The following is a 252379-nucleotide window of genomic DNA, read 5'->3' on the forward strand; positions in this document are numbered from 1 at the left end:
AAGTTATGATTAATAAATAAGAATCATTCAATATTATATTTTTTAAAGTATCTAATACATCATCAAATAAATGACGTATATAGGTATTACTGTATAAATTAATATTAAAATTATTTTTTTATCATCATATACATCTAAACAATTTCATATTGTATAATTAAAACAAAAAATTATAAATTAATTTCAAAAAATATTTTCTCATAACTTTTTTAATATGTGACAAAAAAATACATTTTTTTTTTAATAATTAATTTATTTAAGATTAAAATTATTCAATATATTACGTAATATAACATAATTTAATTTTCTAATAACATATATAATATTCAAAAATCAGTATAATCTGTTTCGAGGATACCAGCATAGTGTCAGAATAGTTAAGTCAAGTACCTGAAGTACTCTCAATTATAAATTGACCAGAAACAATTATAATGAAGATCATTTACCTAATCTTTTTGATATTAAAAAAATGTTTATAAACAACAGTGTGAACCACTTCAACACCTCATGATAGGATAACGTTACTAATACCTACTGATATTAGATAATTAAGAATCACTTTAAAATGATATAACTTTATATAAGGTATGCTAACAATAATAAAAATGTACTTAATTATACATTCTGTAACTAAATATCAACAAAATTTAAATAATAAGGTAATATATATGTGTGAAAAGAAAATTAGTTATGGCAATTGTAATATAAGAAAATAGATTATAAAAAAAAGTAAAATAAGGACAACATAATTATATGAATGTCTTTAAATTACATAATGCAACAGATTAATTAGAAACAAATTTATCTATAAATAAATTTAAAAAAAAACAGCAAAAATAAAGTTAAATATTTTTACTAATTTTTTTTTAAATATAGAAATAATAATTATAATAAAACAAAAGACTATATTTAAAAGAGTTAAAAAAAAAGAAATTAGTCATAAATGCCGTTGTCATTTACAATAAAAGAAGTAATATAATTTAATTATATCTTTATCTTGAAATATTTATTGAATTTTATCCTATCAATACATGCATATTAAAATAGTTTCTTTAGATTGTCTTTTTAAATGATTTGATGTTTACCGATAGAATGACTTATAAAGGTTTCTTATATTAATATATAGTCATTTTTATTTACCACTGAATGAATTAATAATAAAGAAATAATTTCTTATTTAAATAATTAAAAATATAATGTATATATTTGTCTTTTAGAATTAGTTAATTTTTTAAAAATTTGTATAAATAGATGTATATATAGAAAAGAAATTAATTTATTTGTAATAAATATAACTTATTAATAATATACAAAAATGGTTATACTATACATTTAAATGTTTTAAGAATGAATTTATTTTAATATATCTGATTGTCATGAATGCTTATGTTTTTTCAGCTGACAGGAGCAGATTATATAATATAAACAGTAGTAATTAAGTATAATCACACAGGTAAATCTCTATTATAATAATAAGAATGTGTAAAAAGAATGTATTTTTATATTGTATTAATAACAAAATATATCACACTTATTGGTATCATAACAGAGATAATTAAACATAAATCCTACTTTTGGAAGTTTAATAAAATATTAATTGTTTATAAACCAAACAAATTACCTTCTATTTGAAAAAAGATATCTATAGATGAAATTATTTAAATTATATTAAATTAATATAATTTTTAAAGTTCAAATTTTATGCAACATTTTATTGGTCTATAACAAATTACCTTGATATGAAATGATTATAAATCACATAAAATGTAACATTTAAAATTATTTAGTTTACAAATTTATGAAAACTTTTTAAACGCTTTAGGTTAAATAAATAAATTTAAACATTTTATAAGATAAATTTTAATAGTTTTTATGTATTATAATTTATCTTCAAATAACTATCAATTTAAAAAATAAATAATTTGTAAATGTTAATTGTTGATAATTATTAATTGTATATAAAAGTATTTTTAAATATTGTTGATCAAAACACATTAGTTAATATGATTGTTGAAAAGGCATACACAATATTTTTAATTTGAATAAATTAAACATTGATAATTCTTAACAAATAAAAAAAATGGATCTTAGTCATCACTTTATAATACCATAAATAATACTTTGACATTAAAAAAAGAATTCAAATTTCATTTTTATCATTGTATGTTAGAAAGGTTTTTTTTAATAAACATTCAAATTAAGTTAAGCAATTAAAAATATTATCATTTATATGTTGTAAACAGTAAGAATAGTACATTTAAAGAATCAATTCCAAAGTATTGTCAATTAAAATAATCTGAAAGATAAAAAACAAAAAATAATTTATATTTATTATTAAAATAAATTATAAGATATTATTTTATATAAAATAACATCAATTTGTTGATTATCTTTTAAAAATTTATTAAAACTTTTTAACTACACAATTTAATTAACATTATCTTTATAAGAAAATTTGATTAACTTGTTTAAAAGTATAATTAAATTTTAAATATTGATATTAAAAAAAAATATTACATTTATATTAACATTGTAAATAATTTCTTATCAAGCAACACCAGAAAACGTTATCAAAAATGATAATTTGTGATAAAAAGTAATGTATTATGTTATTTTCATGTAATACCATAAAATACCTTTATATGGTCATTTTAAAATAATGCGTAAAAATTATCTTCAAAAATATAAAAAAAAACTTAATTTTTTTGAAGATAATTAATAATTTGATTTTTAAAAAAATTGTTTATAATATTTTTTTAATCAAGTATATATTTATCTAATTTTATTCTTTTAATCAGGCTAATATTTTTCTTATACTATTAGTTATGTAACATCTTTGAAAAGCGCCATTTTATATGAAATATATACCCCCCTACAACTAGTGCAATTTTTTCACACTTTTTTAATAAAAAGTATTTTTTTGTAAGGTAAATGAATTGGATTTTAAATAAAATTTATCAAATCTTGTAGAGCATTAAAAATACTTTATTTTGAGCTATTTTGTTTTAAAAATATATTTTTTATAATTAAATTATAATGAAAAAAAGATAAAAAAAGTGAAAAATTATGTAATAAACCGATAATTGAAAGCCGCCATTCTATATGTATTGTAGACAATTTTTTTTAACAAAGCACACTTAAGATTATTATTTATGATACTTATAAAAAAAAAGCTGTTTATCTAATAACAAAAAGTTTTTTTTTATAAAGCTAATTTATTAAATATTTAATACATATTAAGTAACATTTTGTTATTCTAATAAAACATTTTTACCTATCTATGTTTAGATTCTTTATTATTCAAGATAACAAAATTTTTTGTATATGGTTAAAAAAATTATAAATGTTTGAACTAAATTCTTTTGTTATAAATTTATTTCATTCATTGTTCTTAATATAAATGATATTATAGTTATCTTAATGATACTATTTATAGTATAATTTGAACAATTTATACTATATTCTTTTGAAAAATATTATATGCTGGTAAATCTTCATTGTATTAATTAATTATAATCAAATATTTAACTATTATTATTACATTTGATATAATATTTAATTTAAATTTTCATTATTTAAATAGTAGATAAAAGAATTACTATTTTTAAACATTACATTTTGAATTTATATAATAAATATTAAAGTTTACAATTTTTTGCCACTATAAACAATTTTCTTTAATAATTTTTAAAAATTTTACTGTATTTAGAGTAAAGTTTATTAATGTTATAAAGATTGATATCTGACTGATATTATTATGTTTATAATACCGGATACAAAACCATTTTAATATTTTCTGAATATAATTTATATAGAATATATAAAAACACATAAAATTTTACCAGCAAGTTAAACAACAGCTTTTCAAATAACATGTCATCATTAACAATTACAAAAAAAAAAAATTTTAAATACAAAGATAAAAACTATTATAGTGAATTTAATGTTTCATATAATGTGATAACTAAAATTAATATATATTTTTATGATGTTAATAAAAATTATAAAAAAAATAATAATAAAATATTTCTAGTAATTGTGTATTTTCAATTTTTATTTCAAAAGAACGATATACTTTAATATTTATTTGATATCATTTTGATATTGAAATTGGTAAAAAGATTTTTTAATGTAATAAACATATATTAAATAAAAAAGTAAATTGATTATGAAAATTGTACTATTTCAATTACAATAATTATTTTGTGATTCCAACAATAATGAATTATTTTTTTGTTTCAAATTACTTTATCTGGTATTAAAGTAACATTCATTTTCAATTATAAAAACTGCATAATTTCAACTTTCTTAAAATGTTAAGATAATTTTAAATAACAAAAAATATCTTAATAAGTGTTTTATTGTAACAAAATTTTATTTTCTAAAATTTAGACAACTTCCATGTAAGTATAAATGACAAAAAAAATCCATAATAAAAATATATATATTTTTTATTTAAAATTCTAGTAAGAAACAATGAAAGATATATTTTATTATTAATCATGAATTCAATGGTTTTATGCTTCAATATAGTAAAAAAATGTTTGATGGTATTTTGAAATATTTTTAGTTATATATAATTTATTTTCTTTATACTTTTTATAGCAACATTCATATAATATGCTTTTATAAAAGTGACATTTGACATTTAAAAATTTTTAATTATTTAAATTGTAACTAAATTACTTATGAATGGAGAAATAAATCTTTTTTTTTTTTCAATAAGTTAATTTGTAAAGAAATAATTCTTTTATAATGATACATTATTAAATTTAAACGCTTACTGTATATATACAGTATACATAATAATTAATATTAAATCTTTAATACTAATTGTACTTGTATTTATGAGTTTTAAGAATGGAGACTTTCATTCAATCGTCTCTTTTGAAGTACTCATTACTTAAACATTTTATTGTAAATGGATATATTAATGACATAATACATTAAAAGTTATTATAATAAAAAACGATAATTTATTTTATAATAAAACAATAAATATGATTAATTTTTTGACAATTACATTTCATTAAATATGTACAACATTATTTATGGATTAAAAAGTATAAGGATAATATTTATATCAATATATCAACTTGAAAATAAAATGTTTTATTTAAAAAAGTTTATAATTTTCTTTATAATTGCTTAAAAATTATTTTTTATTCAAACTTTTTATAATAAGTTAATGATTTGTCTATGAATTAATAATTAACAGACAAAGATTATCAGATAAATAAAAGAATTTTTACACTTAGACATACTTTATCTATAATTGAGATTAAACTACAGTAAATAATATTAAAAATATAATGTTTCACATTCATCAATCAAACAAGCATTCAATGTTAACTTTTTAGCATATAACCATTTAAAAACTTTAAGCAGTTATATTATATTAAGAAATATATATTGGTTTTAATAAATATATAATTACTTAGTAATTATCAAGTAATAAATGTTTATGAAATTTAATTAAAACAAAATAGAAATAACAAAGTAATATTACAATTTACATTTCTTATAATATTTTTTTAATTTAACTTATTAAAGATAACTAAAATTTATATTTTTAATTATTGAAAATTTTTTAATTCTTTAAAATACTATAATATTTTTAATTAACATTATTAAATAACTAAAAATAATGTAAACTTTATAATTTGTGTTATTAACTTAAATTATGTGAAATACAGAGAATACATTCTAATTTAATTACATTATTATAAAGTGTTAAGTTTTTAATATATTTCAACAATATTGACATAGATAAAAGATAAAAATTATTAAGATAGTTAAGTAAATTAATTAACTGATCATGAGAACAATCATATTAAATTATAAGTAAAAACATTTCTTGATAAATAAGATATATTAATATTAAATAAATTTTTTTTTATTTCAATCAAAACTTTAATAATCTTTTTAATTATAAGTTTTAAGATTATTCTTTTATAATTTATTGTCTTATTTTAATAAGAGATTAAAGGTATGGAATAAAATATATTTATATATACTTTAAAAACATGAATAAATATTTATAGTTTTGTAAAGTATTATAAAAAGTAATCTATTCATTGAAATACTTAATAATAAAAACATTCAATTTCTAATTATTGTATATAGTAAAAATTGTTGATTTAAAATGTGTATTATTAAAAATATTTTTTTTATTCTTATCAATACAAATTTTTAATGTCATAGGTTAAATTACCATAATTTTAAGTTAAAAACTAAATAAAATATAAATTATTTTATTTCTATACTAAGTATTTTTAATTATTTAAATAAGGCTTTATTTTAAGAATGTTTTCATATTTATATATATTTACCAAATGTTATTTCTTTTATATTATATTTATATACTCAAAATTTTATCTTTAAATATGTATTAACCACCAAGAAATGTAAATAAATTACAGTTTTAAAATGCCAAAAAAACCTTTAAGTATCTTCTATTGTCTTCTTGAAAAAAAAACTATATTTTTCATGCAATATCATGTATCAATAGACATATAAAATACAATTAAATAAAAAAACTTTAAGAATACATATTTAACTTAATAAACAAAATTTAAAACTTTTATTATCAATTATTTTATTAATCAAATATATTTTTATTACAAGAAAAGTTAAAAAATTAAAATAAGAAATTTTGTATGATAAAATGTAACGAAAGATTATAATATAACTATATTTTTTTTATAAAATTATTATTGTATAATACTATTATCAGTTAGATATTTTAATTATTGTCCATCATTGAAATTTAATGCTGTGAAATGTTTCATGAAATAAATTAAAAATAATGTTCCATTAACTTATGTTATTCTTTCTTATCATTTAAATATATATTTGTAGTTTTAGAAGATGCTCTTTTTCAATATATTATATATTATAATTAAATTTACTAGTTATAAAAGACAATAAAATTTTAGTTAATAGTTATTAGAATAAAAAGAAATAATAGTATAATATAATATTGATAATTTTAATAATTCTTTACAATGCAATAAAGCATGAATTGTAAAAAATTTTAAATGATTTCCAAAAAAAAAACAATACATCAAAATGGTTATATAGACAATTATTTAAAAATAGTAATAATATTTTGAAACATAACAATATTTTTTTTTTTGAAATAATTATCATTTTATTAATTTATTAAAATAAAATAATAAATAATAATTACTAATATTAATAGTGATAAAATATCATCATAAAACCTGAGTTCATCAAATATTTTTAGAAACAAATTTTTATTTTTGTTTTCTTCTCCAGATTCAACTTTTTTATTATCCATAACAAATATAGCTACAAAAATTATATATCATAAGATATAAAGTTATAGTTTTAGATAAATATGTTATATCTTACTTTAATATATATAGAAAATAAAATTTAAGTAAACAAATTGCTTGAATTAAAATAATATATATGTTAATATATTATAATAACTTAATATTAACTATAAGAACATAAAATATAAATTACAAATGTTTCTAATAAAAAACCATCTTTTACTTCGATTAATTTTCAAAATTTACCAACTTTAATGCTTTAGTTGTTTTATTATATTAAAAATTAAAAAAAAATATATTAAATTTATATTAAATTAGTTGAATTATTTAAAAATATAATGTCAAACTAAAATATATTATAAAAAAAAATTTAACAACGATAATTTTTTTTTTCAGTTTTTAAAAAGTAATTAATAATTAATGTATTAAATATGAACAATTACTTATTGTGCCAATAACTTAAAAAGAAATTTCTTTATCAATTTACATTAAAAAATTATTATACTTAAAATAAATTAATTTTTATATGATCCTTTATCAAACAATGTATTTTATCTTTTTTTCATCGTTTCCTTATTTATATTCATCTATCAATTATTTTATAAAGATAAAATTGTCTATATTTTTTATAATATTGTTATAAAATAATAAGATATTTAACATATTTTTAAAAAATATCACAGAAAGTATAAATATAAAAAAAATTTCAATTTCAATTAAAAAAAAACAAACTACATTTATCTTAGGTTAAAATTATAAATAAAGAAAAATATATTGTTAAAATATAATATTTTATTAAGTTATAAATTTTAGTTAAAAAATATATAAGTAGTTCTTGAATTTTTCTTATTCCATCAACAATGTTACTTTATATTCATTTCAAATATTTTGAGAAAAATTAACTTTGTAAATGGTAATATATTTTTTATATTTTATATAAAGAAAAATTTTTATCTAATACAACATTTTATATAAAGAAATAGATATTAACAACCTGCAATTTTAAAATTTTTATTTTATATATATGAAATATATAAAATATGTATGTACATAAATTTTATAATATATCTTAGAAAGATCTATATAAACATGAAATATTTGATACTTTATAGGAAGACAGGTGTATTTGGCTCAAATAATAAAAAATATTAAAAAATAAAGTTATTAATTTTTATGATATTATTGTATATTATAAGTTTAAAATAATGTTTATAATTATTATGTTTTTTAAAAGTTTTTAACAATTATATAAGAAAATAAGTAGTAATTTAAATAAACTTAGTAATATAATGTTGTTAAATAAAAATTATGACAAATTATGTTATTTTAACAAAAATAAGTACTTTACAGTCAACTTTAATCTTTTATTTATCAAAAAAAAAGAATAATATTAATAAATATTATGTTTTAAAGTTATAAAAGACTTTAAATTTATATTGAAAATTTTTATTAAAATACAAATTTAAAAAAAAAAATAGAAGGATTATTTATAAAAACTAAGAAGGAAGATATATTCATAAAACTATAAATATTAAAAAAAAAACAATATGATGGTAAATTTATAAAGAACTTGAAAGAAACCCTTATCATAATAAAAAATAATTTTTATGATTTAACCAAATTATAATATATTATTAACATAATATATATCATTTAACTAATTAAAATTATCAAAAAAACCAATTTTTTTTTGTAATAAACTTTTTATATTTTAAAATGTTAACTTAATTAAATTTTTACCAATACCAATTTTACACTCATTTTAAAAACAATAAAAATGACATAGTTAATACAAAAAAAAAGCAATTGAATTTTTAATCTTTTTGTTATCTTAAGACAATCTATATATTAACATTGATTTATTCAATATTTTATATTGATGTTTTTAAAACAAAAAAGATTACTTAGTAATTCAAATTGTTTTAAAAATTTTCTTTAATATATTATAATCTTATAATAGATAAAATAATATATTTAAATCTTGGTGTAATGTAAACAAATATCTAATTTTTTTTTATTTTTTACGTTTATTATAATATTATATAATGTTTAATTAGTTAACTTAATTTATTTGATAATCTAATCAAATTTAATTATTCTTCTTTTATTAAAATTTAAAAATTTTTTAACGTTAATGTAAACTGTAATTTCAATTATTTTTATTAAATTCTATTAATTTTTTTTTAGTTCACCTTATATAATTTGTTTTTTTTAAAATGAATACTTATCTGTGATGATATACCTTAATTAGATACAAAATTCTAATGAATATAATCTTTAATTTATTTTTAAATAATATCAACGTCATCATATTTAGTTCATGTTTTGATAGATTTTTTTTTACATTTTATAAGTAATAAAAATTTTTTTATTTTGTTATCATCAACTGCTTTTTTTTTATACTAAAAGATTAACTTTTTATTGTTAAAAATTTTAACATTTTTATAAAGATAGAAAAAATATTGTTACCATATCAAAAAATAAAATAATAAGGAAATAACAGATAGTTTTATATCAATTTTTTTTATTTAATTGTTGGTGCAAATTTTTTTTTAATGTCAAAAAAATTTTTTTTATAATTTTATTACATTAAATATACTTTTATTTTTGTGAATTTCAACAACAATATCAATTAAAAATTGTTAGACTTTAAAAGTCAAAGAATATTTGAAACAATCCAGTACAATTATTTTTTTTAATTATTCGAAAACATGTTTTATTCAAGTCAATCAATATACCATTATGTTTGATATATATACATGCTATTTGTTAAATTATAATAATAGTAAAGCTAACTTGTAAACATTAAACAAGATAATATATTTTTTTAAATTTTTTTTTTTTATATTTATATATTGATATACTGAATATCAAAGTGAACTATTATTTATTAAATGATTGTTTTTTAATATACTTTTCTATTATCTTTATCTTATATATTTTGATTTTTAGTATAATAATACATTAATTTAATGATACAAATATTATTTAAAAAAATAATAAATTAAATGTATTTAAGGTGAAATTTTTTTATTATTTTATACTTTTAAAATTACCTAGTCAAGTTAATTCTTTCCTGTACAATTCTTTAATGATAAATTATTTTTTGTGTTAATATATGTAAAATATAAAATATATTCCTTCTTTTAAAATAAAAAATAAATCTATTTTTGAATGTTTCATGACCTGTGAAATTTTCTTAAATTAATTGTAGACTTAAATTTTTGGTCTATTTTTAGTATCTTTATATATGTAAAAAATTTTTTTTAATTAATACGGTTGAGTATAATTTGATTAAAATAAAGTTGCATTAAAATTTTATATACTAAAAAAGAAATTACTTCTTATTTTTTTATTTATTAATAAGTAATATATCTATAAATTTTAATGAATGAATTTTTCATATGTTTTTGGTGGTTAAATATTTTATAAAACAAAAATATAAAAATATAAAATATTCATTAATGAATTTGTTAGTATTATTTTAACTGATAAAATTGTCATTTTAATCTTTCTTGTAATTATTTTTTCAATTATTTTAAACCACCAGTTTCGTCATTGTTACCATTGTCTATGAAAAACCATTAATTTTATAAAGTATATTTTTGTCAACGCCCTACCCATATATAATATTCTCCCCTTTTTTTTTGTCAATTATCATTATTTAAAAATATATTTTAGAAAAATTTTTATGTTAATTAATAATTTTATATAATAAAAATTAAATTGTCTTTTAATATAATTTTAGGAAAAATTTAAATGTAAAAATTATGATTATATTTTTAAGAGTCATTAAAGCATATATTTAAAAGTCTTTAGTTGTATTATTTTAAGTTAAATATTCTAAAAATACTTTATATTAATTTGTTTTATTAATTTATTCATCTATTTCATAGGAAAAAAAAAACTATAAAAATTTTTATAAGCTTATTTTTATTAACATGTCATTAGTATGTTAAAAATTATATATGCTTCATCAAGTATTTAAGTGCCTTATCCTTTCATGTAATTAAATATTAAATTTAAAAAGAAAATGAAATGTATGATGATAATAGCTGACCTATTCTTGACAATTGCGGTTAACACTTTTATAGTGTATTGTCTAAGTCAATTTAAATTATTGTCCTTCAACAAAACAGATAATAGCCCCATTTGTTAACACTTAATAAGAGTACAGGTTTTGTCAAAAATATTATATACAAGTTTAGTTAATAAATTGAACGGCCAAGACTACTGATTTGTTTATTTATACATTTTCTATAAATGATAAATATCTTGGAGAAAAAAAAAAGAAGATAGTCCTAGTTTTATAATTTAGTGATAATCATTTTTAATAAGTTATTAAATATTATTTATTCTAATATATCATTCATTTGTTCTATCAATACAAGCTTTTATCTTTATAAATATATAAAAAAACTAATAAATTATATATAAGATAGTTAATAATACAAATATACCATTTATTATAATTAATCATTTTAAAAATTATCAAAAGTTTTGCCATAGTAAAATCTTCTCTAAATAATCCAATGACTATTATATTTCTTCCAATTTATATGCTTTTAATTTAAATTTTCTTCTTATTACCAACATACTATATATATAAATATTCCATCCAAATTGGTCTTTTTCTAAAAGAAGAACTTGAAATGAATCACTGAATTTTATACAAACAATGACTCTTTTATGAGAAAATAATAGATAAAATTTAGATTTTATATCTTAATATTATCTATTTTTCAGTCATTATATTTTTTAAATATTATATAATATAAATTAAAAAAAAATATAAATTAAAAATAAAATAAAAAATTTATATTATATTGTAATATGTTATATATATTATATATATATTTTTTTTTGAAAATTTATATTTTACTTAAAAGTCATTTTATTTTAATGACCTTATAAAATTGGTTGTTCATAAATACCAAAAATGGCATAAAAATATCATAGCTAATTGTAGTATGAGTGAGTGAACTATTATGATAAATTATTTTTATTTATATCAAATATATATGTTCTTTATTTTAATGTCTAAGAAGATGATTCATTATATAATTCTTCAATACTCATACATACAATGAAATATACATTATTATAATACTAATTATTTTTGAAGTACATATTTAGTCAATAAAATGTGTAATCTTTTATCAAAATACACATTTTTTTTTGTTATTATATTATCTATTTACTCAATGAAAGATAATGGTAAAAATTATAATAGAAAAGAAAAAATCTTATATAACTTCATTAATCATTTTGATTATTAAATGGGAGACTTTTTAATTTATTAAGCTTTTTTATATAAATCAATTTATTTTTGCCGTGTTTAATATATATAGTTAATGGTAACATAATATTAATCATTTATCTATACATCAAATAATGTAACATTTTAAATGATAACGAGACTTTTTTACAATTATAACTTTTATATCATTCAAAAATTTCGTTTACTAATCACTTGATTTGTTTAATCTATTTTTAAAAATCAATTATTTAACACTTATCAGAAGTAATAATTCTAAACGCATTATTTTTTTTTTAATATTATTATATTTTAATATTTTTCTAATAATATATATATACATAATAATTATCATAATTTGATAAAAAAAAAATTAAAATATATTTATGTATAAATTAAATATAACGTATTAACATTCTTTATTTTAACTCTCTCATTAAAAGATTATTTATGTTTTCCATTTAACACATTTAACAAACAAAATTTAAAATAGTTTTATGTTTGTGTCCAAAAATCTCTAATTAATATGTAACGGTAGAGAGAAGATTTTGAGATATCTAAATGTAAACATAATTAATTGAAATACATTATAATATATATTTTAGAAAATTTATCTATTTTAATTTTGAGTTAGAAATGTATTGTATTTTAAAATGGCATTGGTTTAGATATAATTAAAAAGAAAATTTTGTTTCCCTCATTATATTGAGTTATTAGAATAGATAATATATCTATCAAATAATTTTAAGTAAATGAGTTTAATACCTAAATTAGGATTTACAAATTATCTAATGTTACTATTCTAATAATCTTTTAAAAATCTTTTTAATATAACCTTCAACTTCTTTATTTAATCTTTTTTTTTTTTGTAAATCTTTATATTAAAAATTTTCTATTGTATTATATACTTCATTTTTTAAATTGCCCATTTATAACTGTTTTTATCTAAATAACCATTATAACATTTTATATAGTTAGATATTTTATTAATTTTCATATCCCGCTGATTTAAATTTTCTATATAAAATGATGCTTTGATATCAAAATCATGTTATAATGAAAAATCACGCTAACTAACTATATATTACCTCTTTTGTTATTTTTATAACTAAAGAAAATATTGAAAAAGTATTTTTACCAATTACTAAATGCGCATTGTAAATTTTTATCAATAATTTTAATCTTAAATATGTAATAAATATACATGAATATTGATAACAATGAACAATACTTTTATTTTGATTAAAATATTTGTCAAAATGAAATATAATATAAAAAAAATATATATAAATATATATATATTGCTCCATTAATTTTTTATATTAATATTTTATTATATTTTATTTGATTATTCATTTTTTATTTAAAAAATGTGAAATATTTTAAAAGTGTAATTTATAATTACATATATCTTCACGGACTTTAATATATCAAATAATTTTACGCTCTACTTGAATTAACAATAAAATAGTATAAGTTTAAGACAATTGATCTTATTTTTAGTATTCTATGCCACTTAAAGTAAAAATCACTTATAAAACAATACAAATCCTATTTCTTCATATATGTTGACTTTTCCTCAACAGCATTATAAAAACTTTTAACAATTTGGGTCTATTTTATATTCATTTCTTATTTCTTTATATATTTATAATTTTATTCAAAGTTACAATAAAATATAAAAATTAATAAATGTTAAGATACTTTTATCTCAAATAATATGTATTTTTTTTATACCTTTTATTTATTGGTTAAAAAAAAAACTTAAATATAATTAAAAATTGTCATATTTATGTTGCAAGATAAAAAATGTTCAATTATAAAGAAATAAAAATTTGATTAATTTTATATATAGTTAAATACTTTGTTAAAACTTATTTAATATTCTAGTTAATAAATAATTTTCCATAATTTAAAGTTTAATATATTTAAAATTTTGAAGAAATTTATTATCATTTAAGTGGAAAAAAAAACTACTTTTTAGATATAAAATAATAACATTTAAATATTAAAACTATCTTTATACTTTATATTTTTATAATTTTTATTATCTTTTTATGGCAAAATATTCTTCCTCAAGTCAGTTATCTTTATAATTCAAAGTAGTTTTAATATATCATTATTATGCAAACTTCAAAAGCAATTTCCTGAATTTTAAGATACGTAAAAACATATATTTTTTTTAGTTTACTTTCAATAAATACTTTTTATATTTTATCTTAAAATATTATATTTATTTCATCCAACATTTGTAATTATATATAATGATATTTTTTAAGTTTACACATACTTTGACGAAATATACATTTATCAATTTTACATCACTTGTTTTTGGTTACATTCTTAAAAACAAAAACTTGATAAAGTGTATTGTTACAATTAATTTTTAAATAAGAATTATTAAATTAAATATATTAAAATCTAACAAATTAATTTTTATTATCTATAAAATAATCTTCTTATTTTTAAAAGAAATTATTCATATATATATATATATGTGTACATGTTCTTCATTTTATATGTACTAAGCTTTTTATTTGATTAAGAATAAAATTTATACCTAGTATATAAATCTTTTTAGTATTTAGTTTTATATAAAAAAAAAAACTTGTTCTTCAAAAAGAATATTTTTCTTTAAATCCTTCTTTTTTTTTATTTAAGAAGACAAAAAAAAAATTAAGATTGATAACTATTAACATTCATGATTTTGAAGTTTGATTTTAATTAAAATTTTACGTTATATATACTACTTTAAATCAAATAACAATAATAATATTACAATAGTTTTCTTAATAATCATGTCTTCATTCAAATACAAAAGAATTTTTATTGTATTTGATTGTTACATTTATAGTTATCAAATGCTTGTTAAGAATTTTCTTAGTAATACAGTTTGTTTACTTCATCATACAATTGTTAATATTAAATCTTATTTAAATACACCTTTTCAATTTAAAAGTATATTTTTATTTAACGTTAATTATTATTCCTATTATACATAAATTTTAATATAAAATTTAATAAGTAAGTTAATAAAAAAAAAAGAAATATTAAAATAAGACTAGTAATATAATTGTTTTATTATTAAGTAAGACTTAAAAATAATACCAAAATAGATTTTTTTTTTTAACTATTTATTTACAACTTTTTTTTTTTTAAAAAAGCAGTTTTTATTGTATAGATTGTTTATTTATCACTAATTTACACATTAAACAGTCTCATATATAATTATTTTAAAAAATACTCCATATATTATATTCAACACTTTGTTTATAATTTTGATTAAAATACGTTTTGGTGATCATTAGCAAATAATTGAAATGAAAAATTTCTCCCGCTTTATATATAATAAAAATTTTTAAACTTTTTTCTTAGTTAAATTTATTTTTAAAATTAACACATTATTTCTTATTTTATTTATAGTTGAAAAGATTGTATCAATATATTTTATATACTTATAAATACTATATTATCAAAAAAAAGAGTATTATTATTAATTAATTTAACACTATATTTCTATCATTTCCATATTTATTAAACATTGAAAATCAATTAAAAATATCTATTTGTATAATACCGTTATATATTTTTATTAATCAAAAATATATATATATATATAATAGGTAGAATTTAATCCCAATACTTTATCTATTTATATTTAGTAATAAAAATTTTATGAGTTTAAAAAAGCCTCCAAATAATAATAAAATTTGTTATCAGTTTATTTTATAGACTAAATATTACATCAAATCAAACTACTTTATTTTAAATAACCTTTTAAATTTTAAAATTTTTCTTATAATATATTTTTAATAACTAGTAAAATAATTTACTTTATAATTAATAACTATAATTGTTACATTTAATGCATTTTTTTTTACTATTCAAAATAGAATATTTGTAATGTAAAAATTGAATAACAGAACATGTCTATTAATTAATTTTTTTTTTACAATAAATGTACTTTTAAAAAGAATTTTTAAAAATGATTTATTATGTTTCTAATTACTCTATCATTCAAAACATTATTTTAAATATAATTAAAATTTTTTTTTTCACTCTTTGTATCATTTCAACAATGCTCATTTTTAAAATTCTATTTATATGACCTTACAAATATTTATACCTACTTTATTATTTACAATAATGTTTTTTTTTTCAACATATTAAAAATATTTTGTTGTAATTTAATTTTACAAATTTCTTGTACTTTTTTTTTATATCATTTTTATTTTTCAATATTAGTTGATGTCTTTATAATTATGTTAAATACTTTTAATTTAAATTGAACATAATAGAAATTTTATCATTTTAAATATCTAAATTATTTTCCACTTTAATATAATATTAAAAAACTTTTTTATTTATTTAATGTTAATTTTTTTTTATTTCATGTACTAATATTTATTTTTAACTTGTTAGTTTTTTATAGATCATCTTTATTATTGAGGAAGCTTTTTTTGTGTCTTTCTTCCATTATTCATTTGCATAACTTTTTACAAGTATCTTATATATTAAAAATATTATATTAATATTATTGAATAGACTTCAATGTCTAATTCGGAAACGACACTTTCTACAACTAATAGTTCTGCAAAATGGCATCAAGATGATAGTGAATCTAATAATGGTGGATACCAACATTCTTTTAAACTTCAACAAAATATAGGACAAACAAATAAAAAACAACATCTTATTACAGTTGCTGTTGTTGGTTTATCAGGACCATCTTATTTTAAAGGAATAGCTGGAGTTGGAAAATCATGTTTATGTAATAGATTTTGTAGACAAAATTATGATGATTATATTGAGGAACATCCTTCAATACTTTCACAGGTATATTTTTTATTATATTTTTTTCATATAATTCATATTATATTGTATAGGCAGATTTTTGTGGATCACCAGTTATAAATAATGATCATTGGTTGTGGTGGGGTGATATTCCTTTAGATCCATCAATAACTGAATCTTTCAAAATGAAAACAACACATATCAGAGTAATTGAACAAACTGAGTTTTTAAGTGATGAAACATATAATTCAATTACTCATAAATTATCACATGAACAAAAAGATTTAAATGAATATTTAAAAAGAGCTTCGAAAATTAAACTAGAAAGTCAAGGAAAGTTAATGTATATATCAACGGTAAATTAATAAAAAATTATTTATATATATTTTTTATTTATAGGATCAACTTGGTCAAGAAGATGACTATCCAAAAGTTGAATTACCAGATGGAAAAATAACAATTGATGCTTTTATTATTATATTAGATCCTGTTCATATAAAAGATAGAGATTTAAAATTTTCTTCATTATTTACAATTGAATTAATTAAAATGTTGCATAAAACAAAAAAACCAATCTTTTTTGCTGCAACAAAATGTGATATTGCAGAAAAAAAATATTTAGAAAATATACAAAGTATCTTTACAAATAAAGAATGGAAAAATTTTCCAATACCATGTGTAAGTAAAAAAAAGTTTATTTATAATATTTTAATATCTTTTTTTTTGTTTTAAAAAAGAAAATAATCCTTGAATGATGTTGAAGATATAAAATTTTATATATTTTATTTCCTTCTAGTCATTAGAGAGATAAAAGTTTTTACAAAAGTATTTACTTGTTTTTAAAATTTGACTAAATATATCATGAAAAATGTTAGGCTATTTATTTTTAACTACCATAAATAAGAATTATAAATATATTTCTTCAATGTTAAAAACTTTTATTTATTATTTATAACATTTAGGTTGAAACATCAGCTCACAACAATGTAAATGTTAAAGAGCTATTTTACTTTATTGCTCATCAGTTAGAAAGAAATAAGAATAAATTTAAACTCAATTGTTATGAGGAAGGATTGTCTTTACAAAGAAGAAGAGAGGATGAGGTTAAAAAGAATTTTAAAAATCTTCTTGGAAGTTGTATTCCGGCTAAAAACTATAAAAAAATTGATAATATTCCATGGCTTGAATTATTTAACAATCTTTCATACAATCCACATCCTAATTTTACTACATTTTTAAATTTTTTTGGAACAACAGAAGCTATTAATTTTTTTAAAGAATATTTAGAAAGTTTAAAAGAAGAGTGGACTAATAATTGTCTTATCAAACATTTACCTTCCCTCAAAATTGCTTTTATTTCATTATTAAATAAGTCTAATATACAATATATAATGTGGGAAGATGCTAAAAATATAATTTTGAACCACCCATTATTTTTACAATATTTTAAAGAATTTTCATGTGAAGAAAATATTAAACAAACGGAAAATTATAATAAAATAGAAAGAACAAAAATACCAATTGAAATATTAGATACAGTAGAAGCAGAAAAAACATTCATAAATTATCAACGTGAAATAGAAATGGATAAACGAGAAAAGAAACGTGAATTAGAATTTATCCAATTTTTAAGAGAATGTAAACAAATAACACCGGGTAAAAGTTTTAATGATGCTCTAATATTTTTAAAAGGTTACCTACCATTTGAACAATTAAATGAAAATAAAGCAATAAAAATTTATGATGAATATCAATATAAATTAATTGAGATGGCAGAAAAAAATTTTCAAGAATTGTTACTTGAAAATGTTGGAATATTTTATGAATTATTTAATAATAAGAATAATAAAAAATTATATATGAAAAAAAATTTTAAAGAACAATGGTTTTGTGATGATGATTTTAATGAAATAACATCTATATTAGTTGATGATATTCGATATAGACAATTAAATATTTTACATGATTTAAGAAAAAGAATGATTGAAAAATATGCATCATATATAAGTTGTGACAATTATATTTCAAATTCATGTCCATGTGGTTTTCAATGTACAGATGGTATTGCTATGGAAATAATTGATCAACATTTACAAAAAGTTAAAGAAATTAATAGTAATATTTCTACAAATATTGAAATTATTATTCATGGTAATGAAATATTAGGAGAAGAATTTATAACATCTATTCAAACAGTTGCTATAAGAATGGGTTATAATTCATTTAATAAAAAATCACCTGTTACTTTTACATACTCATTAAATCCTCAAAATTTTAAAGAAAAATTAAATAAAAATACAAGTAAAATTTTTGTATATCTAATGTCATCAAATGAAGATTTACAAAAATATATACCTAAAATTGAAAATGAAATAATTTATTATGAAATGCCACCAGTTATTGTTATACCACCAATTACAAACAATGAATATAATAAAATGATATCAGATGACAATAATTTATCAAAAAAAATTCATGATTTTGGTAAACAATATGATTTAAATATTATATCATGTCACAATAAGTATGACTATCAATTGGATAATTTTATAGCAAACACTGTTAATAGACATTTATCTGGTAAAGCATCAAATATAAAGATTAATCTTCTTATAATGTGTCAAGATGAAAATCCAATTAATAGAATACTTGAACCTATTTATCCATATTTATCAAATAATCTTTATAGTTTATCATCAGGTTTTTTAACTTTTGATATTCCTATATATGATTCATCAAATAATTTAAATGAAAAAACTTCAACAAATACATCTAATATTTTAAGAGTTGATGTTAAAATATATTCTTATCATTCATGGTTAAATTTAAATAATAATCATTATACCAATAATAATTTAAATTCACAAGGATATATTTTAACTTATCAAGCAAATAGAGTTGCATCATTTGAACATATGAAAATTACTATTAATAATATAATAAATAATAATAAAAATCGAAATAAACAAATGGAAAAAATGTTATCAACAGATAGTTATATTATGATAAATGCATTGGCTGGATTAGAAGATTATTTTCAAAATAAGGTAAATATATGTTTTCTATTAAAAGATAAGAATTATTTTATAAAATTTAATAAAATATATCTATTCAACATTATTGTTGAAGAGTTATATAAATTTCTAAAGATTAAGGAAAGATAGCATGTACCATTAATAGAAATATTTTTAATTACTCTTCTATCTATTTATTTTTATACTAAACTATTATATTTACATTTCAAATAGTATTAAAAAGATATATCTATATTACATAAGAATGAATATCTTTTTTCTTTCTATTTTATTTTATCTTGATAATTATTTTATAGTCTCTTTAAAGTAGTAAACTAATTCCTATACAAAATCTTTCAATATTATTTATAAAAGTACATATTTTCATTAACTTTATTTATAAGATTTTTATATAATATATAAACATATATATTATATAAATAAATAAATAATACTATATATTTTTTTTAACAATAAATATTTATAATATTATATTACAGGAAACTAATAGAATGTTAACAGAAGGTAGTCAATTAGCAACTAATTGTGGTGCTTTATTTCTAAATAATCTTCAAAGTTGTAGTAATGAGGCAGAAAAAACAAGATTAATAAATTTTTTTAAAAATATATATAAAATATCACAAAATGATATATTATCAACATCAACAAATAATATATCTGATACAGATTCAAATTCATCAGGATTTGCCTCTACAACAATTAATTCAAATGGTTCAAAAGGATCAACATTCTCTTGTAATAGTAATATCCCATCATCAAATAATATTAAGTCACCAAAAAGTTCGCGCTGCCCATCACAACAATCAAATTTTACCCAATACTCTGCATCATCACCATTACAAAGAGTAAAAAACTCTTACTCATTAGACAATCAAGTAATTATTCCAAATTTAAATAATTTGTCTATTCATACTAAATCAAATATTTCACCATCTACTAATATGCAACTAATTAATGCTCCTTTAGCTACTCCAGAAGATAATTTAGATTTAAATGAAGACCTCATATATATAAATGAATTATATAATTCAGTTGACTATCAAAAGAAAAATAATGACATTTTAAGACCAGCGCCATTTCCAACTGCTTTATCTAATATCTCAATACTTGAAAATAATTTAAATAATATTGATGATAAAAAGAAAACTTCTCCAAATATACAAAGTAAGTTTATATAAAAAAATTTAAAAAAAAAAAAATTAAATATTGTATTAATTTTTATATATAACCTTATTGTTTGTTAGTCCTATAACAATATTTTAATTTTAATATTTTTGTGTTTGTAATTTTTCATTTTAACATTTCTATTTTTTTTTTTGCTTAGATGAGTTTGAGTTTAACAAATGTGAAATATACGAGTATAATAATTATTTAAAATATGATCAATGCATGGATAATAAATTGTATAATATGCGCTCTTTGTCTGTGGATAATGAGATGGAAAATGAAGATCCAGTTTATGAGTATTTAGACTATGTTGCATTAAAAAAAGAAAAGCAATCTTTGATTGCTGATAGAGATAGCTCTATTGGTGGTAGTGATGGTGTTGTGTCAAGAGATACAACATTTAGAAGAAGAGTTAATATTATTTCTCTACCACAATATCGAAGTTTTGATAATATATTATTTAATGAAAAAAATGATAATATTAATAATGAAAAAAAAGATAAAAAATTTGATTGGAATAAAATTCCATTATTACGTTTTATGTCACAAAATAAAGTTACAAAATCTCCACAGACAGGGTCAGTTAAAATGTCAAGAGATAAAGCAAAGTCATTATTTGAGGTTGACTCTCCAAAAGAAAATGTTATGGAAAAATTTACTTCAAGTTTTAAAAAAGGATTTTCAAAGAAAAAATTAAAAACAAATGATAAAATTGAAATTTTTGATAAATTGAATAATTGTGATAAATTTAGTATTTCTGTTGATTTTGACAGAATTACAATTAACTCTAAATCTTCATCACACCTAACAACATCAAGTAACGATTGTAATGAGCATGAAAAATTACAATGCTTATATAATCACCTTTTTGAAAGTGCGTTTGTGTTTGTTAAATATTATTTTTTTTTTTAACTTTTTTAATAATTTTTTTTTTATAATTAATTAAATTTTCTAATAATAATTTTTAAATAATTTTTTTTTAGATAAAGAAAGTTCCACAACAAAATTCTTTAGATTTGGAAAGAAGGATAAAAAAAATGGAAATAAAAAAGAATCAACACAACAAAAAGGTTTATTAAAGCAACAAGTATTTTCAACAAAAACATTAATTGAACTTGCTATGGAAGATCCCTCTGAACGTATACCATTATTTGTTAAAGAATGTATTAATTTTTTAGAACAGGTATGTTAGAAAAATATATATATATATATTTATAAAATAACTTGTCTTTTTTAGGAAGAAAATATTAAAACGGAAGGTATTTATCGTGTTTCTGGAAGTCAAGTAGGATCGCAAATATTAGAAAAACAATTTCGAACGGAAAACATTTTTGATCCTAATGTATTAGATTTACCAGTTCATACAGTTGCTTCTTCTTTAAAAGCATTTTTTAATAATCTCCAAGAACCAATAATTCCTGAATATATTCATTCCGACATAATAGAATGCACAAAATTGTACCTCAGTGGTGTTTCCACACAAAATAATGATGATCCAAATATAGAAATATTTAAAAAACATTTAATTCATATTTTTGAAAAAATTCCCCCAATTAATATACATGTTCTTCGCAATCTTGCAATCCATTTACAACATGTCGCAGATCATAATACATTTAATAGTATGAACTTTAGTAATTTGGCAAAAGTTTGGTGGCCAACATTATTTAGACCAGACATGGAAAGTTTTATACAAGTAAATCAAAAAGGTCCATTCTTAGAAAGTGCTACATTCTGGATTTTAAAATTAGGAAAAGATATTTGCATTCCATCAGTCGATTAGATTTGTTCAATTTATATTTTAACATGTTTATGTATATTTGTATTTTATTTTTTTTTAATTCTATAGATTATTATTATGTTAGAACTTTTTCTACAAAAAATTTTATGGATTATTGTGTTACCAATAAATGTGGAAACCCATATACATATAAACATTTTATATTTCTTTATATAATAATTATCTTGTTATATTTCTTTAGTTAATATTACATTTTAATATATAATGACTCCTTAAACTAATTTTTAAGTAAAATTTCAACTTACTACATTATTAATTTAAAAGATATTAGAAAAACTTATAGAATTATGACAATTTAGAGATAAAAAAAAAAATGTTCTTCTTTTATTGCAAATATGATAAAATAAGACTTTCTTTTTCTATAATATTAAACATTTTGTTTAATCATCGACAAGTCTTAAATATGTCATAAAACATGTTTTACTTCATTAAATATAAAAGAAATAAAAAAAACAATACATAAGTTATGTTTTAAACTATCAAAAGCATTAATTTTTAAAATATAATATAAAAAAAAATATATATGAATATTTTACTTTTTTAATTTTAATGTTTAATATTTCTTTACAATTTTTATTCTATTTATAATAATTATATTTTATCAAACCTTGAATTTATTACACATTAGATGATAGATTATATAGAGTACTTTATAATGAAAAAAAAAATACCTTTATAATTATTTTATAAAGATAATTTATATTAAAATTGATAAGATTTATTGAAAAATATAATAAATATATGAAAATTTTTAAAATTAAATATTACAATATATATATATATATATTATATATTAACTTCCTTGATTAAACATTTAATTTATAAAAAAGAAGTAATTTTATTTGAATTATAAAAATTAATTAATAAAATACTATTATGTAGATATAATTTTTAATGTAATTAAATTTAAATAATCTTAACTTACTTTGTTAAATTAAATATTAATATTTTTTTTATACATTATTAATATAATTTATTTGCAATTTAAAAGAATGTATATGAAAATTAAGAGTAATAAAACAAGAAAACAGATATTTTATTACAAACATTACTACAAAATGTTTTTTAGATAATTAAAATTTTAAATTTGTGGTATATAATTAAATTTTAAATAAGAATAAAATTTCTTTTTTTTTTAAATTTAAAGAAATTTAAAATTGTTTTTTTTTTCTTATACTATTTATATATATGTTTAACCTAAATTTTAAAATGTTTTAACAAAAATTAAACTATAAATAAAATTTTTTATTTTTAACTTTTTAAAAAAAAACAATGCATCTAGATATATCTTTTTTTTAAAAAAAAATTTTTTACCAGTCTTTTATATGTTGTATTTCTTTATTTGAGGTAACATTAAAAAAATTTCTAGAAAACTGTTACATTTCAAAGTAAGATAAATTTGATCCTATTAAATATTTAAAATTCCTGATGATTTATTGTTGAGTTTATAATTTGTGAAGTAAGTTGTGGTAGACAAATGTTATCCTTATAACAATTGTGTGCCATTAAATTAATGCAATAATGATGAACTATGGCTCCAATTAGTACACATATATGAAATAATTGATGTGATTGAAACTAAAATACATGGTTGATTAATTTATAATGTTAATGTTAAAAAATAAAATTATTTACATACCCAATAATCACATTTTCCTGGAAACCAACGTTCAGGAATTCTTGTTACATAAAACAAAGCACCAATTAAATCAATGAAAAACATTGCAATTAAATTTAAAAAACCATTTTCAACAAATTTATCAATTCCATTCATATTCCAATAATGTAATATTGGAACAAAAGCTGAACAACCAAGTGTTAAAAAAACTGCTGCTCTTAATGGTCTATATTCAGTTTCACTAAATTTTTTTGATAATGATAAAAATATACATATTATTCCTAATGTTATAATAATAGTTAAATAAAATTTTTGAATTTCAGGATTTTTATAAAAAAGATAATATATGGGTGGTATAAATCCTCCAACATTCATTATAGCAATCCCTGCATAATCTATTTTACAAAAAGCTGTCATTGCTTTACATGAATGTGATATCATTGTATGATACAAACTACTGGCGCCAAAGCAAAAAACAGCTGAAAAATAAAAATTTGCTAAGATTAATTGATCATTAGAAGGACGAAATTGTATATGTGAAAATCTTTCAACAAGAAAGATTAAACAAAATAATATACAACCAAATAAGTGGGACCATATATTTCCCGTTTCAGTATGTAATGAAAATATAGATTTAAAACATTCAGTATATGAATATAATGGTGGTCTATAACCATTACGAAGAAATTCATTATCTTTATACCATTTTGGTAATGAATCATAATCAATTGTTGTCCAAGTAATCCATTTTTTTTTAATATTATTATTTAAAACAATAATTTCACTACTTTTTTTTTCATATAATTTATTTGCATTGTTATTTTTTATAAAGTCTATAATAATAAATAATTTTTTGAATATCAATGGCGTGATTTTTATATATTGTTACATATATAATAATGTAAATGTCTATGACTTACCTGTAATAATTTGTCCTGCCTCAGTATATGGTGCTTCACAAATTGTCATATTGTAATCAGTAAGAATGAACGAAATATTAAAAATCGTCTTCTTAATATATACCCAGTTTAGAAAGTTGCAATAATTACTTGAAAATTTTTTTGCAAATCTATAATATAATTGGGTGTTAAATTAACTGATATAAAATATCAGTAAAATTTAAATTTTTGTAATCAGTATATAAATAGGTAGTTTAATTTTTTTTTAAAAAAAAGTAGAATAAATTTTATTACTACATAAATATCAGTGTATAATTTAAATTTTATTTTAATTACAATACAATTCTTATTACAAAAAAAAAAATCAATTTAACAATATAAATAAATTAAAAAAAATTAAAAGATAAATAAGTTAGTATGAAGTTAAAAATATGCAATTTTTATGATGCAATAGATCATTTAAATAATTTTTCTCCTATCAAAATGATAAAAAGCGTCAATGAAGCATATCAAAAGAAATTGAAATTTACATAATCTAATGTATGGTTGTAGAATTTAGTAAGCTTTTTTATAAAATAAAAATATAAAATAAATGTAGATACAAAATGTATCACCTGATTGTTTATTTATTCATAATTTAGTTATAAAAGATAAGAATATAATCGCAATACATTTTTTATTTTATGTAGGTAAAAAATTAAAAAGCTTTCACCACCATATGAAAATTAATAAAATGTTAGCAATAGAAAGATAAAATAGATATATTGATATATATTTTAAAAAAAAAATTTTTTTTTTTATTTATATATACAGTTAAAAAGTATCTCTTCTTAACTGTATATATATCTTATAAAAAAAATTTTTTTTATCATGCTATATATTTATTGTTAAAATGTTTTTAATTAGTTTCGATTAAAAGGTATAAAAAAAATCCTTGTGAAAGTGAGAATTTTTGTGAAAAATATTGAGTAATTGAAATAATAATAAAAAAAAAACCTCTTAAAGAAAGATTATTTTTTAAATTTTTTAGAAAGTGTTTCAAATTGCTGACCAATATTCTTATAAAACTCAGCTTGTTGTGAAAAAAATAATTCTAACATATGACTAAAATCTTTAGTTCTCTCATTTGTTAAGTGATTTATTTCAGCTAATAAAGCATAACTTGTTGTATCAACATGTCTTTGAACCATTTTAGCTTGATGTGTGGTAACTTTACCTTCATCAAGTAAACGTTCATTTTCTTTCATTTTATTAAGACATGATTTGTGAACATTTATTATATCTGGTATAGATGATAAAATTCCTTTATATGTATATAACCAATCAAGAGTTATTTCAATATTCTTTTTTGCATGAATTTCATGATCATCACCAATTTTACTCAATATTCTTGATGATTCTTTAATGGCTGTTGAAAGGGAACGATTTTTTTGTGATGTATCAACTTCGAATGCAATATAAAGTGCATCAAAAGCATCAGATAATTTTTTAAAGTTAGCTTTATACGGTCCAGCCATTCTTTTTTGTGTTTCAAATAATTTATCATACAAAATTTTAATACTTTCATCAATAAATTTAGATGAACGGGTAAAAAGTTCTGTTTGTCTATCACTATAGTTAAAATATATATATATATTTAATCATTTAAACATTAACTTACAGGTCAGCAAGATTTATAACTTGATCAGGAACAGCAAGATTCATAAAAAAATTTCCACCAACATATTCATCTCTCTCAGAAAGGCGTTTCCCAGCTTTCCATTCTTTTTCATCATTACAAAATATAAAATGATTCCATACATCTGAACTAGATAATATTGGATGAGCACAAATTTTTTTAACCCATAATTGTAGGATGTTTTTGCGATGCTCAATAAGATCTTCCTCATATCTTCCTGATACTTGTTTTTCTGGAAGAGGAGGAATTGGGATAAGCAAATATTTTGTTGAAAGTTGTTCATGTAACCAATCAAAATGTTTATATCTTCTTGAAACATGACCATTATTTGCTGAATTAGTTAATTGATAAGCAATATAACTTTTTAATCCTTTTAATTTAGATTCTTTTTTTGGATCTTCAACAGTAATATCAATGAATGGTTTTTCACGAACCCATTCAATGGTATCTCCTTTCTTTACAATTGAATATCTTGGACGATATTCAACCTTAGATTGACCTAAAATATAACTTTCCATTCCTGATTTAACGAAATTTGAAAACCGATTAATTTGTTTCATTTTAGCTGTTCCTTGTTTATTTGTTCCACCAGTAACATCAGTACCAGCTGATTTCGATCTTGAAACAGCAAGACGATTCATAGAACTATTTACTCCAAGATTTGAACTTCCTGGTGCATTGTCCTGTAGAAAAAAAAAACAAATATAAATATTAAAATAATAGAGAATATTTAACTAATATAAACACAACTTTTTTCCTTTATATAGATTTACATAACAAACTAATTTATATATTACATTTAAAAGTGATATAGAATTAGAACTTTTATTATTAGAATGTCTAGATATACAACCAATGCTAATAGTAGCACCATCTTCATCAGTACTTAAATCAGTTCTTGAATCAACAATATTTTTAGAAATAATTTTAGAACCTTTTCTAGAACTTTTTCTTCCACAAACAGAATTTTTTCTACCCTCATCAATACTTTTTCTTGATTCCTAAATATTATATACAATTATTCTAATGTTAAAGTAAACAAAAAAATAACCTTTATCTGTGAAAAAGTAGATATTAATTCAGAATCAACAGATCCAATAGATCTAGCTCTTGCAAATATCATTTTATTATAGATTTAAATAAAAATAAAGTTTAAGTTTTAAGTAATGTTTTAAAATAACTCAAATTTTTCTAACTACCAGTATTGTTGAACAAAAATTAAAAGAATAAATCTCAAAATACTCCGGATATAGTTTCTTAAAATAGAAAATAAAATTGTATAAAATACAACTAAATTTAAATTTTGTCTTTACAATTATTCATTGTATATCTTTAAATGATATGTTACACTATATAAAGGCAAAATAGTTTTTCTTTAGTCTTCTTATGACATTCTTTAAAAAGTTAATTGTTATCTGGGGATAATAATAAAATATTGTATTTGATTCTCAATAGCTTAACATTTATATGTTTTAAAAGCAATGTATTAGTAACATTTGAGAACATATATATATATATATTCTTTGTTTTGCTAAATAAAACTTACTCCTGTATCATCTTCTTCATCTGTCCATTCATCATAAAAGTCATCGTACTGGTTGTTTGTATCATTGTTTGAAGTATTTTGAAATACTAAATTGTTTTATATTGTTATTATAAAAATAAAAAAAAAAATTTATAAAAACTACTTACCCTGTGGTCTTGTAGTTGGAAGAATTTGAGAATTATTTTGTGGTTGTGTTTGTGATAAATTTTGAAGATTAGGATAAATTGTTGGTAATGATTGTGGTAACGGTGCTGCTATAGATGGATTTTCCCATGAGCTATCATAAAGACTTGGAGGTGCAGGTAGTTCTTGAACTGGTACACTTGGTAATTGAACAGGAGATGAAATAGCTGTTGTGGTTAACTATAACAATTTTTTTATTACATTATAAAGTTATTATTTAGTAATAAAACATACTGGTTGAATTTTAACGACATATGATTCAGGGAATAATCCATGTTTTCCCTCACTATTTCTTCCTTCCATCCATCCTCCTTCAATTTTCTATTAAGAAAAAAATATATATAAATATAATTAAATAAGGAAAAAAAAAGACTTACTTCACGAATAACAGTTAAAATTTCATTTTCCTTAATTGACAACTCACCGCTTCCTGGTTGTGCATCAAAATCATAACAAGCTCTAACTTGTGACATTTTATACTAAAATATAATATAATTTACTATAAATAAAGATAAAATTTCTAAAAAGAAAATGTGATAAATTTTAAGAAATTATATAAAATATTAATTTTATAACGAATAAATTTTGATATTTTACATTTACATGAACCAGATGCTATCTAATTATTAAAAAAGATATTATTTTATTATTAAATAATAAAAAAAAATAATCTCATTTACTTATAAATACTATTTAAAATATCTGAAATTGAAATATTGATGACCACTAAAAGATAAAAATGATGAAATATATAAATAAATAAACAAAAAATTTTCATAAAAAATTTTATAAAAACATATTAACAATATATTTAATGGGAACGAATATTTGTTTATTTTATTTTCTTTCACAGTAATATTCTTTTTTAAATATAAAATATTAAATGATAAAGAAACGTATGAGAAAATAATTTAAAACTTCTATTTTTTTTTCTTTTTTTGAATAAAGTAACTAATCATATCATATGTAAAGATATAGCACTTTATAATATGGTTAAAGAATTATATATTAAAAGATTTTAAAATGTTAATGTAAAGTTTATGAATAATTATAAATGTTAAAGATAAAACCATTAAATACTTTTAACACTTATATATATATACCTAGTTTATATATATATATATATATATGATTGCTTGTCCAATGATGATGATGATGATTAAAAATGGTAGGTAATAGTTTACCAACATTTTTCCATCCACCTTATAACTATTTTATTCCATATAAATAAAATAGTAACTTAAAAATGATATAAACAAACAATCAGTTAAAAGAAATAATAACAAATAGGAATGTGATGTATGATATATATATATATTTTTTTTTTAAATTAATATTTCTATACAATAGTTAAAAATTTGAATTATCGTTATTTAAATGTACTCTAAGTATATAGACTGCTTATTTTAGTGATTCATTTGACTATTTTTTTTTTTGCAAAATCAATACATTAATTTTTAGTTAAAAATCTATAATATTTCCTAGACAAAGGAAATTTAATGGATTATTTATTACTATTTCTTATCTTATGTTAAAAATTTTTTTCTTAGATAATTTTTATAAATATAATAATATTTTTAAGTATATATATATATTAATATATTATTTTTTTTTATCTTTCAACATTTTTACCAAATTTTACGTATCATTTTTTTTTATATAAAGATATAATAAACTTGAAACATACAATAATTACTGGTTAATTGATGTGTGATCAACTGTCAAAGATTTTATAGTTTTATATTTTTACATAACACAAACGTTGGTACAATAGTTTTATATACATGTAACAGATCAAATATAAAAATTATGACTGTTGAAGTTAATTATCTCAATTGAATTTAATATTGTACCACTTTTAAATATTTTCTCTAATGCACACATAAGTGATTTGCAGTGCAATGGACCAGAGAATGTACCTATGGCTGTTATCATTATTGTGATCCAATGTTGTCGTTAATGCTATTTATTTTTAAGATACAACTATCTCTACCAAGAGATAGTATTAGGTACATCTAAAAAAATTATTCAAATGAATATTTGCTTCTGAAATTATATTCTAATGGCTTCTAATAATGTCAAATTATGTCTTTCTTTTATATCATTAACAATCTTATTTGATAAGATGTGATATTATAATATATTCAATAATATGATAGTAATGATATTTTTACAAATTTACATTTTTTAAACTATAATAAACTTTTCTTAGTTATCATTAATACTTTATTAAATTATTTTTGTTGTTTTATTTTTTTTTTTAATTCATTTTAATTATTTTATTTTTTTAACAAATATTATATATATTTATTTTTATATAATGTGAGGTATTTTATATGAATTAGTATTTTATTCCAAATATTATATCATATATAATATTAAAATTTTTGTAAATTTTAGATTACCAGCGACAATTAATAAGCGCGAAAACCTCTGAAAATCAAAATTTTAGGTTGTCTTGTAAATCAGTAAGGGCGAGGCAAAACATAGAGGAGCTGCCAGCCGATACTACAGGCACATTATTATAAAATGTAGTTATAGTGAATATATGTTTGTAGCGATATGTCTTGCGCTTCTCCATCTATATTACCACAATTTTTGTATTTCTAAAGGCAAAAATTCATTAATAAAGTTATACGATATTTTTTAAACAACATTATTGACGTAGATGCTATAATAAAATAAATGAAGTATAAACTTTTTTTTTTTGCTTTATAAATGCAATCATTTAAGTATTAAATAAAAAACTTGACAAAATGTTTTAATTAAATGTCATTCGTTTTACTTGTAATATGTCCTTATCAATACAGCATCTAATCTGATAATATCTATATATATATTTATATATATAAATGTATATATATATATGAATATATATTCATTAATAGTTCTCTTTTTACTTATATATTTAACTCTACAATATAAGTAAACAAATTTTAATTAAAACTTTTCTATCATTAAATTTTAAATTTAGATTTATCGATTTGACAATTATCATTTTCTAAATTAGTTTATCCTCACCAAGAGTGGTTTTCTCGTTTTATTTTACCATCTAAATTGAGTAGTCTTAAAGGATTCTGTCGATTTTAAAATGACATGGGAAGAGAGACTAATACAAATTTATTTTATATATACGTACAATTTCAATTTATTTAATATTACTTTGAATTTATACCATATTCACATATTTTATCTTACCAATGTATTATAAAAAAAAAAAATTCCCTTATTAATGAGAGAATTTTTACATTTACAAATAGTGTGTTGCTTAATTAACTATATTCAAATTTATATTATTAAAATATATATATATATAATAAGCTAACTTTATATTATTTATTTATTTTACTTTTTAAATTTTGACAATTTTTTTTTTGTTACTTTATTTTACAAGTAATATATAATTTTTTTGATCAGACAAATAATATAATTATAAAATAAAAAATAATTAATAAAGTTATATTAAAATTGTTTTATTTATATTATACGGTAAAAAAGTCATTTAAATATCTAACTTATATTATTTGTATGTACATTATTTATTTGTCTCATTTTTATTTTCGTGTAGTAGAGCTGAAGTTTTAAGAACATATGATTTCTTATTCCATCATTATTAAATACATTTCTGGTGTAAGAGTATTGGGTCTCACTTTGAAATGCTAGTATTACTTGTTTTTTTTACATTTTGTTAGATTGTTAGTTTCTTTCAATACCAATATATAAAATTTTGATGTCATAATTTATTTTCACGCAAAACATTAAATTTACTTTTATTTATAATGTTATTGGATGCATACGACCTATGTAAAACATGTATAACATTTTTTTTTATAACAGCTTATTAAGGCAAACTGTTTTATGTCATTGCTTGCTATTCATTTTTCAAACAATCTACTCATATCTAATGCTTTAGATTAAAATCATTTATTATAATAAAAAAAAAGTACACTTTTTTTACATCTTAATTACACTTTTTAATAAACATATATATGTCATATAGTTATTTATATTTTAATTTAAAAAATTTTTATTTTGATAAAAAAAAAAAAATTATCTACTATTTTTGTTTAACGGTATCCTTTATGCCATGATAGTAAAAAAAAAAAAATAACAAGGATTTGCAATCTTTAAATCATCAACAACCACTTTGCTCATATGGTCATGTCAATTGGCCTTTCTTTAATATAGAAGACTTTGGCGGCCATCATTCTCTACTACCCTAATTCTCTGCCATAATTTTGGTTTTGTTTAAACTGAATGCAAGACAACAGCCAGTATAATTTGAGCACAATATATGCCAAAGAAACTTCCCTTTATACACTATATTCATTGTATTGACTCTCTTAAGTAACGGCTTCCTCATAATCTTAATACATAAATTTTTCTTTTATTCATATTTAATATAACAATTTATTTTATTAAATTTATTTAAAATAATATAATTAGACTATTATAAATATTTTTATTACTATAATTTTATATATTTGATATTTAAATTTTAAATTTTTTTTTTGTTTTATTTTAGAGCATTGATTAAAACAATGACTGACAATAATGGGCTAACTACTAACAATAACTTTAATAATTTAAATTCTGATTCATCCAAATATGTTATGGATAATTCTATGGGATCTTATTATCCAAACCAACAATATAATCAATTTAACAGTCAATCAAATAATCAATTTTCTGTACCAAATGGACAAAATAATTATATAAATCCACAAATGTTCTCAAATCAAAATAATACGAATTCAAATGACAATATGACATCAACACAATCAATTAGTCAAAATAGATCAGTTTACGACATGAATATTAACAAACACTCATCATATCCTCAACAATCTTCAACACCAAATACAGCAAATAATATGAACAATTATCCACCAAATATGAATGTTCCTATGAATAATACTAACTCACTCCAACAACAACAACAGCAGCAGCAACAACAACAACAACAACAGCATCAACATTCTCAAATGTATTCAAATATGAGTTTTGTTTTTTCATCTGAAATGGCCAATAAAGCTATCTGTGATATTAATGAAAAGAAATATGATAATCTTAAAACATGGCATATTAGTAATTATGGACATCCAAATCAATATGGTAATGAAAAAAAAATAGAACAAAATTGTAATCGGGGAATAAAAAGAAAGATGTCACCTATTAAAGAACAACCTAATACATTTACAAAACCATTAACAATACCTACAACTAATGGTATTCATGGACAAGAGTCTAATGGTAATCACCCACAGAGTAACAATTATGGAAATATACCACCATCATCAAGGACATATAATAAAGATGATGATAATCCATTACGTAGAATGGAAAGAATGACTCAAGAAACATTAAATGAACCTCCTAGTAAAATGCCAATTAGAAGTAATAATAATTCAGTAAATGGTGATAATAATTTATCATATGATCAAAAAAAAAGTCAAGAAAAACATTTAAAATTAGAAAAATTAAATCAAATTGAAAAAGTTTTTGGTATTGATAAAACAAGACAAAGAGAAGAATCATATCATATGAATCATATGATGCATGAACATGATATAAATAAAATTTCACAAGGACCTATAAATAATCCAAATGGTTTTATGCAAGGTGTACCAATGAATATGCAACAAGGTATTCATCAAAATATTAGACAAACTGGACCACCAAATTTAGGACCACCATATTTACCTAATAATAATATGCCACCACCTAATCGTCCAGGATCCCAACCAATGCCAGGAAATCAAAGACAACATCAACCTCAACAACAATCACCATCAGTACCATTTTTTCCACCAGGACAAAATATTTCAAATAGAATAAATCAATTTCCTAATCAACAACATCAAACAACAACACCATCAAATCATATGATGCCATCACCACAAATGTATCCAATGGGATCTAATGGTCAACAAAATAAACAATTTATTTCACCATCATCATTACCCCAACAAAATAACATGAGACAAATGTCAATGAATGGAATGCAACAACAATCTAATATGCCTCCTAATATTAATCAAACGATGAATCCAAATATGACACAAATGAGACAACAAAATTTACCTTCTAATATAAATCCTAATGTTAATCAGATTAATATGCCAAATGGAATACCAAATCATCCACTTCAACAAAAATTACCGGTCCCAAATAATATGAATGTAATGAATGGACAAAATAATAGACCACAAAATATGCAAAATCCTGGTATGCCTGGAAATGGTATGCAAATGCCTGGTATACAAGGTCCTGGTCTACAAAGTCCTAATATACAAAATTCTGGTATACAAGGATCAGGAATACCACAACAATCTAGACAACAACAAAATATGACAATTCCAAATATCCAAGGTAATATGCAATTACCAAATTCTATGAATTCTATACAAAAATCACAACAACAAAATATGGATCAAATGATGTTACAACAAAATCAAAATAATCAAGGGTATCTTCCTAATCAACAAATTCCTAATCAAATTATAAATGGACAAAATGGTATGGTTCCACAAGGCAATGGACAATCTAATATGATGAGGCCTAATTATGATACAAGTATGATTCCCTCATTTTAAATAAAAATTATATATATATTTTTTTAATTTAGATGTTCTTCACCATCAACAACACCAACAACAAATTAATTCTTCTATTGAAGGATATATAAATGTTAATCAACAAAATTCTTGGCCTCAACAACATAATTTACCTAGACCATTAACAAATATGGATTCTCGAGCACCTATACAAAAAGTGCAATATTCTCCAGTTTTGATGCAAGAACAAATGGCAACTATCAACTGAGAATTGATGCCTTTTTATCGTTTTCTTAATAGTACTTTTACTTTACTAACAGCGTAGGTATTCAAAATAATGGTGAACCGCAAAGTTGATCTCATGTAACTTACACTGAGTCATCTTAATTGTTATGTAAATTATTATTAAATCTCTATTCGCAAGTGAACCTATTTATATAAGTGAGGTTAATACAGTGTACAATCATTATATATATTCTTCATTCATATACATTTACTCATGTTTTGGTTATTTATTAGGCTTTTCATTTAATATAACATACATTTATATACGTTTTGTTTTTATTTTTTTTTTTTTAATAGAGAAGTATTGAATGTAAGTACAATTTAAAATTATAAATAAAATGTAATATTTTATCATATGTATTATTTCTTTTTTTTTTAATATTTTTACTGTGTCTATTTTTTAGGCACGTGAGTTAATTAAATATTTGCAACAATGAGTAAGAAGTTGTTTTCCATTGATATTTGGTTTTTTAGAATTTCTGGTATAAATATCTAATCCATATTGTCCTTCATCTGGAAATTCTATTCTAATGCTTACTTCATCACCATAAATAATTGTTTTACAACATTTTTGTAATCTTCGATCATCAACATTATTTTTATGTAAAGAACAAACAAATTCAGCCAGTGGTTGTAACATTTTAAATTTAATTTCCAAATGTTGACCAGATGTTATAATAGGATCTTCATGTGTTAAAGGTACTAATTCAAATAATCTGTATGCTTTAGGTGGTCCCCATTCACCTGAAGCACATTCTGGTAATGGTACCATAATTACATTCAAGTTTTTACATTGTATCTAAAAAAAATATATATTATTTATTTTATTAAAAAAAATTTATTTTGATATAAATAAAATAAATATTTAATTTTATTTTTTTATTAACTTACTTTGAATTTACAAACACTTTTAAATTTGATAGGTTGACCTGTCAAATAGTGTTCAGGTAAGACTTGATTTGCGAAGACATCTAATAACATTGGTCGAGTTGATGGGCAATGAACTCTAAAAATAATTGTATCACCTAAACTTGATTGCATAACAAAACGTTTCATATTATATCCATTAATTTCACATGAATCTGAATCAAAAAATCTTAAATTATAATGAAATATAAGAAATTTTGAGTCAGAATTTTTCATATTTAATGATATTGTTGCAGCACCAGAATCATCAGAATTAATAATTGCTGGTATATTTGGATCAACAAATTTAAGACCATACTTAAAAAATAGAGATCTAACAAATGGTAAATTTTCAAATTGTTGTAATGTTATTGGTTTACGTAATAATTGCCATTCTTCATCTAATGGGAAAAATTCATATATAAATTCTTCTGGATCAGTCATAAAATAATGATCATCATACTCATAACGTAAATTAGAATCTTTTGGTGATGGTGGATTATTATTAATATTATTATTATTAGATGAATCTTTAGCATTAACAAGATGTCTAGCACCCCAATTACATTGAACAAATCTCCATGAACCATCTAAATAAACAGCATTCCATGTATTTCTAAAACGTGAATCATCAAATTTGTAACCTGGTTGATAACCAGCTGATTTACTATAACCACGAATAACAACACAATGAAGACCAGCATAGGCACATAATCTTTTAAATAATACATGATAACTTTCTGTACCATATTTAATTCCTCTTAATAATCCCATTGGTGTATCTGTTTCAATATTATTGTCAAAAATCATAACATTTAAATTTTTTACTGTAATCCATCTATATATTGCTCTTGCTTTATCCATATCATTTCGTACATCAACTGTTAAACACCTTATAAGATCAGTAAATGTACATACATTTGATTGTGCTACAGAAATAGCAATTCTATCAATTTCTTCAAATATTGTTGTTTCTGTATATATATGTTTTTTACTACATAATGGTGGTGTTGGTGGTGGTGGTGTTAATGGATATTGATAAGTATATTGTGATTCATTATTTTGTTCATAAACATTATCATTATTACGTGCTTGCCTAAATAATTCAAGCATTTCCATAGCCTGTTTATCAACTAACTCAGCAGTTTTCATTCTTTCTCTCTCTCTTCTTTTCATATTTAATGTTTCTAATTTTTTTTCACGTTTTAATGTTAAACATCTTATTAATTCTTCTTTACTTTTATTTTCTTTAACTTGCCCTTTATGATATTTTTTAGCAAATTCATCTAATGCCTTTTCCCATTCTTCTTTAGTTTCTTTTTCAAATTCTCTCATTTCTCTTTGCCGTTCATCATTAAATTCTTCATATAATTTATCTTCCATTTCTCTATGAATTAATTCTAATCTTGTTTGAGTATCATAATCAACAACATAATTAGCTCCACCATGAATAATTTTAGGATATGGTTTAGCAACTTGTGTAGCTTTAATAGCATGTGCAATTTTTAAATCAGCAATACCAGCATCTGCTGGATGATTTTTATATCCTCTAACATTTGATTTAACAATATCAGTTGAACTTTTATTTCTATTAGTTAATACAGGTAAGTCATGTGGATTTGCATTTGGTACATGATTTGAACAATAAATTTCCTATAATTAATTAATTTTAATAAAATTGTTATATTAATTTAATTAAAAAAGATAAAAAAAACTAACCTTATCTTCAATATTATTTCGATTATTAAAATATGTTTTCAATGCTAAACGTGTACCACATATATAACATTTAAAACAACCATGATGAAAAAATGTTGAATCTTTTAAAGGTCCAACTTTATCAGTTGGATATACAGGTTTAGTACAACGATGACAATTTTCTTTTACCATATCTTAAAAAAAATTATAATAATAATGTTTTTAAAATATTTTTTTTATCATAAAATAAAATAAAAAGTAATAATAAGAAATTAAATGTATCATGTAAAACAAATTTTTAAAAAATATATATATATAGAATAAAATAAAGTATTGTTAAATGTTATATTTATAAAAATATTAGTAATATACAATTTTATAAACACTTGAAATATTCAATAGAAATATATATATATATATATATATGTATATATATGTATTTTATTATTAAAAATTTTTTTTTTATTATAAAATTGTAATTGAATAAAATGAAAGGTTAAAGAATTGATATGAAATGCTCATAAATACCATGAATTTTTGTAGTATTTATGATGAATGTGTAGTTAAGTTGTTTGTGTAAGATGATTTAAAAAAAAAAAAAAAAGATAATTTAAAGAATTGTATAACATCTTATAGATGATAAAATTTATCATATTTGGTATGTGTCACAAATAAATATTACTTAAATTTATACAATTTTAAAAGTGATGAAAAAAACTTTTTTTTTTATTTCTTGTTGATTAATATTATATGTTAATTATGTATAATAATAAATTTATTAAAGAATATTATTAAATTGTTGAAATTTTACTTTTATAAAGCCATTTCTTATATTTAATTTTAAACATGTTTTAAATGAGCAATTATTAATAGAAAAGTATAATGTAAAATAATAGTCTATTCAACTAGATACAAATATTTTTTTTTTTTATTATTTTATAATATTATTAGATAAAGATTAATAATATATTTAAAATATAATATGACGGTTTTAAAAGGGCAAGAACAAGTTTAGAAGAAAAAAAAAATAAATTTTTTTTTATAATCAATTTGTTATATTTTTTAATTGTAACAAAAAAAAAATAGTTTTATTAAGTATTAGTAGGGATTAATTATTAATAGGTTTATATTAAATAACTTATAAAAATTTTTGTTTATATATGTATATATCTAAATTGTCTTATTTTAAAAGATGTCTTCTGTTTCTAACTCATAACAATCTAAAATAGGTATTAATATGAATGGGTCAAGCATTGTCCTTACTATTCATATTAATATCGATAATAATATGATGAATATATATATATATATAGATATATATTAACAATCATGAATAATCATTCATCCACCTGGTTGAGTTTATATATATGTATATATCAACCTCTCAATTTTTAAATGTCATATTTTTAGTATACTTAATTTACATATTTAATATATATCAACTGAAACAAATTTATTTACAACAATAAGAATAATGACAGAAATATAAAAATCCTAGATTGTCAAGTTTTTTTTTTTAAGGTTCATAAGACGTTTTTTTTTTTATTAAATAGTAATTATTTTCTTGTAAAATAAAAAATTTATTAAAAAAAAATATATATATTAAAAAGCTATATCATATAAATATAATTTTTATAATAATAAAAAATATAAATATATATAAAATAATAAATATATAATAGATTAATGAAAAATTGTATTAATAAAAATATGTTTTCTGATTTCCTATAAATAATTAAAGTAAAAGGAGGATGTGATTAGATCTATGAAAGGTAAGACATAATTACTATTTTAATAAATAGAAAATACTAAATATATATATATGTATATGTGAATATATGTATATTTTAATTTTTGTATGATGATATTAATATAAAAATATATATATTTATAGTATAATGTAAAAGAAATATAATAAAGGTAAAATAAAAAATTTTTTAAAATGTTGAAACAAGATATAATTTTATAACCTAGTATTATCTAACATATGTTGGTTTATTTAAAGAAATCAACACTTACAAATAGTATAGAAATATTATATTTTGATAATTACAGTATAATTTTTAATAAATTATATAAATAAAGAAAACAGTAATATACTATTATAATTAGCTTTCAAACAATTGAAAATTAGATATGCCATAAAATAAATAATATTATATTACATTTACCTTATCCAATTAAAATCTTAATGTGAAAAGTTCCATTAACTATATCTTTTTATAAAATCTCAAATATTCTTTAAATGTAGATAAGAAATATATCTAACATATTTTCTTTTAACTTTTCACAATAATGAACGGAATGACAAAAATCTTAATTTAATAATGTTTAAATTTATTACTATACTATCAAATAAAATTTAAATATTTAATGAATTTTACAACTATTTAACAATATTTTTATCTTTAAAATAATCAAACATATTTTCAAAAAAAAAATCATAATTTTTAAAAAGAAAAAGTTTATATTATATAAAGAAAAAAAAAAACTTTTAAAATCTATTAAATATACTCTACACATAAGTTTTAAAACTTTATTAAATACCAACAAAAACATTTTACAATAATCAATGTACATATTTAGTAAAATTCATCACTCTTAAATTAGACATTGTAAAAATTTATATAAACAATTTTTATTCATGTTGAGTATATATATTTATATATATATATATGTACTGTCAGCTTGATATTAAAGCACATCTATACAATAAAAACTTTGATTTTTCAATTATGTCATGGCGCCAATTAAATTTTACATATAAAAGTAAGTAAAATTAAATACATAAATAATTATATATATATTTTTTTATATATAGACATAATAAAAATTGACATGAAAAAATAAAATAACATTTTGAAATAAGTGATGCGAAGTTAAAATTATCTATATTTGTATTTTATATAAGATTTAAAGTAAAAAAATATATATATAAAGTTTTTTTCTTTTTTTTTTAATAGTTATATTAAATAAAATTGTTATATTAAATTAATGTAAATAAATAATATAATTTTATATAATATGATACATTTTTATATTTGTTATGAAGATGAAAAGAATGATTTTATATAAAAAGAATAAGAATTTTTATTGTATTAATAAATAAAAATAATACCAATTGTATATGATACAAAGAATTATAAATAATATAAGTAAAATAGCTTAAAACTTAATGTTTTATTAATCATCTTTACTATAATATAAAATTTATTTAAGTTATTCTTAATTTTATTTATCCTATTTGTTAACAATATAAAAATATTGTTAATTTTATAATCATAGATTTTGTAATTAGTTTATATATAAAATACAGAAGATTAATAAAATAAAAGTAAATGAATTTTAACTATTCTATCCAGATGCTAAATTATATCAAAAATAATATATTAATGAAGTAAGAATAAAAATTGAGGTGAATGACAAATTAATAATAACTATTGTTTAATTGAGGTATTAATTGGTTTGATGGCATAGACACGAGTCAACAATTTGTATAGTTTGTGACATTCTATTATAATTTGTCATATTTACAATATTAAAATGAATAATAAATAAACAATAAAAATATATTTTGTATTGTTATGAAAAATTCTTTTCAATATACTTGTAATTTTAATAAAATGAAATATAAAAATTATTAAACAAAAGTAAAAGTAATTTTTAAAATAATTATTATACTGTTAACAAAATGATTTTGAAAAACTTTTTTTTAAAAATATTTATATTAAAAATTTTTAGTCAAGTTCAAGATAATTAAAAGTTTACTAAATCAAATATTTTAATGTTCTTGTTATTGTTTTAAAAAAAAAGTAAAATAATATTAGTTTTTATTTTATTATTTATCATTGTACTTGTTATTTTACTCATTAAGTATTAAAAAAATATAGATAAAAAATTTTTATAATTGTTTATATTTAAATTCTTTTAGTACAAGACTAGATTTGATGATGTCAGTAATCTTTTTAGTGTAAGCAAAAATGGTATTATTATTTATCTTCATTCCAGTTCATCTAAAAGTTATTTTTGTTATTTCTCATAATATAATATAAATACATTTTGTGAATATGATATTTAGAAAGTATTAATTTATTACAAGAAAATTATAAAAAAAATAATCTATAGATTAATAAATTAAAACTATTATTGTGATTAAACTTGAAAAATTATTGTATTTTAAAGTAGAAAATAAAAAATCTATCAAATAATATAAAATTCTTTTTATTAGGAAAAATAAAATATTAAAATGAGTAATGTAATAGAAGATTTAAAATATAATATGATGAATTGGAAAAATTTAAAAAAAAACAAAATAATTTAACAAAAAAATATAATATAGTAAGATGAAAATAATAATTTATTAAATAACTAGATTAATTTCAATACTTTATAGTAAAATAGTATATAAGTATATTATTTTTTTTCAAAATTTTTTTTTAAGAAAATAGTCTGTTTATCTAACCAAATAGTTTTTTTTAAGTAATCTTTTTTAATCAGAACTAGATCAAAAGATATTATATTTCTACAATGATTTTATTGTTTTTTTTTATTTATATAATAAAAAAATTTATAATATAAATGTTGAAAATAATCTTTTCTAAATTTATTAGTTAAATTAATTGGTATTACTTGTAAAGTCCTGATTTATATAAATAATGTCATTTTATATTAAACAGTTGTTGTTTCAAATAATAAAACAGGTGTAAATATTTAATTTAACTGAATAAAAAAAAATTTATTATTTTTACAAACTGTTTAATATAATAGTTTTTGAAAAAGTTTTTATTATCATAATAAATGATAAAAGAAAAATTTAAAAAATGTTTAAAAATTAAAAATAAATATAATTTTTTTATCTTTTTTATTTTATAATAATATTACAAATTGAATATATAAAAAATAATAATTATTATAAATGTACTTTTTTTGATAATTATTCATCTGACATATTTAAACATTTAATTTGTTCTTAATTTTATAAAAGATTTTACATATACATCAAAAATAATCATTTTTTAAGATATAATTCATAGATTTATTAAAAGACATTTTTTTTTATTATTATAATATTGATTTAAAACAATTGTTTACATTAAAATTAAAAAAAAAAATTTGGAACATTTTTAACAATTGAATAATTAAATCAAAAATTTTTTTTCAAAATCCTTTATTAACATATATTTTATGTTATAAGATTTTTACTTTATGATGTTACTCATAAATTCTTTAGATAAAAAATTTTTTTCTATTTAAAAATGTTGTTGAAACAGTATACATCAAATATTAACAAGTATGTTATATATTACAATTAGAATTTTATATAACTACCGCTATCTATAAAAGCAAAAAGCAAAAAGTAACAATATAAAGATAAAAAAAAAGTTATATAAGAAGTTGCTTTATAATTAAAATTATTATTGTGTATAGATTAATGATTAAAAAGTAATGAAACTTTTTTTTTTTCTATTTTAATAAAAACATTTTTAAAGATTTATATATTTCTGTATCAATGACAAAATAATATATGTTAGAATTGTAATATTTTGTTTGTTTTTTTTTATTATTTTGACTCAATTTCATAATAGATAAATAAAGTACAAAAAAAAACTTGTAATACAAACATTAAATAATGTTATTATTATACTTTTTTTTTTACATTATTATCTTATATTTACAAATAAGCACATATTTATGATGCTTATATTATTTTGTATAAAAAAAAATATTTATAACGTTAAATTGTATTAAATAATTTGTATATTAAATTTTGAGTAATCAAATATAAATTTATCTATTATTAAATTTTTTTACATTATCAATACTATTTGTGTTTAATATATTTTTTTAGCATGAGCAATAACATCAAAATGATATAAATTAAAAAGAATAAAGCTTTAAATTTATAAAAGTTAAAAAAAATATATTTCGTGCATAATCTAAGATTATTATAGAATAATGTTAACATTTTTTTTTTCTATGTACATTATTTTTTATTTTTTTTTGTAAAAACAATTAATCTTAATTTTTTTTTGTCTATTATATTAAATTAAAATAGATATATGTATAAAAAAAAACTTTCTAATCTTAAAAAATTTATATTAAAAATATTAAATTCACTATTTTTATTAATATTTTGTATTCTAATTTTGTGGTACTTTTATATTTTAAAATTTTTATTTGTAATTTTTGAAATCATTTTATTTTGACATTACATATTATGTAGTACAATAATCACAAGAGAGCTTAAAGTATGAAATAATGGTAATTACAATAATTACATATGTTTTATATAAACATTTCTATTCAACAAAATCTTTTTTAACATTAAGTAGTATTATTTATTTTTTTTAAAAAATTACTTTTGAAACATTTTTTAAGTTTTCTTTCATTAATTTTTTTTTATGTTAAAATACATGTATTAAATTTAAAAAAAAAATCCCACATTTTAAATAAATTTTTTATTAAAAAGTTTATAAATTGTTAAAAAAAAGAAAAAACAATTTTTATTAATTTTAATTTGCAGTAATTTATTCTTATTAGTAAAAAATTATTTAAATTAATAATAAATTATTCTTAATTACTTATACTAAAATATTTTTTGATATACATGAAATATAATGATAATAATACTTTAAAATTTCTTTACACTGAATAATTGCAATTTCCTTGTCTATACTAAAATCAAATATAGCATATATTTGAAAAACATTTGTTGATTCTGTAGAATGCTTAGAATTAAATATATATTTACATAATCTAGGATAAAAAGAGTTGCCAACAGACAAATTATCTATATAATTATCTCTTACAGAATACTGAAAATATAATTATTATATATAATTATTTTTTAATAAAAATACCTTTATATAATAAACAGAATTATTTTGTAATCCTGAAATTTCAATACATTCTTCTTTATCATCAACATCATTAAAATTAATTACATTCAAATATTCCAAAAGTAATAACTCTATTTTTGTTGTTTTTAATAACATTTCTTTAGAATTATTAAATAAATGACAATAACGAAAAGGTAAATTTGAGCATGATAATATATATCCTAAACTATTTTCATTTACTGAAATCTTAATTTCTTCATAATTAATTTTAAAAAATAATTTTCTTTCATTTGCAAACCAATATTTTAATTCTGTTTTTATTTTATTTAATATATATAATCTTCCTTCATCTTTATTAATTTCTAATAAATCATTAAGATATAATCTAAACATCCTTTTTAATTGTGCTATCATAACTTCTTCCAATAATTCCAAATGAATTTGTGAATCATCAAAATAAGATTTTAAAATTTTTTTAGATTTATTATAGGCATTTAATATTGATGTTGTAACTGATTTTACTTCAACACCACTATCACAAGATGTATTGTTAAAATTATTTCTTAAAAATTTTATATCTTGATAATTTTTTTTATCCATTTCATCTTTTTTTCCAACATCATTTAATAATTGTTTTTCTAATTTTGACCATATATTCTAAATCATTTTAATTATATTTAATATATATATTTTTTTTATAACTTACAATTATCCTACGACCATGATTTTTATATAATAAAATATCATTACTATTATAGTCAATTTTATTTTTAGGAAATAAATCATAAATATTTTGATTTATTAAATTAAGACAATTTTTTATAATATTTGTTTTTCCTAAATTATACATATGTTCAAAAATTTCATTTATTTTATATATTTTCCATGAATCATTTAATGATGTTATTATTATACAACTAATTTCATTTGTCAATTTAATAAAAAAAACATTAACAAATAATAATAGATCTTTTTTTTTCTTTATTTTTAACCATATACTATCAAATTCTTCATCTATTTTAAATTTTAATCTTATATCACGTATATGCATTAATTCTTCTATATCATTACCTGATAATGAGTCTGTTAAATGATTACATGTAAAAAATGAATTTTTAGTACCAGATGATGCTAATAATGTACCATTTCTAATTAATATACATCTATAATAAGGTATTTATATAAATATATATTTATATATATAAATAAATTATTATAATTATAAACCTACAAATTATTAGGTATCTGCAATTTTAATCCATTACTTAAATTTTTGCAAAATTTTAATCCATTATCAGAATAATTAGGATGATCTAAATGTTCTTGAAATAGAGGTTTTTTTTTCTCTATTACCTCATTAACACGATATTTTAACATATTTTTTGCATGTCTCATAGATGATAATTCATTTCTTATTAACATACCAAATGGACCAATATAAAAACCGAATAAATGATGAAGTTTGTCAAGTATTCTTTTTGAATCACATTTGTAATCTCTAAAATATATGTATAAGTATTTGGGAAAATTATAAGTTACTTACACTTCTGTTACATAAATAATATAATGTTGTTCTGAGAGATGACGAAAGAAAAATTTTAAATTATTGCTTTCAATCTCGTTGATTATAATATTTCTTTGTGCCCTATGGGAGTTATATAACATAATAAGTGGTAAAAAAACATCAGTTGCTTGTCTATTTGGAATATCTACAGTAATAAATTGATTTAATATATTATCATTAGATAGACCAGACTCATCAGATAATGGGGATTCTATTTCTGATGTTTCTTTTATCTCATCATAATTTCTTATATATAATAAAAATTCATTATCACCATTAGTAAAAATGACAGAATCACGATCATCAACTAATAATACACCTTTCATTTTTTTTTAAATAAAAAATTATTCAAATTTAAATAAAAAAAAAATTTGAATATATAATATTATATGTATAATATTAAAATAAAATTATATTTTATTGATATTACTAAAATATTATCTATAATATCATCATTACATATATATATATATATAGTTATTTGACAACTGTATTAAATAGATTGTTTGAAGATAAGGAAACAATCTTATCTAATGAATAAAACCATTTGATTTTTTATATATTAATAAACTAATCTTATTAATGCTTTATGTTTATATATTTTTTGATACTCTAACAATCATCTGAATAATATTTATCTTTTTTATAATTTTTTTTTTAAAAATAAAATAGTAAACATTTTTTTTTGTATACAAAAAAAATTTTTTTTATCAATTACCTTTTTAAATATTAAAAGAGGGGTATAAATAAATATAAATGAACAAAAAAAAATTTTTTTTTTAAGAATTTTAATGATGAATAATATATATATATTTATATATATATTTAAAATAATTATCATTAAGGAACTGTAAATCTTTTTTTAATGAGATATGATTTATATTTATAGTAATGAGTTTCTCATCAAATTGTTAATATAATACTTATGGTGTAAATGTTGAAAACCATTTAAGAAACATTAAAAAGTCTTTGAATTATGAAATTTGTTGTCAAGCTGTTTCCTTCAAATATAACTTATAGTGAAAAAAGATTAACTAAGTACACGAAAATGTTATAAATATTTTAAAAAGAAAAACAAAAATTATCACTATATTCTTTATTAAAATACTTTTTCTCTCATCATTATTATTAAAAGTTAAAAATTAAGCAATTGTATTTTGACCTATACTTATTATATTATATACAAAATATTTAGTTATCCCAGTTAAAATATAAAACTTTTATATAATAATTCATGTTCTTCCTTTTTAAATACATTCAACATAATCAACAAAATTTTTATATAATATATAGTAAATTAATATAAGTCAATATAAAAATAATCTTGAGAATGTGATTTATTCTTTCATAAATTCTTATTCATATAAATTTTATAACAAATATAATTTCCTGGAAAATTAATCCCAAAATTTGTCATTCTCTTTATAATTTACTTTTTAAAATTCAACATATTTTACTTTTTATTTTAATATATTTTATTGTTATTATTAAATTTATTTTCGGAGATAATTAATTTTAGATCAAATATTTTTTTTTTTTCATTTTTTTATTTTAAATATTGTTTACTTTTTATATAAAGAAATATATATATTTTATAACTATTAAAAAAAAATATATGTATATAATAGGTTTATCTATAGCTTTTATCACATCAGGGAACATTTAAAATTTTTACATAATTAAAATGAATGATACAAATTGAAAATAAAAAAAAAAAGATACTTATATAGTCAAATTTATTTAATAAAGTGATTCTAATCTTTAAAAAGTAAACAATATTATAATGAAAATTTTATAATTATAATATATAATAATATATTTTTTTTTTATAAGTAGATTATACTAATTGTTACTCATTAAAATAATGTTTTATACTTTATATATAATTTTTATCTAAATATACTATATTATTAGTAAATTAAAAAATATTTCTCGCAACTAAAATTGTTATTTATTTATTATTTTTTTTTTTGTAATAAAATTAATAACAATCTTTTTCATATAATATAAAGTCAAAATACAATAAATTTTATTATATAAAAATTTTAATGCTTATAAAAAAATAAATAAAAATGTTTTCTAGTGTTGGTAAAACTTTTACTCTAAGTACTATTTTATGTCTAATGAAAATATTTAGTTTATTTTAGTTTTTCATTTTAATATTCGTTTTATTGATACCTAAAAATATTTTAATACAGATATTAGACATGAAAAATAATATCAAATTACGTAATCTCATGTTTTATTACATTATATCCTATTCTAGGAGCTTCAATAACTTCTATTTAACAAAAATACGTAATATTACCATATATAATATAAATCTACTAAAATATATGTTATTAGACACCATTTTTTAATGTATAGTTTTATTATGAATCTCTTAACTGTACTTATAGCTGATAGTTATGTATCTAGTGTAATTGAAGTATTTATCCTTGAGAATAATCTTTTAACTATTTTAATGAAACATTTGTTTAAATAAAAAGTATCAAATATTTTCAGATATATTTTCATTTGAATGGTTCTTTTTAAATTTATTATAAAATAAATGATATCATATCAAACTGGTAGTAATTTAAATATATAATGTTATTAATTTAATTTGATCTCAATTATATCTACTAAATTTATTTTAATATAATTATAATAATAGTAAGTTTTATTTTTTTTTAATAATTTTAATAATTAATTTTTTTTATTAGTTTAAAAAGATTCATTCATTTTTATACATTTATTATAAGTATTAATACTATTTTTTTTTATTGAATGAATATGTTTGCTTTATTGGCATTGGCAACACAAATTATATCCAATTTACAAGGATATACAGATTTTTATAATGATTCAATTGTACCACCTTTATCTAATAATCGTCATCCAGGAATAAGACAAATTCTTATTGATGGTGATATAATTTTAGGTGGTGTTTTTCCAGTTCATGGAAAATCATCATCAGAAAATTATCCATGTGGTGATATATACGAAACAAGGTAAAAAAAAATAAAATATATAAAAAAAATATTTTATTATTATTATTTTTTTTTCTAGAGGTATACATAGAGTTGAAGCAATGTTATATGCAATTGATATGATTAATAACCAGGCAGATTTTTTAAGAGGCTATAAATTAGGAGCTCATATTGTAGATTCATGTTCAAATCCTGCTTTTGCACTTAATCAAAGTCTTGATTTTGTTAGAGAAATGATTGGTGGAATTGAAACAAATGAATATGAATGTGGCGATGGTAGTACACCAATTATAACTAAACCACATAAAAAAAATGTTGCTGCTGTTGTTGGTGGAAGTTATAGTTCTGTAACAGTACAAGTTGCTAATCTACTTAGATTATTTAAAATAGTACAAGTTTCTCCTGCTTCAACAAATGCTGATTTAAGTGATAAATCAAGATTTGAATTTTTTGCAAGAACTGTACCAAGTGATACATATCAAGTTAGAGCAATGATAGATATAGCACTTCATTTTAATTGGACATTTCTTTCATTAGTCTATTCAGCTGATGAATACGGTGAATTAGGAGCAGGTGCATTTAAAAAAGAAGCAAGAAAAGCTAATATATGTATTGCTATTGAAGAAAGAATAAGAATTAAAAAAGAATCAATAAAAGATTCTGTTGATAATTTAATAATAAAATTAGAACCAGATAAAGTTGTTGGTGCATCTGTTGTTGTATTATTTGTAGGAACAGAATATATTCCAATATTAATGGCTGAAGTATCAGCTAAAATGGGAATAAATCAAGATAATTATAATGCAAAAAAAAAAATTATATGGCTTGCAAGTGAAGGTTGGGATAGGAATAGTGAATCATATACTGCTGGACATAGAAAATGGGCTGCACATAGTGCTATTGTTTTAATGCTTGAATCACAAAGAATACCATCATTTGAAAAGTATTATCTTTCATTACATCCTGGAACTAAAAAATTTGAAAGAAACAAATGGTTAAGAGAATTATGGCGTCATAAATTTACTTGTGAATTTGATCTTCCACCTGGTGATAAACGTGAAAGATGTGAAAATAAAAGGCAAACAGCTGAACATTTTAGTCCAGATGATAAAATTCAATTTGTTATTGAAGCAGTATATGCAATAGCACATGGATTAAAAAAAATGAAAGAAAGATATTGTGCAAATGATACTGTTGAAAATACATGGATTAATAGATATTCAAAAAATCCAGAATTATGTTTAGCATTAAGACATATTGATGGTCAAGATTTTTATAAAAATTATCTTTTAAAATTAGAATTTAATGATTTAGTTGGTAAAAAAGTACATTTTACTAAAGAAGGTGATGGTCCAGCACAATATACAATACTTAATTATCAACCAAGTAATGATAGAAATGTTGAATCTGATAGAGATGATTATGTTGAAGTTGGAAGATGGGCTGAAGGTAAATTAGAAATACATGAAGAAAAAATGTTTTGGAATAAAAAAGAAAATAGTATAAATGAAGAATATATTATACCTATATCACAATGTAGTATGCCATGTCCAGTTGGTCATAAAAAACAACTTATAAAACATGATGAAATATGTTGTTGGGCATGTAGTAAATGTGAAGATCATGAATATTTAAGTGATGAAGCAACATGTACAGATTGTGGATTAGGACGTTGGCCAAAAGAAAATAGATTAGAATGTTATGAAATTGCAAATGTTGAATTAAAATATATGAGATGGAATACATGGTATACAATTGGACCTGTAATTATATCATGTATAGGAATAATATGTACAATATTTGTTATTATTTGTTATCTTATATTTAGTGAAACTCCTGTTGTTAAAGCATCAGGACGTGAATTAAGTTATATACTTTTATTTTCATTTATACTTTGTTATTGTATGACGTTTGTTCTTGTTTCAATGCCATCACCATTTATATGTGCTTTAAAAAGGACAGGAATTGGATTTGCATTTTCATGTCTATATTCAGCAATGCTTGTTAAAACAAATAGAATATATAGAATATTTTCAATGGCTACTATGTCAGCTCAAAGACCACGTTTTATTTCACCTATATCACAAGTTATAATTACATGTATATTAGCTGGATTACAATTAACAGGAAGTTTGATATGGCTTTTATGGGTTCGACCTGGAACAAAACATTATTACCCAACAAGAGATCAAGTAATATTAAGTTGTAATGTTCCAGAACATCATTTTCTTTATTCATTAACTTATGATGCTGCTCTTCTTGTTATGTGTACTGTTTATGCAGTTAAAACAAGAAAAGTTCCAGAAAATTTTAATGAAACAAAATTTATTGGATTTAGTATGTATACAACATGTGTTATATGGATAAGTTGGATATTTTTTTATTTTGGTACAGGTGGAAATTTTCAAGTAAATTTATTTATTAATAAATAAATTAATTTATATTAATAAAAAAATATTTTAGGTACAAACTACATCTTTATGCGTTTCCATATCAATGTCAGCAAATGTATGTCTAGTCTGTATATTTTCACCAAAACTTTGGGTAATCTTTTTTGAAAGTGGTCGTGATAACAACGGCAAACAAGAACGAGATTATATATTTAAAGGACAGTATGTTTATAGTATATAAATGTTAAATGTTTTTTTTTAGAAATACATTAAAATATCGATCAAATGTCGATGACTTTAGTAGTGATGTTCCAAACGCATCAACAGCACTTTTGGGGAAGACAACAAAACGAGGATCTAGAAATAGTTCATGTAGGCCCAGTTCAAGTATAACTAGTAGTGCGCAAGATACTTATCTTTAATATTATAAAAAATGAATTATAATATATACTAAAATTATACAGTATTATTATCACTTTTTTTTTTCTCAAATTATATGTGCATAATTATATTAAATTTGTATTTTTATAAAATTTTATTTGAAAATATAACTAATTTTAATTTGCATTGTTTTTTAAATTATATATAAATATAATTAAAATAGTAATGTTATATAAAAAGTAATTCTCTAGATAAATAAAATATATATGTGGCATTTTAAATATAATATATTTTATCTTTTGATTAATGTACATATACATTTTTAAATAATATATATATATATATATATTTATTTTAAACAATTTCTTAGTTTCTTTTTCTATAACTAAATATAGTCAAGTGTGTATTGTTTATATTAAACCCATTTATTAAATTATAAAAGATAAACGTACTTTCTAAATAGCAATTATTGCTTAAAATTGTACTATACAAACTATCAGTTAAGTTTTTATTATTGCTATATTTTTATAAGACATCTATTGACAATATTGCTTTATCACTAGACAGTAAATTAATGTCTATACTTTATTCATGATTAGTGGAATTTTGATATTTTTTTTCCGCACAAGAATCAATACATCTTTCATGCATCTCTAAAGACAAAATTTATTTGTTATAAAGAATTTTAAAAAATATAGTATACATCTCATGTGTCAATTTAAACATTTTATTTATTATCTATATTAAATAAAATCGTTTTCATACCATGAATACATTTTTTTTAACATCAATATATGTTATCAATATTTTATGCTTAGTTAAATAAATTTACAAATCTTGCAAATTTTTACATCCAAAAAATTTGCGATATACCCACTTAAAACAACATTTATTTTCCTATTTATTTATAAACATTTTATTTGTATATGTTATGTTATGTTTTTTTTTTTTTAAATGCTTTTTTTTTGTTATGTTTTATTTAATTTAGATATATATTTATTTATAAAATATAAAATATGTAAATTAAAATAAAATATATAACTTATTTTTAAAATTTATTATAAAAGTAATGTAATTCCAGTGAGAGCTTATTATAATTATCTAAAATAAATTTACCATAATTTTTTTTTATATAATAAATTTATAATTGTATAGTTGGCATTTACAACAATCACGATATTTTTAAAAATTTTTATTAATACACTTTATAAAATATAATTTTTATTATTAAAAGATATGCTTCTCTTTACTTGCATATGCAGATATTCCTTCATACCATTTGCTTTATATAAATGTCAGTGATGATAATGAAATATTAATTTTAAAATGTTTTATAACGAGACAGAAATGTATTTATTCTAAATAATCATATATTTTATATGGCATTAATTTATATATGTTGTATAAACTTATATAGGTAGTAAGATTTAATTTTATTATTCACTTTCATTTTATATAAATATTTCTCTAGTTACCTAGTATTATACATATATATATATATATATATTTTTTTTTTATTCAATATTTTTAATTATTCCATTTTTATACAATATAATTTATTTATTTATTTTTTTTTATTTTTTTGTTATAGATATTTTATAACAATTATCTAAATAGTTTTTTTTTTATAATGAGTGAAACAAATGAGGATGACAAAGGAAATACAAATAATTCACAAATTAGTAATAATGTAAATGATAAAAATGATGTTATTCCAAAAATATTATCATTAAAAAATTTAAGAGAAAATGATGAATTTAAACAATTATGTTTTGAAATTAACAATGACAAAAGATTGTCATCAAATTTAGAAGGACCAAGTAATAGAAGAACACCAATCAATGAAGGAGATGAACGATTATTTCCTTATAATTTATCTAGTAGCTGTGGAAGATCAAAAAACAATTCACCACTAATTAAAGATAACGAATCAAAAACTATTTATAGAAATGCTTTTATGTCATTAGTAAGTGGAAGTCTTGAAAAACCATCCAATATTAGTTATAATAATGATCCTCTTAATTATATTAATTGTTGGTCCCAAAGAATTAATAGATATGTATATCCAGATGATATGTTTACAGGGCACAAAATATATAGTCATTTTCCTTATCCAGATGAATTATCAGATAATGTTTATGGTAAATTAGACTACCCAATGGGTAATATAACTCATAATTATATTGGAATTAAAAATATTGAATCAGAGTTGGCAGAAACTTTAACAAATAATGAAGTTAATAATGAGTGTGAAAAAGATTTACTTATAAAGTATAAAATTAGAAATAGAATACCAAATCCAACAAATGTATGTCAGGCAATTTCAATTGCATGTGAATTAAGAAATTTACCATCATATGTATTTGATAATATTAAAAATTCATATATTACAACAATTTGCCTTTCAAATAATTTATTGAGTAATATACCTGATTCAATTGGAGTAATGACAAACTTGAAATATCTAGATATCTCTTGTAATAAACTTGTTACATTACCAAAAACAATTTCAAAATGTTATAATCTTATTACATTAGATGTCTCAAATAATTTAATAACTCATTTTCCAGATAATTTAGGATTATTAAAGAAAAAATTAGAAGCTTTTTATATATATAATAATCCAATAAGACATGATTTAATGCATGTTTTAACATCTACTGATCCTGGAAAAGTATTATTAGAAATTTTACAAAAACGTTTTTATTGTAAGTATTAAAAAAAAAAGAAATAATTTTTATAATAAAAATATTTTTTTTCTTAATTTAGCAAAACAAATTCCACCACCAAGAAGAGAATGGACTTTCTTAGCACCACCTCATGCTGTAGATAATCATCCAAATTTACCATTTATAAGTGTTATGACATATAACATTTTAAGTTATAAATATCTTTTTAACAATCGTTTTAACTATTGTCCTGATGAAGAATTAAAATGGGAATATAGAAAAGCTGTTATATTTGAAGAAATTTCACATTATTCACCAGCAATTGTTACTATGCAGGAAGTTCCTAAAGGTGACTATGAAACATATTTCCATCCAAAGTTATGTGAAAATGGTTATGATGGACTTTTTTTTCCAAAATCAAGAATAAAAAAAACAAAAGAAGAGTTGACACAACATGTTGATGGATGTGCTATTTTTTGGCAAAAACCTATATTTTCTTATATTCTTCATTTTAATTTAGAATTTAAATCAATGGTTGACGAATTATTTAAAGAAGATGATGAAAGAAGTAGAAGAATTCAGTCTTTTGACAATGTAGCATTAGTTGTTGTATTAACAATAAAAGGCGAAGAACCAGAAGGTGAACCAGATAAAACACTAGCAAATGGTGTTTATTATAGACCATTAGTTATAGCAACTACTCATATTCATTGGGATCCAGAATATGCTGATGTTAAATTAATTCAATCAATGTTATTAATGAAAGCATTGTATGATAAACGTAGATTCATTTCACATCAATTAAGATGTAATGTTGAAGAAATTCCTATTATTATAACAGGAGATTTTAATTCTAGACCAAGAAGTTCTGTTCTTGAATATATTAAAAAGAAACAACTTCGTAAAGATGATGAAGGTTTGATGTTATTTAAAAATTGTGAGAATTTAGATAGAATAAATTCATATCCAAGAGATCCTTATTATTATCATCATGGTTTAAAAGATCTTGAAATGGTAGATATGAGTAAATATGAATTTACAAATTTTACGTAAGTTAATTATATAATAATTAAATTTATAAAATTATTAGGCCTGAATTTTCTGATGTGATTGATTATATTTTTTATACATCAACAACACTTAGTGTATGTGGTATTATAGAACCACCCTCATCTGAATGGATAAAAAATTCAGAAGTAATTGGATTTCCACATCCTCACTTTCCTAGCGATCACATACCAATTGTCGCAAATTTTTACATTAATAAAGAAGATAGTGGAGGAGTGACACCAAACAAATAATAATCAAAATATTATTATTTGTTTTTATTCAGTTTATCAACAATTTAATCTATTTCATTAAATAAAAAAAAATTTTTATAATTAATTGTAATTTGTATATATCTATTTACATTATAAATAAATATTATAAATAAATTAAATATAATTATTAATGCTAATTTTTATTTAGTTAATAATAATATTATAGTTTATTGATAAATTATTATAAATATCTTTAGATGTTTTATATAATTTTAATTAATTTTTATTCTCCAAATAATTTATAATTGTATATTACAATTGATATATATAGTTTAATAAATTTTTTAATAAATAATTTAATAACATATTGTTAAAAAATTATGATAAATGAATATTTAACTTTAATAATTAAAAAAATAATAATAATTTAAAACATTTTATTTTTACATATTATATTTTTTTTAAGATAAATAACATATTTTATTTAAAAATTTTGCTTGAATAATATTCTTACTTGTAAAAAAAAATTTATTGTATCGAATTAGGCTTTATCTTCAAACTTTGTCCAAATAAATAAATATATTTAATTTTGCTACTTACTTATTTGAAAAAGATAAATTTATATGGGTTGAATTTTTCTCTGGTTCCTCGACATTAACCTGTCTACTGGTCCTGGAAGCCTCTGAAAATATATTTTTAATTTACAATTAGTATTAATAAATTATTTGCGTAATTATAAAACAAACATTTTTTTCAAGCAAACCAAAAACTAACATATATAAAATAAAATGCGTAAAAAAAAAAAATTAATTATAAAATTTATATATATATAAATAAAAAAAGTGCTTTTGAACAGAAATAGAAAGGACGTGTTACATACTTGCCAATTCACGTTCTTTTGCAATACGAAGTCTTCTAAAACTGTTTCTTATTCTTTCAGATGCTGATGTTGTTAAAGATGATGGATGACTTGAATTTATATTTGACTGGAATGCTTTTACGACACGCATCTAAAAGGATATTATACTAATTTATTAATAAAATTTCATTTTTATCTTCTACCAAAAGTTAAAAAAAAAGTTATTTTCAATGAATTATTGTATTAACATTGTAAATTATTCATTTTCTTATTTGTTATTATTTGAATATAAACTAAATAATTAACATGCTTACGAATAGCTAACATAACAAATTCAATAGATTTACAATACTCATATTTAATTAATTATTAATAAATTTTTATAACTAACCTGTGTTTGCAATCTTGTTAAACCTAATAGCCACAAAATTTGACCTGGTCTAGCTTGTGAAAATTGTGAAACTTTATCATCACCAATTTGTGGTATTCTTTCATCAGTTGCATCATATTCACCAGTAACAAGAATACTTGTTGGTCTTACTTCACCTCTACCAAATGAAAATGATTTTGGTAAAATTGTTGATGGTATAGTAGAAATAACTTGTCCCCAAATTAATTCTGATAATCCAAAACCTAAACATATACACCATTGTACTATATCAAGTGGTGCTGTACTAAACCAATAACCACCAAATTGTATAATTAATATTTGTGATATAAATGTTATTATCCATATAGTACAAAAAATAGGATTTGTAAAAATTCCTTTAAATATATTTCGTTCATTATGAATTTTTCTAGAATTAATTTCATTAAATAATGTCATAAGAACAAATGTATTAAATATAACTGTAAAATGTTTTGATGGTGGTAAACCTAATGCTGCTTCACGTCCATTTGTTACACCTGGTATAAATTGATCAGCAAAAAATAAAAGGAAAAATAATATAGCTAATTGATAAACAGCATGACCAACAATATTTTTAACCATTGTTCTTGAAATTAATGATTTTGTTCTTCCATATGGTTTTCTATCAAGTAAATCTTCTGTTGGATATTCTGTTGCTAATGCTAATGATGCAAGTGTATCCATAATAAGATTAACCCATAACATTTGTACAGCTTTTAATGGTGAATCATTAACAGTACATGCACCAATAAAAGCAATTGTAACAGCAACAACATTAACAGTTAATTGAAATTGTAAAAATTTTGATATAGAATCATAAACATTTCTACCCCACATAACAGCTTTAACAATTGATGTAAAGTTATCATCTGTAAGAATAATATCAGAAGCCTCTTTTGCAACATCAGTCCCAGCAATACCCATTGCAAAACCAACATCAGCTTTTTTTAATGCTGGTGCATCATTTGTTCCATCACCTGTTACAGCAACAACTTCACGATTTTTTGTATATTTTGAATCAATCATACCTTTAACTAGGACATATTTATCTGATGGTTGAGCACGTGCAAGTACTCTAAGTCTAGGCCATATAGCATCTAATTTTTCTTGACAAACTTTTCCATTTGCATCACGAATTTTTTCATTAAATTCTTTTCCTTCTAATGCCAAAAAATCTTCACCTGGTTTTAATATTCCACATGATGTTGCAATTGAACGAGCTGTATTAATATTATCACCAGTAACCATTCTTACAGTAATTCCAGCTTTTTGACATTTTTCTATTGCAGCTGGTACTTCAGGTCTAACAGGATCTTGAATACCTATAATTGCAATTGCTGTCATTCCTTCTCTAATTTTAGCTTCATCATCCCAATCAATTGTTCCATCAATTAATTCTTCATTTTGTTCATTATTTTCATAAACATAATCTTTATAAGCTAAACCAATTGTTCTAAGTCCATCTGATGCCATTGGTTCAATAACATTTGATGTCATACCAACTAATTCAGATTGACCAAATTTTTTAATAATACCATTTTCTCCTAAAATATATTTACATCTTGATAAAATTATTTCAGAAGCTCCTTTGGCAAATATTCTAAAACCTTTTTTATCAGGTAAATTAATAACAGTCATCATTGATTTTCTTTGTGAATTAAAAGTATATACTTTAAATAATTGATCTTCAGGAGTATTTTTTCTAATTGAATTATAGCTTTGTTCTAAATCTAAAACAAATCCTAATAATGCACATTCTGTTTTATTTCCTATTTGAGTTCTTTGTTCACCAGCTTTACCTTCAATAACTTGTGAATTATAACCACTATTTATTGATATACAATTAACAAGTAAATTTTTTGTTTTATCATTTAATAAATTCCATTTTGGTTTTTCACTTTTATAAAAATGTTCATTAATATAACTTTGAACTGCTGTCATTCTATTTGTTGTTAATGTACCAGTTTTATCAGAACAGATAGCTGTTGCATTACCCATTGTTTCACAGGCATCTAAATGTCTAACCAAATTATTATCTTTCATCATTTTTTTAACAGAATATGTTAAAGCTAATGTAATAGCTAATGGTAAACCTTCTGGAACTGCAATAACAAGAACTGTAACACCTACAATAATATAACTAATAAAATAAGATAAATCAGATATATTAAATGATTCTTGATTTATCCAATAATGTGTTATACAATGTCTTATAATTAATATAGCAACTGTTGCGGCAGCTACAATTGAACCAATATATCCTATTTGAATTGCAAGAGCAGACAATTTTCCTTGTAATACAGATTTATGCTTCGTTACACTATCTTCGTTAATTGAAGCATTACTAATTTTTTTCTTTTTACTATCATTTTCACTTCCTGGATATGGAGGTGTTTTAATGTTAGATAAATTTTCTGAATGTGGGACATTTTTTTCTTCATCATCTTTTTTATCCTTACTAGTTGCTCCTAATAATGCCATAATAATTCCTGTTTGCGAATTTACACCAACACCGGTTAAAACCATTCTACCACTTCCTTCCATAGCATGTGTACCTATAAAAATAATATATTTCTTATTAAAAAAAAAAATAATATTACCTGATAATAATATTGGATCAGTTTCAGGACTTTTTTTTATAAGATCTGATTCACCAGTCAATGATGATTCATCAATTTTTAAATCATTACTTTGAATTAAAATACCATCGGCTGGTAATAAATCACCTAAAATTTAATTAATTAGATTAAAAAAATGACTATATAATTATATTTTTTTTTTACCATATTTTACACGAACGACATCTGATACAACTAAATCATGAACCGTTACATCCATTGCTTCACCACCACGAATAACTGAAAATTTGTGCTCTGTTTCAATTTTTGATTGTAAACCGCGAAATTGTTTTTCTTTAGACCAATCATTTAATGCAGTAACTAAAACAACTACTATTACAGCAATAAGAATTGCTACTCCTTCAATCCATTCAACTTCTGTATCATTTGGATCACTTCCTGGACTAGCCTCATGACTTGGTTTCCAAAATGACAATACTAGAGAAAAAACTGCAGAAGCTAATAAAATAATTAATGTTATATCTTGTAATGCTTCCCAAACAAGTCTCCAGAATGATTTTGATGGAACAGGTGGAATTTCATTTTTACCATATATTCTTCTTCTTCTTTCTATTTCAATAGGATCATTTGGTAAACCATTCATTGTATCAGTTTTTAATTTTTTACATAAATTTTCAACTCCACCATATTTCTTATTGATAACTTCAAGAGCCTCATGGCCACGTAACTCCATCAAAGATCGAAGATCTTTGACATCTATTTCAAAGTCTGAGTCATTCATCATTAAATAATAGAAACTATTCTTTCTTTCTTATAAGTAGATTGTTCTTTTAATTAATGAAGTTATTTTATATCCAAGCCACACTTAGTAAATGATAAGCTTTTACAATTTTTAGTTTTTTTTTTACGAAATTATATATAATCGTGATGAATATACTAATTAATTGTTGACTAAAAAAAAATAAAGTTTTAGTAATATAAGAAAATATATTGTATAGTACAAGTCAATATAATGATAAATGATATATTTAAATAATAAAAAAAAAGAATATATTTAAGAGGAATGATAAAATGTTAAAAAAATATTAAATAAAAAATAATAAAAAAAAATATTATAAATTAATACAAAAATGATATGAAAATCTTTTCGACAAAACAGTATTAAAATGTTATTTATAATATTTAAAAAAAAATGATAAGAAAAAACATTTTCATAATTTAACTATTAAATTATGTCATTTTTAAAGATTTCCTTATGACTAGATAATAGTATTATAATATTATTATTATAAAAATTTTAACCAACTTTTTAAATTTTACTAATATTAATTACAAAATATTTTAAAAATTAAAGAAAAAATTATATGTTGTAAATGATATCATTAAAATTTTGTTGAAGATCATTATAATAAAATATATTTCAATATTTATATTTATTTTATGGAAAATTACTTATGTTTTTATAAATATAGATGTCTGGTAAAAAGAATCAAAATTATAGGCATGTGTAAATTTTTATTTAAACACTTTAAATTGCTTATATATTTTAAGAAGGTGTTGCATTAATGATAATGCATTAAGGAAAATAAAAAGTATCTTTTAAAGAAGAAGATTGAAATATAATTTATTAGTAGATTTAAACATTAAAATGTTTTTTAGTATAGACAAATGCTATCTTTAATCTAAAAATTTAAATAAAATTTTTATTGTAATCACTAATAATTTAAAAAAAATAATGTATATAATCATTTATTTACACATTTTTTTTAAGATAATGATACCATTGGAATTAGTTTTTTTTTTTATTTTAAATGATCGATTTATTCAAATAAAATACAATACATTAATTTGACATAAAAGAAGATAGTTAAAATAGTATATAAGATGTTATTATAAAAAAGTTTTAAATGTAACTAAATATTATATGCATATTAAAGTTAAGAAAGAAAGAAAAATTTTTAAAACAAAAAATAATTAAATATTAATATAAATAAACGAAAAACTATTTGTCCTTTAAAAAAATTTTGTTATATAAACAAAAAAAAAATTTATAAACAGTTGTTTTTAATAAATAAAACTATATAAAATAAAAAAAATATTGTTGATACATTTTATCTTAAATTATTTTTTTATTTTTTTTAAGGAATATATATTTTTAATACTGATATAATCATTCTTTTAAAATAGCATTTTATCAAAATATAATTATGTTAAAAGGAATATATTTAATAATTAAATAAAATATAATATTATTGAGAGTGAAAATATTTTATAAGAAAAATCTGTAAAAATATATTTTACTACATTTGTTTTATGATTCATATATAAATGGAAATAATAGACGGTTAATGAAGCAATGTGCAATTTAGTAAATTTACTATAAAAGGTGTAAGATATTTTAAAAAAGATATTGTTAAGAAAATTTTTAAAACTTTTTCTTTATTTCAAATATATTTAACTATAAATTTTTTAAAATGGTACAATTTTATTGAAGTATAATAATTGCTCAAACTTCCTGAATAAAAATTTTTATATTTTAATGGCACTACATATAATGTTTAAAATACCATTCATTTTGATTGAAATAAAAATAAAAAAGAAACTTTAACAAAAACAACTATCATATAATATACTAAATATTCTATTACCTTTCATATATTGGTTTTTCTTTGTTAAAATATTTTTATAAGCATTTAATTTTATACTATAAAAAGTTGTAAAATATAAAAGTTCTTTTAAGAAATATCCCTAAAATATATGTATATAAATATATATTAATAACAAATTTTAATTTCTACTTTATTAAAAATAGCGCAATCAAGTGTGTGTGAAATTATTTAAATAAACAATAGTAGTTAATGAATAGATCAAATAAAACAAATAAATTATATTAAAAAAAAAAATTTTTTTTATAACCGTAAATATTTTAGTGTTAAAATTTGATACTACTTTTAGATATTGATAAACAATTTATCATATGATTTTGATATTTTTTATTAACTCTTATAATTTTTAACCACATAATATGAATAATAATAATAATATAAAAACATACTATTAATAAAGTTTATATTTTTATTATTAAAAAATTGCATATACAGAATATGTAATGAAGTAATATTTTCTTTATTATCATTTTATTTTTTTACCAAAATAAATTATTTATAAAGAAAAATAAAAAAAAATATAATAAATATTACTAAAAAATAATTACCAGTTGAAAAAAAAACCTTATATTAAATAAATTTGTAAATATTTAACGCAATGGAATGTTGTGATGTTTAACAGTTATTAATCACAAATGTCGCATTAATTAACCATATTGATACTACAATAATTAATTGTAAAATAAAAAAAAAAATTTCAAACAAATTTTATTTTTATTTTTTTTTAATAACTTATATAGTTATATAATCTTTAATATAAATTTTTTTACAATATATTTAAAAAATAATTATATATAGAAAACATTATTGGTAGTGATTTTTTTTTTGTTATAAATTATTATAAAATACTGTAATATTGAGTTTAATTAAATACATGTATATATAGATATATAATTAATAATTTAGTAGTATAAATTAAAAATTAATATAGTAAATAGGAATGTTAAGATTTATCTAAGATATGAAATATATTTGAGCTGGTTTAATAAAGGAAGTCTTTACTTTAGTAATAATAAAATGAATACGTGAATTATTAAGATATAAAGTTAAATAAATTTTGAATATTAAAGACTATATAAGTATAAAAGTTATCAATTGGCAAAATTTAATAAAATAGACAGGAAAAATATTTAAATTGTAGTTAGCGAATACGATACAAATCAAGAATGTAATTTTTATTACTATATAATTCTATACTAATATAAATACATATATATATATATATTTATTTATTTATTATACAATTTAATTATAGTTGCAATGTATTATTATTTTAATTATTAAGGTACATTATAATGCGATATTTGTAATAATTTATGATATTTAAATTTTTTATTCTTATAATATTTTTAACTAATATTTTATATTAACTGTAAATCTTGTTAATTTCAAATGCAAATGATACTGATTTTATAAAATAATCCAAAAATGACGTAATATATGTTATTATAACTGTTATGAATTGATTAGCAATGACGCAAAAAAAAAATTTGAAACCATTATACAATAATATAAAATCCAATTTTTGTCTAGTATAATTTTTATATATTGATACATTTAATTAAACAGGTTGTGTATTGTTATATAAAATTTTAATGTCGCTGTTATTAGAGATAGGTAAACATAAATGGATTTAATTATTTTTAATACAAGTACTTTATAGATATTTTTAATAAGATATATATATATATATATATTTATATATTTTTAAATATATATATAATAAATATATTTATATATATTGAATATTTACTCCTAAATTAACTTTAACAAATTAAATTTAAATAGTTTCTTTATATAATGAAATATGAAAAATGTACTATTTAATTAAATTAAATAAACTTATTTACATAATAAATATATTTCATTAAAACTATTCAACTATGATGTAAAATAACAAATCATTTTTAAAAATATTTTTAATTTTGTAGTAAAAAAATAATCAATTAAATTATCAAAATTGTTGGTGATGTTATTCGTAAAAAAATTTGATTGATGAAATGAATAAATTTTATAAGAATACTTTAATATTATTACATTACATATAAAATATCTCTATTTACAAAACACTTTTATATCAAAAAAAAAAAATGATTAAAAAATAATTGATATCTATTTATACATATATATAATACATACTCGATAAAAAAAAAGCCAATTTTTAGAGTATTTTATTATTATAGAATAAAGTGGAATAAAAATTATCATCGATAAAATATTTACTGGAAAAGGATATATAGCATTAGTTTTTTATCAACTGCCATATAAAAATGAAACAAAAAATATGTTAATAATTTTACTTGATTTATCATTTTTAATATATATAATCACAAAAAATATTAATAAAAAAATTTTATATCCAAAGCATTTCACTTTGTTTTTATATCATAAATAATAAAGTAAAATTAACAAAATATATATTTTTAAAAATAAAATGTTCTTTAAATTACAAATGCATTATTTTTGTAAAAAAAAATGTTATATTATAAAGTACTTATATTTCATATATAATTGTTAATAGTATTATTATTATTTTTTTAATATTAAAAAAAAGTATATAAAAGATATTTTTTTATAAATAATTTTTTATATTTTATTTTATCTTACCTTAACATTATTTTTTTTACTCTTCTTATTCTAAAATTAATGTTATTCATATCTAATAGAAAAATTTCTTATTTTTTTTTTATTTTTATTATAAAAAAAAATAAATAAATATTTAATGAAACATTTGATGGATCAGGATTATTGTTATTTTTAGTAAAAAAAGTGTTAAATTATTATTGGAAAATATTTTAAATAATATATAAATGAATATTTTGTTTTCTGTACAAAAATTTTGACAATTATATAATATTACAAAGTTCACACTTTTATTTTATAAAGGTTCATATTATGTAAAAAAGTTTTAATAAAATTAATACAATAAGTATGATTAAATATATTTTTTTTATAATTTCTAATTGAAATATAAAATTTCAAAGGTTATTTTGTTTTCTTTAAAGCAGTTAACATTTTCTTATCATTTATAAGACAATTAATGATACAAAAAAAAGTAAATATGATGGAATGAAAACTATGTTATACAAAGATTATGGTAAAATAGAGAATCCGGATAAATATTAATTCTAAAATATTATACGATTGCAATTGAGGAACATTAAAAAAAATAATAATTTTATAAGAATTCATCTGTATATTAAAAAGGAATAGCAGAATTTTTTTTTTTTTTTAAAATTATTGTAAATAAGTTAAAGAATCATAAATTATTTAACAATTAAAATTATTATTTACTGCCACACTTAAAAAACTTTTTTTTAAGTACAAAGCAGAGTAAAAAACATAATTAATATTTGATTAAATTAACCACTACAGAAGTAATTAAAAGTAATAAAAGGTACTTTTTCATAAAAACAATGAGAAATAAAAAAATTAAAAACAAAAAAAACGATGATAAACTTTTTTACTTAATAACTATTTTGCTTTTTTTTTTTTCAAACGCAATAAAATAATAATATAAAGTATTATATTTAAATTATAAAAAAATAAATTTCTTTTTATGAAAAAAAAAACACTTTATATAATAAATAAAATATTTTTAAATAAATATTAAATTTAATAAAATAATGAATAAAAAAAAATATTTTTTATGACAAAGAAAATGATAAATTTGTCTTTTTTTAATATTTAAATGCAGACATAGAAGTTAAATAATTTTAAAACAAATATATTTGAGAAGCTTTATCTTTAAATACTGGTTCATAATTTTTTAACTTAAGATTTAAGGATGTATATTTTTCTAAAAAAAAAAACATCTTATTTAAGGTCTATAAAAAAATCAATTAATAAAAATAATAAATTTATCAATAATAACTATAAGTATTTTTACTTTTATATTTTAATTTTATGTTTTATAAAGTACAAATAAATTAAAACAACTAATTTCAGTATATTTAAAAAATTTAATAATTATCTTATATAATAATGTTTAAATATCAATAATTTTATTATTATTTTTAAATAGAATATTTCTTTCTATTTTCAAAAATAAATTAGTTAAGATAAAGTCAAAGTTTTAGAATTAAATAAAACAAGACAATCTATAATAGTTAGCCGGTCCGAGAAACATGATAATGATAATCTGTTTATATGGAATGGTAGACAAATGAAATATGTATAGATGATACACTATATATGTTGATGAAGATTTTACTTATTTTAATCTTTCAGGCACGTTTTTATAACAAAAATATTCTATCATATTTGATCGATTGTCTTTAAATATTCGTTCAAAACAATATATTACTAAATAATTACAATTACTGTTATAATAACATTAATAATAAAATCATATATGACAAATGTGAAAACTTTTTAGTGATAACAATCATAATAAATATTTTATATAATAATATTTCTTTAGTACAAAATTTGGAGCGATTATAATATAAAAACGAAGTAAACTTAATACATTGTATAAACATTTCATTAATCATCAATTTTTTTTGTTAAAATTAATTTTTTATTTTAAGTACAAATGTAAAATTGTAAATATATATATGTTATAAATTTTGTTTTAATTTTGATATCCTTTCCAATAATAATTTATCTACAAGAAAAATCAATTTAATTTATATAAGAAAAAAAAATATGATAATATAAAAAATTTTTTTTCAAAAACTTCCAATAATAAGTTAAAAATTTTTTAAAACTTATAATGAAGTAACGCGAGTATCTGCTTTTATTTTTCCTAAAATTAATTGCATTTGTTTTTGCCTTTCATTAAGTATTTGATCATTTACCAATCGATTTGGACTACTACGTCGTCGTATTCGTATTGAATTTAAATTTGACATGTTATCTGAAATTGAATCTTCAGATAATATATCATCAAAATCTGAAAATTCAAATATATTTTTATTTGGCAATTGTGAATAATTATTTCCAAATGAAATTAAATCTCCTGATGTTTCACTTTTTTCATTAACTTCAGATACACCACTACTATTAGTTGCAATATCCGATGTCAATTCCACAGACGGTAGAACCTGTGTGATAATCTGTTTTTTCTGTACTGACTGTTCGTTTGACAACATTGATTGGGAAGTTTCCATTATTAATGATTTGCCTATTATTGGTGATTGGACAAATTGTTGGTTTGAATTTTGTATCATTGTCATTTTTGTTTCGACTAAAGAATATAGGTATGATAATTTTATAAATATATATATATATATAATATAACTATTAATAATAACAATGGTTTGATATTTGGGCAAATAATACTCATATATGATAATAATATGATTATAAAAACTTACAAAATGTAGTATTATTACTACTTGTACTTTTTTCATTATAATTGGATTGTTTTTTTGATAAAATATTCCCATTTTGTTCGGTATTGTTTGTTGCTAAATGACTAAATAATAACATATTACGAGGGATAAAAATAAAGGTTAAAACAAAAAATATTATATAATAAAAATATTATATAATAAAACAAAAAAATTTTTAACAAAAAAAAAAAAAAAATACCTTATAAATCTCATTTGTGAATTTACCAGTTTTCCCACAGCTGATTGTCTTGTTCTAACATTTTTGTATGGTTGCCATAATACAATATAAACTTTAGGAAAAAAGAAACATGCTAAAGCAACTGAACCACTTAATGATATGCACATACAAAGTGAAGTTATTTGTATACGAAAATTATTTTGTGTTGCAAAATATATTGGACCAAATGATAACCATAATATACTTGTTGAATACATTGTAAATCCAATTAATCTTGTTTCATTAAAATTTTCAGGTATTTTGCGAGTTTTAAATGCATAAATGGTACATAATATAATTAATAATATATTATATGCTAATGAAAGTAATAAATGTGATGATGTAGCTTTACATGATAATACAGCTTCTGTTCTTGTTGGATATAATATTATAACTTCTGTTGGATCCCAAACAAGAAAAATAATTGAACCAATAAGTTGTGCACCAACAATACTCATACAAATTAAAACTTGAGCTAATGGTGATATGCATTTTGGTCTAACAGGACCACTAAGAGTAAATACTCGAGCAAGACGATTTGTTTTAACTAATATTGCTGCATAAACAAAAGACATTGATAAACCCATTAAAAGTCTACTTGCACCACATATAAATACTGATGGTTTTGATACTAAAATAAATGTTACGCAGTAACACAATGTTATTCCAAATAACATACAGTAACATAATTCTCTTCCAGATGCCATAACAATTGGTGTATTATTATAACGTAAAAATACTGTAATAACAAATAATGTGGATAATATACCAATTATTGATACACATGATGGTATTAAAACCCATAATGTTTGCCATTTCATATATATAGGAGGAATTGGATAACATTCATTTTGTTTATCATTAGGTATTTCACCTAATGGACATTCTTGACATCTAAATTATAAATAATTATAATAATAAAAAATTAAAAAAAATAAAACATACAATGTTTCATTTAATATTATTGATGTTGTTGTATCACATTTAATACATGTCCAACAACATGTTTGATCTTGATAAGCTTTATATGATCCTTTACCACATGGTTCACTACAAACACTTAGCGGTATTTCAAATTTATTTGATATTAAACCTCTACGTACTTCATCAACTTTTAATTTCATATTATCACCATCATTCCAATTACCAACTTTTTTATATATACCATATTTATTTAATTGATATATACTATATTTACCAATACCATCACCATTACTATCAATTAATGGTGGTTCATTAGGTATAAGTGATTTATTTCTATATCTTTCTTGAATTTTAGATCCAACAAAACCTTTTTTTGATAAACTACAATTATACCAATTAAAATTATGACATTCATCAATTATATAATTATGCATTGCTATTGCTATTGTTTTAACAGCATCAACAACAAATGCAGCATAAACTTCTTGTTTAAATAATACACCATTATTTTTAAAACAATCTGAAAATGTTTTATCTGATAAATGTGTACAATTTAAAAATTGCCAATATTCTGTTAAAAAAGTATTTGATAAATAATTTAAATTTTTAAAATATTCATCAAATCCTTTAATAGTTTTAACGGTAGGAGCTATTGTTATTGATCCTTTAACAATATTTTCAAAATCTTTAATAACTGATGTTTTTGTTCCCCATGAATCACTAGCTATAAACCAAAAATAATTATCAAAATCAGCTGAGTATGATGGAGTTTCTATTAATCTTTTTAATATAGATAAAAATCTTCTTAAATTATCTTCATCAACAAACATAACAACACCCCTTGCTTTACCATTATATCTCATTCGAACAATCATCTCTCTAAATGCATCATCTGACATTTTTCTACTAACTTTATGTATTTCACCATCAATACATACACCTAATTCATGAGCTGCACCTCTAAACATGTCAATTCCTCGTTCTCCATAACTTCCTGTGTCTGCCACAGCATGTACATAATTCCATCCTAGTTTTGCTACCTACATATATTATTATTAAAAAATTTTTTTTTTAACTTACTAAAAATGCCATTGCTTTAGCTTGTAAGTTATCAGGAGGTACCATACGTGAAAAATATTCAAATCTTAAAATAATAAAAAAATATATATATTAAAATATAATTTATAAATTTATTAAATAATTACCTTGGTTTTTCACTTAATTCAACACCCGTCGAAGAATATGAAAGCATTGGTATTTTAAATAATTGAAGCATTGATGCAACCATTAAACTAACTGTTGATGATGCTGCACCAATAACAGCTGAAACTGTTGGACGTTTACCAATATTATCAACAACTTCTGGACAATATAATGATGATTGACTTGATAGGAGTGTTTTTATAAATACAATAGATTGTTCTAATGCATATGTATCATGTGAACTATATATTAAAAATAGAAAAAAAAAATTAATAATATTTATAATTAAAAAATAATAAAATATTTAAAATAATTTTAACATACCATGTATCAAAAATTTGGGCCCCTAATTTTATTCCTGGTAAAATAGTATTATCATTATTTATTTCATCTAAAGCATATAACATAGCTACCATTCTTTGAACTCCTTGATCAGCTTTAATTCTACCACATGCTTGGCCATTCCTTCCGGCTTCATGAATAGGGAATAAGCCTCCAAGTAAAATATCACCATCAATATATACCTCTCTAATTGGATTAACAATAGAGGTTTGAGTTAAATAAAATAACAAATATAAATAAACTTTGTTATTATAATCTTTTATTCTATTTTTTTTTATAGTATTTAACATTGTTATAAAAATTAACTATAATAAAAGAGTATTGTTAAAATTAAAAATAAAATGTTTGTCAATTTGGATATCTACTTAATGAATTATAAAAATGATTAAAAAAAAAGGCAGAATTTAGAACAATTATGTAAAATGTTGTCATCAACAAAATAATTTTTTTTTTACTATATTTTAAATATATGATATTAATGAATTAAAATTAATTATAATAATTAGTGTAATAATTTTATATTAAAAATTATATGTATAAAAAATTTAAACTATGCCTTGATAAAAACATATTTAACATAAGAATTGTATTAGTAATTAGAAATATATAAAAATTTATAAATTTCTTTTACATCATCTACATCATCATAAAATTTCTTTTTTGGCAACAAAATAAAGTAAGTGATAATTTTTAGACTATAAACATTTCATTGAATATATACATATATGTATATAATAATATGATAATATAATTAATATAAAAATTTTAAAATATATAAAAATGATAGTATAAATATATATTTAAAAGAAAAAAAAAATTTTTTAAAAATGTTATTTCTTCTATCTATTTTAAAATAATTAATAGAAGAGTGTACTTTTAACAAAATTAAGTTATATGAAATGTTTAATCTGTGACATTTAAAAGAAAAATTTATGAAAAGGATTTTAATGTTATCAATTTGAAAATTTTTCACGATAACAATAGAAAAATATTTATGTTGTTTTGAGATGATTTAAATAACGGAAAGATTAAACTCTAAATATATTCATCATCTGTTAACTATTTTTATTCATTATACCATAAAAGCACTTTATTTTTTAAAGTTTTAAAGAAAAATAAATTTTTAATAGAAACAAAAAAGAAAAAAAAAATAATATTTTCTTTAAATTATAAAAAAAAACAACAAAAAAAATAAATAACTGTAGTATGATTAACTAATAGGACTAAAAGAACTTTTTTTTTTAAATATTACAATTTTCAATGTTATATGCCAAAAAATGTTAATTTTTAGTTAACATTGACATTTTTATAAAAACTATATCAAGATAAACATTTTTGAAAAGCAAATTAATATAAGTGATTCTTATGAAAAGGATACAAGAAAACTTAAAGGTTAAATACTATTTTTAGTTGTTTTTTTTTAGCAAGAAAAAAAAAATATTTTTTGTACTTATAAAATTTCCTTTTGTTTTGTCATTTTTTTCCATAATAAATTTTTTAATAAAATTTATAAAAAATGCATAGATATAATGACATCTTATATCACTAATTGTAATTTTCAAAAATTTAGATATAAATAAGCGAGAAAAAAAAAAATTCTTTTAGATGATAAATTTTACAATAAAAATTTATTATATCAAATAAAATAAATCTTCAAAGTTACTTTTGTTTTCTTATACATATATATATATATAAACATTTTGTAAATAGATATCTAAAAGCATAATATGTAGAAGTTAAATAAAAATGGCATAATTCAGGATATGATGAAATGTAACTTGATGAAGACTATATTTACATAATTTGAAAATTTCAAAGATTGCTGATAGTTGATATTTTAACATAGATACAACGGAATTTTGTAAAAATATATTATTATACACTTTTTTTGTTAATACTGTTACTTATACTAATTATCTTACAATGTTATATTTCTATGATATAAAAATAACTAATTCATGTAAATATAAATAATATAGTATTAAAAAATTTTTAAATAAAATTATAAAAGTGTCTTCTTCCTTTTTATTATATATTTATTATTAATATTCATTTAAATTTAGAAATTTATATTCGTTTAAATATTATTAACTAAATAAGCATAAATTTTGTAAATTATTCATTAAAAATTTTACAAATATATATTTGATACTAAATGTTAAGAAGTTTTTTTTTCATAGAAGATTAATAATAAGATAAAATTATTTTAATTTCTTTAAAAATATAAATCATTACACTTCTTTTAAATAAAAAAGAATTTTTTTTTCTGATTAAAAATTTAATATCTTCAATTAGTAAAATGTAAAGATATTCAACTATATATATATATACATATAGAAAAAGGGAAAAATTAAACTTTTCTAATATGTTTACAAATTTTTTTACTATTTAAAAGTTTGCAAAATTTTTAATTAACAGTTTAGTATTCTTTCAAAACAGTAAAATTATACTTTTAAAGTACCTAGAAATGTAATAAATGGCAATATAAATTATGGATGTCATTGACATTAATTCATAATAAACTATGACAAATAATTTCTAATTATTTAATATGTTTATTGAAAAAAATTTTTTTACTTTTAAAGTAAAGTTAATGATTTTTTTTATATAATTTCTATTAATTTAAAAAAAAAATTTTAAAAGTAATTTGAAAAAGCATTTTATAATTATAAAAAAAATACTATAAATATTTTTCAAAGGTTTCTTAGATAAACATATAATCTTATAAATAAAAGATAATAATCTGTATTAAAATTTTAAGGTAGCCTTAAAAATTTATATTTTATAAAATAAATTTTATTAAAAGTAAAATAAATATTATGCTTTTTTCTGTTATATATTTTTGCATATCATTTGTTTACCTTAAAATTTGATATTACAAACCTATTTTAGACATATTTATAAAAGAAGAAATATTTTTTTTTTTAATATGAATTATAATATTGTCTAGAAGATTGAAAAATAAGAAATTTACAATTAAAATCAAAAAATAAGGAATAACTTTTGAGATACTTAATATAATGAAGATAAAAAAATATTAAAAAATATTATTTGTAGAAACATTTTAATTTAAAATAAATTAAAAAGACTGGACTGTTTTAAAGTATAAGGAAATGTATAAATTCATTAAATACAAATGATTTATGTTAGTGTTTGGTTTCATCTTATAATTTTAAAAAGATAAAAAAATAAAATATTAATAGAAAAAAAAAACAAAAGTGTAATTTCATGACATCACATTGCCATAGAATACACATTTTTTCATACAATTAATAAAACTTCAATAAATTTCTAAATTTAATTCTTAATCTCTTTTTCACCTTTATTAATTTTAATTTTCTAAAAGCTTTAAACATCTATAAAAATGAATTTTTTTAAATAAAAAATTAAAGTTACATTAACATTAATAAAACATCAATTTGAAAAATATAAAAATTTCAACATATATATAAATATTAATTATTAACTTTTTCTTCAAAAAAGAAAAAAGTAGTTCAATATGTATATTAAAGAAATGGGATATATATACAAAAATTTAAAGGCAAAATTTTTAGTAAAATTTTGCTACAAATTAAGATATTTAATATTATATATATTACACAATTCGTGTAATACTATTATTTGTTATATTGTTACAAATGTAATAACTAATTTAAAAAAATTTTTAGACAAAAAATTTTTTTTATTTATTCAATATAGGTAACAAAAATGAAAAATATTTTTAAATAAAAAAATTAAGTGTCATGAAAAATATATTCTGTTTATTTATTTTCTAAATTAAAAAAGAAAAAAAAATATTTTTCTAAAAAATTTTATTGAAAAAAAAAAATTAAATATCGTCAAATATATCATGTAAATTCATTTAAAAAAAAATCGTTTTAACTAGGCTTTAGTTATGTTTTGGGGAATTTTTTAAAAACATGGTGTTCCAACAGCTTTTGAAATACGTTTGAAACAATCAGATTGTGGTATTGAATGATGTATTATATGTCCATAGTCATCTGATTGTGATGTATGGTAATTACCATTTAAATTAGAAAGTCTAGCATCTGGTGATACGTTGTTATAATTGCGTGGATTGTAATGATAAGGTTCACGGTGTCCTAAAATTGATTTTTTTCAAATAAATATTGTATATAAATTTCATTTAAAAAACTTGATTACAATATCTATTATGCTTACCAGAATATGGTGAAGAAGTTGTACTGCGAATATCTGTATTAGTATGTCTTCCTCCATAAGAATTAGAATCACGATTGTAATTGTCATGAGAGTAAGAAGAATCGGAATAGTTTGAATTTCTATAATTATGGTGATCAGTGTTACTTGAATTAATGTAATTTTGACCATAATTATAGTTATTGTTTCCCAATGTTTGGAATCTATCAGTACTATGAAAAGCATTATGACCCTCATTGAAACTTTGGTATTGAATACCATTGCTATTACCATCTAAGTTCCATGGTATTCCATGAGGAAAACTTACAAACCTTTTAAGTTTCATATTAACTTCAAGTAATCTTTCAAGATCACGTGAAATTGCGTGGGCATCAGGTGAACGTAAAGATGAATGCTGAAATTCAACTAATCGATCAGTCTTATTTAATCCAGCTTTCTCAGCTATTGAACCTTTATCAAGAAAATCAACAATAACTTCAGATCCATTTTGACGAAAACCAACACCCCATGGAATGTTAGGTGAACTTCGTGTCATACGAATACTAATTTCTTCTTCCATATTATTTTATATCTAAAAAAGTACATAAAAAACATACAAAAAAAATTTTAATTTCATAAGGAATAAAAACTTAAAAAAAAAAAGACATTCAAAAAACATTCAAAATTTTTAAAATAAAATTAAATAAAGAAACATTTAAATATATACGCATTTCATTATTGTTTTGTTATTATTAAGCTAAAAATTGATATAACAAACACAAAATGATAGATTTTTTTTAAAATAAAAAAGAAGGTTCATCTGCTAAATGCCATTATACATCATATTAAAGAACAATAAATATATCAAAAATATTATTTTTAACCAGATCAAGAGGGGGTGAAGATGCATTATTTGTTTGTCAGTTGTTTCATTTTTAAATTAATATATTATCTATAAAAATTGTGTGGAAAGCATGCTATTCAATAGAGATAAAATAAAATAGATGCAATACATTGTAATATTGATAAATTAAAATATAAAAAAAAAGAATATTAATGAAAACACTTAAAGCTTTTATTAATGTCATATTACTGGAAATAAATATCAATTGAAAAGCATTTATTTTTAGAAAGATCACATGATTAATCAGACTATTATTACTTTTATATAAGATAAGTACATACCATTGTCTAAAAATGTAAATATGCATACACTTTTGAAACTAATGAATATTACATTATTATGAGAAATACTTATCATATTTAAGAATGTTTTTTATTTTCTTTTTTTAGTCTTCTAATATGTGAATTATATGATAATATCACAATGTGAATCATAGTACTTGCAATATTTTATAATGCTATTTAAAAGTTAAACGAAATGATAAATAAAAAATATTTGTATATAGAGAATAAATAAATTATGAAGTTTAATTTCTACAAAGAAAATAAAATTATCTTGAAAGTCAAAAATAAAAAAATAATAGAATTTTATTTTTTTATAATATTTACAAAAATCAGGTTATAAATTTTAAAAAAAAATACACTATTCAAAGAATTTATTAAAATTTAATTTGCCAAATTATTTACAATTTAAGAAAATTTAAATTATTAAACTTTTTTTTTAATCTTCCAAAATAAAATGTAACATAAAAACTGTTTTGTTTCTATTTTCATGTTATTTGATGTTTTAAGTAAAAAAAAAAAAAAAAGATTTGAAATTATATACAACTAAGTACAAATTTATGAAAGTTGTTTTATGACCTAACTATAAATAAATATCATATATAATTTGAATTTAGATATAGAAGTGCATGAATTATTTGAAAGATTTTTTTCAATGGATTATATGTATTTAAAAAAAAACAAAAGATAAAAATAACATCTATATTTTTTGTCTTTATAGTATAATACAGTTTTATTTTGTTTGAAATACACAATACTATACTTTCATTGTAATTTTTCTTACTTTATATTCTTTTTTATTTTTGTGTAACAATTATTCAAGCATTTTATAATAATTTAGAGTATTTTTTTTTTGTAATTTTTAAAAATGTATTGTTTCCCATTATAGATTTTAACGAAAGTTTAATTAATTTATCTTAAAAACTGTTTTTTTCTTTTTAAAATTAATATTATTATTTATCCATTTTATGATGTTAACTAAAAAAAAAAAGTTTTAAAAATATGATTATTGTGTAATTGGTAATTTTATTAACTAAAAACGTTTTTAGATATTTGTTAAACAATTAAAAATTTTGTTCTTATTTTTTTATATTTAATAATACTATTTTATAAAATTTCTTAGTAATATAAAGTAAAAATTTAATGTATATTCAAAGAACAACTATAAATAAAAAAAAAACTAATTATTTTTTTTATCAAGATATAATTAGATACCTACAAAATAAGGTTGAAGCACTTTGGAAGTATTTTTTTTTAAGATTAGATAAGATAAAAAGAAATTTGTCAAATTCTATAAAATAGTTTCTTATACTTCCATTTAAAATATTACATTTAAATAGCTTTTAGATATTCAAAATATTTGTAAATTTTTTACAAAAATATATTTGTTATATTTTTAAAGTACATTAGTGTAAATATTTCAAAGATTATACTAATTTTTTCATAAATATTCTTTCGTTATGTAAGATTAATTTTGTTTTTATCAAGTTGTTTAAAAATAATTTTTAGATTAGTTTAATTTACAATAAAATTATAAACATAAAATCAACTTAATGCTATTTTTAATTGTTAGATATTAAAAAATTATTGATATTTATAGTTTAAAAAAGGACAAAATTTAAAATTAGAAATTAGAATAAATGTAAAAAAAAATTAAATATCATGACATCAAAAATTATTTTTAAAAACTTTAGTTTGGTTACCTAAAAATATTAGAATAAGTATATAATGTATAAAAATATATATTTCAATATGTAATTTTTCAAAACATAAATTGTATTAAATTATTTGTTAAAGGAAAAAATTTTTGTTAGTAAGGAATTACTTTATGAGTGAAGAAAATGCTCGAGATTCTTTTAAAAATTTTGATAAATTTTGGTTAGTTAACTTTGTAAAACATCATTATTTGCCAATTCAACTTATCTTAGATTATTGAATATAACGATTTTTAAAATAAAAACATAATAAAAATGTTTTTGCTAATATTTAATAAAAAAAATTGATATCTAATTTTGCTTTTAAAAGTTCATTAACTTTTTTATTTTTAATATTTTAATGAAACATTTGTAAATTTGTTACAGTTTTTTTTTTGTTTTATATGTAAAAAATATATTATTTTAGAAAATATAAAAACAAAAAATAATATATTGTAAAATTTTGTCAAAATAAAATTATTAACTTTTATAATTGTAGTAATAAGTGAAAAAAGTTAATATATATGTCTTTTTTGTAATAATATTAATATTATACTAATTTTGTAAAGTTTTATTTAACATAAAAAATTATTTCAAGGTATTTGATAAATTAAAATAATAATCGCTAAAATATAAATTTGATAAATTATTAGTAATTATAATATATTACTTATTAAAGTATATTTAATATATATAAGGTTTTTTTTTATGTATAAAAAAAATTAAAGTTACCTAAAAATTTATTAAATTTATATTTAAAATAGTTTTATTTATTTTAAAGTTTTCTCTATGTAAATTATCTTAACTTTAAGTTATTCTTTTTATTTATATATAAATAGTTTATCTTATTTTATGATATAAAAAAATCTAAAATATAGATATCGTAAAACTGTTAACATTTTCTAATTACAGGGCTTTGATTTATAAAATTTTTATGCCAATGAAACGTATAATTTTTTTAAAAATATATACATTAAAAAAGATTTAAGTAAATATTTATTATATTATAAAAGTTATTTATATAAAACAATAAATTTTTAAAAATAAATATCATTTAAGCATATGTTATTAATCAAAAACTTGTACAATTTAAAATTACTTTTATTTTATTTATTATTAGTTTAAAGTATATTTTGTTTATATAAACATATTACATACTATTTTTTCATAAAAATGTTTACAGTAATGTTTTAAATTGAATTAACCATTAATAAAAATTAAAGAAAAATAAAATGGTATTATATAACTAATGATTTTACTAGTTAAATATAAAATTTTTTTTAAATATATAAATAAATAAATATTAAAAATATATTTATAAAAAGACTTTTGGCGTATCATTTGTATACTAATTTTTAATCTCTATATTTTTTTTATTCTTAGTTCTTTTTTTTTTAATATTAATAAAAATAATTATTATTACATATTAAGAGCGTTGTCAATTTTTATTTTTCAAAATATGAAAATGTTATAAATTTTTTATTGTATACAATTGATCATTAAAGTATTCTAAAATGCATATAACTCTCAAAGAAATAATATTTTATGATTTATTTTACTCTCACAAAACTTTTTAACTTTTGTTATTTAAATAGTTTTATATTAACTATTTTTTTTGGTAATTGATATGTTTTTTTTTTCATTTTGAAAAAATTGTAAAAAATAAAATAATATTTTTACAATATTTTCTTTTAATTTTTAACCTTGTTTTTTTTATATTTTATGAAAATTTTGATTAAAAAAAAAATTTCGCCATTTAAGAAATTCTATATCTTGAGATTGAAAAAAGTGGCTTTTTAGATTTAATTATGTTTTTATCATTACAGTTTATGTGTATTGCAAGACATTTAAAATTTTAAGATTGTAATTAAGCGTTGTTTTTGGCAAGTTTTTTTTCAATCAATTTACTAATTTGTTGTTCTGGAATTTAAAAACTTAAAATAAAAGAATATTATCAAATTATTCTTTCTTTAGTATTTTAAATGATAAATTATTATTATTTCTTTAATATTTTTTTTATAAACTTTTAAATTTTTACTTAAAATATATAAGATATATAAAATCAGTTTATAAAATTTTTTTTATAAAATGTGAAAATTTTCGTACAGTATTTAGAAATTTTGCATAATATTCAAAGTACATAATTTTAGAATATTTTTTAAAGTTTAATTAATTTTTGGTTATAATTTTCAGAAAAAAAAATATCGTAGTCATAATAGTAATAAAAAAGGATATTTATAAAACTAATTAAATTTTTATATTTAGAGTATGTTACAAACAATAAATATAGAGAAAGTTTTTTTTTTAATTGGATTTCATATACAAAAACTATTTTATAAGAATTATGTTGTCGTGGGGATAATAAAATTTACTTAAAATTTATTTAATCACATTAATATACGCTTGCATATCCATTATAATGTTTTTCATTTCATTCGTAGATATAATATTTAAAATTTTTATTATACCGACTGATAAAGAATAATTAAAATTGGATTAACAATACTTTAGAGTGTTCATTAAAAAGGTGTAACTTGTTTTTACAACGCAAAATTATTTTTTTTTTTTCCAAATTTCATTACTAATTTTTTAACATTGAAAAAATTAAAATAATTTTTTAACTTATAAACCAAGCATAATTTAAAAGAATAAATACTTTTAATATTTAGTATAATTTTTATTATTTATTATAATAATTAACATAAAATATTAAATTTACCCGTAAAGTAGTAATAACATTATTTTAACAATTAATTTTACTTTTATTATACTAATCATATATTTCTTATGTTAATTTATTAAAATACAAAATATATATATATATATATGATTAATATTTTATTAATGAAAATTTTTAAGAAAATTTTTATACATTTATTTTTAGTTTAAAATGTTTTTTGATAATGTAACATTTTTAAATATGGTATCAGATAATAATATGAATTTATTACCTGAACTTGGAATTGTTACTAATGATACTTTACAAACAAATGATATTATTTATGAAAATGTTGATATGAATGACAATGATGATTGTCAAATAGTGTATCCTAATAATTTAAAATATACATTAGCATTAATTGGCACATGTTTATCAGTAGTATCAGTTATTTCTAATATTTTAATAGCAACAGTTCTCCTACGCCCAAAACATTCACATTTCTTTTTTCTTGGACTATTAGCTGTATCAGACACATTTCTTTCAATATGGTATGGTCCTATTATTGCTGTTAATATGATGGGTGCAGAAATAACAACATTATGGATTCATAAAATTTGGTGGCTTTATGCAGTACCTTTATTAGCTTTATGTAATACAGCAAGTTCATTCTCAGTCTTTCTTCTTATACTTGCAACAGCTGAAAGATACCTTATATTAATAAAATCAAATCATCTTATTTGCTTTCGCTCACGTAGAAAACTTTTTGCTTTTTTAAGTTTTATTTTTGCTTTATTGATAAGAGGAACAACATTTTTGGAGGTTACAATTGTAAAAAATGGTGATTGTACTGGAATTCTTGAATATAGACCAAATAGTACAAGATTAGCTGAAACATGGCCATATAATCCACTTTTTACTGTTTATATTCGTCAATTAGTATCAATATGTTTACCATTTGTTGTTTTAGCATTTTTAAATGCAAGTATTGTGGCACAATTAAGACATCAACATAGAGCTGCAATTATGTTTAGATTTGCTAATAGTTCACAAAAAGCAAAAGTACGATCAGCTACAAGATTACTAGTTTTTATTGTATTTTCATATCTCGTTGCAAATTTTTTAAGCTTTTGTGTCACAATATGGGAATACATTGATTTTGAATCAACACAATCTGAAGAAAATTATCCAGTAAGTTTAAAATATTAAAATTAATATATATAATTTATTATAATTTTTAAGTTATATGATAGTTTAACTGATTTAATATCTGTCTTAGCAATACTTGTTTGTGCTTTAAGAATATTTATATATCTTTCATGTAATCAAGAGATAAGAAATGCTTTTTCAAATTTTTTTTGTAACAAAGAAACAGATGGAAGAAAATTAAATTATGAATTAGATGTAAAACCAAATAACGGAAATGGAAAAGCATTACAAAGAATTGGTACAGATTTTGATCATATCGTTGTTGTTATTGCCAGACAAAGACCATCTCTTGTTGATTACAATGACAATAGAATGACTGACTTAGAAGATATTGATGAAGTTAGAATATAACAATCATTTATTTACTTTAATAGTTGATATTTAAAAAAATAACTTTTTTTATTTATAATATTTTTTTTAAATATAATAAAAATGTCAAAAAAAGTGTTTCTTTTTTCAATCATAAGATATTTTATTTTTAAAAATATAGTCTTTAAAAAAAAATTATACAGAAATTTATTAAAAGTATATCATAGTGATATATTTCACATAGCTATTAAGTAATATCAAAAACTTTTAAATATTAGTGTGGGGGAAATTAAAGAAAATGTACTGTCTATTTTATTCTTATGTTGAAAAATTTTTGTCAATTTTTAACTAGTTAGTTTAGTGGGCGTTTCTTAAATTACAAACAATCACTAAAGAATCAAAGTTCTTCAAAAATTTCTTTTGAAAATTATTCTACAATTTTATTCACAATCTCAAATATTATAATGAAAGATCTTGTTAATAAATCTTAAAGTTATCTTTCAAAGTATATACAGATACTTGCGCAAATATAAACATCCTCTTTTAAAATTTACTTGTCATTTTATACACATACACTTTTGTACGGATTGTTAGCTAAAATCTTATTTCAAGTTGAAATACTTTTAAACATTAGATTTAAGATTATTTTACTCAATATTAAAACTATAATTTTAAATTTTCATCCATAAAGTATAAAATGAATTAATATATTTTTTTTTTATTATTTTAAATTATATTAAATTTTAGTTCTTACCTCAACTTTATTATTTTAAAAATCTAATTTGATTTTCTCAACTTATAGATAATAATAAAAATGGTAAGATTGTATTAAAAAAAATAGTTAATTTATTTAAATTTAAGTCTGACGATGTTATTGCTGAAGCCCTTGATCAGTTAACTACTGAACAAATCGAACGTAAGATATTAAAATAAAAAAATATATTTTTATTAATATTATTTAGAGTTTAAAAAATATTTTAATATGTTTGATAAAGAAAATAAAGGATACATTAGAGCTACACAAGTAGGACAAATTCTTAGAACAATGGGACAAGCATTTGAAGAAAGAGATTTAAAACAACTTATCAAACAATTTGATGCTGATGGTTCTGGTGAAATAGAATTTGAAGAATTTGCTGCTATGGTTGCAAATTTTGTTGTTTCAGGAGATGATAATGCTGGTCTTGAAGAAGAACTTCGTGAAGCTTTTCGTCTATATGACAAAGAAGGAAACGGTTATATAAATGTTTCTGATCTTAGAGAAATTCTAAGAGCGTTAGATGATAATATTACTGAAGAGGAATTAGATGAAATGATTACTGAAATTGATTCTGATGGTTCTGGAACAGTTGATTTTGATGGTAAGATATATAAATAATAATAGTATTTCATATTAAAATTATTTTTTTTATAGAATTTATGGAAATGATGTCTGGAGAGTAATTTTTTATCATTTTTATAATTACGCAAAACAATAAAAAGAAATAAAATCATTTTCTTTTTTTTTTTAAAAAAATACATTTTAAAGTGAATCAATTTTAAATTTGTGAAAATTATGTTTGAAATTGTAATATCAATTTGATTAAAATAAATCGTTTGCTATCCATGTAAAAACTCCTATTATAATCGACATATATTTAATATTAATATTTATTTTTGTTGATGATTTTATATATACTTGAGAAACAACATTTGGCAATGTACAACAACGGTTTATAACACACATTAAAGATGTACTTACAGCTTTACAATCTTCATTTAATTTACATTTTATAAATGCGTCAAAACCTCCATTTGGGCATATTTGATAATATTCACAAGCTTAAAATAAATTTAAAAATATAAAATAATAAAACATACGAACATGTGAAAAAAATCGATAAGGATCATTACCACAAATATAATTAAAGACAGCTTCTTCAGAAATTACATATTTAATAGTTTGTGATGAAAATATAAAAACCGTAAAATATATTAATAACATAATTATTACATACGATCGTTACTCAAATATCATGATGCTAATAATATCATAACTTATATTATTGAATATTCCCACCTGCAATTATGTAAACAATTACAAATCGAATCAAACATTTATCTTATGTATTTTTATACAAATTAATTTCTTTTTGTACAGGTGAAAATATTCTTTTAATGTACATTAATTTCAAAGTATTTGTGAATTTTAAAATTTTTTTATTTATTTTAAGAAAATTTTATATAATAATATTATTCACACCTAATATATTATTTTTGTTTGTTTGTAAATATTTTTACTCTACTTAAAAAAATGATAATATTTTCTACCTATTTTTTTAAAAAAATTGTTTTTTTAAAGTACAAATTTTTATTTCATTAATTTTTAATATCATCATATTTATTGAATAACTAAAAAATTATATATTTTTATAGTCAACTTTAATTATTTATATAATTTTCATATGCTAAAAGATATTATATTTATGAGTTATAATAAATAAATAATTAAAAAATGACATGTTAATATTTTCAAAGAAACGGAATTTTATTTTTTAATTTTTAAGGAAGATAAAAAAAATGTAACAAAATTTAAATTTTTATTTAATAGATATTATATAAAAGAAATTGCAAAAAAAAAATATAAAATTTTTGCAATAAAACATTTATTATTTTATTAATAAACTTATTTTATAAATCATAAAATATTATTTAATCAAAAGATATATAATTATTAATAAACAATCTTTTTTATTTTTAAATTACTTTTTATAAAATATTTTTATTGAAAAATATTATAATTTTATTTTATTATAATTCAAAGATTATTTCTTTATATTTATAAAGTACCATACCTAATAATAAAATTTAATTTTATAAAATATTAATTTCAATTCTGAAAAATATATATTTTATCAGTGTCTAAAATAGTATACATTATAATACTATTTATTTTCATTTATTATTTAAACAATTTAAATGAATGTATAATAAGTATATTTTTAAAATTATAAAAGAATATTAAATTTCATTATATATATATCTAATATTTTTCAGGTAAGATTCATAGAATTACCATAATATTTTCTTTTATTTATTATAATTAAAAGATTTGATAAAATTTAAAAGATCAGCTGGTACTTAGGTATAATAATTTATTCACCAGGTTTTAAATTTTTATCTATGAGTTGGCATTGTTGTATGTAAATGAAATTGCAAATCCATCAAAATTTTTATCAAATCATTAACAACAGGTGCCACATTTTTATAATCTCAATTTTATACTATAATCTTTTTATATCTGTTTGTAGAACAATTTAATTTAACAAAATGTCTATGTTAATCATTAATTAATGTTTAATCAGAACCACATATTTTTACCTTAGGGTCATATGCCAAATATTTTATTACTAAATTGTTAAGAAAGTATATTACATTTTCTTGTCAGTTAAAACTATTAAGTTAGTAAATTATTATTATTATTTTTTTTTCTAGTAAAATTTATTTGACATTATATTTAATAAATAAAAATTATACATTTTAAACACTTTTATTTTTAGATATTATATAAATTTTATTTAACAACTAAATTGTCAAAAGTATATTTTTTGCATTTTTTTTTTTGAACGAAAAAAACACTAATTATAAATAATTAGATAAATCAATTATAAAAATGAATGACGATTCTCATCTTTTACAACAAATAATTTCAAGGTATATTTTTAAATACATTTTATTTTATAAAAAATATATTTATAGATATGAAACAGAAGAGGAAGAATTTCTTAGAGAAATTGAATCTATGCAACAATGTATAAATACAGACACATCAGATGATATGCCAGATGAAAGTCCAGTATTAGGTAAATATTTAAAATGTTTATTATTTCATATAAAAAATATGATTTATATTTAGGAACGTTGTGTAGTTTAGTAGGTGAAATAGGACAATTAAGAAAAGAAAATCGAAAATTACGAAAAAAAATTCTTGAAAATAGTGCATCGTCAAACGATAATAATACAAACGAAAGACATAGTGTAGCATTTAATGTTGGATCATTTATAGAAAATAAAAAAAAACATGTATCAACAAAACCTTTTTTTAATTATAGAAAAATTTTAAATGGTAACGAAATTAGAACAGGAGCTCGTGAACGACTATGTAGTCCAACGAAAAAAGTATTTAAAAAAATTTTTATTGTTAAAATTAATATTTTTTATTTAGGAATCATTAACGACAAGTTCATATTCTACTGATTATTCACTTGATAACACATCAAGATATCCAAGATCAAAAATTCCACCTCTTGTTTTACCTGAATTATCTGATTCTGATGAAGAACATTCTGTATTTACTGAAGTTACATTACCCGTTGAAAATAATAATATTAATAATAATACATTAAATGGTAATGAAGAAACAATAAATTCTCATGTATTAAGGCCTCGACGATCAATGATGCGAAGACTTCATGTTGTAAATCATCATAACTCTGATCATATAAGTCCTTCAAGTGTATCAGCCAGTTCCTCAGTTGAACCTCCAGATACTATGTCATCAAGTAGAGCAAGCTTTTTAGAATTAATTGGAATAAAACGAAAAAATGATCGAAATAGAATGTCAATGCCTATACCAACAAATATAAATTTGTCCTCAATTATAAATAAAAAACAAAGAAAAAGAAAAATTAGTGAGAATAATGAGCAATTTGATATTTCTAGTGGTAGTAGTATTGAAAAAAATAAAGGAAAGATAACATTTAAAAATAAAAATGATGTAAAAGATATTATAAGAAAATCAATGATTAAGCCTGGATTAGCAAAATCATGTAAAAGTTTATTTGAAAAACATACAAAAACACAAAGATTTTTTGATGAAAGTGAAGAAGAAACAGTATATAGAAATAAAAAACAACGACCTAAAAGTGTTGTATATTTAGAAACAAATAATAATTGTTTTCCTAATTCAAGGATGCAAAAAAAGACAGATAGTTATAAAAATTTACTTAGTAGTAGAGATGTATCAGAAGAAAGTAGACAATCAATAATAGATTGGCAATGTCTTCAAAATGAAAATTCAAATTTAAAAACAGAAGTAAAAACATTAAAAACATTTAGTTCTAAAGTTTCTAATGAACTAAGAGATAAAAATAGATGTTATAATAATTTAGAAGCAAAATATATATCACTTGAAAAAGAAGTAAATTTTAATTTTACATATAAAAAGTATTCTTATCTTTTTAGGTTACAAAATTAAGAGAAAAATGTGAATTTAATGAAAAATTAGATAAATTAACAATGAGTGATAGATTTAATAAATCACAATTAGAAATACTTGAAAATATAGAAAAAAGACTACTAAAATTTGAAACTGAATTTAAAAATATTAAAGATGATTACATGAAAAATCAGCAAGTATTATTAAATAATAATATAAGGGATCAAAATGCTTATCAAGCATGTTTAAAACAAATTGAACGTCTCCAAAAAGAAAATTTTGATCTTTTACAACTTCATGCTTCAGGATTAGATTTATCAGTATCTAGTGAATATGTTCGAAAGATTATTGAAATGATGCCATCATATGATGCTCTATATTCGTTTGCAATGAGAATTTCATCAAAAGTAAGTTAAAATTTATATTAATTGTTTTTACTCAATTTATTTTTTTAGTTGACGAATTTGCGAAAATTATTATTAGAAAAATGTACAAATTTAAATAATAATGAATTAGAATTACTTCATCTTCAAACATCATTACTTCTTGCACATGCTCAAATGGAAAGACAAAAAGTTTTGTTAAAGAATAATGAAAATGAAAAAAAAGATATACGATTTAAGAGATCAAATTCTTTTCATGGTGATTCATTTGTATCAAGAACATATCAATCTGAATCCAATTTTTATTTACCATTTAAACTTCATGGTAATCGTGTTGAACAATATAAAAAGGCTATTAAAAATTCAAAAGATATTATTATTAATACAAATGAACAGAATATTGAAGCTGAATTTTTAAGATTATTTGATTGTGCTAGATGTGTTATCAAACCATTTGATAATATTATTGATAAAAAAGATTCAACATATTATGTTAAAAATAATGCTCAAAATATTATTATGTATAGGAATGGAAAAGATATTAAAATAAGTCCACAAAATTCACCAAAAATTATTGAAAGGCATAAAATATTAAATATGCCAACAAAAAATATTAAAAATATTGATATAACAATTAATGAAAAAAATAATAATAAAAATGATATATCTTTAAATATGAATAATAATATAGGAAACATTTCTAGTAAAAGACCTATAAGTTTAATAGATATTAAAGAAAAAAAGCCACTTTTAAATCATAAAAAAACAAATTCAAATGAAGATGAATTATTAAATCAATCAAAACCAACAACACAAAATTTTATGGACTATATATCACCAATTTCTACACCTATACAAAGTAAAAAAATATATTCATCAACAATTATAACTGAAAATCAAATAAAAGGAGGTAAACAGGTGGAAAGAAAGCTTGTTAAACAAAAATCATTACAACAACCTGTAATAGGAACATCATCTCCCATATTAGGAAAAACAATTATTACAAAATCATACATAACTGAACCATCAGAATATAATGCTTATAAAACACGATTAGAAACAATTGGAACTTCTCAAAAAGATTATAATTTTCAAATACCTCCAAAACATAATACTTCTCAACAATCATCATCAAAAAATATTTCACAAATGAATAATTCAAGACATAATTATCCAAGTTTAAATACACCAAGTATGATACCAACATCACCATCAATTCGTCGTTCTCATGTTATATCAATAAAAAAACCTACGAAAATTGTTGAAAAACAGCAAAATAATATTTCACAAAATACACATATGTTATCTCAAATATCATCAATTAAAAAATTTAATCACCTTTCAAATTCATCTATTTGTGGAATACCTAAAAAAATTTCTTCATCAAGTAATCTTACACAAAATCATTCATCAATGAAAGAAGAATTAGAATGTTTAAATACTCCAATAAACAATGTTCGTAATTCAATCGCAAAAATGAATGCTATTGTTAAACAACATAGTTATGTTGATAACAATTCACCTAAAAATCATGTATCAAATTCTTTTGACAATAAAAAACAATCAAACAAAGTTAATGATGAACCAAAACAATTAGAAAAAGTTGTTAAACGAGCTGGGACATCTTGGTTGAGCCGGTTAAGACCTACAACAAAAAAATGAAAAAAAAAAATTAATTAAAGCGATTTTAAGTTAAAATTTGTATTTTTTTTAGACGAACTAATTATCATAATTTTTTAATCACTAATATTCAATAAGTATTTTCAAAAATAATAATGAGAAATGCTTTTGCATTAACGAAATATTTTTCATACAACATATTTTCTTAATAAATATATATTTCTGTTTTTAAAGAATAATTTCTTAACAGATGCCATGAAAATTCATTTTCTCATTATAACTTATAATATAAAATATTTTATATAATCATTAAAAGTAAATTATTAAATTAATTCAATATTTTTTTATGATAGAATAAAATTTGCAATTAAAAAAAAAAACATATAAAATTTTGTAATACAAAGCATTAAAATATATTTTATGGCAAAAAATTTACTACAATATTAAATGAAACAACAAAAGTTATTTTATTCGATTTTTCATAAGTAAAATTAAAGACGTATTCTATAAATTTTGTTCTTCTCTAATATTGTACATATATTATTCTATAAAAATAATAAGCAGCCAAAGCAGCATACTTTTAATTTGCAATGAACAAATTTTTATAAGGAAAATTTAAAAATAAAAAAAAAATGCTATTGATAAATATTCCTTTTATTTTATTAATATTACAACTTAAGTTTTTCAGTTACTGCAGCAATTAAAGCAGCTCCTCTAGCAGAACCTTCTTCAGCAGGAACTAATTGCCAGTTAACTGATGGATCAACAAGATCACGAAGCTTTTTTTCTAATAACTTGTCATATGTGGGATGAAATTGTATAAGAGCACCACCAACACCAATCTTAATATTTTTTACATCAAGATGACGTAACAATGCATTGATAGCTAAGAAAAAAAAATTATTAAAAAAAGGTAAATTTTAAATTTATTAATTACCTGCTGCAACAATTGCTGCTGATCTAGCTGAGACAACATGACATACTTCACGTATAATAGCATAATCAGATGTACCATGAGTTGATACTTCTAATTCTTCACAGATTCTTCTACAATGTTTATAGACACCTTCTGGTTCTCCTAAAATTTCAGAAATATATTTTGTAGGAAAAGATTCTGGCATATCTAATTTTTCTACTGGCATCCCATTAAAAAGTAATCTATCAAGATTTAATTGAGACAAAACCATACGAACAAGTTCTCCTAAATACAAAGCTCCAGTAAGTTTATCAATTATTTGTTTTCCTTGATGAACAGAATTATTATCAATATCACGATCAAATTGAGTAAGAATATCATCTAATTCTCCTTTTGCCCCAAATTCTTCCCATTCTGTAACAATAACCATTTTATCATGAACATAATTAGCACTTTTTGCATCAAATTTTTCAATTTTTTTAACATCTTCTAAATAAGATGAATTACAACCATAACCAATTACAACACCAAGAATACACTCAGGACCATATTTATGTGCAGCAGCAGCTAACTGTCCAACAGTATCATTCATGACAGCTTTTATACGACCTTGAGTTTCTAAATTTAATTCAAGTGCCTCTTCAAGTAATTGAACAACATCTTTTTGAAGACAATCTTTGATGTCAAAACCTTTAGTCCACCATAATAATCTTGCTGAACGAATTGATAACAATTCACATGGGTATGAGAAAACAAAACCAATTGGAAGACTTGTACTTTCAAGATTAAATTCTCTTAAAAATTTTTGAAGGCAATTTACGATAAAATTGAATAATTGATCTCCTGTTCCTTTCATTACATTTTGAGACACCATAAAATTACAACTAACTGCAACAGGATCTGCTTTATGTCCAGATAAAGTTAAAAGCATGATTCTCAAATTTTTACCGCTGAGATCAATTGCGACATACTCTCCTACCTCTAAAAAAAATCAATATAAATTAAATAAATTATTTTGTTTGATAATATTTAATAAATTAATTATAAACAAAAAAAAACTTACCAGATCCATCAGGTAAAGCAGGAACATAAGATGGTAACATTGCAATTGAACTTTTCTCAGATCCATATTTGAGACCTAAATCAAATTCTTTTTGAATATCATCTGAAATTCTTTGTAAACGAAAATCATCAATATGAAATGAAGCCAAAATATTTTGAACATCTTTGTTCCAATTAGCTGCCATTATCAAAAAGTGAAATTTGAACACAAATTAATAATTTTATATATTATTTCAGAGTATTTACCTTAAATAAATTATTTTTTATAATTTTATTTAATTAAGAAAAAAAAAATTTAATTTATTAAAATTAATTTCAAAATAAATAAATAAAATTTTTATTAAGAAATAATTATTAAATATTTATTTATATAGTAAATATAAAAGAATGTCAACTAAAAACGAAAATAATAAAAGTTGCTTTAATAGAAAGGCTTTAGTTATGAAGAAAGAAATTTAAAATTTTAAAATATTCACGTGTCTTATTTATTAGGGTTTCTTAAAGAAAAGCATTCGAAATAACACGTACATTTTTATGTAGTAAAGAATGTAGGCATATTTCAATTGTGTATCGGCAATAAGCTTATAGATAGTGATGTTGCCCCCCTCATAGTATATAAACGCATATATAAATGTTCTTATAATTCAAAAATTTAAGAACACATTTTAAATTTTGTTTTTGAAGTAATTTTATAATGCCACGCTTTTACATACAATATTTTAAACTTATATTACAACTCAATAATATTAAAGAAATATATTCCCATATATTTTTTTAAAAATAAAAAGGTTAAATATTTTTTTTATTAAAAAAAAATTTTTTTTTTTCACTAAAACAATATAACTATTTTTTTTAATAACTAAAATTTAAAAATAAACAAAAGATATTTTTTTGTTTTTTTTTTTGCTAAAAAAAAAATATATATATATATGAAGAAAATATTTATATTGATAAATTATAATAAAATCTAAAAATAGTTTCTTAAAACGAATAAAAAAATTTTTTATATACTATTTTTATAATACTATCTGTTCACTATTTCTTCATTCTTTTATATGATAAATAGTAATAATCATATTGTATGTTTTTGGAATAGATGATATTTTAATCAAATAAAATTAAAAAAAAAAAAAAAGAATTATTTAGTCTTAAAAATGATAGCCTTGACGCGCAAAAAAAAACTTGATTGTATTAAATTTAAGGCAATACTATGATATGTTGTAAAAATAAAATGATAAATATATAAAATACACAACATTTATCATTTGAATACATCTTTAGTCCAAAATGGCAATCGATTAAATGATAAAAGTGTGTTATCTACTGACAAGTACAATTAAATGAGATTTAATGTTAAAGTCATATGTGTATTACTAAAATTTTTATGTTCAAATATATATATCAACACAAGAAGTTATAATTTTAAAGCATAAAGTTTAATAACCAATAAAGCTTATCTAAAATTAATTCTTAAACAACTAATATATTAAAATCAATATATATATATTAAATATATATTAATATAACATTAATAACATATTGGCAGAAATTGAATTGGCAATGAAATTATTAAGAAATAGTACATATGAACATAACTGTTGTACATATTTATATATACGACAAGTAACATTAATTTAATAATGTTGCGCTTATAATAATATAAAATAACAATTATACTTTGTTGATTGTACTATTATTAATGTGTTAGATTTTAAATTATAGCAAGAAAAAAAAAATATTTTATTATTATTAAAAAAGCCGATATGTTTATAAAAATGCCTGTTATATGAGAATAAAAATTATTCTTTAAAATAATATTTTATATTATAAAAGAAATATGTATATAATATATATAATTTTTTTTATCACTTATATTTATATTAAGAAAAGATAAACTTTAAACTTTAATATATTATTTTTAAATAATTTACTTGAAAAGTACAAGAAAATAAAGATTTGTGTAAAGATTTATATCTAAAATACGGAAAAACAATATTTCATCAAAAAATGAAAATTTTTAAAAGATATTATAATTGAAAATAATATAAGTAATTCTAAAAGTAATTCTTTAATAATTTTGAAATGTTCACAATAATTATATATTCATGATAAACACATGCTTAAATTATAAATAAATAATGTGGTAAAAAAATAATAGTATTACATAGTTTGTTTGTTAACTAATTAAAATGGAAATTATTTTGTAAAAAGTATATCATTACAATCATTATTTATTAATAAAATTTTATTTAAAGTTAGAATAATAAAGTTAAAGTAAAATAAATTTATTAAAAAGAATCAAATAAAATGTTTAAGATAAAAATATATAATTGAATTAGAACAAAAATATTTATAATAAAAAAACAAAATAATAAGTTTGAATAAAGAAATAGAAACTTTAAAGTTATAATACAAATCAATTTGAATATATTATTTTAAAAGTATCATTTAAAAAGAATTTTTTTTTAAAAAGTCAATTAAAAATAACATCTTAACATATTTTGATAGCTGTTTTTAAAGACAATGTAAATATTTATTATCTAAATTAAAATAAATATACTTTAATATCCTTTTAACAACTTTTAAAATTTATTATTTACAACATGGATGGTATAAAAATTGAATCATATGATTGTATTTGTCGGATTTAAAAAGTATAATTATAAACAAAGAGAAAATTAAGCTTATATTAATTATAAAAAGATTTTATATATAGATATAAAAGATAATATTATTATTGATATATAAAAGATTATTATATTGTCGTGTAATTTAAACATCTATTAATCATTATATATATATATAAATGTTTTTAATATTATTTTTAATCTAAACATTAAATCATTTTTTATAAAAATAATTATAAATAAATATATATTAGTAAAAAGGTAATTAATATTAGTTAGCAAAAGTTAATTAAATAATGTACTCTTTATATGATATAATCATACAATAATACTATTTTATAATGCCCTAAATATAATATAAAAGAGTATGTGTATTTTGTTTCTAGGTTGATGTTCCACTTAATAATTTCTTGAAGAAAATTTTTTGATAAGATAATTATATACTTACTTAACACATAAAATAAAAATGATATCTAATTTACAATTAATAAAATGAGTAAAATATGATATAAATATGTAAATTAAAAAAATATTCATTTTCAATATGTAAATATTCTTTCGTACAAAAAGATAAAATGAAGGCAAATATTTTGATAAAAATGATAAGTTTATGTGAATACTCTCATATTTATTTACACAAAAATATTATTTCAAGTTATTAAAAATGTAAACTTGTTAAATTAATTTTTTTTTCTTCTAACGTACTTATTTTGAAATACTTCGTGTAATTATAAAGTTATTTAAAATACTTTTTTTTGTTTTTTAAAAATAAAAAACTTTTACATTTATAAGGTATTATATTTGTTATAATTTATTTATAAAATTATTTAACATTTATTTATTTATATTTTTATAAAAATTTTAATAAAAATATATTGTTACCTTAAATAAACTAAATAATTTGTTTGGTTAAATATAAATTTTAAAATTGAATTACTTAAATAAAATCAAAATCATTGATGAAGCATTAAATTTTAAAAGAATTATTAAGTGATTTTAATTGTAAATAACAATAAAATTCTGATTTATCTTGGAACATTAATTTTTAAAAAGATCTTTAAATACAATTTTAAAATTAAATGTTGGCAAACAAAATATCATTATTCAATAAATATTATTTACAACCATCTTAAATTAATGCTCCAAAAAAGGAAACATTTAAAATTGTCACACGTCAATTGTATTTCCTTTATAACTTTCATAATACCTTATAATAAAATGTACCGATAGAATAAAAAAATTTAGTCGGTACATGTCAAAGATTGTTATTTTTCCGGTCTCACAATATTATTATACCTAAGGTATCTTCATGAGCATAGCTGGCATTTAATATAAAGAATGTGATAGCGAAATAAATGAGAAAATATTTTTTTTTACAATATCTTAGTATATTCTATTGTTTGAAGGTATAATACAAATATATCTTTTTTATTTTTATTTATTATTACTAATATAAAATAGTCATATTATTTTTAAATAAAAACTACATAAAAAAAGAAAACAATTTAATTATAAATTTTATTATTCATTCTATTTATAAGGATCATCAACAATAAAGTATTTCTCAGCGCATATTTAATTCTTGACAATTATACTATCCTTTTAGCATAATAATAGTAATTGATATTGCTTCTTATAAAACACACTCTACATAAACTGTGAGAATATAGATTTAAGGCTTCATCAACTCCTTATGGTTTAAATCATTTTTTTTTATAAGTAGACAATTTCTAGTGATATATCAATCATTTAATGCCATACATGGGAAAATAACAAATTAACATTATTGATAATATTTTTTATATTAAGAAAAAAAAATTTTTCAAATTATTTAAAAATTCTAATAGAAAAATTTCATTGTTATGAAATAATACAAAACTTTACCTTTTAATCATACATATTTTAATTATTTTTGAATTTTTTTTTCAAAGTTTTAAAAAATCTTTAGACATATTTTAATTATGACATTTTCAATAAATTTATATTCAAGATAAAATTAAATTTTTTTAAATATAATTATAGTAAAAAATGTCATATAAGTATGGTAAAAAAAATTTTTTTTATAATAATTACTTTTGTCATTATTGTATTTAAATGTTTCCCAAAAAATTAAAATGTTATAAAATCATTAAAATGGATTATTCTATTGTTTCCTTTTTATTAAAATCTCATTCATTCTTACTTTAATGAGTATCATAAAAAAATAATTTCATATTCTAAGTTATTTGATCTTTATATGGTATTGATGTTATTAGTCATAATATTATTATTATTAAATGTATGCCATAGTTTATATTTGTCATCAAAATATCGGCATTCTTAATTCTTATTTGTTATAAGTATGGTATATAATAATAATGCAATATACCTTTATATTTTTATGAGTAATAGATTTCATAACTTTCTTAAGCTTTCTATTAATAATTTCTTGAAGAAATAAATTTTTTTATTAGAGATGTTTTCTATCTTATATATAAAATATAGCATAAAGCAATATCTTGAGAAAGAAAAAGGAGGTAAAGGGTTGGCATAGATTGCGGCATATTATCGTAGTAACTGCGAATAAAAATATTATTTTTAAAAGATATTTAACCACACCTCTTTGCCATTCACAATATAAAGGTTCATCTAGTCTCTGTATGGCCATTAGTTTCAAATTTCTTGATAGTAATAAACTACATTAAATATAATCAAAAGAAACTTTTTAATATTATGAAGGTCTATCTATTTTTGATGATGCCGAACAAAAAATTATTGTTTTTTTTTACTTTAATTATCTATATATCCAACCTTTTTGATTAGATTATAATTATTTTATATATTCGGGTTAATCTTTTATTTATCTTAATAAGATAAAATAAAGCTATTTAATATATTTAATTCTTAAAGTTTATATATTTTTTAATTTTAGTAATTGTTAAAAGAAAAATTAATCAGTTATTTCAATATTTTTATTGGTTTTGAAAAAATATTTAATAACACTATTATTTTATTAGTAAAATGTTTAAAATTTTAATTATTTTTATAACTATTATACAATTTACATCACCATGGTGGTAAGTTTTTTTTTTCTTGAAACTAATAAAGAACTCTTTAAAATCATATTATTTCCTAACTTGAAGGTCAATAGAAATTTAGCCTTTTTTAAAGAACAGATGTCTAGTTTTCATGTTAAAGCGACATGGCCTCATAAATTTTTACGATCATCGGAAATTAATATGTATTTAAAAAAAGCTAACTTTTAAAGAATATAATATAATAACATTTTTATAGGTTGTTGTCACAAGTTCCAAATAAAGATGAAGCAGTTACGATATCAGATATAAATTGTGCAAGCCTACCAGGTTTAAATAGAAGACAAAGAGAATTATGTCAAAATTATCCTACTGCAGTATCTGTAGTTATATCAGGATTAAATAAGGCAGTCCATGAATGTAGATATCAATTTAAAGAAGAACAATGGAATTGTACAGGAGATAATGGTTTTGGTGTTGCACCATATAAAGTTGCATCAAGAGAATCAGCTTTTGTTTATGCTATCAGTTCAGCTGCTATAAGTCATACATTAGCAAGAGCATGTTCACAAGGTATAATACCAAATTGTGGTTGTGGTCAATTACCAATGAATACCCGTCAAAATACTGATTTTATGTGGTCAGGATGTTCTGATAACATTAGATTTGGTAATTCATTTGGACGTAAATTTATGGATAATGTAGAAAAACAACATATGGATGCAAGAGCAATGATGAATTTGCACAATAATAAAGCTGCTCGTAAATTATTAGCAAGTAAAATGCAAAAATCTTGTAAATGTCATGGTGTATCTGGATCATGTGTTACAAAAACATGTTGGAAAACAGTTCCAAAATTTGATGAATTTGCAAGATTCCTTAAAGAAAAATATGAACGTGCTCAACAAGTTACTGCATCACCACAAAATAATGAATTAATTATAAGATCAACACATTATACAGTTGTTTCATCATCACAAAATGAAAAAACACTATCACCAATTAATTCAATTGAACATACTTTAGTAAGATCGGGACGTTTTCTTAAAGAAGAAAAACACCAACAACCAAGATTTGCTGGTAATGGAGAACTAGTTTTCTTAGATCAATCTCCAGATTATTGTATATATGATCCTAAAAATGAAATAAAAGGAACAAGCGGAAGAGAATGTACTTCAAAAACTTGCCCTAAACTATGTTGTGGAAGAGGGTGGACAACAATTCGTGAACTTAAACAAGAACCATGTCATTGTAAATTTATCTATTGTTGTGAAGTTAAATGTCAAACATGTACAAGAATTGTAGAAAAGCATTATTGTCGTTAACACAATAATTATATGATTTTTTTTTTAAAATTTAATAATGAAGTTTGTGCCAACATCTAATAATGCTTTTCTCGCAAACCCGTAATATTATATATATATATTTTTTAATACTTTCTTTTATACAATTTATTTATTTTCATTTATAATTTTATTATTTCTCTTAAAATTAATATACCAATTTTTTTTATACTATTCTTGACTTTTAAAATTTGATTGATATTATAAATAGATCTTTTAATAATAAACATATGGTTATAAATTAAATTTTGTTTTTATATCTTAAGATGTACTTGATATTAAACAAAAAACAAAAAAAAAATTCTTTATTGATATTAAAAAAGTTAGTTTTTTTTTTATTATATAACAAATAAATCAAAAATTGAAATATGAATATGAATATTTGAAGGGTAATTTATATCATCTTAGTGACTTTAAATTAAATGTTATTATTCTTTTATTGTGTTTACAGAAAAACACTCAAAAATAGAATTAAAGTTATCGTTGTTTAAATATTAAAGATAATTTGTTATTGATATGAAACTGGTGTTTCGAGAATACAAATTTTAAGCATTTTGAATAAAAGTTCAAGAAATAAGATAAAATTACACTAGTTTTATTTTATAAACTTGTCTTTTAAATGTTTATATAGCTTTTTGTAATAATTTATTAATACAACTATAGTTCAAATCTTGTCAAAATTATTTATCTATTTCAAATAAATAAAAATATACATAATTAGAATTTTTACTTTTGTATGAATATTTCTTTTTTTTTACTAAATATTTTAGTTATTTACAATTTTAAATGATTGTTGATTTTTAAAATAAATATTTTTGATTTAATAACTTTTAAAAACAAAAAGTATATTACTAATATTCATGGTTTTAAAAAAAAAGAAAACACGTGTAATAGGGATTATATTTTTAATAAAGTTAATAAGTTTATATTAGATAATCTTAAGATTTTGATAACTCAAAAGAAGATAAAATCTATTTATTATACTTTAATACATTTTTTGAAAAACTTTTATTATATTTAAGATTTATATTAGGTAATCTCTACTTAAATTGTAATTATTACATTAGCGGAAACATTAAAAATATAGAGTAAATTTAATATATTTGATAAGATTACTTAAACTAGTAAAAAATTCTCATACTTCTTATATCTCTTAGTCTTATTAATGGTGACAAAATTTTAAATATATAATATTTACTATAATTTACCTATTCAACTAATTTTACTTATTTTTAGTGGACATCATATAACCACATTATTAGTAAAGAATAATACCAAACTCGTTACCTCCTTAACTTCTTATTTTAAAGTCGTCTGATTATTGCAAGAGTATCTATTTCTAAAATATTTATTTTATATACCAAAATGACATTCCTATATATAAATTTTACCATTCCATAGATTAAACTTGCATTATTACGTGAAAAAATTATTAAATTGGTAGTTAGCAAGTCATAATTTTTAAAGTGGACATTAGCAAAGATAGCATTTAAGTGGGCATGTTTACATTGTTACATTTTTATAGTTAATATGTCATTTTTGTAATTTAAGTTAACAATTTTACTTTATTTTATTTTTTTTTATAAAAGTATATTAGTTTAAGTGGTAAAGCTATTAGTTATTAATAATAATTTACTCTTTAAAATTATTTTTTTATATTTTATTTCAAAAGTTCTTATAATTTTATTTGATAAATATTTTAAAAAAAAATACTAAAATTTTAAATTATATTATTCTAAAGATATATAAAATTACTTCAAATTTTTTATTTTTATATACTATGAATATAAATATTATTAAAAAATTTTTATTTATGATTAAAATCTAATTATTATACATTAATTTACTCTTAATGTTTTAAAAAATACAGTATATTTTATTATATTTTATATAATTATTTTAATATAACTATAATTTTATCTATATATTAATCATTTTTTTCTTTAAATTTAATAATCATTAACAAATGCTTAAATTAAATATTTTTTGTTTAAACAAAAAAGTTGATAAATTATTTGTATTGTTTAATAAAACACGTTCCCATTTAAATATTTTTTTGTTTAAAAACATTTTTTTTTTTATAAATGTTAACAGAATTAAGAAAAGAAAATTTTACTAGTGTTTAAGCTTCTTTAATTGAGTCAAAATTGTTTCTCAGGTTATTTTAAAAACCCTTATATATATAACACAAAAGAAAAAAGATAGGATAATTTGTTAAATGGTGATGTCTTTTATTATTAATGTTATAGTGATAGTAAGTAAGAAAGCAAACATATTCTTATCTCCCTTATTAAGATTTACCTTTACTGTTATCTTCCTTTCAATTGTCTTTACCTTCCCAATTAGTTTTATTGTTTGGTTAATAAAAAGAGATTATTAAATGCTAAAGTAATTTAGTCCATTTCCGGGCACATTGTCAATCTTTATTCTAAGTCATCATTTATTATATATATATATATATTTATATCTTTTGCTAACTTTTATTGAAACTTTTTGCTTTTATTTATTATAATGTTATTATAGTTGATTATACAAAAGAGGTATAATACTATTTGTTGAAAGGTTTCTTAATAGTTATTAAATAAATTTTCTTAAATGCCTATTTATATATACATATATTTAATTTATAATATATTTTTATTTTTTAATTAAAATAATTTATTATAGGAACGTTCTCAAATACTAAAAATTATAATAAATCATTTTTTTTTCTATTATAAAATTTTTATTCAATATTATATTATAATTTTATTTAATTAAGAAAAAAGAATATTTTCTTTATTTATTAATAATAAAAGAAAAGTTATATATGAAAAATAAAAAATAACTATCATTTCAAAATACCAATTTTTATCTATACAATTATCATATTCTTAATATAAATATGCGACAACTACAATCAAATAATATAAAACTGTATCAGTCTTATATTTCTAAGTCTACTATAAATTTTTTTTATTTTTCAATAATCTTTTTATCGTGTCTAATCTCTGACGTGAGCTCTCAAGTGTCAAATCCAGTTTTTTCTCGTGCTAATTTCTTTAACAACAACATTCCGCAGTTTCATTCATATAATGAACAGACAACTAGTAGTTCAGAATTATATCAAAATTCAATAACTTCTTATTATGATCCACAATTAAAAGTATCAGCAACTGATGGTTATATAAAAGAAAGTGCTACAAGAGGGACAATTGTTAAGATGTCACCTTCAGCAGTATCAGAAAATTTTCAAATATTGGTAACAGATGATGATTTGAAACCAGGAATGCCTCCAGCAACTTATCAATATATTCTTACAGGTTTAGGTGCAACAATATTTGCTATTGATCAAAGTGGATATATATATTTAAATTCTGATACAATTGTTATATCACCAACAAATCCAAGTGTTTATCAATTAAATATTCAAGCAAGAGAAGTAGGAACTAATCCAACAAGAAATTCTGATTCTAAAACTATATTTATTCATGTTGTACCAAATAAAGATGATAGACCAATTTTTGGATCAACTGTATATATGGCTAATGTTACTTCATTTGGTGGTCCAAGACCAGTTTTATCAATAAAAGCTGACAATGATTATGAAAATTCAGGAATGACATATTCAATATTTCAAGTTAGTAATGGTGCTGAAAATAATTTTTTTTATGATCATACAAATCATCAATTAATGGTAAATGGTCCATTAATTCCTGGAGTTAAATATCAAATTATTTTGGAAGGTAAATCAGTAACAGGACAAACAAGTCAAACATTAATTATTGTTAATGCTGAGACATTTAATTTTAAATTTACAACACCAACACCACAACAACCAATGTTTGCTATAACTGACTTTTCATCAAAATTGACAACAACAATTCAAGAACCGTCGGAAGCTGTCCAAACTTTTGTCACAGAAATAAGTGAGGCCACACCAACTAATACAGTAGTAGTGACATTAGGTGACTCTACCTCATTTTCTACAACATATTTTATAATTGTAGAAGGAAATGAGGATGAAATGTTTAATATTAATCCGGATACGTAAGTAATATTTTGACATATTTAATTATTTATTATATATTTATAGAGGATCTATAACAACAAATAAAAAATTTAATTCACATAAAAAAGATATTTATACATTACATATTGAAGCAAGATCAAAAAATCCTGATCAACATTTATATTGGACAATTATACAAATAGGTGTAAAAGATGAAAATGAAAATCCACCAATATTTATAGATCATAAACCAATTAAATTTTCAATTTCAATTAATTCTAATAGTGATATACAAAATAATATGTATATTGGTAAAGTTAATGTTAAAGATGATGATAATGGTGAAAATGGTATTGTTGATTTAAAAATAATGCCACCAAAAGATAAATTATTTAATATTGATAATGAAGGATATATTAGAGTTGCTGGTGAATTTACAACACAACATTTTGGTATACATAAAATTAATATAATTGCAACTGATCGTGGTGATCCACCATTAGAATCAAGAACATCAGCAATGATAACAATTGGGGCAGAATTTGTTCCAGAAGTTATTGAAACATCATATGGTACTACAAATGGTATGTCATCCTCATCATATAATACAATAAGTAGTGAAACACCTTCAAGTACAGAAATAAAATCTAGTGAATCAATATCATTTACAATACCTACTATACCACCAACATATTTTAAGACAACTGAAAAACCTAAAGTTACAATAATTGATTATGAAACTGAATCATCTAATGAATATGGTACAACATTTAATAATAAAGTATATACAAAAATACCTTTGTCAACATTAAAATCAACAGAAATGTCTATTGAAGAAGAAACAACAACACCAATATATACTAAAAAAATTACTAATTTTGGACCATTTTCACAAATACTTACAAATAAACCTGATTTTTCAAGTACAATTGATACTGAATCAACAGAAAAAAGTATAGAATTAACAAAACTATTAACTACTATTAAAATTACTACAATACCTACAACAACTCCAACAACAACTACACGTCTTAGATTAGCTCCAGTCTTTGATCCAGCTGAAATTAATGTTGTTGTTGATGAAAATGATGGTAATATTGAATTGGCACGTTTAGTAGCATCATATCCTGATGCTAAACCTGGAAGTATTACATATACAATAATAAGTGGTGATACAAATCTTTTTAGTATTAGTAGTTTTACAGGAACATTAAAATTATTAAAACCACTTGATGCAGAATCAATTAGTGAATATACAGTTATTATAGGAACAGTTGAATCTAATGTTTTAGAAAAAGATAATACAATGGATCATACAGCAACAGTAACAATAAAAGTTCATGATATTAATGATTGGATACCTAATTTTGAACAAAGTGAATATTATTTTGTTCTTAATGATAGTGTTGAACCAGGAACTATTGTTGGACAAGTTAGTGCATTTGATCAAGATAGAGATGCACCAAATAATGAAATTCAATATAAATTAACTAATACAGATGGTATGGAAAAATATTTTGGTATTAATAAAAATAATGGTTTAATAACATTATTAAAAGATGGTAAAAATCTATCAGGAAAAAATGTTACATTACGTATTGAGGCATATGATAAAGGAATACCATCACAATCAACATATTCTGATGTAAAAATTACAATTAATCCATCTAAATCAAAATTAATACCAAAAGAAGAGAATGGTTTTAATTTAACACCACAACATGGTTTTATACAATTTTCACAAAGAAATTATACAGCATCTGTTAGTGAAGCTGTTAGACCACCACATTTAGTACAAATACTTAATGTTGTACATAAACCAGTTGATACAAGATTTATAATATGTAGTATATATTCTGGTAATTTTAGAAATGCTTTTGGTATTACTACAGGAAGTGATGGTAATTGTGAATTAAGAACACAAACTATTCTTGATAGAGAAACTGTTGAAAAATATTTACTTAATATAACTGTATCATATGAAGGAAAAACTGATTATACAATGATATCTATAACTGTACTTGATGCAAATGATAATGTTCCACAATTTATATTTGAAGAAGGTAGTGATATGACAATTTATTTTGGTGCTGTTTCATCAACAGCTCCTGCTTTTACAAGAGTTTTAACAGTTAAAGCAGAAGATGCTGATTTAGGTAATAGTAGTATTGTTAAATATGAATTAGATCCATTATCAATTGATTCTAAATTTTTTACAATTGATAGTAATACAGGTGAAATTACAATAAAACAATCAATGAATCAAATATCACAAAAAAGTCGTAAAACATTTTATGAACTTAAAATTTCAGCATGTGATTCACCAATATCTGGGCAAATGTTATGTTCAAAAGCTGATGGTATTGTTAATGTTATAACAGATGCTAATAGATTTATAACAACAATATCTGGTGCACAACCAACTCATATAAAATCACATGAACAGGATATTAAATTAGCTTTAAAACAATGTTCAGGACTTTGTACAATGTTACATGTTGAAAAAATGAGAGAAAAAACTTCAAATCCAAGTGGAAATGTTGTAACAGATATCTTTTGGTATGCTATTAATCCATCAACAAAAAGAATTTGTAAAAAACAAGATTATAAAAAAATGTTTAGTCATGGATCAAAAGAATTAGTTGCTGGAAGATTACAACCATGGTTTATAGTTGAAAATATATCTGAAGATATTAAACAAGGAACAGATGATTCAATAGATATGAGTTATATATCAATGCTTCCAGAAGATTGGAAATCTATTTCAACAATATTAATTATTGCTGGTGTTGTAATTGGATTTGGTGCAATTATTATATCATGTGCTGTATGTATATATCATGGAAAATATAATAATAAAGATTCTCAAATACATTCATATCCTACAATATATCCAATGCCTAAATATGGAACAATTTATTTACCAAATACAGGAGGTCCTTATCCAATTGATAATAAATTATATGAGACACAGGTAGGTTATCACCACACAATTCCTGTGCACTATTAACATAAATATATTTCCACCAATTCTTATTCAGATGTTGGACTTACAGATTAGTGATGAAAATTATACATTAAAAAATAGTTCAATTCGTTCAAAAAATATATTACTTAATGGAGGAGGAATGTATGATCATAGAGATACAAATAGTCATTATGGTCCTGTTAGTGGTGGAATTCAAGATGGTAGAATAATAAATAATGGAATTGGAAGACCTAGTAATAATAATAATAATTATGGAAGACAACATTCTATTCAAGATGAAGGTGATTTTAGTATTGAAGAAAATATGTATGCATTAAATGCTCCAAGAAATTTACCATCAGAAAATTCTAGAGGTATACGTGGACAAATAAGTTATCAACAACATGACAGAGAAAGTACATTCCCTAGACATTCTGCTCAACACCATTTTTAATTCTCTTAATTTTTTAATATATCTAATCCAAATAATAATTATAATTTAAATTAATGATAAAGAAAAAAAGATATATAATATATAAAAAAAAGATTTATTATATAACTAAATCTTTGTCGCAATAAGTCCTCCAAAAACAATGTCAATGATTTTAATATACAAATTGAAAGTTATAACTAGAAATTCTTATCACCGGTAACAATTCTGTTTGTCGTATCCAAATTTAAAAAAAAAATGAGAAAAAAAAATTAAAAAATCAAATACAGAAATTAATAATTTAACATTTATCATTAATTTAATAATAAATCATCTTTTTATTACTTAACATACCTATTAATTATCTTGAACATTTATTAACTAAATGTTTTTGGTAATAGTTAGTTTTTTTTGCCAGAACCTTATTATAATTAATATTTTTAAATTAAATAATATAATTTAAATTAATATTATGTTGTAAAAAATAAATTAATTATTAAGAGAATTTTTTTTATTTGTTAATTTAAAATGCTTTATTAAAAATTACAATTGTTAGAATTTTTTTATAATAAAATATTTTAAAATAGTTTTATGATAAAAAGGTTATATATTTTAAACAAAATGAATAAATATCACAACTCTGTCAATTTATTATAAAACATCACATAAATAAAATAATATTTTACATAATACATTTGGTAAATTAACATTTTTAAATTTAAAAATATATATGTTTGATATTTGTATTATTTATGAATTTTTTTTTATCAACATCTCAATACATTAAAAAAAAATTAAACATGTTCTTATAAAAGATTTAAAATTTAACAACGTTTACTACAATCTTTAGAAAAATTTTTTACAACATTATATTTTGTTCATACTTCTTAAAGAAATGTAATATATTTATAATAAAATGAAAAATATCTTGAATATTGTTTTTTAAAAAAATTTAAAACGTAAAAATTTATTGTTTAAATTATTTAGTATATATCTGATATTTTTAAAAAAATTTAAATTAACTTTGTGTTTCGTTTCCGCTTTTAAATTAAAATATATATTATTTTACCATTTTTTTTGTTTATTTTTTTTTATTTTTTAAATTAATCTTATTGTTCATTACTTTTCTAACTCATATAAATAGTCATTTAATGATGCTAAGAATAAAATATACATTACTATTAAAGAATAAAATTTTACAATTTGTTTAAAAGTTTATTGTTTAATATTATATTAAATGTATAAAAAAAAATCTTTGAAATGTATATTTTTAATTAAAATGATATTTATTTTATATGAGAAAATGTAATTAGTTATATTGCTTAATGACGCATAGATATATTTAATTCCTAAATCAAAATTGAAAAAAGAAATAATATAAAAAAAGATAGTGTGATTATTGAATATATATTAGTCCATATAATGAACATTTTCTTACTATAATATAAACATTCATTTATAAATGAATCTTTTTATTTTTAAAACTTATTCTATACATTGTATAATATTTTTTTTTGTTAAAAGTATAATTTCTTATAAAGTATTATTTTAAATCTTTTTTTATTGTAATTTATTTAAACTTTATAAAAAAAAATATAATGTCATAAGACTTTTAAGAGTTTTAATGTTTTTTTTAATTTATTTTTAATTTAAAATGGATGAATAAGAAAAAAGAATAAGTATTTTTGTTTCATTTAATTAAGATTTAATGTTTAAGTTAAATAGATTTAAATCAACAAAAATATTTGTTACAAAATACTTATAACAATATTTTTCAATGACAGTAGTTAAAAAATTATTTTTAGTAATTTTATTTTATAACAAAATTTTGATTATGTTAAACATACAAAATAACTAACATTTTTCATTTCTATTTTACTTTATTTTAAAATATGACCGATGTTACTACATAATTTTTAAATAGCAATATATTTCCGTTTTATATTAATTATTTTATTTAAAAATTTTGTAATACTTAACAATTAAAAAACTTTTTTTAATATCAAAAATTTATATTTATATATCATTAAAATTCTAATTTTAATTAAACTAACAATTAGTGATATTAATAAAATTGTTATTTTATAACAAAACATCTGTTTTAAGTTATATATAAAATATATGTTCATTAAAAATATTAAATTGTATAATGAAAGTTTATTGATTTTTTTTTACCTTATTAAGTATTTTACTATCAGAAATATAAAACATTTAATTTTACTTGTAAAAAAAATTATGATAATATATAAAGTTAACCATTAATCTATTAAAAAATCATAGTTATCAAAAAAAATTTATTTTTAAAATAATATCATTTTTTTATAAAAATTCTTTTCTTTATTATTAATATAAAGTAAAAAGTGAATAAAATTTATGCAACAACTTAAAATTACATTTTTATAAAAATCACTTTTTTTCTCTTTTCAGATTTATTTAAATTTTTAAAAACCTTTTAAAAAATTATTTTTACTTTCAATAGATATAAATTATTGTAAGAAGAATAATTTATTTGTTAAGTAAAGTTTAATGTATATTTCAATGTTTTTAAAACATGAATAATGTACTAAACTTTATATAATATTTTTATTTATAAAATTTAAAATATTTCATCATAAACTACCCTTATATATATCAAATATTATTTTTTTTCATAAATATAAATTTTAAGATTTCTTTTGATGTCTTCATATAGATTGAATGATAATTTTTAAATATACTTCCATTTTTTGTTATACAGCATATAATATTTGAAAAATTCAAATTATACTTAATAAAAAAATTTTAATGAAAAATGAACAATTAATTATTTAAATATTAAAAGAATATGCATATTAATTTTTACATAAATTATATAATTTTAAAAGATGATATATAATTTTAATATTATATAAATTTTACATTATAATTATAAAAATTGAATTTCTAAATTATATGTCATACTTTAATTTTTGTAAACATATTTTAGAAATATATTTATACAAATTTATTTAAAAATGTCATATTTACTTGAAGATAATATTAAATTGTACTTTAAGATACATATTAGTAAAATTGAATTTATTTTTAATATTAAAAAGGATACTTATATTTAAAATACATAAGTTACAATAACTGACTCATTCAATTTAAAAAAAAAGTATTATTAGATTTTATCTATTTAATTAATGTTTTATTCTTTTTGTTTTTTTTTGTAATTTCATTAAATATTTAATAATTATTAAATATAATTATTAGTATAATTGTATTAATTATTGTAAAATTATAATTCTTATTGTTTTAATTTTGTATCTTATTACACTGTTCCAAGCCTTTTATTGTAAAGAGAATAGTAAATGGCAAACAATAATGTATTAATAATATTATCATATACCATATATTGAAATTATACAACAATATTACATTATTTTAGTATGACAATAAAAAAATTTTTTTTATTAGTATTAATTGCTTGGAATATTTAATAAAATTGTTGTGATAAAATTTCTTATAATTTTTATTTTTAAAAAATATAATTTTTTATATGTTTATTTTTATTTTTAGAATAAACATGGCTGCAAAAAAGTCCAAATTATTGACTAAAAAACAACGTAAAGCTAAAGAACAAAAAGAAAAAGAGAAAGATGAAGAAAAAAAGAATACAAAAGGTGGATCATCTGAAATTATTTGCCCTGAAAATTTTAAAATCACCAGTGCATTAGATAGTATACGCCTTCAGGAAACATTAAAAAATGCTTATGTTACAATGCAACAACAATTAAATACAACTGAATTTGTCTCTAAAATAGAATCATTACATTCAAAAAGACGTAAACTAGAAGAGGATAATTTGAATGGTGATAGTTTTCAAAGTATATCAAAAAATTATTTAAAAAGAGACATTTTAAATTGGAACAAAAAAGTTCTCATAGATTCAGGAATTATAAATTTTTCTGAAAAAATTAATGGTACACTTAATAATTATAATTATATAAGACATTGTGAAGCAAAAGGGCATGAACAAGTTGTTATAAGGAATATTGTTAGTCCATCATGTTTTTTTGTTAGACGTAAAGATTCATCATATAAAAATCTTGAAATTCGTCTACCATGTACAATTCAACAATTTAAATGGAATGATAAAATTGTTACAAATCGTAGAGATGGACAAAATGATAAAGAATTATTATCAATAAGACAATGTATTGGTTGTTATGTTCTTGCACCATATACAAAAGATTTATATGTTCGTGCTCGTATTATTGGTGTTTCTGAATCTTCAACATATGTAAAAGTTATATATATTGATCATGGATCAATTTCCTGGGTACATAAGGTATTTTTTTTTATTAAATACATTAAAATAAATAATAATAATTATTTCTTTTAGAAAACTCTAGCAGTATTGGATGATGAAAGATTTAATTATCGTTGGGAAACAAGACCAGTAGGATTAAAAAATGTTTACCCTAAACCTTCTGCTGATGGAACAGAAATTGAATGTTGGACAATTGATCATATAAATGCTTTTAAAACAATCGTAAATCAATATGAAAAATTTGAATTTAGAACAGTTTTTCATGAAAAAAGAATTTATGCAAATAATTTTCAAATGGTTGAAATTTATCCAGTAAAAGATTTTTTAACATCAACACCATGTAATTATTTTCCTGAAGAAATTGAAGATAGTGATGATGAAGATTGTATTAATTCAATAATTCATTTGGATGATTGTCTTAAAAGTAAAGCATTAGAACAAAATGGAAAAAAACCTATGAGTATAAATGCAGAATTGGTTAAAAAATATCCAAAATTATTTTATAGAAAAAGATATATTGGTAAAAGAGCAATTGAACCACTTTATGATGTTGTACCAGAAGGAGAAAATAAATTTATTCAAAAATATACATTACCATGGTTTAGATATTTTCCACCACCAAATAAAAGTTCTACACCAACATTTTGGACTAGATTTTCTAAATACAAATTAAGTGAAAAAGATATTGAACCAAGTTATGAAATGAATTATAAAGTTGATCATTGGAATTATGAAAAATTAAAAAATCATGGATATATTTTTAATAATAAATATATTGTTGTTGATTTATTAAAACCATATTTTCCATTTAATGCACAAAAATTAACAGGTATTCCATTAAACAAAGATGAAGTGGTTCAATTAAAACGTCAATTAATGGAAGAAAATGGAAATTCAAGACAAATTTATGATAATCATATTGAAAATAAATTAGAATACCATCATGAAAATATTGTATCATTATCAAGGAAGTACTTAAAAACAGACAATGTTCCACATCTTACTATTCAAGATATTATTTCATCATGGCAAGAAGGCCAACCATGTTATTGTACGATTAATGTTTCATTTACACTTGATAGTGGAATGTGGTATAGATTTGAAGTAATTGGTTTTAAACCTGTATTTAATAAATATCAAAATACTTTTTTAGTTAAAGCACGTTATCTTGATACAAATGGATATGAAGTATTTGATATTTCTAATCTTTATCAACTTCCAGAAACATCTGATAGTGATTTACCACTGGTTCTTAATTTTGATTATGACAAAATTAGAATAAAAAATGAAAAAATATGTTCAGAAGATGAAATATTTACTTCATATATCAAAACACTTCTTGCAATAACACCATATAATATACCAATTGTTGTAGAAATTGATACAGAAAATACATTTTCAAATTTTCCTAATACAAATAAATGGTCACCTAATTTTCATACAATTACTGATGTACTTAAAACTGACATAAAAATTAAAAATCTCTATACATTTAAATTTAACAAAGTTGGTGAATTTTATAGTTCTCAAACTGAATTTGAACTATTAGAACATCATAATAAATTTAAGGAATTATTTAAAAATGTTACTTGTCAAAGTAGTGATAACGAGGAAATTTATTATAATATGGATAATATTAATGATTATGATCAAACATTCATAATGTAGCATCACAAATGTAATGTCGCTAAAAAATTCAGCAAAATTTTATTTTAACGCTTTTTTTTATTACATATATTAAATTATGTAATAATTAAAAACTTTTTTAAATGAAGTTTTCTTTTGAATATTAATTATCACAATCACTTAAATTAAAAAATAATGCTTTTTTGTTGATAAATTTTTTTATAAAATATGTATGGTTATTTATATAAATAACAAATAAATTAAAGCTTACTTTTACTGGATTTAAAAATATTTTTTAATTTATTGGCTAAAATTAAATTTCCTTTTACGTTCATTTTTCCTGAAAAAATAGCATCTTGTATGGATGCTTTTCCGTTTATAATATTAAAAAACAGAGTTTCATTAAATATTATAGTACAAGGAGCATCATCGATTTTTTTCTCTTCAACAGTTTTGTTAACAAAATCCAATAAAATGTAAGATTTAGTTTTGTCTTCTTTTTTGATAACAAATTGATACACATTATTTACCTTTTCACACATTGATGGTGTTAATATTTTGTTAAAAAATTTAATCGCATCTGATAAATTTTGAATATTTGTTACAGATTTGCTTTCTCTTGCAAATGATTTAAGATCTTCTTCTGGAATGAAGAAATCTGGTGTCAATGGTGCACCAGGTTTACATTCATATTCTTCAAAATTAGTAATACCTTCATTTCTTAATATATTTTCATCAATAACAAAATTTCCTGTAAATTCTGAAGAATTTTTTGAAAGAACAGCATAAGCAGCATCAGCTAATATTGAAGGTTTCCTTGAGCCTTCTTCACCTTCTCCAGAACTTATCATTTCCATTGCAGCAGTCCAAATAGCTGTTTTTGGCCAAAGAGCATTAACAGCAATATTATAATCTCTAAATTCTTCATGCATTCCTAAAACACACATAGACATTCCATATTTTGTCATTGTATATGCTACATGATTTTGAAACCACTTTTTATCCATAACAAGTGGTGGTGAAATATTCAAAATATGTGGATTACTTGATTTTTTTAAATGTGGTATACATTTTTGTGACATGAGATAGGTACCTCTTACATTTACCTGATGCATTAAATCATACTTCTTTGCATTTGTTTCAAGAGTACCAGTTAAACTTATAGCACTAGCATTATTAATTAATACATCAATACCATTAAATTTTTTTATTGTTTCTGCTATACAATTTTCAATTGACTGTTCATCTCTTACATCAACAACACATGGTAATGCTTTACCACCAATTTTTTCAATTTCTTCAGCAACTGAATAAATAGTTCCAGCAAGTTTTGAATGTGGTGTTGCTGTTTTAGCAGCTATTACAATATTAGCACCATCTTTTGCTAATTTTAAGGCAATTTCTCTTCCAATACCACGAGATGCACCAGTAATAATAACTGTCTTTTTAGCAAATTTTCTAAATACAAATATTATTATAAATAAATTATTTTTATAGTAATTTTTTACCCAGTATTCTGATAAATCATTAGGAGTAATTAAAAAATTAAATTTATAAATTAAAACATACCCAATATTCAACATAATTATATAATATAATGTTAAAATGAAAGATTATTCTATCACTAAAATATTAAATGATTAGATAATAGTAAATGTTATATTGATAAACAAAAAAAGGTTAAATATATAATTATCGTTAAAACGAGTAAAGTATAAACTACGGAAAAATAAAATAACAAATTTCTTTTACAATATGTTATTTTTACTACTAATTACTTATACGTCTTTAAACTGGCATTGTTTTTTTGTTAAAACACTTTCAGCTGCAACTTGAATATCTTCAGTTAACAATTGAGAAGCATTTAAAATTTTAACAAATTCTAATGATTCCTCAATTGAATGATTTCTTGCATGATTAAGAGTCATTTTTGTTGCTTGAACACCTATTGGACTTTTTTCAGCAATTATTGTGGCAGTTTCAACAGCACCATCAAAACAATCATCTTTATTATCAAAAATTTTTGATATTAAACCATATTTTAAAGCTTCATCAGCAGTAAAATCTCTAGCTGTGTATGAAAGCTCTCTTGTTAATGAATCGTTTCCAACAATTTTTTGAATTCTATTCAATGTTCCAATATCAGCAGCCATACCAACATCAACTTCCTTTATAGAAAAAATACTATCTTTGGAAGCATATCTAATATCACTAGAACAAATCATATCTATACCAGCTCCAATACAATGAGAATGAATTGAACAAATTATAGGTTTTGGGCATTTCTCCATAATAGTATAACAATCTTGGATTTCATTGATTAATCTCATTAACATACGTCCTTTTCTAGCAACATCTGATGTAGATTCATTTGATAAAGTAGTAATTTGTGAAAAAGCTTCTTTTAAATCTATACCAACTGTAAATGATTTTCCATTAGCACTAAGAACAATTGATCTACACCCAGAAAATTGTGATAAATAAGTTATAGCTGATTTAAATTCTCTTTAAAATTGTCATCAAAATAATTTAAATTACAACTTACGACCAAAATTCACGTGTAAAAGCATTTCTTTTATTTTCTCTATTAAGTTGAACATTAAAAACTTTAGGTCTTACTTCAATGATATTTATATCCTTTAAAAGCGGTTTTTCAATTTTTCCAAATGATATAGATCTATTAATTATTTTAGAAGATAGTAAAGGTGATAAATATTTAAATAACATTACTAACTAAATAAAAAAATGTAATCAAAATAGTTCTATATAATAATATACGTCTCTTACGAGGAATAGTAATTAAATAACTTTAGTTGTTCGCTTCATTCTTTGACCTTAACTAATATAAATATTATTTATTTTGATATGCATGATATAAAGAAATCTATCAAATGATTTTATACTTAATTTATGATATTCGTAGTATGTAATTTATATTTTGTAGCCTTTATCATTTAATCAAATTAATTACTTTTAAATTTTTAAAAATAATTTATTTTAATGTTCCAATTATTTTGGCGCTTATAGAAAATTAAACTTTTAACCAGACACGAATAAATAACTTTGTTGGAATAGTGTTCCTTATGACGTCTCAATAAAAAACTATTCTAATTTGTCATCATGCTTATAAATATTTAAAAGTTAACGATTATTAATTACCATTTAATAAAAATAATTTTTTAGGAGTTATTTTTTGAAATCATGGATATTAATGATGAAGCTGATATTAGAGATAAACCAGGATTTCTTTCCAGATTCTTTACTAGTATTGGAGTGGTAATAATAATAACTTATGTTGTTAAAATTTATATTTTTTTTATAGAAATATCAATATTATTTAGATAGATTAACACCTTATTCTGGTATTCGATGGGGAATGGCCTTATTTACATTAGTTTTTTTCTGTTACCGTATTTTTAAATTGCAGGTAAATTTTTATTATTATATAAAAAAATATGTATTTATATTTTTAAGGGCTTTTATTTAATATGTTATGCTTTGTTTATTTATTATCTAAACATGTTTTTGGCTTTCTTAACACCTAAAATTGATCCTGCTTTAGATTTTGACAGTGATGGTAAATTATAAGAAAATAAATATTTTTTTTAATGTATTTTTTTTAAGATGAAGAATTACCATCATTACCAAATAAAAATAATGAAGAATTTAGACCATTTATAAGACGTCTTCCAGAATTCAAATTTTGGTATTCATTCATGAAAAGTACTTTGATCGCAATTGGTTGTACCTTCTTTGAAGCTTTTGATATTCCCGTTTTTTGGCCAATATTAGTTGTTTATTTTATAATGCTGACCTGCATTACAATGAAAAGACAAATCATGCACATGATAAGATATCGTTATATTCCATTTACCACTGGGAAACCAAAACCAGCTGGACGTGAAGATACTGGAGCTGTTATTCAAGGCTAGTTACTTATGCTGATTTATTTTTTTTTTCTATTTCTTTTGTTCAGATTAATTGCCCAAACATATTCGTATTAAAGAATATAAAAAAAACTTCAAAAAATTCATCTTTATGGACAAATTTTACATTACAATTACATTTTTCTTTGAACATTTTTTTTTTAATTTAGTATAATAATATATATAGTAAATTTTTAATGCTATTTTTGAAACCTGTTTTAATATTTAAAATAACAATTATATTTTTATATTCTTTGAGGTGTTAAGCATCTTATAATTTTAATGAAAAAAGATATATTTTGAGTGATTTTCTCATATCAGTAAAACATTTATTTTATTAAATATACTATAACAATACAATATATTTAATTTCAATATATAATCTATATAAATCCTTTATTATCTGTTTTATATATTTCTTAAATTGAAAGAAGCTTTAAATTAAAAATCTTAAAAATAAAGTAAACTTATTTTTGTATTTTATAGAAAGTTTTTAAAATGTCTTTATTTTTTATTTTGTTATTGAGTAGAAGTGTTAGTGATTAAAAAGATAAACTTGATTATTTCATAACATACTCTTGAATAAATTATATAAAATATATATTTCAAATATTTTGTTTAGTTATTTAAAAAAAATAACTAAAGAACTTCAAGATGGTTTATGTAGTGAATTAAAATGACATAATCTAATTAGTTAGAAGAAAAATAAATAATAAAAGATATTATTTCAATTTTTACAATTATATATAAATATTTATTATACATATGGACTATACATACAATGATGAAGAAGACATACTTTCTATGATAGTGAATTACAATATATCATTAATATATACAAATATAATATAGCTGAATTGACAATTTCTTTATATTAATCAGTATATGAATGTTAAATTATACTGAGTAAGTTGAACAGCTCATGTATTGACTAACTCTTTTTTTGGGTATACTATAGTTTAAGCTTTAATATAAAATTTTATATTAATAATATAATTTTTTTTTAATGTATGTTTTAAATTATACAATAATAATATAATACTTATTATTACCACAATTGTAATATTTGTACACATTTATATAACGTGCGAAATTCATTTACCGGTGTTCACATATATATATAAATTTTTTTTTAATAATAAATTTATTTTATCTTTAATTTATTCCAACGTTTTCTTTTTATAGTTATAAAGTGTACGTTCATTGAAGATCATTATATTTTATTAGTCAATAATCATCATTCATTAAATGATTTTTTTTTTTTTTATAATTTGTTTTATTTATTTTATCTAAGAAAAAATCTTATCAAAATATACAACATTTAGACAAAAATTTCTTTTATAACATGAAAAGTTTGCTTCTCGGTTGTCATTTATAATTTTTATCTGATTAGATTTAAAATGACATTTAGAATATATAGAATAAAAAAATATTAGCTATTTTAACTATTAAATAATTTATTCATTATCATTACTAAATTTTTTTTTTTTTTTGGTTCCCATTAACCTTGTTCTTTGTTTGTTGATTTAATAGTTCAAACAAAGTCTTTTGCCGATATTGTATGGTACTATTGCCAAATAAATTATGATAGTACTAATCGATGTATTGACGGCACACCTTTCTATTAATATGTATATATATATATATACTTTGTAGAAAGTGGCCTCAAATTACAAATAGATTTCAACTATTTTGTTAAGTTAATGATATTTGATATATAAATATCATTTATTTATCTTATTTAGAAATCTGTTTTTAAATTTTTTTATTATTGTTTATATATATTTTTTTCTATTTTTAAAAATTATTTTATAAATAATTATTTCACTTTAATAGTTGTTAAAAAAAAAAGATGGAAATTACTATTTTAATGGGTAAAGAAGAAAAAGTGGTTTCTGGGATAACACCAGATACAACATGTGCTGATATTATATATGCTATGGCACATTCATCGGGTCAAAAAGGAAAATTTGTTTTACTTGCAAAGTTTAATGAAGGGGTAAGTTAATTTATTTAAATTTTTGTTATACTATTTTTTAGGAATATAAATTTTTACCAAATGAAAAAGTTTTAGAAGTTATTAAAATAAAAAATTTCAATAATTATCTTGAATTGAGGCAACTTATGCCAAATATAGAAAATTCAAAAACATCAAATGTGGATAGTAAAATAGTGAATAAATTAAATTTTCAAAATATTTATTCATCAGAAATTGGAAAATATAATGAAGATCAAAAAGAAATACCTAGATATCATTTTAAGCAACAATTTAAACCGCAAAAACAATTAGATACCAACCCATATGATGATAAAATTAATAAGACAAATTTTAATGAATATGTTGACAATCGTCCTCCACCACCAGGTTTGTTCTATGACATATAATTAAAAAAAATTACTTAAATGTTATAAAATTATTTTTAGCATACAGAGACGTAATAAATCAAAAGTATAGATCATTGATTGGAAACAGTTCTAGTCTAGAGAAAAAACAATATAAACAAAGGCACTCACATGCAAACTATGATTTAGGAATATTAGATGTTCAGACAGACATCAATTCACCAATTACTCTATTAACTAATATCAATAGAAGTTGTAATCACATACTAAAAGAGCAACAATCATTATTACAATCATTAGAGATTCAATTTAATTCAGAAGAAGAAAAAGAATTGTATCAATTATTAAAACAAAAATCGAATTTAGATATGATGATTTCTCAAATAAAACAATGTAATTATGAAGAGAAACTAATAAATTGTCAAAAAGAATCTATTGCACTTCAAAATGAAATAAAGTCAATGGAAATAAATATCAAAGAAATGAATAATGATATTGAACATTATAAAAATTTAATATCTCGTTTAGAACATGAAATAAATATTTTTTTAGAACATGAAAAAAGTGATTATTACAATAAAAATTTATCTATTTCTCCGATAAATAGATATGAATCTAATAAAGCATCTGTTTATTAAAATTATATATTTTAATAATTCACAAAAAAAAAGAAATTGTTATATTAAATATTTAATCAATTTATTTTTTCTTTTTGATAATAAACATAATTAATTAAGATAAAAATAGGAAATTTTGTGATTAACCTAAATTAATAAAAAGATGACCTTCATTTTACGAAGTGAAAAATTTTTTATTTGTTGAAGAGGAAGAAAAAAAAATTTTTTTTTTCTTAATATTACATTAAAAAATAACTTGCAATTTTATTCGAAATCCATGATTGTTGAAACATTTTGAGTTTCATTCACGAATCCATTATCTGTATGGCCATTCATAATATTTGCAACCATAACTGGATTAATATTATGTGAATCATATGAATAATTATGAAATGATTGAGATTTTTGAATGATTGATTGATTTGATAAATTAAAATCTTGTTCATTATTTTGGTACATAATATTATTATAATACATTGGATTAATCATTTCATTTCTATTTATTGTATTACCTGTTGCTCCATAATTATAATTAAACGCCATTCCACATGAATCTTGAAAATTATCATAATTTTGTGGCATCATCATAGTAGCTTTATTTGGATAACTATTATCAAAATTCAAATTTGATTTGGTAACTGTAAATTTTGTAAAACGTGAATTTTTTCCTCCTCCAACATTAGATTGAATATTTGGTGGTGTCAAATTAGTTAAATGATTATTATCATTATTGTATGGTGATGAGTTATTTTCAATATAAAATAATGGTTTTTGATAATCAGAATAATTAGGATTTGAATTATTTATAGATATATTATTATTACTTTGACAGTTTGGATCATTTCCTTTAGATTGTTGACTAGAATTTTGAGAAGTTGACCGTATCATTTGAGCCATTTCGGGAGATACCATATTCTGTGTTAGTGTAACATTGTAATCAGGATCACATTCTAAACTTGATGATGGAATACTCGAAAAATTACAATCAAAGAAATCACAACTTTCACTTCTTTGTACAGTTGTTTCTGTTATACTTGATGATGACCTTGAAACTGGTATATTCTGATATGATGTATTATATGAAGACTCTGAATATTGACTATTCATTGATAAAATTGAACTATTAGACCATGAAGTATTTAATGTTTTAAACTGTTCAACTGTTGGACCATTAGAACATGATCTTATTTCATCTATATTAAGATTTACATTATCACTAGTAACAGTTTCCATTGTTTCAAGTAATTCATGCATCATTGGATCAATTGGTTGGACACCATGTATTTCAATCATTTTTAAATTATCATACATTACATTTCCTAACATTAAAACAGTTGGAATAAAAAGAAGCATATTACCAAATCTTGATGAAGCAACTGTTCTAGGATGTGTTTCTTGAATTATATGATAAAGTGTTTCATGAACACGATCTCTAAAATCAGCTATTACTTCAGCTGTCTCTGATGTTAAACCTTTTATATCTAAATTTAAAAAAAAATAAATCTTATTTTTTTAAATTATATTTGCTTACGAGGATTTAATACAATTATAGCTTTCATTAAAATTATTTCTTCATCAGTAAAATTAAATATTCTAAAAGGTTCAACCAACTCGTCAAGTGATCTTTGAATTATTTTATTCGTAAGATGACTATAAATAGATTTTAATTTATCACATTATAATAAAAAAAAAAATTAACTTACTATGGATCATCATACAAAATATCAACGTCTCGTGGAACACAACCATAATTACATAGACAAACAAGATTTGTATCAGTTGTCGTTTTAGAAGTGAAAGCAGAAAAACTAAATATAGCAAGTGGCGCATAGGAAGACTTTATCATCAACAATTTATCATTTATATTGCGAATATCCATTACAGAACTTAATTGTTCTACCCAATCTATAATATCAATGAGATTTCGATGAGCTACAGCTCTAATTTCTTCTGAACGAACTTGAGATGTTGTTTGATATTTCATCTATAATAAAAAAAAAAAGTATATAAGTAAAAATATTTTCATTGAAATGTATAAATAATTTACCTCTGTACGTTTACCGACTAAAATTGATGGATCTTCTAATATGCTTCTAATAGATGAATATGATAATGGATACAAATTTACACCAAAATCATTACTATCTCCAGTACTTGTCATTAATTCTATTTTAACTAAATAATTAATAAGATGTTTCATATCAGACGGTAACTTTTGTATCCAATCACTTTTTTTTACAATTTTTCCATTTTCAATATGGAATTCATCTTCAGTACTACTATGATCAGTCATATTACTTTGATTTTTTAAACTTTTTCTTGATTTTGCAAAGACTCCTTTTAATGACATGTCCCTGTCAGGTCGTACTGCTATAAATATTGCAATTAGTAATAAATTACTTGAAAATCAAGTTATTACATACCTTTCGGATCCATTCCAACTTCAAGACATTTTTTAAATCTACAAAAACGACAGGAATTTCTTTCATCTAAATAATAATATTAATAAATAAATAGAATATTTTTTTTAATAATATACTTACGTCTATCAACAATACATGTGCCTTGATATCGACAAACATAATCTTTTGTTCTTTTTAAAGTTCTGCGAAAAAAACCTTTGCATCCAAAACATGTAGGAACACCATAATGCATACGTGCAGGTGAATCCCCACAAACCCGACATTTGTCTACAGGTCTAGTAGCTAAAAATAATAAAAAAAAATAAATATTATAATTAATTTATTGTAATAATAAATTATTACATTGAATTATATTGTTAACAGAAGTAGATAAAGGAATACTTATATTTTCATTTATTTGACAATTAATTTTATATTCATTTTCCATACATTGATTAATTTTAAATTCTTCTTGTTTTATAGAATTATCATCAGGATCAGAATATTCAAAGTTATGAGGCATTGATGCACGTCTTTCATAAAGATTATATTCCATTTTATTGAAAAATTCTAATTATAAAAAATCACAATATACTAGAGATTCTATAAAATAAAATATTTACAGTATTAATGTACTTTATAACCTATAATAAAATTAGTTTAGTTTTTTCCTCTAAATAAATATTATCGTCTAATTATTAAAAAATAAACATGTGATTAAATCATCGAAATAAACAAAATATCAAATGTTATTGTAATAAAATAAAAACATCTATTGCTATAATATAGTATTAAATGTTGGCAAAAACTTATTTATACCATATCAAATTTTTACCAATATTTTTTTTTTATTTAATAATTGAAATAAACTTTATTAATTAAGTTTTTATTTTGTAAGTTTAAAATTGATAATATTTTAATTAAAAAAAAAATTTTTTTTATCATTAATAATATTATATATGACAGTTTTATGATTAAATATAACTGTAATGGCTTTTTATTAAATTTAACTTATACTTATAATTATATAATTTAAATTTACATCTGCCTAATAAATATATATTAAGAGATGTATTAATATAAAATAAAATATAAAGAAAATACATTGAATGTAATATTAATGCGGTAAATATTACGGTGTGAAACAGTTAAAAATGATAAAATTAGATATAGAATAACAAAATGACTGAACCATCAGATGCTGTCAATCTTATTTTATCACCGCTAATTATTCAAAATTTGGTGAGTGCGCGACAATTCATCTAAGATGGGTGTTGTAATTGTTAGTGATATGCATGTGAATTTTTATATTAATTACATTACATTAAATAAAAGAGAGAACTTATGATATTAAGAGTAAAGATAATTTATTTTTTTTTTATAACTTCCGTTATATTCATTTATTTTATATATAATCTCTTTGAGGTATTTCTTGATTTATAATAAAATAATTTTTGACATATATTATAAATAAGTTGTTAGAATATGTCTAATATTGTAATAGTATGCAGAAATTAGACATTCTATATTACTGCAACATTCTTCTTCATAAAAAGTGAAGAATGTTAATAAAGTTTTAAATTTAGAGCAACATTTAAAATTAATGTTGTAGTGATAACCTTTAAATAGCATTGACGCAATTATATTTTAAATTAAAATAATATATTATAGTAATTTTGTAACTGATATATATATTAAAATATATATACATATGAATATATAATAAGAAAAAAAAAGGTAAATCCTATAAAAAAATAAATGACGTTGACTTGATCTATAATTAAATAAAAACATGTTGGAGACATGTGATTGAAGCAAGAATTAAAAGCAGTTTATAAGGTTAAATATTAATTATAGCTTTCAATTAAAAAATATTAAATTTTTATATATAAATTGTAGTTTATTACAACTTAAATTAATGTTTTTTTTTTATTATTTTTTTAACAAATAAATAATAATTTTTATGAATATAAGAGAAAAAAAAAAAAAAACTATAAACTTCAATTGAATAAAATAAAATTTTTTACAAATTAAAAATAAAATAATTAATTTTTTAATTTTTTAATATTTTCTAATAAAATTTTTATAACAAAAATATATTACTAATTAAAAATTTAAATTTAAAAAATTATAAAAAAATTATTTTGTTAATTAACTATACACATAATAAATATATCTGGTAATTAAGTAATTATCTTAACTTTTTATGACATTATTAAATTTATTTTAATAGAAATGGATTTGTAAAAATAGAATATTTATTTTATTGTAATAAAAAATATTATCTATAATAATATTTTAAATTTATATTCATATTAATTAATAGAGAGAGTAAATGTGTAATGCTTTCAAATATGGCAACCTTGACAAAGTTATATAATTTACTTTTCCTGTACTTTTTCTATACGTTCTGGATTATTAGATATAAGTTTTTATTGTTAAAAGTAATAATAAAAAAAATAAAGAAATAAAAAAAAAATAAATTAAACCAAAAACTAAGAAAGAAAATGTATAAAACTTTAAACAAAAAAAGTGAAATAACAAATATTTAAATAAAAACAATACCTCAAAATGCATTAATTAGCTTGTAATATGTTTAGAATGTAAATTAGAATAATACATTAAAATTAAAATAAAGAAACATTTGTTTGACGAATAAAACAAACAATTTTATAATAAAAAAAAATATAAATATATTTTATATAAGAATATGGAATTGTTCATTATTTTTTTATATGTAAAGACTAAAAAAAATATATAAACAATAAATTTTCGATTTCTTTTATACTTTTTTTTTATTATAACTATATTAAATTTTTTTAAATAGATAAATTATTTAAGTTTATTTTAAGTAAAAAAACAATATTATAAAAAAAAATTTCCTGGTATATTTTAAGTATAAAAAACAACACTTTATGAATATAAAATGTTAGTATATATATTATTTTAATTAAATTGGTAATTATTACTTTTAACATCTGTTGCAGTAACAAATTATTCTTAATAAAATATAATACAATTAATTTTAATTTTAAATGACATTATTTATAAATATTTAGGTAAATTTTTTTTATAAGCAATAATTTAATTTTAAATAAATTTCTAATAATTATATTATAAAAGTATTAGAAAAAAATTTACTATATATTTATAAAAGGGTAGATCATACATCTTATTTCAAATGTTATTATTTATAAACAGTTTAACATTTAAATGATAAGTTATTGTCTACGTGAATGACTGATTTAATAAATTTAAAAGTGTATAATTACTTTCGATCATTGTATCTAAATATAGAAAAAGTTTATTAAATAGTAAAAAATTGAACAATTAAACAATTTTTATGATCATATAAAATGATATAATTTAAATTATATTAAAATTTATGGGTATTTCGTTTTTTTGAGGTGATATTATATGGGAAATTTTTTATTTGTCAAAAATAAACTTATGACACAAATATATATTTTTATATAATTATCATAAAATTTTTTTTTTGTAAAAAATATATAATATAATACGACATTTAAATCAAAGTTTTGCTAAAAACATATAACTTTTCAACTTACATATATATAATTCATTTCAAGTATTTTTATATCTAATAAATAATTTTTTGATAAATTATTCTTATTTTAGAACTTATAAATTATTAAAATTTAAAAAAAGTCATTTGAAATTATTTGAATTTAAAAAAAAAATTATATTTTAAATCATTCTAATATTAGATTTTAAAACAAATAATTAAAAAAAGTACTATTTATTTTAAAAAATAAATATCTGTTTTATAATTATTTTAAAATGAAAACTTTACACAAGTTTTTATAATCATTTAAAAAAATTTCTTGTAAAACATTAAAATCACAATGTAATAATTAAAAGAAAATTATGTAAAAAAAAGAGTACAGTTTTAGCAATTTTTTTTAAAAATATATTTTAAAAATGTATAATAATTAATAATACAAATTGACAATAAAAAGAACATTTTTATTCAAAGTTATTTTAATGGGTTTCTTAATAAATGTTTTATTTTGTTGTAATCCCCTTCTTTTACATTTTTTTTCATTTCATTTTTCTACAAGTTTAATTTTCAAAAATACATGTTTTAATATTTGATGTTTATAATTATTGAATTATAATATAACTTAAAGTACCTATTTAAGACAGTTTGTATTTAATGCTTATATGAATATAAATCTTTATATATTCAAATAATTTTTAATCACTTTAATACATAATTAAAAAATAATTAAAAATAAATTTAATTGAAAAGGATTTTCCTTTAATAAATATGTTTTATGTAATGTTAAATAGTATTAATTGACTTAAATTTTATCCTAAAATTAATTTTGATACATTAAAAACAATAATGTAGTCAAAAACAAATAAGCTGAAAAAAGTATTTTTTTTTTATATAAATATTTATTTTTTAGCTTTTATTTATTTTTATCTATAAATATATTTTAATTATCATATAATAAAACTTTACAAAATCATTATATAAACTGCATTTTTTAACACTTTAAAATATATATTAAATATTATACAAAAGGTAATAAAATGTATTTAAAAAAAAATATGATACTTTGCCTTGTTAAAACATATTTTCATCGGAAATTACCATCAAAAAAATATAAAACATGATTGATTTTATAGTATAAATAAACTATTTTTTCATTTTTTTTATTGTTGTCAAAATTTCTCAATATAACTCTTTTCTTTAATTTATTAATTGACATAATAGAATAAAGTAAATTTGAAACTAAAAAAAAATATTTTTTTGTACTTTCAATAAAGTTATACACTTTATCATGATTTTGTTAGTTTTTTGTTTTAATAAATTTTATAAATACAATTATATTAATTTTTCTTTTATAAAAAATATTATAAATAAATTTTTTTTTTATTAGTTCAAAAAAATATTTTAATTTATAAACAGATTAATTTATAATTTTGTTAGTTTATTTTTTAACAATTGAAAATATTTTTATTAAAAATTTTATACAATTAATAAATTTTTAAAAATTATTTCTTTTATAAATTATTTGCTTTTTTTCTTAGAAATTATGTTATATAATTTTTAAAAATGTTACTACAAAAATGATTAAACAAATGTTAATGATATATTGAATGTTCAAAAATATTTGTTAGAAAATATTTTTTAAATTTTAGTATTATTATGTAGAAGGACATATTACATTTATTTTATCCAGCCCCTACATCACCTCTGTGTTTTGATATTTTTGATACATCTAAAATATCATTTTCAATTATTTCTTTCTTGTACCATTGTAAAACCTTATTAAAAGCATCTTTTTGTTTAAAAGGAATACTTGGTTTAAAATATAGGCACATTTTACGATCAGCAAAACCAAGAGCATATTTAAAAAGAAAAGTTTTTGCCATATCACTAATCGCATTTTGGTCAATATTTGAAATAAAAAAACGTTTTAAATATTCATACCATCTATCAATTGTAAATGATATAATATTTGATCCATTCTCAGATATATTGTATCCTTTTAATTGAATAATTGGTGAAAAAAATTCATGTGTTGTGGTACATGCAGAAGTATCCATAACATATAAAAATACATTTTTATGTTTATTATTTGAATCAAAAATACGCTTCATTGCTATTGTCATAAAATATGCAAGATTTCCTGCATAAACCTAAATTAAATATATCATAAAAATTTGAACACAAAACCTACAAATTGTTGTAAACCATTACTTTGTCCTTCAACATAATTTAAAATACCATTATTTTCTTTACACATTTTAAATAATGTATTTATTATTTTACAATTACCCTCACCATAAACTATTGTTGGTCTAATACATGTAAGTTGAATTTTATTTCCATTTTTAGTTAATTTTGTATCACAAAAATTTCTTAAATATATTTCTCCTTTAATTTTAGTTTCACCATAATAACCAAGAATATATCCTGAATTACTTAAACCAACAAAATTATCTTCAGAAAGTCCAAAATTATCTTGTGATGGAAGATTACAATATGCATTTCCCATATAAACAATATTTGTTATATTATTTTCAACCATACAATCAGTCAAACATTCAACAGACTTAACATTTTTTTCATAATATTCTTTTTTACTTGTTGGAGTAAAGTTTTTATTTGTATAATCAAATGATTTTTCAGCTAAATGAAAAATAGCTGTTACATTTTCTAAAACATCTTTTAATTTATCTTTTTCACACAAATTTATTTGATAATGTTTCATTGGAACATTTTTAATTATTTGTATAAATGGATTAAATGGTTTTAAGTCAATTGTTTTTATTTCTTTCATGTTTAATATTTCAGAATTTTCTTGAAGATATTTAACAAGATGTTGTCCTGGAAGTCCTGATGCTCCAGTAATAGCTATCACATTAGTCATAGTTAACTATAATATAAAAAATTGATTCAAATTATTAGAAAATAATAAATAAAAATTATTGAACACTTTATAATTTTAACAAAAAAAAAGAGTAATATATAAGTTGGAGAATAAGAAAAAGGTTATATGAGATGAAATATAATAAAATAAATTTAACTTATAAATTACCCGACATTATCCAGTTAACTTTTAAATGCCTTAAATAATGAATACACATATATTTCATCTTGATCTTTTCAATTTCATTGATAAAATCTGTAATGTCTACCTATCATTATTCTTTTAATGGTAAAGAATTTAGAACAACTAATAAATAGATATATAAACAAGCTGATAACAATCTTAATGGCATATATAGAGTACAAGGAAGCATTTTGAATATAAAAAGTTTATTTAAAAATATAGAAAAAAAAATTATAACTTCTTATTGCATTAAATAAAAGATTCGTGACAAATAAGAAAATATTTTGTAAATATGCCCTTAATTTTAACTAATTATTTATATATTATATATAAATTTCTGCACCTATCATTGTATTCATAATAATTGTAATAATAAAAATTTGATTGATAAAACTAGGTATAAATAATATATATTATATCCGTAAAATTAAGAAAAATTCATATTATTATAACGATTGTTCATTTTAATTACTTTGCTTATTGGGCATTTTTTTGTAGTATGTAGTTAATGTAGTTAAAGTAGTTTGTCACCATATTAAAAGACTTGTAAAAGTCACTATAATAATTTATATATATATTTTTTTTTCAAATATATTAATTATCTCATTTACAAAACTATATTTTTTTTTATTGATAAAATAAAAATTTAACATAGTATTTTAAATATAAATGGATTTTAAAGACATGAAAAATTTAAACAAGTGTTCTGTAACAAATATATATTTCAGAAAAGATTTTTAGATAATTAATAGACAAAAAAAAATTTTTTTTTAAAACTTAAAAATTTAATTACAGTACTATTTTTAAAATATATTTCAAGGTCTTTTTTTTAATTTTGTTGAAATGTAATCAAAACAAGAAATGATAATTTTTTTTTAAAATATTTAACTATTTTTTTATTTTTTAAATTTTACAATATTGTTTATTTTTGTTAGCTATAAATAAATTATGAAAAGAGATCTGTCATCAAATAACTATGAAATTTATCTAATAACCAATATTAATAATTGCGCTATAGTTCTTAAAAATTATTTCATATTATTGTGAAATTGCCTTTATGTAATGTAACAGATTGATGATAAAGATTTTCTCCATAAGCTATTCTACATGCATTGTCACTAGAATAATAAAAGCCTAATAATTCTATTCCTGCTGAATGCCATTTTGCAAGTGCTATTAAGATTAATAAATGCCACCATTGATGACTACATCCAACTATATCAAATGTTCCATGTGATATTTTTTCTGGTATTAATGAAGCATAAAAGAAAAATGCTGCTGCAAGAAGTACATATAAAATTATTATTGATGGAATCCATTTTCTAACATGTGGTGAATCAAAACCTCCATATAGTCTTATCCAATGAATTGTAGGATATATTCCAAAAGCAATAATTGTTAAATATGCAAGTTGTAAAAATCCAATTCTAGAATTTTTAAATAATTTACAATCTAATGAATCTCGTTTAAATGGAATGTACAATGATATAACACAAATAAATGATAGTCCAATAAGATATGTATAAAGAATGTCTGGAAAACAATAAAATGATGTATAAATTCCACCTAAATAAACACCTAATAGCGCGCAAGATATTCCAAAAACATCTAATTGAAGCCATTTTTTTCTTTCTTTACTATTTACACATCCAAATAAATGATATAAAGTTGAAAATAACATACATAACTATAATAAAAATAATATATATTATAAATATTTATTATACCTGTGATCCTAATAATGAAAGAGAAAAAAAGATATGATCTGTTGATGATGCACCAAATGATGATAAATGATTAAAATTTGTATCATATTGGCAAAATGTAAAATATAATAGACCAATAAAATGACTCCATATATTAATAGTTTCATTATTCCATCGAAACATACTCCATAAACACATTTTTAATGGCATTTCAGTTGGTCTATATGATGTATAAATATGATCATTTAACCATAATGAAGGATCAAGATCATTCTTATTAAGTAATTTCATATGTTTATGTTTTATACAAAATGTTTTTGTTTCACAATCTATGCATTTTGTAGGAGTCATATTTAATAAAAATAATTTGTTATCAATATGATTATCTGTAAATCATAATAGTACAAAAAATATTAAGAAAAATAAAAAAATAAAAAAAAATATTAGAGAAAAAAAGATAATATTTTACAATCTATTTTATAAATATTATATCAAAATTTATATAAATATTAAAACTTTTAATTAATTAGTAACGTAAAAGGAAATTATCTACTATTTATATAGAAATACAATAAAAGATTATTGTTATACAACGACCATTATAATAATATAATAGATGTATGGGTTGAAAATTGCTTCTAATATTCACTTTCAATAAAATTTCTCTATTTTCATAGTAATAGATAAACAAAATTTTTATATCCACTCTTCTTAGTAGTTTCTCATCGTGCCTCGAGCAATCTAGAAAAATTTTACTATTTAATGTGTATTATTGTGTTAAATTAAAAATTGTTATTATAATACATAAATGATTAATTAATGATACAATAAATATGTTTAAATAAGATGATTTATAATTAAAATTTAAACAAAAAGATATATTGATAATGAAAAAAAAAAACAATTCTTATATATAAAAGACGTTAAATTTATGATATAGAAAAATAATTGCATGAAATAAGGTTACAAATTTACATTAAATAAAATCAACATTTCATACATATTATTGTAGGATAACTATAAAAAGGAAGAAAGAAAATTGTAATTTTTTTAGATAATAATTTTGTTATATGAAATAATTATTTTATGTTTTTTTTAAGATATATTGTATCAAAATTCTGTTTTATATTAAAAATTTTTTATATTTTCAAATTATAAAAAAAAAATTGTAATTATCATAAAATAAATAAAAATAATTTTAAAAAGTGTTTAAATTAATTTTTAATCAACAGGTAAAAAATTATATAATAATATAAGTTATTAGTTAACATTTAATACAAATCATTTTATCTTAAAAGTAAAAAAAAAAATTTATCATCCTGTAAAATCTAATTGAAATATCCTGATTTTAAGATATAATTAAAATACAAAAAAGAAATTCATAAATTTAAACTAGTTTTTTTTACTATCGAAATAATTGTATATTAAAATTTCAATTTTTTATATTATAAATTTTATATGTTAACGAGAGTAATATTAAAAACCTATAATTCATACCTTTATATTATATTATATTATAATACATAAAACAATAATGTTAAGGATATTTTTAAAAAATTTTCTTGTTTATTTCTTAAATATTGTTTTACAATACATCATCTATATCTTCATTATACTTTGTCATACTAAATTTAAATCCGCAATATTTCCGATTTTAAATTATTCTTTTGTTATAAAATTTTGATGGTTATATTAAAGGTTTAAAGTTATCATTCATACATTTATAAATTAAATATTTCTTACATTAAATTTCGACTTTCACTTTTAGATTTAATTTAGTTAGTAGAAACATTATTAAAATATAGTGTAATTGTAACATAATAAATAGTCTTTTAGCAAGGATAAACTTTTTTTTAATGATCATTTTAAATGATAAGAATTGGAAATTTTAGAAAATATAATAAAAAGAATATTTGTAAATTAATTGCCAAAAGAATTTACTAAATATTTTAATTTGATCAAAAAAAAATAAATATATTTAAATGAACCAAAGTTTTTGTAATTTTTAATTAAATTATAAAAAATTCAAAACTTTTTTACCTTGAATTATAATTTCTTTATAACAAAACTTTTTATAATAATATCAAATCTTAGTAATATTTTGTAATTACAAGCATTTTTATTAAAAGTTTATTAAATTTCTTTTAATTAAACCAACAGATAACATTTTAGTGAAATAAAATGTTGCTGTAATAATATTATTTGGTATATAATTAATAACTGTATTAAAAAAATCCTATCATTTTAAAATGTTTATCTTTAAGAAAAATATATTAATCTTTTTCATAAAATATCTTATTTTTATCAATTTTTTTTAATTTAAATTGATTTGATTAATAAAAGAGTATATTATTAAACGGTATTAAACTAATAAATTTTTAATTTAATAAATTTACAGGTCATACTTATGAATAGCAATAAAAATATTTTGTTACATATATTTTTATTTTAAAACACTTGAAATTTACTTTTTTTTGGTATCATAACCAGTTAAATAAATATTTTATGAAAATTATTATTGTTATTTATATCAATGACATTTTTATCATATGCAATTGTTATTTATTTTAAGATCAAGTTAAATTAATGATATTAATCTAATACTTAATGTTTTTTAGAAAAATTTTAAAATTTTAATAAACTTTTTTTTTGTTTTCTATCTTAAGGTATTTACATTTGATATCTTTAATAATTTAATTAGACATATGATTTAGTCCTCAAAAATCTTTAATTGTGTTCTTTTTGTTTTGAATTAGAAATTTAGAACATTGTCAAAATTATAAATTTTATACTTGCATGTTATAATTTTATGGTACCAATTAGACATATTTATTGTTTGTGTTTGTTTATAATTTATAATTTTGTTATATTATAGTTGATAAAAAAAAGGTAAATATAATAATTAATTTGAATTTATTGCAATATACAATTTTTAAATAATTGTTATATATTAATCTTAAAATAAAATTATTTATGAATTCAACATAAAATATATTTTGATAAATAAAATAAAACTTTTTTAATTTATTATTAAAATTTTAATTGTATCAAAAATATAAAATTTATAAACAAAATATGATATTTCTTTATTTACTCCTTATTGTATAAAGTATACGTGCTGAATAAAAAATAAAAATTTATAATATATCAAGTTTAAATAAAATATGTAATTAATTAAATGATAAATAAATAAAAGTAAAAAAATTGATTTATCAAAATAAATCCAAGTTTAAAAATAAAATAAGAATGGATTTGTTATTAAAATGTTTATTACTTGCGTACTTATATATAAACAAAATTTATTACTATATCTTTTCTGATTAATAAAATATTTTTATAAACAATTATAATTAAAAAAATTTAATTACTTGATTAAGGATATATTTTTTTGTAACGTATAAATGTATGTTCTTGCATTCTATGTGTTAATGTTTCCATATCTAATCTAGCTTCAAGTGTCGTTGAATCTAATAATGTCCATTCACGTACTACATCATGAACTGGAAGATCACGACTAAATGATATCCTTCCAATATCTATTAATTTTAATTTTAAATGATTATATGATACTTGCCCTTCTTCAATTGTAACAAATCCATTACTCATTACTGTATTTAATGCTACATGATTAGTACCAGGTTTAACTGTTATATACCCTGATTCTGTATGTAATTCTTCTTGATCATTAATCGACCAAGCATTAGCAGTATAATTTAATGCTTTTCTAGCAGTTAATTCATTATCTGGAATACTTATTTCTATTTGTTCACCATAAGTAAATTTTGGTATAGTAGGAAAAGTAACTTTACCATCATGTTCAGAACGCCAAATACCAACAAGCCATGCTAATGGACGTAAATTTTCAGGTAATCTTTTAATATCAAATTCTTTAAATAAATATTTATAATTATCAAATATTCATATATATATATATATATATATATATAACTTACTTTTAGAAAATTTTATACAAACTCCACATGATTTTTTACAACTTCTAGCAATATATTCAGTATTTGTACATTGTTCTGGATTTTGTGAAATCCAATCAGCACAATTATGATCATAATCAACACAATCTTTTTCTATTTGTGTTGTAGCAAATGAAATATTAAATAATATTATAAAAGAAATAATAATTAATATAAAAATATTTTTAATCATTATTTAACTATTATAAAGAAAAAATATTAAACTGAAAAGTAATATTATTAAATTTTATCATATAATATTTATTAAATTAAATATAGATAAAAGAAATACTATTTATTGTATATTATTACCTAATAAGGATTTAATTAATTTTAAATAATAATATAATTATTATAAATTAAAATATATGTAGATAAATTGTTAAAGATGATCATAAAATGTAGAAGAATTTGAAAGTATTAAAAGATATTTCTTGTTGTTACGTTTTAATTAATAAAATTAATATACTATAATTTATCATACTAAATTTAATTGTCGAAAAAGGGAATGATGATACAAATAATATTAATAATAATAGATAGATGTGCAATATTTCTTACCTTTTATATACTATTAAAGTTAGCTAGATTTTACAAAAATTTAATCTATCACATATGATAAAACTTTTATTTTCTAGTAAAAAAATGTCTTTATTTTTATATTTTAATTATAATTTGGTGAAAGTATCTGTTTCTACAATATTTACCTATATTAGTAATTGCAATTTAATTACATTTATAATATAATAAAACATAACTTCTTTTTGATGTTGTTAATGATAAGAACTTGTTACTGCTACCAGAAATGTTTAAATTTTTTTTATACACTAAAAAATACAATGATCTTTTGATATTTGTTAATATTATATTTTAAATTCAATGTCAAATGGCAATAATTTTAATGAGCATTATAAGCACAAAAACTAGATAAAAATTTTTTAGTTCATTTTTGTAAGATTATTAAAAAAATGTTATTTTGCGCATCAAAAGTATTAATCTATTAACCTTTATGTAAATTTACCAACTTACAATTTAATGCATAATTTTGTTTAATCTTATTATAGCTTAGTTATCAAAAAAAAAAATACCATGATTATATATTGAAAAAAAATCTATTTTAAATTGAAATAAAAGATAATAATAACAAAATAAACAAATTATCTTAATTAATTCAATGTTTATTGAATAATTTAACAGTGTAATATTATGGTTACGTAAAATATTACTCTTAAATAAACAATATTCTTATTTATATTCTTATTGTTGATAAATATTTTTGTTTCAATTTTAAGTATACTTATTTATTTATTTAATACATTTAATCTATTCTTATAATTGTTTTAGGTTTAACATTAATTATGTAAAAATAGAATATAAGTTAATTATTTACAAATAGTTTTGCTTTATTATGTTAACCTTTTGATATACAATATCATTGGAATATATCATTTTCAAAAATGAATGTACAAACTTACTTCTTATATAATTTAAATATAGACATTATAACTTATATATATATATATATATATATATATATATATATATATATATATTTTGTTAAAATTTATTAATATGTTTGAAAGATAGCTTAACTTATATTATAAAATTTATTTTTAGTAGTTATGTTGTTTTTACATATTTTAAAATTATTTATAAAATTTATAGTAAATATATTTTATTTCACTTATAACAATATATGTATATGTATATACTTTTACTGTTCAATCATTCAAGAAAAATTTTATCTTTGATGTGTTAAATTTCCTAATTTCTGAGTGACAATAACTTATATTGAATAAGTTTAACCGTAAACGATTGAATATTCAATCTTTTTTTTTTATTAAATAAATACTTACTAAAAAATTTTAGAGACATTCGCGCTAACTTTACTAACATTGAAATAAGAATTTATTAGAATAAAGCAACTTTCTGGTTCATTGAATATCTAAAACTTTTTGTACTATATTATTTTTGAATAAATATTAATAATTACATCTTTATTTATTAACATTTAAAATATTATATACTTAATTCGCTTAAGAAAATTAGATTACTATTGTTTATGTTTTATTTTTTAATTTTTTCATTAAATATGAACTTTAATTAATCTTAAAATTTGATACGTAAAAATTTATGAGTAATCACATTTTAAATTTAGTTTTTACTACATATTAACATATTATAAATGATATATAATTGTAAAAATAAGTAGGACTGTCTTTAAAATATTTAATGTTTTAACAGTTCTTTCAACAATCTTTTTTTTTCATTTTTACAATTTTTATAAATGTTTAAAAAATTATTTTAAAAAATTTTTTATTAACAGCATTTGTTTTTTTTTTCTTTAATATTAACTATTATGAAAAAATTATTTAATGGACTGTAACTATATAAAATAACTAATACAACTCTATTCAAATCATTATTTATAGAGTTTCCCAGTGTTAAACAAGTTTTGATAATAAATACATATACTATTAATAAATTGTTATATAGTTCTTTATATTTTATCTTACCTATATTTTTTTTTTCAACATATTATTGTTTTATTTTTTAGTCTGTAACTTTTTAAGCAATTTTAACTACTTATTTTTTTTTCTCAAAAACTTTTGCACTATTTTTAATACAAAAACCTTTTAAAGTCAAAAATTTAAATATATATATAAACAAATGGTTAAATATTTATTACCAAATAAAATAAAAATTATTAATTTTAAATTATTAAAAAAAAAAATTTTTTTTTTCTAAATATATATGATAATATAAATATATACATATTGTGGTAATATTCAATGTGGGTATATATAATATAACAATAAATCTTCTTAATATAACTAAATCTATTTCAAAAATAAAGGGCAAAATATTATAAACTATTCTTTATGATATCTCTACCAAAACATTTTGTTATTTTTATTTGTTAAAAAGAATATTTATAATATATAAAGCATGATATTTCCAAAAACAAGTTACATTTATATTACTTCCCCTAACAATACCTATAAAAATATAATATGGTTAAAATGATGAATAATATCAATCTTTTAAAAACACCAACTAAAGTGTTACATTTCTTTGTAACACGTTCTTAATAATAAGTTTGAATATATTATAATTGCAGGAAATTATATTATTTCTACTGGCACTTTACAAAACCAGTCATATATATTAAAATTATCTTCAATGGCACTTATATGACTTTTAAGGTGAATATATAAATTGTAAAACTTAAGAAAAAAAAAATTTTTTATCATATATTTTGGGTCCATTTATTTTATTCTAAATAAACTAGAAAATATAAATATTATAATAATTTTATTGTATTTTTATGAGACAAATAATTCTTATTAATTAGTTATTTTAATACGTCTGATTATTAATTATTTATATACATATTAAAAATAATGTGACTTACTTAAAAAAAAATAATGTTTAAACGATAATAATGATATATTTATTTTATTTTTTAAAAATTAAAATATAATAAAATTTTTTAGATACTAGTTAAAATTTTTTCCCATAATTATGAATTTTCAAATAAGATCAAATATACTAAAATTTTTTCTATTATTCACATTCTGTTGTCTTTCAATTTCTCAAGATAATTTTAATTTATCAGAATGCAATATTACAAAGGGTTGTATTTTACAACCAACTAATTGCAATCCAAATACCAATTGCGTATACTTTTTTTCCTATTATCAACAAAACAATAGGTTAATAATAGAGATTGGAGGAAGTATTTCAACATTAAATAATGCATTTATTGCTGTTGGTTTTTCTAATGATCCTTCAATGGTATTTATTTGTAATCTTTGATTTAAAGTATTTGTTTTTTCTTTTAAGGGAGATGACGCTGTCACTGAATGTTCTTCTTTTAACGGAGCTCCTTTTAGTGGAAGACTATCTTATAACCCAGGAAAAAGTAATAGAGTTGTTGATGTATCAATGGTAAGCTAAAAAATTTATTTATATTGTTTACATAATTATTCATTTCCTAAATTTTTATTTATAAATTTATTTATATACAAATAATAATTATTTGATTAATATAAATATAATTTTTTTAAGGATGCTAACAATGAAGTTATGTTAAGAACAAATAAAGTTTCACTTATAAATGGTATATTATATTGTAATTTAAATCAATCTTTAATACCACCATCATCATATTCAAATTCAAATGAGGTATTAAAAAGGGATGTTAACCAATATTATATTCTTATTGCTTCTGGTACAACAAATGGAAATAATTTACGTATTCATTCACTTGATACAAATTCTCAACTTTTTCCATACATTTCACCACAATCAGTTGACATTAATCGTTATAAAAGAGATATAAATGGTCAAATATTATCTGATCCTTTAACAAATATAAATAATAATTCATTAAATAATCAACAAATTATTTTAAATGATAATGCTGCAGCAGCTCAAAAATATAAAAAAACATTAAAAAAAATTCATGGAATACTTATGATTATTGGATGGTCAATATTTTTGACTACTGGAATTCTTGCAGCAAGATATTTTAAAGGAAATTGGCCAAATACAAAATTATGTGGTTTATTAATATGGTTTCATCTTCATAGAACATTAAATATTATAGGAATTGGAGTAACAATAGCAGCATTTGCAATAATATTTGTTGCCGAAAGTTGGACTTGGACTGGACCTTCAATATATAAAACTGATGAACGTAATAGATCTTGGGGATCAGTTCATTCGATATTAGGTTTATTGGCATGTTGTGTTGCATGGGCCCAACCAATTGGTGCTGTCTTTCGTTGTTCACCTGATTCATCATTCAGAATTATATTTAGATTTTTCCATGGAACATTTGGTATTTTAGCATGGTTAGGAGCTCTTTCAGCAACAATGATAGCAGTTGTACATTTTAAATCACTTTTTACTAATCAAACTGCTGCATTGGCATTATATATTACATACATTGCAGTAACTGGTATTGTTATAATAATTAACGAATTTTTAACAATAAGATTATGGCTTATTACTAGAAAAGCTGTTCATTCATCTGAAATTGAAATGGTACAAGTTAAAAATGGAAAAACATATGTTGAAAGAAGTGATAACGTTAAAAAGGTAAAAAGCGATATAAAATTTTTATTTATTTTAATTATTTTTTTTTTTAGTTTTACAATCTTCGTTATCCAGTATTCTTGTTTTTCTTAGTTATATGTATTGGAACGTGCGTTGCCATTTCTGCAATAATTGGATTGTCATAAGCTTAAATCAAATCATTAAAAATTTTGCAAATATCAATTTTTATAATTAAACTATAAAATACCACGATATTGTGGTATTAAATATATTCTTTTTTAACTAATAAAAAGGTAATAATTACAAAATAAAAAAATTATTAATACTAAGACATATTCATTATCCAAATTTTTTTTTTTAAAATCAATTTTATATTTGCTGATATTGTTAATTTTTTTATATTTTTAATACAGTAAACTTAATTAATTTATCATATAAATATTTATAATATTGAAAATAGTTGGAATAATTTTAAGTAATTAAACTGTTTTATATATTGTACATTATATTTATGACAAATAGAAATAAGTTTGGAATATGTAACTTTTATGTTTTATTGTAAAAATTATTTTTCAATAATGTTGTATCAATAACAAACGATTAAAATGAATCATTTTTAATCATTATTGTATTTAAAATATATTAGTATTTGAAATAATAATTTTTAAAATTTTTGTTTTATAATTAAAAATAAAAATAATAAATATATACATAATATTTTAAATGAATATATTTTAATACTACTAAAACTTAACATTGAAAAATAATTAAATTTAAAAATTTCTTATAACTTGTTATACATACATAAATACATATTGAATATTAAATACACTTAAAAAAGTTACAAAAATTTTAGCAGGCATTAATTTAAAACTGCTTACTTTTAATAACAATTTTTTATTAATTTATAAATAAGATATTCATATTGATAAAAAAATTTAAAAAAAGTTTTTAAATGATACAAAAATACAAAAAAAAACATAACATTTATTTTAACAAACAAATAAAAAAAAATCTCCAATTATAATATAAATAAGCATAAATTTTTTTAAATTAATACTTATTTTGTATGAGAAAAAAAAAACATATAAATATAAAAAAAAAAATTGAAAAAATAAAGTATTTTTAATGTTAAAAAGTGTAAAAACAAATTCTTAATAATCCCATTTATATTCACAATTCAATTTATGTTGAAAAGTTTTGAATAATTATATTATTACACTTGATAATAATCTACCATAACGATGAGATCATATATTATTTTCAAATTATTTTGTAAAAATTGTATTGATGATCATATTAAAGTTAAAAAATTGATGCATAATCTTATAAAAAATTATGAATAATAAAAATTTATTCTTTCTTTAAATTCAAAAGGTTTTGCCAAATGCTCTGCAATAACAAAATATTCAACATCAAAAAATTTATCTAAAACAAAAAAATTGAATTACTATTAGTGATCATTTTTGTTTTATTTGTTTACTATTATAATCTTTATTAATTTTTATCTTAAAAATTTTTAAATATTTTTTTTTGGTACAAAGATAGATAATATAAAGATCTAATACAAATAGTTAATATACATAACGATGTACTAACAAAAATTTAAACTTTGTATATGTCAAAATTTTGTAGTTATTAATTAATAGTGTATTTAGAATTTAATTTAAAAGATAACTTACTTTTTAAATAAAATTCGGGATTATTATCTTGACTATTGTTCCAGCATTTATGTAAACTTATAAGTTGGTTAATTAAATGCATGCATTCACAAAAAGTGTTTTCTCCATTTAAAGGATTATCCTTTAAACATTCATTTTTAAGAAAAAAATCATTCTAAAAATAAAATATTATTAAATTTTAAAATATACCTTATCATTATAAATTTCAAACAAAAAACTTGGGGGAATATTACAAGTAAATAATCCATGATTCAAAAGTGGAAAAGATATAATTGAGTTAATCTTCTTTAAAATAGGTTCCCCAGGATAACACGATTCTAAAAAAAATTATTTATTATTTTTTGTCGTAAGTATACCTCCAAAGGATTCTAAGTATTCACCTGAAACTGCTCTATCAACTAAAACTCCACTTAATGAATCAACTACAATGTTAACAGAATCATAGCCAAACTCATTAGTTAAAATTGAAATTAATTTATTAATTTTCATTACATCTTTACAACCTGTGTATCCTAAAAGAAATTCATTTGGAAAACGCTCATCTATAATTATTTCATACAATTGATCATTAGTATATCCATTATCCAAAAGGATTCTCTTTGTTGATTCAATGTCAATTCTATATAATGTTTCATTTAAATAAGGATGTTTTAATAAATTGTAAACAAAAATGACGGGTATTATGTTAATATTTGAATTTTCAAAATCACTTAACTCTAAATTTTTAGTATTATAATAGACATTATTTTGATACTTGAAAGTTTCTAAATAATTATTTGGTATTGTTTCCAGATTTGTAAATGCGGCAATAATACCAAAGTATAAATTTAAGTAGAGTGTAAATTTAAGCATCACCAATCACAACAAACTTACCTAAAGCTAGAATAGAAAAATTAGATAAAACATTCTCATTTATATATGGCAATTAGGATACCATATTTTACATAAATCTATTCCCATGTTAATTGCTCAATTAGGTTGTTTTATTTTTTTTTCTTGTACCGCCTTCTTTTTTATATTAATATGAAATACTGCACAAATCAGTTTTACTTAACCGCATATTCTTAAATTAAATTTTTTGGATTTTAAATATAAGCAATGACGTTAACGTTTATATTTGCAAAATATCACAATTAATAGATTATAAATTAAGTTGATTGTTAATCTTTATATACTCTTTAAATTTTTAAAATCTTTTGATTAATTAGCTTATATTCATAACAATTTTAACACATGATTCATATTAACATTTTTAATGATTAAAAAATTTTAATAACTTTGCTGAATGTTAATTTATGTATAAGAGAGATAATATTGCAATTATTTTAATTAACATTGATATTTTCTTTATACAAAAAAAATTTAAGGAACTTTTAAAATAACTTAATTAGCATAATTAATATATTTATTCTTGAAATAATGTTATAAAGCAAAAAATAAAGCACATAATAACATAATAATTGAAAAAAAAACTTATTTTTACAATTTTTTTTGATAAAAAACGTATTTGTTACAATTTTACTTACAATATATTAAAAAAAACAAAATAATTTTTTTAAACATAAATTATTGTGAGTTATTATTGCATTATTTAACTTTGTCTTATAAAAAGATGAAGGTATATATTATTTATTACGTAATTTTAGTACACAGTAGTTTATAAGTATAGAAAAATTTAGTTATTTTAAAAAATTTAAACTTAATCTATCATAATATCTATTCTTTAATACTAATTTTTTTTCTAAAAATCATATAAGTAAATTTGTTATAATTTTTTAGGTGTTTAAAAAATATTAAATATTTAGAAGCATGCAAACACAATTTATAAAACTATTAGATATTAATTATATTAAGAGTTCAGTATTACTTTAATATTAAATCATTTTCATACTTTACAACGGTGCTTTTTTCTTTCATATCATTTAAATTCAAAGAACTTTAAACATTATTTTATATAATTTTAATTATTTTTTTGAATAAAAATGTATGTTTGAGCAAAAATTATTTCTTTTAATCTTTATATACTTTTAAGCTTAAAAGTATATATTAATTATCAATATTTTCATTATTAATTTGTTTCTAATATTATAATAAAAGTTAAACTTTGATTTTATAAAAACCACCATATAAATATGATTTAATATAATTAAGTTTTTAAAAGTAGGGAAATTATTTCATAAAAACATTATTAAACTTACACAAAATGCAAGATGTGCGTCAATCTATATTTTAGAGATCAGATGGCATTAGAGTTTGAAGAAAACAATTAATTTTTTCAAAAAAGCATATTTGAAAAAGTTGTTATTACAATATTATTTTAAAAACAAATTAGTTTATATGTTTTTAATAATATTTTTTTAATTTGAAATAAATTTATGTAGTACAATATGCTGCAAATAAACAATAAAATAAACAAAAAATATTTTAAAATTAATTGTTCTTCTGTAACAATTAATTTTTTTTCAACATTTAATTTAAGTTTTTTATGTTCTGTAGTTAGTCAAAAAAAATATAATAATTTTAGATTTAAAAAAAGTATAAATTTAAAATTTATTTAAACTTAGTAAATTATCAATAAATAAAAATATAATATATTGTATACTAATTTCCTATTCTATTATTAATCATTTGAATTTCAATTAGAAAAAACTTTTAAGCATAAATAAAGATCTGTATAGATAATAAATTTTAATACGAATCTTAAAATGTTTAAGAATCGTTTAATATTTTTAAAATTGTACTTCTTTGTACATAACATATCAATTACTTTATTTAAAAATTCTATTTTATCAAACAAAAAAATTTTATTTATTTGGGATTTAAAATAGTTTAAATATATATATGAAAAGGTAAAAAAAATAAATTGATTAGCAAAAATTTTTTTTATTTCATTCTACTACAAATTGATTTTTTTATAAACAGTATATGATTCATAATTTTAAAATATTTTAAATTAGTTATTAAACAAACTAATAGATTATTTTTAATTTTTGTTTTTAAAAAATTCATTAGAAAACATTCTAAAGTTATTCAGTCAAACTCCATCATTTACTAAAAAAAAATAATATTGAGTGCACCATCAGATTTCAAAATGTAGATTTAATCTTTTATACAAGTAACAAACAAAAAAAATTGTTTTTTACAAAACAAATAATAATATTTATTATAATTTCATTCCTAAAAGTTTTAAAAAATTTAAAAAACAATAATTTTTAGATATACAATATTCTAATCTTCAAAATTAATTAAAAAAAAGTTGGTATATGCGTTTATCGGGAATCGAACCCGAATCGGCCGCTTGGAAGGCGGCCATGCTGACCATTACACCATAAACGCGTGTACGTAGTCAGAAGCAAAAATTTACTTTCATACTATAATCACAGCAACTAAATAATGCAATATAATTTGTTAAGATAATAAAATTTAATCATTCAGTCTTTAATTATTATTTTAAAATATTAATATATTTATTCTTACAAATGTAACAATAACCAATAAAAAAAATAAATGCGTTAACTTTTGCATAAAAATTCATTATAGAAATTTTAATATAGAATGATAAAAATATTTAGACTTTTTACATTAAAATATTTTTCTACTTTGAAAAAGTTAAAGATGCATTTAATATCATAATTTTATAATTTTTTTTATATTGAGAGTAATTATAAACTCAGTATCATCATTATCTGTTCGGATAAAAAATTGTAAAATATACATTCAAAAATTTTTAAATCTTTTTTCCAATATTTATAACTTATATTTTTTAAAATTACAATATAATATGAAATCGCCATTTTCTTTTCATTTTACTAAGCACCATGATATATAATATTTGTTCAGACTTAATATAAAATTATCTGCATAAAGGATAATATTGAAAGATTTTATTATTAACTATAAAACGTCAAGAACTAAAAAAAATATTTTATAACAAACTTATTTTTCTAATAACGAATGTTTATAGAGCAATAATTGTAAACGAAAATTAGAAGCCATTGCAGGCCTCGTTCCAAAATTTCGAAAGCTGAAGGATTTACTTCAGAATTCAATAATTACCTCAAACTGGGTTTTATAAACCAAAGGATTTGTATAATATACTAAGTATATCATTTTTATTTCATTCTCTCATTTTCTAAATGTTAGTATTAACGATCTTTCTTTAATATATGCTCAATGTCTGCTTGTATAAGTAATAACTTTTTATAAAATATTAAAATATGGCATCAAATTATCTGATAAAATTTTTAAAATTATCTAAAATTTAACAATTTATTAAATGATATTTTAAAAGTAATAAACAAAAATTATGTAATAGAAATTATTTTTATGAATGTGTAATTATGTAATTTAAAATTTATTAATCTGATTATTTTAAGGATTATTGTTTACTTTTGATTTTCAATCATTTTTTTCCGTTTATTTAATATAATTAATAAAAGTACAATTTGGAAGTACTAGAAAAATTATTTAATAAAACTTATTGGTACTATTAAAACATTTTGATATTATTAAACAAAAACATACAATGTTATATTTTTTTTAAAAAAAATAAATATGATAATTTTATTTTTTTAATTATAATATATTTATTAATAAATCATTTATTATTTAAAGTTAACTATTTTTTTTTGTTGTAATAGTTATTATCTTAAACATTTACTTTTATCTTCTCTTTATATATTTTAATAAAATTTCTAAATGTTAACGTCCTGCAATATTAAAATTTTATAAAAAAAAAAAGTATGTATATACTATCTAAAATATATTCTAGTATGTAACTTATTTAATTTTTATAAAAAATTTTATAATTTTTAATACAATTTTATACAATTTACTATTTATTTTTTTTATTTGTTTGTTAATATTAAAAAAAATACTTTATTAAACATTTATAAAATAAAATAATTTTTTTTTAAATATAACATTTTTATTTATATATTAACATATTTAGATTTTCTATATTTAAATTGAAAAAATCAATAAAGCTAATTAACAATATAATTGTTAATGTATTAAAATGTTTTATGTATTTTTATTATGTTTCTTGATGTTCAAAATATTCTTTTAAAAGAAAAATAATTAATTTCATAAAATATTGTTTAATTTAAAAATTGTTTAATAGAGATAAGAACAAAAATTTTGTAAAAAATTATTATAAAATAATATTAAAATTGATATTATTTTTCTTTAAGGTATAAACAAAAATAAATAAAATTTAAATAGTCATTGTTGAAATTATTAGTAAAAATATAAATAACGATATTTTTGTATGTTGTAATAAAAAATTAAGTGTATATGATAAATGTACAATTGATTTACAAAATAAAAATATCTTTTTTTAATATTATCAAATTTTAATTTATCAAAAAATGTAAGAAATTTTGATGTATAAACTGGTGATATATAAAAGTTTTAGTGATTGCGAAGTAAACCTAATTTTTTTTATTTATAATTATTTTTATGGTAAGTATTATTTAATTTTTGTACTATCTTTTTCAAATTTTTTATCACTTTTTTATGAATTAGTAAGACTTTGTTAATAAATAATAACAAACAATTGTGATTAACATATATAAAACATGATTAACTTTTTTTTGTAAGTTGAAGTAGATTGGTAAATGTCCAATAGTTATATTTCTAGTGTTAAAATAATTTAAATTATAATTTTAAAAATTTTAAATCATAATTATGTTAAAGTTTTTAAAAAAATTTAGTTATTTAAAAAACTTTAAAATATATTCATTTATTTTTTGTTAATTTGTCAAAATACTGTTATTTAATACCTACTGAAAATTTCAAAAATAAAAAATTAAACAATAAAAACATTTAATTAATTCGCTTTAACATTAGTGACCAAATATTTCTGTTATGTTATACTTGTATTTAATTAAATCATAATATACATTTAATCATTGGAATTTGTAACAAATTTATATAAAAAGCAAGATATTACTCAAAATTTTTATTATTAGTTTTCTGTTGTAAAAATGATTTTTTTACAGGTTTTTTTATTTTTTCAATTACAATACTTTATAATAGGTAAAATATTATATTTAAGTAATGATTGCTTCAGAGGCCGCAAAGCGGTAAATATTAATTTTTTTATTAAAAGTTATTTTTAGATTGATTATCCTGATGTTTATGAATTCTACGGTATTCCATACGCTTTACCTCCATTAAAACAATATAGATTTCTTCCACCAAAACCAACATATGACACTAGAGGTATGTATGGGGCTAGATGCATTGATGCAAATGTACGTGCAAAAACATGTATTTTTACTAGAACAGCTCAAAATTTTTCTAAAAATGATATTTGGTCAATATTTCAATCAGAAATGTCTGAAGATTGTCTTCAATTAAATATGTGGATACCTAGAAAACCAGCAGGTCCTGTTTTAGTTCATTTCGTTGGACCAAATTATGAAGCGGGAAATTCTTATATGCCTTACTCTGATGGAAGTATATTAGCTCATATGACAAAAACTATTGTTATTACTGTACATTATAGAGTTGGTGTATTTGGATTTGCTTTAATGGGTAAAAAATCAAAAGTACCTGGAAATATGGGACTTTTGGATCAACAACTAGCATTGAAATATATTTATAAGAACATTGACGAAATTGGTGGTGATAGAAGAAAGATTACTATTTTTGGTCATGGTACAGATGGCGCATCTGCAACAGCACATCTTTTTTCGGAAGAAAGCAAGAGATATTTTTCAAAAGTTATTGCTTTTTCAGGAACAATAACACATGATTGGGCTTTAGAAAAAAAAAAAGCTATTGTTTATGATAATTTCAATAGATTAGCCGAAGCAGTAGGATGTGACAGATTTCTTGAAGACAAAGTACTAAAATGTATGCAAAAAATAGATGCTGAAATATTGTCTTTAGAAGCTGATCAAATTTATAATTTGGAGCAATCAATATTAAAATACCCATTTTTACCAATTGATAATGATAGAAAGTTCTTTAAATCTCCTATTAAACGAAAATTAAAATTTGGTGACTTCAAGAGAAATGTTTCCATTGTAATTGGAAAATCATCCGATGAAGGCTCCTTAGGTATGGTACAATATTTAAATAAAAAAAAATATGGTTGTCAATTAAATTACAAAAAACCTGCAAATAATAAATTAAATCAATGTAAAATGAATAAAAAACAATACGATGAAGTTTTTGAACTTGTTGCAAGAGATGCAGACTTAAAAAGAAAAGCAGTTCCAGATCTTCAAAATATTTATAAACCAAAAAAACCTACTAATGATGAACGTAGAAATACAGCTTTAAGATTAATATCTGATATTGCTTATGATTGTGATTATATTAAATTTTCTGGAGAAGTTAGTGGTTTTCTTTATGGAAATGAATATTTCTTTAATTTTAAAAAACGTTTATCAAGAAGTAAATGGCCAAAATGGATGGGAGTTGTTCGTGGTGAGGAATTATTGTACTTGTTTGGACATTCATATAAATTTCCTTTTGTATATGATAGAAAGAAATTGGAAGATGAACAAAACTTTTCACGTCAAGCTATGAAAACATTATTTAAATTTTTAAATACAGGTAAATTATATAAATCTTGGAAACCATTTAATCCTTGGGAACCATATGGTGTTGATATTGATCGTTACATGTATCCATATGAGCACTTTGCAAGTGAAAATGTTACTAAGTTAGAATGTTTTAAAATTGGTTCATTGTTACAAAAAGAAAAATCTCCTATTAATAGACGTTTTATATCTGACTATTTAAATCAAGGTTAAAATTTTATTTTAATGATAATTGAAAGGTTCATTTTTTATATTTAAAATTTAATATTTTTTATAAATATCTTAAAATAAAACTTTTTTGTCAACACTATTTTCAGAAGTAAAAATCAAATGAAAATTTATTAAAAAAATATATATTTTGAATAATTTTTATATACCAATACATATTTTTTGAAATTCAAATTTATACATGAGAAAATTTAATTACCAAAAAAGCAAAGTAGGCACTATTATTACTAATTTAATTCATCGTTTTATTTTTTATAAATATTTTAGATATAAAATGTTTTATTTAAATGTGATGTTAAGATGTAATACTTTTCAATTATTTAAAAAGATACAAATATTTATTTTAAATTGCACTTAGTCAATAATCATAAATATAAATTACTTTTAAATTTAAATAAATTAATAAAAAAAAATTTAAATTTTTCTTCATTTTTTTTATAGTATTCATAAAACATAATTGAAAAAATGAAGTTTATGTTGTAGAAATTTTTAAAATGATATGTTTCTCATTATAATAAATTTAAAATATCATTTGAAACTGTTATTTTGCAACATAATATAAAAAAATGTTTAATTTCTTACACATTTTTGTTACGAATTTAAGAATAACTACTAAAAAAAATAAACGAAGAAAAACAAAAAAAAGTAAACAAGGTGAGTTCATTTCAAAAATTCTATTTTACAATAAGAAATTGCTTTGGAAGTATCAGAAGGTTCAAACAACGAAGTATTTAAAAAAAAAAGAAATATTAATATATTATTATTATTTAATGTAAAAAAACAATTAAATTTATTCTAATTTGATAAAAAAATGTTTATTAAATAATAATTAATCACCAAAAAAGTTAGTGTATGCGTTTATCGGGAATCGAACCCGAATCGGCCGCTTGGAAGGCGGCCATGCTGACCATTACACCATAAACGCGTGTACACAGTGCAGATGCTAAAATTTTTTTTTTATTATAATTACGGCAACTTGTTATTGCAATAAAATTGTTATAATAATAAAATTTAATCATTCAATCATTAATAACTATTTAAAACTATTGTTAAAAGTAGATAGAAAAAAAATTTATATAATCAGCAGAATAATTTAATAAAAAATTTTATAATTTTAAGTTTTTTACAAATTTTTAATTTATTATATATTAAAAAAACTTCTATGTAAATTAATTTATAAAAACATTACTATAATAGTTTTATTTTGTACATGTAATAATTGGAGAATAAAGATAAATTGACAAACCCCATTATAGTTTTTTTGTTAAGAATTTAGAATATAACAATAAATTTTTTGTTCAACTATAGTAATTAAAACTATTTTAAAAGTTGTTGCTAATATGACACAATAAATTTTTATTTTATTCTGAGTGAATAATTAAACTAATTTATTTTTAAAAACTTTCTACTTGATTCTAAAAATTTAAAAAATTTTTAAAACTAAAGTTTAAAGATTGGTAAGTTTAATAATTGTCTGAAAAAAAAAGATTATATTTATCTTTTATCCATATTTATAGTAACTAAAGTTATTCTATTTTTGATTGCCGTTCAAAAAAATATTGTTTACTTTTAAAAAAATTATTCTCATTTTATTTTATAAATTAACAAGGGGGAGGCTTCGCCCCCCCCTTGTTAAAAGGCGCGTTCCGCGCTCTATAAAAAAAATCAAAAGTTTTTGCAGCAAATTATAAATTTTATTAATTTAAAAAAAAACTCCTTTTGTTATATTTAAATTTTTTTTTTATATTAATATATACAACATTATTATTATAAATTTTTGAATATTTTTTAATTTAAAAAATTTTTAATAATAGAAAATAAGATAGGAACTAACTTATGATTATTTGATAAATTATCAACTTTATTAAATCAAAATGTTCTTTATTATACATTATCTCATTAGTTGAATTGTTTAAAACTTTTTTAAACGTTTTCTTATGTATCTTCCTGTTTTTAAAAATATATTTAGACTATTGTTTTAAAAAATAGTGCCAATTACATTTATTATATTTTTAACAATTGAAATAATACTAAAAATAAAAAATGATTACGTTTTTCGTAATCAGCGTGTTTTTCTCTATTAGAAAAGTTATTTAAATATTTAAAAATTAAAAATAATTTCACCTACTCAATACTCGCCTATATATATTTAGGATGTTTAATAAAGTATTTTTTTAATATTAACAAACAAATAAAAAAAAATTAATAGTAAATTGTATAAAATTGTATTAAAAATTATAAAATTTTTATAAAAATTAAATAAGTTATATACTAGAATATATTTTAGATAGTACGCACATACTCTTTTTATAAAATTTTAATATTGCAGGACGTTAACATTTAGAAATTTTATTAAAATATATAAAGCGTAGATAAAAGTAAATGTTTAAGATAATAACTATTATAAAAAAAAAAGTTAACTTTAAATAATAAATGATTTATTAATAAATATATAATAATTAAAAAAATTAAATTTTCCTATTTATTTTTTTTTTAAAAAAATATAACATTATATGTTTTTGTTTAATAATATCAAAATGTTATAATAGTACCAATAAGTTTTATAAATTAATTTTTCTAGTACTTCCAAAGTGTGCTTTTATTAATTATATAAAATAAACGGAAAAAAATGATTGAAAATCAAAAGTAAACAATAATTCTTTAAATAATCAGATTAATAAATTTTAAATTACATAATTTTTGCTTATTACTTTTCAAATATCATTTAATAAATTGTTAAATTTTAGATAATTTTAAAAATTTTATCATATAATTTGATGTCAAATTTTTATATTTTATAAAAGTTTATTACTTATACAAGCAGACATTGAGTATATAGTAAAGAAAGATCATTAAAACTAACCTATAGAAAATGAGAGAATGAAATAAAAATGATATACTCAGTATTCTATTGTAATTCTTCGGTTTATAAAACCCAGTTTAAGGTAATTATTGAATTCTGAAGTAAATTCTTCAGCTTTCAAAATTTTGGAATGGGGCCTGCAATGGCTTCTAATTTTCGTTTACAATTATTGCTAAAAAAAATATGATATGATGTTACTGCTAATGTAATTTGTAGTATTTTTTAAAATGTTGAAAAATATCATTTTTTAACTTACTAAAATGTCAAAAAAGGTTGTCTAATTTTTGATTGTATAAAAAATGCGTTCAAAATAATAATAGTTTTTTTGATTTTATTATTAATTTATAAGAATAGTTTGGAAAAATTTATTTTAATAAATTCAAAATACTGTGATTAAAGTTATTGTTATTTGTATAAAAATTTATAACTTAAATAAAAAACATTAACGTTGCTTTTTTTTATTCTAGCAAATGCAAGTTTCTAGTTTAAAATGGTTCTGGTATTTAAATTTTTTTTTTATTTTTATAATCATTTTTTAAAAATGAAATATTGGTTTGTAACATTTTTTTCTATATCAATGAACATTATAAAAAGCCGTTTAATATTTTCTTTAAATTATTTATTAAAAGCTTTTCCATTTATTTTTTTGGTAATGGTATAAATAAACAACTGTGAATGATATTTTAATGTGTTATGTTAATCTTTTTTACATTTTTTTTAAGAGAATAAAGTAAAAAACTTATTAGCAGTATTATTTTTTTGTAATATTATAATAAAAATGTACACTTTAATTGTTATCTTTTTTTTTATTAAGAATTACAAAATTATTAAAAATATGGTGGCTGCCAATAAAATTTTAGGACACAATTTTGTTATCATACAATATAAGTTAAATATATTTTAATGCTCCTTAATCTCAGTTGCCATGTGACACTGCAAAAGAAATAAAAAAATTAATTTAGAAAGAATTACTAATATATGTATTATCCTTATCTTTTTATAAAACTCTGTAATAATTTTTCTATTTAAAAGACAAATTTAAAAACTTTTATTTTCATAGTAAATGTAATATTGGTAAAAAAGAATTATTTAAAATAACTTGAATAATAAATGATACAATAAATGTTTAAAAAAATCATGTATTTTTTTAATTGTATTTTATTATTCTATACATTTTCTTCTCCTGGACAATCACACATACAATTGTTGACAAATTCTGTTTTTGTAATTTTGTGGACTTTATAATAACAGCCACTACAATTTTTAACTCTTTTACAATTACTTTTGCAGATATTTCTACACATTTGTAATTATAGGTTGGAAATAGAGGTATGAACAAACTCTACTAATAAAAATTATTGTTAACAAGATGATAAAAAAAGTAAAGTTCATTTTAGTTGATGAAAAATATGATTTCAAACACATCAATAAATTTTTTTCTACATAAATTTTTTAATGAATAAACAATTTTTATAACATATTTTATAATATAGAACATAATATTTCTTACAGATCAATCATATTTATGTAAATTATAAAAATATTACTTATATATGCATATGAAAACACTTAAAAATTTTAAATTATAATTTTTTTTATTTATTAAATAAAATTGATTAGGTTAAAGAAGAAAAAAGACTTAATATTTTTGAAATTAAAGTTATTAAAGATCAAAAAAAAAATTTTTGTTAAATATTTTATATTTTAAATTTATTAATTTAATAAACCAAATATCAAGTTTCTTTTGAATGTTTTTTTTTTGTAAAAAAAAATTTTAAATTATTATATAAATAATTGTGTTACTTAAAAAAGCTATTAATTTAATAAATATTTCTTAATAAAAAAAAATATAAAAATTTAATAAAGCTTATTAATTTCCTTGAAAATGATAAAAAAAATATATATTTTTGAAAAGAGTTAAACATTTCTTTAAATTTATTGTTTTATTTATATAAACATAATGTTTGAAAAATGCATTGAATGATAAAAGTAAAGTAGATAGGATAATAAAAAGTCATAATTTTAATCATTAATATCTCTTTTAACATTTTATACATAAAATATGAAAATTAATAATAATGACATAAAACAAAAAGAAAATAAATATACAGGATAACTTATATGTATTCTATTATGATTTGCATTTAATAACTTCCTTCTTTAAAAAAAAATATTATAGGTATTATGCAGCAAAACTTTTAAACCAACATTTTATAAAAACTAGTTCATATATTTTATTTTAATTTTAAAATATAAACTTCACAAGAATAATCTGAATTGTAAATTTCATATTTCTTCTACTTTAAAAAAAAACAAAGTAATTAAATTTTAAGCGTGAGACATTACTTATAAAACAATCACTAAGTTTTTAATATTACATCAAAAAGTATTAGGCTGGTAAAAAGTCGGAAAATTTATATATTTATTTCTACACTTATAAATGCTAGAATAGTAAAAGGATGACTGTTTGGTTGTTTAAATTTTTCTAATTGATTAAGTTTGAAAAAACAGTTGCAATTAGTAGTTCCACTTTCGTATAAAACATTTTCTTTTATATAACATTTTAATAAATTATTAAATTTAAAATGTTTTAAATCATTTTATAGTTTATAATTTATCTCAATTTTAAAAATTGTCATTTTAAAATTAAATATTTTTAAAAAAAAAGGTATATTTAAAAAAATTATTGAAAATATATATAAATATCAAAAGAACATTTTCAATGGTTGTTGGAGTAAATTATTCTTTTTAATACAACATATTTCAGATTAAAATTTTTTTAATAATGAGACTTAATACTTTTTTCTATTATATATTTTTATTTCAAATTTAATACATATTCGGTTATTGTCTATTATTATGTTTATGAGCTTAACATTTCATTTTTTCTATAATTTTTTTTATATTGCCATTATCAAGTATTTTTAGTATAAAATTTTTAAAATATTTTTTAAAATATAATTATATTATTATATAAACATTTGTACTTAATGTATAATACAATTTAACATAAATGAAATAGTAAAGAAAAAAGATAGATTGTTGTAAAATATCAAAATATCTATTAAAGAACGCTAATTTTGTTTTGAAACATTCCTTTAAAATTTTTATTCTTAACTTTTATTTCTTCCAATGTTAATTTAGTTTTTTAAGCATTCATTATACATATTAATGTAACTTTTTTTTTAAAACAATTATTTATGTACATTACGAACAAAATGTTTAAAGATTAAATTTCTTGTTAAAATCTTATGTTTAAATATTCGTTTTTAGATATACTACAAAAAGGTTTAGATTGTTTTATTTATATTAATCGGAAAAATAATTTATAAATTTAAATAATTTATTTATTTAAAAAAAAAAATCTTTAGTAGATTTTATGTTTTTGATAAAATTTAATTTAACAAATAATTGTATTTTATATTTTGAATATTTTACATAATTGTTTTTAGATTGTAATCAAATGTACGTACAATTAAATATTTTTTGTATTGTATTTTAGTTATATATATTTATTTTGAAGATCATAATATATTAATTTTATACTCTTAATCTTAATTTAAAATAATTTGTTTAACAATTACATTTGAAATGAATTAAAAATATTAATATATTAATAATCTTATTAATAATTATAATTTAATTTGTACTTTATAGTATAATTTACAAAGAATAAAAGTTTGAAAGAAATGTGAATGATAAAATGAAACTAACAACTTTATTGCTCTCATTTATAAAATAAATGATAATATAAATTATTTTTATAGATAAATCATCATCTATTAATTTACTAGTTATTTTATTTCAATTGATTATTATTAAAAAAAAGTATATAAATAATATTTTATGTTATAAAAAATATTACAATTTTCTACTTCAACATATTTCTATTATTATTTTTTCAGTTTATTTTTTTTTCATTCATTTTACACAAATTAATAAGTTATTTTTTTGTGTAGTAAAATTTAATTAATATAAAACGTTTTAATAAAAAATAATTTTTATCATATTTTATTTTCATATATTAATCAATTATATTACTTTTATACATAACATTCACATTCACATTTTATTATTACATATATTTAGTAGTTAATTTCTAATCAAAATGTTACTTAGCTATTTTTACAAATTTACTAATTTTATAGTATCTTAAAATGTGAAAAATTAACTTTACATGTAATATTTTTTATATCCTTTATTTGCAATTATATTAAAATTACATTTTATAATTATGATGTTATCTTGTAATTTTAACAATTTTACCTCATAAAATTAATACTACAATGAAAACAATGATCAAATTGTTTATGCAATATACATTTAATAAAACTTTAAATGTTTTAGAAATTATATTGTTTTTATGTCTATAGTATAATATATTTCATCTATAATTATTTCTATCATCTTTAACTTTTAACACTTTTTTTAACAATATGTATTCTTTGAATTAATATATTTATAACATTTTTTCAAACATTAATTGTATAATTAATACGTTTTTTTTAGAATTATATTATAACTTTAAATCTTTTTTAATATTAAAATTACTTTTTTTTTAAATAAAAATGCATGAATATAAAATTGTTGTATTAGGAAGTGGTGGTGTTGGTAAATCTGCTCTTACAGTTCAATTTGTTCAGGGAATATTTGTTGAAAAGTATGATCCAACAATTGAAGATAGTTATCGAAAACAAGTTGAAATTGATGGACAATCATGTATGCTTGAAATACTTGATACTGCTGGAACTGTAAGTTTATTTTTAAAAATAGAAAATATTACTATTTTTTTAGGAACAATTTACTGCAATGCGTGATTTATATATGAAGAATGGACAAGGTTTCTTACTAGTTTATTCAATAACTTCACAATCAACATTTAATGATCTTATAGATCTTCGTGAACAAATTATTCGTGTAAAAGATACTGTAAATGTACCAATAATTCTTGTAGGAAATAAATGTGATATAGAAAATGAACGTATTGTTAAAAAAGACCAAGGTCAAAGTTTAGCACGTACATTTAACTGTCCATTTTTTGAAACTTCATCAAAAACAAAATTAAATGTTCAAGAAGTTTTTCATGAGCTTATTAGACAAATAAATCGCCGTTACCCAGATTCTGGTAAACGAAATAAATCAGAAAAAGAATGCTGTTGCAGTATAATGTAATATAATTTGTTTAAATTTACCTTAATTTTTAAATTTTTTAAATCTTGTATTGACTTGTTCTCATTTTTTTATATTTAAAGTAATGTATACGTTCTTTAATTTTATATAATACTTAATATCAAGTATATGCTTGTCGCATTCTATTTATTTATACCAAATAAAGTTGTATAATTGTTACAATTATTAATTTTGTAATACTTAGTGTAGGATTAACAGTTTTTTTTTATTTATTAGCATTTAAATTTTTCAAAAATTTATGTTTTTATTACGTTCTGAAGCTTTTGTTTTTCTTCTTTATATTATAATTTAAAAATATATTTTTTTTTTTTTTTGCTTTTATTAAGTTAAATCAATAAGTGGTTAGGTAGAACAAAACTAATCTATTGTATCTAAGTAATTTTTTGTAACAGAAAAAGTAAAAAAAAAAAACTTATCATTCCAAATAACATGAATATGATTATTCGAGTAAATAAAATATGTTTTGATACAATTTTATAGTATATATTTGTAGTTAGAAATATCTTACAAAATATTTAAAATAGAATTAAATATCTATATATATTTTTATTGTAGATATTTTTTAGGATTTATAATCAAAATTTTTTATGAAAAAAATATTAATCTTGAACATTATTATATTTACAATCGTGATATATATAATAAAGGTAATAGCTTCAGTTTTTTTCCATATTTATATTTTACAAGAAAAATAAACAGATTTTTACTGATGCTAAATAAAAATCTATGTAAAACCAATATTAGTTTCAAGATTAATTTTTATTTTAATTAAAAAAAGCATAGCATAAATTTACGCAAAATAATTCTTGCTATTTGTATTAAAAATTCTCTATCACATTTGCTAATTTAAAATATTTATTTTACTTTAAAATGAATATTTTATTTAAGAAACAATTATTTATACTAAATTGCTTAGTATTTGTTCTTAACTATGAAAAATAGTGTTTCATAATGCATATAATACATTTTAAAACAATAAACATTTTGGAATAGATATCTATAAAAAAAAGTAAAGATAAATGAATTAATAAAAACATTTCATTTTTATTATATACTTTTTTTTATTAGTACAGCTTTTAATCAGAATTTTTCTATTTTTTTTTTTGAGCTTCCAAAATCATTAAAATAATATTATAAAATAAGAATTACATTCATTTTCCAAATCTTCTACGAAAGAAGCCCATTTTTGGTGCACCTCCCATTGTATTTTCTTAAAATTTATTTATAAATATATATGTGTTTTTAATTACTTACTTCTACGAGAAAATGGATTAATAAATGATTTGAAACGCTGAAACTTTGCGCGTCTATTTTGTTGTTCTAAAAAAAAGTTTAATACAGATGCTTAAAAATGAAATAATATTTCTTACTATATATTCTTTTGTCCGCTTTGTACTGAGCTTTCCACAATTTACGTTGTTGACGTAAGGCATAAGGATTTTCACCTAAAAATATTTACAAAAATAAATATACAATTACCCATTTCCATAGCCTGCTGGTTTAACATTTGTTTTTGCACTAAAAATCAAATAAAATTATTTTAAAAAAATTACTTCTTCTATTTTGCATTCTCTGCATCATCAAACCACCACCCAATCCAAGACCTATAATTAAATTTAGTATTTATTATAATAGAACAACTTTTTGTAGTGACTTACCCATACCAGTCACTTGTTGACCAGTAGGACTTTGAAAAAATTGCATCACAGCTTAAAATAATAACAAGTTTAATTTGTATAAAAAAACAAAAAAATTACAATTTGAAGATTGTTCTCCATTTCCATTCCCATTCATTGGACCCATTCCACCACCCATTCCGCCACCCATTCCTCCCATCATACCACCACCCATCATTCCACCACCCATTCCCATTCTACCCATTCCACCCATTCCACCCATTCCTCCCATTCCACCCATACCACCACCATTCATCATACCACCACCACCATTCATCATCATGCCATTACCGTTCATTCTACCACCAGCCATATGTGGCACTCCGCCACCACCACCACTTCCATAATAATCTTAATTATAATATTAAATGTAATTTAAAAGATTTTTAAAAAATATAATTTAATATTTTAATGAATGGTCCATACCTGGTGGATTATTAACATAGCCTCCTGCAATATTAATAAACTAATATTATTTTTTTAAAATACCTGCATCAAATAATATAACGGGTTCTTCGTCATAATTATTTTCTTTGAATTTTTTTTTTTCTAAAAATAAGATAAATGTAGATATGCTAATTTAAAAACCTACCCTTTTTAACTTTGGAATTTTCTAAATCTTAAACAAAATTATTATAATTTATTGGATAAATAAAAAAAAATTTTTTTAATATATGAACTAAAAAAAGTTTGCATTATCTAAATTAATAATTTTCTAATTAGATTAAATACAAATAATTAATCTAATAATTTTTAATTTCAAATATTAATGATAACACATTAACTAACTCACCTTAAAAAAAATCAAAAATTAACTTTTATCTGTTGTAAGAACTTATAGATAAATAAATTATCTTTTGATAAAATTTGATCTTATTTTTTTTTTTGAATCTATGCAATACTAGTTTAATATATTATATTCAATATATATTAGCTGGTGTATCAAATTTACCCTTTTTTGGTTTATATTTTTTAACTAAATTATTGTCATTAATAAAGTATTTTATAGTGTTATTTTAGCTACCTCTTTTAATCAAAAAATTTATGATCTTAAGTAACTCTAAAATTATTTATAAAAGAATGAATAATTTTTTTTTACTTTTAAAGAAATATATTCTTTTTTCCAAGTACTTATGTTTATTTTTCTTAAAGTAATGTATCATGTATTTTTTTTTGTATAAAGAATGTAATTGTCTATCTAATTTATCAGCCAAACAGTTATCCATTTTTTTCTTAATTAAATAATTTCAATTGTAATAAGTTAATTTAAATATTAAATAAAATTCTTACAAGACTAAAAAGAGCTTCTGCAACATCCAAATTTAAGCTTTCATTAGTATAATGTTTTTTTGAAATACATACTGTAGTAAGTATAAATATGTAGACAAAAAAAATTAGTAGTAAATTCATATTATTCACTTAACAAGTATATTAAACTGTTTTTTAATTTTCCTGCTATTAATATATTTAATTTTTTTATGTACGTTGAAAAATGTACTTCAAAAAATAAATATTCATTATTATATTAAAGCATGAAGTTGATTAATTGCATACATAAAAATTTTTGAATTTTAAATAATAGTACTTTTTAAAATTTTTTATTCACAAGATGATTTAGTGTTATGTTTATAACTTTGTAATTTAAAGCACAATTTGTAAACAATATTTGCTTTTTTATTAATATAAAATTTTTAAAATTAATCAATTTCTAAATTTTTAATTTAAGGTTAAACAAATAAAATTGATTATTATGTTAATTCATTGCACGTAAGTTGGTTGAAAAAAAAATTTAACAAATAGATAATTTATTATTTTTATATAAATGTTATTTTATTCAGAAATTTGTTTTTTTTTAATATAAAAAATAACAAATAAAAATTCTTATTTAAGTTTTATTCATTTATAAAAAAAACGTTATATAATAATTTATATTTATAAAGATTTTTCTTACTTAGAAACAGTATTTAAATTTAAATTATTATAATTTCTTATGTTAAGTGGTTTTATGATAAAATAATAATAGTTCGATAATTAATATTTATTAATAAAAAGTATTAAAAAAAAACTTATTATTGAATATAATGGAGTGTAAAAAACATGTAATATCAATCATTTGCTAGAACTTATTTAAAAAAAAAAAGACTTAAGTGAATATTTCTATATTTGTGAAAGCATTCTGTTAATAAAAAAAAGAATTTAAGTAAAAATAATAATTATGCCATCAAACAATAAAAGTATTTTTTTAAGGTTAAGATTAACATAGTATGATTTTTTTCTTTTATATAAAATCAGTTTATATAATAAAAATTACTTAATAAATAAATTTTAAAATGTTAATAATTTAATATAGCTTTTTTTAAAAAACCATAATCAAAATAGTTAAAAAGGACAATTTTTATAAAAATGTCAGAAAATAAATATATTCTATTTTGATTAAAATTTTTTTTTCTATATTATTATTTAGTTTAATGTTTATCAAAATTATATATTATGAATTAAAGTAAGTACAACGTCGATAAAATTCGAGTAAAAAAAGTATAATTAAATAAAATTTAGACGAGTTAAATATTATAATGAACATAATTTAAATCTAATTTGAAAGCAATATATGAAAAAAAAATATATTAAATATACAAAAGTTATAATCATAATATAGTATAATAAAAGAAGCATAAAAAAATGAAATAATTAGTTAAATATGACAAAATAATGAAAACAATGTGTTTAATAGCATAAATTTAAATTTTTAATTTTTACAATGAGTGTTTGAAGAACTTAAAAATAAAAAAAATTTATAGAGCAAATAAAAAACTTTAAAATAATTAAAATAAATATATTTCAAGTTATTTTAATATTCTCAATAAACTGTAAATAATATCATACAATAAATCTACGACGTAGAAAGTTAGGGATTTATATAAAAAAAAAGAAAATCATTAGACACTCTATGATTGACAGAGCGATGTCAGAAGCTTAGAAAATGGAGAAAAAAATTTGCAAATAATTTATCATGGCATAATCTATAAGTATAAAAACTTATATATAATTTCTTAATCTTCCTAGAATTTTAAAAATATATATATGAATTGTTTATAAAATAATTTGAACAAACATATTATAATAAACTTAGGATATTTAAATAGATTTAAATAGATAATTATAATTTTTATACATATTTTCAAATAGCTAATTTTACAATTTATAAATAAAAAATTTATAAAATACTTTGATTTAAATTATTTTTAAAAATTTTGATAAATTGTTAATAAATATAGTTATTTAATATAAAAGGTAAAAATTTCTACTTTTAAAAGCATTTTCTATAAAAAATGAAATTTTAATAAAATTAAAATACTATGTACTATTAAATAACAATTTTTTAAACAATACATGATAAAAAAATTGTTTGCTTTTTATATGAATTATTTATCTATATTAACAAAAATTATAAACAGTGTTTTTTGTCTTGAAAAAAAATATTTTATTTGAATTATTATTTAATTATTTACATATCATAAAAAATATTTTATGGAAGATTTAATTTTCTTATCAGAATTTATTTAAAATTATTAAAAGAAAGATTATTGTTTCATTGTATTGGATTAAATCAATATTAATATTTATTATAAATTAAATAAAAATCAATTTATATTAATGAAAATTTTTAACATTATAATAATCTTTTATAGAATCATTTTATATCTTACAATTGAAGATGTTTCTGTTTGAAAAAAATGTGAACAAAGATATTCCTTTATTTTATTAAAAAAAAATAAATCATTAAAAGTATCATTGAAAAATAATATTTGGATTTGTTTTCAAATGCTAATTATATAAATATTATTTTTTGTATTATTTGTATATATAATTTTAAATAATTTTGATTGTGTATAAATTATATAGCTCTATTTCTACATTTTTATATTTTATTTATATATTATAAGTATAATAAAAAAATTTATAAGATATTTTTAAAAATGATTTAATATTAAAAAATATACTTTAGAACATTAAATAGAAATTATTTAAAATATAGTAAGAAATGATGATATATTAGAACTAGAAGTAAAATAAGATGATAACATTAGTATATAAAAAGTAAAAATTTGACAACTTTAGTCATTTCTTATTTCTTTGATTACTTAGACTTTTATAGTTTTTTTTATTTTATATGAATAATTTTACTTATTATAAGTTTTATATTTTATCCATAGGATAATTTTTGTATTCTTCGTGGCCACGATAGAATTCTCGGTTGAACTTAATATAGCTTAACTATCACGTAAGTCTACGATTGAAGCATTTACTATTATTGTATTGTGTTGATAATGCGTAAATAAAAAGTGTTTTAATATACTTGGACTTATAGGGGTATTAAATATTGCTAAGGAATATAGTCCAGTAATATTTCTGGTCTTGTGTACATCTTAAACTTATTAAATTTTACTATATTAAGTAAATAAGTTAACGCTAGTTTATTATAGAAAAATAAAATATTTTTTTCTTTTTAATTATTTTTTTTAATAAATTTTTATTAAATCAATTAATGTTAATTAATTTACTTAACATTCATGTAAAATTATATTTTAAATGATATGATAAATATGTACGTTTGATTGTCTATCATAAAAAATTTTATAACAAATTCTAAGTACTTTTATTTTTAAGTATAAATAAATGAAAAAAAAATTTGAGTGAAGAAAATTACAATTTATATTATTAAAAAGTACGAGAAATAAAATATTTTCTGATAGTTAAAAAATAAAATTAATAATTTGTTATTTTGATATATTTTTATTTTTTACTTATCAAAAATATGATTAATTCAACTAATTACAGATATTTCAATATTATTTATAGAATCTTTGTTAAATATTATGTTAATAATTGATTTTCAAAGTTTTTAAACCAGTAAAGATACATTCTCCTTAAAATATAAATCTTAAAAATAAATTAAAATTAGATATTTAGTTATTAATATTTATAAAAAAAAATTTTTTTTATTCTATGAAAGTTAATTTATCATTTTAAAATGAATTATTCAAATAACTACTAAATGATAAATTTTTAAATGATTATTCTTTAGTATTTTTTTGTTATCTACATTTTTATAATATTTAATTATTCTTCTTTAATTACTAAATCCATCAACAATATTGTTAAAAAAATTTCCAAATATAAATTATTAAAACTTATTAATCAAAATAAAAATAAATAACACATTTTTGACAAAAAACAAATGATAAATTTACATTTTTATGATATGTAAAGTTTAATAAAATGAAAACAAAACAATATCAAATTTAACAGGAAAAATAACAAACAAAAAGCAAAAGAATAAAAAAAATGGAAAATTTAATTTAATAAATTCTGATTAATATCATTTTGCATTATTGTATGTTTTATTATTAAATTACTTATTACTTTCTTCTTCTTTTTTATCTATATATAATTTAACAAGATCATCAAAACAATTTTTAAAATTTTCTAAACAACCAAAATTAGAAATAACTTCTTCTTTTAATGATTCATCGTCATCAAAATCTTCAGAATCTATAATAAATTCCATTATTATTTTCCAAAGTTTAACATGATGAATAAAAATTAACTAAAATAAAATAATATAAAAAAAAATCATATAAATTTTATAAACATACATAATGAATACCATGTGTTAAAAAAAGATATCCAATTTGATATATAACTAATCCAAGTGTAAATAATGTTCTTTTTGTAGGTCCATTAAAAGTTTCTTTAGTGAGACGTTTATTACCTTCAAAAAAAATTAAACTTAATTTTGATGCTAAATCTTCTAATATTTGATAAATGATGGTAGAATTTAAAATATATTCAATACCTCTACGTTGAACTATATACAAAATATGAATTATAATATTTTCAATAACTAAAATTGTATCAACAAATTCTATTTCTATTTTTTCTTTATGTTCTTTACAAGATGAAAATATTTTAACAATACCCTGAGAAAATAATTCTAAACCAAATTTTAAGAAAGATAAATATTGATCAACAAATTGTTTCTGTAATGGTAAAATGTTATAATTAAAATTATAACAAATTCTATCATACAACATCTTAACCATAATTCTAAATTCAAAATTTTCTTCAATTGATATTGTTTCTATGATGGCTATTTCTAAAAATGGAACAAAATATTTTAAATAAGTGTTGTAAGCAATTATATCTGCTAATCTTTCATTGGTACAATGAAATTTTCCTTTTATACTTGGATGTGAAGTCATAAAAAAAATAAGACTAAACAAAGTTTTTCTAATAGAAAAATTCAAAGGTAATTCTAAAATATTTGAAAGTGATTCTTGAATACTTGTTATTATATATAAACCATGAAATTCTAACTCAGTTTTTTTAAAAACATAATAAATAGCCTTAAATAATATGTTTTCAACTTCATCAAATCTTTTTTCATTATCCTGTTTCACTAATATATTATAAATTGTATCAATAGTTTCTTCAGAAAATACAAAATTACCAGAAAGAATTTCATCTTCAAAGTCCATTTCTAATATTTTTCTTAAAAGAGATTGATAAAACTTAAATGAAGGTAAATCGTCCTTTATTTGAAGATAAGTAAATGCAGATCTTTGATAATTTTTATTACTCAATTCATTTCCTTTATCTCCATAATCATTAGTAACAGTAGTTACTTTTTTAAAATTGTTAACAGTATCAGAATTTATTATTGTTGAATCATCTGAAAAATTATTAAATAAAAAAAATATAATTTACACTTAAATATTAAGAATTACATACGTTTTATATCATAACTTTTAATATCTTCACTTTCAAAAACATTAAAATTATCAACAGCAGATATATCGTTGTTATTATTTTCACAAGATCCTGTTTGGTTATCAATAGTAGAATGATTCATGACTATAAAAATTAAAAAAAAAAGTAATTATATTATTATTTAAAAATATAAAAGCTCTAAAATATTTAAAGAATAAAATATTAAATTAATATTTATTTAATATTAAAAAAAATTGAATAAATGATTCTTAATAATATAAAAATATTAATTTAAATTTTTTTTGAATAAATGAATACATTACTATAGTAAATTTCTCTTAACAAGAATTTTAATTATACAGTAAAACCAATTTATTATAAACGTTTTTGAAATAAAACAATTTTGTTTCGAAAAAATAAAATTTTTCAATGTCTTATTTTCTATATACTATTAATAGAAACAAAAAAAAAAAACATAGTACTTTTTTAATGATGTCAAAAAAAGATAAACATTAATTTGAAACAAAATTTTATAAATATTTAATATAATTAATATATAAAATTCTAAATTTAAGATTATAAAATAATATTTTCATTTGAATTTTCTTTACAAGTAAAATATGTAGTTAATTTTTTTTCTATTATGATATTCATGAAACCATCTTAATATATATATAAAAAATAATATAATTTTTTAAATAAAGCAATAGATAAAAGAAGAATAAAAAATTTAAAATATTTTCATTAATAATATGTAAAAGAAAAATTGAATGTTGAAAAATAAAAAATTATAATTTTCCGAAATAAAATAGCTTTTTTTCAAAAACGTTTTAAATAAATTATTATATTGTATAACTAAAATTCTTGTTAAGAGATATTTATTAGAGTGATGTAATTTTTATTCAAAAAAATTTAATGTAAAAATCTTTATAGTTTCCAGAACCAGTTATTCAATTTTTTTGAATATTACTTTAATATTTTTTTTTATAAATCTATTTGCTAATTATAATAAAACTGGATCTTGTTAAAGAAATAACACCGTTAAACTAATTGTTTATGATTCTAATGTTTATTAAAATGAAGAAATTAAATTTTGTCTTATGAAATGTCTGTATTTCTTAATATTAATGTATAAATTGTATTTTTTATTGTTAAACAACTTTAAGATTAACTCACAATAATTAATTTTGAATATGTTTATAGACTTGAAAAAGTAATTACTTTTTTTAATAATAGTGAACAAAAAGAAAGTATAAAAGTTATTGATATATTTTAATTCGACATTCTTCATCTTAAGAACAATATAATCTTACTCAACTCTTGTCAATCTATTCTTAAAAAAGTCTTAAAATCATATATATATAAAGAAGAAATTACTTTCAAAAAATTAATTTTGAAAATTTAATTTTTAATAAAATATTTTAATGTAAAAAACACACTGATAACGATAACCACATTGTTTTTTTTTTAAAAATTTACCAAAATATAAAAAAATAGAGAAATATTTCTAATAATAAAAAAATAATAATTTAATTACTATTCAAAATGGTTTTAAGATAAAAAAACCAACAAAAATATAAAAATTCTTAATTTAAATCGTTACTTATATTAACAACATAAAAGAAACAAATTTTAACCTTTTTTTTATATATTCAAAAAATTTTTTAGTTAGCTTTAATTTTTATAAGATAAAAATAATTATAGATTTTCTACGTTTAAAAACTTTTTTATAATTACTAAAAAAAATTCATTTATTTTAAAAAAGTTTCTAAGTATAAAAAATATTTAAAAAAATAATAATTTATAAAATCATTATAATAAAATTCTTCTTTAAAATTATTTATTCAGTTTACCTCATTACTTCAAAAGTGTGAGTGAAACTACAAGTTAATTCAAAAAAGGCGTATTTTTTTAATTTTATATCTATTTTACTTTTTTTATCAAAAAATTTCATAATTGTATTTTTTTATAAATAAGGAATATTTTTATCTTGATTTTTAAAAAATTAATAATTAACTTAAATGATAACGTTACTTTATATATTCTTTTAAAAAGCGTAACAAATTTGTTTTTAAAAATTTGAAATATTTTTGAATTATTTTTATAAAACTTTGATTTATTCTATTGATATAATTTAAAAAATATAAAGCTTACTAAATCAAGTCTTGTAAGCAAGCGCATACTTCGAACACGCTAATATTTATGTTATAGAATTTTTTAAAAAATTACATTATTTTAGAAAAACTGTATAGTTTTATCTAATATATCATCAATTTGTTACTATGACTAAATAAAACTTCATATTTGAAAAGATAATATAACTTTATTTAGCAAAACAAAGAGTAACTCTTAATTAATCATTAAAAAAACATATGCCTTCGTTTTTTTATTGTTATATGCAAAAAAACCATTTATTTTATAAATTATTGTATTCAATTTTATTAAAATTATACATTAAAAATAAAAAAGAATTGTACGTATTTTGTATGTTAGTCAATCATTATTTTAATTATTTATTCATTGTATATTTTCACTAAAATACTATTCAAAAAATAAAAAAATATTGTGTATTTATTAAAAAAAAATTTATTGTGTAGACCCTCATCGTATGTATTGTAGACGAAGAATTTTGACTTTATGTATTTATGTAAAACAAAAAAAAAATGGTAAAACATTTTTAATAAAAGAAAAAATTAATTTCATACAATTATAATAATAAACTATTTTTTCTATTGATTAAAGATTTATTCTAATACAAAAAAAATAAATAATAAAAAAAAAAATGTTTACCTATAAAAAAATTTTTTTTTTGAGATTTTATATTATAAATTTGTACATTTGTAGCATTGTAAACCTAATAATTTGAATATTTTTTTTTTATTTGAATAAAAAAAATTATATCATTCTAAAAAATTACTAAATAATGTTTGTAGGCATAAAAAATAATTTACATTTAAATAATACAATAGTAAAATAATTCTTAATAAAAATTTGCTTAATTTTTTTATTTTAGTAAAATAAAATATCTAAAGTTTAAATATGTAATTTTTTTCTAAAATATAAAATTCCCAAAGACTATAAATAAGGAAATTTTTGAATTAAATAGCATCATTCACAATGTATTTTATTAAATATTTCCTTGTTTTTGCCTTGTTTGCAATCCAACTTAGTGTTCAAAGGTCAACATATGCACCATATATAACATATGAAGCATACGAAGGAGATTTTCCTTCAGACTATGGAGATATAACAACATTTAACAAACTAGGTAGTGAAGGAACTCGTGGGTCTGCAGGAGAAACAACATTTGAGTATGTAGTTGGTCCAGCACCAACATCTGGCAGATCAAGTAAAGGAATAGAAACAGTATATGTTTAAGAACCAGTTGAAAAATATATGAAATCTTTTAAAAAAATGTGATATATATGTAAATTATATATATTATTAAAAATTGAATAATATGAAATTTAAATATAATTATAAAACTAATTAATTTTATTAACAATAATATTGTTAAATATTGTTTAATTATAAATAAAAGTTGTATTGAATTTATTGTGTATTTGCTTAACAAGGATACATTTAAAATACAAAAGGCTTTGGTAAATTTTCTTTAATAAAGAGAATTTAATTAACTTTATTTTTCCAGAAAACTACTCAAAATGTGCTAAGTGATGCTTTAAAAAGTGAGGTAGCAGCTGCTGAAAAAGAATTTCTTGAAAACGTTCTTGGAGGTTCTTATGTATGTCGCCATATTTTTTTTTAAAAATTTTTTTGAAAAGCAAAAAGAGTAAAAATGATAATGGATTATTTAGTGATTTATTTGATAGCAAAAAAAATTTAAGTGATTAAATATATTTTAATCTTATTTTTATTTATAAAAGAAATATGAATCTGATGAAAGCAGCGAAGAAAAGCCTACAAACAAAAAAAAAGGTAAAAGCAGATTTGACTCAGACGAAAATGAAACATCTTCAAAGAAAAAATCATCTGGTGGCTTTGTCGTATGTAAATGAAAAAAAAATTTAATTTTTCTTTTCAGAAAAGCTTTAAAAATAAAGTTGCTGGAAGTGTAAAAGATGGCATTAAAAAGAAATTGGCTAGTAAATTGTTTGGCAAATTATTCTAAAAACGAAATTTTAAAATAGACTGGTCAAAATAAACATTATAATCTTACGTCAAGCAATAATCATGATATTTTTATTGACAAAAAATTTATTTTTATGAAACTTAAAAATATGAAAATGTTAAATTAATAATATGTCATTAAATTACATCACTGTAAAATAATAATGTTTATTAATTTTAATAAAAAAACTTTTTAACACATTGAATTTTTATTTGGAAATAATTTAAGATCATTTGATATCCTATGAATATACATAGGAGAAATAACATTCAAAAAAGTAGCATTAATAATATTTGTTGCAAAATTGTTGTTTCAAGCCATTTTGAGATAAAACTTAAGGTTAAGTTAAAGAAAGGTTAAAGAAACTGTTTTTCATAATAACATTTTAAAAAAAATAATTTTGAAGAAGGATATTTGCTTTTGAAATTGGGTTAAAAATTTTCTAAATTTTTTTAATTTTTGAATAAACTTTTTGCTTACTTTTGTATATCTAATTTAAAAAAATAATCACGGTATTTTGGTTTTTTTTAAAAGATCTTTTTAAAATTAAGGAATAATTATTTTTATTTATTTTTTTCAAAGATAAACGACAATACTATTACTAACTATTTAACAAAAATAAATATATTATATAGACCCTCATCGTATGTATTGTAGGCAAAGAATTTTAACTTTATGTGTTTATGTAAAACAAAAATAAATGGCAAAACATTTTTAATAAAAGAAAACTTTAATTTTATACAATTATAATAATAAACTATTATTTCCATTGATCAAAGATTTATTCTAATACATAGAAAATAAATAAAAAAATGCTTTTTTTGATAAAAATTCTTTTTAGTTTTTTTATTATAAATTTGTACATTTCTTGCATTGTAAACCTAATAATTTGAATGTTTATTGTTTTTTCTATTTGAATAAAAAAAAATATATCGTTTTAGAAAATAAATAAAAAATGTTTTATAAACATAAAAAATAAAATTTACATTTAAATAATATTAAAGTATAATTAATCTTAATAAAAATTTGTTTAATTTTTTTATTTTAGTAAAATAAAATTTCTAAAGTTTAAATATGTAATTTTTTTTTAAAATATAAAATTCCCAAAAACTATAAATAAGGAAATTTTAAATTGAATAGAATTACTTACAATGTATTTTATTAAATATTTCGCTATCCTTGTCTTGTTTGCAATCTAACTTAGTGTTCAAAAGTCAATTCCTGCAGAAGATACAACATTTGACGAATTAAGTAGTGAAGAAACTCAAGAGTCTGCAGAAGTAATAGCATTTAACGAATTAGGTGATAAAATACCTCAAGAACCGGCAAAAGTGATAGCAGTTAACGAAATAGGTAATGAAATACTTCAAGATTCAGTTGAAGAACCAACTAAAAAACTTAAGAAAGATTCTAAAGTTAAAAAAGTTTTGGTAAATTTTTTTTGACAAAGAGAATTTAATAAAGTATATCTTTTCAGAAAACTGCTTCACATTTCTTAAAAGGTGCTTTAAAAACTGGGGTATCAGCTGCTGGACATGGATTACTTGGAAACATTTTAGGAGGTTCTTCTGTATGTTGTCATATCTTTTTTCTTATTTTTTTCTAGAAAAATAAAAAGAGTAAAAATGGTAATGGATTATTTAAAGGTTTATTTGGTAGCAACAAAAGTGTAAGTATATAAATAAATTTTAATCTTATTTTTTTTATAAAAAAGAATTCTGAATCTGATGAAAGCAGCGAAGAAAAGTCTAAAAACAAGAAAAAAGGTGAAAACAAATCTGACTCAGACGAAAATGAAACATCTTTAAAGAAAAAATCATCTGGTGGCTTTGTCGTATGTAAATGAAAAAAAAATTTAATTTTTCTTTTCAGAAAAGCTTTAAAAATAAAGTTGCTGGAAGTGTAAAAGATGGCATTAAAAAGAAATTGGCTAGTAAATTGTTTGGCAAATTATTCTAAAAACGAAATTTTAAAATAGATTGGTCAAAATAAACATTATAATTCTACACCAAACAAAAATTATGATATTAACAATGTCCAAAAATTTAATTTTATGAAACTTAAAAATATAAAAATGTTAATTTAAAAATATATCATTTAATTATATCACTGTTATATAATAATGCTTATTTTTCTTTATAAAAAACTTTTTAACATATTGATTTTTTATTTGGAAATAATTTAAGATTATTTGATATTCTATATATATATAGAGGAGAAATGACTTTCAAAAAATTATTTTTAAAAATTAAATTTTTAATAAAAGTTTCTAATGTAAAAAAACACAATGATAGCAGTAAGCACATTTATTTTTTCAAAAAAAAATTTTTTCTTTAAGATATTGTAGCATAAAGAAAAAAAATGTAGCATTAATAATATTTGTTGCAAAATTGTTATTTCAAGAGATTTTGAAATAAAACTTGGGGTTAAGGTAAAGAAAGGTCGGAGAAACTGTTTTTCATAATAACATGTTAAAAATAATAATTTTGAAGCAGGATATAAACTTCTGAATTCGAATTAAAAATTTTCTGATTTTTTTTAATTTTTGAATAAATTTTTTGCTTACTTTTATGTATCTAATTTTAAAAAAATAATCACGGTAGTTTGTTTTTTTTAATAGATCTTTTAAACATTAAGAAAAAAAATTTTTTTTTTGCAAATGTAAACGACAATATTATTACTATCTACCTAACCAAAATAAAAATATTATGTATACTCTCATCGTATATATTGTAGACGAAAAATTTTGACTTTATGTGTTTATGTAAAACAAAAATAAATGGCAAAACATTCTTATTAAAAGAAAACTTTAATTTTATACATTTACAAAAATAAGCTATTATTTCCAATGATCAAAGTTCTATTCTAATAAAAATAAAATAAATAGTAAATAAAAAAATTTTTACCTATAATAAAAGTTTTTTAATATTTGATATTATAAATTTGTACATTTGTTGCATTGTGAACCTAATAATTTGAATATTTATTTTTTTTTCTATTTGAATAAAAAAAAATTACTAAATAATATTTTGCTGACTTGCAAAAAAAAATTTACATTTAAATAATACTATAGTAAAATTAATCTTAATAAAAATTTGTTTAATTTTTTTATTTTAGTAAAATAAATATCTAAAGTTTAAATATATGATTTTTTTTAAAAATATAAAATTTCTAAAAACTATAAATAAGGAAATTTTCGAATAAAATAGCATCATTCACAATGCATTTTATTAAATATTTCCTTGTCTTTGCCTTGTCTGCAATCCAACTTAGTGTTCAAAGGTCAACATATGCACCATATATAACATATGAAGCATACGAAGGAGATTTTCCTTCAGACTATGAAGATATAACAACATTTAACAAACTAGGTAGTGAAGGAACTCGTGGATCTGCACAAGAAAGAACATTTGAGTATGTAGTTGGTCCAGCACCAACATCTGGCAGATCAAGTAAAGGAATAGAAACAGTATATGTTTAAGAACCAGTTGAAAAATTTAAGAAATCTTTTAAAAAAATGTAATATATATACAAATTATATATATTATTAAAATTAAATAATATAAAATTTAAATATAATTATAAAATTAATTAATTTCATTAACAATAATATTGTTAAATATTGTTTAATTACAAATAAAAGTTGTATTTCATTTATTGTGTATTTGCTTAAGAGAGATATATTTAAAGTGCAAATTGGTTTGATAAATTTTCTTTAATAAAGAGAATTTAATTAACTATATTTTTTTAGAAAACTACTTAAAATGTCTTAAGTGATGCTTTAAAAAGTGAGGTAGTAGCTGCTGAAAAAGGATTTCTTGAAGACATTCTTGGAGGTTTTTCTGTATGTTGCCATATATTTTTTTAAAATTTTTTTAAGAAAAACTAAAGAATAAATATGATAGTAGTTTATTTGGTAGCCAAAAAAGTGTAAGCGAATTAATATATTTTAATTTTATTTTTATTTATAAAAAAGAATGCTGAATCTAATAATAAAAACGATGAAAAGCCTTAAAACAAGATAAAAAGTAAAGACAAATCTGACTCAGATGAAAATGAAACATCTTCAAAAAAAAAATCATCTTGTGATAACTTTGTCATAAGTAAATTAAAAACAGCTTAATTTTTTTCTTTAGAAATACTTTAAAAATAAAGTTGCTGGAGGTGTAAAAGATGGCTTTAAAAAGAAATTAACTAAATTATTGTTTGGTAAAATATTCTAAAAACGAAGATTTTAAATAGATTGATCAAAATAAACATTATAATTTTACACCAAACAATAATTATTATATTATCAATGTCAAAAAATTTTTTTTTATGAAACGTAAAAATATGAAAATGTTAATTTGAAAATATATCATTTAATTATGTCACTGTAAAATAATAATGTTTATTTTTTTTTAATAAAAAACTTTTAAATGTATTAATTTTTTATTTGGAAATAATTAAAGATTATTTGATATCCTATGTATACATAGAGAAGAAATAACTTTCAAAAAATTATTTTAAAAAATTAAATTTTTAATAAAAGTTTCTGATGTAAAAAAACACGATGATAACGATAAGCACATTTATTTTTTCAAAAAACAATTTTTTCATTAAGATATTTCAGCATAAAGAAAAAAAAGTAGCATTAATAATCTTTGCTGCAAATTGTTATTTAAAGAGATTTTGAAATAAAACTTAAGATAAAGGTAAAGAAAGGTTGGAGAAACTGTTTTTTATATTAACATGTTAAAAAATATATTTTGAAGCAAGATATAAGCTTCTGAATTTGAGTTAAAAAATTTTCTGATTTTTTTTAATTTTTGAATAAACTTTTTGTTTTCTTTTATGTATCTAATTTAGAAAAATAATCACTGTTTTTTGGTTTTTTTTTAAGAGATCTTTTTAACATTAAGGAATAATTATTTTTATTTTTCTTTACAAATATAAACGACAATATTATTACTATCTAATTAATAAAAAAAAATATATTATGTAGACCCTCATCGTATATATTGTAGACGAAGAATTTTGACTTTATGTGTTTATGTAAAACAAAAATAAATGGCAAAACATTTTTATTAAAAGAAAACTTTAATTTTATACAATTACAAAAATAAACTATTTTTTCTATTGATTAAAGATTTATTCTACTACAAATAAAATATATAATAAATAAAAAAAATGCTTATTATGATAAAAATTCTTTTTAGATTTTATATTATAAATTTGAACATTTGTTACATTGTAAACGTAATAATTTGTGTATTTTTTTTTCCATTTAAATAAAAAAAATATATTGTTTAAAAAATTACTTAACATATTTTGCAGACTTACAAAATAAAATTTACATTTAAATAATACTATAGTAAAATTAATCTTAATAAAAAATTTGTTTTATTATTTTTTAGTAAAATAAAATATCTAAAGTTTAAATATGTAATTTTTTTTTAAAATACAAAATTTCCAAAGACTATAAATAAGAAAATTTTGAATTGAATAGCATTATAAACAATGAATTTTATTAAATATTTCGTTATCTTTGCTTTGTTTGCAATCCAACTTAGTGTTCAAAAGTCAAAGCCTGCAAAAGAAATATCATCTAACGAAATGGGTACTGACTTATCTCAAGATTCAGTTGAAGAACCAACTGAAAACACTAAGAAATCTTCTAAAGTTAAAAATGTTTTGGTAAATTTTCTTTGATATAGTGAATGTAATTAACTATATTTTTCCAGAAAACTGCTCAAAATGTCCTAGGTGATGCTTTAAAAACAGGGGCAGCAGCTGCTGGACATGGATTACTTGGAAACATTCTTGGAGGTTCTTCTGTATGTTTCCATATATTTTTTCTTATTTTTTTTTTAGAAAAGCAAAAAGAATAAAAGTGAAAATGGTATAATTGGTAGTTTATTTGGTATAAAAAAAGATGTAAGTAAAGAATTATATTTTAATCTTATTTTTATTTATAAAAAAGAGTTCTGAATCTGATGAAAGCAGTGAAGAAATATCTAGAAGCAAAAAAAAAAGTAAAAGTAGAAGTAGAAGTAAAACTAAAAGTAGCTCTGACTCGGATGAAAATGAAACATCATCAAAGAAAAAATCATCTGATAGCTTTTCCGTAAGTAGATAAAAAAGAATTTTATTTTTTTTTTAGAAAAACTTAAAATATAAACTTGCTGGAGGTGTAAAAGATGGCATTAAAAAGAAATTAACTAAATCATTGCTTGGCAAATTATTCTAAAAACGAAATTTTAAAATAGATTGGTCAAAAAAAACATTATAATTTTACACCAAGCAATAATTATGATATTATCAATGTCAAAAAATTTATTTTTATGAAACTTAAAAATATGAAAATGTTAAATTTAAAACATATCATTAAATTATATCACTGTAAAATAATAATGTTTATTTATTTTAATAAAAAAACTTTTTAACATATTGAATTTTTATTTGGAAATAATTTAAGATCATTTAATATTTTAGTCTTCCATAACTAAAAAATACTTAAAAATATTGATATCAAAATTGAATTTAAAATTTATTGTAAACTTGTTTTAAAATAAAAAGGCAATATATCTAATTGGTTTTATTAGATAATCAAAATTGTTTAATAGTATTTTATTTAAAAGGTAATTTAAATGAGATGCTAAACTTTTTTTTCCATGATATTGCTAAAATATATTTTAATCAGATGATTTTATTAAAACAATATACTTTAAAATAATAATATTTTTGATCTTAGATATGAAATTCATTTTTGTATATACACTTATAAGCGCGTGTTTCGCACACGTTTGCTTGCAAGGCTGAGCTTAGTATGCTACATATTTTTTTAATTATATTAATAAAATAAATTCAAATTTTAAAAATAAAATTCAAATACCTTTTAATTTTTTTTAACAAATTTGTTACAGATTTTAAAAGAATAAATAAAGCAAAGTTGGCATTAAAATTAATTATATTTTTTTTTGAAACGCAGGTAAAAATTTTTCTTATTGGTAAAATAATACAATTATGAAATTTTTTGATAAAAGAAGTAAAATGAATATAAAATTAAAAAAATGCGTTTTTTATGGTTATACTTGCGGTTTCATTCACACTTATGAAGTGATGAAGCAAAATGATTTTAAAATTATAACAATTTTGAAGAAAAAAAGTTTTTAAATATGATTTTATAAATTTTTCTTTTTTAAAATACTTTAAATACAATGAAAATCTTTTAAAATAAATGAATTTTTTTTATCATTATATATATAAAAAATTTTTGAAAATGAAAAAAAAATCTATAATTAATTTTATTTTATAAAAATATAAGACGACAATAAATATTTTAAAATTATTATGTTTTTTAAACATCAATAATAATTTTAAAAAAACTTTTTTTATACGATAATAGAAAAAAATTTTATAATATATAAAAAAAAGTTAACATTTTTAAATTTGTTTCTTTTATGTTGTTAATATACGTATTATCAGGTCATTTGAAAAGTTTTGAGCCTAAGGCATTAGTCATTAAAAAATAAAACCAATATATAGCCTATCTTAAAGAGAAACTTTTTTTATCACTATAAAAAAAAACCCTAACTGATAAGACAATTTTTTTTATCAGTTATTAATATTTAAAACCATTCGATTTTTAAATATTTTCTACCATGGAAAAATTGGAAAAAAGTCCGTTAAAAAAAACTTTGTAAAAAAGGGCTTAAAAGCCACAGAAATCTTCAAAAACATGCTAAACGTATCAGTAGAAGATTCTCTTTCTAATGGCACTATTAAGATATGGATATCTGAATTCAATCATGAAAAAACAAGCTTAGAAGATGATCCATGCAGTTTCGCCTTAAAAAATGCAACGACCAAAGAAATCATTAAAAAAGTCCACGAGATGGTAATGAATGATAAAAAATTATTAGTCAAGGAGATAGCTGAGAAGATGGAGATTTTTGTGGAATAAAAATATTATATAAAAAATGAAGAATTAGAGATGAAAATAATGTCCGCAATATGAGTGCCGCATTCACTGAAAATCGATAAAAAAAGCAGCGGAGTTCAAATTTCAAAAAAAATTTTGGAGCTTTTTTTGAAAGATAAAAGGAATTTCATTAAAAACTTTTTAATAAAGGATAAAATGTGGATTCTTTACAACAATCCTGAGCCAAAAAAAATAGTCAAAAGAATGGAAAAATCCTAATTTTCCACCACCGAAGGAGGTTAAGTCAACGTTTTGAAGCAAAAAAATTATGGCTTCAATTTTTGAGATTTCAAAGAGATTCTTCTAATAGATTTTTTTCCAAATGGTCAAAATATAACTGGAGAATATTATTCTAATTTTTTAGACCAGTTGGATTAAAAGATTCGTGAAAAAAGACCTAGATTGAACAAAAAAAAATCATTTTTCACCAGGACAATGCACATGCTCATACGTGCTTGACTTCTTTATCAAAAATTTTAAGTTTGAGATACGAATTATTGCCAAATCTACCTAATTTTTTAGATTTAGCTCCATCTGCCTTTTATTTGTTCTCTAGATTAAAAAAATTTCTAAGTTGAAAGCGATTTTCATCACTTGAAAAGCTTCAAAAGATTGTAGATGACTATTTTGAAGATCTTGAAGAAAATCACTTCAAAGAGGGTATAGAAGCCATGGAATCTAGATAAAAAAATAGCATTAAGCTTAAAGGGGTTAACGTTAAATAATGGTGGTAATATTAGGGAAAAATATTAACTTCATCATAGTGAGGCTCAAAACTTTTCAAATGTTCTGATAATTTCATAAACAGAATTATGATTTTAAGTTACATTTTGTAATAGATTTTTTGTGAATAATTAAAATTAATAAGTTTATCTTTATTATTTATTCCAAAATTTTGTGTATTCAGTAAAATTGTAATCATACATGATGGTTTGGTCATCATTTTTTATCTATTTAAAGGACTGTTAACCTTGTAAAAAAGTGTTTTTAATAATTTAATCACATGCCACGTCTAAAAATTATTTCTAATTTATTTATTATAGGGTTGAGGTTTAAAGACTCATTCTGAGGTCTCGTTTATTGTATTGTAATCTGAGAGTATAAGTTTCCTCTAAAGTATAGGGGGTGAATATTTTTGTAATTGCAAATTTAATATTTAATATTTAAAAATAATTCTTAAAGGCGTTATAAAATAAAGTCTTATAAAAATCCTCTTCTACAAAAAACCCAGAAATAAACCTAAATCTTATTTATTTGCTATTCATAGAAAAAAAAATTAATCTCAACATAGTATTAATAAATAGTTTATTTTTTTAATTTCTAAAAACATTTTTAATTTTTTTTTTGATTATTTCTTAGAAGCCGTAAATTTTTTTTAAGTTAAACTAAATTTAACTGAATGATCTAAACAGACTACATAAATTTTTACATTATCATCACATCGAAAAATGTACTCTATAAAAGGTTAAAGCTAATTAACAAATTTTTTTATTTAATGTTTCATTATATATAATTTAATATTAATATGTAGTACATATAAAATAAAAAATATATATGGCATATAAAAAATATAACATACACATAAAATATATATAAAATTGTTAAATTATTTCATATTTGAAAATGGTACAAAAAAATATTCATATAATTAATATATAAAATTTTCTAAACCGTATTAATAAAAAAATATTTTGTAAAAGTGCAATCAGTGTAGTAGGTTTTATATATCAAATCACAATATTTTTCCTTGATCTTCATTTTAAATTAAAGCCAACAAAATTACCCCAAGAGTCTTTTTCATTTACTTTAAAAAGGTTATTTTAAACGTTATTTTTTCATGTTTGAAAAAAAAATTAAAAAAACAGCACATTTTCTTTTCGTCATATTTGAAGAACGAAAAGTTCTTTTTGATTGAAACTTATTTCAATCGAAAGAGAATTACTCAAAGCAAAATTAAATTCTTTTTGAAAAGTTTAAAATTTTTGTCAAACTAACATTTTTTCAAAAATTTACACAAAAATTATTTGTTTTATTTTAGTGAATCTTATATAACAAAAGTTAATATACTTTGTAATGCCCTGGCATTGAGGCGGAGTAAGAAAAGAAGAGTATAAAAAGAAAAGAAGAGAAGAACTAAGTAATCATTCTCATTAAAGCACAGAACATGACGAACTACTGCTAGATTAATATAAATTCTCTTATTATTTATCATTGTAATAATTATTTTTTCTAATATTGTTGTTCAATAAATCTAATACTAATTTATATATAAACTTATTGTATTAGATGGAAGGATTTAGGTATTTCAACGAAACTTTCATACAACTAAGATATGAAAGCGCTAAAGACTTTCATGAATCTGATATTAAATTGTAGTCATCAAAATTTGCCCCAAACCGTCTTTTTTATCAAAAAATTATTTTTTAGTATTTTTTTTCCAAATACAATAAAAACTTTTGATCATATCTTTGGAAAAAACAATTATTTTTTGATGAGACTAATTTTATCTAAGTGGTCTTCAAAAATTACATAATTTTTCACTATATCATCGTTTTAAAAAAGTTACTTTTAAAAAAATTTTCATTTTTTGATTATTTCAAGAACAAATAGAGCTACAAAAGCTTAATGTTACATGAAATGTAGCGCTTCAAATTCTCCTAAAAAATTTTTTTTTGATAAATAGTTTTTTTAAAAATTTATAGGATATTAAAAATTAAAAAAATTCAGTAAATTTTTAACACAAATTCAGAGGCTTAAAAATTATTTTTTTTAACATGTTATCATGAAAAACAGTTTCTCCAACCTTTCTTTAACTTAACCTTAAGTTTTATCTCAAAATCTCTTGAACAACAATTCTGCAGCAAATATTATTAACGCTTTATTTTTTTTCTTTATGCTGCAATATCTTTATGAAAAAAATAAATGTGCTTTTTGTTATCATTATTTTTTTTGACATTAGAAACTTTTGTTAAAAATTTAATTTTCAATAATACTTTTTTGAAAGTTATTTCTCCTTTATATATACTTAAGATATCAAATGATCTTAAATCATTTCCAAATAAAAAATCAATATGTTAAAAAGTTTTTATAAAGAAAAATAAGCATTATTATATTACAGTGACATAATTGAATGATATATTTTTAATTTAACATTTTTATATTTTGAAGTTCATAAAAATAAATTTTTTGACATTGATTATATTATAATTATTGCTTAGTATAAAATAAAAATATTTATTTTGACCATCCAATTTAAAAATTTCGTTTTTAAAATAATTTGTTAAACAATGATTTAGTTAATTGCTTTTTAATGCCATCTTTTACACCTCCAACGAGTTTATTTTTAAAGCTTTTCTAAAGAAAAAAATTAAATTATTTTTTCATTTACTTACGACAAAGCTACCAGATAATTTTTTCTTTGAAGATGCTTCATTTTCGTCTGAGTCAAATTTGTTTTCACCTTTTTTCTTGTTTTTAGACTTTTCTTCGCTGCTTTCATCAGATTCAGAATTCTTTTTTATAAGTAGAAATAAAATTTAAATACATTTCTTTACTTACATCTTTTTTGCTACCAAATAAACCTTTAAATAATCCATTACCATTTTTACTCTTTTTATTTTTCTAGAAAAAAATAAGAAAAAAGATATGACAACATACAGAAGAACCTCCTAAAATGTTTCCAAGTAATCCATGTCCAGCAGCTGATACCCCAGTTTTTAAAGCACCTTTTAAGAAATGTGAAGCAGTTTTCTGAAAAGATATACTTTATTAAATTCTCTTTGTCAAAAAAAATTTACCAAAACTTTTTTAACTTTAGAATCTTTCTTAAGTTTTTTAGTTGGTTCTTCAACTGAATCTTGAAGTATTTCATTACCTATTTCGTTAACTGCTATCACTTTTGCCGGTTCTTGAGGTATTTTATCACCTAATTCGTTAAATGCTATTACTTCTGCAGACTCTTGAGTTTCTTCACTACTTAATTCGTCAAATGTTGTATCTTCTGCAGGAATTGACTTTTGAACACTAAGTTAGATTGCAAACAAGACAAGGATAGCGAAATATTTAATAAAATACATTGTAAGTAATTCTATTCAATTTAAAATTTCCTTATTTATAGTTTTTGGGAATTTTATATTTTAAAAAAAAATTACATATTTAAACTTTAGAAATTTTATTTTACTAAAATAAAAAAATTAAACAAATTTTTATTAAGATTAATTATACTTTAATATTATTTAAATGTAAATTTTATTTTTTATGTTTATAAAACATTTTTTATTTATTTTCTAAAACGATATATTTTTTTTTATTCAAATAGAAAAAACAATAAACATTCAAATTATTAGGTTTACAATGCAAGAAATGTACAAATTTATAATAAAAAAACTAAAAAGAATTTTTATCAAAAAAAGCATTTTTTTATTTATTTTCTATGTATTAGAATAAATCTTTGATCAATGGAAATAATAGTTTATTATTATAATTGTATAAAATTAAAGTTTTCTTTTATTAAAAATGTTTTGCCATTTATTTTTGTTTTACATAAACACATAAAGTTAAAATTCTTTGCCTACAATACATACGATGAGGGTCTATATAATATATTTATTTTTGTTAAATAGTTAGTAATAGTATTGTCGTTTATCTTTGAAAAAAATAAATAAAAATAATTATTCCTTAATTTTAAAAAGATCTTTTAAAAAAAACCAAAATACCGTGATTATTTTTTTAAATTAGATATACAAAAGTAAGCAAAAAGTTTATTCAAAAATTAAAAAAATTTAGAAAATTTTTAACCCAATTTCAAAAGCAAATATCCTTCTTCAAAATTATTTTTTTTAAAATGTTATTATGAAAAACAGTTTCTTTAACCTTTCTTTAACTTAACCTTAAGTTTTATCTCAAAATGGCTTGAAACAACAATTTTGCAACAAATATTATTAATGCTACTTTTTTGAATGTTATTTCTCCTATGTATATTCATAGGATATCAAATGATCTTAAATTATTTCCAAATAAAAATTCAATGTGTTAAAAAGTTTTTTTATTAAAATTAATAAACATTATTATTTTACAGTGATGTAATTTAATGACATATTATTAATTTAACATTTTCATATTTTTAAGTTTCATAAAAATAAATTTTTTGTCAATAAAAATATCATGATTATTGCTTGACGTAAGATTATAATGTTTATTTTGACCAGTCTATTTTAAAATTTCGTTTTTAGAATAATTTGCCAAACAATTTACTAGCCAATTTCTTTTTAATGCCATCTTTTACACTTCCAGCAACTTTATTTTTAAAGCTTTTCTGAAAAGAAAAATTAAATTTTTTTTTCATTTACATACGACAAAGCCACCAGATGATTTTTTCTTTGAAGATGTTTCATTTTCGTCTGAGTCAAATCTGCTTTTACCTTTTTTTTTGTTTGTAGGCTTTTCTTCGCTGCTTTCATCAGATTCATATTTCTTTTATAAATAAAAATAAGATTAAAATATATTTAATCACTTAAATTTTTTTTGCTATCAAATAAATCACTAAATAATCCATTATCATTTTTACTCTTTTTGCTTTTCAAAAAAATTTTTAAAAAAAAATATGGCGACATACATAAGAACCTCCAAGAACGTTTTCAAGAAATTCTTTTTCAGCAGCTGCTACCTCACTTTTTAAAGCATCACTTAGCACATTTTGAGTAGTTTTCTGGAAAAATAAAGTTAATTAAATTCTCTTTATTAAAGAAAATTTACCAAAGCCTTTTGTATTTTAAATGTATCCTTGTTAAGCAAATACACAATAAATTCAATACAACTTTTATTTATAATTAAACAATATTTAACAATATTATTGTTAATAAAATTAATTAGTTTTATAATTATATTTAAATTTCATATTATTCAATTTTTAATAATATATATAATTTACATATATATCACATTTTTTTAAAAGATTTCATATATTTTTCAACTGGTTCTTAAACATATACTGTTTCTATTCCTTTACTTGATCTGCCAGATGTTGGTGCTGGACCAACTACATACTCAAATGTTGTTTCTCCTGCAGACCCACGAGTTCCTTCACTACCTAGTTTGTTAAATGTTGTTATATCTCCATAGTCTGAAGGAAAATCTCCTTCGTATGCTTCATATGTTATATATGGTGCATATGTTGACCTTTGAACACTAAGTTGGATTGCAAACAAGGCAAAAACAAGGAAATATTTAATAAAATACATTGTGAATGATGCTATTTAATTCAAAAATTTCCTTATTTATAGTCTTTGGGAATTTTATATTTTAGAAAAAAATTACATATTTAAACTTTAGATATTTTATTTTACTAAAATAAAAAAATTAAGCAAATTTTTATTAAGAATTATTTTACTATTGTATTATTTAAATGTAAATTATTTTTTATGCCTACAAACATTATTTAGTAATTTTTTAGAATGATATAATTTTTTTTATTCAAATAAAAAAAAAATATTCAAATTATTAGGTTTACAATGCTACAAATGTACAAATTTATAATATAAAATCTCAAAAAAAAAATTTTTTTATAGGTAAACATTTTTTTTTTTATTATTTATTTTTTTTGTATTAGAATAAATCTTTAATCAATAGAAAAAATAGTTTATTATTATAATTGTATGAAATTAATTTTTTCTTTTATTAAAAATGTTTTACCATTTTTTTTTTGTTTTACATAAATACATAAAGTCAAAATTCTTCGTCTACAATACATACGATGAGGGTCTACACAATAAATTTTTTTTTAATAAATACACAATATTTTTTTATTTTTTGAATAGTATTTTAGTGAAAATATACAATGAATAAATAATTAAAATAATGATTGACTAACATACAAAATACGTACAATTCTTTTTTATTTTTAATGTATAATTTTAATAAAATTGAATACAATAATTTATAAAATAAATGGTTTTTTTGCATATAACAATAAAAAAACGAAGGCATATGTTTTTTTAATGATTAATTAAGAGTTACTCTTTGTTTTGCTAAATAAAGTTATATTATCTTTTCAAATATGAAGTTTTATTTAGTCATAGTAACAAATTGATGATATATTAGATAAAACTATACAGTTTTTCTAAAATAATGTAATTTTTTAAAAAATTCTATAACATAAATATTAGCGTGTTCGAAGTATGCGCTTGCTTACAAGACTTGATTTAGTAAGCTTTATATTTTTTAAATTATATCAATAGAATAAATCAAAGTTTTATAAAAATAATTCAAAAATATTTCAAATTTTTAAAAACAAATTTGTTACGCTTTTTAAAAGAATATATAAAGTAACGTTATCATTTAAGTTAATTATTAATTTTTTAAAAATCAAGATAAAAATATTCCTTATTTATAAAAAAATACAATTATGAAATTTTTTGATAAAAAAAGTAAAATAGATATAAAATTAAAAAAATACGCCTTTTTTGAATTAACTTGTAGTTTCACTCACACTTTTGAAGTAATGAGGTAAACTGAATAAATAATTTTAAAGAAGAATTTTATTATAATGATTTTATAAATTATTATTTTTTTAAATATTTTTTATACTTAGAAACTTTTTTAAAATAAATGAATTTTTTTTAGTAATTATAAAAAAGTTTTTAAACGTAGAAAATCTATAATTATTTTTATCTTATAAAAATTAAAGCTAACTAAAAAATTTTTTGAATATATAAAAAAAAGGTTAAAATTTGTTTCTTTTATGTTGTTAATATAAGTAACGATTTAAATTAAGAATTTTTATATTTTTGTTGGTTTTTTTATCTTAAAACCATTTTGAATAGTAATTAAATTATTATTTTTTTATTATTAGAAATATTTCTCTATTTTTTTATATTTTGGTAAATTTTTAAAAAAAAAACAATGTGGTTATCGTTATCAGTGTGTTTTTTACATTAAAATATTTTATTAAAAATTAAATTTTCAAAATTAATTTTTTGAAAGTAATTTCTTCTTTATATATATATGATTTTAAGACTTTTTTAAGAATAGATTGACAAGAGTTGAGTAAGATTATATTGTTCTTAAGATGAAGAATGTCGAATTAAAATATATCAATAACTTTTATACTTTCTTTTTGTTCACTATTATTAAAAAAAGTAATTACTTTTTCAAGTCTATAAACATATTCAAAATTAATTATTGTGAGTTAATCTTAAAGTTGTTTAACAATAAAAAATACAATTTATACATTAATATTAAGAAATACAGACATTTCATAAGACAAAATTTAATTTCTTCATTTTAATAAACATTAGAATCATAAACAATTAGTTTAACGGTGTTATTTCTTTAACAAGATCCAGTTTTATTATAATTAGCAAATAGATTTATAAAAAAAAATATTAAAGTAATATTCAAAAAAATTGAATAACTGGTTCTGGAAACTATAAAGATTTTTACATTAAATTTTTTTGAATAAAAATTACATCACTCTAATAAATATCTCTTAACAAGAATTTTAGTTATACAATATAATAATTTATTTAAAACGTTTTTGAAAAAAAGCTATTTTATTTCGGAAAATTATAATTTTTTATTTTTCAACATTCAATTTTTCTTTTACATATTATTAATGAAAATATTTTAAATTTTTTATTCTTCTTTTATCTATTGCTTTATTTAAAAAATTATATTATTTTTTATATATATATTAAGATGGTTTCATGAATATCATAATAGAAAAAAAATTAACTACATATTTTACTTGTAAAGAAAATTCAAATGAAAATATTATTTTATAATCTTAAATTTAGAATTTTATATATTAATTATATTAAATATTTATAAAATTTTGTTTCAAATTAATGTTTATCTTTTTTTGACATCATTAAAAAAGTACTATGTTTTTTTTTTTGTTTCTATTAATAGTATATAGAAAATAAGACATTGAAAAATTTTATTTTTTCGAAACAAAATTGTTTTATTTCAAAAACGTTTATAATAAATTGGTTTTACTGTATAATTAAAATTCTTGTTAAGAGAAATTTACTATAGTAATGTATTCATTTATTCAAAAAAAATTTAAATTAATATTTTTATATTATTAAGAATCATTTATTCAATTTTTTTTAATATTAAATAAATATTAATTTAATATTTTATTCTTTAAATATTTTAGAGCTTTTATATTTTTAAATAATAATATAATTACTTTTTTTTTTAATTTTTATAGTCATGAATCATTCTACTATTGATAACCAAACAGGATCTTGTGAAAATAATAACAACGATATATCTGCTGTTGATAATTTTAATGTTTTTGAAAGTGAAGATATTAAAAGTTATGATATAAAACGTATGTAATTCTTAATATTTAAGTGTAAATTATATTTTTTTTTATTTAATAATTTTTCAGATGATTCAACAATAATAAATTCTGATATTGTTAACAATTTTAAAAAAGTAACTACTGTTACTAATGATTATGGAGATAAAGGAAATGAATTGAGTAATAAAAATTATCAAAGATCTGCATTTACTTATCTTCAAATAAAGGACGATTTACCTTCATTTAAGTTTTATCAATCTCTTTTAAGAAAAATATTAGAAATGGACTTTGAAGATGAAATTCTTTCTGGTAATTTTGTATTTTCTGAAGAAACTATTGATACAATTTATAATATATTAGTGAAACAGGATAATGAAAAAAGATTTGATGAAGTTGAAAACATATTATTTAAGGCTATTTATTATGTTTTTAAAAAAACTGAGTTAGAATTTCATGGTTTATATATAATAACAAGTATTCAAGAATCACTTTCAAATATTTTAGAATTACCTTTGAATTTTTCTATTAGAAAAACTTTGTTTAGTCTTATTTTTTTTATGACTTCACATCCAAGTATAAAAGGAAAATTTCATTGTACCAATGAAAGATTAGCAGATATAATTGCTTACAACACTTATTTAAAATATTTTGTTCCATTTTTAGAAATAGCCATCATAGAAACAATATCAAATGAAGAAAATTTTGAATTTAGAATTATGGTTAAGATGTTGTATGATAGAATTTGTTATAATTTTAATTATAACATTTTACCATTACAGAAACAATTTGTTGATCAATATTTATCTTTCTTAAAATTTGGTTTAGAATTATTTTCTCAGGGTATTGTTAAAATATTTTCATCTTGTAAAGAACATAAAGAAAAAATAGAAATAGAATTTGTTGATACAATTTTAGTTATTGAAAATATTATAATTCATATTTTGTATATAGTTCAACGTAGAGGTATTGAATATATTTTAAATTCTACCATCATTTATCAAATATTAGAAGATTTAGCATCAAAATTAAGTTTAATTTTTTTTGAAGGTAATAAACGTCTCACTAAAGAAACTTTTAATGGACCTACAAAAAGAACATTATTTACACTTGGATTAGTTATATATCAAATTGGATATCTTTTTTTAACACATGGTATTCATTATGTATGTTTATAAAATTTATATGATTTTTTTTTATATTATTTTATTTTAGTTAATTTTTATTCATCATGTTAAACTTTGGAAAATAATAATGGAATTTATTATAGATTCTGAAGATTTTGATGACGATGAATCATTAAAAGAAGAAGTTATTTCTAATTTTGGTTGTTTAGAAAATTTTAAAAATTGTTTTGATGATCTTGTTAAATTATATATAGATAAAAAAGAAGAAGAAAGTAATAAGTAATTTAATAATAAAACATACAATAATGCAAAATGATATTAATCAGGATTTATTAAATTAAATTTTCCATTTTTTTTATTCTTTTGCTTTTTGTTTGTTATTTTTCCTGTTAAATTTGATATTGTTTTGTTTTCATTTTATTAAACTTTACATATCATAAAAATGTAAATTTATCATTTGTTTTTTGTCAAAAATGTGTTATTTTATTTTTATTTTGATTAATAAGTTTTAATAATTTATATTTGGAAATTTTTTTAACAATATTGTTGATGGATTTAGTAATTAAAGAAGAATAATTAAATATTATAAAAATGTAGATAACAAAAAAATACTAAAGAAAAATCATTTAAAAATTTATCATTTAGTAGTTATTTGAATAATTCATTTTAAAATGAAAAATTAACTTTCATAGAATAAAAAAAATTTTTTTTTATAAATATTAATAACTAAATATCTAATTTTAATTTATTTTTAAGATTTATATTTTAAGGAGAATGTATCTTTACTGGTTTAAAAACTTTGAAAATCAATTATTAACATAATATTTAACAAAGATTCTATAAATAATATTGAAATATCTGTAATTAGTTGAATTAATTATATTTTTGATAAGTAAAAAATAAAAATATATCAAAATAACAAATTATTAATTTTATTTTTTAACTATCAAAAAATATTTTATTTCTCGTACTTTTTAATAATATAAATTGTAATTTTCTTCACTCAAATTTTTTTTTCATTTATTTATACTTAAAAATAAAAGTACTTAGAATTTGTTATAAAATTTTTTATGATAGACAATCAAACGTACATATTTATCATATCATTTAAAATATAATTTTACATGAATGTTAAGTAAATTAATTAACATTAATTGATTTAATAAAAATTTGATAAAAAATAATTAAAAAGAAAAAAATATTTTATTTTTCTATAATAAACTAGCGTTAACTTATTTACTTAATATAGTAAAATTTAATAAGTTTAAGATGTACACAAGACCAGAAATATTACTGGACTATATTCCTTAGCAATATTTAATACCCCTATAAGTCCAAGTATATTAAAACACTTTTTATTTACGCATTATCAACACAATACAATAATAGTAAATGCTTCAATCGTAGACTTACGTGATAGTTAAGCTATATTAAGTTCAACCGAGAATTCTATCGTGGCCACGAAGAATACAAAAATTATCCTATGGATAAAATATAAAACTTATAATAAGTAAAATTATTCATATAAAATAAAAAAAACTATAAAAGTCTAAGTAATCAAAGAAATAAGAAATGACTAAAGTTGTCAAATTTTTACTTTTTATATACTAATGTTATCATCTTATTTTACTTCTAGTTCTAATATATCATCATTTCTTACTATATTTTAAATAATTTCTATTTAATGTTCTAAAGTATATTTTTTAATATTAAATCATTTTTAAAAATATCTTATAAATTTTTTTATTATACTTATAATATATAAATAAAATATAAAAATGTAGAAATAGAGCTATATAATTTATACACAATCAAAATTATTTAAAATTATATATACAAATAATACAAAAAATAATATTTATATAATTAGCATTTGAAAACAAATCCAAATATTATTTTTCAATGATACTTTTAATGATTTATTTTTTTTTAATAAAATAAAGGAATATCTTTGTTCACATTTTTTTCAAACAGAAACATCTTCAATTGTAAGATATAAAATGATTCTATAAAAGATTATTATAATGTTAAAAATTTTCATTAATATAAATTGATTTTTATTTAATTTATAATAAATATTAATATTGATTTAATCCAATACAATGAAACAATAATCTTTCTTTTAATAATTTTAAATAAATTCTGATAAGAAAATTAAATCTTCCATAAAATATTTTTTATGATATGTAAATAATTAAATAATAATTCAAATAAAATATTTTTTTTCAAGACAAAAAACACTGTTTATAATTTTTGTTAATATAGATAAATAACTCATATAAAAAGCAAACAATTTTTTTATCATGTATTGTTAAAAAAATTGTTATTTAATAGTATATAGTATTTTAATTTTATTAAAATTTCATTTTTGATAGAAAATGCTCTTAAAAGTAGAAATTTTCACCTTTTATTTTGTATAACTATATTTATTAATAATTTAAAACCATTTATAAAAATAATTTAAATCAAGGTATTTTATAAATTTTTTATTTATAAATTGTAAAATTAGCTATTTGAAAATGTGTATAGTAAAATTTATAAGATATATTTTATAGAAAATATATTTAAAAATAATAAGTTTTATTGGTGCGCCTCACGTAGGATAGAAAAGAATAACAACTTAAAACTAAACTCAAAACTCTAACTTTTTATCAAATTTCATGTCTTTTATATTAAAATTCTCATTACATTTCTAATCCCCTATTTTAATCATTTTAAAGATTTCTTCTTCATAAAAAGTCATCACATAACTCTTTTACTGTATAAAAAATTATAATTATCTATTTAAATCTATTTAACTATATACGTTTATTATAATATGTTTGTTCAAACCATTTTGTAAACAATTCATATATATTTCTAAAATTCTAGGAAGATTAAAAAATTATATATAAGTTTTTATACTTATAGATTAGGACATGATAAATTATTTTCAAATTTTTTTCTCCATCTGCGGAACTTCTGACAATGACGTGACACATTATTGATATTATCCAATGATATTTTAACGTCTTATAAAAAAGAGTTGAAAATTTGCTATATAAAACTATTCACAGTTTGTTTAGATTAAAGTGTTGTACTAAAGAGTATATGTTATCAAATAAATTGAAATACCGTACAAAGTAATATTTTTATTAAGTAATTTTATTATTTTTTTTACTTAAATCTAATTTTAAGACACTTTTGATTAAAAAATTTGAAATTATTAATTTTTTTTTGATAAAGTGAAAAAAGTTTATTAAAAATTTTTGTTTTTTAAGATTTATTATTTATTATTAAATTTCACTTTATGTATTTTTAAACACACAGTATAACTTTAAAGATATTATCATATTTAGTTTATTTTAAATAAACTTTTGTTTAACTTTTTTAATCAAGAAATATCATTACTTAATATGATAATTATTGTTTTTTTAGAATGAAATAAAAATTTTTTTTATTAATATATTTAATACAAATCAAATTTAAAAATTTGTAACTTTAATTAATATTTTTTTTATTATCTCAGTAGACTGTATATGGAGTCATTTGTGTCATTACCAATGTTGGAAAACTCTGATCTATTTAAGCTAAAAATCATTCAATATCAGAAATAGCTTAAATATCATTTCCACTGTTTTTCGAGTCAATATTAGCATACTTATGTTAAATTGTAACAAAATTTAATTTTTTTTACTTGTTAAAATTTATAACTATATAAATTTTATTTTTTCATCCATGACCCTTTTTGATTACGCACTAAATTGATCTTATTTGACACAAAAATAATTGAACTGGAAGAGTTAAAAAGACAAGATTAAGTAAGTTTTGGAGCAAATACCTTCTGAAAATTAATTATTGTAGATTGTCCTGTTTAATTACAATTTAAAAATTTTGTTACACACATTGTTTTGAATATTATCCAGTATTAAATATTGAAAAAGAAACTACTAGAATAAAAAAAAATTATTATAATACATCTTTTTATTTAGTAATGTAGTTTATTTTTTACATAAAGTATTTTAAAATGTTTTAAACTTTATTGTATATTAGAATAAAATTTTTTTGATTATAACAAAAAGTTTATAGATGAAAGAATAAATTTTTACTAAGTTATAATAAATACGTTTGTTTAATTAAATTATATTTATTAGTTATATAAATTTAAACAATTTTTATATTATATAAATTAATTATATTTAAGATTATTTTTTTTAAAAAGAAAATAAATAAGAATACATAAATATTCAACTATTAAATATAATTTGAAACAAAATTTTTACAAATATTAAATAAAAATAAACAAAATTATTAAAACATAAAACTATACTGCCATTTTTCTGACATTTTATATTTAGTTATTTTTATTCCATTTATTTTTTATTATGGCAACTTTATAGTCATTACTTACATAAATTAATAGGTTAACAATCTAAAAGTTTAAATAAATAAAAATTAATGACTAATAATATTTTTAATTAAAGATATACGTTACTGTCCCAGACAACATAACGAATGACCAGGCTGTCCCGAGAATAGTTGCGTAATTAGTTATAAAATTAATTTGATATACAATGAGCGAAATTTTTATCAAACAATGACTTGGAATGATGTTGTTTCCTTTGTAAAATTTATTTATTAGTATTTTTGTTAATTTTTTTATTTTTTATTTTTGCAATTTAACATAATCCTAATGATGATAATGAGACTCCACTATCTTTAGCTACAACTTCAATGTCATCAATTGCACATGCTCCTTGATTAGTACGTGTATTTTCGCAAAGGAAAATAATCTAAAAAGTAGGTTATTTTAACATTAAAAATAGTTTCAACTTACTCTTTTAGTACCAATTGGGCAATCTAGTTTTCCAACCTTCCATATACGGTCATCAACAGAGACAAACTTATCGGAAGAAAAATTGCAATTATCTGTTGTGTCACAACAAGCCTTAAGTTGAACACCATGTGTACCTTCATAATATTGGAATCTAAGAGAACGTTCTTCTCTCAATTGAGGTATGTCTACTTGAAGACCAGCCATTTCTCTTGGATATAAAAATGTTGCTGTATAATATTCTCCTTTAGCAGATTCTTTGACACCTGTGACACGATTCATATATTGTCCAGAAACAGTTGTAAATCTTGTTGTTAATCCTCTAATTGATTGTGTAGTATAAACATCTGAATAATAACATGTATTACCTTTTTCAAAACCACATTTTGTACGTTGACAGAAATTTGTCAAACTATCAACACCATATTTTTCCTCATTTTTTGTTTTAGATTCTTTTACAATAAAACCTTCAACATTATTTTTAGTATTATCTACATTTGACATATCAATATCTTCCGTTAATACATTATTTTCTGGACTTAATTCAGATAATGAATCTTTTTTATATTGTGACTGTGCATTATTATTTTTACTATTTTTAGAATTTTCTTTTTGTTTAAATTCATTAACCCTAGTATATGAATTTTTACCATTTTTATCACATTCATTTTGATTATTTTCATAAATAACTTCAATTTTATCAATAACAGCAACATCATCTTTTTCTCCAACAAAATTACTTGCAACAAAGACAATCTAAAACAATAATTATATATTTAATAATTTTTTTTACTTACATCAACTAAAGAAGCTTTAGGTAAAACTACTTCACTATATCCCATATAATTATTTGATGGAAGTTCTTGACAATTCAATAATGGATTAACTTCAATTGTTTGTGGGAATGATTCACGTTGACAAACTTGTAATAAAACATTTTTTGATTGCCAATATCTAACTCTTATTTTGATATTTGATGATGCACAAGCAATTGAACATGATGCAAATTGTCCTTCATCTGACGGAGCAGTTTTAGATGCATGAGCTATAAGATATGCTCCAGGCATTGGCATTAACATATCATTACTTGTTGTAATATTTCCAGTACCAACTTTCCAATCCAGCTGATCATCTGGTGATGGAACATTAGCCCAACAACAATGACCTTGGTCAAAATCACAGTTAAGATGTTGTCCTAAATTTAAAATAAGATATTATGAAAAACACTACAAAAAGACATACCTTGATTAATTGGACCACCACCTTCTTCATTATATGTACTGGAATCAAATTCATAGAAATTAACACCAGGTAAAGTTTTACTATTAGTATATGGAAGAATTGGTTCAGGAGAATTAATTCCTTTAGTACCTGCAACTCTAAAACCTGCTCCATTTGAAGCTGATGCTCCTGATGATGATGAAATAGATGGATTATTATCAACTAATGTTTGCATATTTGATTCTTCTCCTAATTCAATATTTTCTGCTCCAGCCATACGATTTCTTGGTACCCATCTTCTTGAATTATAATCATAGTAATGTGTTGAATTGTATCCTGCTTGTGATGATGGATAATAATATTGTCTTGGTTGTGTACCAATACAACTATAGACACAATCAAATACAGCAAATATTAAAATAATATGTAAAATGAACTTTTTTACCATCGTTTGAATATATTACTTTCTAAAAAACAATAAGAAAAACGACTAAAAAAAATACATAAAAATGATGGATAATATAATTAATTTAATATTATAGAAAAAAAAAAATAGAAGAATCAATTAAAATAACGATTATAAAAAATAATTAACATTAAAGAATTACTTTTAACGCGATAAACATTCCAAAACATACTATTAAAAAAAAGAAGATATAATTATTGAAAAAGATATCCATACAATTTGATGTCACACTGCTTGCGATTAAGAAAGACAATTAAATAAATGATATCAGACAAAAAATTTTAACCAAAAAATGTGTCAACAAATGATTATTGTATACTATTAATTAAAAAATATTTAAAATATATTTATAATTATTAAAATTTTGTAAGTATTTTTATTTTCTAAAAAGAAAAAAAAAATAAATTTTTAAATTAAATCAAGTGCTTCATAAAATTTTCTACCTATAAATTAAGATAATTCAAATAAATTTTATACAAAATTTGAATCATCAACAATCACTTATATTCAAGGTAATAAATTTTTCATAATTTAAAAGAACACTACTTAATGATACTTATATGGTAAGTTTTATTCTTTTAAAGTGATATTTTAATGAATAAAATTTTATATAATAACAAAATGTATTTTTAAAATATGTACCGTCATATTTGAAAAATTATAAAGTGAAAATTTTAAATATAGTATAATAAATAAGTTACTTATTTTTATTGAAATAATTTGTATATTATACAATAAAATATTTAAGGTGCAAAATGATTAGAAAGATTTATTTTTAATCTATGGTAACTTTATTATAAAAAATATTTGGGACATTTATTATTATTGTTTATTTAAATTCTATTTAAAATTATTCAACTAAAATAAATATTTCTTTTTTAGAAAAGTTATGGAAATATTAGTAATTATAATATAACTTTTTACTTTAATATATAAAAATGTTAACATTATATATCTTTGATTCATAAATAAAAGAATAAAAATTTACTTATAATAAAATTGTAGATATATAGAATCATAATAAAATAATAAGGTATATAAATAAATGAGTTTGTAAAATTAAAAAATCATAAAAAATTTACCTTAATTTTAGTATTGAATAATAGAATAAATCTCATTAAATTAATTTTAATTACCTTATAAAATAAAGAAGTTAAAGAAATAATTTATGGTTTAAAAATACCAAATACCAAATAACAATGTTACATTGAAATATATAGATATATATATGTATATCTACATATATAATTAAATTATACAATGTAATACTCCTAAAACAGTATTTCTTGATTCTTGCAACATATATTTTAAAGTTTAAATTTAATATGTCAAGATAAAATATTTAGTAAAGAAATAGATAGTTATAATATTAAATAATAATAATATTATTATCATTAAGAGAAATTATAAAATATATATTTAATTGGAACAAATTTTAACTATAACTAGTAATATATTTTTATCTTAACCTGATATATATACTATTCTTCAAAATGTCTAATAATTTATAGTCATTTTCAAGAAATATAAAACAAAAAAAAACTATTAAATGACTTTAAAAGGGTTTGATTAAATGAATATATAATGAAAATGAAAGGTACAAAGATAATAAATTCCCTTTTTAATGTAGATATTTTATATAAAAAGTATATAGATTAAGAAAAAGAGAAAGAATAATTGGGTAATTTGAAAGAAAATATTTAAATATTTAATATATCTTTTTCATTTCACTAAATTCCTGTAACAATAGTTAATTATGTAAAAGTTATTTTTACATTATCTTATTTTCTCTTCTTTTTTATTCTAACCTATCAAGAATCTTAAATTATATTTACTATTAAAATTGTATAGATCGTAATAATTAAAAGAAAGTTCACTGAAAATATATACCAAACACAGAGGTCAAATGAACAATTTAGGATGAAATACGCCTGTGGCGTTGTTAATAACTCCAATTACCTGGATCAGTAACTCTGCATGTCTTGATTTTAAAAATTCTTTGATACCATTATTGTCTACATTAATGAAAAATTTTTCAATCAAATTGTCAATTTTATGAATCATTTAATTATTACATATTATTATTTTCACATTTTTTTAAATACAAATTATTTTCACTATTAAAAATAAAATATTTGATCAATCATATTTTCTTTATCATAATTATAAATAATAAAAATAAGATGGTAGTTGACAATTTAAATTAATAAAAAGAAATGAAATTATATATTATTGTTGATCTCTTCTTTGCCATTATTTTTTAAAAAAAAAAAAAAAAAAACTAACAAGATTATTATAATTGAAAAAATTTATTTTAAAAAAAAACCACTTTACTTTTAAAGTTAATTTCAATAATAATTATAAAAAAATATATACTATTAATTAAAAAAAAAAAATAAGATTTATGTAATCACATTAATGCTAAAAATATTATTACAAAAGATACAATATGTTGAGGAGCCGTTACTGACCTATATTTTTAAAATATAACAACCTAATTTTAATTGATTATTAGTTACAGTTCTAATATAATATTTAAAATTTCTTCCTACGTCATGTTTCGGGAAACAGTTATCCATTAATAGTTATTTTAAAAAAAAAAATTTTTTTTTATTAACTATTATATTTAAAATAAAAGTTAAATATGAAAAAAAATATGATATTTTAAAAATTAGAGTAATCAATCAAAAATTATATATAATATTCAACTCTCTTATAAAATAATTGAAAATTATGACATATATATTTAAAAAAAATATAATTCAAATTTTATTTATGATAAAAAAATTTTATTGAGTTATAAAAGAAATGTGGTTAAACTTTTTTTTTTTATTTTTTGTATCTAAAACAAAATTTTAATATTTTATCATATTAAAATATCTACAATATAATAAAGTTTTATTACATTAAGATATTTTAAATAAAATTAAGTGTTCTTTATAAATTGTCAATTTGTATGCCCGGTTTAGAGACAATGTCTTTATTTGTCAAGTCATTTTCAGTTAAATTTTTATCAGTTCCGTCTACTTTTTCATTTATTGAATTGTCTGATTTCTCATCATCACAATGTTCACGATCTGTTGAAGATGGTGAGGACAAAAATTCTTCATCATCATCTTCATGACAAAAAGTAGTAGATTTTGTAAGAGATTTTCCACGATTCCAACCTCGTACTTTTTCACCTAATGTATCTTGATGATAAAATCCTTTAGCACCAGAATGATGAAGTATTGAGCTATGATCAACAGTTAATTCATGTGACATTAATGTCATTGGAGACCGGAAAAAGTAAAATGTTGGATAGTACAACAAGTTAACACAACTAGATGCATAAATGTCTGCAAAACGTTCTACTTGTGATGCAAAAAATGTTTGACAAGTTCCTAACCGGAACAATGATCCAAATACACCGTATTCAGCATCCATATCTTTAGTTGTTTCTTTTAATTTTTGTAAAAGATATGCCGTTTCAGGTTTTCTTTTTGTTGTTCCATCAAGTGTCATATATGCTTCAGCTAATGAACATTCAATTTTATCCATTTTTTCAAAAAGTTGTCTTCCTTTTGTCCATACATTTAATTCATTTACAAGTTCTGGTACAACTAAAAATGTACGCCATCCACGACTTTTTTTTGATTTTAAAACATCTCCAAAAATGTGATCACCAACATATAAAACATCTCTACCACGACATTTAACTAATTTTCTAAATGCTTCACAATTACCACCAGAATAAACATGTTCAGAACTTAATGGACCATTTCTAACACCAATTTTTAATGATCCTGTTTTTGTATTAACTTCTCTAAAAACAGAACCTTCAGCAAACCAATATGGTTTTCTAGCATCAACAACTGTTATATCAAAATAGGATGTCCAATTTTCACCTAATAATTGAGACATTAATCCATTAGTATAACCATATTCTGAATTAGTTAAAAGAAATGTTTTCTTTCCATTCTCTTTCAACGCACTTAACATTTTTCTTACACGTTCATCCCTTTCAACATACTCATCGAAATTATTTACAACAATTTCTTTTAATGATCCCTTAAAATATTTTTATAATCATATTGTTTTAAAAATATTATTATATATTTAGTATTTTACTTACATGTAAATGAACATAATCTACTGCCTTACGTATATCTTGAAAAATTGATTTATATGACATATTAAGATCACCATTACGAACACCAGTCTTTTCAGGATTTCTATTTTAAAAAAGAAAAAAAATATATATTTATATATTTAGTAAAATTTTTTTTTATACTTACTGTTGATATTCACTTTTATTATCAAAAAAATCAATTATTTGTGCCACAAGATGAGTTTCAGATAAATTAAATAATGTATTTAAAACATAAACTCTTTGTTCATTTAAAGTTAAAAATTTATTAGGATATAATTCTTCAATTTCATTTGCTGATAACCAACAAAGGCCATGCATACCACGAAGAATATGACCAAATTCATCAACTTTTAATAAATTACCATAAGTAAAATCAAACCATAAACCTCTAGTTGGAAAGATAGGATCATATTGAAAATTTAAAAATTCACTAGGGTAACCTATTTCAACTAGACGTTTAACAGTTAATTCAAATTGAAGATTTTCAAATGCTGGTGATTTATACATTGCTAAAGTATAATCCATATCAAAACCAAACCAATTTATTTTTTCTAAACGAAGATTACGATTGGCAAAAACTCTAGAAATAAATAAATAATTAAAATATTTATTAATTATTAAATATAAGGTTTTTTTTTTTAATTTATTTATTTGATAAAATTAATACCTCATATCAGGATCCCTTTTTGATAAACCAGAAAAACAAAAAGTGTTATTGTTTTTTTCAAATGCCATTTTTACGACTTTCAAACTTTTTTTTAATAAATTTATACGTTTTATGTCTAAAGAATTAAACATTACAAAAGACATTTTATTATTGTATAGAATAATATTTATATTTAGAAACTAAAGTAAACTTTAGTTAAAAAAAAATATTTTTAATATTTTAAAATCTATGAAATTTTTTAAACAATTAAAAAACGTTATGTAATATTTAAAATAATCATCTTAATAGTAGATATATTTTAATATCAAAAAACGATGAATATTTAAATAAAAGTATAAGCTTTGAAAGATATTATCATTGTATTTAAAAAAAAAACATCAGCTGACTAGAAAAAAATGAATACAATAAGGAGATTTTAATAAATATGATATAATATAATTAAAAAAAAATTATTTTTTTTTTCATTTACATTATAATATTTAAAAATTTTATTGACATGAATAAATTTAAAAATATTAATATAACTAATATGAAATAAATACTTTCAAAAATTCATGCTAACTTCCAACACACTATTTCACATCAATGATTTTTCTTCTATTCATACACTATAAAACGTTTCATTCTAATGTTTTTAGTTAAAAATATGTGTGCATATATACTACATACATACATTTGATTAGATATAAAAAAAAAGACTACAAATACTAAAAATATTTTTAACAAAATTTCTAAATTACCTTAGAATTAATAAAATCAAATAATATAACATAACATTTAATTTTAATTTATATAAAAAATTTTCAATTATTTTAAATGGTATTTTTTTAAATGATAGTATTTTTTCTATAAATAAATTAGTTATAAAAAAAGATATATAGAATTATTTATATTATTTTGTACTTTAAAAAAATTAAATTTTATTTAAATTGCAGTTATTGTTAAAATTTTTTTATAAAAAGTAAACTAACAACAAATTTAAATGATGAATGTATATATATTCTTATAAAAAAAAACAAGGGAAAATAAAAACAGTTAAAAATAAAATACTATAACCAAAAAATAGTATTATTTATGTGAACAAAGTAATCTTAGGAAGTATCTCATAGCTTCTATAATTTATTTTTTCTTTTTAGTTATATATTTTTTGGCAATTGCATTGTTGTGTAGACAAATTTTAAATAAAATTGTATATATTAAATAAAAAGTAAAGAGAAAGAATAGTTTTTTTTTTTTTTTTTATAATGTTATATAAATAAAATATATCCTTACCTTTTAGCAGGCTCTCTTTTGTAAAATACAGTTTCCATTTTTAAATGTTAATTTGTAGTAATAAATGTGTGATATATTTTGCTTATCCTAAAATTGATATATAAACAAATAATTTTATAGTTCTAAAATTTTAATTAATAATAAAGATATTAAATATTATTAAGGTAAATATATTATATCGATAAAATAAAAATATTGTTAATAAAATAAATATGTAATGGTGAATTACATTCACAAATAAAATTAATTTAGCATAAGAAACATTAAAACTTTTGTTTAAAAAAAAATTATTTATTTAAAATATAGTTATTCATTTATGATAAATAATGTGGTTTAACATTTATTATTAATAAAATAAAATTATAATAAAATAAAAAATAGTATATAAAGATTATATTTATAATTTAAGAAAATGATCATTTAAAAAAGGAATTATATAATATTTTTTATAAATTAATAAGAAAATGTAATCTTATACATTTATACTTAAGCTGATAATATATTTTTTATTACGTTTAGTTATTGCTAATATCAATTGTATAATAATTTCATACATTCTTAATATTTTATCGTCATTAATTTTATACCTTAATTTTAATCAAACTATTTTATATTAAAAATGTATAATAAAATTTACTTTTACGTCAAGAAAAAAAAATAAACAATTTAGTAATAAAAAAGCAACAAAATGTACATTATTATAAAATAATTTTAAAGTTTAAATATTTTTATATTTAGTCATTAAATACTTAATCATGTGTTAAAAGAAAAATTCTAAGTATACAAAATGTAATGGACAAAAAATTGTAAGTCATTTTAAAGTAACAACTAAAGTGATAAATTTTTTTCTTAAAAGTTTCAAAATTAAACAAATATGCAAAAAGATAAGAAAAATTATAATATTTCTTAAGTAATATGTTAAGTAAAGTAACTTTTAAAAATAATCAACATATTTAATTAGTTTTTCAATTTTGAAATTATTGAAAAATGTTCTTTTAAAGAACAAAGTAAATTTTAAAATTTTTTAAACTATAATATTAGTAATAAATGACTATTTTGAGAATATAAACGATAAACTTTATTTAAAAAATTGAATCATTCATAATTTATGTTCTTTAAATAATACATCACTTTTGAAATGAATATATTGTTTGAAGTTGCTGTTATATATTTACTTTTTAATATAAAAAAAAATATGTTTAATGTGAACAATTTTTAAATTCTTGTAAATTATTATAAAACACATATAATATTAGATATGCTTAATGATAACTTAAAAAAAGGATAACATAATTTTCTCATAATATCAAAGTAAATACTTTTAATTTTTTCATAAAAATTTTTTTTTCTTAAAAAAATATTTAAAATTATTTTTTAAATAAAAAAAAAGAAAGAATTATGTGTTTCAAATTACAATATATATTTTATCACTACTTGGAATATTTTAACAGAAATATTTTTAACTTAATATATTATATATACGATTTTATAAATTCATCAAAAATTAAATTTATAAGTTATCTTTTACAAAAAAACAAAATAGTACAAATATTTAATATTTATATATATAGTAAAGAATAAGACGTGTTTTTAAAACAACAATCTTTTTATGACTATTAAACTTGTTTAGATGCTAGAAAAAAGCAAACGATGAAGCAAGTATGTCCTTATCATATAAAATAAGATATAATTTATTATGATAATATAGTTGTATTATCTTAAATAACGCTTATCCTGATAAGTTTAATAGTAGATCATAAAATAAAATATTTAAAAACAAATGTTATCTTCCAATTATAAAAAAATGTGTATATCACTATTTTTTTTTCATGTTAATGATTAAATATAATATAATAAATTACATTAAAATGTAAAAAAAAATTATTACATGCATAAAATATTTATGTAGATTAACAAAAATATCTTCATACTATAAATATTTTTAATTATAACAATAAAAAAAAAAGATTTATTATTTTGATAAAATAAGATTTATCTAAAGATATTAAAAAGTGTAATAAAAAATTCTTTACTATATTTTATTAATATTATTATTAAATAGTATATTTAAAGATCAATTTACAAACGCTAGTTACTTAATTGTAGAAAAGTGTATATATTATATAAATATATTAAATAAAATGTGGCAAGTTAAATAAATTTTAAGAATAAAAATCATGTTGAGAGACACATTTAATATTGTACAAAAGTTTTATATGTGGACAAAAAGAATATATAGTTATATAATTTGTGTAATCGATATGAGATTTTAAACATTATAAAAAAAAATAATACTATTAATTAAGAATTATTTTAAAGTTATTTAGTAAATAAAAAATGATGTAATCATTTTATTATAAAATATTAATATTACAATTGTAAAAAATTACTAAAAGAAAGATAATAAAGTTTAATTAAAAAAATATACCTCATTATAATATAGTTAATCATATAAATAATAATAAAAAGGTATTATAACATCATTTAAATATTTTATTAATCATTATATATCATAATATCTTTATCTTAAACTAATGTGTTAAAAATATTTTGCTTATACATTTGACCACAATTTTTTTAATAAAATTTATATTTACAAAATATTTATTTAATATATTTTATAAAACAATCAATTTTTTTATGTATAAGTAAAGTGCTAAAATTAATAATCTTCTAAATAAATATAATAATAATAATAATAATAATAAAAAGAATAAAAGATATCTTTGTGAAATTAGTAATTATTTTACCAAATGTTTAAAAAAAAAGTTTATAGAAATGTCAAAGTAATTAAAATGACAGTATCATGGTGATATTTAGATGTGTCATCAAAGAAAAAAAAACTCTGACACTTTATTTATTTTAACTTTTAAAATCATTAAATATTATACGTCTAATTTATTTTTTTTTTTTGTTACATTGATTCATACAAATAATGTGCATTAATATATTTATAAATATAAAAAAAAGACTTTTATTTGAAAAATATTTTTTTTTTTTAAATTTGTATACATCATTTTTTTCCATTATATATTCTTTTATCTCATTTTTATAGAAATAGAAAACAAAAATTATCATAACTTTTTCTTTTTTTTTATGAAAGAAAATTCTTTTTTTTTTTTACAATACCACCTTTCAAATACATTTAAAGATATTTCTATTAATTATTAAATTGTCATGAGAAATTATTTAAATGTTAATTATTAATTTACATTCTTTTAATTTAGTTTAAATAGTATATAAATTTTTTTTTTTATATTACTGATAAATTTGTTTTCACGCTTTTTAGATTAGTTTAGTTAATCTTTTACTAGAAATGATAAGAATGTAATTAACTTTGTATATTGATAGTAAATCACCTTTTTTAAGAATATAGTTAAAAAAGATATCACGGAAATCAGCTTACATTAACCTAATAATATTTCTAATGTGAAATCATTATAAGAAATAAATCGTAATATTGTCTAGAATGAAAAGAAGATTAAAAAGAGTATATTTAGTTAATTATAATTAGTCTTATAATAATATTGTTTAACTATCTTATAAAATTACAATTTGAAGTTAAAGTTATCTCAATTTGGAGTGTACAATTGGCATTACAATATTATTAAGTGCTTCTGTCTGTCAACAGAAGTATTAATACTAATTATATACATATAAAAATATATATTCATGTAAAGACAGGTTAGTTTAATTAAAAGTCCTCCTTACTCTTCTTTTAATAATGATCATCATCTACATCTTTTATAAATAAATGCTAAAATATTTTCTACTTTTCATAACTTTATAATATAATAAAAGATATTTAAATATTTATAAATTCAATATAATTATTTTTTTTACCAGATTTTGCATTTACCAATAAAGTATACATAATAAAATGAAATATTTAAATATATTTATAAAAAAAAAGTTTTTTTTTTTCTATACACTTTTCTAACAATATATATTATTCAATGTTTTAATTAAATTTACACTTTCATCTATTTTTTTTTATCCTTTTATCAGCATAATTTAAAGTTTTTAACATTATATTTTAATATAATTCTCTTTATATAGTTTTTTTTTTTAAAAGAAATACTATTTATATATATACATAAATATATTTACATATATACGTCTTCTCATGTTTTTTTTTTATATTTTCCAAAAATCTTTTATAAATGTTATTATATTTTATAAATTTATATAATAAAGTTTATTTAATAAATTTTTAACTTTTAAATTATATCTTCTATTCAAAATTTTTTATTTAAAATATTTTTATTGTTTTTAATATAATCTTTGTATATTTATATATTATCGTGAAAAAAAAGATGTAATAAATAATATTTATAGGTATAAAATCTTTTTAAATTTTAATATTTTATCTAAAAATTAATAAAACTAGGTATATAAATGTAAAGAATAGGTAAAATATTAACAAATAAATAATAATAATTATTATATAAAAGAGTCAAATTCTATTGTTGCATTTAATATATATATCTATAAATATATATATATATATATATATATATATATATATGAATAAACGTCATAAATAATTGTGATAACAAGTAATATTAATCTCATTATATCTTGTCAAAACTATATTGTTCTTTTTATTGTTTACATCTTGAAACTGTTATCCTACACTTAAAATCATTTCTATTTATATATTTATTATGAAACACCTTCTTTTTATATTAATAATTGGACTTTTTATTTTCCAATTCTCTTCTTTTAATATATTTCAATAATAAAATTAAAAAATATATATTATAACTTTTATATTTTCCTTGAGTAATTTTAGTGAAATTGATTGGTTTTTCTTTTAATTAGTATTTTAAATTACTAAATACTTCATACTTTTACAAAAAAAAAGAAGTAATAAAAGTTATTATATAGAGTATAAAATTTTAACTCTCATAATATATTTTTATTAATAATGAAATTATATTATAATTATTATATAAAATTTTTATAGAGACGCAAAAATTTTTACTTTAAATAAATGGATAAAAAATTATAGAATTTCTATGATAAAAAAAAATTTTTTTTTTTTAATTAACAATCTCTATTCTTTGTATTTAGTTTAATCTATGATTTATACAACTAAATTATGTGTAAGTCAATTTTTATATATAAAATATATATGTTTTTAAAATTTATTTTTATTTAACTACAAGTACATTAGAATTTTTAAACAACATATAATATAATATAATTCATTATTAATAATTATTTTATATTTAAAAACTTTTCTTAGTATTTAATTATTATTTTTTCTGCTACAAAATATAACTACTTAGACTAAAATTTATTATATTTATTTTAAAATTATTTTTATATAAAGTCTATTGTTTTTAATAAAATTAAATATTTAAAAATTTCTTTATCAAAATACTCGTTCTTTTGAACTATTTTATGTAGAAATGACAAAAAATCTTTTCGTAATCCAGTTATATTTGATATAAAATTTTTATCCTTAACAAAATTAAATCCTGTTTTATAAAAAATTGTTTAAAATATAAGTTTTTATTTTTATACTTTTACTAAATATTAATTAATAAAAAAAAATTTAATTTTCATTACAAATGAGTTGTATAATTATTTCCTACTATCTTTTTCTATCTCATCACATTAGATTTTTTTTTTAATAAATGTGATAGAAATTAAAAATATTACTTTTTTAATGATGATATATGTAAGAATCTCTAATAATGATAAATTTTAATATTTTAGCATTATATATAAATATATATCAAAGATTATTGTTATATAATTTTGATCTTATTTTGTTATTTAAAATTATCTTATTTGATACTTAAGATTATCCTATTAGATCATCTTTTATTATTATCCCAATACAAATCACCACTGCCCTTGAAAAAAGCTTTAAAAAAAATTATTTTTTTTCTATAAATACATTCATAATTATCCTTTCTTAGCATTTACCTTATCCTCTTTTTTTTTAAACTAGAACTTGAAAGTTGATATGAAGAAAAATAATAAAATAAAATGAAATGTAATTTTTAAAAATATTTTTAAGATTTATTTATGTTTAACTGTAATGTTTAGAAAAATTTTATCATTCCATTATATTATTATTTTTAAAAGTGTAATGTTTAATATTTAAAAGAAATTTTACTTGAATAATTCTTTTCTATTCTAAATAAAATATAATTTTCAATATTTTATATAAAACTTTATTTTTTGAGACAAAACATTTTTATACTATTTTGTTATTACTATTATATCATACTCTAGACATTTTATTAATGTCTTTTAAAACTATTGTCTAATTTAAATAAAAAAAAGAAAGTTTATAAAAGTTAATTTTATCAAAAAAGATTTTATAGTTATTTATAATTATTTGATAACATCATATATATATTTATTTATATATAAAAAAAAGTGAAAGTTAATATAAAGTAATTATGATATAAATTATATTATGTTGTCATTATTTTATTACATTTGTTATACTTTACTTTAATTAGTAAAAAGATACAGATTAACATATTCAATTATCTTTTATACATTTAATTATTCTAAATCGTTACTTATAATATAAAAATAAAGATTCTTTTACGGTGATTAAGTTGAAATGTAGAGAAAAAGGTCAGTAACTATTTTATTTTCTTAACTAGCTAACATTTTACAACTACAAAACTTCACATCATAGGTTCTTCAATTTATTATTATTTTACCAACCTAGCAATACAAGATAGTAAATATGAATGTTTAATGAATAATCTGTATTTTATTTAGGATACCTCTGTTTATAATCAAGGTAAAGAAAATCACTGACCGATACAATGATATATCAATGTATGTTTGTATTTAAATATATTATATTTATTCAAACATTAACTTTTTATTAACACTTTTAATTAAAAATAACTTAGTATTATTTTTACCAAATTATATTTTTATTAAAAAATTATATCTTCTTTTTTTTTTACCTTACATTTAATATTTTGTTAAAGATTTCTTTAAAATAAAAAGTTTAATGATGCGATAATCGTGATTATATGTTTTGTTGAAAGCTTAACTTCTTATCTATTATAGTAGGATGTGAAGTTTTAATCAAAATTATTTTGTATTTTTTTTTTCTTACTTACTTTAACACATATACTAAATTTTATATCTTTTTTTAATCTTTTTAATAATAATAATATATATTAAACTATACTTATAAATATTTTATATTAAAATTATTAATATTTTTTTTTTATATATATATTATTATTTTAATTTTTTTTTTATCATTTTAGGCAATGAGTCTTCTTGAAAAAAGATCTCACTTTATTTTACCTATTTTTCTTTTATATATTTTTCTTTTCGATTTATCATATTGTATTGAATTTACCACAACAATTGATCAAGAAAAATATTCATGTTCTAGTTTTATTGATAATACATTTGAAGATAAAGCATTAAGATCATTTTATAATATATTGAATGATATTATACTTCAAGTATCAAAACCATTTCCACATCAAGGTATGTTTATATATTATTAATACAAAATAATAAATTATGTTTTTTTTTTAAGATTTATTAAATAATGATGAACTAGATAATATGGGAAATGGAGTTGTTCATTCAATTCAATATAAATCAACAAAATGGTTTCAATATATTCAGGGATGGTTAATAATAGCATTTATATTTCTTTTTATAACATTTAGTTTTCCAATATTATGGATTATTTATCGTATTTGTTCATATTGTTCAATGACAAAAAATGAATCACAAGAGTCATTAGATTATTCTTGTTTTCGTAAATATTTTCTTAATTTTATTCTAATAATTATTGTTGTTATTAAATTGTATGTTTTTAGTAACAAAAATATAATTTTAATATATATTTTATTATTATAGAATTATATGTGGTTCAATATTTATGAGTTTAATATATGCTGAGTATGGTGGTGATAAATTACCAGATCGTATAGGAACATGCTTCAATGATCTTAGTTTATATAAAAGGAATACTGATGCTGCTTTTAGAAATTTATTGATAGAAAATTTTAAAGAACTTAATGCTTCAATGGTTAGTTCAATATCAAGAGGTGGTAATGATATTATAGAAAATGTCAAAAAGAACACTGGTAATAATATTTTAGATACTATTAGAAATAAAACAGAAATTGTTAAGAGGCTTGTTAAAGATTTTGAAAACCTTTATAATTCAACAGAGGAGGCTGCGAAAGGTGTGAAGAGGTTAAAAAATGAATGGGAAAAATTTAAAAATTTATCGAGAAAAGAATTAATAGAATGTATAGATAAAAATCAAATGCCAGAAAGTGGAGTTTGTAGGATGTTTAAAGATCATTTAGAAACATTACCTAATCCAATTGAAGAAATACCAAAAAATGTTATGTTAAAAGATTTAATAAATTTATTAAAAGATTATGAAAAAGTTAATCTTATTGAACATTTAAATAGAATTGAAGCACCATTTAATGAATTAGAAGATAAGGTTCAATTAATTTTAAATACACATAAACATATTGTATTTAATAAATTAAAAATTGCTGGTGATTATTTATTTACATTATCAGAAAGAATTACAGCACAATTAAGATTACTTGATTTTAATAAATATTCTACTCAAATTATTCATCATTTTGGACCAGATAGTTATTATCCAATAATTTTAAAATGGATATGGATTGGTGGATTAATTATAGGATTTATTTATGCTATTAATTCTTTATGTTATATGTTAGCTATTTTATATGGTATATTTGGTAAAAAGACTGATTTTTATGAAACTGATTGTTGTAGTAAAAGTACAGGTGGAAAATATATGAATTGGTAAGTAGTAAAATTAATGTTAAAATATTTATCTTTTTTATAGTGGAATATGGACATCTATTATTACAATGACAATACTTTCAATTATTACTGTTTTATTAATGATTACTACAACAAATACAAGTAATTTAGTTTGTTTACCATACAAAAACCCATTTCAAAGGAATGATATTTTATCTGTACGTTTATATAATAAAATAAACATTTAATTTTTTTTTTTTATTTTCTTACTTATAATAATAATTATTTTATAGATGTTAGAGCGTATAATACAAAGAACAAATCATACTGGAATTACAAATGGTGAATTTGCCATATTACGTGAAGGTCGTATGCCTTCTGATATAATACGTGCCTGTGGTCGTAATGAAACATTTTATAAAATGTTTGGTCTTGATAATACTTACCATTTTCTTGATCTTTCTTCATATCGTCAAGAATTTGTTAATGTTGAAAAAGAATTAGAACAATATATTCATAAAATGACTGGACAGTATGATTTTAAAGAATATTTAGATGATCAATTTAAAACAGCACTTAGTATGATACCAAATTTAAATGATATTAATAAATGGCAAGATTCACTTAATACTGAATCATTAAAAGAAACATTAGAAAGAATGGATTTAACAACATATATAAAAGATTTAAATTTATTTTTAAGTAATAATCCTATACCATCACCAAATATTGATGCAATTAAAAGTTTAATGGGAAATCTTGAATTATTAGAAAAAGAAAATGCTTCACCTTTAAGAAATGATATTAGTAATATTATAAAAAATATGGAAAAATTTTCATTAGATTTATCACAATTAAATATAAATTTTCAAGATTTACGTGATCGTTTAATAATGGCACAATCAACAATTGTTAAAGGACTTCGTTCAGAGATATCATCATCAACAAAAGATATTATAAATAAATGGAAAAATGATGTTGAAGAATATTTAAGTTATATTAAAAAAAAGATGAATGAAGATGTAACGACATGTAAACCAATTGCAGATATAACAAGAGGAATATTTGCTTCAGTATGTAATCAAATAGTTGATCCATTAAATGGTATCTGGGCTGCAATGATGTTATATATATTTTTATCAATACCAATGATAATTATTGGTAACTATGTTATTAAAGAATACAAAAATACTTTATCATATAATAATTGGAGAAAAAATAATAGACTTTTTTCACCTGCATATCAAAGTCCAATTGGTAATACCTTTGCAACAGATGCTTTTGAAATAAGAAATAAAGATGTGTATGTTAATTAACTTTTTTTTTTTTTTAAATAGTATTAATTTTATAGTAATCCTTATGGAGTTCCAGCCGAAATATTTAATAATCCCTCAACAATAAAACCATATGGAATTTATAGAAGTTAGGAAAATGAAATTAAAAATATTCATTTTTAAATATTTTTCATCTATGATCTTTTAATTTTTTATTATTATTATTTTATTGTACAATAATATATGTATACAACTGATTGACTCATTCAAAAAAGATACGGTTAAATTGTCTCAATTTTTATAATTTTAGATAATAATCAAACTTTGTATATGTAATATAAATTTTTTTTTTCTACTTAAATATAATTGATAAATTTTTTACTATTAATATTTAATAATGAAATAATTTTTTTTTATTAATATTATTACAAAAACATGTTAATTATTTGATGTTGTTAATTTATAAATATAAATAAAAACTTTTCATTTATTTTGTCTCATTTTTAATATTTTTTTTTTATATAATAAAAACTAAATAATACTTTGTATATGACACTTTACTTGTTATTTACATAATGTCTACTTAAATAAGTAAAAAATCATTTACAAATATAAAATAAATAAACAATGTGATTTTATGTTACCTTAAAAACATTATATACAATAAATGATCCCAATTCAGAGGTTATAAAAAGGTGCGTTAATAATAAATATTGACATTCCGAAAAGTAGATGTAAAAATATAAATTAAGAGAAAAAATATACTACAAAATTTAGTCAATATTATAGATTATACAAATATAATGCTTAGAAATATGGATATATAAAAAAATTGTCTATTCATGAATAAAATGTCTATTGTCTGAACAATTGTTTAAAAATATATCTTAAAATAATCTTTTAACTTTTATTTTTATATTTTTACCTATTTTTATAAATAGATTAATGAAAGTAATGTTTATATTTTTATTTAATCAAAAAAGTTAAAAAAATTATTGCTTAATATAATAATTTATATGTATATATATTTTAGATTACAAAAAAAAAGTATTGTTTTTAAGAGACATTGTTATTACTGATTTAATATTATTCTTTTTACTGTTATATATATTCATTGCTTTTAATTCTTGAAGCAACATTTATTCAATGTAACTTTTTTTTTATATTTTTGTTCTAAAAAAAGATTAATGTTTACATTAATTTTATTAATCACATTTTTTTTTGACAAAATTTTTAAAAAAAAAAAGTGATTGGATAATAAAAATTGCATCACAAAAAAAAACTTAACCTTTTTTTTTAAATTTATAATAAATATTTTAATGTTAAAATTGGAACAGGTTGTTTACATGGATTATTAATTTATGATGAATCATTTTAATAATAAATTTTTAAACTACTATTTTCTGGTTAAAATTTAATTATGGTTATTAAATAAAAGTGGACATCAAAAATTTGTTCATTATTTTTAATTTATATTCTTTGATAAGAACAATGAATAATAATACAAGTGATGTTAATTTGAATGTTTTTGTAAAAATATTTTAGTAGAATATATGTAAAATTATTTATAGAAAAAGGATTTATATTGAGATTTTTTTTTACTAATTATATATTTAAATACTCTTTTTATATCTATAATGTATACCTATTTAAATACATATAATATATAAATATCTTTGTAAAACCATACAATTTGTAATAATAGTTAGTTATTAATATTTAAAATTATTGTTATAAATTTTCTGTTTAATTTAGCTTTTTCCAGTTTCATATTCATTTATTTTGATAAAAATGGAGAAATATAATATAAAAGAGTGTAAAAATATTTAATAGCTAAAAAACAGGGTAATCAGTCTATCTTAGTGCGTCAATTTATTTATACTTTTAAGTAAGTATAAATGATCTTTTACTAATTTTAATAAATGAATTTATGATGTTATCTCATCAAGTGTAAGGTTATATTAATCATTTTTCTTTTAAAAAGTTAAAATAATATAAAATAAATATTGTTTTGTAAATTTGTGTTATCTTAATATTATCATCTATTACTATTAAGTAATATTGTAATAAGATATATAAATATATCAAAACGATAGTAAAAACCCGTATTACTTTAAATACTTTTTATTTATCCCCTATTTTCGAATTAATTATTCATTTTTAAATTTAAAAGTTTATGCAAAAGTTATACAAAAATTGTCTAACAATATAATTACACTTTATATAACAAACAAAAAGCGTTAAAAATTAGAGTGAATTTAATGATAAGTAATCATGAGTAACTTCATGCTACAAAGATTTCTTTTTATATATAAGCACTTTATTCTTTTTTAAAAGGGAAGTCAAATGAAAATTTTTAATTGTTGATATATTAATTGTAACATAAATATTTGTTGAATTTAATTTATATATATTTTGTAAAAATCATCTTTTATAATGATAAAATATTTTTTTTTTATATTAATATGTTTGTAAATAGATCAACAAAACAAAATATTTAACTATGATGTAAAATTTTTTTTTTCTATTATTTTATAATGATAAGCTTAAATAAATAATAGTGAATATTTTTATTTTTATTATTATTTTGATAATTAATACGTGTTTATTAATTGTCATAAATTTAAATATTCATATTTTGAGTGATTAAAAGATAGTTAATCAATGGTTTATATTTGTTTGTAAATTAAATGCACATAAAATTATTTGTTATAACTTATGTGAATTGGCTCGACTTAAATTATTAAATATAATGTTTTTTTTTTAAATAATATATGTCAATATGTTTTTTTTTTTATTTTTTGAAGTCATTAAATTATTGTTTTCATTCATTTTACAAAATATAATTTATCATAGTAATTTTATATATTAAAATAATTTAAAAAATTTTTACATTTTATTTTATAGTCATTAAAAATATTTTCTATTTATAATGGCTCTTGAAAATGAGCGTAATAAAAACGAATTATCCTCTGATGAAGTTGAAATAAAATTTGTTCCTGTAAGAGATTCACCAGATAATATAAAATTGGTTGAAAAAGATGATACTAAACGTGGACAATGGTCTGGACCATTTGATTTTTTAATGAGTATGATAGCATATGCTGTTGGTTTAGGTAATGTTTGGCGTTTTCCATATTTATGTTTTAAAAATGGTGGTGGATCATTTCTTGTTGCATATGGAATATTTTTTGTTCTTGGTGCTGTACCAATTTTTATTATGGAAGTTACCGTTGGACAGTATCTTCAAAGAGGAGCTATGGAAATGTGGAATATGTGTCCAATATTTAAAGGTGTTGGTATTGGAAATGTTGTAATAGCTTTTATGTGTATAGCATATTTTTGTGTCATTGTTGCATGGGCAATGTTTTACATGATAAGTTCATTTAATTCAACTTTTCCATGGGAAACATGTAATAATTGGTGGTAAATTTATACATTTATATTTTAATATAATTTTTTTTTATACATAGGAATAATGGACAATGTATTACAGGAAATGAAAATAGTACAACACTTCAAACACTTATTTCAAATTTAACAAATTATAGTTTAAAAACAGAGACATCTGTTGAACAATTTTGGGAAAGAAGAGTTCTTCAACAAACTGATTCAATATCTGAATTTGGTGGTATCCAATGGGAATTATTTGGTCTTATGTTATTGGCATGGATTATTGTTTATTTTGCTTTATGGAAAGGAATAACACAAGCACGTAAATTTGTCTACTTCTGTGCACTATTTCCATACTTTTTATTATTTGTACTACTTATTCGTGGTTTAACATTACCTGGAGCAATGACTGGTATCTCATTTTACTTAACACCTAATATGACAAAACTTCTTGATACAACAGTTTGGAAAGATGCTGGAACTCAAGTATTTTATTCATATGGTGTTGGTTTTGGTGCTTTAATAGCTTTAGGATCTCATAATAAATTTAATCATAATTGTTTCCGTGATGCTTTTGTAATGTGTTTTATTAATGGTTCAACAAGTATTTTAGCTGGATTTGTAGTATTTTCTATTCTTGGATATATGTCAGTAATTGCAAATAAAGATATTGCTGAAATTGTTAAACCTGGTGTTGGTTTAGCATTTCAAGCATATCCAGAAGTTGCCTCAAATTTACCTATGAAACAAGTATGGGCTGTTTTATTTTTTTTGATGATAGTTATACTAGGTTTAGATAGTCAAGTTTGTATGATGGAAGGATTATTTACTGCTCTAGAAGATGCATTTCCAACTGTTTTAAGAAAACATAAAAAAATATCATTAGGTATTACATGTCTAGGATTTTTTATACTTGGAATTCCAATGGTTTCATTTGGTGGAGCATATTGGTTAACATTAGTTGATGGATATGGTGCATCAGGAATAGCTTTATTATTTGTTGTATTCTTTGAAGTTGTTGGTTTATCATGGGGTTTTGGTGCTGACAAAATTCGCCATGCATTACATGAAATGATTGGAATTAAAACAGGTATTATTTGGAATATAATTTGGAAATTTTGTTCACCTCTCGTTACATTATTACTTTTTATATTTTGCCTTGTTATGTATCATCCATTAAAATATCCTACTGGTGAAAATTTTCCTGTTTGGGCAGAAGTTTTTGGTTTTATATTATCATCATGCTCAATGCTTGTCATCCCTGGATACGCAATTTATTACTTATTCTTTAAAAAGTCTGGATTGACATTTAAAGAAAAAATACACTGTGGTTTTCATCCACCAGCAAATGCTTTTGATCATATACAAAAACACTATCAACCAGGAGAAGAAATGGATTACATTGATTCGGAACAACGTAAGAGAATTGCCCTTTAAAAATACTTAGAATTAAAAAAAAAAATTGTCATATTTTCACTTCTAGTTTGGAAAATCGATAGTGTTTTTTTAAAATTATACTTTTATTTAGTAAAGATAGCATACTTTTAAAATGTAATTTTATTATTTTACTTAAAAAAAATGAAATAAAAGTATATAAAATTTATTATACAAAAAAAATAACGATCAATTTATTTGTAATTGTTAAAAAAAAAAAAGATAATTACATTGTAAATAAAAATAGTTATATTTATTTTATTACTATAATTGTATTTTTTTTTATAATTAAAAAAAAAGAAACAATTTTTATTACCCAAATAGTTTATGACTACTCATACTATATATATTAGCTTGACCTAATGGTTTATTAGGGATAGAATTATTTAAAGATTCTTTTGTATCATATAAAGATGGTGCCTCAAGAATAATAAGGAATGTTGCTACATTAAAAATTGAAAAAATAATTAAAAATAATCTATCAAGAACCATTGCTACAAATGTCCAATCATTACTTATTTCAGCTTCTTCTTCATTATTTTGAAAATGTTTAGCAATAAAACATATTTGTTTTAAAAGATTAGTAAATATAATTTTTTCAACTCTTTTTTTGTGACTTTTTTTAATTGCTTCATCATTGTCATACTCCTTTTCAGATGATGTTTTTACTTTTTGAGTTAATTTATAAATTGAAGGTAACTCATAATTACTTAATGATATTTCTGGTAATGTAAATGGATATTCTTTTATTATTTTATTATCACTAAAATTTGTCTCCCTTTCTTTATATTTTTCTTTTTTCTTAAATTTTTTTCCTTTAAATACATAACATTTTTTATCATTTACTTCAACTATCTTAGGTCTTGATATAAATATTAATTTTGGTAATATTTTTAAAAAAATAGTTTTAATCCATGGAGACATTTTATGGGCAGAACCACTACGAAATCTAAAATTGACAGTTATAACAGAGACAACAGTTGATAATGCAACAAGAATCATTGTCGTTATTAAATATCTACCAAACATTGGAATAACTAAAGATGTTGGTGGCATTATATCAATAAGAACAAGAAAAAAAACAGTTAATGTTACTAAAATAGATATTGAAAATGTTATTTTGTGATCTGGTAGATAAAAAACAAATGTTGTTAACATTGATATTAAAAAACAGGGCACTATTAGATTACAAGTAAAAAATAATGTTTTTCTTCTTAATTCAAAATTATATGTTATATCAACATATTTTTCTGGACCACAACAACTAGCATATAATACTGAATGCCTTTCTGATGTTAATGATAATAAATCCCATTCAGCTGATTTATAAAAAAAACTTAAATCCATTCCACGTTCTAAATATTCTATATCACTACCATCTTTATCTTTTAATATTCTAACTTCTTCACGTGGTAATTGTCTTAAGTCAACATAAAAACCAGTATAAGACCATGCTCCAAATTTCATATTACATTTTTGTGAGTCATATGGAAACCATGTCACATCAATAGGACAAAATGATTTATAAATAGCTGGTGGATGCCAGAAAACTCTTCCATCATATGCAACTAAAGCATCTGTAAATATTGTTATATCTGGATCTCCAGCAGCACTAAAAAAAATTTGGTTAAAAAATATTATATTATATTTTTAATGTTTAATAACATACTTATTATAAAGTACTAAATCTGGTGTCCATAAAAGATCGCTTGGAATATGTAATGTTTTAATACCACCATATTTATTAGGATCCCATTGTAATTTAGCATCTATCCAATTCTATAAAAAAAAAGATATTTAAAAAGATAAAAAGATTTATTTACCATTTCCAGCCAAAGATTTGTTGTTAATATCTGATTCTTTTCATCAACATCAATAATTCTTATAAGTGATGCTCCAACATGTACTAAAAGTATATCAGAACTATTTTTAACAGGTCTTGGTATTTTATTATAGTCATAAAGTAAATCTTCATACAATTGTGATTCAAAATTTTTTGTTGAAGTTATTATAAAAGCAATAGAATGTATAATAAGATAAGAATATTTTATTAATATTTTCATTTTAATTAATTTTTATAATCTATTTGTCAAATTCTTAAAAAATGTATTTTTATTTTAATTATCTTCTCAACAGTATCATTTTAAAAGTAAAACATAATATTTTTTGATTAGTAATGCAATATTTATTGTTAAAAATTTAATTTTTTCTTATATTCTAAAAAAAATATATTTATTATATTTAACATATATACAATATTTTAAATAAAAAACACAATAAATAAATATTAAATTTAAGAAAAAAAAATTTATTAAAAAAGGAAATATAAATAAATTTTGAATAAAAATAAATTAATAATAACTGTATATATATATTTATAATAATGTAATATTAATGATTTCAATAAAATATAATATATTATAATTTTTTATTCAATAATTTATTATCATATAATACAAAATTTTTAAGTATATTTAAATAAAAGTTTGTCTATTTTATATTTAAAGATAAAATATTCATCTTCTCATTTAAAAGATAAGGAGAAAAGAAAAAATAAAGGAAAAAAATTGTTGCAATAGAAAAATATAAATAAATATGAGTGACTGTTTTTATAATTTTAACTAAATGTCCCAAGAAGAGGTTCATTGTTTATAAAAACAATAATTATAGTGAGTATTTATTTAACATAACAAATTTGAAAAAGATATATCTTTAAAACAAAAATTATATTTTATATTAAAACTTTATCTTTTCCTCTTTTTACGGGAATAATATAATTTTAACATTAAGATATAATCTAAATGGCATATTATCAGCCATTAGATTATATAATAGATTTAATAATAATAAGGATAAAATATAAATTTATAAGATTTAGAAAATTAGGTTTTAAATGATAAAATATAACTTATGAATATATAAAAATATTTATTTAAAATACTACTACTAAAATTATAAAAGTACGTGAAAATAAAAGAGAAAGCATTTGAAAATTGAAAGCATAAAAGGGAGTTGCAATGATGGAGTAAGATATTTAATCTACATTCATCTAAAACAATACAAAGTTTGACAAAAAGTTGTTAAGGTTTAAAAGAAAACAAATGGAAAATATAAAGAAAAGAGATTAGGAAATTTTATACTTAAATATTACTAAAATCTTTTCTCATAAATTATCATTATATAAAGAAAATGTATAGTAGTTCAATTATGGTAAAGTTATTTAATAATTATTCTCTATTCCAATATATTATTTAATAATATTGATATATTAGAAAAATTTTATTTACAGTTTATATATATATTTAAAAAATATTAAAAATTACTATTTTAAATTATATATATTTACATTTTTTTAGATAAAAATGATAGCTATAAAAAAAAAACTTTTTAAATAATAAATGTATTATTTTCTCAAAAAAAAAAAAAGAAATTTTGGAAAATAAATATTTGCATGAAAAAAAAAATCACACAAGCATTTTATAAATAATTAATATATTTTATCAAATATATGATTGTTACTATTGTTATTATTATTATTACAATTTTTAAAATATTAAATTAATCTATTCCAAATGCTACAATAATTTTTACTTTTTCTATAAATTGCAACAATTGATACGATTAAATAAGGTTTTTTGGAATCTTCAATAACATTAAAAAATTCACTGTCATTTTTTGCAATAAAAAGATGTACAAAGGTACAATTTGTAGCTTGTTCTTCAAAATTAGGTTCATATTTGAGACCATTTTCTGACATAATTCTATCAATTTGATGAAAGATTAGTGGATTTAAATCAGTAATAGCAATAACATCTTTCTTGTAATCATTTTCATTTGTATTTATATACTCATTAACAGCAGCATCAATAAGTTTAATTTTAAAGTCTGATTCATTAACATTTAAAAACATATTAAAACCACCTTTATTTTGATGGTATAATGGTAATGCAAGATTTTCATTACAATATTTAGTACAACAACATTCCAAAATTTCAATTCTTCTTAAATTTGATATATTAATTTTTCCTTGAAAGCCACCATTTTCATTGCGTAGACATAATTTATTAATAAAAATATCTCTTACATTACGTAAAGAAAGAAGAAAATTATTTAAGCTATTACGCATTTCAATACCTTCAATATGAAGATATAATGTTTTTATTTTATGTTTTTGAAAGTTAATAAGTCTTGAAGTTATTAAATTTAATATATTTGATTTTTTCATTAAAATTATGTGAACATTTTCAACATCTTCCCAAGAACATGAATTAATAAAAAGAGCAATTTCTGATTCTTTACAATTAATCTAAAAATAAATTTACATAAATTTAATTAATATTCTTACTTTATTAAATGTTTTTGAAAAATATTTATTTTTATTAACTCCAACAGCAACATATCTTACAACAACCATATATTCATCTTTTATAATATTATTATTAAAAATAATTCTATGTTCAATTTGAAAATGTTTAAGAGATGCTTTTGGTAGTGTATATCTATTTTTATCAATTATATTTTTGAATCTTTTACATGTTTTCATTATAGATGATATGTCCATAAAAGTACATCTTTGAAAAATAATATTAAGAATTTCATCCGGTAGACCAGGAAGATTAAAATATGACATTTTTTTCTCTTCATTCATAATTTTATTTCAAAATATTTAATCTTTTCTAAAAGATAATGAGAAAAAAAAACAGTAGAATTTGAAAAGACTAATGAAAACAAGATCTACAAATAATGATACAACATAGAGTGATGTTCTTAGCAGTGATATTATTTCTTATAACAAATGCTATGTCAGGTGTTTTTTTTTTATAAATCTTTTTTATCATTTTAAATGAATTTTTGTTTATGTCATGAAAATTAATGTATATATTTTATAATATTTTAGATTATTAAAAAATATAATTTTTTTAAAATATAATAAATAAAAAATTTAAAAAAAAAATTTAGTTAGAAAGATTAATTTGAACATATGTCAGTATGCTTTTTATCAATAAAGATTAAAGTTTAAAAATAACAGCTTTATTTGACGACAAATGAATAACCAATAAAGCTTATATCAATGAGAAAATTATAATTTGTAATATAAATTTGATTCAAAAATAAGAAAAAAAAAATTATAAACAAAAAAAAATTGTAAATGACAATGAATTAAAAAAATTGTATAACTATAAAGTTTAAAAAAAAATTGTTAAAAAAAGATAAACTGGTAAGATATTGTTATTTTAATATATGTATTATTATATTTCAATCATATTAAAATAATTTGATATTATTTGAAATATTTTTTAAAATGATCATGAGATTAGTGTTATGTAATAGACATATAATTCTATTAATTTTTATATATTTACATTATTTTAAAGAAAGTTATACTATTCAACAGGTAAAGATTAAAAATAAACTTATAAAATGAATTAAAAAAATTATTATTTTTTTTTTAATAAAATAGCTTACATTCGGTAGATAGTGATTAATATTTATTTTTCAAATAATTATCTATATATTAATAAAAGGATAAAAAAAGTAAATAAAGGGTGATAAAAAAAGTTATATGTATATATATTTGAAATCAAATAATGATGTGAGAAAAAATTTGTTGAATCTAAAAAGTAATTACTATTACTGAGAATAATGATATTTAAATTAATTGAGGGAATAAGAATTAATGAAGGAAAAAATTTGCTTTTAACACACTTTTTTTCAGACATTAACCTTTTTGAGTGGTAAATATTCTATTATATGTTAAAAGTTATTTTTAACCCAATGAAATGATTTTATTTAAATTTTAATTGCTTTTTTTTGAATAATGTACTTTCATATTTAAATTGTAGTTTGATTAGTTATAACATTACAATTGAAGTATTTAATTAATATGTAAAGTAAACATAATATTAGAAAGGCATTAAAAATAGATATTAAAAATTTATTGTACTAAGAATAAAATTTTTTTTTTTAAGTTAAAATGCAATTTATAAAATAATACTAATAGATAATTATAAAAAATTAAAAGAATAAAATATCAATGAATAAAAATTTAATAACACTTAATGTAATATTATTTAAAATGATAATTATAATGTAAAGTTGTAGCGATTAAAAAAATTTATAAATTTTTATATTTATAATTCTTAAAAATAATGTTAAAAAACATAAATATACATAAAATTATTATAATACGATAAGTTAATCTATCTTTTAAAAAATTGCATAACTTTTGTACAACAGTTCATTGAAAAAAAAAAAGAAAAATAAAGGCAAAATTTAATATAAACTTGTAAAAAAATTGTTTTTTTCAAAACATTTTAGTACTTTCTCAAAAATTTTTTATTTTTTTATAAAGTATTTTTCAACTAAAAAGTTCAGTAGTAAGAGTGTTATTAAATAGTTTTAAAAAAAAAATCTATTTATTTTATTTTTGAAGAAAACAAAATTTTTGTTAAATATAAACGTGTTAATTTTATGAATATTTGTTTTTATTCTTGTTCTCATTTGAAGAATATTTTTATTAATTTTTTTTATTGAAAAATGGTTTTTATTATTTAGAAAATCTAAAAGTTTTCAATTTTCTCTTGGTAATAAATAAAGAATGTGTTAGTTAAATGAAATATCATTTTATGTTAATATTATATCATTAAAAAATGCACATTAAGAAATGTAAATATTTTTACTTTGATGAAAAAGACAATCATTTGATAAGATAAAATTTTAAAAAGTGATTTTTTTCAATCTAAAAAGTACTTTTTATTTTTAATTTTTTTTACATTTTGAAAATTGCAAATTATTTTTTTTAAAGAAATAGTAACATTTATAATATCGATATTTTTAAAATTTTATTATAAACAATTTATAATCTTCTCTATTTAATATGTAGTATTTTAAACTTTTACACAAAATGTTCCTATCAAACTTTACTTATATTAAATAAAAATGATTTTCTCAATATATCATGATATAAATAAATAAACTACATTTAACATGATAATAACATATTAAGTAATTTTTAGATTTTAATTCTTAAATATTTGATTATCTAAAACTAAAATAGTTTTAAAATATTTTATTTTCTTTATACTGAAATTTATATAAACCATTTAAAGAAATTAATATAATATGATTAGAATGTAAAGATAATGATTATAAGAAGAAAAAAATATTTGTTAATTAAATTTTTTTTATTTATTTTTATAATTAGAATAAATAAAAAAAATTTTTTTGTATTATTTTAATTAAAGGTTTTTTAATGTAATTATCTAGTTTTATAAAATTAATAAAACTTGAAATAAAAAGCACAGATTTTATGAATTAATTTGTTTTTATCATTTTTTTAAAATTATATTAATAAAGGAAACAAGTAAATTAAGAAAATTAATATTATATAGTTAAAAAGATACTGAAAAGTACAAGAATGTTAATCATAAAATTCAATTTGTTATTACAGAAAAGATAATAATAAAGGATAATGATAGTAGTTAATAGAATTATTTTTATATTTTGAAGTGTCTATCTTTATATTATTTTAATTTAAACAACATTATTATAATGGTCAATTCGTTATACATAATATTATATCCTTTTGTGGTTGGGATGACTGATATATCAACTATATGTAAAAAGACAATTAATAGAAAAGAAAGAAAACTTTCTGAAATACTTTTACTAAATATTCCACCTTTTATTTATTTTAAATTATATATTTAATCGAACATATTTTTATTAAAATGTCTCATTTTTATATATTTATTTTATTATTATCATTTTTTAATATTGGATTATGTATTATATCAGAAGATAATCAAAAATTAAATTGGTTAATGGGAACATGGAGATCTGAATATTCTGGTAAAATTAGTTGGCCATCTGTTCCAACAATGGCTTTTGGTGAAGAGATACATCTTAATGAAGCACCAACTGCTAAATCTGGAAAAGTTCAATTTTTAAATTTTACGTATGTTTTTTTCTTTTTATTTATATATTTTTTTTCTATATTTTTCTAGTGCTAGAGCATGGTCTCATACAACAAAAGATCATTTTCATGATGAGTATGGTTTTATGACAGTAGATAAAAATGGAAATGTCACATTAATGACAACAGGAAATAATGGATTTACAACATATGAAACAGGAAAATTGGAACCAAATAAGTTAGTATTAACATTAAAAGACATTGGACGTATATCATTTGCTCGGGATCTTCCTGTTGTTGATGTAAGAAATTAAAATATAAAAAAAAATATTTTTTTTAATTGATCTACTTTTTTTTATTTCTAGTTAAGAAGAACATTCATTCGTCATGATGAAACATATCTTGAACAAATTATTGAGATGAGAACAGCAACACATCCAAGAACAGGATTATTAGGACATACGAGAGTAATTTATACTAGACCAATTGTCAAAAAATCTGGTTAAATGTTATGTATACGTTTTAAATTAAATTTTGTAGCAAAAAAAATAACAACATTATATTTAACCAAATAATATTTTTATATTAAATCTATCAAATAATATATATTATAAATTATATCTTAAGTATGTATTTATCGCACATTATTTATATACATTAAATAAATTTTTTCATATAAAAAATAAATTGTCACTATAAAATAACCAGTTAGACGTATGAAACATTAAATTCTTTATTATTTTCACGTGAATTTTTATTTGAATTATTCATAATTTGTGATTCAAATTGTAAACCTAACCGAGCCATCATCATATTTTTTCTTAAATGTATAATTTCTTTGTAACTAGATGAAATATTAGTTTTGACAATTCCATGAATTAAGTAACGTAAATATGTAAAAAAATCACAAACAGCTGCGACACGATTTCTTGCTAGTACAGATATAAATTTCCAGTCTTCCTCTGGACTAAGACGAATTCTGAATGGGCAAGGTAATTGAACTTTTAAGAAAGCACATTGTCTTAAATATATTAATAATAATTTATAAAAAACAAAAAAAAATGTTAAATTACCTTATTATTTCATTGTCATCGAATACTAATTCAATATCTATTGTATTTGCCACAATTGCTTTATAAATTTTTGTTGATATTTCTGGATTTTCAAAAAATAAACATGGATTAATATCTTCATTTATAATAGTTTTTAAAAATTGACATTTTTCATCTATAATCATTCCTTGATTTTTCCATTGAATAAATTCTCTATGATAGGTTGGATCTATTATATGAATAACATGAGAATGATCATTTTCAGCAGCATTAATTGATGATAAAGATGGTGAACTTGTTGATGTTGACATAAATAAATTTTTTTGTCTTTGTATAAGTTTTGATGTTTTATTTTCTTGTAATGATTTTATAATTGATTTCAATGCATCAACTTCATTACTTAATGTTGTTACTTTTAATTGTGACTGTTCCAATAATATTTCAGCTTTATGTCTTTGTTCCTCAGCATCATTAACCATTCTATAAGCTTCCTATAATTAAATTTTTTATATAAAAATAAAATATTATAATAAAAATTTATACCTGAAATAATTGTTCTGTTAACTCTTGTACTTCTGAATCAACTTTTTTTTGCAACTCCTCTAAATGTTTACATTTTAAATCTTTTTCTTTTATTAATTCATATGCTAATTTAAGATCAGCTTCAAGTCTAGCTAATTTATCAGGAAATGATCTAAAAAAATTAATAAAATAAATATTATAAATAATAAATTAAAAAAAAAATTACATTGTAGAAGTATTATTATAATTACCAAATGAAGACTGTATTTCTCCAACATCAACATCAGAAGAAGATGTTGTATCATCCATTATTATAAAAAGTATTATTTTTATATTTTACTCAAATAATATACAACTATAAAATAAAGTTATAAAGAATAATTTTATCTATTTTATAAATAAATGTGGCGTATAAAATAAAATTTTGGCAAATATTATAATATAAAAAGTGGCTTATAAAGAACAATCCAATGATAACAAAAGTGTTGAGTATGATAAATGACTTATCTCATACATAATGCACTATATATAAAAGTAGAAAAAGGGCACAATTTTTATTATTTATTAAAAATTCAAGAAGAAATAATTATAAAAATATATATATAGATATATATTCTAACTAAATAATAAAAATTTTTAGAATATTTTATTTAGTATTATAAATTATATAACAAAATATATTGAAAATATAAAAATAATTAATTATAAAGAAAGATAAATTTATTTAAATAAAAATTTGAAGTATATTTTATTTCTGTTATACATAAAAATATTCACTATTTTTAATTTACTAACTCAAACATTTTGTAAGAAATTTTTACTTAACACTGATGGAATAATAAAAATAATTAAAGACAAAATTATTTACTTCTTTTTTGATGATTTATAATTGCCCTCCAACTAAAAAAATTTTTTTTTTAATAATAAGGAATGCTTCCATCTATATAATAAAATTTAATTTAATAAGAAAAAAAAATTTAATAATATTTTAAGAAGTTTTTATAAAATTTATTTTAAAAAAAAGCTTATTGAATTTATAAAAAAGAAAAGTAATAATAAAAAAAAGAATGTTTTTAAAACTTTTTATACAATGATTTGATAGACAAATTGATAAAAATATGGCATATAAATTTATATATAGATAACATCTTAGCATTAAAGTATTCATCTAACTAATCATATTAATCATTAAAATAAAATTTTAATCATATCTTTAAGTAAAATGAATTATAAGGATAAATAAAATTAAAGGAAAATAAAATAATAATATGATATTTTATATATAAGATGAGACTTGTTAAGAATTTTCAAGTAACTTCACAAATTGATAGTATTTGAATAAAATTAACTACTTCACAAAATGTCTTATAACTAAATTAGCTTCTATTTATAAAGTAAACCCATTAAAATATACTATCATAACATGGTTAATAATGTTTCATATTTTGAAAACAAACAAAATATTTAATAACATTGGATATTGAATATGTAAGGAAAAGAAAAATAAAAAAATTTTTTATGTTATTTTGGCAACACAAGAAATTGTAATAGTAGATTTGTTCGAAGAAAGTTAGTAATATCATTGTTTATTCAATGAATGATATAATGAATAACTATTTATAAATAAATAAAAAAAAAATTTTTCATGTTTTTAAAATAAATGATAATATGATATGGTAGTATTCATAAAGTATATTCTCAAAAAGTTTACATCAAAAGTTTCATAATATATTCAGTAAATTAAAACAATGTTTGTATGAAAAAAAAAATATTGATAATTTATATGAATAAAAATTAAAAAATTCATATAATATATTACTTACGATCTAATTTTTTTTTTTTCTTAATTGATATTTGCTAAAAAGCATTAAGATTTTTTATTATGAAATAAGATTAAGAGAAAATATATTTTGACAACATAAAGCGATGACAGATAAAATATTTTGTATAAACTACTATTATGGGAATACTTATGATAATAAAATTTAAATTAATCATTTTATTATAAGTGGTTGATAAATTATTTTGATAAATTAGATGCTAGTATATGTTTCTGTTTTTGAAATGTATTATGGAGCATTATATTTCTCTAGTGAGGAAATATTATATAAGAAAAAAAAAAAGAAGATAGAAATGTTTTAAAAGAAAATAAGGAAACTTAGAGAATAACGAATGGATGTTTAAAATATGAAACAAAAGAAGATAAATTAAAAATAAGAGTTAACGGCAAGGCCATCTTTGAATGGCGGTACAAGAAATATTTTATATTCACATACATCTTTTCTTCCTACTACTTTTTCAAATTACTTGGACCATATATACATTGTACATCATCACGAAAATATATAAACATATATTTTTGCATAAAAGTAGCCCATCTTTATTGAGCATTTTGTAGGAACAGATTAAAATTAATTTAAAAATAAAATAAGAATAAATTACTGAAATTTATTTTTGTTTATCTTTACACTATTATATAAATATTATCAGATATTGTAAAATAATTATTTGAATACACTAAAATATATGTAACATTTTTAATTTGAAATAATACATTACTTTTTACATAAATTTTTCTAGATGAATAAAAGTTAATTGTCAAAAGAATTATTTTAAAAAAAAAAAATAGAATGACAAATTATAAAATATTTATAATTTAAATTTTTAAAATTGTTGTTTAGAATAAAGGAAAGTAAATAAAAAATTACTACGATACTATATAATTTTATATAAATAATTTAAAAATCAATATATTGTATAGATTAAATCTTAATATTGTATAAATGTAAAACAATCTTAAAAAAAAGAAATACATTCTTTTTATTGTTTATAGGATCAAAAAAAAAAACATTAAAATGGGTTTAAAAGAAACATGAGAAAACTATTTAAAAAAAAAGAACATTTATCATTGATGTTTAAAATAAATAAAATCGAAGATAAGTTATTTTCATAATGTCTAAAATGTTGTTTTAAATTATTTTTAGGCAAAGCAATTAACAAATTTGTGTTAATATTTTGAATCACATTAGAGTATAATTGAATAAAATTTTAACATTAAAAATTATTACTGCTATTGAAAATTGTTGTGGGATTTTAAAGTAATTTTTTTTTGTAATCTCGAAATATTTAAATACTTTTAATATTTTATTTTAAAATTTGAAAAGAAAAATTTAATAATATATAAGTTCATTTTATGATAACACTACTAGACATCTCGTCAATTTAAGAAAATTAAAAATATTAAATATATAGTCTAATAAAGTAATTATTTTTATAACATAATCAAAGTAGTTATGATTCAAGAAACATAAATAAATGTATGTTATCAATTTTAAACATTATTTCCTTTTTTGACTTTTTTATTTTAAGTAATTTTATTTTTTTTTATATTATAATATTTTAAACAACAATTTGTGAATAAAATAATGTTAGTTTAAAATTTCCTTGTTATATTTATTTTTAATTTTTAATAAAATAAGGTGAATTTAAAATTCTATTATATATTTTTATTGAATCTTTATTATACAATATCCTTTTTTTTCAACCAATTTTTTTTTATCATTTTAAACAATAACATTTTTTAAAAAAATGACATTTTACTAATATATATAGATTGATTATAAAAAATTATTATTTTAATAAATATTAAAATAAAAATTTTTATACTGTCTAAAATGGTTCTTTTTTTTTTAAAATTATCACAAAGAGGTTTTAAAATTAAATTAAAATATTTTAATTTAATGGTAATTTTGATTAAAATAATTTATTCATTTTGGGTAAACGTTATTACATCAAATTAATCATTTTATTAACTCTTTTATGCCAAAAATGAGATAATAATATTTATAAAACTATTATCAATTACCATTAAGAAGACAATCCTTTTATAAAAGCATTGATAAGCAATCTTTAAATAAATATATATCATATATTATGACCATTATTCTTTTAGCCATCATATCCAATATTGATATTTTGAATGTCCTTAAACTTTCTTTTTTATTATTGTTGCTTAAAGTTTGCTAAATATGTACATAAAATAAAATATATTTGTAAGATAATTCTTATGTATGTTTAACTTTTTCCATAGTAGAAGTTTATAAATATATTTATAGTAAATACTCCTAAAATAAGGGGTAAAAATATAATTTAAATATTTTATTGTTGGTCATCTCTCTCTTTTTTTTTTCTTTATATTTTACAATTAAATAAATGCTTATAGTATTTTATTTTTACTCTTAATATTTTAAACTAAATTTATTTAATTACTATATAAAAATAAAACATTTTTATAATAATATAATTTAAATAATTTTTCTTAAAATAAAGGTAGTGAACAAATATAATATGAATTACTATAAATTTGTTATTTATATTTATTTACATATTTGTGCTATAAAAATATCCTTCAAATATTTGTTTTTTTTTAATATGTAAGAAATTTTTAAAAGTTAATAGAAATTTTCATGTGTAAATTTTTTTTGAAAACTAATTTCATTCATAGTTACTAGATAATTCAAGAGTTTTTAGCATTTATTTATCCGTTTCTTGTATTGATATCATATATATATATATTTATATATGTATATGTCAAGTTAAATAGTAAACATCTATTCTATTACAAAAATATATTTTTCTTTTTATTCATTTTAACAACTCTTTTTGGCACATATTTGTAACAAAATGACATAACTTTTAATTTTATTAAGAAGTTCTTTAAACAATTTTTATTTTATCTAAGACTATGCTTATGTTAAAAAGTTCACGCTCAATTTTTTTTTAACATTATTATATATTTTGTCATGAGAATTTTTTTTTTCACTATTATGAAAAATATTATATATTTTTCCATTAATTAAATATTAAAAAACATTTTAAAATAATAATATAGGTGTAAGATATTTGAGAATTATTTATTTATAATTAAATTTTCATATAATATATAAAAAAATAAATTTATTTTTAGTATGAAATTAACCAATTTAAACTTAAAAATGATAATTTTTGTTTAAAAATAAATTTTAAGGCAATTAGTTTCAATTTACTAAATTTTTTAAAATGATAACTTAATTTAATCTCCTCTATTTTGGTTAAGAAAATGACAGATTGAGATTTCTTTTTATAATATTTAACATTAATACGATGCATTATTATAATAATTTTAAAATTATCCTTTGTACTTATTTTAAAAAAATTACATTCATTTGATAATTCTTTTTTTTATTATAGATTAATATAACTTTTAGAGTATAATTTTAATGAAAATATAATTTTTGATATTTTTACTATATTATACTCTTATATACTTTCTATATTTTTAGTATTATAGTTATTCTGATACAATTATATAAGAAAGTATAAAAATCTAAAAGAAAAAATTTTAAAGTATTAACCTTTCGATAGAAATGTATTTTATTTTTAAACAAAGTTAATAAAATTATTATTTTATATATAATTAATATTAAAAAAAAAACGATTAATCAATAAAAACACAATAATTTCCATAAGTATTTACTTATTAATTGCTTTAAGTAAATATTAAATCCAAAATATTTTCTTTTTTTTCATATATAAAATTAGTTCATCTGTACTTTTGATAAAAAAACTCTTAATATAACATTTAATTTGATGTTATAAATGAATGCTTCTTTTAGTTTATGTTAAAGTATATTATTTAATATTTTTAATGTAATTTGAAATTAAACGATAGAAGCTACATTTTAGATAGTTTTTTGTCATCAAGAAAAATTTGTATTTTTTTTAAAATAAAAAAAAAATATATTTTATATAACTTTATAAAATTTTTATCTTTCATTTATAAATTTCTTATAAATATTTCTTTTATTCTTTTTATCAACCAATTTTTTAATAATGTTTTTAAAAAGTAAGCTTAAATACAAGCTTATTTTATATTATTTAAACTTATATTTTATTATAACTATTATTAAAATATATTCTACATTTATTTCTTCATATACATATATTTGTTTTTTCATAACGTTAATTATTATTATCTAAAATACATATATATATATAATTTTAATTATAACTTTTTTTTTAGCTTTTTGTAAGGTATATATTTTTTTTTATTATATAATATCATACAATGGAAAAATTGTGTTAAAAAGAAAAATTAAAATTTTTTTCAAATTATATTATTTCATATATTCTTTTTTATTTGCTTTTAAATATATAACTTAGTTTTAAAAAAGGAATAAATGATAAAGAAGATACTTGTATGAAAATAAGAAAAAAAAAATTTAATTACAAATTTTCAATAATCTTTAAATTATGGAAATTGTAGTATTTTTTATCGTTTTAATATATCTTCCTCTGCTAACTTACACTTCGATACATTCAGCTATTAATTATTTTGATAAACAACTTAATACTATTTTTGAACAACATTCTCGTTATCGGATAATTGATAAAAGTTTACAAGATATTTTTAATAATAATGTTGAAAATGAAAAGATTGATTTTTTAAATGATAGTGAAGATGTATATAAAAGAGTTCAACAATTTTTTATTGATAAAATCAATGCTGTTCAGGTTAATAAATAATATTATTTAAAATTTAATACTTATTTTTTAAGGCATTAACAGAAACAGCTGAAAAAGTTTCAAAAGAATCATTAAAATTAATGGAAAATATTGAGTTTATGGATTTTTATCCAAGACTTCAAGATGGTGTTGGTCAATATAAAATTAATGAAGAAATATGTAATAATCATTTGGTATTTTTTAATAAATCTGATGTAACTGGTGACTATTGGACAGATAAACGTGGTTCATCATACTTTAAACATAAGAAAATGTCAGGAATTCATTTAGCAGTTGAAGCATATAAATGTCAACCAGAAGTAATAAAAGATGTTAATTGGACATCACATATAGATTTATTAAATACATTTAAAAAAAATGATATGAATGATAAATATATATCAAGACAATATATTGGAACATATAGTGGTGTTACAAGAATTTATCCTGCAGTACCATGGATAATTGAACCTAAAGAATATACATTTGATCTTTTTGATCCAAGATATAGACCTTGGTTTGTTATGGCAGAATCAGCACCAAAAGATATATTATTTTTGTTAGATTTTAGTGGATCAGCTAAAGGACAAACTCAACATTTAACAAAAATGACTGTTCTTAATATATTAGCTACATTAAGTCCTAATGATTATATTAATGCTGTATGGTTTAATAGTCGAAGAGAATTAGTTATGAAAAATTGTTATGATGGTTTTGTTCCAGCAACATCACGTAATAAACGTTTATTAAGATCACTTCTTGATAATTTAGAAGATAGAGATCAAGCATTTATTGGACCAGCATTAGAATATAGTTATGAACAATTTAAAATTCTTAAACATTTAAATGATACATATACATCAAATGGTCATAAAATAATAATGCTTTTTACTGATGGTATTGAAGAATGGCCAACATCAATTATTGAAAATTATACACAAATTAATAGTGATAATATAAGAATTTTTGGTTTTTCTATGGGTTATGGTATTGGTGAACAACAATCATTAGATTGGATTGCCTGTAAAACAGATGCTGAATATGCAATTATTAATTCTATTGCTGCTGTTAGACTTCAATCAAGGTTTTATTTATCAAAATTAAGTGAAGTATTATCATATGTCTATCGATCAACAAATTCTATCATGACAAGACCAATAATTTTTACTCCACCATATATGGATGCACAAAAACATGGTGCTGTAACAACGCTATCAATACCAATTTTAAATTATACAAATGGTGATGATAGTAAAGGTTTTATTGGTATAGCTGCAGTTGATTACAAATTAAGTACATTAAAAAATATAATAAATTTAAAAAATAGTAATTTTTACACATTTCTTATTGATAATAATGGAATTGTTTATTATCATCCTAAAATGAAATTACCAAAAAATGATATATATATGATAAGGAGAACAGCATGTTACAATATTAAAAATCCATATAGACATACAAAAAAAGTTCAATATGGTTTTACAAATGAAGAAGTTTTAAAATTAATGAGTTTATCAGATTCAATATCAACAATGGATATTTTAGAATTAGAATTTCAAACACCTGTTTTTGAAGAATTTAGAAAAATGATGATTGATAAAAGATGTGGTGAGATAATAGAAGATGTTGATCGTGAATATAGATGTTTGGTACTTGAAAATACACCACTAGTATTAGGTTTTGTTCATCAACTTCAAGAACCATTTTTTAAATTAAAAAATAATGACTATAAATTGAATATTCATCCAAGTTTTAATGATATAACATTTTATCATACGGATATTAAAAGATTTTGTAATATTAGTTTAGATCATTTAGATGAAGTAGAAAGATTACATGAAATAACCTCAAGAACTAATGAAAGATGTAAAAAAGAAGAAAAAATATTTTTTAATTATTTAAATGGTCTTTCAAATTGGGTAGATTCATGGTATGGTAAAAGAAACTTAAAAATTAAAGATGATAGTGTGTGTGATAATAATACATATATTCCAAGAGATTTTTCATTACAACATTATAAATTTTCATTTGTTCAAACACGTAAACATATAACAGCAGTTTTTCCCAAATGTTCACAACAAAATTTTTTTGATTATATGGATGATTTAAAATTTGATTTTCATAGGCATAAAATTTATCCAAAATTACAATTTGTTGTTCATGGTGATAATATTGCAACAATTAGAAATATTTTAACAAATGATGATGGTATAAAATTAGCTAATGTAGGTGTTGATTGGTCAAATCATTTTATTGATGAATATTTTAAAAAATTAACATATAAAAATGCAAATTGGAATATTTGTTATAAGGTTTGTAATAGTTTTTAAAAAAAAAAAAAGAAATAATATAATATATTTTTATTTATAGAAAAATTATGAATGTTTTATTGTAACAAAAGATAGTTATATAATAGCATCATCAAAAATAAATTATTTTAAACATTTATTTGATGATTATAATTTATATAACGAAATGAATAGAACGGGTTTAATTTCACAGGTAGAATATACAAATTATCAATTAGAATGTCCATCAACAAAATTCTTTAATAAAATACCAACAACATCAAGTAGTAGAGGAAAAAAAGATTTTTTTCAAAGTTTATATTATTTTTTAAAAAACTTTATTAAATATTTTTATTGGTGGAATATATTGCCAACATCTTTTGTTGAAAGTCAACCAAAAATTACTGATAACAATAATTGTACATATAACAAAAGAAATACTAATGAATATTGCGCAAAAAAACAAACATTTTTTAAATTAAATATTCATTTAGAAAAAGAAATTCAATTTATTTTACAAAATAATTGTACAGTGTAAGTTAATATTAAAAAAAAAATTTACATTTTTTATGTCATTTAATTTTTCTTTTTTTCTTATAGTACATTAAAAATGTATCCTTTTAATGAGAGTGATTTATATCTTTTTATAAAAAATAGCTCATGTCAAAATCAGGAAATACATCAAGATACCTCAATTGTTAAAGAATATGATGCTAATATGTGTAAGTAAAGATAATAAATTTATTTTATATACATACAATTTTTTTTTTTAAATTTATTTTAGTAAGTGACTGTTTATTACTAAAACCAAAATATCGGAAAATAAGAGAAGATTTGGATTATACCAGATATCATTATAAGGAAGAACCAAGAGAATGTCCATCAAATAGTTGTCATATATTAATGAGCTTTAGATTACTATTAACAATAATGTTAATTAAAATATTTTTTCACAAATTTTTTTGATTATTATACATGTTGAATTTTAATAAATATTTTAATAATAAAAAGTCAACTTTTAATATTTCTATTCTACTAATAAAAATTCTATTTGTTTTATTAATTTAAAAATAAAATGTATGAAAATTTAATTTCATTATCATATTGATAAATAAAATAACTTATAACATCTATTATGTTTCATTTTATTTTTAACTTGTCTATTGTTTAATATAAGTTTGATATTATTTATGACTCTTTTATTTTATAAAATAACCACGATGCAAATATTTGTAAATAAAATACTTTTTTTTTTAATTTAACAACTACATGTAGTAATTTGTGTATTATTATATATAATTCATTCTTTAAAATAATTTTTTTTATAATTTTATTTTTGTTTTTTTTTTAAATAATAAAGATGAATTTTATATTAAAAATAAATATTTGTCAATTAAAAAATATGTATATAAAATTTCAAAATATATAATTTAATGTTATTTATGAAAAAAAAAATTGAAATATTGAGAGATAACTAACATTTAACTATATAGTTTCTAAATTTAATTTTTTTTAAATCGTACATATATTGACATGAGTGAAAAGTTTTTCTTAAAATTTTATATTATCACATATATTTTAGTAAAAAAATTTTTTTTTTATAAAAGTTGTAGATTTTTTAGACATTTTTACATCATAATCTTTATTTTTTTTAATAGTTAATATACATGAATTCCTGTTTTATTTTATAAACTATTAATATGTTATTAAAAAAGATTTTTTAGACAAACTATATATAATAATAGTATTTATAAAAAAAATATTTAGATTTTAAAATTTTTTTTTTTACTTCAAAGGATATATTAGATATTATATTATTATAAAATGTGTAAAAAAAAACTTATTTTTAAAAATATAAATAAATTAAATTTTATTTTACTATAAACTATATTAAATATATTAAAATTTATATTTAATTTTTGTTAAATTTTTACTCTTTTTTTTTATCTAATGATATATGATTCTTTTTATAGTTTTAGTAAAATTTCCGTAAAATAATAATGTTTGTATGTAAGATAAAAGTAATTTTATAGAGGAGTAGTGTTTAAACATTTATTGTATGGGGAAAAAATTAAATATTCTTTTTTAGAAAATTTACATTAATATAATTTTCAATAATTATAACTTTTAAATGTTTAATTAACTTATAGGATTCTCTTTCACCATTAATGGAAAGAAATGTAATTGTCTTTAGTTGAGTGTTTTTTTTATTGTAAAACTAATTTATCATATATCTAATTATCAATTATTTCTTTTGTCAAATTTTATTGTAAAATAGAACTGATAGAATTATTTCTAATAAGTAAATTTTAATACTCTATTTAAAATATAATTTTATTAAAATTCTTTTTTTTTTCACTATAGTATAGAATTTTATACAAATTTTTATAGAGACAATTTAAATTATTTTTTTTTTACGTTACAATAGAAAAAATATGCAAAATTTTAGCCTCTATATTACATAACAATTTTAAAAATTTCCAAAAAAAAAATGTTTCTTTTATTTTATAACCTGTCATTAACATTTATCAATATTTGGTTGAAAAAATATAAATTTAAAAAAAATATTTTTTATATTTCAGCTGGTATTGATATATATATATACATATTTATATAATAAAAAATATTAAGTTGTAATTTTTTTTCTTATAAATTTCTACATTTTATTATAAAATATTAATTATAACAGAGAAAAATCTTCTTTTTTTTAAATATATATATTTTTATTATCTATCTTCTTACATATAGTTATCAATTACTTATTCCAATAAGTACATTTATTAGATAGCTAAAGAAAGATGATTAAATGAAATAAAATAAATTAAAAGAACATTAAGTGAGGGTCGTGATGAGGATATATATATATATATATATATTATATAGTATTTATCAATTTTAAATTCTAAATGTTGTCTCCATAACGTAAGTATCAAACTTTCTTACATAAAAATATTTTTATTTTAAATGATGTGAAAGTAATGAATAGATAAAATGTTACAAAGTACATTTTTATGAAACAATATGACTATATCTATATATTAACTACTTACTTTCCTTTTTATTTTAGACTTTTTCTTTACAACAACGATAACGGCAGTTTTAAAATATGTTTATGTACATCCACCCAATAACAACAGTTAACTATATTTCTTTTAATACAACACCCGAAATGTCAGTGTTTTCTCCAAGCATCATATCCTTCTTTTGCTTTATCCGTTTATTATAAAAATTTTTCATATTTCTCTCTCCTTGACTCTCTTTCTCTCATTTTTCTATTATATGTACATATATTATAATTTTTTAATATTACTCTTAATATATATATATATTACTTTATTATTTTATATATTTTAATAATTGATAAGGACAAAATTATGATGACCAATCAAATGTGTTATAATAATGGAAACACCTACACATTAATATGAAAATAAAATATATATTTATATGATTAAAAGTTTGCAATTCTAAACCTGTATTTTTGTTATATCACTAAGATTATATAAGAAACTTTTAATATATATCCATGAATAAATATATATATACTCTATAGATAATGGTTAAACGTTGCTATGACTTTTTATCTATAAACAATTTTTAAGTTTTTTTTCTTTCATACCAAAATATTATATGTACGTTTTTTCCTTATCATTAATAACTATTTTTTAATTAGAAAGGTATATTTTAAATAGTTTCTAAAAAAATAAAAAAAAATAATTTCTTTTAATGATGTATAAAAAAAAATATATGTAAAATTTTGTTATAGTGATAAATCAAATTAAAAGATGATAAAAATATTATGATAATAAATAATAGAAAAAAATTTTTTTTTTATTATATTTCACAAATTTAAAATATTGTTTGGTAAACTTTATGTGTATATTTAATTGTAAAATAACAATTTTTACCATTAAAAAAAAATTAATTTTAAAACTCAAATTATAACAAGATATTATAACATTCTATTATTCAACTTGGCAAAATATTATTTTTTTTAAATACCTACTCTATCATGTTTTAGGTATATTTTTTTATATTTTGTTACATTGTATAAAAGTAATTATTTTCGATGTAATATAAATTAAAAAAAAAGGTATAATATTTATTTATATTTTCCAACTTAATGTCCATAACAGCTTTTTATGATATCATTTCTTTTTTTTTTTTATTTCAATTTAATTTATTATAAGATATAAAATTAAAAAAAAAAAAATAATACGACTAAACCATATTATTATCTTTATAAACAAAATATATTTTTAAAGCCATCAGTTACTCTACCCTTTTATCAAAATATTTATCGTTTCTTTTAACTTTGTTATCTACATATAAAATGTAGCAAAAGTATAAAATATTATTTTTTTATTATATATTTTTATTACTTATGGACTGAAATATAGATATAAATTTATTTTAAAAGTTAAATAAATATCTTCAGTGTTGATAATTTATAATCTAATGAAATTAAAATTATAAAAACGAGGTGTAAAATTATTATGTAAGAAAGTTTATAATAATGATATCGTTAATTTTATTATTATTAATATTATTATTACAAAAAAGAATAATGATAAGGTATATTTATTAGCTTTTTAATATAAATGTATATATTATTGTATTTTGAAAATGTTAATAACTATTAATAATAAAACTATAAATTTTAAATATGATAAAAAAAAATTTTTTTATATGGTCATTTTTAAATAAACTTTATAAAAATATCTTAATAAATATTTAAAAATACTTAGATATTAATATTATTTGCTTAGTGATCATAATAATAAATATGATATAAATTGTTAATTTAAGATATATACAAGTTTTACAGATCCATTTACATTGTCATTACAATGACTATTATTTATATTTATTTATATATTTTAAAATGATAACTTTTATCCTTCAATATTAGTTAAAATATAGTGCAATCTTAACTAACTAACTTATTTTTAATATTTCATATTATATTTTTCATATATTTATATATATATATATATAAATTTATCTTTTATAACAACCACCAACTTATATTGTCTCCTATAAAACATTATATCTTGACATCTTAATGTTAAAAATCAGCCTTTCTTCTTTAACATTCATTTTTAATGTAATTTGATAATATATTAATGTTTTATTAAAAAAAATTGTCATTTTTAATAAACCATAACTTTTATAATATATTTTTTCATCTTATTAACAGTCATTAATATTTACATTTATAAAACCTATTTAATTTTAACATTTATTTTACCTTTTAATCCTTTATCTTTATTCTCTTTTACAATTAGTATATTTTAGTAGTTAGCTAAAGGTATAATAAAGTGAGGAAACTAAATTAGACAAAATTGTATTTAACAATTTGTATAAATATATATATATATATATATAATTTTTGTTTTATATTCATTTTTATAATGATTCATCATTTCTTCTTCTTTTATATATATAATAATTTTTTTTTTCTTGATATATTATGATATATATATATTTATAATATTTTTTATTTCCAGTAAAAGGATTAATCATTTTCTTTTTTTTTATAATTCATTTAAAGTAATATTTAAAAGTAACTTCATTTATACGTCATTTATAAATCTTTATTTTCATATTATTTTTAATTCTTTTTTTCCCATCAAACCTTTTTATATGTCTTCAAATATTATTTTTTCCTTCTAAAAACTATCCACCCTCTATTGTCTAATGATAATATATATATATATATATATATTTACTTATTGAAAAATAAGATTAATTTCATATCACTAGTTTAATTTTTTATATTATCTAATTGTGTATTGTGAAAGCTCAAGAACTAACAACAACCCTTCTTTATAATCGTAAAAGCGCATTAAAATATCTGGCACCCGTTTTTACTTTTATTTATATTACACTTTACATTAATTTTTCTTTGCCAATCTTATTTTCTTTATTTTACGTTTATCTGTATTTAATCTTTTTTTTCTAGTGAATAAATATATAATCCTAGTAACAGATCAGTAATCATTTCAAACCTATCATATTAAATATCTTATTATTCATTAATAATAAATATTTCATTTTTCAAAAATTAGTACTGATTTTTTTTTATATCATTATTAATAATTTATCCATATATATATATATATACATATTATATGGATAATATGGTGCTTTGTCGTCTTGGAAACATATATTTATATGATCTTATATATCATAAGATATTTTATTTTTCATATATTAATATATATTATACTTATATAAATTTTTATATATTTATATACATATAATAATAAAAGAAAAAATAATAATAAAATAAAATTGAAAAAGAATAAGGGTTATAAAAAAAATTAAAAAAAAAAAACAAAACTTTTATAGCGATATAAATATAACAATATTAAGTCATTTTATGTTATATTATTAATAATGATTGATTTATTAAGATCTATAACATTAATTATTATAAAATATATTAAATTTATTAATGTAAGCATTTTAATAAATTTTTGAATATTATATAACAACCTTCTTTTTTTTTTACATATAATTTCATAAGCGATTAAATATAGACACCTGCGGCTACCACAACCATATATAGAAGGCACATGTTAATCTGTATAGACATATACTATCAAAATATATATATATATATATATATTACTTGTCTTTGATGTATGTTAAATATTTCCCCTTTAAAAGACAGTTCTTACAATTCTATTAAAGTGATAACGTATCTTGCGTAAATAATTATTATTTTATTCAATATCCATATATTATTTAGTAAGATATATTGTTATACTTATTTTTAAATATATTAAGATGTATAAATTATCATTTTATAAAGTGTTAAAAATGTATATTTAAAAATTTTTAATACATTTATACTGTGAAAATTAAGAAAAAGAAAAAAGAAAGAGAGCGAGTAGTAGATTTTCTTTTTCATAACGCTTAACTTATATGATACTTTCTAATGCGAAGCTTCTCTTATTCTTATCTTATATATAAGGATTCTATAATATCTAACATTTTGTGGATATATGTATATATTTTTATATACCTAATAAATCTCTCTCCTCACTTTCTTATGTATCATTTTAAAATAAAAATTAATAATACTTTTTTTTTCTTATAACATTTTCATACATATATTACTTTCTATTTAAAAATTCTTATTTATGCAATATACAATTTATCTTATATAAAATTTTTACATTACAACAATAATTTATTTGTTAAAAGTATTCTAATTTTTACAAAATATTACTTTCTTTTTATTTTTAAACATTTTTAACTAAAGAGTCTCTTGACCACATATTAAATTTGTTAACTGTTTCAAAAAAAAAATAAAAATAAATTTGTCTGTAATTTGTCTCAACAATTTAATTCTTGGTAAAGAAAAATTTTTCTTACCATAGCTTTTGATTTCTAACTTTATGTTGTTAGCCGATAAGCTAAAGATTAAATGAATTTTTTTTTGTTCTATTAATTTTTAAATGTTTATTTACTTTGTCTCGTCTTTTTATATATTTTTTCATATGAATAGATATACATTCATTTAAAATATATAATTAATTTATGAGTGTATTTTTGTATAACTATTGTTTTTTTTTAGTAAAAATAAATACATTTTAAATAAATAAAAATATAATTTAAAATGTAATACAAATATTACAAAGTAGGGTAATTTTAAAAAAAATACAATTTTTTTTTTAGATTTATAGTAATTATTAAGTATAGTCTTTTCCTCTATTTTTAATGAAATATAATTAAGTATGAATAAAAATAATATTTATAGTTACTTTATAATACCTAGTAATATTAAAAGAATAAAAAAAAAATATTTTTTATCAAACATAATATATTTTATTTATTTATTTTTTTTTTATTTTAATATTATTTATATTGATATGTGTATTATATTTTTAAAAAATTATTTTAAAGTAAATGGAAAAAAAAAATAATTGTAACGTAAGTTTTGGTGTAAATATTATTTATAATAAAGGGTATTTTAATGGTGAATTTTATATTTATTTGAAAAATTTTAGTAAAGTAACTTTATTGATATAAATGCGGCTTGCGACAATAGCTTCTGTTAACAAGACAATATTGGACGACCACTTTATGCTTTAAAAAATAATATATTGGCTAATATGTATGTATAATCTCAATTCTTTTTCTCCTTATCATTTTCTTCTTTTTTCATTTTTACTAGCTATTAGTAGTTGCGCTTTTATCTTATTAACGAGAGTCAATGAAGAAGCGAGAGGGAAATTTTTACAAGTTACTTAAAAGTGAAAGGCGAAGAGTTAAAGTGACTGATAGCCAACTCTTAGCTTAAAATCAGCTTTTTCTATATGGCTGGTATTTCATCTACATATTAACCAATTCTATGAACTGAAAAGCTTAGGCATTATAAAAGAGTAGATGACAACGACAATATATACTATGACAGTGTATAGGTTATTCTGACAACTGCACTGCCATATTTCTATGCGTAACAACTATCATTTGTTCTTCTATCACTCTTGGTATATCATTAAATCTTTAATGTTCACCACTATCAGATCGGTCAATAATACATCTTGTTCTTTTTATTTTGACCACCATCCTAAGACTATTCTTTTTGTTTTATTAAATATAAATATTATTATTAATTTAAAAAAAAAAAAAAAAACTTATTGGACATATGTATATATCTTTAATATTTTAAATATATTTTTTTTCAAAATTATAATTCTTATTTATATTATTTTTGTATTATTCTTTTTTATTTTATACAAACATATATTCATATATTATGTATATATATATATATATTTATATATATTGTATGTACTTTTTAACGATTACTTTTAATGAATAAAATAATAATATATTTAGGGCTGTCTTAACATATGATTGTGTTGAATATATAAAAATAAAAACTTTTCTATAATTTTTATTGCAAACACTAGTAAAATGGTTAGATCTATAAATAACAATATAATATGTATATAATAAAATTTATCACTAAATGAAAATCATTTGTCTTTAAATAATTTAATGAATATTACAAGAAAATATTTTATTTTTACATATATATAAGCTTTTAATCTTTTTACATTTAATTAAAATTATTTTTATTCTCTTTTTTTTTATCAAAAAGTAAATATTTAATAAGGTTTTTTTTTATTGTTAATGCCAAATATGATGTATAATCTTATATATAATTGATAAGACTTAGTACCTTAAAAAATATATTTTAATTATTCATATTAAATTTTTGTACTTATTAGTATATATGTTTACTGTTTTTTTTTATTTATTTATATATTTTTTTTATTATATAAAATTTTTTATTATCTTGTTATTTATGTATTATTTCTATTATCATAAAATTTACAAATTTTAAATATGTTGTACTAAATTATGTTACAAATTTTGGTTCAGTATATAAGAAGAATATTATAGTTGAAATGAGATGGAAAGAAAAGGAAGAAAGCAACTACGATAATGTGATATGGTGATAATATTTAGTAAAACGATGTAAAAAGAAGATATTTTACAATTAATAATGTAATGTACATATGAGAAAAGTTATTTTAAAATTATACTTTGTCAAAAAAATTTTTACTCTTTTTTTTTTATTTTCTTAGAAATTATATAAAAAAAAATTTTTTTATACAATTAATTTTATATATAAATATTTATAAATTTTATTATATATCAGTATTGATAACTCTCGTTATTTTTATCAATATTAAACATCAATGATTTATTTATATTTTAATATGACTTTTTTGATTTTACTTATTGTATTATTATCTATTATTTTTATTAATATTTTATATTATTATAGGTTTAGTTTTAATTAAGCCGAGCAAAAGTTTAAAACTTTGATCTTTTATTACATCATTCCCTATTTTTGATCAATTATCCATCTCGGCATTATCTGCCATGGATACTTCTTCAGGAGCGTCAAACTCAGGCTCTGCCAATACAGCAGGTTCATCTAGCAATACAAATGCTTCAGCCACCACGGGATCAAGCTCGGTAACATCAAATAAAGCCTCAGGATCATCAAGGGCAGTTATTGATAAAGAAAAGTGTGTTGAAAGATTTATAAAAAGTATGTTTTATGATTATAAAAAAGAAAAAAATTTATTTAATTATAATATAAAAATAATTTATTATAGGTGTACAATTTCCAGTAAGTGAGAGGTTAACGATAGAAGATGTGTATGATAAAAGAACGGGTAAACCACGCTCAGATGTGTTAAAAGAACATTTTATAAAAGAAGGTAGAATTGAGGAAGATGCAGCAATAAAAATTATTCAAGAATGTACAGCACTATTTCGACAAGAAAAAACAATGTTAGATATTGAAGCTCCAGTTACAGTATGCGGTGATATTCATGGTCAATTTTATGATCTTATGAAATTATTTGAAGTTGGAGGTTCTCCAGCAAATACAAAATATCTCTTTTTAGGGGATTATGTTGATAGAGGATATTTTTCTATAGAATGTGTTTTATATTTATGGGCGTTAAAAATTTGTTATCCAAATACATTATTTTTATTAAGAGGTAATCATGAATGTCGTCATTTGACGGAATATTTTACCTTTAAGCAAGAATGCAAAATAAAATACTCGGAGCGGGTTTATGACGTGTGTATGGATTCTTTTGATGCTTTACCATTAGCTGCCCTTATGAATCAACAATTTTTATGTGTTCATGGTGGTTTATCACCAGAAATTCACACTTTAGATGATATTAAAAAACTTGATCGATTTAAAGAACCTCCTGCTTTTGGACCAATGTGTGATTTATTATGGTCAGATCCATTAGAAGATTTTGGTAATGAAAGGAATTGTGAACAATTTTCACATAATTCAGTTCGTGGATGCTCATATTTTTATAGTTATGCAGCATGTTGTGACTTCCTTCAACATAATAATCTCCTTTCAATTATCAGAGCACATGAAGCTCAAGATGCGGGCTACAGAATGTACCGAAAGTCGCAAGCTACCGGTTTCCCTTCTTTAATCACAATTTTTTCTGCTCCAAATTATCTTGATGTATATAACAATAAGGCTGCTATATTGAAATATGAAAATAATGTTATGAATATTAGGCAATTTAATTGTTCACAACATCCATATTGGTTACCTAATTTTATGGATGTTTTTACATGGTCATTGCCATTTGTTGGTGAAAAAGGTATATATTTTTTATTATTACTATATATTTTTAAATAATATATTATTTTTTTTTTAGTTACTGAGATGCTTGTTCATATATTGAATATTTGTTCAGATGATGAATTATTAACTGACTCTGATGATACATTTGAGGGTAAGCTATCTTTCCAACGTGTACTATCACTTATTTATTTGCACATTTTTAACTATCTTTTTAATATACATATTACGTAATAATTCCTATAAAATACATCAAAAAAAAAAATTATTTTAATGTAGGAAAAAAAATATGTTAAAGCGATAATGCTATTTATACATTTTAAGTACATTGAAAACAAATTAAATTCTAATTAATCTTCTTTTTAAATGCGCTTTTAATAATTAGTTCTTTAATAATTTAGAATAACATAATTAGTTTTTTTTTAATAAAAGAATAATTAAGTATATTTTTTTAATTGTAATTAATTACTATAAATAATATTTAAACGATTATTTATCTTTCAAAAATATAGCAAAAAAAAAATAGGAAAAAAACAAGTTAGAGCGCATTACTTTGTTGCAAATAGATTTTATTTATAAAAAAAATTTAATATAATGTTTAATAATTATTTTCATATAATTTTTTGTTTATGCAGGAGCAGAAGGTGAGTTATTACCAGTTACCATTTTATGCTTTATGACTCCAATGTCGTTTTTAAATTTATTTATACCTTTATTTTGTAAACCCATACTCTTAAGTACAATTTTAATCTAATAATATTATTTATTTTTTTGAAATAATCCACTTACCTAATGAAGTTTTTATTGCTTAATTATATTGCTTTAAAATTTAGAAAACTTTTTGCTAACTTTATATATATGCTTAAAACTATTTTATTTATAATTAAATATTTACCTTTTTACCCTAATTTTAATACAAAAAAAAATATCAAAGTAATTTATTCATTAAAAAAAATTTATATGCAAAGGCGATTTTGGTAAATATATACCAATCTGATAAAATTTTTACAATGATAAATTTTTTGCTTTTCCTTCCTTTTTAAATTATATATATAAGTGTTTTTGTTGGAGGCCTTATGTTCAAAAAATGTTTTGTTTGCACAAATGTGTTCAAATTCACTTTATATCCCAATCTATTAATTACCTCCTACTTTTAGGAGGCATTCCAGCTGCCAGAAAAGAAGTTATTAAACACAAAATTAGAGCTATCGGAAAAATGGCTAGAGCTTTCTCCGTATTAAGGTATGTTTATAAAATATATTTGAAAATGAATATATTCAAAATAAAAGTTATTTGTAATGTCTTTTGTGAATGTCGTTATTATTGAACAAACAAAAAAATTGAAAAAAAAAACTTTAAATTACAATTGATTGTATAAAAAAAAATATGTCATACTAACATATTATGTTAATAATATACTAATACAACTTTTTTTTTATTTATTCAGAGAGGAAAGTGAAACTGTTCTTCAACTTAAAGGGCTTACTCCTAGTGGAACATTACCAATGGGTACTCTACAAGAGGGTGTTCGTGGTATTCATAAGGGTATGTGTAATATATTAGTTATATATAATCACTATAATCTATCAAATATATTACTCATATTATACATGTCATATTATTCTTATTCATGTCTGAGCATGTTCAAATAATAAAAATATTTTTCCTATCAATTATAATTAAAAAATTATTAATACTCAAGCAAAAAAAAAAAATAAAATGTAATTAAGTCCTAGTATTAAAAAGTCCGGTTAACAATAATTTTATAATATAAAAGAATACATTTATAATAATATTTTTATAAATTATATAGAAGTGAAAATGAAACTGTAGTACAATTAAAAGGTTTAAATCCTTGTGGAAAATTACCTCGGGGTGCTTTGTCTGGAGGACGACAGACATTAGAAGAATGTAAGTAATGACATGAATAATATCAGTATATGAAAATTTGATAGTTATATAGTTATTATATAATGTTAATATAAAAATTTTTTATTTAATATTATTATTTTAGCACTTCATGGAGTTCAACCTGGGCATCGTATACAGTCATTTGATGAAGCAAAACGTCTTGATAAAATTAATGAAAGAATGCCACCACCAATGTCATATGGACCTTCAGGATCTACAGGAAATTCACCTTCAGCTTCTCCACAGCCTCGCAAACCAAATATGCCTCCATCATCAACTTCTGGTTCATCACCTAGTTAATTTTGTATTTTTATAATACAAAATAATGTGTATTTTGATGGAAAACGCAATAGCATCATCAAAAAACACAATATATATAAATATATATATATATATATATAAATGTATTATAATATATATCAAACATATGAAAACAAAACAATAATGTTTGTTAAAAATGATGTAAGATAATTAAAAGAATAAGATTATATGTATGAATACAACATCATTACAATATTGAACATTGTTTTACATTTATTAATAATTATATACCTGAAGATAAAGGGTGGAGAATTTTATATATCATACATTAGCGTAGGCACTTTGAAATAAAACAGATAATAGATTTATCATATTATTTCAAAGCTCAACAAAAAAAAAAAATCAAATAATTAAATTATATTTCATTTTCTCAATTTCTATAAATTAATTCATTTCATTTTGTCACTCCAATTTTTTTTATATATTAGTTTTCAATAATTTTTTACAACAATTTTTTTTTACTTATTTTTTTTTATAAAAAAAGTAATCTGCTAAAATATTCCAACAATATATTCTGTTTTCATCATTCAAATTTTTTTTACAACTATTAGAAGTCCTTTTTTTGACACATATATATATTTTTTTTTATTTATTTTGTAACTGTTTTCTTTTTTTAATATTGCCGGTTAACAATGTTGAAGTTGCTTATATAAAAAAAAATAGATATTCATTTCTAGGAAATTTATTTTTATGTTGGTAAGGTAAGAGTTTCATTCTTGAAGTACCATTTTATATAATTTTATGTATAATAATACTAATTTCTAACAATTTTTACCTAAATTGTCGCATTCTTTACCATTATCCAACAATTAAAAAAAAAATTAATTATTAATTGATAGGCAAACTATTTTTAGTTTATTCAAGTGTTGTTGATTGGTTTATTGTATTTGTCTGCAAAAAAAATTTCTTTATTTATTTGAAAATATTTTTTTTTTGCAATTTAGGATTACATTTTTCTTTCATAAACATTTTTGTGCTCTTAAAAAAATTTTTTTTTTGTTAATATAAAATATTAATACTTTAATAAATTTATACATTGTGTTGTCTTTTTTTAATGATATATAATAATTTTAATAATGCTTTTAAATTTGGTATAGTAAAAAAAAATTTTTTATTTTATGATTAATCTTTTTTTTTCTTTTAAAAAATTGGCTGTAAAAAAAATTAATGATGAAACAGAGAGATAACAATATATTGATACTAATAATACATATATTTTATATCTTTTTTTTTTGTGATGACGCAAATAATTTTTCTTTCTTGTCTAACAAATTTATAATTTTTACTTTATGAATAACTGTTTATTCATAATGAACTTTTGTTTTTGTTGTAAAAAATTTTTTCTTGCTAATTGCATTTTGAATTTATAATTTTATTAAACATCTTCTATTAAACTTGCTGCATTTTTTTTTATATATATACATATAATAGAAATCTTCATTTATTTTTGTAATTGTATGTATATCTGTAAATTTTATATTATGAGCCGTCCAATTATTAAAAATTTATATTTTTTTTACTTTTTTTTTTAAAAATTTTTTTCACACATTTGCACTTTTACTTTTTAATAAATACTTTTATTATCTTTTAATAAAACACTCTTTTTACTAATCTTTTTTAATAGCATAAAAAAAAATAAGATAATAATGAATGATATGCTTTATTTAATAAAAATAGACAAAGCAATTATATTATTTGTATGATTAATGTTGTTTTGATAGAAGAAGAATTATTTAGTATATATAACATTGTTAAAAATACTAAAATTTGCAATATTATGCCTTAAATAAAGAAAAAAATATTATGCAATTTATGAAGTTATCTTTTCTAACATAGTATAAAATTTGTTTTATATTTTCATGTTAAATTTTTCTTAACATATTTTATTCTTGTGGATTTAAAACAGTTTTATAATGGAATGGTACAAATGGTATACCAGTACCAACATAAAATTTCGACTGGAATTCTACCCAGTGAAGACGAAGTGCATGAAGGAAAGCTGAAAGTCCTTCCATAAGAACAAGAATAGAGAGTGATAAAACTGCAAAGAAAAAGAATATTACAAATGCAGCTATAACACCACCAGCACCACTAACACCCCATGCATTTTCAAGAATCATTTCCCATAAAACTTCTGATAATTGAGCATGAGCAAGTGATAAAGCCCAAAGACGAAGATATGATGCTGTATGTGAGACACATCCAAGAACATATTCAATTGTATGAATGGCTTGATGTACCATAATGTCACCAAAAGCTTCATCATGATGTCCACCATGTCCACCTTTAGGTGCAACATCATCAATTACTTTTCCATTACTAATAACTTCTGCTTCATCTGTATGAGCATTCATACGTACACTCATTGAATCAGAGATTGCTTTTTTAGCTTTTTTTTGTTGCATAAGTATATAAATAGGTTTTCCAAAAAGCATAATTGGGACACAAATGACTGCTATAATAACAAGAATTGCTTCCACAATACTTTGACCTGGATACCATTGTTGAAGGAAACATGACATTTTTTCTGCATAAATTATTTTACCATCAGATTCTGTTTTTATAATTTTATCCATATCCACAAATCCAGCTTCACGATCTTTAAACATAAACATATTAATTAAACCAATTAACAATGATGGTGCACAATGTGAACCAGGATAAAGTTGTCCAAAAATAACATCTTGTTTTACCCAAAAGAATATCCATTTAAGAATAATTTGAAGGCAAAGATATATAAAAATACTTGATAAAAATACTAATTGTGGAATAAAAACTGTATATATATCAATTTTTGATTCAAAATATCTATGATTTTGAAGAGAAAGAAAAACACCAAATGTCATTTGTGCAATACCAACAATAATTGAAAGTTTCATTTTCATAGAATTAAGATAATTTAATTTATTATCTGCAAGATTCCATATTGGATCTACTCCCATTGGATATGGTCCATTTTCACTTAAATATGCATAATCTGGTGGTAATTCAAGTTTCATTTCTTCATGACCACCTGAAGCAGATTGTTGTGCAAGCCATGATTCGATTGAATCATTTGTATATGGATTTCTCCAGCTTGAACCAAAGATGTTAAATGATTTGGCAAACATATCATTGTATAAAAATCCAGCATATATTGAGAATAATCCCATAAGAAGAATAATATAACGTCCACCAAAGAACATTCCAAATATTTCATCTTTAATATTTCTAGCAATAAGATTTTTTTCTCTAAGAACAAGATATAATCCAGCAAGGAACATTATAATACCATGACCAAGATCACCAAACATACATGAAAAGATGAATGGAAAAGTAATAATAGTGTATGGTGCTGGATTAACTTCAAGATAATCAGCAATACCATATGAATCAACAATTCCTTGGAAGACAGCAGTAAATTTATTTGTCTTATTATATGTTGGTGGAATTTCATGTGTTTCAAGAATATTTAAAACTGGTTTAATATTTGTACCATTTTTCTCAGCACCATTTTCAAGTGCCTGTCTAACATTAGAAATGTCATCAAGTGGAACCCAACATTCAGCAACCATAAATCTACCAATACCATCAAAAGTAAAAAGATTCAATGTATGGTAAATTGATTTGTATAATTTAACTTGTGTCATCCATTGATTAATATTTCCAGCAGCAGCATTAAGGACTTTATTATTGTGTTCATTAGTTTGTCCTAAAACTGTTCTTAAATCTTGAATTCTTGCTTTAACTTCATAAGCAGCATTAGCACGTGCTGCAGCAGTTCTTGGACAATTGTTATATTGTTGAGCTTTGAAACCATCACAAACTTTATCAACTATATTCTTTAATTTCATACCATTGTAAAAGACAATAAAAACAGATTTTGAAACTTTTTCACCTCCATTAGTTGATTCTAATGGATCTTCAATTTCAGCATGTCTTAAGAAAGCTGTTCTTCTTCCAGCTCTCCACAAAACTCTTTCAAATGAGTTAACTTTTTTAGTTTCAATAACTCCAACAGAATATCCAATTGATTCTTTTTCTCCTTTTAATTGAATTCCTTCATCATCTTCAACTTGATGTTCGATTTCTTCACGAGCAGCATCATCAACACCACCAGCAAAGAATTGATCAGTTTTTTGAAGAACAGCTTCCCATTCTTTTTGTGCATTATATGTTCTTTGAAGTTCCTTTTTAGATTCACTCATTTGACTTACATCACGTTCTAAATCATTAAGTGTATTTTCAAGTTCATTCATTGCTTGTTGATTAATAACTTCATATGATGGATCGTTATAGTCAGGAATATCAATATCAGCACGTTTTATTTCAGTTTCCAAAAAACGTAATTTTCTTTCTAATTCTTCAAATTTTCTGATATCCTTAACAAAAACTCTTTGAAAATTATTAACATCAGCGTTCAACTATAATATATTATATTTATTATTATTTTTTTTGTAATTTTATTATAATAATAAACATACATCTTTAAATTGAACATATGGATGTTTTCCAACTTCTGCAATACAATTAAATGCAGCTTCTTTTTCCAAAATCATTTGGCAGAACCGCATATGTTCTGATCGGTAAAGGGACCCCATTTTTATTATTTTTTTCTATCCAATTTTGATCCCTGATAATAAAAAAAAAAGTGTATTTTAAAAGTATTTAAAATAGGTATTATAAAAGTTGTATAATATAAAAATTTATATCTTTATAAGTTATAAAATAATAGCTGTATAAGATATTCTAATAATAATAATGATTAAAATTCAAGGCAAATAAATAATTTTACCTTGATTTGTTAACTAAAGTAATAATCTTATGTATCTATAGTATTTAACTAAAGATCAAAAATACACATAAAATCAACCATTAATTTTTGGTATTTAAAATAAATTAAAATAATGAAATAATAATATTAATTATAATAAAAATGTATGATATTTCTTTTTACATACAACATTTATCCTATATAATTATTGTTTAATTTTTTAATTAATTGTCCGTAATTAAGAAACAGAATAAATAAAAATTTTTATATAATGTATTAACATTTATTGTCATTTAAAATTGAGGAAAATAGTCGTATATGATGAGTAATATAAGACTAAAATAACTATTGCTTGAAATAAATTTTTATTATAGAATAATATAACAACATTTTTATAAATTAAAATAATATTTATATACTAGATAAAAAAATATAGTTTTTATAGTACTGTTAATTTTATATCATTATATTTTACAATATATATAATTCATAAACTGTTTATAAAGTAATTAATATTCATACTTTTAAAAATTATTAGAAGTCGAATTTCAAAGGTAGAATATCAATAGTTGTTATTAAACATGAAATCATTAAATGATTTTCGGTCGCGACTTTCGACTTTTGCTAACTACCTAATCATGATATATTATATTTTATTATAATATACTTATATATCAATATTCAACTATAAAATAAAATGGTTTAGAAGATGGCTGGTAGGTAATATACATAACATATAATATATGCGCAAACTTTTGTTAATTTTACATGTAATTTATAACTAGGAATCATTATAACAATTTAATAATAATAGAAAGAAAAATTTAACACTTCTTGTAACATAAAACAATGACAGAATATTAACAGAGATTTATCATAAATACCTAATCTGATAATAATCTTTTATGTATAATCAAAGTTTCATGATGATTGAAATTGATTATTTATTATTTTATAATTTTTAAAAATAAATAAATATTTAAATTTATCTTTTAAAATCGATTGAACATTTTAGGAAAAATAACTTTTTTTTTTTAAAAGTTAAAACAATTTTATTACAAGTTGTTAAATAAAATGTAAATAAATCTTTCCTACTTTTAAAAATATTTATATGTTAAATATATATATATAATTTGGAATTATAAAAAAAAATTTAAGTATATAAATTAATTAATCTATTTAAATAAATATATTTTTAAAATGATATATTATATTAGTATAAATAATTTACTTAATTTTTTTAAACAATTTAAAATCTTTTTAAAATTATCTAATGACACAATAACTTATGTTTTCGTTAAAAAATTTAAATAACTTTATTTTTAAAATAAATAAATAT

General features: G+C 19.4%; 49 protein-coding genes across 49 annotated transcripts; 24 read left to right on the forward strand and 25 right to left on the reverse strand.

Annotated features, from left to right (window-relative positions):
* Window positions 1-17109: 17109 nt before the first annotated feature.
* SRAE_X000192500 (Rho GTPase-activating protein domain and Small GTPase superfamily and Rho GTPase activation protein domain and P-loop containing nucleoside triphosphate hydrolase domain-containing protein) lies at window positions 17110-23337 on the forward strand (the record flags this gene model as incomplete). Its single annotated transcript, XM_024654451.1, has 8 exons — window positions 17110-17394; window positions 17445-17708; window positions 17752-18030; window positions 18315-20399; window positions 20867-21551; window positions 21712-22428; window positions 22538-22737; window positions 22792-23337. The coding sequence occupies 8 exons, from the start codon at window positions 17110-17112 to the stop codon at window positions 23335-23337; spliced, it is 5061 nt and encodes a 1686-aa protein (XP_024499395.1).
* A 1434-nt stretch (window positions 23338-24771) lies between these two features.
* SRAE_X000192600 (Adiponectin receptor protein) lies at window positions 24772-25942 on the reverse strand (the record flags this gene model as incomplete). The annotated part of the gene is made up of 3 exons (XM_024654462.1): window positions 24772-24933; window positions 24995-25806; window positions 25894-25942. The coding sequence occupies 3 exons, from the start codon at window positions 25940-25942 to the stop codon at window positions 24772-24774; spliced, it is 1023 nt and encodes a 340-aa protein (XP_024499396.1).
* Window positions 25943-26882: 940 nt separating this feature from the next.
* Window positions 26883-29752, reverse strand: SRAE_X000192700 (Sorting nexin; the record flags this gene model as incomplete). Its single annotated transcript, XM_024654474.1, has 6 exons — window positions 26883-27483; window positions 27533-28233; window positions 29097-29182; window positions 29243-29459; window positions 29514-29600; window positions 29657-29752. The coding sequence occupies 6 exons, from the start codon at window positions 29750-29752 to the stop codon at window positions 26883-26885; spliced, it is 1788 nt and encodes a 595-aa protein (XP_024499397.1).
* A 4068-nt stretch (window positions 29753-33820) lies between these two features.
* Window positions 33821-36104, forward strand: SRAE_X000192800 (Hypothetical protein; the record flags this gene model as incomplete). The annotated part of the gene is made up of 2 exons (XM_024654485.1): window positions 33821-35855; window positions 35908-36104. 2 exons carry the CDS (start codon window positions 33821-33823, stop codon window positions 36102-36104), a joined length of 2232 nt encoding a protein of 743 aa, XP_024499398.1.
* Window positions 36105-36521: 417 nt separating this feature from the next.
* SRAE_X000192900 (Kyphoscoliosis peptidase) lies at window positions 36522-38917 on the reverse strand (the record flags this gene model as incomplete). Its single annotated transcript, XM_024654496.1, has 3 exons — window positions 36522-36920; window positions 37013-38680; window positions 38747-38917. The coding sequence occupies 3 exons, from the start codon at window positions 38915-38917 to the stop codon at window positions 36522-36524; spliced, it is 2238 nt and encodes a 745-aa protein (XP_024499399.1).
* A 6389-nt stretch (window positions 38918-45306) lies between these two features.
* Window positions 45307-47454, reverse strand: SRAE_X000193000 (Hypothetical protein; the record flags this gene model as incomplete). Its single annotated transcript, XM_024654507.1, has 5 exons — window positions 45307-45540; window positions 45586-46221; window positions 46271-46727; window positions 46796-47062; window positions 47108-47454. 5 exons carry the CDS (start codon window positions 47452-47454, stop codon window positions 45307-45309), a joined length of 1941 nt encoding a protein of 646 aa, XP_024499400.1.
* A 2449-nt stretch (window positions 47455-49903) lies between these two features.
* SRAE_X000193100 (Metabotropic glutamate receptor 3) lies at window positions 49904-52912 on the forward strand (the record flags this gene model as incomplete). Its single annotated transcript, XM_024654518.1, has 4 exons — window positions 49904-50121; window positions 50180-52508; window positions 52564-52712; window positions 52753-52912. The coding sequence occupies 4 exons, from the start codon at window positions 49904-49906 to the stop codon at window positions 52910-52912; spliced, it is 2856 nt and encodes a 951-aa protein (XP_024499401.1).
* A 1602-nt stretch (window positions 52913-54514) lies between these two features.
* On the forward strand, window positions 54515-56841 carry SRAE_X000193200 (LD18435p; the record flags this gene model as incomplete). Its single annotated transcript, XM_024654529.1, has 4 exons — window positions 54515-54561; window positions 54615-55579; window positions 55641-56589; window positions 56631-56841. 4 exons carry the CDS (start codon window positions 54515-54517, stop codon window positions 56839-56841), a joined length of 2172 nt encoding a protein of 723 aa, XP_024499402.1.
* Window positions 56842-57330: 489 nt separating this feature from the next.
* SRAE_X000193300 (Plasma membrane calcium-transporting ATPase 3) lies at window positions 57331-61433 on the reverse strand (the record flags this gene model as incomplete). Its single annotated transcript, XM_024654540.1, has 6 exons — window positions 57331-57361; window positions 57403-57484; window positions 57683-57812; window positions 58053-60625; window positions 60671-60796; window positions 60854-61433. The coding sequence occupies 6 exons, from the start codon at window positions 61431-61433 to the stop codon at window positions 57331-57333; spliced, it is 3522 nt and encodes a 1173-aa protein (XP_024499403.1).
* A 6594-nt stretch (window positions 61434-68027) lies between these two features.
* On the reverse strand, window positions 68028-71630 carry SRAE_X000193400 (Metabotropic glutamate receptor 6; the record flags this gene model as incomplete). Its single annotated transcript, XM_024654551.1, has 7 exons — window positions 68028-68506; window positions 68637-68737; window positions 68854-69765; window positions 69817-70835; window positions 70876-70939; window positions 71001-71240; window positions 71323-71630. The coding sequence occupies 7 exons, from the start codon at window positions 71628-71630 to the stop codon at window positions 68028-68030; spliced, it is 3123 nt and encodes a 1040-aa protein (XP_024499404.1).
* A 3622-nt stretch (window positions 71631-75252) lies between these two features.
* On the reverse strand, window positions 75253-76078 carry SRAE_X000193500 (PDZ domain-containing protein; the record flags this gene model as incomplete). Its single annotated transcript, XM_024654562.1, has 2 exons — window positions 75253-75443; window positions 75523-76078. 2 exons carry the CDS (start codon window positions 76076-76078, stop codon window positions 75253-75255), a joined length of 747 nt encoding a protein of 248 aa, XP_024499405.1.
* Window positions 76079-81297: 5219 nt separating this feature from the next.
* SRAE_X000193600 (G protein-coupled receptor, rhodopsin-like family and EF-hand domain and EF-hand domain pair and GPCR, rhodopsin-like, 7TM domain-containing protein) lies at window positions 81298-83997 on the forward strand (the record flags this gene model as incomplete). Its single annotated transcript, XM_024654573.1, has 6 exons — window positions 81298-82227; window positions 82279-82584; window positions 83357-83371; window positions 83416-83470; window positions 83517-83915; window positions 83969-83997. The coding sequence occupies 6 exons, from the start codon at window positions 81298-81300 to the stop codon at window positions 83995-83997; spliced, it is 1734 nt and encodes a 577-aa protein (XP_024499406.1).
* A 139-nt stretch (window positions 83998-84136) lies between these two features.
* On the reverse strand, window positions 84137-84538 carry SRAE_X000193700 (Hypothetical protein; the record flags this gene model as incomplete). The annotated part of the gene is made up of 2 exons (XM_024654585.1): window positions 84137-84375; window positions 84415-84538. The coding sequence occupies 2 exons, from the start codon at window positions 84536-84538 to the stop codon at window positions 84137-84139; spliced, it is 363 nt and encodes a 120-aa protein (XP_024499407.1).
* A 1668-nt stretch (window positions 84539-86206) lies between these two features.
* SRAE_X000193800 (Hypothetical protein) lies at window positions 86207-89796 on the forward strand (the record flags this gene model as incomplete). Its single annotated transcript, XM_024654596.1, has 6 exons — window positions 86207-86247; window positions 86293-86396; window positions 86450-86712; window positions 86759-87733; window positions 87778-88158; window positions 88207-89796. 6 exons carry the CDS (start codon window positions 86207-86209, stop codon window positions 89794-89796), a joined length of 3354 nt encoding a protein of 1117 aa, XP_024499408.1.
* A 626-nt stretch (window positions 89797-90422) lies between these two features.
* On the reverse strand, window positions 90423-91917 carry SRAE_X000193900 (Hexokinase family and Hexokinase, N-terminal domain and Hexokinase, C-terminal domain-containing protein; the record flags this gene model as incomplete). The annotated part of the gene is made up of 3 exons (XM_024654607.1): window positions 90423-90640; window positions 90692-91651; window positions 91734-91917. The coding sequence occupies 3 exons, from the start codon at window positions 91915-91917 to the stop codon at window positions 90423-90425; spliced, it is 1362 nt and encodes a 453-aa protein (XP_024499409.1).
* Window positions 91918-97359: 5442 nt separating this feature from the next.
* On the forward strand, window positions 97360-98698 carry SRAE_X000194000 (Protein Wnt-4; the record flags this gene model as incomplete). Its single annotated transcript, XM_024654618.1, has 2 exons — window positions 97360-97415; window positions 97633-98698. The coding sequence occupies 2 exons, from the start codon at window positions 97360-97362 to the stop codon at window positions 98696-98698; spliced, it is 1122 nt and encodes a 373-aa protein (XP_024499410.1).
* Window positions 98699-101600: 2902 nt separating this feature from the next.
* SRAE_X000194100 (Protocadherin-15) lies at window positions 101601-106129 on the forward strand (the record flags this gene model as incomplete). Its single annotated transcript, XM_024654629.1, has 3 exons — window positions 101601-102745; window positions 102792-105681; window positions 105764-106129. The coding sequence occupies 3 exons, from the start codon at window positions 101601-101603 to the stop codon at window positions 106127-106129; spliced, it is 4401 nt and encodes a 1466-aa protein (XP_024499411.1).
* A 3523-nt stretch (window positions 106130-109652) lies between these two features.
* SRAE_X000194200 (Tudor domain-containing protein) lies at window positions 109653-112067 on the forward strand (the record flags this gene model as incomplete). The annotated part of the gene is made up of 2 exons (XM_024654640.1): window positions 109653-110417; window positions 110472-112067. 2 exons carry the CDS (start codon window positions 109653-109655, stop codon window positions 112065-112067), a joined length of 2361 nt encoding a protein of 786 aa, XP_024499412.1.
* A 218-nt stretch (window positions 112068-112285) lies between these two features.
* Window positions 112286-113608, reverse strand: SRAE_X000194300 (Hydroxysteroid dehydrogenase-like protein 2; the record flags this gene model as incomplete). The annotated part of the gene is made up of 2 exons (XM_024654651.1): window positions 112286-113483; window positions 113595-113608. 2 exons carry the CDS (start codon window positions 113606-113608, stop codon window positions 112286-112288), a joined length of 1212 nt encoding a protein of 403 aa, XP_024499413.1.
* Window positions 113609-113803: 195 nt separating this feature from the next.
* SRAE_X000194400 (Delta(3,5)-Delta(2,4)-dienoyl-CoA isomerase,mitochondrial) lies at window positions 113804-114752 on the reverse strand (the record flags this gene model as incomplete). Its single annotated transcript, XM_024654662.1, has 2 exons — window positions 113804-114530; window positions 114571-114752. 2 exons carry the CDS (start codon window positions 114750-114752, stop codon window positions 113804-113806), a joined length of 909 nt encoding a protein of 302 aa, XP_024499414.1.
* Window positions 114753-114935: 183 nt separating this feature from the next.
* On the forward strand, window positions 114936-116006 carry SRAE_X000194500 (Protein RER1; the record flags this gene model as incomplete). The annotated part of the gene is made up of 6 exons (XM_024654673.1): window positions 114936-114947; window positions 115209-115301; window positions 115348-115452; window positions 115500-115602; window positions 115650-115952; window positions 116002-116006. 6 exons carry the CDS (start codon window positions 114936-114938, stop codon window positions 116004-116006), a joined length of 621 nt encoding a protein of 206 aa, XP_024499415.1.
* Window positions 116007-117821: 1815 nt separating this feature from the next.
* On the forward strand, window positions 117822-118932 carry SRAE_X000194600 (Hypothetical protein; the record flags this gene model as incomplete). The annotated part of the gene is made up of 3 exons (XM_024654684.1): window positions 117822-117950; window positions 117992-118316; window positions 118376-118932. The coding sequence occupies 3 exons, from the start codon at window positions 117822-117824 to the stop codon at window positions 118930-118932; spliced, it is 1011 nt and encodes a 336-aa protein (XP_024499416.1).
* Window positions 118933-119175: 243 nt separating this feature from the next.
* SRAE_X000194700 (Protein ultraspiracle) lies at window positions 119176-121869 on the reverse strand (the record flags this gene model as incomplete). Its single annotated transcript, XM_024654696.1, has 7 exons — window positions 119176-120392; window positions 120443-120561; window positions 120615-120895; window positions 120959-121281; window positions 121335-121400; window positions 121455-121616; window positions 121677-121869. The coding sequence occupies 7 exons, from the start codon at window positions 121867-121869 to the stop codon at window positions 119176-119178; spliced, it is 2361 nt and encodes a 786-aa protein (XP_024499417.1).
* A 4649-nt stretch (window positions 121870-126518) lies between these two features.
* Window positions 126519-127720, reverse strand: SRAE_X000194800 (3-beta hydroxysteroid dehydrogenase/isomerase domain and NAD(P)-binding domain-containing protein; the record flags this gene model as incomplete). Its single annotated transcript, XM_024654707.1, has 2 exons — window positions 126519-126986; window positions 127028-127720. 2 exons carry the CDS (start codon window positions 127718-127720, stop codon window positions 126519-126521), a joined length of 1161 nt encoding a protein of 386 aa, XP_024499418.1.
* Window positions 127721-128936: 1216 nt separating this feature from the next.
* SRAE_X000194900 (Progestin and adipoQ receptor family member 3) lies at window positions 128937-129960 on the reverse strand (the record flags this gene model as incomplete). Its single annotated transcript, XM_024654718.1, has 2 exons — window positions 128937-129590; window positions 129631-129960. 2 exons carry the CDS (start codon window positions 129958-129960, stop codon window positions 128937-128939), a joined length of 984 nt encoding a protein of 327 aa, XP_024499419.1.
* Window positions 129961-132981: 3021 nt separating this feature from the next.
* Window positions 132982-133773, reverse strand: SRAE_X000195000 (Si:ch211-105d4.5; the record flags this gene model as incomplete). The annotated part of the gene is made up of 2 exons (XM_024654729.1): window positions 132982-133496; window positions 133563-133773. 2 exons carry the CDS (start codon window positions 133771-133773, stop codon window positions 132982-132984), a joined length of 726 nt encoding a protein of 241 aa, XP_024499420.1.
* A 3332-nt stretch (window positions 133774-137105) lies between these two features.
* On the forward strand, window positions 137106-138829 carry SRAE_X000195100 (Ferric-chelate reductase 1; the record flags this gene model as incomplete). The annotated part of the gene is made up of 4 exons (XM_024654740.1): window positions 137106-137378; window positions 137427-137531; window positions 137652-138686; window positions 138737-138829. 4 exons carry the CDS (start codon window positions 137106-137108, stop codon window positions 138827-138829), a joined length of 1506 nt encoding a protein of 501 aa, XP_024499421.1.
* Window positions 138830-140497: 1668 nt separating this feature from the next.
* SRAE_X000195200 (Lipase EstA/Esterase EstB family-containing protein) lies at window positions 140498-141178 on the reverse strand (the record flags this gene model as incomplete). Its single annotated transcript, XM_024654751.1, has 2 exons — window positions 140498-140643; window positions 140683-141178. 2 exons carry the CDS (start codon window positions 141176-141178, stop codon window positions 140498-140500), a joined length of 642 nt encoding a protein of 213 aa, XP_024499422.1.
* Window positions 141179-146313: 5135 nt separating this feature from the next.
* Window positions 146314-148095, forward strand: SRAE_X000195300 (Acetylcholinesterase; the record flags this gene model as incomplete). Its single annotated transcript, XM_024654762.1, has 2 exons — window positions 146314-146412; window positions 146449-148095. The coding sequence occupies 2 exons, from the start codon at window positions 146314-146316 to the stop codon at window positions 148093-148095; spliced, it is 1746 nt and encodes a 581-aa protein (XP_024499423.1).
* A 7446-nt stretch (window positions 148096-155541) lies between these two features.
* SRAE_X000195400 (Ras-like protein 3) lies at window positions 155542-156145 on the forward strand (the record flags this gene model as incomplete). The annotated part of the gene is made up of 2 exons (XM_024654773.1): window positions 155542-155724; window positions 155768-156145. 2 exons carry the CDS (start codon window positions 155542-155544, stop codon window positions 156143-156145), a joined length of 561 nt encoding a protein of 186 aa, XP_024499424.1.
* Window positions 156146-157314: 1169 nt separating this feature from the next.
* On the reverse strand, window positions 157315-159249 carry SRAE_X000195600 (Hypothetical protein; the record flags this gene model as incomplete). Its single annotated transcript, XM_024654784.1, has 14 exons — window positions 157315-157373; window positions 157418-157483; window positions 157534-157608; window positions 157643-157681; window positions 157717-157767; window positions 157822-157872; window positions 157921-158190; window positions 158266-158289; window positions 158329-158388; window positions 158432-158458; window positions 158792-158815; window positions 158864-158899; window positions 158939-159071; window positions 159130-159249. The coding sequence occupies 14 exons, from the start codon at window positions 159247-159249 to the stop codon at window positions 157315-157317; spliced, it is 1035 nt and encodes a 344-aa protein (XP_024499425.1).
* Window positions 159250-163252: 4003 nt separating this feature from the next.
* On the reverse strand, window positions 163253-164752 carry SRAE_X000195700 (Hypothetical protein; the record flags this gene model as incomplete). The annotated part of the gene is made up of 5 exons (XM_024654795.1): window positions 163253-163447; window positions 163497-163612; window positions 163697-164299; window positions 164351-164572; window positions 164632-164752. The coding sequence occupies 5 exons, from the start codon at window positions 164750-164752 to the stop codon at window positions 163253-163255; spliced, it is 1257 nt and encodes a 418-aa protein (XP_024499426.1).
* Window positions 164753-167727: 2975 nt separating this feature from the next.
* SRAE_X000195800 (Hypothetical protein) lies at window positions 167728-170585 on the forward strand (the record flags this gene model as incomplete). The annotated part of the gene is made up of 5 exons (XM_024654807.1): window positions 167728-167976; window positions 169954-170169; window positions 170217-170309; window positions 170346-170408; window positions 170454-170585. 5 exons carry the CDS (start codon window positions 167728-167730, stop codon window positions 170583-170585), a joined length of 753 nt encoding a protein of 250 aa, XP_024499427.1.
* A 1374-nt stretch (window positions 170586-171959) lies between these two features.
* Window positions 171960-172220, forward strand: SRAE_X000195900 (Hypothetical protein; the record flags this gene model as incomplete). Its single annotated transcript, XM_024654818.1, has 1 exon — window positions 171960-172220. One exon carries the CDS (start codon window positions 171960-171962, stop codon window positions 172218-172220), a length of 261 nt encoding a protein of 86 aa, XP_024499428.1.
* A 2018-nt stretch (window positions 172221-174238) lies between these two features.
* SRAE_X000196000 (Hypothetical protein) lies at window positions 174239-174968 on the forward strand (the record flags this gene model as incomplete). The annotated part of the gene is made up of 5 exons (XM_024654829.1): window positions 174239-174415; window positions 174463-174555; window positions 174593-174655; window positions 174702-174845; window positions 174882-174968. 5 exons carry the CDS (start codon window positions 174239-174241, stop codon window positions 174966-174968), a joined length of 564 nt encoding a protein of 187 aa, XP_024499429.1.
* A 1491-nt stretch (window positions 174969-176459) lies between these two features.
* Window positions 176460-176684, forward strand: SRAE_X000196100 (Hypothetical protein; the record flags this gene model as incomplete). Its single annotated transcript, XM_024654840.1, has 1 exon — window positions 176460-176684. The coding sequence occupies one exon, from the start codon at window positions 176460-176462 to the stop codon at window positions 176682-176684; it is 225 nt and encodes a 74-aa protein (XP_024499430.1).
* A 3398-nt stretch (window positions 176685-180082) lies between these two features.
* Window positions 180083-182941, reverse strand: SRAE_X000196200 (Hypothetical protein; the record flags this gene model as incomplete). The annotated part of the gene is made up of 8 exons (XM_024654851.1): window positions 180083-180214; window positions 180261-180323; window positions 180360-180452; window positions 180500-180725; window positions 181949-182016; window positions 182055-182174; window positions 182317-182409; window positions 182693-182941. The coding sequence occupies 8 exons, from the start codon at window positions 182939-182941 to the stop codon at window positions 180083-180085; spliced, it is 1044 nt and encodes a 347-aa protein (XP_024499431.1).
* Window positions 182942-185915: 2974 nt separating this feature from the next.
* Window positions 185916-187416, forward strand: SRAE_X000196300 (Hypothetical protein; the record flags this gene model as incomplete). The annotated part of the gene is made up of 5 exons (XM_024654862.1): window positions 185916-186036; window positions 186097-186318; window positions 186370-186972; window positions 187057-187172; window positions 187222-187416. 5 exons carry the CDS (start codon window positions 185916-185918, stop codon window positions 187414-187416), a joined length of 1257 nt encoding a protein of 418 aa, XP_024499432.1.
* Window positions 187417-191791: 4375 nt separating this feature from the next.
* Window positions 191792-193615, reverse strand: SRAE_X000196400 (MAM domain and Concanavalin A-like lectin/glucanases superfamily domain-containing protein; the record flags this gene model as incomplete). The annotated part of the gene is made up of 4 exons (XM_024654873.1): window positions 191792-191905; window positions 191950-192702; window positions 192744-193141; window positions 193189-193615. The coding sequence occupies 4 exons, from the start codon at window positions 193613-193615 to the stop codon at window positions 191792-191794; spliced, it is 1692 nt and encodes a 563-aa protein (XP_024499433.1).
* A 2955-nt stretch (window positions 193616-196570) lies between these two features.
* On the reverse strand, window positions 196571-199742 carry SRAE_X000196500 (HAD-superfamily hydrolase, subfamily IG,5'-nucleotidase and Purine 5'-nucleotidase family and HAD-like domain-containing protein; the record flags this gene model as incomplete). The annotated part of the gene is made up of 4 exons (XM_024654884.1): window positions 196571-197683; window positions 197748-197847; window positions 197911-198345; window positions 199705-199742. The coding sequence occupies 4 exons, from the start codon at window positions 199740-199742 to the stop codon at window positions 196571-196573; spliced, it is 1686 nt and encodes a 561-aa protein (XP_024499434.1).
* A 7227-nt stretch (window positions 199743-206969) lies between these two features.
* Window positions 206970-209903, forward strand: SRAE_X000196600 (Prominin family-containing protein; the record flags this gene model as incomplete). Its single annotated transcript, XM_024654895.1, has 6 exons — window positions 206970-207195; window positions 207248-207524; window positions 207577-208515; window positions 208559-208694; window positions 208770-209779; window positions 209828-209903. The coding sequence occupies 6 exons, from the start codon at window positions 206970-206972 to the stop codon at window positions 209901-209903; spliced, it is 2664 nt and encodes an 887-aa protein (XP_024499435.1).
* A 2779-nt stretch (window positions 209904-212682) lies between these two features.
* On the forward strand, window positions 212683-214580 carry SRAE_X000196700 (Sodium-and chloride-dependent creatine transporter 1; the record flags this gene model as incomplete). The annotated part of the gene is made up of 2 exons (XM_024654906.1): window positions 212683-213176; window positions 213224-214580. 2 exons carry the CDS (start codon window positions 212683-212685, stop codon window positions 214578-214580), a joined length of 1851 nt encoding a protein of 616 aa, XP_024499436.1.
* A 309-nt stretch (window positions 214581-214889) lies between these two features.
* On the reverse strand, window positions 214890-216640 carry SRAE_X000196800 (Nicotinic acetylcholine receptor family and Neurotransmitter-gated ion-channel transmembrane domain and Neurotransmitter-gated ion-channel family and Neurotransmitter-gated ion-channel ligand-binding domain and Nicotinic acetylcholine-gated receptor, transmembrane domain-containing protein; the record flags this gene model as incomplete). The annotated part of the gene is made up of 3 exons (XM_024654918.1): window positions 214890-216189; window positions 216247-216356; window positions 216401-216640. 3 exons carry the CDS (start codon window positions 216638-216640, stop codon window positions 214890-214892), a joined length of 1650 nt encoding a protein of 549 aa, XP_024499437.1.
* Window positions 216641-218130: 1490 nt separating this feature from the next.
* Window positions 218131-219225, reverse strand: SRAE_X000196900 (F-box domain-containing protein; the record flags this gene model as incomplete). Its single annotated transcript, XM_024654929.1, has 2 exons — window positions 218131-218883; window positions 218923-219225. The coding sequence occupies 2 exons, from the start codon at window positions 219223-219225 to the stop codon at window positions 218131-218133; spliced, it is 1056 nt and encodes a 351-aa protein (XP_024499438.1).
* A 3175-nt stretch (window positions 219226-222400) lies between these two features.
* On the forward strand, window positions 222401-222998 carry SRAE_X000197000 (Si:ch211-105d4.5; the record flags this gene model as incomplete). Its single annotated transcript, XM_024654940.1, has 3 exons — window positions 222401-222534; window positions 222584-222794; window positions 222858-222998. The coding sequence occupies 3 exons, from the start codon at window positions 222401-222403 to the stop codon at window positions 222996-222998; spliced, it is 486 nt and encodes a 161-aa protein (XP_024499439.1).
* A 202-nt stretch (window positions 222999-223200) lies between these two features.
* On the reverse strand, window positions 223201-224375 carry SRAE_X000197100 (GDPGTP exchange factor Sec2p family-containing protein; the record flags this gene model as incomplete). Its single annotated transcript, XM_024654951.1, has 4 exons — window positions 223201-223513; window positions 223566-224035; window positions 224088-224238; window positions 224293-224375. The coding sequence occupies 4 exons, from the start codon at window positions 224373-224375 to the stop codon at window positions 223201-223203; spliced, it is 1017 nt and encodes a 338-aa protein (XP_024499440.1).
* A 5982-nt stretch (window positions 224376-230357) lies between these two features.
* SRAE_X000197200 (von Willebrand factor, type A domain and Cache domain and VWA N-terminal domain-containing protein) lies at window positions 230358-233863 on the forward strand (the record flags this gene model as incomplete). The annotated part of the gene is made up of 5 exons (XM_024654962.1): window positions 230358-230618; window positions 230663-232921; window positions 232980-233431; window positions 233498-233619; window positions 233682-233863. The coding sequence occupies 5 exons, from the start codon at window positions 230358-230360 to the stop codon at window positions 233861-233863; spliced, it is 3276 nt and encodes a 1091-aa protein (XP_024499441.1).
* An 8946-nt stretch (window positions 233864-242809) lies between these two features.
* Window positions 242810-246266, forward strand: SRAE_X000197300 (Calcineurin-like phosphoesterase domain, apaH type and Serine/threonine-specific protein phosphatase/bis(5-nucleosyl)-tetraphosphatase domain-containing protein; the record flags this gene model as incomplete). The annotated part of the gene is made up of 7 exons (XM_024654973.1): window positions 242810-242981; window positions 243049-244074; window positions 244132-244209; window positions 245213-245297; window positions 245503-245604; window positions 245869-245966; window positions 246070-246266. The coding sequence occupies 7 exons, from the start codon at window positions 242810-242812 to the stop codon at window positions 246264-246266; spliced, it is 1758 nt and encodes a 585-aa protein (XP_024499442.1).
* A 1904-nt stretch (window positions 246267-248170) lies between these two features.
* SRAE_X000197400 (V-type ATPase, V0 complex, 116kDa subunit family and ATPase, V0 complex, subunit 116kDa, eukaryotic family-containing protein) lies at window positions 248171-250867 on the reverse strand (the record flags this gene model as incomplete). The annotated part of the gene is made up of 2 exons (XM_024654984.1): window positions 248171-250690; window positions 250751-250867. 2 exons carry the CDS (start codon window positions 250865-250867, stop codon window positions 248171-248173), a joined length of 2637 nt encoding a protein of 878 aa, XP_024499443.1.
* Between the last annotated feature and the right edge of the window lie 1512 nt (window positions 250868-252379).

Source organism: Strongyloides ratti, scaffold srae_chrx_scaffold0000003 (assembly GCF_001040885.1).
Source record: "Strongyloides ratti genome assembly S_ratti_ED321, scaffold srae_chrx_scaffold0000003".
In the NCBI taxonomy this organism is placed as follows: Eukaryota; Metazoa; Nematoda; class Chromadorea; order Rhabditida; family Strongyloididae; genus Strongyloides; species Strongyloides ratti.